Genomic DNA, 284,598 nt, shown 5'->3' with positions numbered 1-284,598 from the left:
TGGATCTTGAAGCTGCACTTTGATAAAGCAATAGTTCAGCTTTGCACTCTGTAAGCACAGCCTGAGCTTTGACTCATTGCCATTGATGTGATTTCAAGGTTAAACATTATATCAGCCCCCACCAGCCCCTCAACCTCATCCTTTCTACAAAGATTTGTACCATGGACTCACGATAGACTGTTCTAATCAATCACCCGGATTGTCTCTGCGACACCTAGGACATCTTCAAATAATGAGATGGGGATTCATCGGTAAATGAAAGTGTCACATCATTGTGACAAAATGGGTATCATCTTTGTCTTTTGTTGGTGAACAAATAAATGTCTATTTCTTGTTCGCCCTTTCACGTTCTTTGACAGACTTGATGGTGTCGTGACTGTCCCAGCACTGTCTTCATGGCAGCTACTTAATTACAGTCCATCAGTGTGTATAGCTGTCTATCATTTCTAGTCTTTTGATTATTAAGAGATTAAACAGCTGAGAATGTGTGAGGGTTTTTTTTTTAATTCACATCAGCACAAAGGTGTGTAAGATGGAAAATTAGATCTATCCATGTGTTTTCTTAACCACTGGGGGTGAGGGCAGGTGTGTCGTAGTACAAAAATGGTAAATGGCCTGTATTTGTATAGCGCTTTATTAGTCCCTAAGGACCCCAAAGCGCTTTACACATCCAGTCATCCACCCATTCACACACTGGTGATGGCAAGCTACATTATAGCCACAGCCACCCTGGGGCACACTGACAGAGGTGAGGCTGCCGGACTCTGGCGTCACCGGGCCCTCTGACCACCACCAGTAGCCAACGGGTGAAGTGTCTTGCCCAAGGACACAGCGACTGAGACTGTCCAAGCCGGGGCTCGAACCGGCAACCTGCCGATTACAAGGCGAACTCCGAACTCTTCAGCCACAATCGGCCGTGGTGGAGTCCAACCCGGACAGTCTATAACAGGGCTAGTCAGGGGCTGTGAAACAAAGAGACAGACAAACATTGACTAATTAACCCAACAAGCATATCTTTGGACTGGGGGAGGAAGAGTTCCTCCAACCCCAACCTAAAAGCCATGCAGTCATAGTCACATGCACACTTGACTCCACCAGAACCTGCTTGCTGCTGATACTTACATATCCATGTCTCCCTTGTAGAGAAAGTACAAAAGAGGATGTCCTTAACATGACAGCTGCCACGAGCCAAGTAATTAGATGATCTACGGGTAAACAGTATGTCATGCGTTTTACACCAGTGCTTCAATTGCAGCATTGTTGAAAAAATTCAGCGATGCAATGGAGCATTAAGACTTTCTTTAACTAATAGGGCAGTGTATCTACCAACCCTTGTTTGTTCCTTTCAAGTCTGAGCAAACTAAGAAGTATATTCAGATTTAACAAGGTTTAGTCCTAAACTATTCAGGACTTTATATTTTCTGCAAAACAAAAATAATTAGTAGATGCCAATTTTTGTGATAGATGTTTATGATTGCTTTTACCCTTTAATAATTACCACCTGGTCCCTATAATTATACTGATATTGAACACGGTAGCTTGTGAATCTGACAGCAGTTTCTTTTTTTTCTGGATCTGAGCGAGGCAATAATCACTAAAAGCACAGATGGGAGGTGTGGAGTACAAATTAATAGCTTTGCTTAAAAGGTTACTCTGCGTCTACATGTTATGTCTAAATAATTATTCCTAATACTACTACTAATAAAAATTAAAATGAAAAAAGAACACAACGCTATTTATAAGTGCAGTGCATTTGTCGAGATAGCTTTTTATCTCCAAATTTCCTTAACTCTGACTCATCAACAATGAGAGGTATCCCTAAACCTTAAAATAAAACTAAAGAATCTTTCTTTTTTTTGTTATTATTTATTTATTTATTTATTATTACTATTTTTATATGCACATATATGTCATTTACACACATGTTGTATATATGACATTTTTGTGAGTAAAAACTGGATTCAAAACATATTAATACAGCCATACTTGAGCTAACTTTAACATCTAATCAGACACAAGTTCCTTTTAATTTATATGTATCTTTAGTACTGTATGCCCTCACAAAGCCCTGCATTAACTGAGTTTCTGGGCTCTTGGAGGCAAAGTAACAAAACATGGCTTAACTCAGTTTGGTTTAAAGCTGATGAATTTTTAAAAAGTGTTTTCAGTTGGGTTTTTAATGATGTCTGATTTCAGTGAGATCCTCGTGTGAAGCAGCAGACAGTTCAACAACTTAGAAGTAGCTACTTGTCAGTGGTTTTATCTGGACCTCGTGACAGCCGGGAGCATCTGGTCAGCAGACCTCACTGATTTCATGAGAATGTGCGAAGTAACAAGATCACAGAGTTTAGGAGGTGCTTACTAATTTAATGGGTGAAAAACCCCCCGAATCAATTCAAAATCTTAAGCTTGCTTGGAGCCAAAAAGTGAGCATAGACTAATTGTAATAATAAGCTTTAAACAATAAACTACACAATCTAGACAGTTTTTCAGTTAACTGTATATCTTTGGAGATTCTGCAGATTTCATTTGAAGACTATACGGCTCTACAATATTGAACTTTAATTATAAATGCATTGTTGTGGCAGTGGAAAGCCTGTGCTGTTGACCTTGCACGACCATTAGGAGCTGCCCACGCACAATAAGTTCTGTGGGTGGAAGGAGAGGAATCAATAAAGAGGAATACAGTGTTTATATTGCTTTCTCCTCCAATGACATTATAGGTTTCTGTGACATTTTTCCTTTTGCAGCTACTTGGTTTAACAAGCATCGCAACTTGTCTGGCGATGCCAGCTGTAAAGTATGAAATGTCAAGATGTCTCATGAAAAAAAATTAGATTACGTCTCTCTGCCCTGGGGTTTTTATCTATCATTAGAATTAGGCCCAAAATAGAGGTCCATCCAGTATGGTACATTTTGTTTTGCAGAGTGGATTTAGAGTACCCGCCCACCCTGCAGTTCCAGTGCATGTACAAACAGGGTCACAGGAGAAGCCTGTGATTTGTGTTTTGGGAGCTCAACGAAAATCACGCACGCAAGTTCTGGTGCTTTGAACATGTCTGAGCAATTTCTCTTCTGTTGACATCATATCTGATGACATCTGGAGTGTGATGAGGAAGAAATCCTTCATTTGTGTGCTCAGATTTCTGTTCGGGGTATTGAACAGGTGTTTTTTTTTCCAAGGAACCGGCCTGTTCTCCTTATTGGCCACACTGTGCACACAAACGCGCAAGTCTCTGATGGTTTCCCTCAGGCCTGCTGAATCTCACATAGAGCAGACAGTAATGAGAAAAAGGATAACTGTGTTCCATCAACAGCTGAGCCCTGCAGCTCCTGTCAGCATTAAATGCACATATATAGCCTCTGGCCATGCAGTTGCTAAGGAAGTGCTGGTATCCAAGCAGAAGTTGGCAGGGAAACATCCCCAAAGTTGATTCAAGAGATTGGATGCCACTGGAGATGATTTCAAGCTACATCCATATTTCATTTATGTATACGAGTTCTCTGAAGCCAAAGGAGGAAAATTACCTGGACATCTGTAGGAAGGCTGCAATGTAAAGTGTATCAGATCCAAAAGAAACTCTGTGAACGTCATTATTGGCTCACAGGACATTAAAACAACAACCAGAGTGGTTGGATATGACAGTTGTTAGACTTATGGCCCCGTATTCAAATGTTATAAACACGTGTTCACATCAAACTTGGTCAACGAGGTCCCAAACTGGCCGAAGAGAGAGAAGACGCAAAGCAAAACAAACAGTGACCACCGTGATGTTGTTTCCACACCTGACTGCTGCTCTCCACTCAAAACCAGACAAGCAGGCTATGGCTGACAAGCCACCAAAGTACACTGTAAAACATCAGAGAGCAATTTAAAGCAGTTCTTCATTGTAAATGTATCACAGCAGATCCACAGATCTTCTACAGCAAGTGATTGTATCCCAGACGTTAAATTACTATTTAATCAAGGAATTGAGAGGCGCAGTAGCAGCAGAACAGTGACTCATGGGTGCAAAATGCTGCTACGGTAAGAGGGTCATGCATTTTCTCAAAAACCTGATGCCTATCATGGCCCAATATGTGACATAAAAGCAGCAAAGACATTCAAATTCACACTCACAGACTTTCTGTTAAGTCCATGAGGACCAAGGGCTTTCAAATTGTCAAGTGCATGAGGGCTCTCTGGCAGGTATCTTGTATCCCTTTGCACTTTCCGTGGAGTGAATTTGGATGTTTTGAGAAAGGGAAAAGGAAAATGAAAGCTGAAAGAGCATTATTACAAATCAGAATCCAGCACAATAATAGTTTTTATTTTGTTTATCTTTTTTTAATTATGGTGATATTAGGTGTAATTAGGTGTAAAGGTGTAATCGGAATTAAAATTGGAGCAATTTTACAGTATAATTGTTTATAGAACTGCCAAAGATTAAAATTTCTGCTGTCTCTGCCCCAATATGTAGGTTTTAAGAAGCTTTCCCCCCCACATTACATTATTACAACTTTATTAACAGCTTAACATTCACCTACATCTTTACTCCAATAGCAAGTGGATATAATTCCCACCAGATATTAGCTGAACTGTTGTATAGCGCTACTGTGCACGCGCATCAGTGCAACAGTTTGATTGGCTCATTTCTCTTTCGGATGATTGGCTCTTTGAGGGCAGGGGTAGCATATCTTTGGAGACTTCTTACAGGATCCTTTTAGTCTCTTACTTGTAATGTCTCTACTTTAATGTTGGTTCAAATGAACTCATTTGAATATGAGCGATGGTGCTGACTGTCTTATGCACAAAGTGAATGTGTTTGGGGTGGAAAAACCTTTCTATGTCCCACGGTTCCATTTTCCAAGACTCTCAGACCAGAAAATGTGTCTGGCTCAACCAGTAACCACAGAGCTCCATACTTCTGCAAAGCATCATGGGGCTCTGACTGGCTTCAGCAGCTTCCTTGTAAACCTGTTTGAATTAAGTATGTCAAAACATACGCAGACTGTGTGGCACACGCACAGGACTACAGAGTAGAAAGTGCATGTTGTATCTGAGATAGAACAAACAGCCCATGTCAAACGAAGAAGGAGAGAAATTCAGTGTGACAGACAAATGGATCTTTCCCTGCCAGTGAATCAGATTTCTGGAGGAGGGGATGCAGCGGTGGCTTGCCTGGCCTACTTTCCTCCATTCATCAGCCAGTTCATCCTCCTGGGAAGACTGGAGGTACGGTATATGAAGGGAGTTCAGCCACGCTTGGCCTGCCACCACAACAGCAAAGAAATGGCTGCACTCATCAAGCAAGAGGGGATGGGTGGAGAGTCAGCATGCAAAGGTAAAAAATGGACCGCTCGCTCCTCTTTTCCATCTTTACACTCTCCATTTGCACTCACCCCGTGGCCCTATAAGCCTCGTGTGTGGCTTCTTTCTTTTCCCTTTCCGCTTGGTTAAGTTCAGGCCCTCCAGATGTTTCTGCTGTGTGCATTCCTGAATGAAGAGGTGTATAAAGTATCTGGTTAGACTGGCATATAACTCTACAGTATTCCCCCTCACACCCCCTCATATCCTCGGGCTCCTGTCACAGACTGAGATACAGCAGGTAGACATCCATAATTATTAAGGTGGAGGAAGGCATCGCGCTAGATTGCCTACAGGTGTTTTTTAATGCTAAGGAATGCACACGCAGAGGGAGAAACACAATCCAGAGCAGTCTCAATACAGTGAGCCTTAAAGATACTTTCAAAGCTTTCTAATTCCAGATTTAGCCTGCTAATGCTCTGATTTCCTTATTTATTCCTCTTCCCACGGATTTGTCCAATTACTCCTCTAAACAGCGCTGGGGGCTTGTTGCTAGGTTACCACCAGGTAACACACACACATGCAGTCACCACAGAGTTGCTAAGATGAAGGTGTTTCCAAATAAAGATGATTCCTTAGCTTCTGGCTTAAGAGTTAAACAGACACGTCTACTGTCACCTTCCTCTAACCCTTCTCCATCAGCTTGGTGAACGTGACAGATGCAGACAGGCTCACTAAGCCAGATGGAGCCGCATGAATTCACACATGATTTCATGTGAAAGCACACTGATTTTAAATGGTGTCGCAGACAAAGTCATAGAGGGGAAATTTGTTTGCCACTCTCTTCACAAGTACTGCTTCAGCTTAAATCCCATATATTTCACATATATATATCATCATTTTTTCTCCAAAAGTTTCCTCTCTGGGCAAATGCATGCCTAAATTCAATCTGGAAAACCAAATTATGACTCAAACAATACAATGGAAAATTAAAGACAGCAAGCTCATTCAGTGCAGTGGCATTGCAACTTGAATGTGTGTTATACAGCCCTGATCCAAAGGATGAGTCTACTCTCTGCCTCACAGCTTGAGTCCCGTCCTGGAGACTTAGAGGGGGCAGAAAAGCTGGGACACATGCCACGTCCCCCCTGGGCATTGGCTGATGCCCCCTGACAGATTGAGGCTGCAAAGATGTGTTCACATTTGTGTACTGTGTGCGCTTAAGGGTCTTACATTAATCAGAATTGACAAACTGCGCAGTTTGAGACAAGTAAAGGTCTGTTTGTTCAAGTAAATAACATGTAAAAAAATTGATCTGTCATAAAACTCTATGGCTGGACTGCTCTGTTTACAGTAATGTGCAAGAGTCACCCTTGATTTCATTATATTTTGCAAGGGAAATGAAAAATAGGTGAGGTGATTTACTGAAACGTGTGCTATCTAGGTATGCTTTTACTGCATTGGCAGTGTGTTTGGCATCACTGCCATGTTGAAAAATGAAGCTGTTGGCAGTCAGATGCTTTCCAGATGGTATTAGCTGATGGATCAAAATCTCATTATAGTTTTCATCATAATTCCATCAATTTTGACAAGATCCCCAACATCACTGTTAGAAATGCAGTCCCGAACCATGACAGAGCCTCGACCGTGTTTTACAGATGGGTCTAGACACTCACTGTTGTACCTCTCTGCTGACCACCTCCATACAATTTCACATTCTACCCATAAGATCTGTTGCCACTGAAAGTCCAGTTCTTGCATAATTTGGCATACCTTTGGTGTAGACATTTATACAGTCCTAACACTTTTTGCACATAGAGGCGTCACCTCTTGCTAGCCAAAAAACAATGCAGGTTTAAAGATTCTTTACGGTTGCCTTTACTTTTCAGACCCAGACGCTGTGTCCATCTTTTATACAATTTAATTCTGCTTCATTTAATTTGCACTGCAAGAAAGTCAATCCTGTGTGTTTCAGGGACCAAAGTAACACAGATATAAGATATGAGGTAACACTGAAAGAATCGGACAGTTATCAGTATATCTAACTTTGGAGCAAGCATTATGTCACTAACAGAGATAGGCAGTAACGCGTTACTGTAATCTGATTACTTTTTTCAAGTAACAAGTAAAGTAAGGGATTACTATTGCAAAAACGGTAATTAGATTACCGTTATTTTCCCGTAGGAACGCTGCGTTACTGGTTACTAAAACCGTGATTTTTTTTTGCGAGAATGTAAGCGAGTGCTACATTGTGACAACAGCTGTGTGCAGATCAACAATGGATCATATGAGTGTGGGAGAGAGTATGAGCGTGCAGCGTTTAAAGCGTGGAAGTACTGACCTTACTTTGAGTTTGATTCCATAAAAAGTGACAAAAACATTAGCGTCCGTTGTGCGTGGGAAGAAAACTTCTTTTTACAGCGAAAAAACCCCCCTAAACTTCCAAGCAAGCACCGAGTAGCTACCACATAATGGGAAACTCACAGAGAAACTCGCGGATTCTTCCACTGACCGCTGTGGCACACCTGCACCAGGGTAAACCTCCGCCTACCCGACTCCTGCTTTACAGGTGAAAATAGAGCAACAGGACCGCTAGTCTTTGATGTTATTTATTTTCTGCTGTGTTTTACTTGCATCTATTTGAAAGACTGAGTGTAAACACACAAAAAAAAATTTATTTTATGTGCTGGAATGTGCAGAAAATAGGTTTAAATATTAAACAAATTTCTTCCAGTCAGAAAATGTTGCATATAATTTAATTTTTGCTTGATGCATAAAGTTAAAAGATTAAAACTAATAAAACAAGTTTTAAAAAGAGACTTTTCCATTTGATTACATTTTGTATGATGGATTATGCAGAAAAAGTAGAACTGGGCTGAAAGATCTATCGCTTTATCACCTATTCAGGTTGTAAATCATGTTTTTTAAAAGTAACTAAGTAATTAATTACTTTTGAAAATAAGTAATCAGTAAAGTAACTGGATTACTTTTTTGGGGAAGTAATCAGTAATTAGTTACTGATTACTTTTTTCAAGTAACTTGACCAACACTGGTCACTAATAAGGTAAAAATCCAAATATCACCTTAGGCTCACTGAACAGTGTTACACTGCAATGTAAAATACTCTAAAAGCTATAAGTAACGCTAATTATGTTTGCTAACTCAGGGCTAAATAGTGCCTTGCTAACGCATAACTGACATTAGCTTTCTTACAACTAAGTAGACACAGAGCTCTAGCCAATAGCACTTCAGCTGACAGATGCATATAATGGGGGTAAATGTGTTCTGCTCCAGAAGGTGTGGCCAGGCTCCTCTGTGTTTTAAATGTAAACTTACGGTGTTAGCGTGAAAGCTCCATGGGTGTTGGTAGTAGTTTTTAGCCAGCTGTTTCCATCTGCTTTCAGTCTTAAAGACAAGTTGGATAGATAGATTTGTTTATTTCAAACATACGGAATATATTAACCATGCATCTGCATATAAGTAACTCCTAAAAGGAATAGGAAGAAGTATAAACCTATGTGATCCTACCCCTCCAAGTTATTGGCCCCTTGACTCTAGCTACATATTTAGCCAACCTCTAGAACACAAACAATTACCCTATTGATTAGCTGATCGATAGAAAACAAATTGTCACTCTCTATGTATTGATTAATGGCTGAAATGATTGTTCAAGCAGAAACATTCACACATTTTCCGGCTTTAAAATGTGCTGCTGAAGTGTAGGAGCATTATTTTCTCCCTCCAGTGGCTACACAATGGTGATATTTCATCCTTTGCTCATAAGGACTTGATATTTGCATGCTGCAAAACATTTAAAGAGAAAACAAGACAGCATTGCATTAACACAAAATGCGGTAAATTAAATTACTCCTATGCCGTTGCTGGGGAAATTCCTTCAGACTCCATCCCCTGTGTGTGCTTATGCATGTCTCTGTGTGTACATAACAATGAGTCCCACTTTGTGTGAGCTTGTGAAGCATGGCCATGGCCTGTTTAATGAGATAGCATGTGTTATGATGCTATGTGTGTGAAATTGAAGTGCCGGCAGTGTAAATTGAATTAAATGGGTATGTGTGCGATAAGGATGTGCATATGAGGAGCTGCCTATAGGCTGAGATAGTTCTACCTGCGAGTGTCATGTGCATCTTATGTGATTACCATGGACACAAAAGTAAATTTCACTGGCAGCTGCATGGATGGAGGAGAAACAGTAATGAAGTCTGCTTTCAATCCAAATTCTAAACAGTTTAACATGCACATGACTTAGCTGGAAACTCTCAGCAATGATAAACAAATAAATGGTTAATTGCACCAGTTTCCATCTGAAGCACCTTAAATATGACTTGGAGTTTCGAGAACAAATAACTTCCTGGATTTTCTTTTGTATTGGGGGGGATAAAATGTCACTCTAAGCCATTACAATCCGACTTAGGCCATCAAATAAAGGTCAAAACCCGAGACTGTAATCCAATTTTGTGGCTGTGTATTGACTGTGACTGGCGCTCTGCATCATGTGGACAACAGATCAGTACATTTGTTGATCAATCACTGATTAGCTAAGAAAAGAACAAATAATCACTCAACTGAACCGTGTCAGAGCTTAAAGAGTGCACATCTCCCATCGCCAGTGAACCATGTGAGCGCTCAGATGGGAGTGGGGCTGTTTAGTCAGTGATTCACTTCAGCTTTTCTTTACTCTGAGCCCTCTGAAAATACCCAAGGAGCCAAAAGGAAAATACCTCACAGCTGTTCTCTCTGCAGCCAAATCATTCCAGATATACCTCTCTTTACTCGCCCTACGCCTGAACCCCGAAGAGCTATTGAATCCAGCCTTTCCATAAGCTAATCTTTGCCCTCCTCCAAACTTCACATTAAGTCGCTGGATGTCTTTTCTTTTCTTTTTTTTTGCTGTTGTCGTTTTTAACATTAGAAATACATTTAAAATAATAGACGTGTCCCGAGAGCCAATGAGCAAAGAGTCAGGAGACTGGGGGTTGGAGGTATCACATGTGCCAGTGGGAATGTCAGTGTCATGACCTTAGAGGAGTGGGCAAAAAAGATCAGTCTCCGGAGCGCTTATCTTGCTCTCCATCTGTAGTAGATTTGGTGACACGAGGAGCACAGAGGGATAGAAAACACTTCAAGCTCAACCCCCCACGCCCCCAAACCTGGAACAAAAGCACTCGCCTTGTTTTCTGGCTGGTGAGAGAGTCACACAGCATGAATAATTAACAAGGGACAAACAATAACTATCAGCTGCCTATGTGTAAGTTGTTGCTTATCTGTGACTGTCATCAACAGTGCTTCAAAGGAACCCATACTCGTTAGTCTCATAAAGATAATATTCCTGTATGCCTTGGGGTACTCGCTAGAAGCAGTATATTGTTCTGTGCTGTGGAATTTTGTTAGTTTCCCCCAAAGTGTTGACGGCATTCAATTCAGTTTTATTTATATAGCATCAGATCACAACAGCAGCAATCTCAAGATGCTATATAGTATAAGATAAAAACCCTGTAATGTTAGATAGGGAACCACAGAGTCCCTCATCTGTGCAAAAAAGACACTGAGCGGACGGTTTTCCTTTACAAGGGATGATTGCAAACATTATGATCATTTTATCCAGCAACCCAGCAACTTTATAAGCCATTTCTCTGCTAACCACAAGCTGCAGAAGTGATTATTTGAATCATGCCTAGTGCTGCAACTTATTTTCAATACAGATAAGTGTGTAAATTATCTTTCCCACACCCAGTTTGCGTTTATATTTTATTTATTTTTAAACTATGAGACACAGAGAAGGTTCCTTGCATTTCCCCCTCCTATTTAAAGACTTAAACAATTAATTACCCATTAAAAATTATGATTTTCTTTAGATGGACTAGGCCTAATCAGTTATTGAACTCAGCAGCTCCAATTCTGAGTTCAATAAAGGTTGAATATAAATGAACAAAACCTAAGAGATCCAGAGTTCCCCAAAGTTTGGAAACCAGGTAGAAACAACTTAGTGGAGACCAAATCTAAGCAGGGGGTCGGGGTCTGGGGCCGTTATTACAGTTGATTACACTTGTGTTTGGTGGTATTTGAATGAATGTGTGACTAATGAACTTTTCAAGAACTGATTGATCGGTACTAGCTTAATTATTATTATTATTATGATTATTATGATTATTATTATTATTATTATTATTATTATTATTATTATTATTATTAAAATACTTGGGGGGAGGGCATATTTGGCGATATGTATTACACCACCCATCTGTTCTTACACCTAATTTTGACAGATTGATGCTTTCCATTAAGCTGGTAAACGCACGTTTCTGCTGCGTTTTGCCACACACGCACAAACAACACAGTGAGCGTAAACTCGAGGCGTGTATGTGGTCCGGAGTCTCCGCCCTCCGGAGCAGAGCAGGCAGCTGTATGAGCCGCTCAGCTTTCAGTGAGTTCAGAAAACTGTTTGCATACCAATCTTCCCCCAAACACTGCGTGCGGGTCTAAATTGGGATCGCCGATCTCGTAGTGGTGGATCTTTTTTCACAGTTGGACGCCGTTGGGCACGTTTCACTCCAGTGGACATCCCAGCTGATTCCGCCTTTCCTTTTTTTCTTTTCTTTTCTTTTTGGTTTTGTTTCACCTGAATACGTAGGTTGCAATCAGTAGTAGCAGCTCTCAGAAATAGGCTGTGAGTAGCAGCGAAAACAGCGTGTCACAGCCAGAGGTTTCGGCACTGAGGTAAGAAACTGCTCTTCAGAAGTGTCTCCAACTCAAATGTTACGCACCGAGGCAAAAGATTTAAAAGAGAATTTCGTGACTGCCTCGTTGAACTGAGTCATTATTTTCAACAGCGTGTCTAATTGTCTAATGGGTGGTGGTGTGAGGGGTGTTGTTGTGTGCGCACTGTTTGATTTCTGCAGAAGCTACTTTGTTGCGGAGAGTTTAATTTTCACATCAAACAAGGAGCAGAAATGAAATGCCTCGCAAGAAGTGACACGAGCAGGAGCGCGCTTGTTAATTGTTTAAGTCGTTTATTGGGTTGTTAAAACCTCTTTAACCACGGGTCAGATCTCTCTTTCGTCTTTTAGAGATGCAGAAAAAAAATGCATCGATGCATATCTACATTCTTTGAAAGTAGTTCAATCTTTTCATTTAATTGTGGGTTATAGTGTGAGAAACCTGACAGCAGGGGCAGTCCAGAGCGACGTCTGTCAGTCTCCAAGCTGGCTTTCTTCCCACGGGGGTCCAGCTAAAAAACGGGCAGGCTGTCTGCAGAGACTTATGGAGCCACCAAATGGATGTCTCTCATGGCGCTACCTTCGTTGTAGGGCAGGAGTTCACTGTCAGTTCGCGTTAATCAGAGGGATGCATCATCCAAAATCACCTCCTCCATGTTTCTGTCTGTCAGAGCTCCTCTGGACCAGACATGAAATACTCAGAGACTGAAAGGGCAAATCCGGCACTCTTAGGAAAGTCCCGTACTTGTGGCTTTTCCTAGTAAACTTGGGCTGTTTTTGTTTTTAAACTGATAAGTTGGATAGAGTGAAAAGTTGACGTTCTAACTCACTCAGTATGCAGTGAGAAACTCAAAACATCTGTCACTGAGTGTAACAGCTGGGAATCGGGTTATAATCAGATTTTGCCCAAGGAGATTGGCTCCAAGGGACCCATTAACACGCTCACCAGTGTGTCCAGGTGAGCGTGGTCTGCTGGGCTCTCTCGCCTCAAGTTAAAGTCACTGCCGGGCCCATGTCTCCCCGAGGCTGGTACAGTGTGTCAGGAGAAAGCAGAATCATATCACGCCCCAGCAGCTTGGACAGACTGACAAATCAGCTTCTGTCTTGATAAATGAGCTGAGCTCCACTATACTGCTGCCTCATGTGAAGATTTCTCTCTCTCCGTCTCTCTTTCTGCTGCCTGCTCTTTGTTCCACCTTATTTATTTTCTTTATTATCATTTTCTCCCCCCTACAAATCAGATGAATGTGAGCTGGTGGCTGGAGAAGAAGCACAGAAACTGGGAACAGAGGCATGTTTGTTCACCATGTTGCGGATGAACATTTGCCTTGTCAAAAAAAAAAAAAAAAAAAAGACAGAAAGAAAGAGGAGGAGGAGGAAGGGGGGAAAAGAAACAGTAGTATTGATGCTTTTGGAGCAGCAGCCAACACGGATGACTAAACTCCGCCTGAAGCCTTTCTCTCCTCAGCTTGATTCACATGAGTGTTGGAAAATAGAAATTGTTTTTTTGCTCAGCGATGTTTCCAATACAAGTACAAATGTCAGCAAGGGGCTTTGCAAACCTACAGTGTAATTTATACGGGGAATAAAGGTTAGCAGCAACAATGCAGACTCCGGAGGACAGCAATTAGATGGGAACATGTTTGAGTAGACTCAAGTCTCCGGCGTGCCCGGCTGATATTTATTCCACCTACAGACAGAGAACACCTGGTGTGAGACTTGCCACCGGTGATCAGTGCACTCGTTTTAATAGTGCCTCTGATAATGTGTTGCTCTTAATCACACGTTTATGCGCCGGCACTGAAGTGAACAGCAAAAACACATTAATAGGAGAGAGAAGGCGAGATGGAAAGAGGGAGAGGAAGTGTGGTGAGTTCTCTGCTCCTGTGTCATTCAGTCCTTGGCAGAGATGGGGAAGTGTGAATTGTAGTGTATGGCAGCTCCCGCTGTGAAGATGGGGTGACTGACTTGATGCCGCCTGGCCTGGCAGTGCATCGCTCATTAAAGGCCTGAACTTAATCAGTCTGCGGTTCCACATGGTTGGGTGCCTCTGATTTCTCTCCGTCCCCTCCTGTTTCACTCTTTCTCTCTTTCTTTAATATCAGCTGATGTGCATGCAAATGACGGGGTGGGGAGGCTGATCACCGACCCTGAGTTTACATTCCTGATTCACTATGCCTCACCATAACCTCCTTCCATCTTCTCTTTCTCTCTCCGTCTGTTGCATCTAATCTATTTTTCCTTCTTCATCTCGTTCCCATCCTTTCTCATCGTACCTTTCTTCGTTCTGCCCTTATACAGTTTGCAGTACACGTCTGTATATTGATGAGTTCAGAGCAGCGGAGGCACAGGGAAAATGAGGCTGGGTCATCACTCTACACTCGCTTTCCCCTGTATCAGCCTCACTACAGCAGCAGTGGTCCGTAGAGATCCCGGAACTAAATGGAGTATCTATTGGCTCAATGAGAAAATTGCTTTTTTCGATTGCTAGAGGACCCTTCATTTAATGTGTGTGATGCAGAGGCCCCGGCCTGTAATGGGTTCGGCATCTTTGTTGTCGAGAGACAGGAGAAAATGAAATTTGCTTTTCAGCTGGCAGAAATAATTTACTTTCTGAAAGGTGTATTTTTCATCAGCTGTTTAAAAGCAGCGAAGGTGCGTGTTGGTGTACGGGCCACGTCTGCGCTTGAATGTCCAAACCGGCGTGTTTTGATGTTCTCTGCTGAGGGCAGTTTTTCCGCTAGAAGTTTGATCACAACACAGCTCTGCTAAAATATAAAGCCAAGGTGGAAAACTTTGCTCCTCCGTGAAAGCAAAACGCAGCAAAGCTCGGTAGAAAAATGAGCGCACGAGGTCAGTGAAGCCCACTACTTCCTCTCGCTGAGGACGCCTGAAACTGTGGCAGGCCAAAACAAGCATGTTGAGATCACAAGTGTCTGATGAGACATTTTGGAGAGCGAAGAAGCAAGCACAAACAACAGCTCTTATCTTGTCCGGCGATGATGCGCAATAAATGGTACTTTCATCCACACTCCAATATGAATTTACACATTAACCTCCTCAGATGAGGCTGCCCTTAATTAGAATAGGAAAAATGTTATTCTCTTTAAATGTGCCAGGCACGGCAACATTTAACCTTGTTCGTACCAGATTATTTACATTCTTGATTGACCTATACTTAGCTTTTATAAGGAAGTGAACAGCTAATATGCACCATCTTTAAAAAGCCAAATCTTTATTGCAGTATTGACCAGCGGTATTGCACATTCTTGGGTTTTCTAGGGTTTAGCTACCCTCCCCATCATCTTCAACCTTCATCCGTTCACGCTTCCATTTTCTGTTTTGTTCTTGGGTATTAGTCGCTGGGGAAGCAGTCTAAGGCATATCCCTTTTTAAATCATTTTTCAATGTGCAAGATTCTCCAGTAGGATTGACTCAGTCCCTAAACCTCTGGAGTAGATGCTTTGAGACTCAAATTTGCTGTGCTGCTGTCGTTGCTTGGAGAGAAGCTCGTTGCAAATCAGAAAACTTTGTCTGGTGAAGTGTGTCATAATTGGGTGTTTTAACCTGAACTGTGATCCTGACCAAACAACTGGAGGAAAAATGGAAAAGGAAAGTGTAAAAATAATCATCTAGGCATTCAAACTCTTTGATTAACAACATCCATCTGGATCGAGGAAAGAGTTTGCATCGGGTATCAACAAATTTTGGTCAGGAGTGAGAAAGTGTTGTGTCAAAGCTGTAGCAGCAAGTAGACACAGTAAATTGTTTATACTGTAAATGTTGCCATAGCGAAAAAGAGACATGGAAATTGTTAAGCATTAGTATGGTTAAGCAAGTATTTTAAACGCTTGCATATCCTTCTAAGGGGACTTTATAATTTTATATTTGATGATTGTATGTGTTTATATGCTAATTCTGGATACCTCACGAGTGCAGTTGCTTGTTAGAACAAAGGTGTGTTGGAAACACAACACACCTAAAAGGTTTTGCTACATCATAGTGCATATAAACTGTTTATTTGAGATGCATATAATTATAAATATTATAAAGTACCAATCAACGTGAATATAAATTCAGTCTTAGCTTGCTGTCGAGTCATGTTTCTGCATGAACACACAATCGTGCACTCCTGTGTCCCCGGTGTGTCTCCATGTGCACCAGGAAGCAGAGAGTGACCTAAACATGGGGCAGTTGGCAGCTCCACACTTCGCTGAGAGCAGGAAGTTGAAGGGGCCTCTTCCGTTTTTATCTGGAGGAAGCAGGACGTCTGTTTGTGCTCAGCCCAAGAATTCTTTGTGCTTATCTAGCATTCACCCTATTTCCCTCAATAATGGCTGTGCAGAGCAGGTAATGAGGTAAAAGGTATGTATGTGGCAAGCTGGCCTGAGCAGATAGCAGGCTCTCCAATAGGCTTATGGCTCTTAGTTGAGGGCACTCTCAGCCACGTTTCAGATTGTTCAAATATCTCAAAGTCTCCCCCCTGCTTCCCCTCACCAACCCCGCCCTCAAGCCATCTTTCCTTCTGCATAATGTTTTTCAGAATTAATAAACCATTTCACTCAGGTGGCCATTAAAGGCTACTGGTGAGGAACCGCGAGTTATTACACAGAGCGAGCATACTTGCTAAATCCCCTGTGCTTTAGCCGGGAGGTTTCTTCATCACCTTGTGGTCTATTCATCCCCCCCACCCCCAGATGTAGTTAAAGCTGAGAGAGGGGCTTAGGCAGACCAGGAGTCTAGGTATGTGACACGGTGAGATTATCTGCCTGGCTTCAGAGAGTGGAGCGACTTGGTTGTACTGAATGATGTTTAAGTTTAAGCGCGTCGCTGATGCAGAAAGCATTGTAGCAAAGGTACAGCAGAGTGCCTCACAAGTTTTCTTTGCTTTAGGTGTGTAAAAGGGAGGCATTTGTTTTGTGTTTGCGGCTGGGCTCACTCACATTGGGTTCAGTGCCGGCTCACTGGGCTGATAATTAAATAGTACCAGAGAGGAAGTGTTCATTTTACGGATGTGATTGTTCTCCACGCTCTCTGCCTAACGCTGGCTCTTTCTCACTGTAGATGACTTTTGGCCTCCCTTTTTAAACTGTTTCTTGTCTTCTTTTGCAGAAACGACTCACTCGCTGTTGTACATTGTGATAAAGCCCCTGTGCTCACATGATTCATTAGGCAACTCAAATGGGGGGGGATTATACACTGCTTACGAATCAATGAGGAAGGAAAGAAGTGTGTTACAGGAAGAATAACCCATTTTCTACAACAATGGGAAAAGACTCCATTGTAAGACTCCACCATGTTTCTCTGTTTGCACAATGTGCAAAAGCGTCACTCTGATTGTCCACTTCAGCTCCAGTGTTGTGTTTCAAGCATTCTTCACTGTGTGTTTGACTCTCAGCGGTGATGTGAGAATTGGAAATTGTGCAATTATAGAGCTGAAGTGAGTCATCAATGCCAGTCATCAGTCAGTTATTCACTAAGTTTTTCTGATCAACTGTTTGTGTTTTTTAGGGCTGTCGCTGTCTAAATGCCATGTTTTGGCCTTTTGAGCTTCAATGGTAATCGATAGCGAAAAATAATAAGTATCTGCTGGTGTACAGGAGTTAAGATCACATCTGCAATTTCAACATGAATGTAGATTTTTCACTCAAACACACAGAAGAAGAATATATTTCATACTTTTTTTTTTTTTATTGTTCTCTGACTCGGTGCACCAGTGCTCACCACCCAGAGAGAAGGCAAGGAAAACATTGCTGTGCCAGGAGAGCAAGACTTGCTTGCAAAATGCAATCCTGGTCATCCATTTTTTGTGAGGCTTTTAAAGCCTTTAAATCGGATGCAAAGTCACTACATCTGCATCCAAGCAACAAGGCAAACTGAAGACTGAGCATCATTGCAGTGAGTAAAAAGGATATCAGACAGAGCAGCTTAAGTTATATTTACTCATCTGTAGGTAGCAACAGAAAATTGAACAAAAAACAATACTTTCCCAGCCAATATATGTGTTTTATTGTTTTATTTTGAGTCAAATAAAACCTCTTACCAACCAGTGTACCAGCTGTTTTATTTCTAATTGCACATAAAATTGCAAACTTTAGAAAGTTCCTGCAGTCCCTTATGCATTTAATTGAACATCCTTGAAGCACATTAGCAGTCTGTGGCTAGCATGAGCGCATTATCTGAGTAGATGTACTGATAAGGAGACATCAGCGGACATGAAAACCCATCGCACTTCGTTTAAGGCCACTGTTGTACTCTTTGGCTGCTTTTTGAGGATGGTACTGGGAGCTGCACTCAGTTCAGATCTGTTTTCACAGCCTCTCCCTGTGACTCACTGGGCCTAATGGTTCTCTGCTCCTGACTCAGGCATTTTTTCTGATGAAATGGGACTCTCTCCCAGCTTCTGGTCTTTTTTTTTTCTCCTCCTTTTTTCTGTTGCTTCAACCACAACTGCGTCCCAAATCTCCTCTTTCTGTAGGTTCTTTTCCTCGAGTGCTCGCACTCTGTGCATCCAGGTTTTTGGATAAAAAGGCCATAGCATTACAAGAGTACCCCTATTAGTCATCACAGGCTTTTAAAATGTGCCCTATTTTATTCCATATTCAGCACGGTGCTTTTTATTTCCTCTGCCTACAGGGGATCTGAGCGCCTGTAAATATCCCTGTTTATTTTTAATCACTGACGACGGGCTACACAGTATAATGTGATATGATAATTGTTGCTTGCAAATACAAACACACTTGCTCTTGTCAGAAATTGATTTGGCAATTTAGAGCGTACAAATTATCGTAGGGATGGACAGCAGGTTGTTAATGATGACCCAGATAATTAGGTCATTATCACTGTAAACAAATTAAAGGCATGTTGGTGCTGGATGATACCTCATTAACTCACTTTTTCAAACATTTACATTCTGATTGGAAGTCGGGGAAACAAAGCGGCGAGGGTGGAGTCGCATCAGGTTTAATGATACAGAGCGGACGCTTGGTTGGTGTGTGACGTCGTCTTGTTTGCTGTCTGTTGCTTTTCCAAAGTGGCTGAATTATAGAGTGCTTTTTGGAGATTTATATTCAGCGTGATATGGGTTTGCATCCCGGTCTGTTAATAACACTTTGCTGTTCCAGTCAGTTATACCCATACAAACCTCAAATACAAAACCACAAGTGCACATGAAGCTCTCTCTCACACACACACACACACACACACACACACACACACACACACCTGCAGCCTGGGTGCTGCTGCTACAACTCTAGTGGAAAATGGGGTTGCTTCATATTTACTGCATATGTCTTTCATATCTGCTTGAATGTGGGTGAAATGTTTTGAATCGCACGGGGGGGGGGAACCTTAGCTAAGCAGAGATTTCTTTATTTTAACCTGGAAGAAAACGTTGTAAACTTCAAGAGACGTAAGTAGGCTAATGTGATTCTTTCACTGCAAACTGATTATGTGCGTTCATATTCACGTTTCAGTCCCTTTTCCTGTCAGCTGGCTGGCTTTGCTGTCTTTATAGCCCACACACCTCGTCCACAGTGCTGCTCCCCCCTGTAGCTCCTGTGGAATAACAGCAATGTTACAGGCCCTCCCACAGGGTCAGACTTGCCACAGGTCTATTAGACATACGGGCTCCCTGTTAGCTTCCAGGGCATCAAGGCCACAGATCGTTTTTTTCTAATTAAAGAAAAAAAAAAGCTCGCAGCAGGTTAGAAGCTGTACCTGGGGAAACTTGGGGGGGGGGGGGGGGGGGGCAATAACGGTCTCTCTCCCACCATGATCACAAGCCTCTGAGAGAGACGACTGCATTTACCTCGAGCTTGTTAACAGGAAAGTGAAAATCTTTAAAAGTCGTGGCAGTTTATGTGGCGGGCGTCTGCCTCCGCTGTTTTCTGTTTACATTTTGTAGGCTTGCTTGTGATTCGCTTTACTCGTGCAATAACGTTTTGTCGCCTGAGGTTATGGAGCGTCTTACGAGTGTGACACAGGTGTGCTCCTTGCCGGATTTAGCTTCCCTTCAGCGTCGTCCTTGTTTATTGCACACAGTCGCACTGTTGGACTACATGTGGTTGAAAACTGAAGCTGAACTGTTGCTCGCAATGTATCCCTCAAAGCCAACTGAGGTTGTCCAAGTGAACCAGCATCCTCCAGCAATCCAGAGTAGGCCTGTGTGAAGATCGTAGTGATGGTTCTTGGACAGCCTCCCTGCGTGCTGAACGTCTGCCCCCTTCACGTCTGACTGAGTAATTGCCTTTTAACAGCAGATCAGATGTACACGGTGTAGACTGTTATTTTTACTCCTCAAAGGCGAAAACAATTAGACGGCAAAGACGGTACGCACTGCTGCCTCATGACTTTTTCATGGCGCTTTATGAAATTTTTAACCTGCTGCCTCTTTAAAAGTGCGGCGTGCTCGAGACAGCATTCATGGGTCAGTGCACTAAAACCCGGCCTCTGTCCTTTGGGCAAACGGTACGTCAACCCCAGCTGATGTGTTGCAGCCACAAGCAAACCACACCATTAGTATGAAGGAAATGTGCTGCATTTAATATTCTCTGTGGCTTTGCAACTTCCAAGAGGAATTCTTAAGAAGTCATGCGTTTTCTAAGAAGAAAATAGATCTCTTTTTTCTTTTGTAGTTCTTCATGGTAAAATAGTTTTTATTCACTAATAGTTATTAGGGTAAACACAGGCAAACCATGAAGCATAATTCCCTTTTCCTTAATCCGTAACTCTCTGTTGCTTCTTTGCTTTGAAGCTTGAGAAGAGAGTCTGTGGAATTGAAAAAGCTGGCCACTGTTTAATTATTTAAAGTAATATTAAAGCATTTGATATTTTTATGAAAATGTGTTTGATTCCAACATTTCTGACACCAGCATCCAGGGATCACCTTCACGTGTGTTTGTCAAAGATAGCACAGGCAGGACAGGTGTCTCCAGTCTGTGAAATCAAATTGGCTGCAGTGCTCATCGATTTAAATGTTCAAAAAGCGAGAACACCAGACACACTTGGAGATTTTTTTTCCCCCCTCAGTGGAACATCAGGTGAGCTTGGCTGGCTTCCCGCTCGTTTTGTCACTCGTCTCACGTCAAGATGACAGGCTGCTCGCACAGTGGTCCAATGTACTCTTGACCACCTGGTTGTGACGCTCACAAGTGTGAAGTGTTTGAGGACAAAACAGACAGCTCAGGCAATTTTCCAAGAGTTTGCACCCCGGAGGATCGCTTGCCAGATCGTCTTTCCCGATAACGCTTGGCAGGAGGCAGATCCCATATGAAATATCTCGGCACCGACTATGAAGCCAAAGTAATTTTGTGGGTGTCTGTGAAAACCCCTGGACGTGTAAAGGTTCTTTTTAGCTTAAAAAAAAAAAAAAAATGGTGGTTCTGCTGCTGGCTCCAGACTGCTGCTTTAATTGGACAGATGACAAAACAGGATTTAACAAAGATAAAACAGCTTTTAGATGAATTCCTTTTAATGCTTAAAATTTGGTCTCACAAAAGAAACAATGAGGCAGAGGAAAGCCAATATAGCGGGCAGTTATCACAACCACTTTTGCTTATCTTTGCAGGCACTTTGGAAATGGACAAGCCCCCCCCCCCCTTTTTTTTTTTTTTTTTTTTTTTTTTTTTAAATAAGGAACAGATGTCTACCCTTTCCTCACTCAAAACATCTCAGGGTGAGCTATTTGCCACATCGGGTGCGGCCGTGGAGTCTATACACTGAGCTTTCAAAACACCCCCCTTCAAATATTTGGTCAGCTCCGTGTGTCTATATATTTATCCTGTTGCTTTTGGCTTGAGCCAAATGTGTGTTGTGCTTCCAAGAAGCTCAAGACTTTGCAGACAGCAACTTTAAAGAAAAAAAAGGAAAGAAAAGAAAGCGTTCCATATCTCCTCCTGCATCACCACAGCTCATTATACGGGATATCATCTGTAATCTCCCTCTGCTTTGTTCATCTCTTCACCATTTGGTGGCTCACATAAACACAAGTCCCACGCCGTGAAAAGTAATGAGTTGCATCTTATATTTGTTCTCTAGGCTTAAATGTTGTTTGCAGCTGTTTGTAGATATATTTTTGTTGTTGTTAAGACTATATAACAGACCCCTTGGATACCTTTGATCTGCAGTACTCCTCTGCTTCAGCTCGCAGGATTGCTGAATGTGCATCACAGTCTTTTTTTTTTTTTTTTTTTTTTTTTTCATTTTAAAATCAGTCAGACGTTTAAATAAACACATAATCTGTAATGTGTTTCGCCATAAATATCCCAGCGGTGGTCACTCCTGTGGTCCTGTTTCAGGACTGTGGGAGCACTAAGTGGACTATTTATTTATAACTGTTAGCCTGTGCTACCCCGCAAAAGCTGCAGTGCACGCTTGAGCGCATTACTCACAATTTCATCACCATCCCAATTAATACTCAAGACGGCATCAGCAGCATCTGCATCAGTCCCTCTGCTTGAGTTCAGTTGAGTTGAGAGAATTAAAAGTATATCAGCAGCGGTGTGATTGCTATTCTGAGCTTGTTATTGGCGTGTGCAACCATGAGCAGGTTCGCAGAGAAGAGTCTGCATTACAATTATGTCTGTTTTCATAGTTTAGCGTTTTGGGTTTTTTTTTTTTGTTGTTTTTTTTTTTAGTTTTAAATCGAAACCAATAATTTCAGATGGGTTTGACCTCACCGTGTTGCCCGTGCTTCTACGACCACAGTCCTCCCCGTACGATTGTCTCAGATCCATCATGTTCTGTGGTGTAAATCTATTGACTTGTGTTTCTTCTGGGACTTAATCTTGGAGCCTCTCCAAGCAGCTCAGTTTCCATCCTCTCCCTATCTTTCCTCCCTCTCCCATAAATCAATGTGATGTAATTGCATAAACTCCCTTTCCCACATCTCAGGACTGGAGGCAGATCATTCTCAGGGAGAAAGTGTTTCAGTGTGGCCTGTTAACCTTAACCCTCAGATTCCCACATTTGTGATGTCCGTGTCTTGTGAAAGTTTCATGTTGACCTTTAATAAAAAAAAGAAAAAAAAGAAAAGAAAAAAAGCAGTGTTTGCAGAGTTTATTTCATTGGTGATATTTGGTGTTTCGTTTTTCCAAGCAGCAGGACTGTGGAAGTGAACTTTCTCACAAATGGCACTGGCTGTTTACATCTGGCTAATTTACTCTAAGATCAGCAGATTAAATCTCATTTCTCTGAGTGCTTTTTGTGTTTAGCCAAGCATGATTTCTCCTGACGTCTCCTCATCGTCAGGAGTCTCACTAGGTTCCCTCGGCCTATTGAAGGAATGTTTCTCAAAGCACTTCTGCATTTTCACGAGATTGGACCGTGGCAATAGTCCAGCTTCCATTCCCCCTCTTTTTCCACATTTCATTGCCTTCCTGGCTTCCTCTTTCATTCAGATATCTCTCAGCTTTGTCCGAGGAGAATCGAGCGTAGAGTGAACCGGTGTGGAAAGGTTTTGCAGTGAGCAGGAGTCTTACTCACACACTTTGTACTTATACTTTATCCAGGTTTCATCATTCGTCCGCTGCTCCAGTAATCCTCCCGCCATGAATCGCACCCTGCTCTCATGGTGATAAAATGATTTTTTTTTCTGGCTCACGCTGAAACACACTTCCACGGTATTTGGCTATTAGCGCAGGCATATTTGACAGTGTGAGAGACAAAACACATGTGTCGCTCTCAGTTGTGAGTTTGTCACAGCTTGTTACCTGCTGCTTGTTACCGCAGCTGCCACATACAGGCCGACATGGATGAGGAATTCTGAGGGATACAGGGTTCTTTGGCATATGTGCAGCTTTATGAGGAGTTCCCAGTGTGGAGCCTGTGTGCCGAGGAAATGATCCAGATGCAAAGCTTCTGGCTCTCATAACCCAGTGGGACACCTGCCTTACTGCTCCCGTGCAGCCCTCTGCAAAGTCCACAAAAACGAAGGCTACCATCTTTCCTTGGAAGGAGGAGGAGTCATAACGTGCTGCTGCATATCAGGCATGTGGAGTATTTGTGTTGCTTGTATTGCATGTCTCTGGTTTAGGAGTTTCAATTTAAAGCCGTTGTTGAATTCACCTAAATGAAAACTCTTAACAGATTAAATGTTGAACTGGTTTTGCCGGGTGTGATTATTTTAAAAACCATGTTTAATTTTCCCAACATGCGTCTGATGGATGGAAAAAGCTGCTGGACAACCCGAATAAATGCCTCGGTGTTTGTCAGCCGCAGAAAACTGCCAAACCACGCTGTGATTAACTGGCTTATGCTGAAATGGCTAATGTTTTTCTTTATTTCTCAATAAATTGGGCTCAAAAGGTTTTGACATTCACATAATTTACTGCAAGATGAAACCAACATGTCACAGTCTTAATTGCAGGCAAATGTAAAAAATATTATAAAATTCAAGCATATTTCTTTTTTTTTATAAATATAGTAAACAAGGGGTTTTTGCTGTGTTTACAAACCTAAAGGAGAGTCAAAAATGTATGTATGTATATTTATGTTATCTGGATTATTTTTGTTCACATTAAGCATCTCTTTGAGGTATGAAATCAAAATGACATCAGATCCTGGATATATATCAGGATGTCCTGCAGTCTTTCTCTGTGTGTGTTTGTACTTTTTCTTTAGTAATGCGACCCACATGTTTGCACGCTAATAAGCCCAACATGTGTTGTTATAGCCCAGCCTTTACAGCATTGTTCCCCTTGTTTGAACACAACAACAACTTGCAAACAGCGGTTTTAGAACTTAAAATACGCCGACAAAATAGTTTTTGTCAGTCGGTGCATCATCATCATCTTATTTCTGAAGTAGGAAGCTTCACTGGGGTGTGTTCACCAAGGTATGTAGTGAAAACCATTAAGAATTGGAACCAGATCTGATGCTGTAAGTACCAGGCAGTGATCCAGACATTGCTCCTTTTTGGGATTTATACGTTAGTTGTGCCAAAAGTTTTTGTTTTCATTCATGCGGCAGTGTGATGTACAAACTGTTACAAAGTGGGCATGGAGCAAATTCAGATTAACAAAAGCAAAACATCACTGGCTTGGCACAGCCTGTCAAGCGTATGGACGTTTCAGAAGAGGAAGGAGTCCAAGTCACTCCTCCTCCTCCTGGTTTTAATCATGAAAATAAGTTTCATCTGGTCCCATTGCGCACATATTCTTGCTTCCACTTCTTGTGTCTCTTTTGCATTATGATGTTTACCGCTCATGACCCACTAAATAGAGTCATGAGCTTCAGCTGACAGAAAGGTCAAGGTGAGAAAGATCATATCCCATGGCAGCTAATCTCACAGGTACAGGATGTTTCTCTCTGCCATTTCTACATCTCTTCTCAGAGATGTAGGGAATCAGATCTTCACAGCTATACAAAAAACACTATTACCTCACGGTATTGCAGAAACATTTAAGTGAAGCCTAGAAATGGTTTCCAGATGTTTTGTTTTTTTTTTTAAAGTAGCTTGTTGGGTGTATAGGACAACAGTAGGCCAATATTTCTACAGCGTGCTTCGGGGGGAGTCAGGATATCATACGCTGTTGTACAAAATGTAGCTGATTCATAATATATTTCAGTCTCTTAGGTGCAGCAGATATCTGTATTTGTTCTATACATGCATAATACATCATTTTGTAAAACGGTCTTCTGTTTGCAGCATCGAGCCTGATCTGTATGTGCAGGCTGACTGACAAGCTGTCATTGCTATAGCTGTAAGTGACCAACAAAAAATAGGCTGTCAGTTACTCAGGAGACGCTGCCAAAAGTTCCATATTTTAAATTGTTAGTAAATGGTGTTTATTTTATGTTTTCAGAAGCTTTGGGTTTTGTTGCAAAGATTCAAAATATCAATGTGCAGACACTGCATTGAGCTTTAGGACCTTTAACTGGGATTGATAAATAAAACAACAATTAGTGATCGGAACCAGCTGAGAATGGTTTCCAAATGGTCTAATCCAGGGGTGCCCAATCCCGGTCCTCGAGAGCTACCGTCCTGCAGCTTTTAGATGCATCCCTACTCCAACACAGCTGAATCAAATGGTTTGATCTCTTCAGCATGCCATCATGTTTGGCAAGGGCCTGATAACAAGCCATTCATTTGATTCAGGTGTGTGGGAACAAGGATGCATCTAAAAGCTGCAGGACGGTAGCTCTCGAGGACCAGGATTGGGCACCCCTGGTCTAATCGATCAGAATCTATCAGAATCGTTTGCCTTCCAGCTAATCAATTCCTTTCATCAGTACGGGCATGCTGTTGTAAGACTTACATGCAGCAAAACAATGATATGAAACTTTTACAAACCTCAAACAAGCACTGTTTGTATGCTGTATATAGACTTGGAGATCACATAGATCAAAAAGGGACGGTAATCAAGAACTAAAAAGTAAACGGAATCAATAATGGGATTGGTATCAGTTGTATCAGTATACATCCCATGTTACAGCTCTACTAATGAAAAAAATGTCTACAATAGTCTGATCTAATAGTTTGAACTGAGCGCAGATCTGGCGTTGTTTCTTTTTGTGTACACGAAACACTTTATGAAAACTGTGCTAACTTCCTCTCTGTGCATGCAGCTTGGATTTTCTTCCAAATTCCTCTTAGATTTGAAGCTCCCTGAGCTCACTTCTGCACAGTTCTCAAGACTTACTGACTGAGGGATTTCTGTGGGTTGGAAAATGATTATCCTGTGGCTGTTCGACAGCTCGCACCTCTGGCGGTGAACAAACTGGATTTAGCAGCCTCAGCCCCCTCCCCCTTTGTGTATCTAGTAATGAACTCTTACCTTGGCTTGGAAGGGTGCACTGCTGCTATCCTTTCTGTGTTTTTGTAACCCTCACTAAAAAAACCTTCCTCTTAATTGTGTCCCATGGGTCCCGAGCTCTCAGTATTCACAGCCTTTCCTGTCCCTCTTACTGATCCTCCTCCTCTCCCAACCTTAGCCCCATCATCCCAATTCGACAGGTTTCCTCTTTAATAGTGGACTTCCGGAGGTGCAGAGAAGTACACACCCCCATCACCATCAACGGCGCTGCTGTGGAGAGAGTGAGCAGCTTCCGGTTCCTTGGCGTACATCTGGCTGAGGATCTTACGTGGTCAGTACACACAAACAAAACAGTGAAGAAGGCGCAGCAGCGCCTCTTCTTTCTCAGGAGACTGAAAAGATTCGGCATGAGCCCCCGCATCCTCAGGACCTTCTATCACTGTGCCATTGAGAGCATCCTCACTGGATGCATCACCACCTGGTATGGCAACAGCACCGCCTACAACTGCAAAGCTCTCCAGCGAGTAGTGCGGTGCTCTGAACGGATAATTGGAGGTGAGCTTCCCTCCCTCCAAGACATCTACAGGAAGCGCTGCCTGAGGAAAGCGGGGAGGATCATCAAAGACTCCAGTCACCCCAGCCATAAACTGTTCAGACTGCTTCCATCAGGAAGGAGGTTCTGCAGCATCCGGTCCCGTACCAGCAGACTGAGAGACAGCTTTTTCCATCAGGCCATCAGACTGCTGAACACTTCATAGACACCTCAGCTTCACTACTGGAACTTCAACATTATGCACTCCACACTGTATATAAATGCCACTTGTTTTGCGCATATTCAACTCTGTATATTTTATATATTTTATTATTATTATTATTATTTTTTTTTTTTTTAATTTTTATTTTTTTTACTATTTAATTTGTAAAAATGTGTATACACACACACACACACACACACACACACACACACACACACGTAGGAAAATATTTAGTATACACATCCAGAAATGCATACACTATTATATATTGTACATATATTTATTAGTTTCAGGTTGGCCATTCTTGTATTTTGCTCGTTTGTGTTGTTGTGTTTGCACATCTCTGTTGCTTGTGGGGCTCGCACACAAGAATTTCACTCGCATGTGCTGTGCCAGTGTGCCTGCACATGTGATGTGACAATAAAAGTGATTTGATTTGATTTGATTTGATTTAATCGCTTGACTTCAAAGCGGTATTTTGATGCCCCCTCCCCAGGCCCCTGGCTCTTCGGAGATAAGGAGAGGGCTAGACTTGGGGGCCTGGGAAGTAGGGTGAAAGTGTGGTGGTGCACAAAGCAGCTGGTTAAGTTAGACAGGCATGGGTTAAAGAAAATAAGTAGTTCAACTGCTTTTTTTTTCATCACTTTGTCACAAGAGAGAAATTGCTGTTGTGTTTTTAGAGAAGCAAGTCGCACACCTGAAAGGCTCTGTGTAAGACATGTCTCGCTGTTCTTTGCAGAGGTGAGAGGTACAAGCTCCTGCCGGAAAAACCTGGCGAATAGAGACGAGCCCTGGCTAATGTTTGCCACAGAGGTTGGACACAGTGTCATCTTTCATCCACATCAAAATAGCACCCTCCAAACACACTTCCAAGAGCTGCATTCTCATCAGGTTCCCATTTAGCTCAAAGCGATTAACACTGAGAAAACACAAGGCTTGCTTAATGAGTTCAGTCTGCATCTTTTAGCTGGAAAAATAGTGCACCCCAAATGCATGAATACGCTCTTGCCCCGCGTGTAACCTCCCCGGAGCACCTACTGTAGCGTGAGGAACAAAGAAGAATTGGGTTTGCTGTGGCCAGAGAGGAAAGGGTGAGTGATTAGCTGTTGGATGCCCTCTGATCAGTGCAGGGATTGTTTCTCCATCGTGCTGGTTTATCTTTGTCTCTGGTAGTTGACTCGCACTGTTAGATCAATAAATCCAGATGGAGTAAGGCGATAATTCTGCCTCAGCATTGCCCTCATTAAAGAGGACGCTCAGGAGATGTATAGCTGCCGGCAAGTGGCCTCCTTCTCATTTCTGTAATATTAGAGTTTGATGTATATGGCGAAAGATCACCAGGGAGGAATGACATCCAGAGCTGTAGATTTTTCCTTTAAGTGTCTTTATGAAAGTTGGATTTGAGCCGTAAACCGCCCCTTAGGTTATTATCTCCAAATTTGGAGTTCCTTGTAAAGCTCAGGGGTTTGCTCTTTGTCATCATTAGTGAGAAGTTGAAGTTAAACCCAATTATAATGTGTAGATGGAAATACTGTCTATTCCTGTACTGTTGTCCTTTCCACTTCCTTTCCTCAGAGGAAGTGCCACAGCTCAAACTGGGTGCTGTGCTCTGACTTCTGACATGTCACAAAAGGTTTCCTGCCTAACATGCAAATTGGCCTGTGCTTAAAAAAATGTTATTAAATCAACGTGTCTTGGATGAGCACAGAAAGTCATGCGTGTAATGTTAGATTATTAAAAATCAATGTGGTCGACTGTGTTCAGTGACTCAGCTGTGGTGAAGCCTCGCAGGCAGCTAGCAGCTACAGCTGTCAGTGCCACTCAAAGCTGTCAGGCCCTAATAACTCAAACATTTAGCATTAGTGAAGTTTGAATGGAATCGAAAATACTTTATTGTTGTTATACAAGTATACCGATGTTTAGACTGCCATCTCTCCTATGTTCACCGGGAAAAATGAACATAAATAGATTATTATTCAAGATGGAGTGGTTATATAGGGGTGCAAAGATAGTCCTGAAAGTTATTGTCAGTGCATGTTGTTCTAGTGTATGGGGGGGTTGGGTGGGGGTGATGAAGGCCATAGCTCGGGGGAAGCTCAGCTTGTGTGGGACTGTATTAATTTGTTTGTCTATCTGTTTGCCTGATGGCTGAAGTTCAAATCGAGGCTGACCGGAGGGGAAAGTGTCTGAATTGAGGCTTTTGCCTTCTTCAGACGGTTAGTGTAGACATCTCTGTGGTGTCATAGCTCCAACCCTACCACATGCTAGGCAGTCTTCACCAACAGTGTAGGTCCTTCTGCTCAGCAGCTGTGCAGCTTCTGCACCGCACCTTGATGCTGTTTGTGAGGATGCTTTCAAAGAGAGTTTCATTCAGCAGCAGCAGTTTTTGGGGGAGCTGTGCTTCAACTTGATGAGTTATTGAAAAGATGAACTCACCTTACAGTTCTTATGAAGGTGGGTATTAGTTATAGAGACCAAAAGCTTCTTTGTACAAAGCTATAGATGTGTCTTTTTCTTCTATAAAGTGATGCATTTTAACAGTGGACTCCATCTGGTTTGACTCACTTTTGAAATTGGCCTCAAGTGCCGATTGGAGGAACTGCAGATTTTGGCACGTTGTGGTGGGTTCATTGTTCAGTTCTTGAGGTTTCTGCATGTTTAAAAGAATCAATCTGGCATCACAGATGATGCAAGAGACAGAGAAGCTGACAAATGGCAGTAACATACGGAGGCTTTTGAGCATTTTTATTGAAGGCATTTGTCCTTATGCACACAAAAATCATCAATTTCGTTTTAAAAAAAACAAAACAAAAAAAAGGAGGGAATAGAAGCTTGATATCCATAGTTCATAAGTACTCACTAAGTACTGGTGCTTCAACCAAAATGAATTTGTTCTAATTCCCTTTCAGCCCTTTCAGCGGTTATCTGCGTAAGCACTGACACTCAGAATGGCCATGGATATTAGACTGTATTGAGAAATGCCTGGAAAGGTGAGGGCAGTGTTTATATAAGGAGTATATTCTTACTGCATTATGATACTACAGTTTCCCCTGCTATCTCTATTGTGAGTGGTATTGAAGCACGTGATTTATCATGTGCTGATGGCTTGCACACAAGATAGATGTTGATGATGCAATAATATTGCCAGAGCCTGAAATAACAGCACAGACTAATCAATTAGTGGCTGCCTTGATGTTTAAACTGCCCACAGTGCTTCGGCGCTTAAATGTCAGTGACAAATTGGCAAGGGAGATTTCCTTTAAAAGGAAAGTCATCGAGCGGATGTAGATGAAACCTTTTCTCTAGTGTTGACTCGTTCTCTTTGTTGGACCCTCAGTGGCCTGGCCTTTCTAGTCCTCCCCTCGAGGTTTCGTCCTATTGTTGTGCTTTCTCAGCCGCCTGCGCTGATCTCTCTTCGCACCCCCCCCCCATAAGCGATTCATTGAGGCTCTGCGATCCTATTGGTGCTCCACTTTCCCATGGAAGGGTTTCCATGGAAACCAAAAAATAATGCAGACCCTCAACACTGTTGCTCTTCACTGGCTAATAACTCTCTAAACAGGGGTTCAAAAGAGACTGCCACTGCAACAGGCTTCATGGTAAAATCTGACCGCTCTGTACCTGATTACAAACCGTAATGACGAGAGTTACTTACATATATGCTGCTGTTTGTTATAATCTGCTGCAAAACTGAAAAGGATTACAGTGTTGCGTTACCTGGGGATCTCTGAGCTAAACCATATGGTGAATATTTTCTATAAGACTCACTCAACAAGGCTGCCCATGCATGCGTATCCACTGTAAGGATGTTAATGATTTCCTGAGCACGTGTACCTTGTATTGTCTGAGTTCAGGGTGCTTAGATAAGGGAGTGTATCATTCCAGTGCATCTCCCCACTTCTCAGATTTGTCCACTCTCCTCAGTCAGCCTTTGATTGCCTTTTCCAGATGCAATCAGCGCCTTCTATTCTATATGGGGCTGGCAACGTCAGTTAGGTTTTGTGTCCTGGTGAATCTGATGTCTGCTGGCAATATGGTGTGTCTGCGGGATGATGTGGCTGGCTCTATCAGCCAGAATACTCTTGGGATATTCTCCATCCCCGAGCCTCTGTCAGAATGAGAATACCCTGCCTGTATTTCACCATCTAATGTGGCAACAGCCGCTTGCCGTTCATGTCTTCGTAGGCAGCTCTCTCCATATTTGATGCGGTAGTTGTCAGTGCCAGTGCTTTGAAACTGGCTCCAAAGTATTGTCAGTCAAAACTGTGCTGCTGCCTATTTTTGTATATGGAGGCTGAAATACCACCAATTTAATTGGCTCTCATTGCGATATCGTTATTTTCAGCTGGGAGACAGTTGTGGCAAAGCAGTTTAGAAACAGGAAAAAGTTTAAAGCATTTATGCTCATTAGACACACTCGGCTGGAGACGTATCTTACACTGACAGTTAAAGCCAGCAACGTGCGGTAAGAAAGCAAGGTATTCTACTTCCAGTGAATAATGCATGAGTTCAAATGCTCATCAAGGTCAAGTCGCAAACTGCATGAGGAGATTGTGGTGTGTTGGGTTTTCTAATAAAGGATAGTTAATTAGTGAGAAGATACACAGTTTCTAATACCTCGAGGCAGATATTAAAATTTTACCTGCCCAGAACTTTGGTCTGGGTTGCTGCGACTAAAGGCAGTGCATTTTCCTGTTCTGTCCCTGTTTAATTTTGCCTTCCAGCAGAGAAGTGGAAAAATTCACACAGAGAAAACACTGTTACAGTCCTAGATTGGAGCACTGCGGGGAGTGAGCGCTTCATACATAATAAATGCAAACTCGGTCATTTTAAGTGTCCTAGAATTTTATTTTCTGTGTTTTTTCTGTTTTTTTTTTTCCAAGCTCTCGCTCTTACTCTGCTCAGATGACTTACGTGCACCAAGACAAATGTACCACTTTTCTTTCTCTTCGCCGCTGCTTCACTGTTCATTCATCTCATTACCTCAGTCTTGACCTGTGCTCCTTCTGCTGTGCTTCTCTCCAACAGCCCATGAAAACAGGAGAGGAGAGAAAAGCGAGAGAAGTCATCAGCTTCACCTGAACGAAGACGAGGAACAAGCAGATACACATGGTACGGTAGTGTTTTATCTGCTAAAGCGGCACACGCGCAGTTTTTCATTTTCACCTTATATTTATGTGTTTCCTTTACATTTTCCTCAGTATATGTCTGGAACGTGGGGGTGTTTTCATGAATAATTTCTAGCAAATCCAACAATAATTCCACTTCAACACACTTAAAATTGTTTGAGAGGCGCTGCATAAAGAGGTTGTTGACAGACTCTTTTCAGTAAGATGCTGACAGCACAGGCGCAAAACCATTGTTATCGCCGACAGGAGGCACAGTGCTAGAGCAAGAACCTGTGTGTGTGTGTGTGTGTGTGTGTGTGTGTGTGAGAAGCCGGTCCTGCAAAGAGGTAGACGTGCTTTTGTCCCTTTGCTATCATAGCAGTCTTGCACTGGTCTTTGTTAGTCCCTGATTTGCATTGGCATTTGTAGCATTAGTATTCCAGACACAGCAGAGCAGCAGACACGTATGGATTGAAAGGTTAAAGGGGATGTTAGACCCAGACACATCAGCTGCAGTCAGTCATACATGGAAGCATAAAAAGCATCCAGTGAAGCAAATAATATGTGCTACATGTGCAAGTGACATGTAAGATCATGAGCAAAGTCGAGCTGTTTTCAGTTACATAAGTATTGATTTTAAACTTTTCATTTTAGTTTATTGCAACGTGTGTGTTAATGCTCAAGCTGTCACTTGTTGGGTGCCCTTCAGGCGCCTTACGGTCAAGCCACACTGTGCATGAATCTAATAAACCTGGCAATGACATCAGGTTTGTTGGATGTAGACTGTGCAGTGATAATGGCTGCTGAACTGGAGGCTATGACACGCACAGTTGCAACTCCTGCTCTTTCTTTCTTTCCATGCTATGACCATCTTGGAATTTTCCCAAGCTATCTTTGGTTGCAAGATCATTACCACCTTTGAACTTCTCTATGGCTATGATCGGACTGCAAATCTAACGGTCCTTTTATGGTTTTCGTATTATTGCCCTTGCGGATGGCGGCATGTGCCAAAAGTGGCACCATAGCTGTTTGATTTTCTTTTTTTTGTGAGCTGATGTGCAGCCGGCATGGTTGGGTTGAAGATGGAAGGGTGTGATTGTATTGGTCTTTACCGCCATGCAGCAGCTTGAAAAGCTCAAACACTTGGGAGAAAACTTTGAAGAAATCTCTGATCGCTTTGCTTCCTCTTTCGACTTCTTCTGCTGTTATACCAACACTGATGCAGAGGTTTTTTGTAAGTGGCAAGGATGTGTTATTCAGGAGATGATAACAGCAAATCTGGTGCTTTTTAACTAATAGTATAAAATGGTTTGAGTGATAGTGGCTCTGTAGTGTAGTGGTTAACGCATTCACTTAACACAAGCAAAAGTTTAGGTTTGACTCCAGCCCAATCTGGACAATACGAGTAACAGATTTCAGAGTGAACTCTAAACTGACGTGTATGTGCAGCAAAAACTATTAAAATGTTATTTTATAGATGTAAACAAGAATAAACAAAATAGAAACCAGCAGTAACGGTTTCATTTGTAAGTCTTCTGTGCCGTAAGTGCCAGAAAATATGTTCTCTAATTTGATTTTCATAAGGAAGAGGATTTTGACATCGGCTTTTTTGTGGCACAGTAGCTGCTACCTGTATACAGAGCTTTGTGTGGATATGGAGTTGCAGCAAAGAGGGGTGGGATGGTGAATCTGCTTCATGGAAATAATGTTATGTAAAATTGAGCATATAAAGGACCGCTTTAGCCCACGAGATGCTCTGCTGCACTCTGCTCTGATGAGTCATGTGAATTCGGATTCGACCGTTACAGCTGAGGTTCATTTGCAAAGATTTAAGATCTAAATTTGATTTAGAATCATACATGAAGAGTTCAGCTTTTATATATGAGGAGTCACACCTTGATGCATGCTCAGTTGTTCAGCTAAGGAAATACAGGAAAGTGGATTTTGTTCATCTGGGCGTTGTTTTCAGTGGGAGTAATGTTTTGTCACTCATTCGAGTCACTCCCTTATAGTGGAGGAACTGCTGGTTTGATTGATCTAAGAAACAAACATTCACATTAATAAATAAACTTAAAGGAGGAAAAAATACAAGCCAGGATATAAGATTTAAACATCCAGTCTAGACTGGCTTCCTGGTTTCACTTATAAACATGTCTTCCTCTTTTATTTTTATTTTTTTATTTCAACATTGTTGGGTGGGGTCACTTTCAGTTTTACCTTGAACCAGCTTTATATTTGAGTTTCTTTTCTTTTCAGTTTTTTTTTTTAACTTTAGTTTTACTTTTACCGCAGGACAGCAATTGAAAGAGACAAATCCAGGACAAGGATATAGAAGACTCAAAAGAACAGCGCAAATAGGAAAACAATGAATGGAAAAGGAGGATTGTGGGGATAGAAAAATGAGTGTAATGCAAATTGTGCGAAGATCTGCTGTTTGAGTGGGTTCAATCATGTTCCCCCAGTGATCAAATAAAAGATGGGACAAAATAAATGATAATGTCTGTGAAGGTTCTCAGTCATCCAGGTCATCGTAGTCAAAGGAGCTTGCAAAGAAAAGCGTCTGGACTTCTTTAAGTTACTTGAAGACGTTTCACCTCTCATCCGAGAAGCTTCTTCAGTTCTAAGGTCAAATGGTGGAGGCCAGGTTTCACAATGAACTCACCCAAAACTCTGGCTTATTGGAACCCACACCCAGTTTCACACCTTGGCTCAGGCGATTAGAGGATCATCAGGGGGTCCTTTTGTCCCTCTGTGGGGGGTTACTCCCACTAGGTTTATATCTGGGACTCCCCACCATTTGACTTTAGAACTGAAGAAGCTTCTCAGATGAGAGGTGAAACGTCTTCAAGTAACTTAAAGAAGTCCAGACGCTTTTCTTTGCAAGCTCCTTTGACAATAAATGCTAATAGTAACAATAATTTCAGCAATAACAACAATCCTTGTCTTCCTGTATTCTGTAAAGTATGCATGTATAAACCAATATACCAACCCATGCACATACAGTAGCAGCAGCTGACTCACAGGCATGTAGACACTCTGGACCTAAACTAGTACCACCTCATAATTGTCTTAACAAATCTGATAAAACTGACGACGTCTAAAGACATTTAATGTATAAACCTTTAATGATGGATACATGCACAATGATCTAAAATGAAATAGTCTTCTTCTGCTTCTCTATTATTTCGGAGTTTCTTTCCCTGAAGTCTGGTTTTTAAACTTTCAGTTAGTTTAATCAAAATGTAAGGTGTGTTTAAAGCTAGTTTAATTTTCTAGTTAAGTTTCTGCTTCCAATAATCTCTGTGATGTTTGCTCGATCCTTATAGTTATTATGTGATGCCATCTGAGGTCTGATTTGAGCTTTCACTTGAGGATTTTTTTTTTTTTTAAATAAGGAAATGTGGTGGAATTAAAAGCTCATTTTCAACAATCTCACCACAAACATTAATCTAGTTCTTATCTACCCTGGAATGAAAGGCGAGCTTTAGCTCCTCCTTTACAGTTCAGTATTTAAAGACAAAATCGCGATCCACTGAGATCCAAACAAACTGGAATAATCTTTTAATTTCTCTGATACATTCAGTATTGCTAACATGCTTTTGGTTTACTTACATCAACTTGTTTTGCAGTGGGGCCTCAAATATACAGTATGCCGTTATCTCTTTTATCTGCGGCTTCCACAAAAACACAAACGTTCACATGCTTTATCCTCAAGGCTTTGTTTTGATCTTTGCATTGCACTGAAACCCCAGCCTGTAACACAAAGTAGGTTACACTGTTGTTTTTTGATTTGGTTTTTTTGCTATTTTTCTTTTTCATTTTGTTGAACTTTCGCCAAGTGCGTGATATTTGTGTGTGCACGCCACACACAAGAATCATCAGTAAGTGATAAAACAGCTTTTAGGCTTTCCACACGGGGGAACTAGCTGTATTCAAACTAGCATATGGCCTTGCAACAGGGTGTGAGTGATTGCTCATTAGACAAATGGCTGGCCAAGCTGTCCCCCCCGTTGTAAAGTGCTCTGCTCTGCTCCCCTTTGTTTTCGAACAGGAACTCGAGCTAAGTGGAGATGCCAAACAGTCCTCTGCAGACAAAGGCCACTCTCACCCCATATCCGGGTTGCCGTAGAGACCAGAGTCTTTTTTTGGAAATGTTCCAGCACGTGATTTAGGAAATCCTTCTGTTTTGAAAGATGTGTATCGTTTGCTTAAGAAATAAGATTTTTTAATTTTTCATGGTTTTGTTTTTTGGGGTTTTTCAGCCTGGATTTAGTGATGTTTGGTGACTTGCGTGTATTTTGTGTTCCTTTGTCTTTTTTTCCCCAGTGTCCTGTTCTTGTTTAGTGCCCTGAGGCTAAAAGTGTTGTCTTTCCTGAAATAGTCCATTGTTTACTTCTGCAAAGGCCATCTGTGATGATATGGACATCCGACAGAGACAACAACCTCGTATTCAGTGGCGTTTAAAACAATATTCAGTGTTAAGAAAATAATTGTTTAATTGTTTCTTGCCTGAGGGTCAAATGGTGGTCAGGGTGAAATTATTGACTGGATTTTTCCAAGTTTTTGTTAAACGCAGAACTGATATCGATTCTTCTCCCTGTGACTCCGATATATAAGAAGGAGACTGAGAAACTTGTGGAATAACCCACAGAAGTAGACAGTGCAGTGATATAATTCCCTCAGTTGTTCGCTCAGTAATTTTAGACCATTTAGTTTTGAATTGAGTTATAACTCATTTTTGTGGAAAGCCCCAAAGGCAATGTGTCATTCTCTAAAAACGTGGGAAAAGCCTTAGCCGAGTCCTAACAGCCGGCAGCACCGAAGTGTTTATGTGTTCATTGTGTGCTGTTACCACATGCCCTCACTACCAGGCAACCAGTGGACTAAGCATTGGAGCTCTAGGGGATCAATGCATCATTGACCATGTGCCCGGGCCTGGTATCGATCCATCCTCACGCAGCCAGTTTGTATCTTCGCTCAGCCAGATAGAGGTACCGAGACGATTAAGTGAAAGCCTCTGCTATGAGCGATCTCACACACAGCAGGGTTCAATAGAAGTCAAAATCTGCTCATCACTCAATCACATGTCCTCTGCTCAAGATAACTATCGAGAAGTTATTAGCGCTCTTCCCCCTCCCCCGTCCAGTAGTTCTAATCTAAGGAGCTGGAGAGTCGATTTCGCTGTAGGACTCGGAGCAACTGTTACTACTGAACTAACAGCTGGATGTGTGCCCAGTTGGGATGTCAGGAATGTAGCCTGCAGCAGTGTTGACAACACATGGTCAGTCTGTTTCTTAGTGTTCATTCTGGGAGTTTTCCTCTTGTTAATCAGCCTGGTTTTCAGGAGTGTGTCAGCTGCCTGGTCAGAGGACTGCTTCCTTCTGGGGTTCACCTAGTGTCATTTCAAACTGAGTAGGCTAGGAACTGAAATCTGAACTGGAAAAATAGAAGACTTTGACTTTAGATGAAAATTAACTGATTGAAATGCATATTGTGTGTATGTAGTCTTTTAGTTCATTGCCTTAATAATGTTTTTGTACCTATTCTGAACTTTTATGCCTCTGCGTGGCTGTGGCTCAGGAGGTGGAGCAGGTCACCTACTAATTGAAAGATTGGTGGTTCAATCCTTGGCTGCTACAGCCTGCATGCCAAATTATCCTTGGGCAAGATGCTGAACCCAGAGTTGCTCTCTGATGCGTTAATCGGAGTTTGAGTGTGTGTGAATGTTAGATAGGGGGAAGAAAAAAGGGGGCTTGTTTAAATATGGGTGAGTGAGGCATGTTGTAAAAAGATTTTTGAGTAGGTTGGGGGGGGGTTGCATAAAAACTTAACCAAAATGAGAGAACCCTACTCTGGAAACGTAATGGAATTAAAGTGAACTGAAAACCAATAATAATAAAATGAAGAAAAAACAAACGTGAAAAATACCAAAGTAGCCTGTCTGCACCAGTTACAGTGCTGGAGTATAACTCTTTTGTAGTCCCAGCACAAATTGAATGAAATTATAAAGGGTTTTGCACGACTGAACCAGTTCATCATAAACTGTCCACTTTTGGAGGGGAGCAAACTAGCATTCCCTGTAATGTGCAGAAGCTGATGATATTCTGTGTGTACTCTGAAAACTCATTAAGCTAAACTTGCCTGAGGAAAGACAAGTTAAAATACCTACCTGAGCATCTAACCAGCATTAGGACCTTTGCTTTAGCTTGCCCGGCTCAGTGTCTGCACTCCTCTCTGTGTGAGAGCTACACCCACACACGCACACACTGCGAGCTGCCTTTGAGCTACTTTTGTACACTTTCTCCGTGTGGTTGTTTGCTGTTGTCTGAAAACTGTATGCCCTCTAAAGTATACAGTGCTATTGCTGTTTAGCATTCTGTGCACTTCAAAGCTCCTCCGTGTGACAGCAGAGCCCAGGGCTCATTCTCTCCTAATTGGAGGTTCATTAAGGACTTGGTGCGCCTCACGGGAACCCATTTCATTGCCAGAGGAGCCTGTCTTTATTCGGATTTGGGGGTGTTTACTTGCTGTGGCTGATCTAGGAAGTCATGGAGAAATATGAAAATGGGTTTTTAATTGAGATAAAGGCTGATGTGGCATGTGTGTGGTCCCCTAGTGTCATTGTCAGAGGGTATTAGCGCATGCACGGAGAGCTTAGACTGGCATGCAGTTGATGACAAAACACACCTGCTCCAGCTGCATCGGGGAGCCTGGGAACGAATGTGTCCTCCCCAGGGTTCAATTACAGGTGATCACTTAGAGGGTCAATGATATTTAAAGGGGTCAAGATACAACCCATAAAATCTCGAGAGGATTTCAGTATTAATGATTGTTTTTAATGCAGGATCATGCTCAAGATGAAGTGAACTTGCTGGTTATGTGAGGGTGGAGGATGGCGACAGTTTGACGAGGAGCAGACACAGAGTGTCCTTGTAATTCTGATCCTTTTGTCCAGGGCAGCCGCTGGGGGAGCAAGGGAATGTGGACTGGTTTCATTAATCCTGCTGAAAGTGACACCTTCAAGGAGAATCACCCACGGGTGTGCTATTTATATGTGGAGTACTTTCAATCTAGTCTGTGTCTTCCTTATCTTTTAATTACAGCGGGTTGACACCACCATAATGGTTGATCGTGTAGGTGCCGACTGAACAGACTTTTGGTTTTATGAGTTAGGAATGGGAAAAAAAAGAAAAGGTCTATTCCTCACGCTTCCATTGAGACAAATATAGGTCGGATCAGTTTGTCCTCATTAGAGAGCTCTTGCTTCTTTTGGTAGTGTGAGGTTGATGCTTTTAGGATCAGTTCACATCAATTCACCATCAAACTCATCTGTGCCAATTTCCATAGCCTAAGCTGACTGTGGATCAGTTTTCACCAGGAGTAAACAATGGGTTCTTAGCGCCGCATGACATTTTATGATGTCAGTTACAGGAGATGGAGACAGATTTGGCATTTGCTGGATACCTCGGGGCGAAGACTGTCGCTTAGCTTGTCAGATTGAGGACATACAGTATTTCCTGCATGTTTAAAGAAAAAATCCAGCACATTGTGTAGTTGTAGCAGTGTAGTACTCCTCACTGTTTTTGTGTGTGCATGTGTGGCATGTTTATTTATAATAGATTTTAGCCAGTACAGCGTGTTTTCTTGACACATCGCTAGCATTGCTCAGCGGCACACCTGAGGAGGACCAGCCTTTAACCTAGTAGCAATTTTTCAAAAGTGATATAAGCCTGCAGCTCCTGGGGTGTGAACCATGTTTTTCCTTGTCTACATCATATACACTGCAGAATATTCAGAGAAAGCCTTAGTGGTCTGATCTCTGCGACTGGCCAGTGATCGATGAGGACCTGCGATCCCACAGGAGTCATGGGAAAGACCGGTTTGTTTACTCTGCACTTTCTCCGGGGTCTCAGTGGCACTTTGATTTATACCATGCTGCTTTTCAACCATAGGCTTGTTATTTGGAGCCTGTCTGGGCCCTTACACTATAACCCATTTCATTCTTAAATATTCAATGCATTTTTATGCACAGAAGAAAATTGGCTCCAGATCTGACAGTCAGCTTGACCCTGAAATGGGAGCAAAGAGCAAAAGGGTGAAGCTGGAAAAGAAATCGGACATTTTGTTTAGAGAATAAGAAGTGAGCTGTGCCCTGAGAGGTTTTCCAGCCGGCCCCTTCCTCCTCCTCCTCCTCCTCCCCTCCTATTCATTCAACCTCTTCATCCCCTGCCTCAATAAATACAGTTTGCACCCTTCATAAGGGCCCAGAATTGACAGGCTCGAGCTGGAGGGATAGGAATGGACCTTTTCTGATGCTTTTCTATGAGACTGTAATGTATGCAAATCTCAGTTAAGACCTCCTGTGCCCTCATTAGACCTTTCTGGGGCTTAGGAAAGGGAGGGGTTAATTAAAACCCATCTCAGACAATGAATCTGTTGGTTGCTCTCAGAGTACCACTAGAAGGGTAATCAATACCTAAGCATATTATTATGATTTACAGAAAGTGTTTAACCATAGGTCTAAATCAATTTCCTGGGTCCAAAGAGGAAAAGGGGAACAAACAGAAGCATAAGCCCTCTGGCTGGTGAGGAGAGGAAAAGGTCTTTTTTTGTAGGGTAGCTTCTTCTCACAGCAGACAAAGAATGCCGTCATATCTTTAGTACTGTTTAATTTTATTGTCACGGCAACTTATGAGAGTTAACAATGCAATGGGGGGAAGAAAAAATAAGCTTTTCATGAGGCTCGCAGAATGAAAAACAAACCAGTGTTAGTGCGCTGTAATAATAGAAAAACAGATTAGAAAAAGATATCAGTTCTGCCTTAATTATTCACACGCTTCCTTTTCTTCTGTGGGAAATAATTGCTCCAGCAGCTCAAAACTGCTTGTGCCTAGGCAGGGCTTTGTGCTGGGCTATGGTTTATCATACCTGAAAGCCAACATTTGTGAGTCTGCTGTGTGCAGCACAGGGATGAAAGGGTCAAGGCGGAATGAGATTTGAGCGACAGCCGAGGGTCTTCAAAGATGGACGGGAATCAAGCCCGGTGTTGATCACAACAGAGGTTTCACTCCTGCCTGAGAAGCAGAGAGAGATCACCCAGAGGAGTCCTTTGACATCACATCAAGCAAAGGAAAGCTTGCCTACACGTTATGAAATTACAGCTGATGGATGTTCTGCAAGTACGGATAAAAGAAGTGCGAAGAAGGCATTTAAAGATTTTCTTTTTTTTCAATTTGCAGGTGCAGTGTGTAGCTGTGTAAACCTATTTACAATTCCTCTGAGAAATCGTTTTTTAATCCGCTTGTTAGCCAGCCTCAATCCTGGCTATCACTATGGGAGAGCAAATTAATAATCAGAAAGTACAAAGCAAAGAGTGCCAATTCATTTCTGCCAAATAATTAATTTTCTTCCTTCACTGAGACTGCAATTACAGCTGCCCCACAGATTGTTTTCATTTCAGTTTGTGCAGAATATGTAGATATGAGTCCTTACACAGTCCCCAGTAGGGCTGTTCCATATAACGACCGGATGACGATATAAAAACGTCTATCGTTTCATTTTATGCTATGGTTTGTTTCGTGGTGTCGCAAAATAAACAGTTTACGGCAATATCTTTTCATCGTTTTGATGGTCACTGTAGTGGTTATATTAATTTCTTAAAGTTCTTTCTCTTATATTTAATATAACCACACTAGGGATGGACAAGCGCCTGTTTTTATGCGTTGTCGTTAGCAACAACGATGGTAAAACCATCGCATGTCCGCTTGTTTATTTTCCGCATAAACCTTTCACACTAAAGCTCAAGATCCTGTTGAGACTTTTCAAAATAAACTTACCCACGTGAAAGACTATGTGGAGTGCTTACTGTTGAGAAGCAAAAAAGAGCCGTCAGGTGCTAAAAAATAAACATTAGACTCAAACGTTAGAACAGGCTTTTCCCCGCAGCACCCTGTGTAATAAATACTCACAAAGAAAACGGCGGCTGTTACAACTTATGTCTAAAATGTATCGTTTCATGCATCGGTTAAAACACTTGACTCCAGGTACACAACGCCCAGCTGGAAACACTTCACTCAAGTCGAGCTGCCCGAGATTCACAGAATTTACAGAAAATGTTAAAGTTTTGTGATTTATATTGTTATCGGATGATAAATGTCTTATATCGAGATATGAGATTTTGGTCATATCGCACAGCCCTAGTCCCTAGCTCACAAAGGCTGAGGGAGAAATCTTTTCATCTGCAGCTTGAAAGGTTAAACATTTGCTTCAGCGAGGGCACGCTGCATTTTTAGGTGTACTGGGACATGGATTTTTAGACACCCCACCCCACATACACACTGTCGCCCCAGTGTTGTCTGCTAATGCAGGAGAGGTGTTCTTCATTAACCAGGAGTGCTTCTAGGATGGGTCTTCATCAAGCAAAGTGTGTTTGTGTCAGATGGAGGGGTGGCTGATGGGAGCACAAGGCCTCTCATTACATTAAGAAGAAGAAGAAGTTCCATAGCAAAGGCCATCTCTTGTCGGCTAATGAACATGGAACCCCTGTCAGGACTCATTTCCTTAAAATGCTTCAGAGATGGACGTCCCCTCCAGTCGCACTAACATAGGGTTGCCATTTTTCCGGAGACAGGAGGAGCTGACAGACGGCTAAGTTTGAGAGCACGCTAAAATGAGATGTGTCAGATAGGTTGACATTGTGCTGCCTAATCTCGTAGTTGCTTGGGGATTTCCAGGACTATAGCTGGGGACAATGCACCTAAAGGGATAATATGAGGATTTTCATCTGAAATTGGACCAAATCAGCTGACAGGCGTGCGTGTGTGTGCTGTGTGTTTGACTGACAGAACTCATTAAGAATGTGAGCAGGTTCTGGCAGAGCATCCTTTTCTTGGCAGTTTCAGCGTAATGCTTATCCAGGGTGCAGGAAAGTGGGGAATACTGTGAGCATTTGGCAGGAGTCATTAAGTGGCACGTTTTATGTTGTGTTTAATGTCTTTTCTTTTAGGGGCAGGGAGAGGCTTCAGCACGGGGGACAACCATGGAGGGGGACTGTCTCAGCTGCATCAAGTACCTCATGTTTGTCTTCAATTTCCTCATCTTTGTGAGTATTTTTTTTTTTTCATCTCTTTCTCAAAGACACTTAATCTGGCCGTCTCTGAAGTTTGTGTCAATCTAATGATTTAAGAAGGGCTTCTGCGTGCTCCCTGCCTGACTGACTAATGGAGCCACATTTGCATTTCATTAGATGAGGCAATCTTGATTCTATCAAATTCTCTTTTGATTAAATTTTAGTGTGCTGACACACATCTGAGGCACATTGTGCCATGTGGAGTTTGTGACTGGCACCTGAGTTTATCGGTCTTGATCAGACAATCAAGGGTAATCCTGTTAGTCTGAAGCCGTAAAGCGGGGGAGGGTCAGAGTAAGAAGGTTTGTCTCTTTTCCTGCTTTATTAAGCACAACCAAACCATTTAGTCTCTGTTTAGATGAGGTTGCTCAAGGCTGGGGTAATAATGCAACCAGCAGAGCAAAGAATGAACTTGACTGTCGGCATCACTGTAACAACTACTTTTCACAGCTTTCTTTTTTTTATTATTCTTTTTTTAAGTGTGTCTATCTAAGGCCGTTTCACACTCGTGTAACTCAGCAGCATTTCTTTTAAAGCCCAGTGCCTTGAAAATGGCTGCTTCTTCTCCTCGTACCACAGAGTGGCTATCATTTGCACAAACCCCAGGTGACAGGAAGAAGGGGATTGGGGTAAAAATGTTGGAAGCTCAGATCTATTCCCCCTGACTCAATATCTTCTTTTCTTAATCACATGAGTCACCCCACAGTGGCTGCAGAGAGGATTTTATTAAAGGGAGGATGGGAAAGGATGGAAGCTCATTGCATTTCTTTAGCAGGTGGGGAGGCTGGGAGGAGTAGTTCAAGGGGGTAGATTTATCCACCCTTACCCCCACTGAGGTACTGTGGCTCTGTAGATACCCAGCCTTTTATTTTAGCTTTACCTCCAACCTCTGTGGTATTTGCATAGCTAACAGTGGAGAAAAAAAGTCACCGTATGACCTCTGGTTGAATCTTTTGAGTTGCTGGGGATACAAAGCTACTATATCTTCTGAATTGTCGATTTCTATTTTGTCTAAGTAATGTACTCTTTGCCTTTTGTCGTTATCAGCTGGGGGGCTCTTTCCTCCTTGGAGTGGGAGTGTGGGTACTGGTGGACCCCACAGGGTTCAGGGAAATCGTAGCAACCAACCCCCTGCTATTCACCGGTGTCTACATCATCCTTGGTATGGGAGGCATGCTCTTTCTCCTCGGCTTCCTGGGCTGCTGTGGAGCCATCCGTGAAAACAAGTGTCTGCTCCTCTTTGTGAGTTGGCTGACAAAGTCGAAACATAGCTGTGTTACCACTCGCTCGTGTGTGTGTGTGTGTGTTGATTATTCTCTCTGTCAGTCTTGAAACAGAAAGCCAAAAGAGCAAAATGCTTTTGTATGCTGTCTTTGTGCTGAGTGAAGTGAGCACCACCAAAATGCGATTTTTCACTTTCCTTTCTTTTTCTTTTTTAAACACATGAACATGCACTTTTTTGTCTTCACTCTCATCTACCTTGTCATACTCTTTCTGACCCTTTCCTTTTTCCTTTTGTCTTACTGCAGTTCTTCATGCTCATCCTCCTGATCTTCTTAGCAGAGCTGGCTGCTGCCATCCTAGCCTTCATATTCCGGGAGCATGTAAGTTTCTTAAAAAGTTCACCCCACCTTTGATCACAAGTCTGCAGTTGGGCTGAGTGTCAAAACGCAAGGGCTCAGATTCTTACATTTTGTACTTCCGGACCTGACAGCTGCTAATTTAAATCATGATTCTGAAAATTTCTTTTGACGGTGTTCAGGTATTGCACAAGTGTTTGTATTTATAGCATTGCATTCCTATAACAATGTTGTGCTTGTGATGCACAGTTAAAAATTGGGATCAAATTCTATTCAGCAACCAAAGATGCACTCTAATTCTCCATGTCAAAACCTGTTTGGTACATTACTCATTAGGCGTGTGACCACAAAGATTTGGCCTAATCTAGCCTCGAGTCTGTAGCCCCAAACACATATGAGGAGCAGATTGCTGGTGAGCTCACTTCTTTGTAACTCCACACCACTAGATTTTGCCGTAGCACCACCAGATTTCCCTGAGAAGACTTTAATGTGTTAAGTTAGCGCAGTCCCCTAATATAAATGACACTCAGCCCAACCCAGAATTCAGTGAAATCATTCGAAGTAACCGATGTTATCTGTGTGACGCTAACACGTGCGCCTTCGCTTTAGCTGACCAGAGAGTACTTCACCAAAGAGCTGAAGAAACATTATCAGGGCTACAATAACAGCGACGTCTTCACCTCCACATGGAACGCCATCATGACTACAGTAAGACCACCGCACACATGGCAGAGAGCTGACGTAATGCAGCTTTTACCGACTCACCCTTTCCACCAAACAGTCTGTGGAAACGTTAAGGTTAACAGCCAGGGCTATATTTTATAGATAAATCCGAGACATTTAGGTCAATATTCATGCTGGATTGCAGCACGCACACAGTGGACCACAGGCCAGTGCGCAAATGGGCGCTTAACAATAAGGGCTTCTTCTTCTTCTCCTTCCTCTCAGTTTGACTGCTGTGGGGTGAACAGCCCAGAGGATTTTAAGGAAAGCATGTTCAGGATGATGAACCAAAATCATGTGGTGCCAGAAGCCTGCTGCCAGCGTGCCGCTCAGACTGCCGAGTCAGCCTATACCAGCCAGGAGCAGTGCTTATCGGGCAATATGATGTTCCGTAATAATAAGGTAACTTTTCACATCCACCATGTCAAGACCTCTCTCTCTCTCGCTCTCTCTCTCTCTCTCTCTCTCTCACTTTCACTTCCTTCTTCTAAACCTCCTCAAGGCTTAATTAGAGCTGAAGACGGTTGAGGGGTGACATCCAGGGACTAGCTGACTCCTCCATGGCTGATTAGTGCTTTTCTGTGTTTTGGGTGTCACAGAAGACCATTTTACTGTGTGGTAGAGCACAGAGACAACAGCGCTATGTATGTGTGTGGATGTGTGCGTGTGTTTTGTGTGAGATATATACACACGCACACACACACACGTGCATGCCCACATCCCTGCTCACATGGCTTCCATGTGCACAAAGGAAGCCTTGAGTGTAATTACAGTGAAAGCTGATAGGAAGAGCTTTTTTACTGCAGTCTCCACCTGTTGTTTTTCAGCCCATTAGAACAATGAGAGATATCCACCGTGTGTGCCTCGCTCTGTTCATTCACACAAAGAGCTCTCATTAAAAGCCAGTGAGGCTGGAGGCCCTCCTTCCCACTCATTCAGTCAGGCCTTTGTTCAGACTCTCACTCAGTTGAAGCTGTGATGTTACTTTAATTGTCTCTGTAATTCTGCAAGTTTATAGCCTATTGATTCTCTGCTGAGTGTCACGTCTTTGTGTCCACAGGGTTGTTACTCTGCAGTAGTTGACTACTTCGAATTGTACATCTATGTGGCTGGAGCCCTGGCCATAGTGGTGCTAACCATAGAGGTATGAGCAAGTTTTAAAATATGCAACCTTTTTTTTTTTTTTTTTTTTTTTTTTGCCTCCAGTGTATTCTGAATATTCATTTTAGAAAATTTGCAAGGCTGCTTTAACCCAAGGCTATTTGCCTGAATATGCCAGTGTTATGCTTTTTGAATAGCAACATCGCCACCTTGTGCTAAAATTCAGTATCACAGAACATAGTGGTTTTTAAAATGAGGTGAATATTGGACAGTACAGTGTATTTATTTCTATTAACAATTTGGGAGGGAGGGATTTTCTGTATGTGTGCTCATTATTTCTTTTTCTTTCCCTCTTTCCTCAGCTTTTTGCCATGGTTTTTGCAATGTGTCTCTTCAGGGGAATCCAGTAGAGCTGCTCCATCCACGAACTTCTTTTTTTTTTTTCTCTAAAAAACAAAAAGGGAATTCAGGAGAAAAGAAGAAAAAAAAAAGGACATTTGTAAATTTTGTGGATCTCTTTTTCTATTGGCTAATTGGTAGAAAAACAAACTCTTGTACTTCACAGCTGGACTTTTGAGGTACTGGGTGATTAAAAAAATATACAAACACACACACAGACATAGAGAGACACACATTGCATTGAGACTAGACTAGAGAGAAAACTGATGTTTAAAAAAGAAAAAAGAAAAAAAAGATTTGTGTGGAAAGGGTAATTTGTGGACCAGGTCTTGAGCAGATTGGGTGTAAAGTGGACCGGGGATGAGGACCAGGTGAAGCCTGAGCAGAAGGCACTGCACTGACTTTTGGATGAAGAATATTTATATTAAGTAAAGTTGGCTTGACTGTAAAAATGAAAAATGTGTTTCTTGTAAACTCTGGCTGTTATCCTTTCCCCTTTCATACTGTATAATGTAATAACCTCCCTTCCTCCACATGCCTTTTTTACAGCCACACTTCTTCAATGCTGTATTATATAAGCTCTGTTTATTTGTGTGTGTGTGTGTGTGTGTGTGTGTGTGTGTGTGTGTGTGTGTGTGTGTGTGTGTGTGTGTGTGTGTGTGTGTGTGTGTGTGTGTGTGTATATACTGAATGCTCTTTATGAATGTGTATGAGCCTATTTGTATGCATGTGAGCTTGTGGCTCTCCGTGATCTCTCCCAAGCTTCAAAGCCAACTACTCTAATTCTTTTTTTCCTGTTTGTATGGTGATGTTTTATTGCATTAGTGGTTATATGTGGTTCTTGGTGGTGAAATGTGTATGCCTTTGTATTAGATTCTTGAAAAGTAAGTTACATAAATGGCATTTTACCTGACCCTTCCCGTGTGTTTTCTCAAGCTAGTTGCACAATTTCACACCATTTTCGTTTTCTTTTTTTAAATGAAAGCTCGACCCCGTTTATAAAGACACTGGTAAGTAATGATATTGCATCACAGGATAATTAAAAACAAGTGTTTGTTAAAAGATTATTGCTTATCAAGTCTAGATCACTAACTAGCTTAACTTTTAAGAGCTTATGTCACATTTATGATCATTTATAGGATACATGTGACTGTTACACATTTCCCACATGAAATTATTCTTCTGTGCTACTGAAGTCTGGAAACAAAGAAGGGGTTTTATTTGCTGAATAGCCAAACCATAAGAAAATGCCATTAGCCTTTAGTGTCCATATATATTTATATGACTCCGGGTGTAGCTTTTGTAACGAAATCAATCTCAACCATATTGCTGGAGTGCATTGATTTTATTTGCAAAAAAAAGTAAAGGTATTGATTAGAAATGCCTGTGGACATTGATCTATTGCAGCAGCCTCAGAAAATGGCAGAAGAATACATCAAAGGAAAAAAAGGGGAGGCATGCAATGCAACAAAAAAGCATGGTAGGGATGAAAATGAAACCCTTCATTTGTGGAATTTGCATTAGTATTCAGAGCAAAGAAACCGATGGAAATTGAAAAGACACAAAACTGTTTAACATGGGTAAAAATGAAGGTTAGTTCCTACATACATGAATTTTCACTTGTTTTGCCATCCTATTTTTTATTTTTTATTTATTTAGTTATTTAAATGTGGTCTTTTTTTCATCTTCTTTTTTTTACTGCATACCTTTTTGCATACTCCCTCCAAACAGCGTGCATGACAAAGCCTACTAAAAACCCAAGTATGGCTTTGTTTGACATTTAGTAACAAATCCACATTTTCAGCAAAATGTAGCCATTTGGAGGGGAAAACACAAGATCATAGCAACTGGTAAGTGATATCCAAAGAGAAGCAAAAATGCTTATTCTGTAACATAAATATTATTTTTAGAGTAGTGCTTGCAACCTCATTCCTGCTGTGTGTTGCTTGTTAGCTTGCTATAGTGTTTGAGGGTTGTGCTACTAACAGTTAATCTTTCTATTTGCATATGCAAGCAAACCGATTGTGCAAAGTACATAGGCTGTATTTTGTGGCTTGTAAATGCTGGTTCCCACAGACTTTGTGCAGAAGACAGATGGCGCTGAGAGAATCCTGAATTTATGGAAGAATTCTGTAACAGCAATTTAATGTTGAAGTCAACTTGAAAGGGTTCACATTGTAGAACATTTCTGAGAGGTGGACATAACTTAATCGTTTGAAAAGCGAGGTGATGCCTGTAAAGTCTTCAGTCTCTCTTACAGCCAGCAGAGGGCGACGCCTCTGGTTACAACAAGAAATCTCTGGGAAAACAACCCTTTGGCTCCTTTGATTGATGATCTCAGTAAACGCGTTCCTGATGAGTTATGGGTTAGCTTCATGTTTTATTGACTACAGCAGAATGTTTAGTTTATGAATTAGCCCCCACCCCTCCCCTAGAGTTAAAAAGGTCAAAAAGCAGGTTTTGTTTTCAGGGAGCCTTTATCTCCTAACAAGCTGCTACAGCACGAATGTACAGTGTCTCTCAGATTCACCCCTTGCTCTTTACCTCCACTGTCAAAAAAGGTAAAGAGTTCTTTGCATGTTTAAATCTGTCTGTCTTCTTAAATGCCCACACTGAATCTGTCTTTTGTCTAACAAGTAGTCGAATTTCAAGCTTCAGCTCAACAGTTGCACCAACCTTTTGTGGTTCTTGGCTCTGTTGATGTCACTTAGAATTCTTCTCCATCTAAAATAAAAAAAAATTAACCAGGCTTCAGCTCCTCAGCTGTCATGATGACAGCAGAAAACCTTTTACTGAAACCAAACAAAGAACAAAATAAGGAGGTACAAAGAAATGGCACCCTCTGTCAATTCTCAGGTTTTACATATCAGGAGATAATAGAGTACACAGCGTGTGATAGCAATAGAGCTAACTATCTTAGGAAGAAGGCCAGGAAGGAACCGCTTTTTTTAAACCCCTTTAACCCCCCACTCATACGCTATAATAACTTGAACTGATAACACTCTGATGATCATAGGAGAGATGCCAGTCTAAAATTTGTTGCACTTAACAAAATGACTATTCTATTCCGTTTGTAGATAATGAAAAAGTCCTTAGCAGGTCTTAAAATTAGGTAAATACAACTTGAGATGAAACAAATGACACATCACATCATGTCATATAGTTATTTAAACATAACTCTGGTGTTTTGAAGCCATTCTGCTGTAGATTTTCTGATGTGGTTGGGATAGTTATCCCGTTCTTTGGTTCACAGAGGAGTTCAGAGACCGCAAAACAAGCACAAATCAAGCACCCTGCACCATCGTGCTTGACAGTTGGCACAAAGTGTTTGTGCCGATTTGCTTTTGATTTTTATCAAACACAGCACTGTGCATCTTGGTCAAACATCTCCACTTTGGTCTCGTATGTCAACTAAGATATGATTTATTTCCTTTTTGGGATTTTATTACCACCACACCTGAATGCTGCAGATCAGCAAATGGTTCAAATTTCAGCTTTTACAGAGATGTTCACACTTCCTGGTGATGATGCATACAATTAGCAGAACCCAGCTGCTACTCACCCTCTTAATTCCTATAGACGCAGCAGGATTGTAGTTATTACATGCTGCTTTTGAATGCCGGTGTAGGTTTTGCTAAATAAATAGTATAATATGTCATATGTTGTTGTTTAACTGAGACTGATTTTCTTAATAAAAGGTTAGATTTGCCAAACATGAAGAAAATCAGTATTTGCTTCACTTTAAACGATTGGATTAACCTCAACATAACACAGCTGCCTACAGTCATCTACTGCAGGCATCCTACAGTATATATGTGACAATATAGCATACTTTATAACTGGATTTAGCAACTAAAGCAAAATGAACTGATGCAGGTTATATCATCCATACTTTAATACTTTAAATCATCCTCACTAATCTGTGCTTGGGATTCCCCAGGGCAAGACGGGAATGCCACACACAGACTGTATATCCAGTGTGATTACGATTATCTGCGTGATGTGAGGTTTTTTTGCTTTTTTGCTTTTTTTAAGAAAAAATGGATGACCAACATTAGGTTTGTCATTCGTCTTTGTCATTTGGCTAGTTTTACAGCAAAAATGAATATATAGCAGCTCATAATATTATAGTCATGTTAATGGTACAGTGGGTTACTGCAGCACTCACTTACTTTAGTTCTAAATGAGGCATCGTATCATTTTACATGCCAATCAGAGCATGTTGAAAAGTACTCTAATTTTTAACCTGGTTTGTTATTCAGTCTTATTATACAATCTATCATTTCTAATTGTATGTATAATTTGTGTTCATCCTTTCTTTATAAACCATTTACACTGTTCACAGTCTCTCAAAAACTCAACCCGACCCAACATATGATCACAATTTTCCTAATGACCCTATTAAGAGTGCACTTTTACACATGCATGAATAATTGTTAAGCTCAAGGTGTACCAAACAATGACCAGCTGACTTCTTTTAGTTTCGCTGCCTCATTACCATATACTGGAGCTCATTACTGCCACCTCAAATAAAAGAAGAATGTACAGCTTCGTTTCTTGTTCCAGAAATGCCAAAGGCATTAAAAAATGGTCCCAAACAGTAACCATCGGTGTTAAGTGAATTGTTGCCAAACTGAATCAGTCCAAGTTCAATTATTAGAGCTCACCGGGATGTTATTTTGGAGGTTTTGGAAACCGCAGCATTATTATTCACTCTGCAGTATTTAAGGAATTTAATGTATGTGTTGCTTTCAAGCCAGACTTTCTTGTCATTTTGAAAGTACTCTTGATCAATAGTTCTCTGAGCTTTCTGAAAGTTTCTTAGGGCATTGGCTGCTTTTTCACTCATTTTCAGTCCATTTCTTGTAACTGAACATTATCAGAGAAATGACTGATAAATTATTCAAGCAAAAGGGAACCAAACCCAAGGAATAGATACTTTTTAAAAAATTAACAAAGAACCCATTTGTATTTGCACTTTGGGGCACTTTTTTTTTTTACTTACCACTTGTTACAAAAATGCCAAATGTATTTAGCTGAAAGGGTGATTACCTCACACGCGTCAGCAGGTTGTGCTGAGAGAAGAAGAGCTTTTAATTAATAATTGTTCCAACTCCATTTGTGTCTTATGTCCATTTATTTTTGCACGTGTTCCAATAAATTCACTTTTACGCATCACTGTAGATGTTAAATTAGTTGTGAATAACGCCAATTTATTTAAAATTGTGGTTATTTTAAGGCAGCAGGGACTTAATTCACCACATGAGGGCAGTAGCATTCCTACTCCTGCTCCATGCACTTCTCTTGAGGCTACATTTTCTTCTTTAAGCATGAACAAGAAGGGTCTTTTGTGTAGCGAGTGTTTTAACGTCGATCCCAGAGTGTAAATCTGTCATCTTTAATGTCTATAGATTAGGTTGTTTTGTATTTTAAAATGGCATAAGGGATCGCCACAAAACGCAGCATCGCCAGTGGATGTGTTAAAGTGTAACATTTCATCAGATCTGTAAACAGTGAAAAACCTCTCAAGAGGCCTGATTGTTTTAATCCTGCAAACATGACATGACTGTGAAGCAAATTTAAACAATGTGGTGCTTTAAGCACGTTTTGCATTTGACCTTCTGTTAATGACTTAAGCACCAGTAGCAGTTTGTGTATGCTTGTGCCCCCTCCACTCCCTTTGCTGTCATTTGAAATGTTCGGATCTGCTCAGGATCTCAGCAGTGAAGCCTTACAGGTGTTCAGCAGCGCTTCCCCATCATGGGTGTTTACTCTCTGCAGCACGCTCGGGTCACATCGTTATATGTTAATGAGGCTCCAAAAAGCACTGCACAAAGTCGCGGGAGACAGTGTACTGTGACATTTATTGTGATATCCTTCTGCTGTTCTGCCTCTGGGATATCATAGCTCGACACACATTTGGACCCATGAAATCAAACTAAAACCAGCTGAAATTCAAAATCTGGCATCTTTGATCTCCATTTGAGAGTTCTTTCATACAAGGGAAGAACACCAAAAGAAACATTTTTGCTTTGAGTTAGTGAAATGAATTGACAGTTTGTGGTTTTAAGAAAAAACTGCTTTTAGTGTGTGATTATTTTCCATATTAATTGGTGCTGCCAGAACTTTTGGATTTTCTAATAGAAGAACAAAACCCTGTAAGGCATTATTTGAGAATACGCCTTTGTTCTCCAGTTATGAGTTACTGGGGTTGGATTTGAAGTCCATTCATTACTGATTAAGAACCTAAAAGGTCTTAAAATATTGTTAGAGTTATTTATTATTATTTGTTTATTTATTCGGTTTGTTATAGTAAAGGGTCATCTTAAAGGATTGATGTCGTAGCAGTTACCTCTTTGCTCGAGTGTATGTTTGCACCGCCGCATATCTTCTTTCCTCATAAAAATTCCTACCGGGAAGGAGAGCGAAGGAGTGAAGGATGGGGGTGAGGTGAGGCCGAGGGGTTCCATGTTCAGTTTGTTTTAGCCCTCTGTTTGGAGAGGAAACTTTCATTGCTTGGTGATTTATGGGTGGTTAGCTTCCCAGTGGAATCAGAGAGTCGTTTTCCTGCATGTAATAACCCACTCTTTAACATAAAACTTGGGTTTCTCTTTTGTGTTTTGCTGATCCAGTGTGAAAGGTGTTACATCCGGTGCAGAGCTGAAGTGCTCAACAAGAAGCCCTTGAGGACAGTTTAGCAGAAACTATACCACGGGAGATGATTCACATCTATCCACAAAAACCCTCATAGAAATGTAAGGATCTAGGAAATGCATATGACAGCATAATAGCTTCGGTAATGCTCTAGGTCCCTGTGCAGTGTTGTGGTATAGCACATCAGAACTGTCCCACAGAAACAGCAGTTTTGGACTTGACCAGGCCGCACTTGTGACGCACAATGCGGTGCCTACGGCCCAACATGAAACAGGAAGTAAGCGAGAAAGGCCGGGAAATTAGTCTACGGGGATGAGTTGCTTCTCAGGCCAAGCATCACCACTGGCTTGAGAGATCTGTGACTCACTTGTGGAGCATGTGTTTTCAGTCCGTGGGACAGATGACTACAAATAGATGGCCCCAGCAAACCCATGTGAGAGGACCGCAAAGTGTTCTATGGTTACAAATGAGAAAAATAAAGTTTAGTGGCCGGCCATGAATCTGGTGATAGTGAGTGCTGGAGCCTCCTTGGGATTAGTATCATTGTCGGGGTTTTTTTGTTTGTTTTATTTTTGTTTCACTGTTTGTCTTGTGTTTCTGCGTTCCAAAGTTTCCACACAACGTGAGGCTAATGCAGCGCTTGGCAGCTTTTGCGTCGGCCTCTTGGCTTTCGCTGCTGAGCCATCATCTCTGCCTGTCAATCACATCCAGAGTGACACAGCGCACATGAGTCCTCGAGAGGTCAATTGTTGTGTATGTCTGACCTTTGAGCCCTGCAGCAGGAGGGATCCATGTGCAAATGCACTGAACAAAACTGAGCTTGAGCGCGTAATAAATCAGAAGAACGCTTTACTATCCCCATATACACAGGATTCATAATTGGAAGCATATTGCTGAGCGGAGAGACGAAAGGCTGCTCCAGAGCGAAGACGTAGAGGGGTTAAAAACACAGGCTGATAGCAAACTTGAAGGGTGTTGGGGTGGAACTTGCAGTCAGGCTTTCAGTATGTTGACTCAGGCAGAGTAAAAAACTACAGCAATCACCACAGTGAGTCATTCATGGCTACAGCATGCCAGCTCACAGTCGAAGCATGTTTTATCCGTCGTATTATTCATGTTCTACAACACGTGTCTAGTAAATGCAAAAAGCTGCTGTTATAAACCCAACCAGGCTGTTCTTCCAGTGTAATGCTTCTGCAAATATGCACTTTTATTCTTGTGTCTTAACAGTCCCTATAACAGTACATGAGTGCTGGTTTAACCCACTAACCCAGTTTTTTTACATTGATGCTGTTCATCTCTTTTTTAGCCTGCCCAAACCTACGCCCACGTGCCAGTACCACTTTAAATCCTTTGCCTCTATATTTATGTTAGCATGTCAAAAAGCCACACTAGACATTTCCACACTGTAATAAACTAGATTTTATTAGTGAGAGCCAGTGAAGGATGGGAACTGCAGCCAGGCCATCTCCATGGTTACAGACCACAGAGATGGCTGTCAAGCAGCTTCTGACCGTGGCGTGTTTCGTGGCCACCATCAGCTGATGGCTGAAGACAACCCAGCGCATGTGTACTGTGCTTTCCTTTCCAAGTATGCTTGCTCTCACCTGGGCCTTCGTTTAGGCTTTCAATCGGGAGTTTTGTTTTTTCGAGTTGGCAAAGTAGCCCTGCGACAGACTGGCAACTTGTCCAGGGTCTACCCCGCCTCTCACCTGTGACGGCAGCCATGACCCTGAATTGGATAAGCGGAAGTTGGCAAATTTGTTGCTGCTATTGCACAAATAAACCTTGGAAGAACGTGTGAATGGAAATTTAACTTTATTATTATTTAATAGTAAATAAAGTTATTATTTACTGTCTTTCATGATGATTACTTCCTATATTCACCAAAGTTTTCATGACAACATTCAAATTTTGGTTTGAGAAAGATTGTTGTGTTGCATACCTATAAAAGACTGTGTGTTGTTGCTGGACATGTGGAGATGAGAAAATGCAGCAAAGAGAGACTCTGCCAAGGTTAAGTTCACAGGAGAGCCTTTTCTGTATCTTCTGAGGGTCTTTTTGTCAAATTATATTGTTTCTTTGTAGCCTGGCAGTGACTGTTAGCAGGACTAATTGTGGCCCATTAGTTGGGAATCTCCATTTTTGACAATAATCCCACTTGAGTACTAAGTGCTGAGTTTGTCCCGTGTCCCTCCCCTAACCTTTGCCTCCCTTACACCATATTTGCCAGAGGTCTCTTCCTGTTAAAAGGAAGTTTTTCCTTACCACTCTTGCCAAGAGCTTGCTCATAGGGAGTTGTCTGATTGTTGGAGTTTTCTCTCTATTATTGTAGGATAAAGCACCTTGAGGCACCGTTGTTTTGATTTGTACATATACATATATATATATATATATATGTATATATATATATGTATATGTATATGTATATATGTATATGTATATATATATATGTATATGTATATATATATATATATATATATGTACAGAGATGGGCAGTAACGCGTTAATCTGATTACTTTTTTCAAGTAACGAGTAAAGTAAGGGATTACTATTGCAAAAACGGTAATTAGATTACCGTTACTTTCCCGTAGGAACGCTGCGTTACTGCGTTACTAAAACCGTGATTTTTTGCGAGAATGTCTCACGACAGTGACGTAAGCGAGTGCGCCGTTAGTGACAACAGCTGTGTGCAGATCAACAATGGATCACATATCAATTGTGGGAGAGAGTATGAGCGTGCAGCGTTTAAAGCGTGGAAGTACTGACCTTACTTTGAGTTTGATTCCATAAAAAGTGACAAAAACATTAGCGTCCATCGTGCATGGGAAGAAAATTTCTTTTTACAGCGAAAAAAACCCCTAAACTTCGAGCAAGCACCGAGTGCGCTACAACTTAATGGGAAATTCACAGAGAAACTCGCGGATTCTTCAACTGACCGCGGCACACCTGCACCAGGGTAAACCTCCGCCTACCGCAGTCCTGCTTTACAGGTGAAAATAGAGCGACAGGACCGCTGAGTCTTTGACTTTATTTATTTCCTGCTGTGTTTTACTTGCATCTATTTGAAAGAGTGAGTGTAAACACAAAAAATATTTTATTTTATGTGCTGGAATGTGCAGAGAATAGGTTTAAATGTTAAACTAATTTATTCAAGTCAGAGAATGTTGCATATAATTAAATTTTTGCTTGATGCATAAAGTTAAAAGATTAAAACTGATAAAACAAGTTAAAAAAAGAGACTTTTCCATTTGATTACATTTTGTATGATGGATTATGTAGAAAAAGTAGAATTGGACTGAAAGATCTATCGCTTTATGTATGTATGTATATATATATATATATATATATATATATATATATATATATATATAGATATATATATAGATAGATAATTTAATTGAAATTAATTAAGTCAACAAGGAGAATAATACTTGGTTTAGATCCTTTGAAAAAGTTCAACACTTTTTCTTTCTTGCAGACAGTAACAGTAAGTAGAAAACACATGTGCCGTCAGGTATAACTGCTGTAAATGCAAATTTACAACACTGCAGATGTTCTGTATGAGCATGAAAAGACATGAAACTGATCTCAATGATAGTTCAGTTAAAGGTAATAGCAAAGGCTGGCTCATAGCCAAAGACCCCATTAGAAGGAGCCCAGGGAAGGCAGGTATATATGCTTCACCCGCTCGCCTCTCTAATCTCAGCTGTGAGCCATATCCTCCTGCAACATTTATCTCCTACTGCAAACACAATAACCTGTGACATGTCATGCTCTTGTGCAGACACAACACATTTTGGGCCCCAGTGATTTCTGTTTTTGTGAGGCAAAATTTTCATTGGATACTACAGCAAGTCACAAAATGTATTCTAGGCAGTATCATCACATTTCTCGATCACGCTCTTTGTCAGTTTTCCTTCTTTAGTTGTAGAGCCTACTTAAAAACAGATGTCAGTTCTCTTAGATCATTCATTATTTATCCTCTTGAGGATTAGTTTCTTATGTGTGTCAAAAATTATAAATATGAGTTATTCGCTGGGATGTTTTGCTGGACATTTATCTTCTGCTGCCTACTCCCCCGCACTGATGTACAGCCACAACAGGGGACTGCTGCTGCTTATACTTCCCATAGGGCAGAATCAACAAATCAGCTTCTTTAGATTAACAATGACAACTCCTTATTTGAGCGCGGTATCCTTTGGTTTCAGAGCAGTGAACATGACTGGTGTGAATTCGCATGTCTAAGCCTGTTAGGAGTGAGGCCTTTTACTGGAGAGCTTGCACGTCTTTTTGCTTCGGCTACAGTCCTTTACAGTTTGCGGGTCTCTTCATTGGCCCAAAAATGTGTGCAGAAATTTGATTTACAGTGCAAGCAGCAGCTTTCTTTTCAAACCAAGGGATCATTTAACACTGCAAGTGCCAGCTCTAAAATATGACCTATAAGAAATCTTTGCTGAAAGCTGATATAAGCACTCATTTACAGCCTTAGCCTGGCTAACGATGGCCCTTAATGAGCAGCTCAGGCATCTACTTGTTTATTAGGGCAGACTGACTGACAGGTCAACTGATGGAAAAATAAAGTACTGAATGAGGAATTGGATCTGTCCCCTCTTTGCCACATCAGCGGGGCCCTAATGTAGTGGGGTGAACTTTGAAGTGCCCTAATGGTCTTCATGGTCCTTTAACCATGCAGGCTTCTATTAGGGGTGTCAGTGGAGCCTGGCTGGAGCAGCGTGACCTATTAGGTTTAACGAGTGCTGCTAAGGGCACAGTAGGCTGCTCTTCTTCCTCTCTGTAAGTGTTTATTTATCTCGTCTAGCTGTGTTTTGGACTGAAGCAAAGTGCAAAGGCAGCGGCAATGTCTCTTACGCTCACAGTCCATTTTATTCTGTGGGTCTTTCTCTTTTTAATAGGGCTGTGTGATTAATGGTCAGTTAACAAGGATGAATTATGTTGTATTTTCCATATTCTTGCAGTGGAAAAACACTGAAATTGTTCTGATCTACAGACTTACTTTGTTTAAAAAGTATTAAAACATCAGAATCACACAACTACCAAGTTAATTGGAGAAAGTTTGTGATTGGCTTTAAGATTTACTTTAGAGCTGGGTGTCAAAGACAAGATAAGAAGGTAAAAAGGTACTGAAAAGCATGGTAACACTAGAGTTTGCTGTCCTTTTGTGTAGTGCTATTGTAAGAACACTATGAGGCTTCCTAATGCTGTTTGTAGTTTGATCAGGTTGTCTTCTAATCTTAGGGTCCATCCCAGGCATTTCCAACTTGACCAAGTGACTTTGGAAAACACCAGATGGGAGGCCAGAGGCTTGGATGGCAGCTCTGCCACCAATAGTGTGTGAGTGAATGGGTGAATGAGAAGCACATTGTAAAGCACTTTGTAGAACTGCTAAGGTTAAGAGGTGCCTCATAAGTGCAGACCATTTAGAATTTTAAAGAGCACTTTCTAGTCTAAGTAAACTTTACTTATTACGTTGTTCTGAAAAATCTGTATGCTTTGTCTGAAATGTGCAAGCCTGCAATGAAGCGGTTTTTCTCGTATTCACGATTGCCAGTTCCTCTGCTAGACATGGAAGCTTTATTGGGTGACAGCAGGCGTCTCATGAGTTCTGCCATTGTAACGTGATCGAAGTGCTCCAGTAAACTGTTGCGGCGCAGTGGAAAAGTTAGCATTTGTTTCTGGGAGCAAACAGAAATGGATGTGCCTCAGTGCAATGTTTTTTTCTTCTTTTTTTCCAGGCCAAAGACCAAAGCAGTGGCATGATGTGAATTGCCACAGGTTTTCTATAATTGTTTTTATTCTTTTTTTCCTGGCCATGCTTTCTCTTCCTCTTACATGAGAGTTGTTCTAAGTGGTTGCTCCTTCTCTGAAGGATTTTCAGAACAAAGGGTAATAACGGGGGGATTGATTACACACAGAGATTTTGCAGTGTAGGAAAGATATTTTGGAGCATTTATAAGAAAAGATTTCCTGAACACTGTCTTGTCTCATACTTGTAAAGCAAAAACAAAGAACATCTGTGTGAAAAGAGGTTCTATATTTTCTTACATCTCAGTTTATTCTAGCTCTGGCTACAGCTAGATTGACCACCTGTAGGTATTTAAAGCACATTCAAACTATTAGGCTTAACTTTCAGTCTAATGGCTTAGGCAGAGCATCCCATCTGGACGCTGTTGATGCGAGAAAAAGGATGGAATCGGATATCAACCCCAAGAACACAGAAAGACAGAAAGACACACATCCACACTCGCACACACACATCACTAAAAATGTTAATTATTTCATTTTTAGAGGCACCTATTGTATTTTTCTATTTATGTTAATAAATGCGTGTAATTTTATGTTCAGTTCAGTTACATTTTTTTCTTGTATCACCATAAGAGCTATTTATGTTGCAAGATAAAGAAACGACCCTACAATTTTAGTGAGAGATCCACAACAATTACATGATCCCATGTGAACAACAATTTACTAATAGCGGGGAGGAAGAACTCCCTTTTAACAGGAAGAGACCTCCGGCAGAACCCTGCTCAGGGAGGAGCAGCTATGTGTCGTGACTGGTTTGGGAATGAGGAGAAAGAGAAGAGATACAGAAGACAGAATGTTTATGCATTCAAATGGAAATATGTTGATGTTTTTGAGATTTGAGGTAACTATTATGAGGTCTGATCGTTCAGAACTTTTTATGTAAGGAGACACATTTTAAACGGATTCTGAATTTAACAAGAAACCAACAAAGATGATTTCTCTCTGTATGGAAGAAATATGATCTACTCTTAACTAGCTGACCATAGATAAACAGTTAAACAATAGGTTCTACTGTCAGTGCTTTTTTTGCATATACCGTATGAAAAGTTCGTAGGTCACTGTTGTGATCATGCAGTACACTGCTGAGTGTTTTTAGAGTCTGAAAATTTTACTTTTCTCTTTATTGTGCTACTGCTGAAAACATAAAACATTGCACAACATTATTTCTTATTGTTTATTCAAGAAATGTTTTCAGCTGCTCCCAAATTCACAAGGGACAAAAACACCAAGTAGCTCCAAAAGTTATAACTATAGAGCCACTACTTTTGGTTTTTCAATGTGTCGGTTTAATAATTGTTTACAAGTCGCTGTCCATCTATCCGTTAAATACAATCCTACAGCCAGCATTCACTCACCCAAAGAAACAGCCCAAATAAACCAAACTCCTTCTCTTTCAGAAAATGATTGTGGTGGACATGAGTTAAATTTCTTAACCTTTCAAAGAAAGAAAAACAAAACTATTTGCACTCATTCTACCACTGGAGATCAATTTATTTCAAAATCATTTAGAAACCATCATTAACAAACACAGCGAGTTACTTCTGTACAAAAATACAGCACATGAGCAGCGCTAAATATGGACGGGCTTCGTTTTTTTTCTCTTTTTTTAGTTTTTCTTAGTTTCTCCTGGGACAAAACCAAAACCACGTAGTCTCTGGCTTTATTAAAGGAAGCGTCCCAGTGGAATAGGCAAAAATAATGATTAAAAAAAAACTCGGACAATCTAAGTGCAATAACTTATTGCACTGGCACAATCATACATGGAAATATTTGATTAATATACAAAAAAACGCTTAAAGCCATAAACAAAATGTGAACAAGTTTTCAGCCTTTCTTCCATGGCTACTTTTCAAAATAACAAAGAACATAATTTTACATTTCTCGGCAATATTAAGGTAATACTTCATTGGCTTATCTCTTGTGGTCCATTATTTGACAAATAAGCAAAACAAATGTACAAGCAAATGAACAATATTATTTATATTGTTCATATTCACACAATATGACATTACAACCATGGATTTCAATTGCTTTATTTCAGTAGTATCAACACGGACGGAGCTGCAGAGGAGTGGAGCACTGAGGGAGTACCGGCAACGCAAGGTCAACTTGACAAAGTAAGGATTGAGCCACACATTTCTAATCTTAGAGGTCCTTGTCTTTTACTTTGCTGAGGTTTGAGTACCCTCTGCAGGGAATATATAAAGAGAATACAGACGTCATCATCTGGTCCTCCTTAAATGGTCTTTCCTTGCACACACAAAGGTAAACGTTAACATTTTTGATGTTCTGAACGGAAAACATGGTTATACATGCTAGTGCATGTGAGTCCCTCTCTTTGGGACGTCTTCATAAAGAGACCAGAATGACACTAAAAATGAAAAGACAATGTAGAGGCTGAGCAATCAGCATTTTTCCCAAGAAGCAAATAAGTATTTTATCCATCTTTTTCTGTGCAGTCACATCATTTCAGATTATCTGAATCCTGTTGTTTTGCTCTCTTTTGCTTGTGCTTGTTTCCATCGCACTGTACACACAGTGAGACAGAGAGCAGAGGAGTAGTAAATGGACAGTTCTTATGTAGCACGTTTGCTTGTATCAGTCCTAGGCTTGTATTAAGCCTAGCTCAAGACTAAAAGAAAACGTTGATAAGGATCCCCGCTGAAAAACGTTTTAGTCCAGGACTAGAATTATTCCAAGTCCAGGAAACTAAACCTTGAAGATTAAGACCAGTAAGCAACCACTAAGAGGACAGAGCCATGCAAGGTGTGGGCCTGTCACTGAGATTAAACTGGGTTTGCTGTCTTGCCCAGAGAGGAGAATCAAACTGCTAACCCTCCACTTCATTGTCAAATTATTCTACCACCTCAGCCGCAGCAGAACGGAAAAGGAGAACGGCAACACAAACTTTCATCACCACGGTGGGCTCATGATCAGCTGACTTAAAGCACATGGCTACCATGCAATAAGTTTCACAATGCAGACGTCAGCCAATTATCATGACTGGATTTTGGTGTTTTTGGCTGTCATGTAAAATACCTTCCTAACTGTAACTGAAATATGAAATGAGGGAGGTGAGCAGTGGCCAGCGGGCCCTTTTGTTTTGGTTTGAGATGCTGACGCAACATTTAGTGGTTGAATAGACAAGTATCACCATTAAAAGAGGGTTTTTTATATTGCTGAAATCTCAGATGTGACTGCAGCAGTGGGTCACAGTAACTCAACCACTATAATCATATACACTTGATCAATGAAGTCATTTGTCAAGCAAAAGCACCAAACAAACTGTTGAATTGATGTTTAACTTTATCTTATGTTACCATAAACTGAATATCTTTGGGTTTTGGGCAGCGAGACATTTTAAGACGTCACACTGGGTTTCTTGCCATCATCCACGCAGGAGGAAAGAAAACCGATATGTAGCCCAGCATGCGTCATAGAGAGATCAGCCAAAAAGCTAATGAAGCCTGTCTCTAGCCTCGGCCTGGAGCCCAGCTCTGGTGACAAGCTTATTCCGGCGGGGTAACACACACACAGATACCCCTACAATCACTGGACATGCTCACCACATTCCTGTAGTCCAGCTCTAATGTCATCACATTGACCAAACATTACTGAATGCTCTTCGGGACGATTAGGCCCACTGATTTGGCCTGCAGTCTCTGGCATGTATAAGATTCTGTTACCAAGCTATGAATCGAACCTTCATCCCTGCTGAACCCGCGTCTAGTGATGAAGCGATCACTTCTGTGTGTGTGCCGTATGTCCTCACCATGTAGACTGTGATGTACTGCAGCTTTCACAGGGCAGAAAGGCTCATTTTGATGCTAATTAACTGTGTCTATTCCTGCTGGTTGCTGATTAGAGCTGGCGTGGTAAGCTGGTGTTGAAGGTTGCTGCTGTGCATTCCTGTGCCAATGGAGACACCATTTCCTGTAACCTGAAGCCTGAGCCTATTAGTTGAACCTGTGGAGGGAACCCTGGGAGGGAAATGACAACTTCATTTGAAATTGCTGCCAATCCAAGCCCTGCCCTCCACCCAGACTCAATTGGCAGGCCATGTCTGCTCTCGCTCAGTTAGACTCTGTTCACTTACTCTGCCCTTCTCTGCAGGGAAATAAACTCCCAACAACATACTAGTGAAATGTACAGAAATGAACTGGTTTATGCAGTGGAACAGAATGGTGTGTGGTGGGATGGTCGGTATAAAAGATAGGATGAAGAAGGCAAATGATGTGAATCAAGATCTGCTCTTTAAATGACGATACCGTACTTGGCATTATAGGCTATAAGGCTATGAGGACATTAATAAAACCAGGTTTGGGTTTGCTGAATTTTACTGAAAACAGCGTCATGTTAAACGGTTTATTGGGGTGTAAACACCATAGTTGCATGAGACCTGAGAGATCAAGGAATCAAGAATGAACATCTAGGTGATATTCTCATCTAAGTCACACCTCTGCTTGTCTCTCACTTTCAGCATCTGCTGATTATCATAGACACAGTTGTCTTGGTTGCATCGGCAGCTGCGGTGGCCTCTGTTATCTCCACAGTCTCTCCCTGTTCATTTGACCTGTGTTATCATTAGTGCTCGCCTCCTCCCCCCATAGTGCTTGCTGACGGCTGCTCCGGGGCAGGGGCCTTATGGGGGCAGGTTGGGATCGGGCTGGAACATCATGTAGCCCAGGAGATGGCTGCACTGTGTTCCTTGGCCTTCATACGCAGCGCAGCTATGCTGGAGGACTTTCGATCTGGATCAACATTGAGATCATAGCCATTGATTCCCCCACCGATCCCAGCGCCCCCAAACAGACTGCCCATATGAGTCTGTCCCATGTGGCTGCTTCCTGGACTTGGTACACCCAGGAAGTCAGAGACGCCTCCAGGACCGTGAGGGTGAGGGGGCATGCAGGAGGGCATAGAGTCACAAGGCACGACACAACCGGGCACCGGAGATGCCCCGCTGCTGCTCCCTATCCATGAAGGGTTCTGGATCTGGAGAAGAAAAGGAGGAGATATTTTCATAATAACTGTTGTTTCAAATGAACACATGAAAAATATTAGTCCCGCCATAGTAATCAGAATCAGAATCAGAATACTTTATTCATCCCGAGGGAATAGTCACCTGCACAGAATTATTTTTGATTTGATTTGATTTTTTTGCCACATCAGCTGCTGTTAATAGTAGAAGCCCTCAAATTTAACACTTAGACCGAAGAAACGTTAAGAGAGAGCAAATTTCACACTTCCTAACTGCAATTCTGATATCTGCCATCAGGTGTATCTGTAATGTGCACACCACTGAGGACTGAACATTTACCTGTGCATAGTTCTCAGGTCGAGTGAGCAACGGCAGCTCGTAAGCTGTGGAGAAGTGCGTGCGGACCTGTTGCATCTGGCCAAAACGCTCTCTCTTCCTCCACTTGGCTCTGCGGTTCTGGAACCACACCTGCGAAGAAAACAGACTATCAGGAAAATACCTCTAACCAAATAGAGACCAAACACTATCAAACAGAAATGTGAATATCCTTCTTAAACGAGGCCATTAAAGCTCCTAAAAAGTACACAGAGTGCTTTAGTTTTTCCCACAGAAAACTGGGCCATCTTCTTGCTAAGAAAGACAAAGTAAAAGACCACATAAAATGAGGACAGTGAAGCAAATAAATTCTCCCGCACATGAAAGTCCGAGACCCGATTTTAAGACTTGACGTGTCTTTAAAGTGCCGTCCACACTGAGCTATTGATGTGAAAATGGTGAGTCTCCCCTGGTGCTGCATGTTTCAGCTCCTCCCTTTGATACACAGACGTCTGCCTCCCTTCAGGCTGCCCGCGTCGACAGATCCACATCTGGGCCTGTAGCCGTGCATAAATCACTCTGAGAAAGGTGTGCTCTCTCCCACATGTCAGCACAGTGGGATCCAGTGGGGAATCCTCTGTATAATCCATGGAACAAATGTTGAACTTTTGACCAGGACATATATATATATATATCACCTCCTACATCGTTCCCTCGCTCACCTGGAGACCGCTGGAAGCACTGTGAGAATCATGTTCTTTGATTTCTCCAGTGCCTTCAACACCATTCTTCCCTCGGTTCTAAAGGACAAGCTGGTGAACTCTGGAGTGGACCATCACCTCACTACCTGGATCCTGGACTACCTCACCGACCGACCACAGTATGTGAGGACTCAGGGCTGTGTGTCGGACAGGGTCGTCTGCAGTACGGGGGCCCCACAGGGAACGGTTCTGGCTCCGTTCCTCTTCACCATCTACACTGCAGACTTCTCCCACAATTCCACCCAGTGCTTCCTGCAGAAGTTCTCTGATGACTCTGCAATAGTCGGCCTCATCACTGATGGGGACGACAAGGAGTACAGAGGTCTGACCCAAGACTTTGTGGACTGGTGCCAGCTGAACTACCTCCAGATCAACGCCAGTAAAACCAAGGAACTGGTGGTAGACTTCCGCAGGCACAAGCATTCTCCACTGCAACCACTGAACATCCAAGGTATGGACATTGAGGCTGTGGACAGCTACAGGTACCTTGGTGTTCATCTGAACAATAGACTGGACTGGACTCATAACTCAGACGCCCTCTACAGGAAAGGGCAGAGCAGGCTGTACCTGCTGCGGAGACTCAGGTCGTTTGGAGTGGAGGGCCCACTCCTGAAGAAATTCTATGACTCTGTTGTGGCTTCTGCTATCTTTTATGGCGTGGTCTGCTGGGGCGGCAGCATCTCTGCTGGGGACAGGAAGAGACTGAACAGGGTGATCCGAAGGGCCAGCTCTGTTCTAGGATGCCCTCTGGACCCAGTGGAGGTGGTGAGTGACAGGAGAACGGCGGCTAAGCTGTCATCCCTGATGGACAACATCTCCCACCCCATGCAGCAGACTGTGACAGCACTGAGCAGCTCCTTCAGTGGGAGACTGCGGCACCCACGGTGTGGGACGGAGAGATTTCGCAGGTCTTTCCTCCCCACTGCTGTCAGACTCCATAATAAAGACTTTAATTGATCAAGCACACACATCCATACATATGCAATAATACTAAGTGCAATAATCCTTTCTGTCATCGTTGTATTTTTACTCAGTTGTATATAGTATTTGTATTTGTATTCTATTTTTATCTTATTGTATATTTATTTTATTTTATTCTACTGTATATAGTATTTTATTTTATTCTATTCTGTACAGTTGTGTACTGTATTTATTCTTATTGTATTCTAATTTTTGCCTCATAACTTTTGCACTGTCCACTTCCTGCTGTGACAAAACAAATTTCCCACGTGTGGGACTAATAAAGGTTATCTTATCTTATCTTATCTTATCTTATCTTATCTTATCTTATCTTATCTTATATACTGTATATATGAGCATAGAGTATATGTATGTGTGTATATTCATCATTAGCTTTACTGAGCATTGTTTGTAGCACATGAAATGACTACTGCTCTTCAGATTTGTAGACTTGCTACTTCTCAGAGGGTTGAGCTTTCGGGAACCTACTGACAGACCAAGTGCAGGCTGCTTAGTCCACTTCTCCATGACTGCAAAGTAGAAGATGGCTATGAAGGCTGAAGCCTAAAAGAACTCCCCAAGAACATTTCCCCCCTAAAATCTTAGTGTTAATTGATGTGATGCCTAATACACTGTAGAAATTCATGATGTTCTACATACTGGAAGACAAATCTCATCACTTTTGCTCTTCCAAAGGTTTCTTCCTTATCTAGGGTTACACGATATTGATGAGTGTGGATAAAAATAAGGAAAAATAGATACTAGATATTGATTACACACATACAACTACCTGGTAAAATAATTAATGTTTTAATAAATGAAGAATTCATTTGTTCTAATAACAAACAATGAAAATAATATTAAGTTGCAAACTTAGTACTATTCTGTTTTATGTAGCCCAGTTGTGTGTCCTATTGTTTTGGGAACTAAAATGAAAAGAAGATGATTAGCAAATAAAACAGTACTTTGCAAAAGTACTGTTTTATTTGGCATAGGCATGAACACATTTATTCTTCAACACAACCCGAACTCTCTCAGGCAAACTTGCGTGTAGTTTCTTTAAGCGGTCTGTGGGAATAGTTCTTCAGGCTTCTTGAAGGACATTTAAAGGTCTTTTTTGGGTGTTAGCGGTCTTTTGTTCTATTCTCTGTGAAGATTTTGAGGTCTGGGCTCTGGGGAAGCCATTACATAAGCAGTAGTGTTCTACAGTGTATTTTTTTTCTATCCAGGTATAGTTTTACTGCATTGTCAGTATGTTTGTGATCATTGTGATGTTGAAGCTGCTGCCAATGAGATGCTTTCCAGACGATATTGCATCAAAATCTCACTGGGTCCTTGACACCATGGGCTGAAATGCAGCTCCAAGCCATGACAGAGCCTCCATTGTATTGTACAGGAGGCTGCACTACCTCTCTCTTCACTTTCTCCGTACATATCGACAACCAGAAATATAAAATCTACCTTCATCACTCCAGAAGAGCTGTTGTCACTGATTTTCAGTCCAGTTCTTGTGTAATGTGGCATACCTCTGCCTTTTCTCCCTGTTTCTCTACCTTCAGAATGACTTCTTGACAGCCACCCCTCCACTCAGGCAATTTCTGATGTGGTTCCAGTAAAACAGTAGATGGACGGATCTCACATGTCCTGTGTCAGGTATTTGCTGGATTTCCCCCCCTATTTTTTAAGGACCTGACCTTTTGATAGACTTGCCACTTCTTCTGCCATGGTGTGTTATCTTTGGCATTTTTTGTAGATTCAATAAAATAAATATGAACAAATGATGCGCTTTTGTAACAGTTGGCTAGTAAAAAAGTGCCTAAAGATAAAATTTAAAAGTGATTCTTTACTAAGATGCGTTTTACATACAACACTGGTTCCCTTGAGTTCCCTTGAGTCCCCATATCCCTTGAGTTAGATGCTTTTTTTATATTTGAGTGATGCATAAGTCACTGTTAGCTGGGTTAACAAACAAGAAAAAACATTCATCTAAAAATGGTCAGTTAGAAAGATTGGACTGAAAATGAGAGAGAAAAAAGAGCCAATGTCCAAACAAAACCTTAGACCATTTTAAAAACTTCTGAGAAAGTCTGGCGCCTTGGAAGCAAAATATAAGGAAATAAAGGGTAGTCCAAGACTTTTATACAGTACTGTATGTTTCAAAATAGTCAACAGATACAGATTAAACCATACAGATTATCACAGCAACTGCATCTTTCGTTAAACTTTTTTTCTGTAGAATTTTCTCACATCTCCTTGCGAGAGAATAGAAAAAGCAGAGGGGGTTACTGGGAGTCTCCACATGTTTATCTGTATCTATTTGTTGGTTGTTTGAATCTTATCCTCCCTGGAGAGAAGGGGGAAACTTCTTCAAAGAGAAAAGAGAGGGCAGCCTCGGTTTGACACAAGGGTTAGGACTTGGATTGTTGGGCTGATTCCCAGCCCAATCAGCTTGTGGTTTTCACAGTCCCTGACATGCAATTTCCCTTCAGTCATCCCCTTCAAATCCCCACTCTTGTCTCTGGCCATTTCTCTCAGTCAACAATAAAGTTTGGTGGCAGAATTGAGCACTGTCGTACAAATGCATATTTGCAAAATGCTGATTTTCTTATAGTAAGGACTTGACTTTAAACATATGAGATAAGACCACCTATAAGCACCCTAACCTGCAAACTCATCGTCTCATTTTTTTAGATGCATTGACCTCCTAGCAAAGTCAAAGTGAATAACATATCCATATGTCTGTATTTTTGCAAGAAACTGACGTAAAGAAGTCTCGTCTGACTCCGACATTCTTTGGGTCAGCTGGTGAGATTAGAGAACAGCTCACCCTTACTGAGTGGTAAGCTGATATGTGAGGTTGTGACTGAACCCCAATGTCAAGGTGAGGGGTTGGAGCCCTTTGAATTATATCATATGTTTGGAAGTAGGTTTGTGGGTCTATTTTATACTCCTCCTGAGGATTTGGGATCTATTATTGTTTAAGATTTGTCATGCCTTTCCTTTGGTGGCTCTTTGGTTGCACAAGCTCATAATATCACAAGTTTCCAAATATAAGCCCCAACATGAAAACAGCAACATTAAGTTTCATTACAGCCTCAGTTCTACAAAGATATGTTACTAATGTGATTAATGTATTACCAGCTCAAGGACTCAATTTTCCTCCAGATATATGCAATTCTGGCAAAGTTTGAAAGATGGCGTATAAGTTTGTCCATTTACTAACTCGCCACAGGTAAACCACAAGGTCTTTATGATGTCCACGGTACCCTCATTTAGTTTTATAGTAAATGTAACAGTCTATTGATACAACAGTGATTGGTACAAGCCAGGTACATTGTAAACAGTTAATCACAATGTAAACTTACTTATATTCTAAAGCCATTTCAGACTCTTCAAGAATTTTTCAGGGCCCTGCACGAAAAATACGTGTTTCTTTCTCAGCAAACCTAAGTTTTTAATTTTAATTGTGATTTTGACAAATAGAGATGCCTCATTCAGTTTTCATACTGTGCTGGCACCACATGATATGTAGCTAGACTTCCTGGATTTTTATAATATTTAGATACATGCAGGACAAGAGCATCTACTGGATCAACCATCAGAGTCGTACTGCCCTTCCCTCCGTCTTTGTAAACTAGCCTTAATTTTTGGTTACCTGTATTATGAAAATAGTCACATTTCATTTAAATATTTATAAAACTCTTTGAGGAAATGTTGTCAGAATAGCAACAGAGCCTGATGAATGACCTTCTTGATTCTGGTCTTAGATTGTTATCAAAAATATTTAAAAATCGCATATTTCAAAGCTCTGCTGTCAGTCACCCAGCGCCGTTATTGTACTCCCACTCCTGTGTTGAAGCTCAGGCTCTTCTGTCCCTCGCCACCCCGCCCCCAACTCCGACCCCTCTCTCCATGTCTCTCTCCTCCCTCCGTTTTAAGTCAGTGAGGGGAAGTGGGGATATTGGAAAGTGAGATGGGAGAATGTTCAAACTGGAGCTTGTTTTCATTTCATGTTTAATTTCCTGATGCCTAAGCCCTCGGCTTTCCGCAGCTAACCCCTCTGACCTTTGAGAGGCGTGCAGACAAGAGCAGTGGACCAGGCGTGCACACACATACACACAGAATCACACACATTTGCATACCATGTTATACTCACATTTCAAAGTTGCTCTCCAAAAAATGCAGTATTTTAACCTGGACCCTCTCAAGCACTTACTGGAAGCTTTTTCATAAACAGTTTCTGAGCACATATATTTCCCTTGTCTTGGTTTCTGAGTGTGTAATGTTTCACAGAGAGTTTGCTCTACGTAGCTTTTCCTTTGAACGGCAGTAGGAACAAGACCCCTGCCAAATAGTTTGGCAGAGAGATAATTCGGGGAACATTGTGGAGTCAGATGTGTCCCTTGCTGCTCCATCTCTCATAGTCCCTGACTTATAAATTCATGCAGTTCTTGAGAAACTGGTCACTGCTGTCTTTGTGCAAGCAGTTTTCCAATTAACATAAATTGTCTTAATTGTTTGTCATGATGAACACCAGTGGTTAATAATATATAAAACCCAAAATGATGCTATTTACCAACTACACACACTCACGACTCCTGTTTATTTTATTTTAGCAGACATCTGCAAGGAAGGTGGCTCAGTGGTCTTGGAGCTCAAATAGCTTGGCGGTGATACAGTAATTGCTAAAGACGCTGACAGCGAAATGCAGCTTACAGAGCCATTAAAGAGCTTTATTTATGCTCCAGAGCCAGCAGGCAGAGAGAAAGGAAGAGGGAGAAAGGGAGGGCAGAGTCCACAACTCCAAAAGCAGCTTTGAAGTCCAGCCGTCTCACCTCATCTCTGTCATCTAGGACCACTGCAATTGATAGACTGCCTCAGCAGTCAATCACGTACAGCCTCCTCCTCAATAAAAAGTAGGCCGTATGGTGAAGTTCAAGTCACGAGACTCTGAGCTAATTGCTTCTAAAGAAAGTAATGGCACCAGAAGTCACAGATTGTGTTATTGGAAAGCTGCAGCCTGATTTTATGAAGACATTCAACATCAAAACTGAGGATGAAACCGTAGGACCTTGACACTAGCAATTTGGCAGAAAACATCTGTATTCTGGATTTCAATTGCTGTTGTTTTGCAGATGAAAAGGATTCTCGATAGCTTTCCGAGCATCGAGTGCCCCTTGGTATTCAACAATTGGATATCCCTGGACTTTGTCTCAATGTACCTTCAGTTGAAATTGTGGGGTTTAGTCTTGATTGCGTGCATATTTAGGGTTTTATTTTAGAAGTATGGGTCAAACCTCACAGTGACTCAACAGAGTCTACAGTGTGCCTGTCAGATGAAGACGTTAATTATATTCATCTGGGGCATAGATGGGTCTGTGTGAATGCAACATGAATGTACTTATTTTACTGTACCACCACAAGGACCAGGCCCGGTTCTCTGTCCCTGACTATGTCTCGGACTATGTGTGGAAATTGAAACTGGCATCTCAAAGTGTTTTTTATATCCATGCCAAAATAGCTTTGATGGTGTTCCATGTGTTTTCCCTCGTTGCCTCCAGAGCTGTGCAGCGAAGTAGTTTAAACATGGCGGTGTGGGGAGAAACCCTTGGCCTCTGACCCTTTCCAGAGTCTACACCGTGTAAGTGCTAAGAGCAGCGTATTCCCTAAGTCTCCTCCATCCCACTCTGATCTAAAACTGGCAGGCACAAAGACAGATGGAGAACAATAGGCTTTGCTGTCTAATGCTAGGAACAGTCTTTGTAACTCTCAGCCTTCCCTGTCAGTTCCCCCAATGATTATCAGCGTGCAAACAACTGTACTCATGGAAACTGTCTTAACAAGACAGAAGGACACCATCAGCTGCTTCAGCAAGTGCACGGAAATGACATATGTTTGTATTAAAGTCTCAAAGTTCTCCAGTGGACAGACAGTTGTTAATTTCCCACTCGCAATGCAACATTGTCTTTAACACGATCATGCTCATTCCTAAACCATATGTTTTATTACAGTGCCAATAGAATCAAAACACCTAATGTTTGTTTGTTTGTTTTTCCCTGAACCATGACTCTGAGTGGGGGGGTATGCATGTGACCCAGTCTGTCTGACATCTCTATGCTGGTGTTGTTCTTACATCATCATAATTATGTTTGTCCAAAAGTGCAACTAACCAATCACACTGTTGTGATGTTGCTTTGGACTGTCGAGGAAAACGAAAAGAAATGATTTTGTTCATATAAAAGTCTCTTCTGGGACAAGCATTACAACTGTTTTTATTAATTAATGTATACAATATAATAAATATATTATCAAGTTGCTAGTGATAGTTTTGGTCAGCTGCAATCTTGATCCTGGATCAACATTTTTGTGATTGATATAGGAACAACAACAACACGGGGATATGTCATAAAGTAGATTAATTGTGTATTACAGTAATTTGTTTCGATGACATAAATAAAATCTGGTGATATTTTGATTAGATGACAGAGATTCATTTTCTCTTATAAATAAAGGACTTCTTAGCTTATGTCAATGCAGAAAGGTGCTTTTCAAGCGTAACCCTCTGTTTTGACTTCATCCTCACCTGTACACGGGCCTCTGTCAGGTCTGTCCTGAGTGCCAGCTGCTCACGGGCATATACATCAGGGTAGTGTGTCTTCTGGAAAACCTTCTCCAGCTCCTCCAGCTGGTAGCTGGTGAACGTAGTGCGATTGCGCCTCTTCTTGCCTTTGTTGCTCTCGGCCTCGCTTTTTTCCAGTGGGCTAGAAAGGTCCGACCCCGGGCGCTCGCTCTGCCCCTTCACTCCAGTGTCCTTTAGGTTCAGGTAGCTGCTTTCCATCCCAGGAGGGTCGACGCTCTGGGGCAACTCAGACTCTGTCAGGCTGCTGCTGTCCTTTCCTGTATTTTGGAGATAAGAAAAGTAAAGAAGAGGTCAAAACGTTTATTTTTAACAGTTTGTTCTTTTAAAGGGGCACCACACAAATTTTATACGTTCTTTTTTAGTTCAAAATGCTCTCAAGCACTAAATCGCTCAAGTACTCCTTCTGTGGCTTCCTGTTACTGCTCAAAACTTTAATGTGGAATTTAAAATGTGAAAATACAAGCGTTTGGGTGAAGCATTAAAAGATGAAGGTAATACTTTATAACTATACCCACAACTAAAGGTGTAATTCCCCTGTAATTAAATGGAATCTCAGTGTATTTTTATTTAAACTACAGTGTCATTATATTTATATATAAATACTTAAAGGTAGGTACCTTGCCTTTTAATTACAAGAGAAGGACAATTAAATAATACAAAATTATGAACCATGATGCTCACCATCATTAGGACTTTTAAATAACAATGTAGAAATATAAAGATATAAAAAGACAAGATTAAGTAACTCCATAATGCAACCCAAAAAGTGCAAAGTTTTAACGATATTTACGTAGTTCTTAAAATTACTCACACACGACAGTATAATTATTTCTTTTTTCCTGTAAAAACCTAACTTGTTACCCCCTTTCTTTCTAGAGTACCAACCTTTAAGTATTTGTATGTAAATATAATTGCCTTGTAAGTTTAAATGAAATGTGCTGAAATTCCATTTGATTAAATATCAATTACACCCTTGGTCGCTGTTCGTATTATAAGGTGTTAACAACTTAGAAAACATTCTCAAAATTGACTAAAGTGTGGCTTTACTGTGAAATCAGTTCATTTGTGTAATAATAAACAGACAGTTATCTTTCTGACCATCTCACAGATGAATAAAAACCGCCATGTGTTCTCAGTAATAGTCCCACGTTTACAGTTAGAACATTCATTAGAGCAACGTGTCTTTAAAATGTGGCTGAATGATCACATTCAAGCCACCAAGAGTGTCTGCTCATCGTCACATTACAGCATCCCCGCCAAATGACATTTACTTTAAGCACACATCATCTCTGTGATGTTTTATTTTAAGGTTCAAAGGCCTCGTCTGTGTGCAGCAGGAAAGAAAGTTTGAAAGATATGTCACGACGCATTGGTGTGACCTGCGACACAACCCTCGAGCCCTTCTCCCCTCACATCTCTCAATCACGCCACCTGAAATCCGAGCCACACAAAATCCTGTGCGTCTCGGGCCGTGTGTATGGCGGGCCTTGTGTATGGGGGCAACCACGCTTACCCCACGGCCTTCCCCCTGAGATGTAAACAACATTGTGTTTGTCACCTTCAATTTTCAGTGCATCCATTTTGTTACAGACCTTGCTCTGTTCCTGTCAGCACATGCTGGCTTTTTGTTTCCTTTTAAGAGATGAAGAAAGCTGTCCCTTCTCCTTCAATAAACAAACAGCCGTGTGAATAAATAAGCAGAAGGGCTCTGGTTGCAGGCCAGTGAGAACAGTGTGCTCGGTCAGCCTCTGTTTGCCTTTCCTGCAAATGGGCATGGAGAGTGCCCTGTCCTAACTGTATTGGTCTGAAACCAGCGCATAATGGTCTCCTCCATATAAACAGACTTGTGAGTGTTGTGCAACACCACCATTACTTTAATCCAACAGAATTTTTCTCAGAGTTAGGAAGTGCCAAATGATTGAAAGTTATGGGCTTGTATGCATGCATTTGCTTTTGTTATGTTGCATTTTTCTTCTGAGTAACGTCAGTAATCGCTGTGTGTCATTCTTAGAAAGTTACCTCACTGAAAGAGTTGACACCTTTTGACACACAGTGAGTCACAGAGTCTTGTTTTTTAGTGGTTAACAAGATGACTGAATATTTTTAGGGTGATGAAGTTAGGCGGTGGTTGTCTGCAACAAGCATGTTTGTTTTCATGGATTAGTACGCTTTGGGCTTGTGTGTCCCACAATGAGATGTCAATAGTCATCCCCTCAGAACTGCTGCAGCCCTTCCCTGCTTTCTGGCTCAGACCTACATGGGCTGAAACACTAATGGAACAACACAGCGTTGCCCAACTGGAGTTCATGTCCTCATACAGCAGTGGCCTACCTGTCAGATCTTTTTACAGTCTCCATGCAGGCCTATATTCTGACATTACCAACCCCTGAGCTGGCCTCGTATCCTCGAGCTACGTACAGTCATTTTATTCTGCCTCTGGGCAGGAGCATGGCTCTAGTGTTAGTAAAGTAAGACAGGTCAACTCCAGGTTCCTGTCTGGCATTTGCATCTGTGAGAGAAAATCCAGTTATGCCCCTGAGCAAGGGGCACATATCCTGTGAGACTGCAGCTGCACACAGATGAGGAGATGGGAAAAGGGTAGGATGGAGTGTGGGAGGTACTCCAATTTGTCAGTGCAATTAAAAAAATGATTTAACATTTTGTTAAATACACATATTTCTTTTCTTATCCAGACATTGGATCCACTGATCAATGCCAATCCCATAACCGTAACTAAATGTGAGGCTACCGTGAGCAGCCTGCTAAAGGCATAAGGACTGGAAAGATGAGGTAAATTGCTTGCCTGTCACTAAAAAATTCCACCAGGAAGTAACATATATATAACATATAGTCATGTAAAAGAGGAAAACTAAGTACACCCCATGATTCAGTAGCTTGTAGAACCACCTTCACCCGCAATAACTTGAAATAATTGTGTTCTGTATGACTTTACCAAATGTCTCACATCATTGTGGAGGAATCTTGGCCCACTCTTCTTTATAAGGTTGCTTCATTTTACTGAGGTTTGCTGGCCTTGAGGTTTGTAGCAAGAACTTAAGGTCTCTTTGGTTTCTGGAGCATTTCAATTACGTTGAGGTCGGGCTTATACTGGGCCATTGTAACACCTTTATTCTTTTCTTTTTCACTCATTTTGCTTTAGATCTGCTGCTGTGCTTAGGATCATTGTCTGTTTGCATACCCCAGTTTTGCCCAACTTATAGCTTTTGGACAGATGGTCTCACATTTGACTCTAGAATACTTTTGTATACAAAGGAGTTCACTGGTCGACTCAGTGATCCTAGGTGCCCAGGTCCTGTAGCTGCCAAACAAGCCCAAATCATCAACCCCCCACCACCATGCTTGACAATTGGTATGAGGTGTTTGTGTGGATCTGCTGCATTTTCTTTTCACCAAACGTGGCACTGTGCATTATAGCCAGACATCTCCACTTTGGCCTCCTCTGCTTAAAGGTCACTAAGTTCTCGTGGTTTGTTTAGATACAACTGTGCAAACCTAAGCCGTACTGCCATTTTTTAAATTTTTCTTTTAGAGAGAAGAGTAACTTTCCAAACAAGCCATACTTATTCTGTCTTTTTCTAATTGTACTGCCTTGAACTTTAACATCTAACATGCTCAGTGAGGACTGTAGAGTTTGAAATGTCGCTCTTGTCTCTGACCTTGGAGTGGATTTTCTGGGACAGTAATGATAACATTGTGTTAACACACATCTGAATGCTCCAAACCAGCAAAGTGCTAAAACTTCTACTTTTAGAGAGGTGGTCACATTTGCTAATGATCAATTATTCAAATGCATTTGATTAGCAGTGCCTGGCTCCTACTTACCCTCTTAATTCCCATGGAAGCAGTAAGGGTGAACTTAATTTGTCACAGGACTGTGTCTGGTAAAAACTTTGTCATTTTCAGTTCTTTGTGCATAGATCCAAAAAACATGCCCTTTAACAGAAACATTGTAGGGTATGACAATCAAAGAATCCTGAATAGAAATATATAGGGGAATTTGCCAAAGATACTACCAAAGAGGGGCTTTGTCCTGCCCTTGCATCCAAAGAGCCATCCTGAGCTACGTGCTTTATATCAGCTGAACCCAGAAACATATATTTCAATCCAGTTTTATTGCACTGATGCACACACACATTTAACTTTCATGACCCTTTCAGTTGTGTGGTGGCATGCTGTGTCTCATATCCCATTTTCAGCACTCTGATGGGATAACCGAGTGACAGTGATTGTGTCAGCACTCAGGACTGGGTTGTAAATTCATCCATAATGTGGTAAAACTTTGCTCAAGCGTGGTGGAAGTATAATGTTAAAGGGGAACATTTTTTTGAGGCAAAGTCACTCATCTAAACAGATTTCATCAGATCTGAGTGGTGTGTTTTTATGCCCCTTACACTGTTTAAACTGTGGTTATGAGTCTCTCTCCATTCATTTAGGTTGGGATTTGATGTTGTTATACTGCAGTATATTGCACTGGAAATCCCATAAAGCAGTATTGACTATTTGCAATCATTTGCCTCAAGATTCCTTAACTTTGTTTGTTGTTCTTTCGTTGTTCTTTGGCGATTTTGCAGGAGAAATTGAGACTGTTGCGAGTCAGTTTTGATCACCTGGCTGTATTTTGCTCTTCCTGAAATCTATTTATAGATGTATTTTGGGCTTAACTAGTTACTAGTCTACAGTTAGTTAACTGGCTACAGCATACATCCCTATAAGTGTTAATAACTGTCTCATCCATCAGATCCAAGAAGAGACTTAATCAGGGATTTTCCCACGCTGAACTCTCCCTTTAAGTCTCTGAGCTTAACCCAGTCTTTTACCACCATATTTTACACTGGAATCTGCAATAATCAACATCTTTTGTCTGTCTAGTATGCCAAACTCATCCCTTTTCTCTCTGTCACGCTAACCACACAGAATCCTTTCCCACAAGCATCTTTCAGTTTTCCCGCATGCTGAGCTGTCTCTTCTGCACGCTGCTCCGGAGAACACAGCCATCACACACTGCTTTCTTTTGGGAGCCAAGATTCCACTGCGCTGGCTCCAAATTTTTTTGGCATTCACAGGAATGTGTTTTTGACAGTTGTTCTAGTTTGAGCATTCAGCAACGTATATGTGAACGCACCATCTGCGCAATGTGCCAGTTTCTCTGTGACAAGCTGCAGACCTCTTCATTTAGCCGAGGTCAGATGTTTACTAGGGTCAGCAATTTAATCACTGCTGAAAACAGAGAGAAAACATCAAAGTGTAATTTAACTGGTTGTAAAGCAACAGGGCACCCTCTCGGTTTTTATGGAACGGGACAGGGAGGGTCAAGTGAAGCCAAATAAAAGAAACACTATAAATTAGTAACCTGGGGAAGGGTTAATGACCAAACACTAAATAGGGAAGGGAATGCTTTTAAACAAAGTGCTCTGAAATGTTCTCTCAAAGCATTCGGAGCTGACAGCAGCACTCCACCAAATAAAGTCAAATATTCCTTCAGGTTTGGTTGTCAACAGGTGACTATTAATTTACAGTTAATGTCGGCTCGCAGACATGCTTCGGCCCGGATTATTTTTTTTCTGCACCGCGCTCTAAGACCTGATGTTGACTGTTGTTTCCTCAGTGGAAGGGAGGCTCCCAGATGTTCCTGAGGAGAGATCGATGCCAGCGGCTCATGCAAGAATGCAGATTCCCTGGGAAACAGAAAAGGTCTTTCTGTTAAACCTCACTGCTGTCATATTACCTTGGGCTGGGTCGCTCACTGTCTCATATCAAAATGCGCAAAAAATAGTTGTGGGGTTAAGGTCGTTTGAGGGGAAACTAGTGGAAGAAGAACACAAGTGTCTTTCTTAAACGTGGAGAATCTTGAGAAAAACATTCACGTGTTTGAACTGTATATAAACTGCATATTAAGCATTAAGATAAATAACATTTGCCACTCTTGGCAAATGTTATTTATTGGCAATGTAATGTGGCAATGCTGCAACATTACAATTAGGTTGGTCATTACAAAATCCCTCTCTTCTAGTAGATCACAGTGGCAAGCAAATTCTTGCCATTCCCATGTCTCTTTTTGATCACACTACAGTCCTGCGCGGCCATATGTTCGCATTGTTCAACAACCCTGCAGAGGTTAGATTAGAGTCGGATTTAACTGATGAAAGTAGTAAAGGTGAAGCCACAGAGCCAGACTCAGCACAACAGGCCCCACAGTGTGTGCCAGCTGGCCCGAGTCAGTCGCTTTATTTTTGGTATGTGTGTTACCTTCGCCTGCAAGAGGGATGACTGAATGTTTAAGCATAAAAGCAGCAAAACACAGCAGAAAGAGTGAATGCAGGAACAGATACAAGCAGGAACTTGACATTGAGAAAAACAACACCCCACAGTACAAGATCTCGGGTTGCCAAAGCTATATGGATGTATATTTCTTTTCATGGCGGGCCAGTTGCTGCTCCTTTGCGTCCCGAGTCACACATTTATATGAGCCACTGCTTCCAAGCATTCACTCATTACGTATTCGAATTTATTCTGGTTCGCAGAAGCATGCTGGTACGATCACAGGTGTCACTCTGGCGCTCGCGTTTTTGCTAAAATCAACACAATGTGTTAGTCATCAGCACATGTGTATCCTGTGACATCACTTCCCCAAGCCTTTTAATGCGTACTTAGAATACTGTATTTTGACAGGACGCTTTTAAAGAGCTGCCAGGACTTTTTGAGCTTGTGTTTTGGTTTTCATATGCTGAGAAAATGTTTTACATATCACAGGATGCTCAATGTCCCACTGAGGAGGAGGAGGGGTTGTTTAAAAGTACAAAGATTGACAATTGTTGTACTTTCGGAGTGTATAATTTGCTTTGGTTATTTTGTGAAGAGGCGAAAAGGATATGAGCCTTTAGCCCGAGTTGTACTAGTATTACCACAATACTAGTGTCTCTCTGATTGCCACCTTTAAGCCTTACTTTCATTTTATAAATACTGAGTGAGAATACTCTAATGATTGCTTTATGTTCATGAAACAATATGATCTCCTCTCTGAAGCGAGCAGCCCCTATCAAAGGCAAAAAACTGAAATTAATTAAAATTAAACAGTGAGTTCAATAAAGTGCTGTGCACGTAAACAGTCGTTCCCACACATGTGCCGCTTTCCTGGAAACCCTCTCATTTCTCTCGAGTCTCTCAAATCATTACCCAATCTCCATGTCTGTTTCTGACTCCTTGCTTATTTGTACAAGGTATTGTTGAGACAGGGTTATGTAAACCAGTCCCACTTTGTCATCTTGGGGACTCTCTGTAGCTTCGGAGATCTGATGTTTGGGGAGTATGAATAATAACTATAGGATCCAGTAATGCACATCTGCCTTGCATTAATGCGGCCCTCTCCTGCGGCGCTGACCTGCATTCCTCAGCTCTCGATCAGCTCCAGGGATTTTTATTTCATTCATCGCCATGTGAGCAGGTAGTCGGCTCCATCCCTGTCTTCACTGCAGGACAGTCTACCTGATTAACGTAGGCTTAGAATGAACAGTCCCACCGATCGGAGCCACTACTGTGCACGGCTGCATGTTGATTCATGCTTGCTGAGTCAGGGTTGTTTTCTGCTTTTTCTACACACGTGGTTTATGAGACAACGTTGTATTATTAATAAACAAGATTTAAGAGTATATCCACACCACCTGAACCTGGATGTTATTTTTTAATAAAGTAAAATAAAATTTAAAAAAAGCTTGAAATATTTTGATTAATATTTAAATTGGATTTTAAAATATTTCTTAGATTTCTATAACTTTACAATTTTCTCAGATGAATTGTACTGAGCTGCACTGAAATCATGTGAATGTAAAGGTGTTTCAGGGGTTTTGGATCTCCTAAATCAAAGGTGTAAATTTAAAAGAAGAAATGTGGATATTATGGAGCAGTTATTAAATACATTCCACGATAATATAAAATTCCAGTTCTTTGCACTTTATGTATATTTAAAAAATGGCAGTTTTAATACATATCTAAAAGAGATGGCCTAGCTGGTTGCCTCTCTTTTGGGTGTTTTGATGTATGAAAACAATTTCATGTAAAATCTTCAGAATGACATAGAGATTTGCCATAAACAGCTTTAGAGCCGTAGCTGAAGTTACCACATTCAAAATTCCCTTTGGGGACAAGACAGTTTTGTCATCATGATGGAGATAAAGCATCAGTATTGAGCAATATATCTCCCATTGAGGACCACACATAACAGCACAACCCTGTTGACGCCTGAGGCTTTGGCAAGTCCCCAAAGTATCCTCCCCAGAGCCACGATGCCTTCATCTGGCTGCAACATTTTCAATATTAACATTGCACAGCTCTCCTCAAGGGAGGCAATGTTGCATTTAATGATGGTGTTTAAATGATTCTGTCAATGCACTTGCCAAGTCGATTTAGTTCAGTGCAGGGGTGCTGAAAATGTTGGAGGCAGAAAAGGTGACAGTTCAGACTAAAGTGAAGAGTGACACCATTTTTTTTTTTCTCAGAACAAAAAAGAACACTTTGCACTTTGTGGCTGTGTGATGGTGGTTATACAAAAATGTATACTGCCGGTCTCCTCCTCGCAGATCACGCAGAGCAGAATTAGACCAAAGCACTTTTATTCATTATGTGTAATGAGCAGTTTTTAGATCTCAAATTTTGGAACTTTTCTGAACTTCAGTGAGAACTGCATTAGATGCATTTAGGATGGATTGCTGCAAAGGACTCGATTCACTTAGTTTTAGCTGTGATCCCAACAGATGTTTTCGTCTATATCACTGTGGTAAACATCTGGAATTGACGCCAACCGGTCTGCCTCAGTGTTCACCAAAATCTGATTTTTGATGTAGAATATTATAGAGATATGACATAAAAATATTTAAGATTACTGTCTGTTACTTTTTTCACCCTATTGCCCTTTTGACCTTTTGTTACTCGGAATAATTTGAATCGGATTCATCGGCTTAATAAAGTTGTCTGTTTTGATTTTAATAAAAGCAGAACCTTTTCTTTTGCCGACCTTAAGCGTGGCTCCAGAATTGTCGATTGTCGCAAAACTGTAAAGCTTTCATTATAAACGCTATTTAAATGCATTTGGTACGAAGTTGACTACACGGACAATTAAGGGACATAAACTAAGCATTGCTTTTGGCTTATAAACCTCCATCAAATGGATTAATTAATATTAACAAAGACACCTGAAAAAAGAAGAATTTGCCCTTTTGTGTTTACTCTCACAGAATAAGCAGGACTTGCTGGAAAGAAAATTATAGGCCCTGCACATCCAAAAAATTCTCCAAAAATTAGGCCTTATGTTTCATAGGCTGTAAGGCTGAGGGTTCCGCGTAACGCAGACAGGTCTCAAAGTGCCCCAAATAATAATAATAACAGCAATATTCCACGAGTTGAGTTTATTTGTCAGCGATCAAGATAATTTATTGTTGACGATAACATGCTGCAGTTGTAGTTGAGTGAGAATAGTCACAGCGGTGCTGCGGGCTCGCCAGTCCAGCGATGCAGTGACAGACACAGGAAACAAAATTCTGCGTTAGTGCTTTTATTTTGTAGCGTCAGTGCGCAAAAAACGGACAAAAAGTCGATTTAAAGGCACAAAAATACCAAACTGCCTTTGGTCAAAGCGCCTCATTAAATCAAAATAAAACCCAGAGGTTTGATGCATTAATTATAAGTCACCTTGCAGATGTACAAGTACCTAAAATCCTTTAATCTCACTAGACTTGTAAAAAAAAAAAAATCAGCCTACTTCTAATATTTACTTTTTCTGCAATTATCCGGATTTAAGGGCTTTAATGTGAAGGTTATATTCCTGAGTCAGAACCAGTTATGCTCAAAGAAAATAGGTCTGTTTTTCAAAATGTGTTTTCTTTTCATACCTCGGCTTCTCCAGTCAGGCTGATGGGTTCAACAAACGAACTTATGGCACACTAATGCGCACACTTTCTCCTCCTCTCTGCTCTACTTTGACAGCTTATTTTCACACCGTGTGTTAGACAATACTATAAATTGCACTTATTGCTTGCAAATGTCCGGTCCTGCCTCGCATTTCCGTTAAATTTCTGGCCAACACATATATTCCCTGCAGAAATCGCACTTTGTCTTGTGCGCACTCACCATAGCAGGAGATGAGCGTCCCGTTGTGTGTGCTGTCCGGGTGCAGCTTGCTGCCTTCCGGGGGAGTTTTGCAGGTCGGTCGCTGCATGAAGAGCTGGTATTTGTTGAAGGTGCCCTCCTCAGCGCCATCCAGTGACTGGCAGTCCGGCTGGAAAGGACTCCTGGACTTCTCTCCGTAAGCCTGCCCTTTACCCGGAATGAACGCGGGACTGTATTTTGTTTCAGTGGTTGGGAAAGTCCTGAAAGGGTTCGCTTGGTGATCTCTACTTTGCGCAGTAGATGTACTATAATATGAATCCATCGATGTCATATCGCAGTATGAGACGCACGTATCTGCGTTCATACCTAAAAAGATATATTTTTAAAAAAATCCACACGGTTCTTGTTTCCCTCCCCTTCTACAGACAGCAGATATTCTCCCAAATTTCTCTCGCACTGACAGGCTCACACTGCCGCGCTCATGCACACACACTCTCACACTGGCGCATCTGGGACTGGTTAAAAAATGAATCAGATGTTTTCCAGAGACTGCAGACTGAACAAATGCTAAAAGCCCCCTGAAGGTTTGTCGGGGTAAAGAGAAATGCCTTCCTCAAGCTGATGCCGCCTCAGTAGCCTACAGTGGATCAGACACACGCACACGCAGCACTCCGACCTTCAGGCTCGACGCACGTCTGAAGTAGGGCCCACACCGAGCTTCAACCTCCGCTATTATGCAGCCAGTAGAAATGGGAGGTCAAGCTCAGAAGGGGGACAGTTTTTTTTGTAAACACGCGGGAGATACAACACATGACATTAATGCAATTAGGGGATGAATATGACCGCTTTGATTCCCGTTGTTGCATGGCGTAGGACCTTAACCTCCTACTTAGAGAAAAAAATTATATATTTTTATTAACCTTTAAAGGACTCTTCCCTTCCTTTCCGGGGAAGCCAGATGCTTATTAAATGACATTTGTGGAAACATTTGTGTTCCAAATATGTGGGGGAAAAGAGAGAAAACAGCACAAGTGTAAATGGATCAAGCCGGAAATTCGAGCAGCAACAGCTCCTAAATTCAGTCGTCGTTAGACTTCAGTGTTGCATAAATGTTTTGTTTGTGTTTATGTTGTGGAGGCCCGCACGAAGCGCATTATCAGGGGGGGTCCGTTACTGCGCACACGTCCATTCACAGTGGAGGAGAATCAGAGCATCATTAAGCAGCTTTGCCATTTGAAAATGAGCACTTGTAAATATCGAATTGGCCTAATTATGAATCGTTAAGCCCATCATGCTCGCTGAAATAGGTTACTTGGCTTCGTGCGCAAAGATCTGGTACAACGAAGCCGCGCCGGCAATTTGCCTTTTCTAGACTATAAAACGCTGGAATGAAGCGGTTAAGGAAACAAGATGGGCCTTTATGTCTGTCGGTAGTCAAATTGGTTAAGCTGGCTCCAATCACGTCCTTAATTTTAGGATATTGTCAAGATTACCTAAGAGTTTGAGAGACAGCGAAAATGAGAAAAATAAATCCCAAATCTTTTACAATCTGGCGCAACCGAGCGTGTCTGATTCGCATTAATATCACATGGTGACATGGTAGTATACGGCAATAGTCCCTTAATATTTGGCCAAACATTATTATTATTATTATTATTATTATTATTATTATTATTATTATTATTATTTGTTTCTGCATTTATTTTTATTAATCTAAATTCTCGAGTCCTCTTCTCTTTCTTTCTTTCAGGTTTAATTAATTTTATAACTTTTATTTGTGGCTCTTGTTTAGCAACATGATGCAGTATACTCAGCCAGCAGGAGGATTGAATTTCTTAAAACATAAAATAAAAAGAGACACCAATAAGCGAATTAGCTCTATTTTTAAGCTGTTAGCGGTTTGTTTTTGTTGCTTTTTTGCCCGAAGCAGTAATCTTTTAGTATGCATTATGTTTCTTTCTCTGAGGAGGTCCCTTTGTTCACATTTTAAATGTGTTCACTTGTAAAATAAGAAAAGAGCCAAATGACCGGTTGAGGCCCGGTGCACGTGCAGTTTGTCGGCGATGTCCTGTCCACCGCCGGCATCTCTCCGGCTGTGCAGATATTCCTTAACGAGGCTTTTGACTGTTTTGTTAGTAAAAGTCTCCCGCAAAGAGACATTTCAGATATAATGAGTATGACTCTGGCTGCACACCACACCGACCCCAACTTTTCTTTAGTCATTTTCTTTTCTTTTTTATTTTGAGCCTGTGTTGCGGCTGGTAATGTGAGGGGCGATTAAACCTGTTCGGCTTTTATACTTCAGATCCCTGCAGTTTATTTCAGCTGTTTTATGTCTTCGTGTCTCGACGAGAGCACGAAGCACACGAATATAAACAAGCAGCAGAAAGCTTGGCTCCCACAGAATGATCAGTGTTTGTTTACGTTATCAACATTATGATGTGAGACAGAAGACAAGACAAACATACGGGTTTTTAATGCAGTCTGTAATTATTCATTTCGCACTGTTTTCTAATGATAAGAGAGATAAATAATTTTTAGATATTTTTTATGCGCTAAAACCGAAAGTCCCTGTTGCCTTTGAAAAACCCTTTTCTGTTATTTGGATTTTTGAGTATTAAAGTTAGCACATTTTATAATTTTACCAGGCTTTTCTTTGCAAATAAAGAGGTTTGTTTTGAGAGTGTTTAGCTGGTGTATGTCCAGGATTTTAAAAAAGAGAGAATTTCTACATGCATGATTATACCTCATTTATAGGAAATCAATATAAGTGGTATGACTTGGAGTTGTTTTGCTGTGCATTTGTATTTCTATATTTTTTTTATTATTATTTTCAGAGTAAGATCCCACAAAAAAAGAAAAGAAAATACATTTTTTTTAAGGTAATCGTGTCACAATTAAGGAACAAGAAGTTAACGGTTGTCACACAGCTCTCCAAACCGGAATAACAGAGTTTCCCTTTACTACAGTGTATATGCAAGCCATAATACAAACCATTCTACTGCTACAGGCTAAAGCCTCAGCTGTCACAGATATACATCACCAATGCATGGCATTCTCCGTGAAAGGTTCACTTAACGGTGACCTGCCTGTTTAATTTCCAGCAGGAACCATGTCCAGGTATTCACCACTGAGCGGCCGGGCTCTGCACTGATGCAGCAGCTCTCTGCCTCTGGGGTTTGTGTTGGCACAGGCCTCGTGTGCATCAGCAGCAGAATCCTCCGGCTATCAGTTTCTTGTATGAGAGGTGTGGCGAAGCGGTAATAGGCTGGAGAGAGGGCTTTAGGTTAGATTACTTAGTCCCAGCGTTGCCATGCTCTGTTTGAAAGTGGGAAAGCTATAGACATGAGGGACAGGAAATATACACCCCGCAGAGAGTTTCTATGCTTGCTGGGAATATATATATATGAAACTATTGGAATGATGACTGTGATTTTAATGTTGTCATGCAGATGGATCACTGGTTCATTTAGCAGATACATGTCATAGCATGTCGTAGTTTCCTGTGATGTCCAGTTACCTTATAGAAAGTAATGTTGGAAATTCATAAACCGGCTGAGACTCCTCAGACGAGCCTGTCACATCACAGCTTCAGATCAAATCTCCCTCTGCCTTTGTGACACAGTCTAATTTAGGGATGACATTGCTGTATGGAGTACCAGCATTCACCCCTGCTACAGCACAGTACTTTTGGCTATATTGAAATTCTCTACCCCTCAATGTTTTTGCTTATTGTTATTTCATTCACATGTTGGTGCTTAAAAACTTGCAGCATTAATGCAGGAACACTGTTTTCTGTGACTGAGAAAGATAGATTTGTTTTTTGACACGAGAACTGGTGTGTAAATTAATCACTCTCCACACAGACTAAATATAATTTCATTTCAAGTAGGAAACATCTTGTGTCCAGAAGTTACTGTAAATTTTCTGTGTTTTTCAGTAAAGGAGAAGCAGTGTGTGCATGTGTGTGTGTGTGACTTTTTCCAACTTTAAACTTGGAAATCAAACTTTGTTTTTCTGTGGAAAAACAATACCAGACACAAATTGCTGCAGTATTCACAGCAGCGTAATTTTCTTAATAATGTCCAGAAGGGGCCTGCTTTTGAAGAATTCAGCACACAAGACGGTCACTACTGTAACTGCTTGTTGAATTTCTTCTGTCCGAACACGTTGCCATTGTTGTTTGAGTAACCTTATACAGTAGCAAAAGCAACAAGATAATGGACCTCACTGACGTTTCCACGAAAACGCCCTCCTAAACCTGCTGTCATTCTGTAAACATCACTCTGCTCACAGTTGTTGCCCCATAATTATATGCAGTGCCCAGCTTTCACCTGCTGTCCCCTGCTTAGATATATACAGGCAGAGTATTAATAGAAATGGGTCTCTGCATGTCTGACAAATAGCACACACCACGCCCTTTGTATATGTGTGTGAGAGTAAAAGGGACAGCAGATTTTTATGTGTAGCTTTAAATTGGTTTCACATGAGCTGGGCACACACTGCATCAGCAGATTCTCTGATCAAATTAAGCAGAGATGAGGGGGAAGAAAAAAGAGGCAGCGGTTGTACTGATGTGTAATTCAATAAACAGGACCAAGTAGGGGCAGACAGAGTGAACGCTGTGCTGCCTTCATCACTCAGCTCTATATCTGGTTCAGCCATGGATGGAGACACAGAGTAGCAAACGTCCGTTCACCATTGCTGTCGTAGTCAACAGAAAATATAGATACACGTCTAAGGAAATAATATATATCCTCTTTGCAATCTGTATCCTAACAGATCTGTCACATTACAGTTAATTCATTAGTCAGGATTTATTTTTACTGCCTCAGTTTTGAAATCTTCAATTAGCTGAATGTAAGCAAAGGTTTGAGGATTTTATTATGAGTTTTTATTCATGCATTATAGCTCAAATTATTAAACAAAATTTATTAATCAATGATTTTTTTAAAAATGGTGTTAAGGTTTACTGTTAGGTTTAATTAATGTGATCTCAAAAGTTTTTCACTTTGATTGTTGTACAAATGATGCACATTTTTAATAATGTTGAATAACTGCTGACAACAAATTAATCACATTATTATCTTGTCAAGAAAAAGACCCAAACATTCACCAGCTCCAATGTCATGATTCTGTTCTCAAGTTAACACATATCTTAGGTTAATTATAATTTTATTTAAAAGAATTGAAAAAAAGATAAAATGTCAGATATTCAGTCTTTCAAGTGGCATAAATGATGCTGCTGTCTGTTTTAAAAAATATATATTTTTAACATAATATTTATGTTAGTATTTTGGGGATATGGACTTCCTTTTAGACAAAACAATTTTAAGGTGTCATGTTGTGGTCTGAGAAATTATAAAGATCATTTATTTCTCCATTTTCTAAAAAATAAAATAATCTGTGGATGAATTTAGGAAATAATAAATCCATCAATCGTTTGCTAGACTACCACTGCTGTTTTTTCCATAACCACATTTACATCTGCATCCATTAACAGTATTATATGAATGTACAAATTAGTCCTTGTGCATTTAGATGCAAAAAAGCTAAAAGGATAAAATGTCTAAACTTACGAAACAAGTGTTTAGACCCTTACTGCAAATATCAACCATTCAACCTGAAACAGAATATGTGTACTGTAATAATGAGCCGAGTGTTGTCATTGTGTTCAAAGGTAATTGGACACATATACATTCGGTCCAGCAATGTCAAAATATTTAATATTTTATTCAGCGAAAGCCTGCAGCCAAGTTCAGCTCTCACTTATGAAGGCTTTTTTTTGCCGTTAGTCTGGTTTTCATCGGGTGACTGAGTTGGCCCATGAAGGATATTCCATCTCTTCACCATGAAAAGCTGTTTTGTTGTGTTTTTGCCAAACAATTTGCTAAATGATGAAATGTCTGGTGAATTTGGCTGAATTGGAGCACAAAGAATACTTTTGTTTCTCCCGCTGCTTTATCAGACTATATCTTGTCTTTCTTTTTTCCTTTCTTTGAGGTCTACCAGTGCTGTGCACCATTCAATAAACCTTCTGAGGTTCATTAAGCCTCATGTGCATCTGCATCTTGAGAGCCTTACTGATCACAAAGAGGTTTTTCTTCATCATGGAAATTATTGTTCTGTTTATCCAACAGACTTGTGCTTCTTTGTCCACCAGGTTTGCAACTTTTTGACCACCTCTGATTTTATTTATTTTAAGCCACATTATTATTTTCTTCACTCACATGGCCACATCTGTGCTTCTTATTAATTCTCTTCAACTTAAACTCCAAGTTTCAGGTAGTTGTTTTGTGCATTAATAAACTAGCATTATTAACATTATGTCAATTTTTTTTCTAGCCCAAGTTTCACTGCACTTTGTATTAAAAGGACTGTATACACACACAGATAACCTAAATTGCTCTCACTGAGGTTTAGCACTTTAAAGAAGACCGATTAAACCTTTCCTTGAGACATGCTGTCAGAGAGGATGCTCACGTTAGACTAAAAGTTCAGTATATGTGTACATAATCTTTCACACTTAAGACCACTCTCAATCCTGATTTTCAGATTGTTTTTGTTACCCCAGTCTCTGTATGGTGTCACTCAAAGCAGACATCATTAATAGTGTAATGGCCACCACCTTTCAAACCTTCTGTTTGTGAGAAGTAGCCAATCAGAAGAAAGGTGGCTTGAACTGGGGATTGATAGCTTATAACTGATTGGCCGCACCAAGGATCAGCATACATCTATTATAATTATGAATAATGCAAAGCTACTGTAGTGGTGTACAAGAAAAAAAATATGGAGATGGAAATTATTATATATAAGGTCTTTTTTAATATGACATTCTGTCAACATTTGTAGTCTTAAAGAAAAAATAATAATTTTAAGTAAAACATAATGACCTTGGAGAAATGCCCATTATAAAAGGGTTGTGCTAACAGAACAAACACTTAAGATCTGGAAACTTGAATGTGCAATATATTTATTCATAGGGGTGCCTTAATGAAAAACTGAAGCAGTTTCAGTTCAGGTATATACATCTGAAAGATTTCAGAGCATGACTTTGAATAATTGTGGATGCCACGGCACTAAAGAAACTGCCTTAAACACTGAGGGAAAGGTGAAGAAGAAACCTCTCTGCGCTTGTGTTGAATGTCATTATATCAAGCACTAGTTGACGACAGCTAGCGGGCATCTTTAGTTTTAGTTGAGTTTGCAGTAGATCACATGTTAATGATAATGAGTCTCTGTGATAACGCTGTACAATTTGAGTGCAGACAGAAATTGCACCATCTGCCAAGAATTCTGAAGAGATAACAAAAATCGTATGTGCTTTGATAACAGCTCTTTATGAAAAGAAACTATGAATGCATCTTACATCATAATTATATAACTTTACCACTAAAATTATTGTTTTCCTTATCTTCATTGTAGTCAAATATGATTATAAACTATTTCTAGAAACACATTTAGCAGTATAAGATATCTGCTCCTGAGCACTTTCATACAGAGGATCCTATTCAAGGCCAGCCTAATGCAAGTCAAGTGCTTCCAGACTGAAAACAGCATTTGTTGCAGCTCCGTGCACTCAGGTTTTATAGTTTCCATTGCTCTGATTTATAATACATGTTCTTATGCATGGTGATGTTTTTTAAGACAGGCCAAATTAGCTGGAAAACTGAGTTTCAGTTCCATGCTTTTAGATAAGAGCAGCCTAATAAGAGTGCAGTATTTAGGCAAGGAGAATGGCTAAGTTCATTCAATTAAATGTATAATGGCTTGCATTGTGTCAGTACAGTGTCATTTCCTTTTTACATGTGACTTGAATTTGTGGAGGCAAGGAACAAAATAAAAGCAAAGGGAATTACACTTGAGCATTAGTCTCTCACTCAAAAGTGTTTATTATGTGGAAGTCATCGTTCAAGAAATGTCTTCGTGTTTTAATTTCGGAGTGAGACTATAGCTATATCAGCCACTGGTGGCATCTTAAGACTGTGAGAGGTAACGGCTAAAAATACTGCAACTTTTTTTTTTTTTACCCAGGTCTTCTCTCGCTCCCCGTTTGATACAGTTTTAGTTAAGTGTTTGGATTGTAACAGAGCACCGTGTGTGTGCTGACCCAGCCTGATCTTCCCATAGCAATGTCTGGACCAGGCCAAGCAATGTGCACAGAGACGCAGGACCAAAACAAAACAAACGGGTCTCCGGGAACAAGTCTGTCAATCCTGGGTTCAGCGCAGCCACACAGAGCTCAGCAAGGACTCCTATCTCAATAGGGAAAGAGCCACATTCCCCTGAAATGAGCTTCTATGGGATGAAAGCCTTGTGTGAGCCCCCCAGATGACCCACGACCCCGTCTATATTTGTGCAGGGGGGAGCCCTGATCCTGAGCTCTCTGCCTCCCTGCCAGGATCCCGGGGAGTCAGGTTGGGGTGGCCAGACAACCCCACCATTCTGCCCTCGGGTGTTTTGCTTTTGGGGTAAAGAGAGATTCTCAGATGAGCCGGCACTGTCACAGCAGTAACCTTTCACCCAAGGAGTTTTTAGAGGTGGACCATAAGAGGGTCTTCCTGGAATGCTATGCTATCCCATGTCAGGGTCTGCAGGACAGTAATATTTCACTAAATCTTGGGATCTGCTTTCATGGTTTGAGGTTTTAATATTGTCTGTAAATCATATGTATCTGCTTTCAAATCAAAGTTGTGTGATTTTAGTATATTACACAGGCAGCATGATGTCCACATTTTACTTGCCAGTAGCTGAAGCAGTCTGGCATGTCTCAGCAAAATGGAGGCGAGCTCCAGAAAATTAAATCTCTGAGAGAAGAGTTGAGGAGAGGAGCTGTCATCACAAACCTGTCTGTTCCTTTCATCTTTGCCAGCGACGGCGTGCTGACATCTTCACACCCAAAAAGCTTTGAATCATAATTCAGAGATTAGAGAAGGAGAGATACAGATTCACAGACGTTCAAAAGCACCCCCTCCTCTTTTTTTTTTTTAACTCACCCCTAATACCTTTGAAAACCAAGGATGCTCTGGAACGTCACCAGGCAGCTTCGTGGCACATGTAGAGTGCATGCCGGGGCTACGATGACTAACCTATGCCCTACCCCTTAGGCTTTTCAGGATGTTAAACTCAGTCCCAAACATACCCAATTACAAACAAACACACATGCTCGAAATTCCACTTTCACTTAAAGCAGCTCGCTGACCCTCCTTTCCTCTCTATTCAGGTTACCTCTTCCCACTCTCTCCCTCAGGCCAGCGGTAATCCAATAGAGGACTTACTTTAAAGGAGTCTGAACAGGAAGGCAATGTGAGTGACTGGGTAACTAACCCAGCTGCCTCCTCCTCCTCCTTCCCCACCAACTTGTATATGTTCAAGGGGAGATGCAAAGACGAGTGCAGCTTGACCCGATTGTTATCTGTTCCAACAACAAAGTCCAGATTTCTGCAGCTCTAGAGCAGCTCTCAGAGGGTGCAGACACAATAGTGAGCTAAATGCTAACATCATTGCTGTTTTGCTTGTTAGCAATTTCATATTTAGTTATTAACAGAAAGTACCGCTTGGTCTGGTTTTGCAGTTTGTTTTTAAAGAATTGATTTATATCTTGTTCTGATCATAGCACTATTTTGAAAAGGTTTAAATATTGTTATTATTCATCATAACGAGGCATACTCAGAATTGTATTGCATTTCAAGGCAATCCATCCAACAGAGGAACTACCGCACTGTTTGTTCACACTAACATGCCACAGTGCAATTTTATTTTAGGCTTTACTGCTTAATAAACCTTTTAAATATTCCCAAACACAGCTGGTGTGAAGATATGTTACAGCCACTTAACTAATGATGAAACTGGCAGAAAGTCACCAAACTTTGAGAACTTCTACAATAAACATTTCACTTCAAACCACAAATGTGAACTTCTCTGTGATACAAGGAGGAAGTCAGACTTTTACCTAACAATAGTCTTTACAATTCCTCCTCTGGGGATGATGAACATAGGTACAAATAATCCCTCCAAGTTGTTGAGATATTTCATTTTAGACGAGAGTGAAAGATAGACAAAAGCTTCCATTCTTGTCAGATTACAATTTATTTTCTTGGTTCAGTGGTGTTGCATTAGTCAGTTCTTGAGAACATTAAATGACTTGGGATCCTGTTTGGCTGGTATTATGAACCACCCAAATAATTGTCCAATTTTCCTAAGTTTCCATTATTCCATTGTTTGCGAAGTTTCCTTTTGCAAACCCTTTGTTGGCCCACAGCATTTTAAGGTTGCATGACTTCTTTTATTTTCCCTTTGTTGCTCAAATCTGACTTCTCTTTTCCTTTCTGTTCCCATCTGTTACAAAAAAGAAAACTTTTCTTCAATGTTGCCACTTTTATTATGTCTGACCTTTTTTCCTTTGTCACATAATCACTCCCATTCTTTGTCTCTCCTCTAGTGCGAGGGTTTGGCATTTCTGACTGCTCAACATCCCAGATGGCAACATCCAGATTGATTTTTGTGGCTGTGTCATAATATATTCTGACCATGCGACAGCCAATAAATGCTCTTGGTCGACCCTGCAGCTGAGAATAAAGCTTCAGATTCCAGTCGTCTCAGAGGCAACAACAAAAAAGCTAAAAATCCTGCTGTTTCTTTATTACTTCTTTGCGATGTATTATTTGCAACTAATGTGAACAGTAGTAGTATTTACTGTAATTGCTGTAACCTAATTTAACTAACTATTAGGGGCTCCTCACCTGCCATGTGTTAATGCTGGCACTGAAGAGCTGCATGCAGATGCATCACATGGACTCCCAGGTAGTCTCTGACCCAACAGAAAAGGTTGCCTCCAACAGACAAACAGAGCTCCACTCATTCACCTAATTGTCAGGAATGTTCTCATTGAGACAAGAAAGAAGCTCTTTCACATGGCGTCTAATCAGAGTCATGCTCCCAGCACTTAATTTTGTAGGACACTTGTTGAACAACTGCCTTGTCCTCTTTCAAACGGCTGAAGCGACTCGGAGTCCCGTTCACCCCCCTCCGCACATCCACCACAGCACAATGTTAGTTCACAGCCTTTAACCTTTTCTCTTATCACATGTCCGTTCACTGCTGCTTTTAACAAAGCCTTACCTTCTTCTGTTGTACTACTTTAATTACTCAATTTGCTCTTGGTTTGAAGATCTGAGCGAAATTCAAAGAAAAATTATAGCTTTTCCAAAAAAAAAGCAAATAAAAGGCGTCCTTGCTTCAAAACAAAGAACAAATGCTGGCAAAAAATAAAATAAAATTGCATTACATTGTATTTTCAACACTATTTAGCCCTTTTGTTTTTAACATGTGTCATTGTGGATGTATAAAAGAGACACCGTTTCATCCAGTATTCAGACTTTTGGTAGAGATATCATTGTTTCAGTTGTTTTTGAGACATTTTGATTTTTGATAAAAAATTTCAAAACTAAAATTTCATATGTCAATACTTCACAATTACAGTAGCCTGTTGCTATAAATCATGGCTATTTTTGGGTACTGTTTGTCAGTCTGTCTGTTTCCAGGATTGCAGACAGACAGCGTATTTGCTATTCACTAATAGTCTTGTCAGGAGACCACTCTCATAGTGCCCTTGTAGGTTGTGGACTAAATTACTTACCTATAGATGTTTCTATCTGCGTGTTACTGTAAGCCCATTTTTCTTTTGTTCATTGCTGCAGATGAAGCTGACTCAACTATGATTTGTGGGTTCAGCTGTGATCTCAGTCAGCTGCAGTAGTCATCATAGCATCCAGGAGTCTATAACAATTATTAGTAACAAAGCTTTACAACATATAACTTGAGAATGGAGCCTCTGGCTGGCCTGCAGACCTCGGCTCTCACTATTGCAGCAGGTTATTACTGTAAATCTATGGGCCTTCTTGGCACAAGTGAAGAGGGTGCTGTCTATCTTTAACATATGACAGTTGGCATGTGCAATGATTAGGCATTAAAGACACATGTGGGATAATACACTTGTCTCCACACACATTTGCCAAGATTGCTTCCACAAGTCAGCTCCTCAAATGGTGGCAAGAATTCTTTGACATTTCTACAATCCTGGATTTAAAATTAACATTGTCTTTTATATTTTATAACCAGCCTTGACTTTTCTAATCCTGCCGAGGGCTCGCGTCTCTTTGGTTTAGTAATGAGCCATATTTTACAGACTGCAGCTCCTCTGTGGACTTTGATTTACTCTGAGAATTAGCAGACTTGAGGTAATTTATGGAGCTATTTTACTGCATCATAGTACAGCTTTGGATCGGGACATTTTTATTTTCTTTATTATAATGCCAACTGTTTCCTTCCAAATGTGCATGAGCTAGGGCAGAATGACAGTAAACAGCTGTGTGAACGTTTGGCTAATGGGTCTTCATGCACGGGTAATATTTCAAGCTGGGATAAGTTTTGCCACAATTCAGAAAAATTTCACAATCTTGCTTTAGCTGATGTTTACGCTTTTCTTTGGTTGAAACCTGTCAAGTGTTTTGTGATCTTTCTGGACTGAATGTTTGTCTATCAGACTTAGCTAAGGCCGACATTCCCAGAGCTTGATGTATCCAAGTAATGGGATTTGTGGAAATTCTCCTCTCAGACAATAATAATTGGATGTTTTTGTGTGGTTGACTCCTGTCTAAAGATAGTGACTCACATGGCAAACACAAGACATGGCAGTCCCTAAACCTGTAAACTGTTCCTGAAATTGGTGGCCGAGCATATTGGAGTGGAGTGGTCCACACAGGGATGCTGGCCAGAGGCCGATCAGGCCGCATGATTTAGCCTGAAAGGTAGCAGCAATGATGGAAGGTCACAGACAAAGAGCCCACTCACCAGTGCTCTTTTGCTTTACGCCTCAAACTCACGCGCACTGCCCTTCGATTGCTTATTGAATTACATCTAATCATTCAATTAAAGTCACATGGAGGAGCAGCATACATTGTCTGAACCGAGGCACTGGATGGTGGATAAGGGGCACTGTGTTGTTTTTCGTGGGAAGTTACAAAACAAGATGTCTGAAATGTTAGCACTATGACAGGCGTCTCAATCTTCAGCTTCAGCTTGGGAAAGCACCATCGGGAATCTAGATCAAATACTGCGATTTCCGTTTTCCCATTCAAACAACAGCTTGCGTACACTGACATACATGACTAAAGTGTTTTTTTAATCTATGAATAAAAACTCTGCTGATCATGGAATAATTACCACATCTGTACAGCAGAAGTGTGCAGGAGACAATTTGGTAACACTTTGATGTGTCTAATAGACTAATGCAGCAGAAGATCCTGTGTTCTGTCAGCAAAGCAGATAAAGATGTGCGTCCAAGATGCAAATGAAGCAATGCACATATTCATACCAACCCCAAGTAACCAAAGGATGTATAAATAATATTCCTTCTGCTGCAACATCAAGATCAGAAGGATTATTATTATTATTATTATTATTATTATTATTATTATTATCATCACAATATAATATTCTCAGCTTCTTCCGTTTATTTCTGAAAAATTTATTCCTGTCCGTGCTATAATGGCTTTTCAGTGATAAATTAGCCACACAAGAGTTCAATTTCATTAGGTCTAAGGATTTTTTAAAAATGTTATGTGAATCCACTTTAAAGTCTAAAATCTTTGAGGATCTGATGAATTAAAATAAAGTGAAAAAAGATGGTGAAAAGGATAAGTGAGGACAAAGGAGGGCAGCTATGAAGACTGGAAAGATGGCACCTCCATGTCTCAGAGAGAGGGAAGACTGTGTCTGAGAAATGGAGAACAAGTGTACTGGTACCAAATTTCAAGAACAAGGCTGATGTGCAGAGCTGTAGTAAATACAAAGGGATAAAGTTGATAAGCCATACCATGAAACCTTGGGTAGAAGTTGTTGAAGCCAGGTTAGGAATAGAAGTGATGATCAATGAGCAGCATTATGGCATCATGCAGAAAAAGATGTGATGTTTGCTTTGAGAAAGTTAATGGAGAAGTATAGAGAAGGTCAAAAGGAGTTCCACTTGAGTACCTAGAGGAAACCATATGCCAGGGTGCCAATAGGGGAACTGCGGTACTGTGTGAGGAAGTCAGGAGTGGCAGATAAGTATGTGAGGATAGTGAAGGACATGTAAGACAGTGTGACAGTACAGATTGGTCCAAGGTGGGGGTGGGATTACATCAGACATCGCCTCTGAAACCCCCTGTTTGAAATAATGATGAACAGGTTGACAGATGAGGTCAGGCAGGAGTCTCTGTGGACTATGATGTTTGCAGATGACACTGTGATCTGCAGTGAGAGTCGAACAGGTGGAAGAAAACTGGGAGGTACGTACTGGTATGTATGTGTGTGAATGAGAAGGAGACAGCAGTAGCCTGCCTCAGTACCTAGTGAGGTGTCTAGGTATTGAAGATAGAAGAGTTTAAATACCTATGGTCAACCACCCAAAGCATCAGAAAGAGCACAAGAGAGGTAACGAAGAGCATGCAACCAGGGTGGAGTGGCTGGATTATGACAGAAGTATAGCAACAATAGTGAAAGGGAAGATGTATGGTTTGGAGATGGTGGCAATGACAAAAAGAAGATTCACGGATGTAGAGAAGGAAGACATGTAGTGGGTTGGTGTAACAGAAGAGAATGCAATGTGAATGCAGTGTGAGATGGAGGTAGATGATCCATTGTGCCAGCTCCTAAAGGGAACAGCAAAAACAAAGGATTAATGGGGGTAATTATCATGATCCCAATCACTTGTGTTTAATGTCTCATTTGTCAATTAAATTTTAAAATCAAAGCAAAGTTTATTACTTTATCGTAGGAAGAAATGAGACTTATTCATGAGATTTATTGGCACATTTACCCATGTGTATTTAAGGCCTTATGCGGGGTCACTTCCAAGGTTTTCCTAATCTATACAAGCGCCGTGTGGAGATCTACTGTGGCTGGAGCAGGTCGGGTGTTGAGAGGCAGCAGTGAGTGTGAAGGAAATGGGGTCTGGCATGTTGACTCAGGAGTAAATCCCTTCGGACTTCTCAAAAGACTGTTATTAGAGTTTAATAACCCCGCGATCCTGGACACACTCTGAAGCTGAGAGGGATGACTGATGAGCAGGCAGCATGCAAACTATAAGCATCAACTCATCCAGAAGCTGCAATCAACGCTTTGGATGGATGAGTGCAATCCAGTGATGAGGGAAAGGGGGGGAAAGCTTTGAAAAAAATGACATTACACTTTTGTTTCCACTTTTCACGCTTCCTTTTTTTTTTTAATTGTCTTTTTCCTGGTGTTTGAACAATTGGGTTAGAAACCACTAGATTACACTTGTAAATGATATGGCTAGCACAAGTTATTTGTTTTCATAGTTAGATTTTATTACCTCAATTTTCCCAAGGCCTTCACAGCAGTGTTCTCAATTTCTCAACAATTGAGGCTCTTAGTTGTCATTAGGCGCAGCATATTTTTAGACAAAGGGTACATTCTGTTGTCTGCAAAAGCAAAAAGCAGAGCATGAGTGAATTGTTTCAAGAGAATCTGCATAATGCTTAGTGACCGAGTCTCCATTTTAAGCTGAATTTTTTCCAGACATGCTGTAGCGCTACCAGAGAAAAAAGAAAAAGACCAAGTGTGGAGAGAAATGGACTATCAAAGGAAGGGACTGAGCTTTCATGTTAGGACACTTTGATTGTGTTACAGATTGGTTCCAGGTGAGGCTCCTCTGAAAGTAAAGAAGTCAAAGGGAAGACAGAAATTCGTAACTAAGGATGGCATTGGCAGGATTTAAACATAAAGGCAAGATGTAGAACAACAGGTGTAGAGAATTGAGGAGGCTCAAACACTGTGTTGTTGTTGTTTTTTACAGTGGGTGGCGTGGAGCCCTCCAGATGTTTGTGGAAAGTGTCTTTCTTAATCATTTAATAAACTTTCAGACATCCCCATTTCCCAAAAAGTTGGTATGTCAGTAAAAACAGAGTCCAGTGATTTTCACCGAACTGTAACTCATATAAAGACAATACATTTATGCCAAAACTTAAGAAATATACATATTGGGGGTTTTAAAAAAATCTATATTCCTATCAAATGTTTTAAGACACAACAAACAAAGGGGAACATTTATGATACATTATAATGTTAGTTAAATACATTGTGATATAATGGTGGAAAATCCCAAAACTAATTAGGTAAAATACTAACATAAGTAAGTATTTAAAAGATAGCGAGTCTCTTATAAGCAAATATGTGGATCAGTTTAAGATATAAGATTGTAAATATGTGGGCTTACTCATTATCTATACCATATAAAAGCATTAAATGATTTAGAAAATCTATAGAAATCTTTGTATGCAAGGGACAAATCCCAAAACCGAGACCGAAATGGTTAAAAAGATGATTAATAACCGAAACTATTCTATAGTGAAAAATATTGCATTGGGTTTGAGGCACAAAAAACATTTATAAACAAGGTCTAGAAACACTGTTACGTTTAATCTTTCGACTAAAAATGAGCAGGACTATTCAGCTTGTTCTCAGTGCAGTTCAAATGCTGGCATCTATGGTGGTAAGGAGGAGTGCACGTCACATGGGTAAGTGAAGGCACCGTTAATGCTAAATAGTATGCACAGGTTTTAGAGAAATACAGGTGGCTATCTCTCATCTCCTGAAAACATTTGTTGCATTATGAAATTTAAAAACATGACAAATGGAAGCACAAACTGTTGGAGAGCTGAGAGACAAACTGAAACATTTCACTTTCAAAGCTACATGATTTGATCTTCTAACTTTCTAAGTGTTTGCAAAGTATTGCTAAAAAATGAGGCAACACACCCATCCACCCCCTGTCCCAGCTTTCTTTGTTGTTGTTGTTATTGGCATCAAATTCAAAGTAAGAACATCTTAAAAAGACATTTAAGTTTCCTACTTGAAAGATTATTTGTAATTTCCTGCATTGTTTTCATTTTTCACAGAAAGTCCGACCATATACCACAACCCCAAAATACTTAGTTCATAATGGAAAACCAAGGCGTGCAACCTAGTCTCACATTTCAATCAAGTGAACTGAAAGCATCAAATATTTTCTTTTTTTTCTTGAAAATGAATGAAGTAGTCAATTACTGAAATACTGGGAGTCCTTTTCAAGAATAGTGATTGATTAATCAACTTCAGAGCCATTTTATGAATTATGATGCATTGTTACAGATGAAAATTTGCCATGTTTAGTCATGTACAGCATAAAAATAATGCATAGAGATGCTACTGTCAGTATATCTATATTTTATTTTAGTCAAACTTTCAAAGCCAATACAAATATGCAAGTTAAAATCTCTGCCCAGCCAGTTTTCTGTTTTTAGGTTCTTCATAATCCATCCAAATGCGGCCTACCATCCTGCCAATGTGACTGCCTGCACTGATTAGAAGCAGGCATTGCATGGGAAGTCCAATTAGAGACGGAAATTGCACTGAGGCTGGCGCTGTATAGCGAAGGTTTGCCGCATGGTCACTTACCTGCACATCTGTACCGATTTTTTAAAAGCAGTAGCCACCTTTTTCCACCACCTTAATTGGAGTTTCCATCGCTGATTGCTTGAAAGTGAAATACACTGCCACGGTCTGCTTCCTGGTAATGGTCTGGCTTCTCACTGATGCCTGATGAGAAGGAGGTATGTGTCAGACTTAGATTTATACCAGGCAGGCCGTTTTATGCTCATCTAAATAGAGCACGTAAGGGATCCCAACAGTGTTTGGTACAAGAAGTTGTCTAATGTTGCTGGGATAAAGTGCCTCGATAAAATATTACGTGCATGACCGGGCTGTGTTTAATAAGAAACAGGAAGTAGTTGGCTGAAGGAAAAGACACCACAGCAATCAATCACTGAAACGTTCCTAACTTTACCATAGCATTCACATGTAACAAAAGAGAATAAATCACAAAGGTTATTAAGACTCTCAATTATAAGCATAATTTTTTATATTGCCTGACAGCTTTGCTCTTTATACTGACCTGTTCTCTGCTTTCAGCACAGGCACAGTTCACCTTTGACCTTTAACAGTTACTCATGATCATACTGAACCCTCAAGAATCTTTTCATGTGTCACGTTAGCTCATTTTCTCTACTATTCATCCATGAAAACATAAGTCGGTGGTTTTGGAGTTATAAAGCACATAATTCCTACGATTGTAGTTTCTAATCTGTATTATGTGCTCACAGCATGCAGCTGCATTTATTATTGTTCTGCAGTTTTGCTGCTTGTCCATCCCAGTAGGGCGGCACTTTTCCCCTCAGCATGTTTGATGAAGGGCTTGTGTAGTAGGGTTATCAGAAGCCAACGCTGCTCAACATATGGGGATCATTTAAGAGCATAAAGTGACTTATGGCCCAAGAATTTTGTATGCTGAAAAAAGAAAACATCCTGTAGATTGGTTCAAAACAGATTTACTATCCCTGCATGATAGATCAAAAGAATTTGGACCGTGACAAACTGTAGGATATCTATATCAAACGAATAAAAATGTATTAGGCCGCTCAGACTAATTTAGTTTGAAAAATAAAACAGACAAATTTGTTTGTGTTTGAGATGCAAAGTGTATGCCAAACATTTCCAGAAGTTGATGCATCACAGAGAAGATTTCTCAGATTTCCCAGGGAGTTTGGACATGTAAACTGGATATCCTGATGTATTGGAAAATTCCTAATTCACTCATTTACAATGAGATAAAGGAGAAGATTGAAGGATATGTACTACTTTACTGCTTATATGGTAGAACTGCAGTTAAAGCTGGCAGCTGGCTAGCTTACTTAACATGGATAGGAAAAGGAAGGCTAACAACTAGCCTGGTTTTGGACGTAGCAAAGTCTGTATATTTTTGTTTTCATGCTGGGACTAGCAGGGAATCAGTGATGCTCCAGGTCCTGTTTAATCCTTGAAAAATACTGAATTTCACTTATTTTCTAACTTCGGTTAAATAGGGCCAGATCTAAGCTAACTAAGCTAACAGGTAGCTTTGAGTTTCTTTTTATCACTTTTTATTATGTGACTATTATTAGTACTAGTATTTTAGTACTATTACTTGAATATGCTGTTTTTTTCATTTTGTGCCACCTTACCTCAATTATACGGAGAGAAATGAAGCTACCTAAGACATGAGAAAAACTAAGGAAACTAAAAAACAATTAGCTTATGAATTAAGGAGTTATGTAGTCTAGTTATAGCCTGAATAGTTCAATTTGTTATGCTGCCTGATTACAGCATTCTTTTAGTGATAAAATTTTTAGTGCAGGGCTTTTATATTGTTGCTTTATTGCATTTGATTGAGTAAATGGATTTGAATGATTCTGCTCTGTACTTCTTCAGCCTTCCTCTTGACATGAGGCCTCCAGGCTAAAGTGGTAAACATCATCATAATCAGACTCCATCATGTCACACGTCTGTACATATGGCTGGCTGAAAGGACAATAAGAGGGGGAAGATTAAAAGACTCAAAAAGACATGGTGGGGTAACAACACATGGGAAGGTAGATGAGAATAGGTGAAAGAGGTTGTGTGTAATAAAAAGAAAGAAAATATAAAGTGGGAGAAAAGTCAATGTGGATGGAACTCAGTCATGGAGTTTTTCTGGGGCCCCAGATATTCTCTACCTAATAAATCCTCGGCACATATTTAATCTGTTCAGAAGGACATGCCCGGAGAGAGTTAAAGGATGCACGCTTATTACTCACCTATCTCTGTCCAAGTTTGCTCCCATACCAAATCCCTACAACCCAACCCCCCCAAACCCTAACTCCCACAGCCTGTCCTGCAGCCAGACTGCAGGCGCTACGGGCTATCAGAGAATCGGAGCAGGAATGTGACTCCTGACAGACACATCTCTCAGGACCTCAGACTAAATATGTTCCCAATTAGCTCCATCTGATAAAGTGTGAGTGCAAGTGAAACCCAAGGCGGGCATGATCAATAGCACTTTGCTCTTTTTTTTTTTTTAGATGGCTTTGACATTGACAGGCCGCACTGTGATTAATCGCTGTGGTGCTGAAGATAATTGTCCAACCACATCTTCCTTTAGAGGTGTTGCTGAACTTTCATTCATGTCTACAGAGCTTTGAGTGTAGGTCGTCACTTCCAATTCACTTCTAATCGTGGTCCTGAACTGGCATCCATATGAAAACCAGCTTTCCCTTAATCTTCCTGTCGTGCGCCACCCAAGACACAGAGCATCTACCTGGAGAAGAACTGCCATCTAATGTTCATGCTGCACACTGCACCAGAGTGAGCGCTAGTGGTTGTTGTTTCTGTGGGGCCAGCTGTTTGATAGAAACAAGCTGCAAGCTGCTGTGGTTTAATTCTCAAAAAGTTTCCTTGGTTTCCATGCGCTCACAGCTGGATGTTTTTAGGTTTCCCCATATGGGACTGCTGTGACACGGGCACTGGAGATGAAACAGGCCTCCCTCGGCACACAAACATGCCACTACACTCCCGGCCTTGTGTACAGCTGGTAGGGATGACACAAGAGGCACAGGGCTTTATTGAGTCCTGCTGAGACTGCAGTGCAAGTCAATGCAGTGCTCTGGTAACGCTCAGCCTGCAGGGCAGCAGTGGAGAGTCAGTGGATGGAACACAGGCCGCTTGGCCAATGTAGAGAGTTTCTGTAGGCCAGTGTGTTGTGTGTGTGGATGTTGTGAGATGGGCTATAACCATCCATCAGCTCCATCCCTTTTAAAGAGTACAACACCTTCATTTAACCCTAATGTTCTGTTTGGTGTTTAATGGTTCAAAATACAAATCAAACATTGTTTAATTACCCTGAAATACAAGTTTCTGTTTCGTAGGCTTGGGATTATGAGGGAGTTAAGAGATGAAGAAAGGGAGCCACGTTTCCTTTTTTTCAGAGAATTAAGTCATTTTCACACTTACACTTCAAACCTGATTTTTTTCTAACACTTCACATAGCCTGCTTAAACATTAGCTGATCTTTTACATACAAGCTCCGTGGTATAAAGTTCGTCTGATTGGCCCAGTGTGTGCATAGCACAGCTAATACTCGAGTGCATCCATTGCTAGCGAGTAGGCATCATGTGCACTGTCTCCTGCCCGCTCTATCGGAACAACTGCCTCAGCTAAAACACACAGAGTATTTCAAGTAGTTTGAACTGTGGAAAATATCCCTATACTAAAGTTTCCCTCAAATTGTCAGAAGTTTCTGTGCAGTTGAGAAGGTTAGGCTTCTCTCCAATCTGTTCATCAAATCTAAAACCACGGGAAAGCACAAACACAGGCCAGGCTCTATGTATTAACTGGTTACGTGTCATTTGTTAAAATCATACAGAAGCCAGAGAGTTAAAAGGACAATTTATTGCTCTGCAGGTGTTATGATATATTATTTCTTGGCCCAACAAACAGCAGAGGCTCAAAGAAATTACTGACCCGTGTGCCGTTATGCTAAGCTAAATGCTAAGGCTAGTTTGTAGTAACCTGCCACCTGTTTGTGGTAAGGTTTTATACTTCCAAAGCGTTTGTGGTCAGATGGCGAGACAGGAATAAATGAATGAAACAACCCCATTGTTTTTATTATTCTTAAAAATGATGATGGTAGATGGTATTCTCTGCTGTGTGCTACTCATATCAAGCCGGGTGTTCAGTATGGAATTGATTTATTGGTGAGACCACCGCATAGATTTTTAGGTTTTCTTTGTTATTCTTTTCTCTTTTTTTTTTACTATGGCACCATTCCTGAAGCATTGCCTAATGCCACACTGATGATTCTGGAGACCCCCAAACGAGCACAGGGCCTATATCTCTCTGGGTGCCCATCTAGTGTATTCCCATCTCTATTGTGGTAAAACTCGTTAGTTTTCCCCACAAGTGTCTCCTTCAGCAAGAATGTAATCCCCGTCTGGGGTGGGTTTGGTCTGTTTCTTCATTCCTTCCTTCTCTATGAGGAAACTATCAGACCCAGCTAATCATCCTGGAGCTTCTGTGCTCTGACATGGGTTTTTCACCCAGTTCTCTCCTTTTTAGTCTCTCCTATGTCTCCTTTGTTGCAGACTGTTTCCCAATCACATCTTTCAACCACTTCTTAATGCCAGCTTAAGCGGTCTCCCTCACCAGCTAATATCGTGTGGTCAGGCGCCTTTATTCCAGAGCGGTTCATGGATTCAATTACTGGCGGGTGCCAGTAAAGATAACTGGGGATGGCAGGACGTTGTTGGATGGCACTGGAGGAGCATGCTTTGTGGCCAGTTCAGAGTGAGTTGTCAGCTGGCAGTCGTGAGGAGAGAGAAAAAACACTGTGTCCCAGCTTTGAAGACAGACAGTGAGAGTAAGGAAAGGATTGAGCATTACAGCCCCAGACATCATGACTTCATTAGAAGATTCTTCTGTTTCTGTCTCTTGGATTCATCGATCATGTCAGACGAGTTTGATCTTATTGGGGAGCTCTCCTTCTCCTTGGCAAAAAACAAACAAACCCCTAAAACAAACTGAAATGTCATTATTTTAAGCTTGAATTTATAAATCATTTAGTGACCTCTTGTGGCTAAAAACTGGGTTGAAGAATTGGTATCTATTTACTTAGTTGCCAAATCCTTCTATTTACACCTTCTAATAAGCTTGATAAAACAAGCTTTTAATCAGATTTATTGCAGCTTCGCTCTGCTTTCAGCTTCTGAGATGTTGTGTACAAAATATTGATCATAATAAGAAATACATTAACTTAACATCTATTACTCAAGGTGATTATAGTTTAATGTTTGCGTTTTATTTTTAAGCAGTTATAGTCATGACTCACTTAACCTATCAGGATGCAAACGACACAGATGAAGCTGGTTTTCATGTTGTCTGTTGGTCAAAGTGGTACTAAGTGGTACTTCAAATCTCTGCTTCTTGTGTTTACATTCTAGATAACTTCCTAGCATGTTTGTTTTACTGTTGCTGTGACCAATGTGCAGTATATATTCCAACTCTGATTTGCCATTCCTGTTCGGAGCATAAAGAGATTATCTTGACCATAATTAACGCATTATTTGCTGTTATTCTGGTAAATAACGTGTTACAAATTGTATCTGCATCACGATCTCACAAGCTGTTTGACTTTTTCTTTGTGACTGCCAGGAAGACACCCAAAGATTATCAGTATTGCTCTGAATTGTCATTTATTAAATAAATTCAAGGTTAATATACAAAAAGTCTTGAATGGATGTCCAGAGAATAGGTAAAATTACAAAAGACGCATGCAAAACCTCTGAAAAGTCAGTAAAACAAGAATTGCATGGGTTCCTTGACCACTAGAGGGCGCCACCGGTTCACCCCGGTAATACATAATCATTCTGATCAGACCCTCTTTTTTTTTTTTTTTTTTTTTTTTTTTAATAAGTGGATGTTGTTTTTCATTTATAATTTGAAAATCAGGTAATGCTTTAATTACAGGTCTGTAATTTCCTAATAAATTCTCACAAATTTTCTTGTAAACTTTCAGAAACGATCATAGATGTACAGACACAGCATTCACCTGGCACATATCCACTTCATTCATTCCACCTAATTTCTAGTGAATCAGCCAGTGCAGCAGGCCGTTCGAGCATTTTAAATTTGTCCACAGGCAAACAATGACTTTAAGAGATTGTTTCACAAACTGTGAAGTGGACCTTGGTTGTATGTGGAAAAATATCAACTTAAGTTGAATGAATGAAGTGGAGCGCTATAATGATGACTTGAATTTGATTTAAATTCAGCTTCAATGCTTGTTTCGTTAATTTTTCATAAAAATACGAAGAAATATATGTTGGTGGAAGTGATAAGGTGGTTGATCTCTTCTCAGCTTCTTACTGGAGGCATGCAAAATAAAGCCTGACAACCACTGCTTTAACATATTACAGTTACAATTAATAAGCATTCAGTTAATGTATGTTTAGATTTAGAGAGAGACGCATTCTTTTAACAAAGTTCAAAAATAATTAGCGCTGGGAAAGTATTAAGAAATTACAAATCCATAAAAGACAAACTGCTGATCTGCTCAGTGTAAAGACTGCAAGAAACTGGACAAATTTTTTTTTTTATCTTGTTTTTGTTCCAGTGTACAACAAATGACCAATATTGCATTTTTAAACATTGTCAGTATTGGAGCATTTATTTTTTGCCTTCAATAAAAAAAGCTCTCGGTTATTGCTGGTGCAGTCTTCATTAGTCCCCATCAGGGAGACGTGCAGAGCCCCTCGTTTGCTTTTTTTTAATGATTCCATATTGATTTCAAATGCATTATAAAGCCTCCATTTTAAATATAAAATGTCTATCAGTAGTCCATTCCCTTTGAATCAAGGGGGAAGAAGACATCCTCCTAAACCATATTATTGTTGTTGAGCTTGGTCCACTCAAAGATGTCCTGCTCGCACACAATGTCTGAGTTGATGAGAAGGTAACGATCACCCACGCAGAAGTGCTTCTGGCAGGCAGCGCACTTGAAGCACTCCAGATGGTAAACCTTGTCCCGCACACGCATCGTCATCTCAAACGCTCGGATCCTCTTTTCACAGGAGGCACAGAGACCGTCCTGGCCAAAAAGCCTGAGTGGATGAGAGGACATCAACATGTTACTGGGAGGAAGATGGAAAACATTTACTCGCTCTTAATGATGTGAAGCTGTAAGAGAGACTGACAGTATCTCCATTAAGGTACTCTGGATCTTTCCCCTGAGCCTGAGGGATTGAGCTGTTAGAAACCACCAGTGCTTCACAGACTTTTTCTATCCTGCTCAACTTCAGAAGCTGAAAATGTCACACAAACACCCACGATTTTTAGCAATTATTAGCAATAATAAATGGATCAGAGCTGAATTTCTGGGAAATGGTGCGGAAGTATCGAAGCATTGCATTACCTGCTTCTTGTTTGTTTATTTTACAGATAGGTTGTACTGATCTGCTTTACTTTCGGTCCATATTTTTCACCATAAAGTGGAAATGCATCGTCATCAAAGCAACACATACCTTTATAGTGGTGATACAGAGCATTCACAGGTCCAATCATACAGGTTCTGCCACTGATTGATACTACATATTTGAGAGCACATTACGTATTAGGAGTACACCAGTGGGTCTGCCTGATTTTGTATCTCCTCCTGATCTTATCTTAGGTAAATGTGTTTACCTGATATGGCTGTGCACCACACAGCTACATATCATATCAAATTTTATCAGTTCTTTAACAGAGACCTGCCTTCTTCTCCTGAATCTATTTCAACTTGTCCACACTTTCGTCAATAAAAAAGTTACAGCAGGAAAGAGGTTAGAAATTTCTATACTTGCCCAAAGTGTTTCTCCATGAGCCTTTAAGGTGTGATAAAAGATATACATACTAGTGCATCTCAAAAAGTGCATCTTTTTCTTAACTAAAAGGGCGAACATCAATATATTCTACTACATGTAGACTTCAATATCCTCAGTCTACTTTGGTTTAATGTTGATGCTTATGGCTTTAAGCTCCATGCTAGGACATTTTAACATGTTGACCAGACCTCATTTAGACGACCTAATTGATTAATTCATAATATCACTACCAACTGAACCAACCTGAGGTAATCTCTCCGACACAGTTTCCTTCCCAGCTTGTAGTAGAGCCGACGACCCACCTCTCCCAACCGACAGCCACACAGATCGCAGCTCAGGCAGTCCTCGTGCCAGTACTGCTCGATGGCCTTCAGGAAGAATCTGTCACCAATGCTCTGCTGACATCCACCGCATGTCAGCAGAGATGGAGGCATCTGGAGGACCTCATCCACTGGTTCCCTGGGGGAAAAAAAAAAAGCAATAAGGATTTAGGGCTGCATCAAATTTTTGTTTCCTTCATCAGTTAATCTGCAAAGGTTTCCCTCAGTTGTGTGATTGGTTAGTTAGTCAATGTAACATGCAGATCTCTCAAACGTTCTGCTAACTGATGAATCAAATACTGGAAAAGAACTGTTCTAGCTCTGACACATACTTGTTGGTAACCTGTTGATATTTTGCTATTATTATGCAAATAAACCAAACATTTCCTGATCCAAAGGCACAGTTAGTGTTCTGCATCAATATTCACACTGTGTTGTATCTAATAAGTGCTACACAACCACATGTATATCTGAGCTGGAGCTGTGTGCACAGATGTGTTTTATTCCCATCCACCTGAGGGAGCCATTGGATATTAAACCGCTAACTAATAAAAAGTATGTCACACACAACATTGTTTTTTTTTTTTAAATGTCGATTTACGCTAGGAGTGCCTTAGCGCTCCACTTTTTCCTCGCAGGACCTTCATTTTGTTATTATTCACATTAACATTAACACATCACTCTGTTCTTAAACTTTGCCATTTTTAATCTAACAGCAGGATACTTCAGACCTTATGCTACCAGCTCTCTGGAGCTGTCTCACCGGAGAGTTGTGGCTGTCCCGTGAGTGCTGATGCGTCACGGATACTTTTACTTGAATCAGAAATGACATTATTTAAACATCATTCATTGCTACTTACTCGCTGGCCTCCAGCGTCTTCCTCTCTATAGTGGATGTCATTCTTCAAAGATGATGTCCAGCCTGGTCCACCAGATTAGATTTTGAAGTCACCGGCCAGCAAGCTCAGTGGGGACCCGCGAAGCGAAGCTGCGTGCGGGCGCTGCACCTGCTCCCCCTCCGAGGCACCACCAGCACCACCAGCAGCCCGCGTCAGGCTTTCAAACGTGTTCAATCGAAGGCAGCTGAGTCCAGACGAAATGGCCGCAAGACGCGAAGTGTTCGCTTTAAGCGGCTAAGCCGTGATGGAGGACACTGTCATCATTTCCTGAGGCAGTGACCCGCGGAGAGACTTCGCGTCTTTTCTTCCAAGTGTGACTCCTCACCCCGCAGGGACTTTGCTGCCTCTCCGCTCTTTTATTAAAATGCACACGCCGTCTGATGCGATCAGAAGGTCACTTGCGTGGCTCTCCGTGTCCGTGCGTGCCTTTTCACAGGCGCGCGACTCCACATGAAGCAGCGGGCACCGTTATTGTGCAGTAGCAGCAGCATCGTGTTTTAAATACACCCCCCTCCCACACCCCCTTCCCCTCCTCACACCCCCTCTCTCTCGCTTGTCAGGCTGTGCTTTCGTTTTCCTCTTCCTGCTCACGACTGTTTGACAATGGGGGGAAATCGGTCTTAAAGCGACAGCTTAACACGGCCTTGCTCTGTCAGGCATGGGGTGGGTCGTGACTGAGGCTAATGATTATTATGCTTTGCTTCGCCAGAGTGCAGATAAGACGAAAGATAAAGAGTGGCACGCTCTAATTCTTTGGGGAGGAGTATTTGTGTTTTCTCTCATAATTATGCCCCAGGTGTTGCCAGTTCTAAAAGGTTTTGACGGTCACTTTCTGTCAGGGTTCAGACGATGATGGTTATCACTGCGTTAAGTAATGTGAACTTGAATTCAGTGGATTTATTATATTATACTTAGAAGCAAATTCCAAGGACTTCATTTTACTTCCTGAATTGTGATTTTACATTTTAGAGGTCCTACATAAACACACAGCTGTAAACATGGTTGCCAGGGCCTTTTCAGACAATCAGGGAAGTCCCTTACTTTTTATTTTTTATTTATTATTTTTGTTGCATAACTTCTCTGTAATGTAATCTTAGATCACTGATTATGCACGAGAGTATTTTCAGACACTTTGAGCAATAACTTTGCATCACATATCTTCTAAACTAATAATTTTAAGGTTAATTGGCGTGGCTGTAGTTTAGGAGGTACAGCAGGTCACCTACTAATTGGTTTGAGCCCTGGCTGCTCCGGTTTGCGTGCCAGATTATCCTTGGGCAAGATCCTGAACCCGAAGTTGCTTTTGAAAAGTGTGGAAAAAGCACAAAAAAGTGCTTGTATGAAGTACTATATAAGTAGCAGTCCATCCACCAGTTAACTCACTAGTAATTACTTTAATGTTAATATTTCCATCTGACGTTTTAACGATTATGTTGAGGGTAAAACCCTCATATGTGTACTTGCTGATTCTTCACACAAAGCTCAGAGAAATCGTGAAGCTGGAGGAAGATGTGATTAAGCTATGCTTAGAAATAATCCAAAAGAAAGAGCTTGTGAAAGCTGCCTCTTTGGGGAATGAATGCATTGATATTTCTACATAGTTGGTGTCCTCATGGCTTTTCCTTTTCAAACCAGAGCTGCTGTGGGCCCTTCTCTTATCTCCTGCCAGTGCCTCAGGGCTGCCTGTAAGAGGGAGGGACACCGACAGCAGTCTGACTGGACAGGGAAGATAAAGCACCTAAACTCCAGCACCCAGAATCAGCTCCGCAGCCAAATGTAACAGAAAAAGATCACAGGCGAACTCTAAGATGAAGGCTGAAAGCATCCTTGGGCCACACAGTTTTAGAGCTGAGTAGACTCACTGGATTGATACCAAGCTGAGAAAGCCCAGGAGCAAGGTGAGCATGGCTGTTGTGTGCCAGCTACGCAGAAAACAGAGCAGTTTGACAGAGATAAAATTCAAACTACAAATCCTTCAGATGAGAAACACGTTCAGATTTTGTACAACACAATAACACAATGAAGGGACCATTTTGAGTATAGTGACTTTAATCTTCACTAAATAAAAATGTCATGCAGTTAAACCCTCTTGCTTATATGCAGTGCAGGAAATCATTATTTTATCCCCTGTAGAGTTTGTAAGTTTGCTCACTTACAAAGAAATGAACAGTCTCTAATGTTTGTGGTAGTTTCATTTTGATAGAGAGACAGAATATAGAACAAAAATCCACATGTGCCATGTGGCACATAAGCTACAATCAGTCAATCAATTACAGATACTCCTGATCTCAACTTATTATGTATACAAAGCACAACTATCCACTGAATCATTTTTTTCCATTCCAAGACCAAAAATCTGGCAAAGGATATCAGGGCCAAAAATTTAGACCTGCATTAGGCTGAAATGAGCCACAAGACCATCAGCAAGAAGCTTGGTGAGTAGATAACAACTGTTGATGTGATTATTCGGAAATGGAAGAAATATAAAATGAGCATCGATCTGGAGCTCCATGCAAGATCTTGCCTCAAGGGGTAAGGATGATCATGATAAAGGTTGTGGATCAGCCAAAAACTACATGTGAGGAGCTTGTTAATGATCTGAAGCAAGTCGGGACCACAGTCAGAACACCATTGTCAACACACTACACTATAATGGATTGAAAACTTTCACCCGCAAGAGAAGTCTTGGGAGAAAGAGCTGTGGTCAAATGAAACCAAAATCAAGCTCTTTGGCATCAAGTCCGCCAGCCATGTTTGTAGGAAGAGAAGTGAGCATGACCCAAAGAACACCATCGTTACAGTCAGGCATGGAGGTGGAAACATTATGCATTGGGTTTATTTTTATGCTAAGGGTACAAGACAACTTCACTGTATTGAGGAGCAAATGTATGGGAGCATGTACTATAAAATCTTGGACAAGAACTTCCTTTCTTCAGCCAGAACGCTGAAGATATGCTGTGGATGGGTCTTCCAGCATGACAATGACCCAAAGATATCGCCAAGGTAACGAAGGAGTGGCTAAAGAAGAAGCATGTTAACATCTTCGAGTGCTCTAGCTAGTCTCCAGGCCTCAATCCTGTAAGACTTCTGTGGAAAGACCTGAAGTTTAACGTTTCTAAGCAGCAGCAAAGAAACCTAAAGTATTTAGAGAGTTTATGTAAAGACTAGTGGGCCAAAAATCCTCTTGAGATGTGTGCAAACCTGACTAACTACAAGAAATATCTTAGTGATGTTTGCAACAAGAATTTCTCCACCAAGTATTAAGTCATGTTTTTCTTTCTTTCTGGATGTTTGGTCGATATTCTGTCTCTCTCCATTAAAATAAAGCTACCATAAAAATTAGATACTGATCATATCTTTGGAAGTGAGCAAACATACAAATTCAGCAGGGGATCAAGTAAGTATCCCTGCTGAATCCATATGAACAACAACAGCACAATGCAATTTTCCTTTGGCTTTGTAATGAAATGATTTGCACATATGGTTTAATTAATATTTCTTTGGTACTTTGAAAAGTTCCCATCCATATAGTTTAATATTAAAATTTAAAGTTCATTCTTTCTTGTCATAAACAGTCTTTACATGCAGTCAGCCAAGAAACTATTCTTGAGCTTTCAATGATGTAAAATAATCAAATAATGAATTAAACAGCTAAAGTTTTATTGACTGAGTGCCAATTTACGGTGCCAAAGATCAACAGTTTCAGTCAGTGCTTGCATTGTGTCATTTAGGAGGGGAGGTTTGTAATAGTCTTTTTAGTTTTTGGTATTTTAACTTTCTCCTCTCTGAGACAATTAAACAAAGGAGGTTTTGAAGCTCACAATCAATACTACCCATGGATACATGTGTAGTGATAATATTTGAATCCTTCCAGAATGCCACGTGGCATTAACACAAAGCACATGAACAAATTCATGACAGATGAGAAACACAAGAGAGAAGACAAAATCAGTACTGGCATGACACAAGTCATCCACTACTTCCTGTGGAGCTGACTGAGAGAGCCCAGAGGATGTTCAAACTGGCATGCAGAGACGAAGCTTTCCTGAAGGGTTGGTGCACATTGCATTCACTTCCTACTCCTCTACATGCACGATGGCACCCTTCTCATGGTTTCCCAGATAGACTGCTAGACTCCAGATGGCTCGGGGTGATAGGAGAAAGTATTCTCATACACAACTCGAGGCTGTTGTGACTGGGTGGTAAAACCCATATCTCTGTTTTAACGCTTCTTAAACGCCACCAGAAAGGAGGTGCACATTACTGTAGATCTGACATCCATGTGTCACCCTACCTCTGTAATAAAACTGAAAGGCGGGGGATTTTCACACTTCATGCTTTGAACTTTATAGCATTTAAAATAAGGGCAATAGTGACCTTTTATGCGAAATGTGGTTTGCTATTTTCAGCTTTTATTCCTCTCTGGGGTACAAGTTGGGGAGCAAACAGTTAAGAGTGTAGACAACCTTTAGGGAAGTGCATGTCCAACTTCCTGTTTTGCCTGTTTTGTACTGAGAGCATTATGGAGTTGAAAGCAGTGTGGAATGTCGGGGGGAAAAAAACATTGCTGCTAAGCAAACAGTAAAATCATACAGAAGCTAGTCATTCAGCAAAGAATGGGAATTTATTTCCCAAGAAACAAAATATTGAAAGTGCTTGCAGGAAAATTTCCTGAAGTAAAAGACTATGGACATGGTGTTGACTCTACGATTGTGCAAACTCTGGAACAGCATCAGTAAAAACGACTACTTCCTGTCCAATCTAAAGTGAAATGATATCTAGCTCTGGTTTAGCACGCCCCTCCTAAACAGCAAAAGGTCTAGAAATGTTTTATTGTTTACTGGCACCACAAAGCACTGAGTTGTGCTTTTAACCTAAAAAGTTTTGTTGTAAAGGTCAGAGGTCAGATGAGGACCCACCCTAGAATTCTACTAGAAAAGCTGGTCAGTCGTTGTTCGATTGAAATATAGCAGGCTGCGGAAATGAGTCACTGAAAGGGAGCTTCATTTACCCTTGGGATCCTCCCATAATCACTATTATCCTAAAAGAAAACACTTTTAGTGGAACATTGCAATCAAAAAGCTGTGCAGACATGTTAACTGCTTCCTGTATTTGGCAAAACAACAGAAAGCTGGCTACACATTCTTTTCAATAGTCTCCTGGTAAGCTTGACTGGCAAGCTGGTATGTAACTTACATGGAAATTGTGTAAAGTAAAATAAAAAAAATAAAATCCAGAAGCAGTTGTTGTTGTTTTTTTAATTCTGTTAATCAAGTCCATTTGTCTGTTAGCGTGAGTCCTTTATCCTCATTTATAAATAAAAAACTACATTTTTAAAGATTTGAAGTCTGAGTAATTACATTTATTAAAAACTGGTCAACATATTTCCATGTAAGGGAAGAGTGAAACTTTCACTTCAGTCCAGCATCAATATTTGTTGATCATATATTGACCTTTACTGCCACCTGGTGATAAGTAACTAAAAACTATCTTTGGTTGAACATGTCAACCCTGTAAGATCGTTGTTACATTTGTTAAAATCTATTTGTTTAGGTGCTTGTAGAACTAGACACTTATTATTCTAAAATGGATAAAAGTAAAATAGAGATATTAACTTAAATACTTTTTTTCATATAAAAAACTGCATTGCAGGTTTTAGACCTTGGAATCATGACAAAAGAGGTGCAGGAGATTCCATCTGTCTATTTTCATCCACTTATTCAATCTAGGGTCACAGAGGACAGAAGCCTATCCCAGCTTTGGCAGGGTACACCCTGGACAGGTCACCAGTCCATCACAATGAGGCTGTAAATGTTCTCAAACAATTCCTCAGGATTGTTTTTTAAGATGATTTCTAATTTTAAGTTCTTGAAAATATAACACAAACATATCATGCCTGTTGTTATATCCATCATAGCTCTCTAGCTAGCTGCCAGTATTAAGTTTAAGTCTCCAAAGCATGCTGCTGGGCCACGTTTTTAGTTGGACATTGGCTACTTTTTCACTTATGTTCAGTCCAGTCCTTGTACCTCACCATTTTCAGAGGATTTTTTTGTAATGTTTTGATTTGGGCTTTTTTTTTGTTAGTTTTTTGTTAAGCCATTTGTTACTTAACCATGCATCATTCAAGCATAAAAAGGCACCTAACTCAAGGACCATTGTTGTGTATACATATAACAGACACCTAGCACATTATTTTTTCCCGTTTAGTTGAATCTATGAAAAATACCAAAAATAACTCACAGGCGTAATGTAGAATTTTTGCACTATCAAGGTGATTCCCAAAGAGACCTGGTATATCTTGGTATGGTGTGCCCTTAAAAAAATCTGAGGAAACTGAACAAGTGGAGGATAAATAAGTGGCAGGCCAAAAGAACTGTCCACAGCATATGAACATTATTTAAAACGTATGTGCTTAGAAATTATTTCACTGGAATGGTAGCTGTCAAGAAGCTATTCCCAAGGAAGGGGAACAAGAAGAAAAGGTATCCCAAATTACACAAGAATTGGACTGAAAATCAGTGGTAACAGGTCGTATGGAGTCATGAATCTCAAATCGTTATCAGTTTGTATAAAGGAAGTCAGGATAGAGGTACAACAGTGAGTGTCTACAGTCATCTGCAAAACACAGTGTAGATGACATGGCTCTTCAGCCAGTGCAGTTGAAGATACTGTCAAAATTGATGAAATTTGCAAAGCAGAAAAGTACAGACAAATTTTAAGACACCATGCAATACCATCTGGTAAGTGTCTGATTGATAATGGCTTCAGTTTTTAGCATGGCAATAATCCCAAACACGTGCCAATACAGTAAAAGCATACCTGGACAGAAAAAACACACAAGTAAAGAGTATTAGTTATGGATTGGCCTCCAAGGGACCAGTCAGTATAAAGTCAGCCAGTCAGTTTAAAGTCATTATATACAAATGTTGATTCTCAGGGTTGTTGAAGCTTTCCTAGGGATGGTCCAAGACTTTTGTATACTACTGACCTTAAAACATGCAATTAAGGAAAGTAGTATGTTACTTTTAAATTTGTATATTGTGTCCTTTTTTGTTTGTTTTGTTTGTTTTTTGGCAAAATTAATTACATGCAAAGCTTGAGTACAGAGAGAAAGTATAAACACACACACATATACATATACATATATATATATATATATATATATATATATATATATAAACTCAAGTGAAACTTCTGAACTCTTAGGGGTCTTACAGGCCATCTTACATATTTAAATGCACACTTACATGATCTATATAACTTTGAACTGCTGCTATAAAAGATTGTAGAGCAGGTGTGAGGTGGTGCTCAGAGTAGCAGTGGATAAACTGTACGAGGCACAGGGAAAGATATGATAGCCTAATCAAAGCTAATGATTGTGCAGATTTTCTGTCTGGAGGCTGGAGACAATTATGCCTGATCACAAATAGAAACTGCAAACGTTTAATTGGCTTATAACTTTCCATTTATTTAAGTGATTAATTATTGATTTCTTACTGGTAAAGTCTGACTTTTTTAATTGTTTGCGTTAAATAAAAATATTTTTTTTCGTGATTTTTCCGCGTATATATATTCAGGCATATCTAAGATAGCTAAAAACGGACCTTCGCCTTTATAAAGAGTTTCTTCTTCTTTCGAACCGTCTCAGTTGTCGGTGAGGCCGGCGGGGCGGATCCCACACAAGAGTGCAAGAGAAAAATAAAGCAACACAACAATAATAACAACTTGGCCTTTTCGTACTTTTCGCTGCCGAGCTCCCCTGTGGATATAAAACAGCAAGGTGGGTCATTCGGGAGCCGCTGTATCGAGGCAACGGGTCTCCCGGCGGCCGGCTTGTGGCTAGCACGCGCTGCTGTAGCTATCAGATGCTAAGTCAGTGGTGTGTGCTAACGGTAGTGCGGCCAAGGCCATTTTACCAAATCGAAGAGATGAGATCTGCAAGCTGGCCGTACTGCCGAGGAGGCTCAGACTTGCTAGCGAGTGGTATAGATTTACAGCCCGAGGTCTGAGGAAGCTATATTGACGGGGAGAAAGTGCGGGGTTAGAAAAATGATATCTCTCAAGGCTGCGCAGTTTGGATTAAAGTTAGCCAGATGCTATTAGAGAATAGTTTTAAGGCCTAGGGTTTTTGTCTTGAACACTTACTGTTACAAAACTATAGCTAACTTCACTGTCACTTAAATTACAGCTATAATACATCATGTTAAAAAAAATATATTAGGTCTGCTGTGTTATTTGGGCCAGTTGCTCTAGTTATGTTATTCACCAGTGACCATATTTATTTTCGTGTATAGTATAGTTGACTGTTTCATTTACGAACTTAAGTGTCAAGAATATACATCAGGAGCTTTACATTCTAAGCAGAATAGTTCGCTGTCTCTCCAGAGTACGCACAAGGAAAACTTAATAAAGCTTTCAGTTAACCTCTCAAATATACCCATCCAGCAATTAGTACATCCAGACCCACCTTAGCATGCACATGACGGTATCTCATGTAGTATAGGGACTGATAGCAACAGTTTTCTCAAAGAATTCAGTCGAAATTGTGAAGCACAGTGCAAAAATAAATCCAAATCTGCAGCTTCTCTACTCGTCATATTCTGATACTTTATTCCCAGTTTTGTTTGTTGTTGTTTTTTTATCAGTTATTAATATATTAACTCTGGATATCTGCTTATTACAACTTCCAGTCAAGTCATCATGTTTATATTGTAAAAAACTATCTACCACTTAAAATCTGTGTATTTTGCTGCTTGAAATTAATTCGAATTATTTATATGTTGTTGTTTTTAAGGTAACATGAAGCCTAAATCTGCTGTGGCACTAAATGCTGAGTCAGGGGCCTGCTGTGGCTGAATCTATGTAATTCTTATTGATGTAGAAAATTATCTGCAGTGATCCTGCCTAAGAGGATCTATTTGGTGTGTCCTTTTTGAAGGTTTTGAGTGAAATTAATAATTTAACCTAAGATGATTTTCAGGTTAGTCATTAATAAAAGTTATCTTTAGCTGAAGCAAAACAATGACACGGTTCCCTGTGGTCCACAGATAGTTTTGAGTATTTTCCACTATACTTTTTTTTTTCTTTCTGTTTTTTGAGTACATGAAAATATTTTTGTCACCAAAAGCTGAACTGTTATACTTTCAATTCCTAGATGCCCTCAGCAATGAATGCAAACAGGACGGTGCAGTCTGCCAGCCCAGATGTGGGATCCGCTCCAGGGTCAATGGGCAATCTTGCACTTGGTGGACAGTCTGAAGTTTTGAAGCAAGTTCTTGTTGTTATTGAAAAGAAGGTGCGCAACATGGAGAAGAAAAAGGTGAGGACTATTGACCGGTTTGTTCCAGGTCTGCTTGACTAAACTGAATTTCTGACAATAACCAGTTGTCTACATTGTGGTTAATCTTTAAACTGTTTGTTGCATTTTTGCATCTTGTTACAGAGCAAACTGGATGATTATGAAGTCAGGAAGAATAAAGGGGAGGGTCTTAATCAGGACCAGCTGGTGGGTACTTGGAAACCAAAATCATTTTTAAAAGGAATGTAAAACTTGTGAAACATCTGTTCCTTCATCTTTTTAGGAAGCCCTCTCCAAGTACCAGGAAGTCATGAATAACTTGGAATTTGCCCGAGAGTTGCAAAAGACATTTGTCACATTGGGACAAGATGTAAGGTTGAGTTTTAATTTTCTAGAAATGTTCATCAAAGATGTGTACACCCTGGATTGTAATAACTTGATCTTTTGTGGCTCATACTCATTATCCTCAGATCCAGAAAGTAGTGAAGAAGTCTGCAAGGAGGGAGCAGCTGCAGCGGGAGGAAGCTGAGCAAAGAAGGCTGAAGACGGTTCTGGAGCTGCAGTTCATCCTTGATCGGCTGGGTGATGAAACTGTGCGGCAGGACCTGAAGCAGGGAGTTGGTGGCTCACCACTGCTGACAGATGCAGACCTTGCAGTTTTTGATGAGTTCTACAAGCTAGTGGGGCCAGAACGTGACCAAAACATCAGGTTTGTCTAAGGCAATGATACAGAAAACTTGTGCCTAGTTGTGGGTTTTGTGTTTTCTTTTTCCCCATAAAAAGCTGATTTTAAGCGCTTATTTTTATCTGTGCAGGCTCGCTGATCAGTATGAAGATGCATCTGTTCACCTCTGGGACCTGCTGGAAGGGAAGGACAAGGCTGTGGTTGGAACAACATGTAAGCCAAATTTTAACTCATTTCCGTAGTAATCAACTCTGGTGTATTATTCAGTTTCTTAGTTTCTCTATTGCTTTGGCCAATTAGCTAAAGCATTTTATTTCTCCTTTTAGTTTTTTATAGACAAGCAGTTCAGCTTATCAAAGATAATGTCAAGTAAAATAATACTTGAAATAATGTAATTGCAGCCTTGCTAAAATTTATTGCAGAATTAAGGGGCGTCATTATTCAAGACAAATTGGCTTTATTTAGATGCCCAGCTGGCACTGAAAATTGTTGGCAGGACATTTTATCAGATGGATGGTGACACAACAGTCATCTGTAAGCTTTTTATCACACTGAAGCTGGTCATAAGTAATCTGTCGCATACTTTGGGAGTAGTTGTCCGAATCTGGAGATCCCAAATCAATGCGCCTGGTCAAAAGTTACTCCGGTTGTAAGTCAGTCTTAATACATTAATGACATGTGCATGTAGTGTTTTTGTTAATGCAGCAATGTGAATAATCAAGGCTTGGGGCTATTGGCATTACTGCATTCTCAGCGATCTGACCTGAAGCCTCGCACTACTGCATTCAGCTAGGGGGCTGAGAGCTGTGGGCTTATCCTGACTCAGCAGTAGGGCAGGGTGCCAGCAGCCCTGTCGCCTGTGGTTCCACTAGTCAGATTTTTAGAGCCACATTAGGATACTGGTGACCCAGTTCACTGTGACACCTTTCAACCCTTTCCTGTCAGTCAGAGGTCTCATTCAGAGAGTCAGGGTGAGATTAATCAAAGTGACAGCAGACTTTTTCACCTAAAGCATAAGGCAGAGAAAGAAAAGATACTGGGCTGCTTTGGCTGAAGATCCAAAAGCATAAATGCATGAATCATCTTGAAGGTTTTCTACCATTTTCAAGAAAATTATAAATCATGTTTGGATTTATAATCCAATCAGTAAGCTCTTACCAAAATTGTTTCCATTGTATGGGCTTAGATTTTTTTTTTTTTTTTTTTTTTTTTAAAACTTACATCAGTCTTCACATTGCCATACTTTTTAGTTCATAGATTTAAAGCAACTTAAGACTGTAAGTTCCCTCATATTTATGTGTGCCAAAAATCCCATTTGGAGGCTGTTTTACAACAATACTAGGGATACTTGTATTGGCCTTTCTGTGCAGTATTTGTTTGTTCTCTGTGAGCTTATCTAGGTTCTCAGTCCTCTGGCATTCTCCCAGAGTCCAAAGACATGTCTGTTAAATAAATTAGTATATTATAAATTGGCCAGAGGTGTGATTGTGAGCATGAATGGTTGTCTCTCTGTGTTAGCCCTGCAGTGGGCTGGTGACCATGCCACAGTGTACCCTGCTTCTCATCTGACATCTGGGAGAGGCTCCAGCCCACCACATGACGCAGAATTGGATAATTGGCTAAACATGTATATGAATAGATACATATTTATAGGAAATATTGTGCTATTTTTGATGCTGTTGTACCTGAAGAATATGACTGTATATGTATAAAGCCAATGCTGTTGTGTATTGTTGTTGTTGTTATTATGGTTATTATTATTATTATTATTATTATTATTTCATATTGAAGTAGGGTAGGGGGAGGCTAAATCCTACTACTGTCATAAAAATCTGTTTACAATATTGCTCAGCAAAGTGGTTCGTGGTGGTGTTAATTAATGTGGCTTTGGTACTAAAAACTGAGCTGCAGGGAATCATCTTTTTTTTTTTTTTTTTTTTTTTTTTTTAAATTATTATTTTTATTGCAAATGTTTGTAGGCTTAGTCTGTATGTGGTGTTGTAGAGACTAAAGGTGGAGTAGCACTGAATTCAACAGTTTTGAAAGTTGGACTTGGAAATTACCAGAGCCCTACTGTGTCCAACTGAGGAAAGCTGGAGTACTAATGCCATTTTCTACTACATGAATCAACCTTTTAAAGGGATTCACATTTAGAAATGATTAGCTTGTGTTCTTTTCTTTGTAGAACAGTTCAGTTAATGTGTGCATTTGCCTACTATGCATCCACCACCATCTACATCGTGATTAAAAACATTGTTTGTTTTGTAAAGCCATTTTAACCTTTAGCTAGACAACAATGTCTCATTCAGAGGCAGTTCTGAAAGTAATAATAAAAACACTGATCTTTGGCTTTGATTCCTGTGGAAGATGCAGGGGGAAAACATTTTGAGGCTGCAGTCACTAAATGTGTGGTCTTTTTACTGATGAAATTCCTCAAATTTGCACATTTATCTTTTTTAAAAAGTGGAAGTTCAGGTTTAGTGTGGGATGTAAAGCTTGCATCACTGCTCAGTGTTTATTTAATTGAAACTCAGTATTGTTACATCTCGTTTGGAGTTTAGCTTGTTAAGCTCTCCTTAGTGTATCAGAAACACTTCCTGTTAAGTCATCGATTGATCCAAAGGTCCTAATACTGACACTTTGTTATTCCCGTGGCAGCTCAATGCATGCTTTGATGGTTTGAGTTTCTGTTGAAATGCTGAATTTTATTTTATTTTTTTTGTCACCCCCTCTGCTAGACAAGGCACTGAAGGAAACTTTGGACCAGGTTCTGCTGAGTGGGTACTTTGACCGGATTCCATCTCACCAAAATGGAGTGTGTGAGGAGGAAGAAGAAGAGGAAGAGCCAGCTGCTGCTGCAGCACCTGCAGTAGTAGCTGAATCGTCAGAAGCAGAAGAGCAGACTGCCGATCCAGGTCTTGACCACTTTCTGATGTCTTACCACTTAAAAAGTCCTAACATAATCCAGCAATAAAGAAGTCATCACAGCATTCACTGAATAATTTTTCCTCTTTACAGACACTGAAATAATTGAGGAATTCACAGAGCCCATTGCAGTGGAAACAACAGAGGTGAGAGCAAGTTTTTCTCTTCCATCAAAATCTGGGGAGCTTATTATATTTTCATCTTTGTGCTGATGTTTGCTTTATTACTTCCAGTTTGTAAACAGACAGTTCATTCCAGATGGCACATACAGCGGCAGTGAGAAGGAACAGGGAGACGAGTGGACCCGAGAAACGGAGGTATGATGTAATTATGAAGTAGATTTGAAAATTAATGAGCTAACTCAAAGCTAGTAGTAGTAATTAAATGTTTTGAAAGAAAATACATCTTCTGCTTGTACTTAAATCTCCAAGAGGTTTTTTTTTGGTTTTTTTTGTACAGTCTTTATTAATTCAGTGTTTTTGTAAATTCTGGCTTCTGAAGCTGTTTCAAAACATCAGCAACATGACCATGAAACAGAAATTTGTAGAGAAGAAAAAAACAACTAGCGGCTGCTGCTATCGCAGAAACTAACATTTTCATTCTCTCATTAGAGGGTAATCTTTCTGTACTTTTATTTATTTCAAAAACTTGAAAATTTGGGGATAAATATTGAAGAAGATTTAGGCAACACTTGAAGTTTTATTTTATTTATTTTTTAAATCCAGTCTATCACATGTTTTGCTAAACTCAAGGAGTGGTGGTTGTGATGACAGCAGCCACACTTCTCTTTAAGTGCAGCTGAAGAAATGTGGTGTAACCTGTTTGCTAAATGGTTCAGTATGCAGTTACCTATAGAGCTCTGTGGAGCTTTTGATTCTGCTCTAGGCAGTACGTGGCTAACAGTTTAACTCCTTTTTACTTATTTGAGTTTGTGTGCTAATCCTGAAGCCAGTTATTTTTTCATTAAAGACTTGATTAACCAACTATGATTCAGGATAGAAGTCGTTATCATTTCCAGACTTTTTCCCCCCTGCGAGTCCTGCTCAGTGTATTGGCCTTCATTGGCACCTGCTAACAGAACTTTCTAAGAACTGGTTCTCAACTGGGACAATTTCTCTGTACTCATCTGAAAATGAAACGATTAGTGAGGGGGGGATCCCTCAGGGAGCAGTAAATCTTTTTCACATCCGGGGCATTTCTATATATATACTCTGGCTTTGTCTACTTACAGGTTGTCACATCTATGTTTGAGCGCCACCCTGAGATGGTATGAATGCTTGTGACAAGTGTGCAACACACAAGGTTTTGTTTTTAACTGAGGATATCCCATGACTCGGTCTGCCTGACAAGAAAGAAGTTGTCGAGTCAATGAAGTAATTGCAATGCTGGAAAGCTCAGATTACATTTTTGGTCTTAATCTGTGATGTCTTGGTTTACTAATCCTGATGTGAATACGAATGCATACAACTTTTCATGAACATTAAACCACTTTTCAGTGGTTCTCGTTCAGTGCATTTCTCACTCACTTGTCCTCTCCCCCTTCCACTATCAGGCAGTTGCTGCCTTACAACAGCAGCAACCGCAGCAGCAGCCTGTGCAGCCTGCAGCGCCCCCTGTTGCCCTGGATACCCACCCAATGAACTTGACGTCTCCTGCGCCTCCTACTGACCCCATGGCCAGGAAGCAGGTGGTGCAAGACTTAATGGCGCAGATGCAGGGGACGTACAACTTCATGCAGGTGTGGATTTAGTTGAAAGCACTGCTGTTTGTGTTTGGATGTTGTAACTTGGTACTAATTACCTCTATTCTCAGGACTCCATGTTGGAGTTCGATGGACAGCCTATTGACCCAGCCATTGTATCGGCGCAGCCCATGAAACCTGCCCAAAACATGGAGGTGCCACAGATGGGGTGTCCTCCAGGTATGTTGTACCAAAGAGAAACAGTCTTTATTTTATTTGTTTTAAGTTATGTCAGGTCTGACAATGTTTAAATTGTCTTAGTTCATCCTGAGACCCGGCTATCACAACCCAACTCTGTTCCTGTTCAACCTGAGCCCACACAAGTAAGTACTTAAATATAAGCAAACATGCTGTTAGAAATTGTATGGAGAATGGGTGTAATTTCTACTCCTACTGTTTACAGGTTCCAATCATATCTCCAACACCACCACCTATGTATCAGACCTCACACACACCAGATCCTCGACCCTCAGCAGAATCCATTGACCCCATCCAGGTAAACTGTGGTGGGACTTCAGTAAAGCTTTAATTTTTAAACTCTTTATATATGGAGTAGTTTTTCCATTGAAAGGTGGGGAAGTGCTCATTGCAGTCATGTGAAATTTTGCTGACCGTTTTTAATGTGATGTGTATTATGCCTTCCCTGCTCAACAGCCCTCCATGTCTTTGTCGGAGCAGCCTCCACCCTCTACAGTTCTCCCTCCAGCCTCACAGACGCCGGTGTTCCAGCCTGTTTCCAAAGCTCCTCACAGTGGTGGCATCAATGTCAACGCAGCACCATTCCAGTCCATGCAGACAGTAAGGCTTTGCTTCCTTTTGATTTTTTTTGTTTTTGGAGGTATAAATATGAACTGCTTCTCATGTCATAAAATAGCCGGTGTTAAAACCATGTTGTTCTTTATGGCAATTTCAGGGTTTACTCCATGTGGGGTTCTGCTTTGTTTCATGTATTCCACACATGCACTGTTTTCCATATCTTTGGTCCTCTAATTTTGTTAAACATTCACACACTTGTCAACTTTTCACGCTGTTCAGCCAAATACAACAAACAAGCTGCTTTTTAGCATGCATGTGTGGAACGTGGTTGGATACCCTCAGTTGTGGTGTTGTAGCATTCACAGTTCTCGTGCATCGTGCAGCTGTTCCCCTTCCATGCTTGGAGTGTGATTAAAGAAATTTTACTGAAATCTGGAGCATCAAGCGCATCATGTGGATAAACCAGCTGTTTGGAGCACAGAGTGCTCTTCACCACTGGAGTCACAACAGAAGTTCATTAATGACTTACTTTTTTTTTTGTTTGTTTGTTTTGTTTGTTTTGAGTCCTGAAGTGACCTTATCACATTGCGTTTAAAATACGTTTATAGCAGAACAGTTGAAATCAGGAAATGGGTGGCAGTGGACTTTACTCCTAATAACCATGTGACCTTTCCTCTGATTTTTGGCTTCATAACAATGTGGGTTTTGTTTATCCCTCAGGTGTTCAACCTTAATGCTCCAGTCCCACCAGCTAATGAGGCTGAGGCTTTGAACCAGGCCAGCCAGTATCAGAGCTACAATAACCAGGCCTTTAGCAGCCAGCCACAGCATCCAGTGGAGCAGACGGAGATGCAGCCAGAACAGCTGCAATCTGGTGGGCAGACTTTAAATTTTATCTTCGCAACTTAAGTTTTCCTGTCTATTTTTTTTTTTTTCTTTTTTTTTTTCTTTTTTTCCTTTTTCCCTTCCTAGAGGCGGCACTGCAGTTAAACTTTATTTAAATGCATGTTCTTGTTCAACTACAGACTGAGTTATTGTGTTTTGGACCCCTTGCTATCTTGGTTTATTTTTTAGTAGTTGGTGCCTTCCATTCCCAAGACCAACCTGGAGGCCATCAACAGCCTTCCCAGCAGGGTCCAGGCTTTGGCAGGCAGGCTCAGTCCTTCTATAACAGCAGAGGTATGTCTCGTGGTGGACCTCGCAACGCCCGGGGCATGATCAATGGATACAGAGGCTCATCAAATGGTTTCCGAGGTATGATAACACCCTCAGCTGTAAGTTAGTGGTTTCACTTTGAAACAAGACTGAATATGTAATTTATTTGTTCATTTCTTTATTTTATTTTATTTTCCATCCATCCATCCATCTTTATCCGGGGCCGGGTCGCGGGGGCAGCAGCCTAAGCAAAGAGGCCCAGACCTCCCTCTCCCCAGCCACCTCCTCCAGCTTATCCGGAGGAATACCAAGGCGTTCCCAGGCCAGCCGAGAGATATAATCTCTCCAGCGTGTCCTGGGTCTGCCCCGGGGCCTCCTCCCGGTGGGACATGCCTGGAACACCTCACCCAGGAGGCGCCCAGGGGGCATCCTTGTCAGATGCCCGAACCACCTCAGCTGGCTCCTTTCGATGTGGAGCAGCAGCTGCTCTACTCTGAGCCCCTCCCGGATGGCCGAACTTCTCACCCTATCTCTAAGGGAGAGGCCAGCCACCCTTCGGAGGAAGCTCATTTCTGCCGCTTGTATCCGCGATCTCGTTCTTTCGGTCACTACCCACAGCTCGTGGCCATAGGTGAGGGTAGGGACGTAGATCGACCGGTAAATTGAGAGCTTCGCTTTTACACTCGGCTCCCTCTTCACCACGACGGACCGGTGCAGCGTCCGCATTACTGCAGCTGCAGCCCCAATCCGTCTGTCGATCTCCGGCTCCCTTCTCCCATCACTCGCGAACAAGACCCCGAGATACTTGAACTCCTCCACTTGGGGCAGGAACTCATCCCCGACCCGGAGTGGGCACTCCACCCTTTTCCGGCTGAGAACCATGGCCTCAGATTTGGAGGTGCTGATCCTCATTCCCGCTGCTTCACACTCGGCTGCGAACCGTTCCAGTGCGAGCTGGAGGCCCTCACCCGATGAAGCCAACAGAACCACATCATCTGCAAAAATCAGAGATGAGATTCTGAGGCCACCAAAGCGAAAGTCCTCCGCCACTTGGCTGCGCCTAGAAATTCTGTCCATAAAAATTATGAACAGAACCGGAGACAAAGGGCAGCCCTGGCGGAGCCCATCACCCACCGGGAACGAGTCCAACTTATTGCCGGCAATGCCAACCAAGCTCTTGCAACGGTTGTATAGGGATCGAATGGCCCGTAGCAATGGGCCAGACACCCCATATTCCCGCAACACCTCCCACAGGACACCCCGAGGGACACGGTCGAATGCCTTCTCCAAGTCCACAAAACACATGTAGACTGGTTGGGCAAACTCCCATGCACCCTCAAGTATCCTGGAGAGGATAAAGAGCTGGTCCAGTGTTCCGCGACCAGGACGTTCTCTTTTATTACACATTTGTATTTGGTAGCATGAGTTTCTCATGCATTAATTCTAATTTGTGTCTTTGTGTTTCCAGGTGGCTACGATGGTTATCGTGCTCCTTTCGCCAACTCTCCAAACTCGGGATATGGACAAACTCAGTACAGCACACCTCGGGATTACTCAAATGGGAATTATCAGAGGGTATGAAAGAAGTGTTCAAACTGTACGTGATCTTTGTTGCTGTTTTGTTGTTACAATTTCTAAAACATCCCTTTCCTTTTTGTTTTTTCTTTGTTAGGACGGTTACCAGCAGAACTACAAACGTGGAGCTGGTCAGGGACCCAGAGGAGTGTCAAGAGGCAGCACTCAAGCAATGCGATCCTGAAAAGGCCTTTTCATAATGACTGTGACTGATTAACTTGCACCACACTGAAAATCCAGAATTCGAGAATGCATTTGCCCCATCTCACTCACGCCCATTGTTTTTGTTTTTTCTTCTTTCCCTCTCGTCCATCTCTTAAATCAAAGTAATGCCTGCTTTGATATTTGGAAGTCATTTAAAGTTTCAAACGCAAGCTAAACTGTAAATCAATGATTTACATATGCCCTGTGTCTCAATCTTCCTGTAAACTTGAACGATTTCATAAGTTATGTTTTTTTAATTATTTTAATTTTTTTTGTATTTAAAAAATACACCTGCCACTGGTCCAATCCCTGGGAGTTGTTGTTTTTTTGTTTTGTTTTGTTTTTTTTTCCCCTGTTCTTTTCTGTAATTTTGGCTCCAAAAAAAGGCATTTACGTTCAACAAGCTCCCATTTCCTTGTTTGTAAATGGATGTTGCTTCAAGAGTTTCAATAAAGTTGTGTTGCATACCTGTGCTTCATCCTTGAGTTTCTTGCTGTAGGGTAAATCTCATTTTACTTATGTTATTGCTCCAAAGAGGTCTCCAAAGATAACACTAATGTAGTGGCAGGCATCTTTCTCAGTAATTGTTTTGACCCAAAAAACACACTGCGCATGTCCCCCAACACAGAGTAATATAGTGTACGCTGTTAAGTGCAAGTCCCGTTCAGTGTATTGGCATTCATTGGCACCTGCTAACTAAACTTTCTAACAACTGGTTCTGAACTGGGACAGTTTCTGTACTCATCTGAAAATGAAACTACAACAGATTAGTGAGGGGGGCTGAAATCCCTCAGGGAGCAGCGCGCGCACACACACACACTTACAGGTTGTCTCATCAATGTTTAAGCACCAGCCGAGATGGTATGAATGCTTGTGACAAGTATGCAACACACAGGGTTTTGTTTTTGTTTTTAACTGAGGCTATCCCATGACTCGGTCTGCCTGACAAGAAAGAAGTTGTCGAGTCAGTGAAGTAATTGCAATGCTTGAAAGTTCAGATTACATTTTTGGTCTTAAACTGTGGTGTAGGATTGCAATGATATATATATATATATATATATATATATACATACATCGGGGAAACCAAACAACCTCTGTCGAAGTGGATGGCACAACACAGAAGAGCTAACTTTTCAGGGCAAGACTCCGCAGTCTATTTACACCTACAGGCCAATGGACACTTTCAATGATGAGGATGTGCACATCCTGGATGGGGAGTCAAGGAGGGGGCCTAAGGTTATATCTTTTGCCATCTTACAATGCTGTGATTGCAGCCATTCCCCAACTCTCTGTGAATGGTACTCATGATCTTTGACCAATGGGCCTTGATCAGTGGTTGTTGATCAATGGTCATGACAATTTGCATATTAATGATCAAAGAAATGACCTCAGCCCATTGTTCATTCGGTGGGCTGATTTCAGTTATTGTGCAAACATGTACTGTTTATAAGGTTGGGGAAACCTGCAGTCAGCTGAAACTGAATAAGTCACTTGGATGAGTGATGAAACGTTTCTCCCATTGAAAACGCTACGCCGAGATGAACAGAATCTACCTTTTGGGATTTACTTACCTGGATGATTGAGCATGCGTCAAGACATCTTTTTCTCAGTACAGACGTCTTATTTTAAAGACGATTGTAGTGAAAATTCAGTTTCGTTGGCTCACGTGACTCTTAACTTTACTTTTAATTGCAACCAAAATATCTTCTCTGTAATGTTATCAGTCTAAGCGTCTCTCCTAAAAAGGAAAAACTGAAAACATCTAGCTGGTTGCTCAGTGTGGGATGCAGCATCACCCTGTGGCCAGAGAGTAGACACACTGTAGTGCCGTCCTGACACGGGACAAAGCAAAACTAATTTTACACTATAAATTGCTGCTGTAATGTCTCTCCAAGCTATTTTAAAGGCAAGGCAAGGCAAGTTTATTTGTATAGCACAATTCAACAACAAGGTGATTCAAAGTGCTTTACAGAGACATTAGAAACAAGAACAAATACCCGTTTTGTCCACACTGAATTCAATTAGTGACTTTGTAATAGACTTGGAAAAAAGGCGCTGTGTGATAGCCGTCAGTCAAATATTTTCTCAAACTATTGAAAGGAAAAAGTCCCCAAACACTTTACTTTAACGTGTTATAACAGTTGTAGATAAGTCTTTCATTTAAATTTTTTAATTTATTTTTAGTTCAACTGATTCTCTCCCCGTATGATATGCTTTCGTTTGCGTATTCAATAAATAGGTCAAAAACAAAAACAAAGCCTCACTTGCAAGTACATGTAGAGATTTAACCAAAATTATTACTAGAAGCCGAGGCTATTCAATAGAAAATATAAGAGGCCATCGTTTCGTTTTTATTTAACTTACATGTATTTGTCTTTTTAAGTATAACACAAAGCATTTCGCTAAAAAAAATAAATGACAGGGTAACGGAAATTAATTATTCTAGGTTTAAAAAAAAAAGAGCAAAAATTAAAGAAAAATTAACAAGTAAATAGAAAATATCCAATATCCTTGTCTTTACCATTGCTTTCAGAATAGACTAAAATGTGTGGGGGCAGTGATTTACCCCCCACACACACACTTCGTTGAACTTGCTCCAGTTGTAAATGTACGCTCAACACAGGAAACTTTTCAAAGAAAGTCGCACAATTCTGACGTCATGCAGGGGTCCTCCATGAAGCGCAGTCTCCACGTGAATTTATCAACAGCGTGATGGCTGGCGTGTAAGCTTAGCGTGCAACTTGCTGTGTTTTTACAAAAGCTAAAGGCCTGACAGTTCATCTGTAATATCAGGTAACCGGAAACGGGTCCATCCTACAGTGTTTCGTGTGTTTTGCTAGTTTGATCCTTAAATATTTTTGTTTTAGCTGTAAGTTAGCTCCACTGAGTTCTTTCTCCTGTTTCTGTTGTCAGCTCTTTGCGGCTCTGGCTCCACCGCTTTTGTCACACTGTTTAACTAGTATCTGCTTCTGTGTGATTTTGCTATCGGACAGTTATTCTCTCTCTCAGGAGCAAATAGACGATGGCAACCGTCCGTAAGAAGGTAGACAACCGGATCCGGGTCCAGATAGAGAATGGGGTCGCTTTGCAGCACAGGACCTTGTTTGTTGTGGTGGGGGATCGTGGCAGAGATCAGGTAATCCCATCACTCCCCGCGCATTCAAGACACATTAGCTTGCATTAGGAGCAGTGAGCTTATTTTACCTGCAGGGTTGTGAATTTACATGTGTGTAACTGAGCATTAAAACACAGTTGCCCCTCTCTGTTGTCCAGGTTGTCATCCTACATCACATGCTGTCTAAAGCTGCTGTGAGAGCTCGACCCTCGGTGCTCTGGTGCTATAAAAAAGACCTGGGATTCAGCAGGTGTGTGTGAGCTCACAGGAGAGAGGGTGTAATCTGTCAAATATTTAAAGAGTTCCCCAAATCTGGGATTTAAAAAAAGTGTTTCTCATCATCATCTCATTCGCGAAACAGCAATAGAAAGAAGCGCATGAAACAGCTGCAGAAGAAGATTAAAACTGGCACGTTGAACCTGAATCAGGACGACCCATTTGAACTCTTTGTTGCCGCAACCAACATCCGTTACTGTTACTACAACGAGACGCACAAGATCCTGGGAAACACCTACGGCATGTGCGTCTTACAGGTGAGTCTCTGCTCTGGTTTAAAAAAGATTTTAGAGTAAAATAAACCACTAGGCTTGTGGTACAATAGTGTGACATCTGCCTGCAAATGAATAGTTACAGGGTTTGAAATGAACTTTAAGTCAATCTTTATTTGCCCTTACCTATTACTTGTCATATTGCTCATACTAAGCTTGGCCAAAGCTTCAAATAATGAAGTTAGCTGAGCCAAAAGCTGCACATTGCTCTAAACACAGTTTCGTGTGCTCATGGATCAGTACAATGAACGTCAGTGAGACTAGATATGCTTAATATGGTCGTTTCTGACAATGAAGCTCCACCCACCCGCTGTTCGAACGTTCTGTTTGGAAAGTACAGCCAATCAGAAAAAGGTTGGTTTAAACAGAAGGGCTTCTAGGTGCCTTCTTTGTCACACTGGATGAACTGAGAGGTTAACAGAGGCCCAGCATGACATTAAGCATCATTTTGAGCATCTTCTAAACATCCCTGTTCATTTTTCTAAATGCTCTTTAAATTTGACCTTGTTTTTGTTTTTTTCTGTTGATGAACTTATGTTCCTGTTCCTTACAAACAAGAACATAAGTGCATTTGATCAGATCACATTTGAGGACAGGTGGGGTGGGGAGGTGCATCAGGTGTTTGATTTCTATTGTTTCTCTTGTCACACAGGACTTTGAAGCTCTCACTCCTAACCTCTTAGCAAGAACTATTGAGACTGTAGAAGGTGGCGGTATAGTGGTCCTACTGCTCAGGACCATGAAGTCTCTGAAACAGCTGTATACAATGACTATGGTAAGGATTTAATTTATTATTAGATTCGGTTTGCTCTTCTGATGACGTGGAACCCACTGTGACGACTTTCCCCCCCCCCACCCCTTCTTCTTTCTCCAGGACGTGCACTCTCGATACAGGACCGAGGCTCATCAGGATGTGGTTGGAAGGTTTAATGAGAGGTAGGTGCTTTGCCAAGAGTTCATTGAGTTTGAAGTGTATTTGCTCAGAGGAATGAAAATTGAACCGTCATATTAAAAATGTGGTTTTATTTTTGTGTTTTTTAAGGTTCATTCTATCTTTGGCGTCCTGCAAAAACTGTGTCGTCATTGATGACCAACTTAACATCCTGCCAATTTCCACCCACATGGCGAACATTAAACCAGTTCCGCCAAAAACTCAGGTACCTTTTTTAATTATATAGTATAAAAGGTTTTTTTAATCGGTTAGTTATTCAGCAGATAGTTTGCTGACAGCAAGCTTCATAGTGGTTATCCTGCACATGGGAGGATTAATGGTTTAGACGTTGTTCTGCTTTTGTGTGTTTATGATTTATGATTTTATGACTATTAACTTGCATAAAACAGGGACCCAGGATCTATTGTCTGTACAATATGTAGGTTGCACTGCGTTCGGTCCCTTTTTAAATAAGTTTAAAAATGTTTCATACATTATAAAGACCAGTCGGGCCTCTTTGAGAAAGAGTTGGAGGGTTTTACGGACAGGCATTTCTGGCTGCTCTGAGAAGAAGCAATGATAATGTTTTTCCTGCTGTTGCTTAGGATACTGTGCTGAAAGTCTCTGAAAAACCAATAAGTGCACATTTAGGGAGAAAAAAAGACTCCATTCTGACTGGCTCTCTCGTTCCCCTTCAGGAGGACAGGTTGCCTCCTCGAGAACAGGAGCTGAAGGATCTGAAGGAGTCCCTTCAGGACACTCAGCCAGTCGGTGTATTGGTGGATGCATGCAGGACTATGGACCAGGTCAGGGCCTTTTAAATGCTACAGACACATTCACCTCCTATAACTGAATTCAAGTTGACTGCAATGTTATAGTTAAACAGTAAGTAGCAGATGTGCAGGTGTCCCAGTTGTTATTTTGAATATTTTCTATAGGCAAAGGCGGTGTTGAAGTTTATTGAAGCAATATCAGAGAAGACACTGAGGAGCACTGTGGCTCTGACTGCTGCCCGTGGTCGAGGCAAGTCTGCAGCTTTGGGGCTGGCTGTTGCTGGAGCTGTGGCTTTTGGGTATATATGACTTTCATCAATGCCATTTTAAAATATCAGCTTTGTCTGTTTTTATTCTTCTCGCTCGTCACCTGTTATTGTAACTTTTTTTTTTTTTTTTTTTTTTTTAAAGCTACTCTAATATCTTTGTAACTTCGCCGAGCCCGGACAACCTTCACACTATGTTTGAATTCATCTTCAAAGGCTTCGATGCCCTGCAGTATCAGGTAGGTTCTGACTCTTCTCTGCACCACTGATGTCATGCGCACATGGTGAGCACGTACTGCTTCTTACTCCCATTTTAATTCGCAGGAGCATCTCGACTATGAAATCATCCAGTCTTTGAATCCAGAGTTCAATAAAGCAGTGGTGCGGGTGAACATATTCAAAGAGCATCGGCAGACAATTCAGGTAAACAAGACTAATAAAAAAAAAAAGTGTCTTCTTTTACAATAAAAAGTGAAATTTACACCTGATCTGATCGCACCATTACTGTGGCCCAACAGTATATCCACCCAGGTGATGCAGTGAAGCTGGGCCAGGCTGAACTGCTTGTCATCGACGAGGCCGCAGCAATCCCTCTTCCTCTTGTTAAGAAGCTGCTCGGGCCTTATCTGGTTTTCATGGCCTCCACCATCAACGGGTCAGTTTAAAACCTGAGTCATATTTATACACCACAAGATGCTGGTTAGTTTTGAATATATTAAATATATTACCGTGAAGACTTTTTTGAGTAAAATGATCAATGAGAGAAATGAGGCACTTAAATATGGAACTCCTGAACAGAAGTCAGGGCTCTAACACACAAAAATGTGCATAAACATGCTTATTTAGTCCCAATTTAGTCACACTTACCCTCTGTCAGCACATTAGACAAACGACTTTCCCGTCTCCTGACAGCTGACAATGACCTAACTAAACAAGAATAACAGCTTATAAGCTAACATCAGGCCAGCTAACATTAGGTTTAAGTGTGCCACCATAGCTATGTGCAGTCTACTGACATCTAGTGATGCGATGTTGCACACTGCACCTTAAGTCTTAAGGCACTGCCTTTCAGATCATCACACAGATCAAGTTTTGTGGCTGGGATGCTCAGAGCAGTTGCACTGGCACAAGGAAATGCAAATTGGCTGTTGAGCTAAGCCTTTTCAACATGACTGAATCCAAAACCAAGCAACTTATACAGCACACAGTGTGTTTTTGTGCAGTCGGTGTTTAAAACTGATCATATTTGGAATTAAGGGAGCGAAATCCATCATAATGTTCACAGTTCCAGCAGCACAGGCATGAGATCCTGGGACTTAATGTCCTTCTATCTTTATCTTCAGTACTTGTTGTTATTGCTGTAAATAAGTTTATGCAATCATACATTTCAGCTTTAAGCTGTAGGAATATTGAATGAAGGGCTAAAATAAGCAGACAGGGCACTATTTTCAGGTTTTTTTGTTTTTGTTTTTTTAAAAATCAAAACAAAAATTTTGCTGAATTAGTTGAAGACCAGTTGAGAAGTGCACACACCTGAGCTACTCGAGCGCAAGAAGGTGCAACCAGTGAATTTTCAAATTTCTGTTTCCGTGCTAATTATTTGTATTTCTGCAGCTATGAAGGCACCGGGCGCTCTCTTTCCCTCAAGCTGATTCAGCAGCTGAGGCAGCAGAGCGCAGACAGTCAGCAGAGCATGTCTGCAGAGAACAGAACCACCAACACAGCCAGACTATCAGCAGGTGAGGATCTCAGTTGCTCACCGTGTTTATGTTCAGTGCATCTGTATCGTGTGACTCACTGCTGTGTACCCGTTTCCGTTTGCAGCTCGTTCTCTCCACGAGGTTTCTCTGCACGAGTCCATTCGGTACTCTCCGGGAGACCCTGTAGAGAAGTGGCTGAATGAGCTGCTCTGTCTAGACTGCCTCAACATTCCCAGGCTCATTTCCGGCTGCCCGCTTCCACAAACATGTGAACTGTATCCTTTGTTTCCCTAATAATCCCGCCTGAGGCAAATTTACATGTGTAATTATTATTTTTTTTGCTGGGTGAGCATTAAGTAGGCACAGTGTGGTATTTTGTGCATAGATCAAACATTTAAAGTTAGGCTGCAGAAAATGCTGTGGACAGTTATTATTTAAAACACTGAATTTGATCTCAGTATTGAACTCTGTGCAATAGAAACTAAAAAAAAAATTGCCAGATTTCTAATCTATGGTGCACATCACATCACCTACATTCACTATGCAAGTTTGCATTTGTCCTTATCTAATGCTGTGCAGATACTATGTGAACCGAGACACACTGTTCTGTTACCACAAAGCGTCTGAAGCTTTCCTGCAGAGGTTGATGGCTCTCTATGTGGCATCGCACTACAAGGTGATTGTCGATTGCAGTCCTTTGACTTTAATTTATTTATTTATTCCCCCCCCCCCCACCCCCCACCCTTAAATCTAACGGCAGCGCAGTGCCCTGCACAGTGTTGTCATTTTTGTGACTCATATTTTTGTCTCCAGAATTCCCCAAATGACCTGCAGATGTTGTCTGACGCTCCGGCTCATCACCTCTTCTGCCTCCTGCCACCTGTTCCTCCCACACAAAACTCACTACCTGAGGTCCTTGCTGTGGTGCAGGTACTGTAATACACTCACAGACCCACTGTTTTAAATCATAGGGTGGGAAATGAGTAGTTAATGAAATTCTACTTATTAGTTATTTATTACAAACCAACAAAATTACGATATTTGCAAAAAGATTCATAACTGCTTATATGGGCATCTCAAATCTTTGTAAATGGTAAAGAGTGTGTAACATCTCTATAAACATTATGTAGGTGTTGTAATTGATTTGTGTAGACTCTATTTTAAAAAAGTGTATAGCTGGGCATAGGGCTGTTCGATATAACGATATATATCGGATGACGATATAAAAACGTCTATCGTTTCATTTTACGCTATCGTTTGTTTCGTGGTGTCGCAAAATAAACTGTTTACGGCAATATTTTTTCATCGTTTTGATGGTCACTGTAGTGGCTATATTAATTTCTTAAAGTTCTCTCTTTCTCTTATATTTAATATAACCACACTACGGACGGACAAGCGCCTGTTTTTATGCGTTGTGGTTAGCAACAACGACGGTAACAGCATCGCATGTCCGCTTGTTTATGTTCCACATAAACCTTTCACAATAAAGCTCAAGATCCTGTTGAGACTTTTCAAAATAAACTGAATCACGTGAAAGAGCAGATTATTTACGGATGAGAAGTAAAAAAGAGCCGCCAGGTGCTAAAAAATAAACCTTAGACTCAAACGTTAGAACAGGCTTTTCCCCGCAGCACGCCGTGTAATAAATACTCACAAAGAAAACGGCGGCCGTTACAACTTATGTCTAAAAATGTATAGTTTCATGCATCTGTTAAAACGGCTACATGACGCACATCTGGAAACACTTCACGCAAGTCGAGCTGCCCGAGATTCATAGAATTAAAAAAAACAGGTGGCACTGGTATAAAGTAAGACTGTGAACCTTTAGTCCATATTTTATGGAAGCCCGTTTCCGCCACTAAAAAAAAAAAAAAGCTAGTATCCATAACTCGAAATTTCGAGTTATTTTCTCGAAATTTCGAGTTATTTTCTCGAAATTTCGAGTTACTTTTCTCGAAATTTCGAGTTAGCTCTGCCAATCAAAAATATACGTGAATGTGGTCGCTTTCTTGTTACCCGGAAGCATATGGCGCAGGACCGCGCACTCAAAAACGGATCCCAACAAATTAAAGTATGTTTGCTGATAGTAACACCATGTGATTCAGCTAATAACACAGGGATTTCATCATTTGTGAAGCCAGGCTGAAAACACTCAGCAATCTGTGCATTCACGACTGGATGTAATACCGGTAGCTTAGCTGTAGCATTTGTAGCTGAGGGCTTCAGCTTCCGGGTAACATGGAAATGACGTCATTCACGTAGATTACTGATTGGCAGCGCTAACTCGAAATTTCGAGTTGCTTTTCTCAAAATTTTGAGTTAATATGTCGAAATTTCGAGATAATAACTCGAAATTTTGAGTTATGGATCCTTTTTTTTTTTTTTTTTTTAGTGGCGGAAACGGGCTTCCATAATATTTTGGGTCCTGCTTCACTCTGTTTATTTTTCTATGTAACTCACTTTTTCTTGTGGTTTGGTTTTGGTTTTTATGAACCAAAACTTCTTGTGTAGGTTAGGAAATAGATTGTGGTTTAGGTTAAGCTATTTTGAGTTGGGACTGAGACTGCCCCTATTATTGCCGCTGCACATGGCCTCGGAGGACTACTACAGCCATAGGGCAGGGGTGTCAGACAATGAGGGCTGGGGGTCCAGAATCGGCCTCGCAAAGATTCCAGTCCGGCCTTACTGGATGGCTTTGGAAAATGTGAAGAACAGAAATCTGGACTTCTAATTGTATTTTCATACATTTTTACAGCTTTTCCTACTGAGAGAGAGAGATAGATAGATAGATAGATAGATAGATAGATAGATAAAATTTAATATTTATTTTACACGTTTGCTTCTTACAGTTGTTTACATTTCTGGCCCAAATAAGGTCAGCAGTGAGCTCTGTGTGGCCCGTGATGTAAAATGATTTTGACATCCCTGGCTTAGGGTTTTTTTTTTTTAAATAGTGATTTATTGTCACTAGCATGCATGAGCTCTATGAACATCACTGATAGGCGACCTTTTTGATTCCACTCAAACATGCATTTGCACCCTCGTGCCCCCCAGGTATGTCTGGAGGGGGAAATATCAAGACAGTCCATCCTCAACGGCCTGTCCAGAGGGAAGAAGGCCTCAGGCGACCTCATTCCCTGGACTGTCTCAGAGCAGGTACAAAACCTTCAACAAAACCACTACAGCTCATTCTTTTACAGTCCAGTGAAGACATTTTTAAACTAATACTGAATCCTCTACTCTTGTCACAGTTTCAAGACCCGGAGTTTGGCACCCTCTCAGGAGGTAGAGTGGTGCGCATTGCTGTTAATCCAGACTACCAAGGAGTAAGAATCTGCCATGTTTTTCTTGATATACACTGTACTGAAATATTTCCGCTGCAGTTGCTTTCCTCAGGGAGTAAGAGTGGTGAGGAATTTCCTAAAGGGCATTTTTGTCTGCAGGAACTATTAAGCATTTTTTTGTTTTGTTTTGTTTTGGGTGGCCCAAAGCTTCATGTGCAGTCCACTAAAGCATGAAGCAAACTCTGTTTTTGGAAAGAAAGAAGCGCCTATTCTGGGGTACTTCTGAGCGGCCCTGAATTACTCCTAGGTTAAACTCAGAGAAGATAATAACAGCCAAAAATACAATTTTTAAAAACCCTGAAACCCATCAGCAGTTATGTGAAGAACAGCAGAATAAATAAAAAGAGATGATGTGATGAAGAATACATGTTAGAAATTGATCTGTGGGGTGGTGCCTGTTACATCGCTTACGTGTCCAGAGAGATTTCTGCGAGAGAAGTGCCACACTATAAAATAACAAATGGCAGCGGCATTAATTTAGGCAAAACAGACCTGGAACTGCTCGGACAGGTTGACAGATGAGGTGATGCAGGAGTGCCTGGGGACTATGATAGAAGAGACTGAGAAAGATGTAACCTGGTCCCTATGTTTTGGGTTTTTTTTTGTTTTTGTCTCATGTGTAGATGCAGCTGACCTATTAGCTTAATCTCAGAGGGTCTTCTCTGCACAGGAAAATCAGACAAACAATGTCCTGAAAGAATCTTTTAGCTCCCTGAAAAGGTTTTAGTACGGTAGTTAAAAACAAAAAAACAAATAAAAATAAAGAAATAGCTGTCCACTAGACCATGCATCTAAATTAAGTTTGGGGGAGATAATATTACACCCCTTAGGTGAGTACAGACTTCAGTGCTTGGTTGCAGCATTGTTTTTTTAACCTGTCAGCGCATGAATGACGTGATTCAGAGGGAAAAGCCGTTTATTGGGGGTTTTTTGGGGGGGGGTTTTGGCTTTGGCCTTACTGTGTAAACAAAAGAAATCTCCACATGACAGAGGAATGCTTGCCCTCAGGAAGTTAGTGAAATTTGGGAAATGAAAGTTCCCGGAGCTTTTGCTGGCGTAGTAACACAGTTAATTTGAATAATCGACCTGTGCACCAGATGGGCTACGGCTCCAGAGCTCTCCAGCTGCTGCAGATGTACTACGAGGGCAAGTTTCCCACGATGGATGAGAGCACACAATCAAACCACAATGAAATCACCTCTGTCAGCAGTGAGGTAAGACACCGGTGTTTTCAGCAACATCTGCTAGACATTATTTGCGCACTTGAAGTGTAACCGGAGTGAACCTCGCTACGGTTTGTTGTGCAGGCTGTGAGTCTGCTGGAAGAGGTGATCACTCCACGCAAGGAGCTCCCTCCTCTTCTGCTGAAGCTGAGTGAGAGGAGGGCAGAGAAACTGGACTACTTAGGCGTTTCCTATGGCCTTACTGCACAACTGCTTAAGTGAGTTGGCTTAACATGAAGTGAAGGGGATGAATCTTTTGGAAGTGTATAAAAATGAATCTGTTTTCAACCACAACAGGTTCTGGAAGAAGGCAGGATATATTCCAGTTTACTTGAGACAAACCCCAGTAAGTACCATTCAGTCACTTTTTCATGTTTCTTTTTGTTGTTGTTTTTTGTTTTTTTGCACTGCTGTAATTATTTTTTCATGTGCGGTTGTATGTAGAATGACCTTACAGGGGAGCACTCCTGCGTGATGCTGAAGGAGCTAAATACAGATGAAACCCCGGAGCAGAGCCAGTGGCTTTCTGCCTTCTCGAAAGGTGAACATGCTTACACTGCCTGAGGAGAACTGGTGTGCTCAAGCTTGTCAGGCTCCTTTAGAACAATTCTTCTTCCCCTTCCTCAGATTTTCGTCGGCGCTTCCTGTCTCTGCTCTCATACCAGTTCAGCAACTTTCATCCAAGTCTAGCACTGAGCATTTTGCAGAATAAGAAGTCCAAGGAGAATACCTGCAGTAAGAGTCCTCTGTTTAAAACACCCTGATCTGATTTCTCCAGCGTAGACCTCACCCCAGTCTGACTTGTCTCTCATCATAACAGTTCTCAGCAGCTCAGAGCTGGTGGCTCACTTCAGCCCTTATGACCTCAAACGTCTGGAGCTGTATTCGAGGAGCATGGTGGATTACCACCTCATTATGGACCTGGTGCCAACGGTGGCACGCGTGTTCTTCCTCAAGCAGCTCGGTGATATGTCTCTCTCAGCAGCGCAGTGTGTACGTTTCCATCAACATTTTATATGACGGGTATCCTTCCAATGCAGCTGATTCCTCTGTTTAAGACGTTAACTGGCTGATGTCCGCTGTGCTCTAGGCTTTGCTGCTGGGAATCGGACTGCAGCATAAGTCTGTGGATCAGCTGGAAAAGGAAATTGAGCTTCCAAGCTCACAGCTCATGGGCCTCTTCAACCGCGTCATCCGTAAATTTGTGCAAGTGAGTTGCCAATAATTAAGTCATACAGAAAAACCTCACTTGTGGATGATGTACAACTCACTGTTAATTAAAGCAGCTGCAGTAAGGCTGTAACATCATATCTTTTCATTATTACTGCATTAGATCTTCACCGGCATCCAAGAAAAAGCAGTTGAAGCACAGATGGCAGCCACTAAAGAAGTTGCAATGGAGCCAACTGTCAGAAGCCTCAGTGAAGATCTGGTATTTGTGCTAAATTATTTCTGATGATTAGCTAATGCTGGAATAATTTACAGGTTATTACCATTAACCTCCTAAGACCCGAACTCTTCCACAGCATGCATTTTTAATTTCTCTTTGATATTTGGGCATATTGGGGCCCATGAATGTAAAAACAAAGAATTACCAGATTTATTTATTTTTTTACCTTATTTTTGTTTTTATGAAAAATAAGAGCCACATAGGAGGATATTTGTTTAAAATTCTGATAGAACAGTAATAATGGATTGGATTTATATAGCGCTTTTCAAGGCACCCAAAGCGCTTTACAATACCACTATTCATTCACTCTCACATTCATACACCGGTGGAGGCAGTTACAGTTGTAGCCACAGCTGCCCTGGGGCAGACTGACAGAAGCGAGGCTGCCATATCGCGCCATCGGCCCCTCTGGCCAACACCAGTAGGCAAGTAGGGTAAAGTGTCTTGCCCAAGGACACAACGACCAGGACAGAGAGCCCAGGGATCGAACCAGCGACCTTCCGGTTACAGATGCGATTCCCAACCCCCTGAGCCACGGTCGCCCCAGCGTAGCAGTATAATGTCCTCGTAAGTGGATATCAGGCCCTTGTAGAGCAAAAATCTCAGCAGGAGAGACTAATCCAGCTTCAGGGGTCATAAGTTGGTGCTAATCCATCATAAGGAAGCAGCAGAAAGTTCCTCCTTAATTTTATGCTTTTGTTTAAGGGTTTAATGACTCGCCACATCCAGAGTTCACGTCATGTTTCAAATTTCCGGCAACAGTTTTTGCCACAATCTTTTATCTTTTCATTTACTCGAAGAGAAACGAAAAAGAAAAAAGTTAAATTGTTTTTTTTTTTTTCCCTAAACCACAGCCGTAAACACGACCTGATCATGAACTGAGAGTGAACTCGTTATTCTGATGCATTTCTAATTAGCTTTCAGTTCTCGTTGGCCTTTTATGCTCATTTATGGCTTCACGTTTTTATTCATGGACTCTTCCAGAAGCAGCTTTGCATGCTCTGCAGCTTTAGCGCCCTTCCTCCTCCGTATGGCAGCTCACTTCTGATTGGCTGAAAGTTTGAAGAGCAGGTGGATGGGGTTGCTGTGCCTGTAAAGCTGTTTCTCTGTATTACAAAACACAAAGATGGAACCACAAAACCCCCACAGTGTTTATGTCAACTTTGGTCTCGGTTTCAGAAGTGTCACACCTACATTTTATAGATACAAGTAAAGAAGGAATTTTCCCCTCTCTGTTCACAGAATGAAGCAGCAAAGGAGTTTGAGGAGAGACACAAACAAGATGTGGAAAAAGTAAAGGAAATGGACCTGGAACAGTGAGTATCGGGTTTGAAGGGCAGCCTTGGCCATTGCATTTTTTTTAGACCAGTATTTACTCTAGCTGTCTTTTTGTTTTTTTGAGGTACAAAATTCGTGGGGACGACGAGGAGTGGGACCAGGTGCTGAAGAAAGCAGGGAGCACAGCTATCGTCAGCATAAAAAGGTAGAGTGTTACTTACAATGTTTGGTGAGAAATCTAGTGTTCAGTTGTTGGAAAAGCTTGTTTGTAATGAAGACCTGCTTCCAACAGTGACAAGAAGAGGAAATGGGAAGGAGGAACCCCCATAGCGAGCAATGGAGCTCCCCAACACGGAAAATTAAAAAAGAAGGAAACGCAACACGGAAAATTCAAGAAGAACAAGCATGGAAAATTTGGAAAGAAGGCGTGAGAGTGAAGTGGACACAGTATTGACAAGACTACATGTGTGATCTGGAGAATTTGGGATATCTTGGACTGAATTGTAAGCCTATGAGTGTAACTGTAAGACTGCATAGTCTATTTTTATTGTTTTGTGTTAAATTCTGCTCTTTGTATGCTGTCAGTTGCTGTAAGAACAATTTTGCTCCTCTCGACTGTGTAACACTGCACAGATACTGTCAACAGAACAAAGCATCACACTTCAGCCTGATTAAATAAAAAGTTATGATTTACTTTCCACTTACATAAACCATTTTACAGTATTTTTAGATTTAATGTAAGGGTTTCTGTAAATCCTTGTTAAATTGTTGCTTTAAAAAAAAAAAATTAAAACTTGAGGTATGTAGTTGGCTTTTGGCTCCGATGAACCGATCACTTGAAAAGCTGAGGATGTAAGTCATTCCACTTCTCTTGAAGCTGCTGCTTCACAATCTCTGGTCCGAAGATGCAGTCTATGGCCTGCTGAGAGAGCTTCCACACGGCTTCATGACTGAGACCGAATGTGGAAGCTGCCAGCTGATATTCCTGAGACAAGTCCGTACAGAAGACTCCTTTATCGTCGGTCTGTAATGTAAAAAAAGGAACATTGTTCAGGTGTGATTTTTTTTTCTTTTTTTTCCCCCCTTTCCTCTCACAGGTCTCTGATCTATTTTTGTTCAAGTAGAAAGTTATTTCTGTGTTAATCTAAAAGAAAAACTACATCTACCCACACCTGTGACAGGATGTTAATGCTGTGCCCCACCGTTTTGTGGTTGTCTAAAGACGGTAAAAAAAGAAATGGTAATAACTTCAGCATCAGTATGTTACTTGTATGCCAATATTTTAAAGCCTCCACAGCCCTAATTCAAATAGGACCTGTGTGTTTCCTTCTTTCCTGTTATGTGTATACACTGTGATAAAGGTGGCTGGTTATATTAAACATGGCAAAAATAATGTGCAGGCAACGCCTCTAAGCTCAGACTTCAGACTGCTCTGAAAAGTACGGTTCAGTTTTTTCCCCCCAACTTGGCTCCCACAGAAGCTCCACCCACCTGCTTTCTAAACCCTGTGTTTGAGAGGAGCAGCCAATCAGAATAAAAGATGGCTTAAAAAGGAGACGAGCTAAAACTAATTCAGCTGTTGCTGAAGGCTCGGTGTAAGATAAAGACTATGCAAGAATTTAGCCTAATGAGGTTAAAAAACAAAAACATTAAAAAGAAGTATACAGTGGAAACTTACGCAAATTACAGTTGGGTGTCCCAGCTCGTACCAGTACTTGAAATGATGTTTGGAGTAACACGGCACAGTGTTGCCTTTCACATTTGATGTCAGGCACAGCTCTACAGAGGAGAAAAAAAAATCAACATTAAAAGTTCTGCTCGTACGTCAAAAAAGACGCACTGCGAGCTCAAACCTCCACCATAACGCAGCTCACTATCAGGACAATTTACTTTTAACTACTGAGTATTGTGTTGTTAATATTCACTTTGTTTTCTTTAAGTTGGTAGTGCAGTAAAGATCAGATAAGCAAAGCATGACAGATGTTCACTTTGATTACACACACAGGAGCAGATAATGAATGATATGTATTGATTTGTAAATAACTGAACATGAATAACTTGAAAGGGTGAAACATAAACATGAGGTCAGAGGTCAAGTGTGACATGATATTTGGATTCAGACTATAATGTGATATTTAGAATCCTCGTAGTATTCCCTATATGTTGTCAATACAACATACTTGCTATATTTTTATTTTGTCAGTATCACTGATAAGATGTGGACCGACAGATGTGGATGTGTCTGCATCGCTTATTTTCACCCCTCAAACTTTCAATTTTGGCTTTTCAGAGTGAAACTGCATCGGTAGCGAAATGCCTCAGTCACTGTGATCCTGCAGCACAGGAACAGTGCATGTGAGGCATAAATTTGATTAAAAGTTCACACATTTTAAAATGAAAACATCTTAGCGTGGATGCTGCGTCACCTATTGGTATCTTTTTCTGAACCACTTTGTTAACGAGGCTTTGAGATCCACCGACTTCAGGATGTAAGAAGGTGCCATGACCGATTCTGTCAGGAGGAAGACTCAACAGCAAATCTGATTCATCCAGCTGTGATGGAATCTGCAACAATATTTGATGACATCACTCTTACGTAAAATATTACTACAGTCAAATTATCTCTCTCTGTCTATCTCTCTCTATTTTTTAAGTGTGCTATTCATACTTCTGAGAGGTGCAGTGACAACTTCAGTCCAGAGTTTTTGGCCTTCTGTAGGGCAGGAAGCAGATCTTTGCCATGGCCCACCTTAAAATGAAAGCTACATTATCATGTGAAATAATGAGACGTGGTCCTACTAATAAATAGCATTACAATACAGTTTCCCAACATAATTTAAAGTCAATTTAACAAGCTACCTCTTATTTTCTTTCATACAAATACTGCTACAGCGTGGTTTCTGGTGTTTAACATGTTTTAAAAGTTTTTAATAATGAGATCAGCATATGTGCAATTAATCCCTGTGAGCCAAAAGCTCAGTATTAACACCTTCAGTTTGCAAGAAGCTGCCAATTGGAAGAAAGTCTGGTAAAAGCAATACTGGCCTTGAAGCAAGATTATTTAAAATGGTTTGTTTCAGATAAAGGGTGAATTGAGGAGCTTCATCAAGGCCCAGTTTAAGATAAATAAGGATTACTTTAAAACTGTGAATCATGCAAAGCTTCTCTAGTAGAGTCCAAGAATAAAAATGGGAAATTAAGGATGAGATTTAAGGACATACAGTTTACATCATTTTCAAAAATTAAACTCTTGTGCTCTGCAGAAGTTATTTGAGATGACCAGTTTAACAACTTTTCTTTGTCACCCTGGAAAAGTCCACTCCCACCAGAATAGACATATTTCATCACAAAACTAGACGGTGACCATTCCTATTATGGGTCAAATAGACCCAAACAATGCCAGTAAAATACAGAGTAACTGGATCTGTAGCTATTAGTACAAAGCCACCATAGTACCAAACTGTCTGACAAACCGTTGGATCTCCACTGAGGTCAACTCCCACCACTAAACCATCAGATGACAGCATGAACTCCTCAGCCAAATTCACCGTCTCCAAGGCAACTTCAGTCCCATTCCTGCGGTCAATGGCTACCAGAAACCTTCAAGATAAATAATATTGAGAATCATGTGGTCAGTGACACAGCCACAACTCATAAGACAAATGTGTGGACTTGCACACAGCTGGGTAAACCTACCTGACATCAATGTCCGCTCCCTCCTCCTTACACTTCTGGATGGCTTTGATGACCGTTTCAATGTAAGTCTTCTTTGTCAGTCCTACGAACACAAACATACCAAATCAGTGCATGGTGAAAGAAATCCCAAGTAATTTCATGTTCAGTTTGTTCCCTCGCTCTTCCACTGCAAAAACCCCCAATACAAAAAAGCAAACAAAAGATCTGGAGGTGAAGTGCTGAACTCGCACTCATTCAGTTCACTGAATCGCTCAATATGAGAAGGCGGTGGTGTACAGAAGCACATTTACAGAATTTGTGTTATTTTCCAAAAACCTATGGACTTAATTGCATTTTTTTTCATTATTACTATTTTTCAGTTATATACAGTGGGGCAAAAAAGTATTTAGTCAGCCACCGATTGTGCAAGTTCCCCCACTTAAAATGATGACAGAGGTCAGTAATTTGCACCAGAGGTACACTTCAACTGTGAGAGACAGAATGTGAAAAAAAAAATCCATGAATCCACATGGTAGGATTTGTAAAGAATTTATTCGTAAATTAGGGTGGAAAATAAGTATTTGGTCAATAACAAAAATACAACTCAATACTTTGTAACATAACCTTTGTTGGCAATAACAGAGGTCAAACGTTTACTATAGGTCTTTACCAGGTTTGCACACACAGTAGCTGGTATTTTGGCCCATTCCTCCATGCAGATCTTCTCGAGAGCAGTGATGTTTTGGGGCTGTCGCCGAGCAACACGGACTTTCAACTCCCGCCACAGATTTTCTATGGGGTTGAGGTCTGGAGACTGGCTAGGCCACTCCAGGACTTTCAAATGCTTCTTATGGAGCCACTCCTTTGTTGCCCGGGCAGTGTGTTTTGGATCATTGTCATGTTGGAAGACCCAGCCTCGTTTCATCTTCAAAGTTCTCACTGATGGAAGGAGGTTTTGGCTCAAAATCTCACGATACATGGCCCCATTCATTCTGTCCTTAACACGGATCAGTCGTCCTGTCCCCTTGGCAGAAAAACAGCCCCATAGCATGATGTTTCCACCCCCATGCTTCACAGTAGGTATGGTGTTCTTGGGATGCAACTCAGTATTCTTCGTCCTCTAAACACGACGAGTTGAGTTTATACCAAAAAGTTCTACTTTGGTTTCATCTGACCACATGACATTCTCCCAATCCTCTGCTGTATCATCCATGTGCTCTCTGGCAAACTTCAGACGGGCCTGGACATGCACTGGCTTCAGCAGCGGAACACGTCTGGCACTGCGGGATTTGATTCCCTGCCGTTGTAGTGTGTTACTGATGGTGACCTTTGTTACTTTGGTCCCAGCTCTCTGCAGGTCATTCACCAGGTCCCCCCGTGTGGTTCTGGGATCTTTGCTCACCGTTCTCATGATCATTTTGACCCCACGGGATGAGATCTTGCGTGGAGCCCCAGATCGAGGGAGATTATCAGTGGTCTTGTAGGTCTTCCATTTTCTGATGATTGCTCCCACAGTTGATTTTTTCACACCAAGCTGCTTGCCTATTGTAGATTCACTCTTCCCAGTCTGGTGCAGGTCTACAATACTTTTCCTGGTGTCCTTCGAAAGCTCTTTGGTCTTGGCCATGGCGGAGTTTGGAGTCTGACTGTTTGAGGCTGTGGACAGGTGTCTTTTATACAGATGATGAGTTCAAACAGGTGCCATTCATACAGGTAACGAGTGGGGGACAGAAAAGCTTCTTACAGAAGACGTTACAGGTCTGTGAGAGCCAGAGATTTTCCATGTTTGAGGTGACCAAATACTTATTTTCCACCCTAATTTACGAATAAATTCTTTACAAATCCTACCATGTGAATTCATGGATTTTTTTTTCACATTCTGTCTCTCACAGTTGAAGTGTACCTCTGGTGCAAATTACTGACCTCTGTCATCATTTTAAGTGGGGGAACTTGCACAATCGGTGGCTGACTAAATACTTTTTTGCCCCACTGTATTAGTTGAGTAAAATATATTTTAAGTAACACTTTTTTAAATTCAGAACACTCACTATATTTCTTCCGAGATTGCTGGATTCAGCTCAGTCATGCCTTAACAGCAAACCCAGGTTAGTGTTTCTGGGATGGTCCCAATCAGAACTGTCTGAACTCAGCACTTTAGATTAGTTTTCTGCCTATTGTACCTTTGTGTTGACAGCACTGCCTTGTTTTTTGTTTGTTTGTTTTCGGGGGGGGGGGGGGGGTCCAGTTTTTGTACTGTTTTTTGTTTTCCTAAACTATTCATCTGGTTTGTTTCAGTGAACTTCTCAGAATTTGATGTTGAACTTTTAGAAATTCTGCATTCCCGAACTCACAGTGGCATTACAAAAAAAACAAATGGAGCAATTCTTAAGCGATTCTCTACATGTAGCTATGTCCCAGAGAGAAACGCTTCTCAGAAGGTTGAAAATGCGCTCAACTTCATCACAAAAAGTAATATCATTAGCAAATTAATAACAGTAAATAGATTATCTGTTTTTCCTATTCACCTGGAATTTTCAAGCACTATATTATAAAAAGTGCACATGATTGTAGAAGTCCAGGGCTCATACACATTTTTCAGGGTCAAAATCAAGCACTTTTTAAGCACTTTCAAAGTCCATTTTCAATCTTTTCCAGCCCATTACCAAAAAAAAAGAATGCATGTTTCACCTCAGTAAGGCCATGTAAAAATTAAAACAAATCATTTTAGGTTGACTTAAATGTCCTTTGTTCCCCTTTTGTCACCACAGACAAATACTGAAAAAGGAAATGGTGCAATATGCATATAGTGTACAAACTCAAAAAACACATTTCTCTTAAAAATTAAGATTTGCAAATGTGAACAAATCAACTTGTTAAAGATATTCATCTCCAATTGGAAAAAAACAACAACAACCCCACAAAACAAGAAACTGCACCAAACACCACATTAATACACAGCAAGGCCAAATTACTAAGTATTCTCATCAGATATTGATGCTTCTTTACTATGTGACACAAAAAAAATAGGAGACAGATTTTTTTTTTAACTAGTTAAGCACCCACTCCCACAAAAATGGGGGCAAAAGGGAGGAGATCACGTTTAATCGGTTATAACACAAGGTCAGAAATACAAGTGCTGAAATGAGGAGTGTCCACAGAAACCTCTCAATCTCAGCTAAAATCTCATATAAACCATTTCTACAAACCTATAACAAAGCAAAGACACCAAACAGTTAAAAGAGCAGTTACGTCACCATGAATCTGTGGACAGGTAATATCCATTACCCATACGAACCCTGGAAGTCACTCCCAAACAGTCTGGCTAATTTTTCAAGAAGTCAAAATGTTCTTCCCATTTAAAGAATTTCTCCATACAGATGCCCAAATACTTATATGTATTAGCCTGTTGTATTGTGCAACCATCAATTACAACTGGTTCCTATGCACATATACCCCTAGGATTGAATATAATTTCTTTAGTTTTATCAGTACTGAAAATAAGACAATGACTGTTATACTACACTTTGAATAATTCAAATGAATTAATTATTGAATTTAATAACCAAATCATTAGTCTTCTTGCCTCTACAATCATAGGTATATACAGGAGAACTCACTGCTCCCTGTACTGTGTCATTCACCTTCGCCTGTCATTCACCTGTATCTCTCTCTTCACGTGGTGTGCTTCTTAACTCTAAATATTTGACACCATCAGCTGCAAACTCTTTGATAACATCTGTAGCCACCTGGCAGGAAAACAAAAACATCAATTACTTATAAATATCCTTAGAAACACTTTGACTAAAAGAAGCACGACACTGTTTTGAGTCAGGCCTTACCATCAGGATATCCTCCTCAGTGTCCACCAACTTGTGGATGACCCTGAAGACTTCAAAGCACCTGCAGAGACCCAAAGACATAGTGTTTTAATCTTAACCCGTTTATCAACGTCTCCCAGACAGCTCATTCTGTCCACTTAAATTTAGCTCAACACGTGCTTTTTCTTGTCGTTTCTTTTCTTTTCTATCAAATATAAAGTAGGGTTTAAACCCTGCTGGGTTTCATATGAAATTGTCAATGAATTACAGACGCACTCATCCAGAGTCCTCCGCTGTCCTTTGCCAATGGCCGTCATGCTGTGTTCAATGTTGAGATGTGGCTTTCGGCTGATGAGCTTCTCGATGGTTTGCGCGCTGACAGAACCATTGAGGTGAGCGTGAAGCTCCTGGTAACAATCAAAACGCTGACGTTAGCATTTAGTTAGCTTACACGTTAAGCTCCTCTATACATTAACCGCCCTTACTCTCTATAAACCTTCAAATTACTCACTTTATAAGCCTCTGTTATTCACGTTAGGCGGTTGACTTACCACTTTTGGCAGCTCCCGATAAAAGACATCATTGTCCATCACAAAGTAAAGACAATCCGCGAGCAAGTCTCTGAGCTCCGAGCTGTTTGCTGCTTTTACAAGCCTTTGTTTTCAGTCTACATTTACCCGGAACACCATCAGTGCAACCAAGAAATAATTCCCCGGCTGCTACTGCAGCGGTCAGGGTTCCGCTAAAGACTTCCTTTCTACATCAGATAAATGACTTGTATTTCCTCCTTTCTTTATTTCCTTTTATGGTAAAAATTTAGAATCGCAAAGTCAATCTGACAGCAAAACATTGTTTTCTAATTTAAGAGGACATTCAAATGATTTTAATCATTATTTTGCCCTCCTTAAGTGTGTCAGTTGTCGGTACATTGTTGTAGCTAATTGTATTCTCATTCATCACCTGATGGCAATGTTTCATTATTCAAGAAAGTAGCAATATCAAACAAATTTATGGTCATTAAAATATACTCAGAGGATCACGTGCCCATTTCTGAATGGGAAATTAAAGACATAACCGGTGCTGTGTATATGCATTTAAAACATGTAGCTTCTGTGGAGCAAATTTCTTTTTTTTATGGGATGTAGATTTTTTTTTTTCAAAAGTAATGGATAGTAGTTTATTATTGCTGCATAGATAATGAGTATCTTCAAAAAGTCTTCAAATACATCCAGTGAAATAGAAAATAGCAATTTACAATTTAAAAACTGTTAAAACTTTTAATATAATTTCAAAAGAATGTTAAAAAAATTATTCAGAAAATATTTTCAAAAAGGTTTTTTGGTTTGTTTGTTTTTTTATTGTTGAAAACGACAGTACAGTACAAGTATTAACATTCTCTGTTTCTCTTTCTCACAAAATCCTGATAGTTTGCTCAAATCCCAAAATATTGTCTGATAAAACATTTTAGGATGTCAGATGAAAAACCTTTTCCTTTTCGACTCACGGGAGGATGAAAACGTAGTCATAAAACATTTAATATCATACAAGAGAAAAAAGATAAAGTTGGATAATTATTATTCTTTCTTTGAAATTTTGTCCTTTAAGCAAAAAAAATCCAACATTCATGCAAAAATGGTGTACCTGATATCATTAGGAGAAAAATCCCCCAAAAAAGACAACGACGTATCAAAATTGCAATTCTACTATTGAAGCATCTTTCAGTTTTAAACAGATTCAGTCGGCTGAGTCAAATTAAGTTACTTTTTACAGGTTCGTGAAATTAAAAGGACACTACCGTTACGTTAAGGATGTTGATGTAAAGGACAAAAAAAAGACGTGGAAGCACGTCAAGGCACTGGTTCTGAGGCAGCACTGTGACAGACTTGTTGATGACAGTTAATCATTCACTCTGGATAACAAAGTGCAAGAAGACGAGACGAGAAAAACCTGATGGCGCCACTCGACTAAGAAAGTCACTGCAGTCTGAACAACCTGATGTTTGCTAAAAAAGCACAATGAAAACAGTATTTGTTGTGAATTTTGCCAAATTGTACAGTCCTTGTGAGATTTTTTTTTTTAAATTCCACAGTTATGGTCTCAGTGGTCAAAATGAAAAAAGAGGATCTATGTTGTGTCTGTTTTGTCAGATCCCTCATTGTCTTTTTCCCATCCCTTGGGTGATATGCTGAATCCACTCTTTCAACATCTGAAAACTTGGTCGGGCGGCGGGATCCAGGTTCCAGCACTGTTTCATGATGTTATACACGACTTCAGGACAGCCGTCAGGACAGTCCATTTTGTAGCCTTTCTCCACTCGAGGCACTACATCCTTTAATGGCTACGGGAAAGACCAGATTTGTTTGTTGAACATTTTGGTCCTTTAAACCTAGGGCTATACTCATAACACATATATGGATGTTCGAGAGCGATCACAAAGTACTATTATTATTGATTTTGAATTTTAAAAAGTCATTGTTTTCCTAATCCAAAGCTGTTATTCCAGCATATTTTTTTATGCACAAAAACAAACTGATACTTACAATTCTCGGATAAGGAACTCGGCCAAAAGAGTAAATCTCCCACAGCAAAATACCGTAGCTCCAAACATCTGATTTGGTGGAAAATTTCTAATGACAAATAGAAAAAAAAAGGATATTAAGAGTTTATTTCACTGTGTTTTGGATACACAAACTATGCACGGCAAAGCACACGGCTCAGAACAGCTCTAAAGCAGCGCACCTTTTCTCTCAGTGCTTCAGGTGCCGTCCACTTCACGGGGAGCTTAGCGGTATCCTGAGTGGAAGAGGCCTCCTTGGTCAAGCCAAAATCACTGACTTTAGCCATGTTGTCCTCTGACACGAGAACGTTTCGTGCGGCTAAGTCTCGGTGAACAAAGTTATTGGTCTCCAGATACGCCATGGCTTCACAGACGTCTCTGTGAAAGTAAAAGAAAAAGTAACAAACGCCAGGCTCAGGCGTGTCGAATCAACTTTTTGTCATGGCACGAAAATAAAAAAAATTTAAAAAATTAAATAAATGAAACTACTATAACTGATTTCTACCATTCAGTGGGAAGATAAAAGGGCCTTTTAAGATAATAAAATAACCCTTTTATCTGCTAACCGTGTTGTCTTTAAATATATGGGCTAAGTGGTCCTTTAAAGAATACCTGATAAAGATTTAAATTCGAATAAACATCAACCACAACTTTAACCTCTTATCTATAGACTCATGAGATATAATCTGCTCTTTGTGCTGCAAAATATGCCCCTCTTTAGAGCTGAATTTCCTCCCTCTCTGATCACTAGCTATTGCAACACCGCTCTGCTAATACTAACATAGCATAAAATACAACAGAATAACTGCCGAAATTGTGGTTCGCTGCAGAAATACTCACAATGCAAAATGTAGGAGAGCTTCTCCACCAAGTACTGTCCGGCCTCTGGAACGTAAATAGTCAACCAAACAGCCCTAACAAAAACAACAAAAGCATGTTATATGTTTTATACAGAGTATTCACCACGTCGGGAGATTATCAGACACTCAGCCACTTACCTTTGCCATATACTCAGTAACTATAAAAAGACTTCCGTTCTCCTCCACAATCACTCCAAGCAGCTGTACCAGGTTATCGTGCCGTAGTTGCCTGATGAAGGGGACAAGCAGAGCAGTCAGTACGTGTTCATTTATGTTTCTAAAACGCGCCAGAACAAATGTTTAATTTCCTTACGTCATGACAGAAGCCTCTGCAATAAAGGCCTGCGCTGTGGCGTCGTTTTTGATGCACTTCACAGCTACTTTGGTCCCTCTGTAGTCTCCCACCATCACATCTGAATAATCACAAGCAATGAACTGATCAGTGAAGCTGCCTTTATACGACCCCAAACCAACAGTAAGACGGCAATGCGGCAAATGACATGTTCACAGAAATTAAATTTGAACAGTTTTCTAACTTTTATGTCGATTACAAGGAGAAGAACAGTCCATATATGAACGTCATGGCACAATCTCATGGTTTTCACAGTAATGAAATGAAATTTGGTGGTTCTGCGATGAGGAATATTTAATATTTGGGGCTTAAATGTCTTTTTAGGCAAAATCCTTTACACCCAAATGCAGCATATGATGCGTCACATCTTTATGTTGCTCTGATTTCTGTTTCATGCAAGAAATTAAGACTGGGCTTAAACTCACCATGGAGTTTAAGCTCATCTTAAGTAAACATGAACCCTAATCTACTTACCTCCAAATTCTCCTTTTCCAATAACCTGCTGCAGCTTGAGGTCTTTTCTGCTCAACGACCAGCCGCCTGTTCATCATTGAAAGTAGAAACAGAATTCAGCTGAGACGCAAACAAGCTTTTGATCATCAAGAACAATAAATAAAAGAAAAATGAAAATAATAATAAAAATCCACAATGTCCCTGCTGTACAAGTTACAAAGAACCGGCAAGCTTACTCCTGGAAAATTCATCCTGCGCAGCCACCGTCCCTTCCTCCAGCTTTGGCTTGATTAGTTTGGTGCAGAGGCCATCAGCATCTTTGGTGTAGTGCTACATAGAATAAGAGATAAAATACAGTGCACATGGCCTCATAAGAGCAAAGGAACTTTTACCATGACAGAAACTATCAGAACCACATTCAGAGCTTCAAAGCAGCTTTAGTATTTTGGAAAGAAAATTCCCCCTTCATTTATTTGCAGAAAAAAGCTCAAACCAATTTGAATAGCAACTTTCACTCTGCATCATCTTTTAGAGGATTGGTTTAGAGCACCTAATGAGTACATCTGTGGGTTTCGCTACTTATCTTTGTCCTTCTTATATTGCTTGTGGGTGCTGTAGCTGTATTTTAAAAGAAACTGAAGCTTGAAGTTCAAACCTTTGTGAACTTCTGTAAAAAAAACATGAGTAAAACTCATTGAATAGTGTATACCTGTGACCAACAGAGGGCTGCCTGGTCAAATACGGTCAAAACCACATGCAATGGTTGACTGAAAAGCTTCAGTTGGCCAGAACTTACAGACACAAATCTACTTTACTGTGCAGAATAAATAGTATGTTGCTGTTCAAAATAAGCATTTCACACAGGAAAAGCAGTCATTTTGAGAGTAAAGACCTAGTATCTGTTTGAGGTTAGAACTCTGAACCTCAGCATACTGTTCACTTCCTCTTTGATACTTCCTGTTCATTATATGTTCCAGGAACTGCACAGACTCTCTGAACTAGCACAGTAACATGGGGAGGCTAAAACATGCTTACAGTAGACTGATGCTCAATATAGCCTCCTAGAAAATATCAGAAACACTTTGTTTTATTTAGAAATAAAAGCCCAATTTACGCCTTACCTCTACAAGCTGCATGAGGTTTTCAAAATAAGCCTCTTCATCGATGGTGAGCTTGCCGTTGTGGTAGATGATGCGATAGTGCTCCACCTTACCGTCGCAGCTCACACACAGAGTGTAGTCGCCAGGGAAGTTAGTGCTTTCCCGCACCAAGAACAGGCCTGTCTCAGGGGGGTTAAGCAACCGCTCCGCCTGATCCCGAGTTATCTTGCCATGAAACCATCTGGTGGAAGAGGTAGCCAGAAATCAGTACACCGACAAAACCAACAGATCAGCCCAGCAACTCCAAATTCACATCAGCTGTATGTACACGTGACATATCCAATAACAACATATAGACTGTGCCTGCATCCATTCTACTGTCTGCATCAATCATTAACAAACATTATTAGTTAAATGTCTTCCTCCTATTTTACCCACTTGGATCCAGTCATTCTTAAACTGGGTCTTTTAAAGCCTTAGATGGTTTGATTGTGCATTTCATTTTACGCTTGACTTTTTTTTACTTGTTACACTGTCACGTTCCTTCTTTTTACAAACATATATATTGTAAGTAAATATATATATTTTGTGCATTTGGGAGAAAACAACTGTAACCTTGATGTTTCACTTTCTGTTACTGTTCATACGCTCTATTTTCCATGTAAAGCCACGGCACCAGTGTCTGCTGAACAGATTACATTTATTATTTTTAAAAAAATGTATTTGGGTATTGTGGTTTTCAGTGTAGCCGCTATATTAAGAGTCGGGATTATAAATAACCACATTCAGTAAACTAACTGGTTCTCGCAGCGCGTTCTTACACGCTAAAAACTGCCTTAAAGTTTGGCTGGTTCATCAAAGGGAAGTTACACTAGCAGGCCTTAATATCAAAGTTTCTTTCTCTCATGCTGACAGGTGTGTTTTGCTCATAGGTTTGTAGCTTCCTGGTACTGGCTGAGTGTTCGGTGGTGTACGCATGTATGCATTTGCCAGATGAAGGTCAAAACAAAAATATTCATTCTAAGAGTGCTGAAGCTGATTTTTTTTTTCAACAACTCAAGCTGAAAGTAATTTTTTTTATAGCTACTGTACCTATTTGTCCATTTTCCCACGTTCCTCACTATTAAAATAATGCTTAGAGCTGTTAATCAGACAACACGTGCAAAGACAGGAAAAGCTAAATCTCCCTTCCTAACACAAAATAAAGGGATATTTGTGGCTGATTATTGCTTTAGTCTTTGAAAAATTTTCATCTTTCCGCGTTTAATCAACCTCACAGTGTTATCACAAACCTTAAATGGGGCTTTAATGCAAATTAAACAACTACTGCCTTCATCATCCAGATATATAGATTAGGGTGATTTGCATATCCACTGCAACCAGTTATACAACAGAGGCTGTCACATATTTAAATGTGGTTTTTGGAATGTACAGCGTATGCATTTGCACTTGGCTCCATACGAAAGTTACATTTAAATATCACACAATAAAGCTTGTTGGAAAGCTTTTCTTTACAGACACAGAAGCAGTTTCCCTCCAAGCTGAAAGGAAAGTATCGTTATAAAGTTTTCCTTTCAGTTCTGTATTACGGGTTCTCATCTTAGCTCGTAATACAGAACTTTTTGAGGTCAAGATCCCCTTTTATCAGTGTAAGCTCATATTCATTACTGGTAATATTTACTGAGAACTGCACACTATGTGAGAGTTGGTTTTCTTTTACTCATTTCCATTTCCAAGAGAAGGCATTTTTTAAAGCAACTGTGAATGAGATATCACATGTCTGAAAGCATACATTTATATATAGCAACTGATGAGTTAAGCTCAATCCTAGGCACCTTATGCTAAAGGAAAATTATTATCTTATTTGGTTTCTGGTACAGTTCGATTTGCATTAAAGTTTATCAGCAAGTGCGCTCTAAATAAAGCTGGCATTCATACATATGCACATGCCTGCAGCAGCAAACCCATGACGTGGACAAGTGGGGAGATTTTTTAGATTACTTCAGTCTGAAATAGAAAAGAAACAACAGGAAACTGTGCAGAGTTCATGCAAACCTGAGGTGGAAGCAGACAGACGTGCACTGCAATTACAACACAGCCCAACCAAACTGTGGTCTCCATTCACACAACTACTGTGCAATTGCCACGACAAATAGGCCATCAGCCTTCTGCAACCACACAGCCATGGAAGAGGGCAAAGTCAAGCTATTTTAAACACTGCTAAAAACGCCGCACAAAGATGGTGCTGCGGCAAGAGATACAGACAACCGATGCTCATGAGAATCTATATACTTACGGCATTAGACTCAGCTTTCCCCCACTTTTCACACCTTCCCTTTTCTGGACATAGTTGGCTGGGATCGTTCCCTCGCGGCCTGCAGAATTTTTAGCCTTGTACCAGTTTGGATCCTGAAATGCAAAAAGTTTACTGAGCGGCGCCGCATGGCATCAAACACAGAGCTGTGTCTTCATAGAAACGCAGACAACAAAAAAGAAATGTTACCTTTGTGACAACAATGATAGTCAACACGTCTCCTTTGTTAAAGGGCAGGTCCTGCTCTGTTGTGCCTTTGAAGTTATACCTGGCCACACACTCTGTGCCCTGCGGCCATGGGTTCTATAAAAGCGAGGGACGGTCACTGTTTCAGTAAAAATCCATATTTTTTCATTTGTGCTTGCAATTTTTGTCACACACCACCTGGACCTTACCTGGACCTCTGTCATGGTGAGGCGGTTCGATCCTCTCACAGGTGAGGTTTGCTAGCTCCTACCATTAGAGCTGGTAAACACACACGTGCGCACGCAGTACCTGTGAAAGCGAGCAGAAGAGTAACTAGGATGTCCCCCTGTTTACTGATACTGACCCGACCGCAAGCAAATTCTCAGGAAGATAATGAATTTGTGGTTTCGCTGTACGGGGGCACATGGTAATTCGAAGCAAGCAGATGAGCCATTATCACAGCACACTGGAGTAACGTCAGATCAGACAGTGTCGGTAAAAATAACTCGCTCAGACAGAAAGCAGAACTAACAGGTTTTCTTTTTTTAAACACACTTTCACAACTAGTGCATAATGTTTCCATGACGGAGGAAAACAGTGCCAACATAAAGAAGCTCTTTCACTGTAGAATATTTCATACAAAGTAAGAAATGCACTCTGACATGCTAAAAGTAAGAGATAAAGAGACCAAAATGCAACCTACTCCCTACTGTGTATTTCATGTGAAAACCTAGCTTGGTCTGACCTAAAATAAGGCACACACTGGTTCTCCATCTTAAACTCAATGACTGGGCCTTGTAGGAATCAAGATAGCTTTCTTCCAACCCTGGAATGCAAACTTGTGGTGAGATCTGACCAGGCCCCAGGGACTCATCCAGCCCAGCATTACTTTATGTCAATAAAACAGCCACTGTGACACTAACCTTAGGCCTGAGTAACCCCGGGGCCTGTGTTTCCATGATACACACACACATAAACACACAACCAATCAGAGCAAAGACATCATAGTTAAATGATGACCTACAGATTAAGTCATGCTCCACATCCTCCCTCTCTCTTTCCCCCCAAACCCCACTTCCTCTCTTGCTCTATCAGTTCCCAGGAAGAGGTGGCAGGGCTCAAATGGTCAGAGCTCAGGGAAAATCCTGGCTCTGATAAACTGTCACTTTACATGAGGTCACATCCTTTGACATGTCCACTGCAGTGCAGTCAACTTCCTGTACGACATCCCAACTTCTGTACACACCAACTTTAGGGTGGGTTGCTTAGAAACGCGATAAATGAAAAAAATCCTCTTCTCTTATAACGCTTCTTCCATCTGGTGTGTTTTTCTGTTTAAATAAATAGCCCGCCATTTCTCAGACAAGCGTGTGTTTAAAAACTATCACGAGACTGTCATCACACCGCACCATGGGGATGTGATGGATGTGGTCCCTTATGGAGTGGTGCAGCTGTCTCCTGTATCAAGGGACAAAACTATCTGGACACATTTCCCACACCCTTAAGAACAGCCCCACTCTGCTCACCCCAACCCAGCTCTACTATGTGCAGACAGTCAAAGAAAGGCAAAGATAACCGAGCTGCTGTGGGCCAGTTATTCTTGTGTAGGTGTGTTTGTGTGCAGCTGTGGTGTGTGTGTGTGTGTGTGTGTGTGTGTGTGTGTGTGTGTGTGTGTGTGTGTGTTTCTTTTTTATCTTTACAAAGACTTTAAAGACAAACAAATTATTGACACACACCAAAATGCAAAACTGTGGTGAGAAAAACATTCTGTCTGTTCATATGGAAAAATAAGAGAGAAGTCAGAAAAGCATGTGATATTTTTAGCCGTGCTGTTGGTGTGGCTATGAAGATCTCACTTTAGGTCTGTGGGTCAGCACATCACAGATCTTGACTTGAATGCTTGAACTAACTATTACAAGTGTTGCTGTGAAAATTTGTGTGTGCATTCACAGGGGCTTCGAGATGACTTCTATACTCTTTGGGCATTTCATCAATTTCCCATGAGCGCAACCTTCTGGTAAGCAAATTCATCAACCTGTTAATGACGAAAGCGCCACATAAACCAACGACAGTACCATCACCCACAGCTTCATGTGGTTTATTCATCATTATTAAATTATTAATTATTAAATAAAATCAATGCTGTAGCAACGACACAATTTTATCCCAACTCGAGCAATCTGGTAATGACCCATGCTTTTACCTTATGTTGCATGATCCTGTGCTTCCCAAACAAATCTCATGCCAAATAAGAACAAACCTCAAAGTCCCTGCTTTATTATTAAAAGAAAACAAGCTTTTTACCACCTAAAACTACATTTAGTAAGCTATTGTTTCTGCATCGTTTATTTTGAAAATATTTTGTCTTATTCTATAATAAGTTTTCAGTATCTTTTAATCTAAATATATACCTATTTTACATTACTATTATTACATTTTAACTGTGATAACAAAGGAAATCCCCATCTCTAGGATAAATAAAGGAAACGTTATCTCATCTTAGGACAAAGTGTGAACATCGGGCATTTCCCAAATTTAGACCACCAACACTGGCCAAGAGACATCACAGAGAGTCCAAAAGACAGCGTGTGTTAGCTGCCGATTATAAATGAAACAATGTAACCTAGTCCAATTTTAACAAAGAAAAAGAGAGAGAGAATGTAAAGTTGTGTGTTTGTTGTGTCGGGATGTTCAGTATGGAGATCCCAAAAGTGAGGGAGTTGCAAGCACTCTGTTCACTATGATTCAGTTATTATGAAATGTACTTTCTCTGCATTTTATTTTCAGGTAAGCTGTAAAAAAAATCATAATTTTATAGTCACAAGGTTTTTTATAGAGTGACTCGGCACATTGAGGCCACTTAACTCCCATTGTGGCCACTGGGACATTTTTACTTATGTTAGTAAAAGTCAGAGCTGTTGTTTAATATTAAATAGTTTTTTTTGTGAATACATTCAAAGCCAATCCCTACCTGCAGAAGGGAATAATACATTAATATTGTGCATATCATAACTATCATGACCTCTCTAACTAAAGGATAAGCTTACCTAGATTAATACAGTTGACTATTTTTTCAGAAACGTCTGGTGGTAGACCATCTGTCCATACAGCTGTACCCCATTCAATTTAGGATCTATTTCACTACGACCCCAAAATGAAAAGCCGCTGATGTAATACAGGGAACGTCGGGTGTTCGCCAAAGTCGACAATGTTGGTGTACTGTAGGCTGCGACTGTTGGAATAAACTTTTATGACAATGTATCAAATACTTGATGTCACACAGTCCAAACAGTGTGGACAGTTACAGGCTTTTCATATTTTGGCTCTGTTCTTCAGCACATTTGATTTTAAATCCAATATTGGACCTGCTAATTCAATTTTTTTCCACTTTTCATCATCAAGCAAGGTAACAATCCTAAATATAAAACCAGATTATCTAAAGGATTGACTGGCCAGGATGATCACCTGATCCCAGGCTGACTATACTGCATTTTAGGTGTTGAAGACAAGATTAAAGGCAGATAGACACCATACAAGAGATGAAAGTAGCTGGAAGGTTATCGCTAAGCCTCAAAGTATTTTCCCCCCAAAATTGAAATGCATCGTCTTCATATGTATCAGTTATTCCTAAACACTGAATATTTGGGCGCTGTTAAAAGTAGTTTTTTTTCACTACAGATTTAAATGGTGGTTTCCAAATCAGCATTTCCAGATCCACAAGGTTATTTTGTGACTGAAACACATCAAAAGTACAATCATCTGAGTTTTACCTCGAAGCAGGACATTATGCTGACGATGCTCTGAAAGCCACCAGAAGTTGTGGACTGCAACAGAATATGTGTGAGGGAAACCCTTTGTAAAGAGTCTCGTCAAAAGAAGAATGTATCAACGGGGTCAGCAGCTTTTTTCCCCTTTTTTCATATTAATCTCTTCTGGGACGCTGAATGCTTCCCAGCAGCAGGCCACCAGCAGCTGAGTGAACGGGACAGAGCTCATTCTGCCACAGACTCCCACTGCCATTTCCACAGAGCTCTGCATGGAGCCACAGCTTGCTTTTTTTCAGGAAGCAGCAAAGGATCTCATTGTGAGTGAGTCAAATTTCTGCTGACCCCAGTCTCATTAGATCCAACATCATCATCAATGCATCCACTGAGCAGTTTTAAGGGCAGTGATGTGACTTGATCTTTAAATTTTGCTCACTGTTCCGTTTTGTGTTTACTGCTCTACATTAATTGTAGACATAAATCTCATAATTGTGCACATACACAGATATAAGTTGAATGAAGGGAGGCGATGGACAACATTCATTCCCAAAAATAAAAGGAAGCCACAGTCGATTAGTTTAATCATAAAGAGTGACTAATAAATAGTGTTGGACTGTATAACTGCAAAATAAGCTCATACAGCTCTTACATGGTATAATATCGCATGTTCTTGCAGTTTAAAACAATCCTGTTGTCCAAATCAAACCACTGATCAACACTTGTCTCTTGTGCCTTCTTGTGCAAGTCAGTTGCAGTCTTTACTGAACTAATCAGCGGCAGCCTGACTGCACGGAGCAAGACAGGACAAGAATGTAAAAACATCTTCTTTGACCTAAAATCTGCCACTCCCTCATTTACTCACAGACAATAACCGAGGTGAAAATGTTGATTGTGCACGGTGGGAGGCTGGATTAGCTAATTGTTTATTCCCCAGAGCTATCAGAAATGACTCCCTCTTCTTTTAGTCACACATCGAAGACCATGAGATCATAAAATGAGACTGTGGCTCAGGTAGAGTGGGTCTTTGTGTATAAATGGGATGGATCCTGAACCCCCTGTAATAATAGAAAATGCGATGCAGGAAAAAGTATTAAAAACACATGAACGTGGCTTGTGTGTAAAGTGTAGAAAAGCACCGCTCAAATTCAAATTATTTAAAGCATTAAAGCCTGTTGATGCCATAATGATACATCATACAGCGTTTAATTCTTAAGATTTTGCAGGATCGTAAAAATGTGTTGTTAACATTAACCTAGTGGTTCATCTCAGTAAATCATCTGATTGATTCTTTTACTAAAGGCTCCTATCGTTTCTCTAAGTGCAGCAGAGGGCCAGCACTCCAGCCTCATGATGCTCTTCAGTTGCTTTGATACTACTGTCCTGTTAGCAACACTGTAACAGCAGCAGGCAGCAGAGAGAGAAATAAACACTTGACTTTTGTCAACATCCACTGAGCTGCCACCTGGCTGGCACACAGACAGACACATCCAGTGAACAGTAATGAGCACAAAGAGAAGGCTGGTGGGGGTCTATAACAACAGCCAGCAGATGTTCCTGAGAAGGAAGTCACCTCTGCCTTTAGGGGCAGCAGCTGGACTGTGGTGCTTTTGCACAGCTGACTGAAACAAACGTCTGTAGGATCTGAGAGAGGAAGTGCGAGTCCAGTGGTTGGACCCGAAACACAGACCATCATTGTATCACTTTTAATAGCTCAGAGTTTTTCCTGTGACGCTTGGGGTGGGGGGGTGTTAAAAACTAGGTGTGTACTTAAAATAGTATCCAATTTATCATAAACAAACACAAAAGCTAAACTGAGAAACAAGGTTGTTTTCAGCGTAGCAGGAAGAAGGATAAGCGATTGTTAATCAGGGGCAATCCCTTGCATTTTGGCCAGCCAGCCATTCTAGTGAACTTTGCATTTTATTGCCATCCAAAGTTCGCATGACGTACCAAACCTCTTCACGCTGGAGAACGTTTGGTCATGTTGACTTCACCAAGGAAACACGGCATCAAAAACACCATATAAGTCGAAACTGCCGTGCCTGAACAGCGGATGGACCTTTCCTCGCTGTGGCGCGATCACATGCAGGCTGTTTTATGGGTGCTGTGTGCACAGCGCAGAGTGAAGTGCAGTGCAAGGCTGCTGCTGCTCATGCAGCCAGGCGTGACACATTATGGTGCAGCAGCAAAGCTTTGCTGCGGTTTTACGAACTTCTCTCCATCCTGTTTCAACAGCTTAATCTTTCTTTACAGTTTATCGTACTCTAAAAGAAGAATCTTTGCTGGTCAGGAGATCCGTTGCTGCACCAGCGCACACTTCACACTTTGTCCGAAAAAGGAGGGAAGTCCCGTTTCAGCGAAAAGGGCATCACCCAGAAAACACACCCGAGAGATGCTCCGCTCAGCTAGATCTCTGATAGCGGAAATGTTGTTTTCTGACGTGCATTAATCGCTTTTTGCCATTTTCTGACGGGTGCAGCCTACCCGACGAACATTTAACAGCGCCGCTCTGCAACTTGTAGCATGCACGTGCACGTGAAAGTGCGCCCACCGTTAACAAAACTTCAAAAAGCTGTCAAAGATCCCAAAGTCCGTGACAGTGGGAATGAATGCTGCTCTCCAGCTCGAAAGCAGATTATTACTAGTCACCCAACATGTTATAACACAGCAATGTGGACAGCTGTGCGCTGCAGCTTCTTCTTCACCCCAGGAAGTCAGAGGAAGTGGTAGAAGTTTGGAGGATGTTAGTAGGGCCACGTCTATAATCGACTCACTTAAAAAAGACTTTTTCATTGTGATGTTTGAATAAACTATCCATGCCCATTCGACATCCTAACATTTATCTCCGCCAGAGCTGTCAGTCACTGCATCTACTTTAAAATAAACAGCACATTTTAAAATTTAAAGGCAGCTCTGTCTCAAACTTGAAATCTTACCTGTTTGCAGGTAAAAGCAGCCGATTTGAAGCGCTTACAGGTGATTCCACACGTTTGTTTTTCCTTCTACAGGAGAGCACAGTTTGCCATTCACGCAATAAATAACCGACAGTCGATGCTGAAGCGCAAAACACATCCAGTCCTGATGAGGAAGAAGTGAAAACTGTCTCAGGTGATCAGAAAACTTGAACGGCACCAAACGAAACTCGACTAAAAACAATAGGCAGCGGCGTTGATGCGTCTCCAGTCAAGACTATTTACAAAACAGACCTATAAATGAAAAAAGACAGCAAAACAAAGTAAACTTCCACAGATGTATCGCCTCTTTTGTGTCGTCCTTCGTTTAGAGGGAGAAATAAAAACTCCCGCCACGGCGATAAGTATTACTCAGTAAAATCGCGGTGAGTAATTAAAAAGGATTAAACTTAATTTGAGTCAAGTTCGCTCTGCGCTACTCCTTTTCCCCGTCACATTCAAGTTTTTTTTTTTTGGCCCCACCTTGATTTTGCGCATGCGCGTTGCTGACAACTAAAAATAAGTCCCCACAGGATATGTCTCAGTCAATTCGGTGAAGGAATTTGATCATCGATGAGGCAATAATAACAAGAAACCAAGATACAGGGACAGCGTGGGTGCAGTTGTTTTCATTTAATTGGTTCAACCTGCAGATGTGACATATTAAGACTGAGCAGCACTTTGCACATGAGGCTTCAAAGGGAACTCACTAAAAAAAACAAATTCTGTGTTGCAAAGTTGCGTGTCTATATATTTCTCGAGTTAATATGCATGTCTGCCCTTAACATTTAAGACATATAAATGATTAAAAAGAAAAGGAAAATGGGGGTGCAGGGGGAGGAGGGAATCCCCATCTGCTGCTGCAAAAAGACTTGCACAAACATATTTCCTGTAAAAAGTCAGACTGATCCAAGTTCTTCGACTGTTCACATTTTATTGATATACAATCCTTTCTTTGTTGCCGTTGATGAGAAAATAGTGTTAAGTACACAAAGTTGTCATTACAGCAGAACAAAAGGGAACCACCATAAAAGTTTTATTCACTGCCCCCTAGTGGCCAAAGACGAACTAAACTCATTTTATTCACATTCAGCAACGCTGGCTGATGACGTTTCCAAGCCAGACTTGTCTCAACAGATGTGACATAACACATGCAGTCAGAGGAATGTTAGCGAAAGGACAAAATACTTAAGTATGAAAGTAACTTTGGGCAAATCGGTACATGAAGTCTGTGCAGATTAATTTACACAAAAGAAACAATTACAATGACTTTCAAAAAAAAAAAAAAAAATCCTCAGATGGTGTGGACTGCTTAAATTTAGCCTTTCTTACACCAATTTCAAAGAATACACAATCCAACTCCAAATAAGGGCACGTTAGAGAACAGCTATGCAGATCCGACACAGATTGGTAACCTCAACGTAATACACTTCTGGACACATTTCACAGCAAATGGTTACATTCATTGCTTGAAAGATCTGAGTAGACATGCCTCCAATCAAGGCATCAAAGGGAAGAAAAAAAAAGCAGCTGCACGTGAACTTCACAGTTTGTGATTTAGTGTATTGTTAAATATCAGCTTAATGTCCTGAAATAAAAGCGTGAACACAAGAATCAAGAATATTTTGTGATTTCCACGATTGCCCAATCCTGCAGTTCTTTTTTTTTTTTTTAAGCCAATTTTATTGGTTCCTAGAAAGTATTCAAGTGTGGGACGCTGCATCAGCACAAATGAATTGAAATACATTTGAATCCCACCACACAGAAAGTAACATTTGGTAAAAAAAAAAAAAGATCACTCCAACCTTTTTGGTCGGACTTATTTTTAGCCAAAGTGTCACTTATAATTGTGCCACTTCGGGCTCCGCTTTGACAGACTTCTATTAACTTCTGCATATGAAACATGCAATACTGCAAAAACTTGCCGAAGTTGTGCAATTGCTTTGACCTCATCAAGTCTGCACCAGTTTTGATTGTGTAAAGCAAAGTTGGCTTTTGAATCCAATCTGTACTACCAAGCTAAACAGGCAACAGCAACCCAACATCGCCAAGAATTAGCAGACTTGATAGTTCACTGTGAGAGAATATGGTATCAGTACTTAGTCTGCAGTCTACTGAATATTTTCTCCATAATACAGTAATGGCTGAAAGACAACAGACGCTGTATGAAAAATATATTTAACAAATCTAAACTCTAGTTGGCATTCGATGAAGCAATAAAGATTTTACATGAGTTGTACAAATAGAACTTTGGGCCTTTCAAACAACAGTAAAGCCCTTCATCCCATAACTGTACCAAAGTTTAATAAACTTATTTCCCCTTAAATTATCATGAAAAGGTACGACTGCATCTATTTTACATGCCATGTCTTGTTTCCAGAGCCCTTATCATCACAATATAATTTGCAGAAGAGACAAAAAAGCTGTTGTAATCTGCTGCTCTTGTATTTGAACACCTTGTTATTTAGGACAAATATTACAAGCTTAATTCCCAACAAAGCATTACATAACAGTGACAGAATGTGGCAAAGTACTGCAGGCAGCAATGGAAAGACCAGCGTAAGCTTAACTGTAAGCCGTCAGATCCCAATACGTGTGAAAATTGTTCATGCGTGTAAACCGAGATGAATCTGCGTCTAATCACTGGAGTGCTTTGAAAGAAAGTTAGATTGCCATGACTTTCAGAACTCTCCTGTTTTAAATCAGTGATTGTCCTACTCACTTTAAATCTGAACATTAAAGCCCCTTACAGCCATTAAGCTGTCAGCATCTTAATGTGTCAACTTCATGTCTGAACAAGCACACAGTCACACACTCATAAAAGTCCCTGCAGCAATCTAAAACAGACTAACATTTACATATCATACTTTCAACATGGCGCAAGTCTGAATGTATGCAGTCATTATAACAGACAAGTGTGAAGAGGATTATGACTGCACGTCTCCTGCCTTTTGAGAGCTCACAAAAGATAGCCCTAAACAGCAAAAACATGATGTAACATTTTATGCCACTGCATGTATTGTACAATAAGATGAAGCCTATAGTACACTTTTAGATTTTCACAATCCAGAACCAGGAGCTCTGAGTATGTGTGAGGGCTAAAGCAGACGATCTTCTCTGCAGCACATACACAAAGACAACTAGATGCTGTGTTCTTCATGACTACAGCACGGAGAACTAAATGTGGTTAGACTTTGTTTGACACAACGCTGACAATGATCTTTGCCACAAGTGCTGTGCACATATTGCAGATATGGTGTGCACGACACCATATTTATGTTTGAACTGACAGCAAGAGAAACTTTAACATAAAAAGTTGAAGAAACCAGCACTGTTCTCCTGTATTCCCTCTTTGAAACGGCTCTAATGTTGCATTCTTTGACACTTTGGTTATCATTATGAATTAACAAGACTTATTAGCAATCTTATTAAACTGCTTGCTATACCCTCCAAAAGTCTGTATTTTCAGAAATGCTTACTTTTCCCCCCCCTATCTCTATCTATATGCACTTAATCCTACTACGCTACTGTAAGATGCATCACCACTGGTCCTTCAGTATGAGGAAAAAGATCTGTTTGCACACGCCGAGTTAGAAATTTCACAGATAAACTGGAAAAACAGATCTAACTCTGGAATATAAGGCGCCAAAACCCAAACGGTCATGGAAGGTAAAAGATTTAATCTGTCAACATGACGTGAGATGTCGACCATCTGACCCGTTATGCCGAGTGCAAGGGGATGACAAATTTGCAGCCAAAGGGAGAATGGTATTTGATTCCCACTTCCTGGAACACCTGGCGAGGAATTCCTATGTCACACAGGTAGACCCTGCCAGCCCCTTCAGCTAAGGGGAGTGGAAGGCAAAGTGAGAGGGACCATTTGGCTTCAACTGCCTGCCCCTGGCCGCTAGCAGGGGGATCTAAGCTTAGCACTGGTGCTCTGTTCTGATTCGCCCAGTCTGCAGCCGCCCAGTACCAAGGCTGATCCATCAGGAATGTGTTCTCATGACAGTCCAGACAGTTAATGATTAGATCCACAGGGGTGTCAGGGAGGTCTGTGGAGCCACAGAGAAAAAATAAGAATGTCAAGGTATTTAGCAACGCTTTTGTTTTTAATGAAGCCAACAGTATTTGGAGGGGGAGAGATCAATAAAGCCACAAAACAAACCTACCTTTGATACTGGACACCTGTTTGCCACCAGTTTTGTTGAAGAGGGTGACCTCGCTGGTCACGGCGTCATGCATTTTGACAAAGTTTGGCAGAAACAGGACGACCTCCACTTCGTGATTGGCCAGGTGGCGACCGCAGCTGATGCCCTGAGCTCCCTGAACATGAGGGCCACACAGCAGTGCCACCGTGGGATGCTGGTGCAAATTCTTCGGGGTGAATCTGGAAGAAGCAGGAATAGCAAAGATTTTATTTAGTACTTTAGAAGAACAAAATGACTAGGTTAATTAGTGTTGATGCGACAAATATGAAATAAATAGAAACAAGAGAGAAACTTAGGAAAAAATAAGTACTCTGAGAGCACAAACCTCCACCAAAGCAGCTCACTCTCTGGGGAGTATTTACTTTCTAGGGAATAGTATTGCATTTTGTATATATTCATTTTGGGGTTTTTACAGTTGTTTTCACTGCACTAAAAACTTCTTAAAGTATATTTAAAAAGAACAAAGTGAAACTGAAACCCATTTTAACTATAATGTGATATTTAGAATCCCCATATATTAGTATCATTTCCTAAATGTTGCCAGTTCAACAAAAGGCACATTTTAGATAATTGCTTACCTGTTTGGCCCCCCTAGTAATGTAAGTGCCATCTGACTGGCACACACTCCAGTCATTTCCAGTCTCCTCTCCAGTGACAGACCATGGCGCTCAGCAACAGACAACAGACGCTTGTGCAGTTCGTAGGTTATACTTGGTACAACAAGTCCAGAGTCTGTGGAAAGTAAAGCAAACATCAATTAAGGCTTAAATTGATTTACCTGCATCTCCACTTCATTCATTCCAATATAAAACACTTGCCGGTGCAGTATTCTTTGGCCCCAGGCTGCGGTACAGTAATCTGTCTGTACACAACAGGTTTGGCCTCCAGGATGTTCTCATCATGCCGGTACCGAGTAGGAGTCTGCTCCTGAGGTGTGCCGCGTGACCTCACACCATTACGACGCTCCGATATGTCAATCTCTGAGAAAACTGCTGCTTTGTCAAAAAGAGCCAGGTTTCCTTCAAAATCAAAGTCTGTGTCCAGGAAATCATCCACGCCGTCGCCAAAACACTCATCATCTCTCTGCTTCATCTGGCCATTCTTCACCCCATTCTTCTTCGGCGTCACTTGATTTACCCCTCGATTACTGGCTGACCCTGAGGGGATGATAAATATATAGTTAACCACTTTGCCACAGATTTTTAGTGAATTTAACAGCATTGCACTTACAGGAGTTATGTCTTCGACGGAATCCTTTAGGCTGGCCAGGTATGTCCAGATGACGCTCTCCATAACTTTTAGAGCAGTGCTGTGGAGAGTTCAGTTTCTCCACAGATCTAGGGTCACCCTTTGGGACTGCAACCGGTGCGCTGGTTACCTTTGCAGGTGCAGCAGAGGTAGTCCGACTATTGTCATTTCTAAAATCTAAAATCTTTAGGTCTTTTATGTCAATGGCACTGGGAAAAAAAATATGAGTCAGAATTACGTTAAATAACAAAACCGATGAGCTAAAAAGTTGACAATGAGCTAACATTTAGTAGCACAGACTTACCTGAATGTGACCTCTGGCACGGGACACTTGACTCCATTGTGGAAAGGCTGTCTTAAGGAGATGGTTTGGCTGGACTGGTCCACAGATGATACTTCTCCCTGGTAGACTCCCAGCGTTGGTCCACAGTTAATTGACACCAAACTACCCAACCAATCCGCGGCCATTTCTGCAGCACGTGTTATTAAGAAAGAAAATATTAATTGTGTAGCATTATTGTCAGAGAAGATTTCTAGAGACAGGAATCATCCTGTTAGCTAACTTTGTGACCAGGACATCAGAAATACTAGTCGTTCGGTTTTACTAGAGAGTCGTGACTAGCTTAGCCACGGCCTGCTATCAACCTTAGCTAAGTTTATATGAAGGTAATATCGCCTTGAAAAAAAAATTGTTTACCTTTTTGGAGTTACGGTGATGAAGAGCCTCCTGAACAATACAACTCAATAAACTGCGATATTAAGTGCTCATAAGAAAACTGTTTCTTCTTCAACTATTAGCTTCTTAGCTTTTTGAATGGAGCAAGCTTTCACGGTTTATACCACTTCCTGTTTCCGGAAGAAGTACGTTTTCGAAATAAGAGCCGAAGCTTAACAATTTTTTGCCAGACAGCTGGAAATCTGTGGTGAAGCTTGTTTTGCCCCCCCCCCACACACACACACACACACACACACAAACACAAACACACAAACACAAAAAGTCAGGCAGAGCTAAATAGAAATTTCAACTCATTATCTCAAAATCTCTGGTTAGTATCTCAACATGTTGACATACTTAGTATCTCGAAATTTCCAGTTATTTCATATAACTATAGCGATACGTAACAGCGTAGCTTTGACTTACAGTTGGCAAAAACAAATTTCCTTTAGTGGGTACATCTTATGGATATTATGGAAACTTGTTTCAGGCACTGAAAAAAATAGAAAAATGTCTTCTATACGTCCAAATTTCAGTTTAGTCTCATTAACTAAACTTGAAATTTCGCCTATGGTATCTAAAAATTCAGACTTTCTCAGAAATGACTTCAACAGAAGTCAAAAATTTGAGATACACAATTGTAATAAATAAGTCGACATTTGACTTTTTTTTTTTCTTAGTGGCAGAAACAAAGCTTCCACATAAACCTCAGTATAACCTCACTTCTAGATTTTCAGTTGAAACAAATATTTTAAAACAAGCAAACAAAGACGTATATACATTTTTATCCATTTGTGTATTTTGTTCCCATAATTGTTGTGGTATTGATAGAAGAACTGCAATTTTAAAAATGTGTAACTGAGAAAATGAAGGTCATAATTTTAAACAAACATGTACCGAGTACTTCTTTGTACAAAATACAGATGTCATGATGTCTGACTTCTCATGAGTCAGAAATGGTGTGATTAGTGTCTCAGCTGGTGTGATCCCATCTCAGCATGGGTTCTAGTACCTACTTGCAAATGGCAAACCACTAATTCAAATAGATTTGGTTAGTAGAATATTGAGTCATTAAATATTTGTTGCTGGTGGAAAAATTTTCATTAACAGAGCAGTGCTTCTGAATAATGGTCTGACTTGCTAACGCAGAGAAACAAATTTGGATTTTGCCACTTGTGTGCAATATTTCACACTGATTTATAGAACTGCCCAAAGATTATCCATCATGTTGCTCCCTGAAGTTTAAATACAGAAAGAAAGAAAAAAAAACAATCATATCAAGCATTGTTTTCTCTTTTTGTGCTTAGAGCGATCACAGTCAATCATTTACTGTTACGCATAATTAATCAAGGACAAGCTGGTCGTTTGGGAGATGCTCCTGACAACTCGTGTCAACAAACAAGTAAGTCAGCAGGCAAAGTGAGCTCATGCAGAGGCTATCCCAGGAGTGTTATCCGTGACACACTCACCCAACAGAGTCCTGTGTGCAGAGGCTGTCATGGATACACGCGCTAAAGGGCTATATGCTGAAAAAGGTGTTATCAAAGCTGCGTGATACTCCATGAGATGAAATGAGCATCCTCAGTGCACAAGAGAGGGTTTCTTCATCAAGGTAAGAGAAAGTGTCATTTAGTGCACTGCAGAAGTCAGTTTAAATTTCACCATGCACATCTGTTCTTATCTCTCATGATACAGTTGATGACATGGTATACATGCATTTAGATATGGAGACTGGTGTGAAAAACACATGAAGAACAACGACCACTGAATTATCTAAATTTCATAAACACGCCGTAACAACCCCAAAGTGTTAAAACCAGATGATGATCATGAAGTAAGCAATTCAAATATCAAGACACATGATCTATGAATAGCCACAACACGTTGAGCTGTCATCTTTGTGTGAAAATCTGTCTTTGACACGTGGGCAGACGTGTGGAGTGTAACATCTCCCAAACAGAGAGGAGCATTAACTTGGATAGGAAGACGCTACAGGATGTTTAGGGGTTCAAGCCCATTTTCTTCTGCAGACCTGGATATGTGGGACACCAAATCTCGCTTTACAGGCCAGGCAAGATCAAGATATCATTTTATATTTCTGAACTTGAATAATCAGAAGGTAATTATTTAAAAGAAAATGCTTCCCGCTCCTCTTTTTAGACATCAGCATGGTGTGGTGTGGCATCTGTATCAGGATCAGGCTTTCTGTCCAAAGTCAGCACAAGGTTGGGGGAATATTATATAGAGACATGAGTTTTCAGTGAGGTTGGTATATGGCTAATTTATGTGTTTCTGAACATCGAGCAGTGCTGGTGGCTCCAGGCAAAATGACCCAGGTCTAAGGAGGTGGCGATCATTGTCCCATCTGGGGCCTGAGAGTCCCACACGATCATTAGGGGCTGAGTTAAGGGCTGCCCGGGATGGAAGTAGCTTCAGACAAACAGAAGTGGTGCACTGGCTGCAGGAGGCTCACGAGCGACTTGAGTCTCAACTGGACTGGCTGAAGACCAGAGACATGCTGAGCTACAACGCAACTATTGCACAGCTGCCTGGCAGGGCAAGTTGATTGAAATGTCTAAGACCAAATGCCTTATTTGTTTTGAGTGTGTTGATTTTTTCATTCTCTTTAGCTGTTTTGGATTGATTGCTACTCTGGATACGTATTTGGTTTGTCTTGCACACAGCATCCTCTCACCACGTAATAATGTGTCCCATAGCAGCTACCACAAATGATGAAGGGCCTCGAGGATGAGAAGAAGGCTGCTGTATCAGCTGAAAATGAAAAAAGCAGACAGTGCAGAGAACTCTGTGAAAAGTAAGTCCAGGAAAAAAATATTTAATAATTTAAGAAAAAATTCTCACATGATATTTGCTTACAAGGGTCTTAAATCTGGAGAAGGATTTGTTACATATGAGGTCTGCTCTGGACAGAGGAAGCATCGATCAATCAACCGAGAGAGCTCCGGGCTCGCTCAACAGAACATTACCAGTGAGTCAAGAAGGTCTTAACAGACAGATGTTGAAGTCATTGGATTATTATAAAAGATTCACGCTAAACAAGGTGTGACTCCTTGTTCACCTTTGCTAAATGACACTTTTTCTAAAAAATGGTTTTAATCCAGGAGAAGCAGAAAGTTGACACAGAGATGCTGGAGTTGAGAGAGGCTCTGAAAGAGGCTGAGACTAAGGCAAAGATACTAGAAGAAGAGCGTAACAAGGCACTCCAACAGCTTCAAGCGTCTATTGAGGTGAATTTAAAAATATTACAATTTAACACAATGCTACAATCAAATGTCATATATTGTATTGCTCCGTTTTGTTTCACCAAATGATATCTGACTGTGTGGAACTTTTGGGGTTTTTTCTTGGGGTTTGATTCCAAGGGATCCTTTGGGTCTTGTGGATTGTGGGGTCCATCCTCTGTTGGATGGGCTTGTTTCAGTGGGTACTGGGGAAGATTGGAAGCCAGGCAGGGTGTGGTTGGAGCAATGGGTTCAGGGTGTGGTATCAGGGGAGACTGACCAAAATTCTGCATCCCCTAATTGAGCAGGATGCCGGAACAGAGTGAGCTGTGCTGCACTGCAACAAGGTATCTGGAAAGCTGCACAATCAGAAAAAGTTCACTTGTCTGGCCACACTGTGTGCATTGGGCCCTTTTCTGTTACATCAAGTGAACATGGACTTGTTCTGACTTGTTTTTGTGGTGTGGCACTCACACTGTCCTGTCGGAGGAGTTCGCTGCTGATGGGGAGTGCTGTAAAGGAGGTTCTTTGTGTGCACCGTCATATTTAGATGAGTGTTTTGTGTGAAAATACCTTCCCTAAGAATCATCAGCGGTTGATGGTTTCGTGTTATCGCAGATAGTTTTGTATAAGTGACATGAAAGTGTGTTGTGTGTCATGCATCAGTGGTGTTGCTATTTTCATCTCTTCAGTGTGCGCTCTGTTTCTGTGCACACCCAGATGCAGAGGACGCTGTTGAGTCAAATAGAGGAGACGCACAAGAAGCTCAGCCACACTGCACAGGATCATTCTGAACTGCAGAAAGAGCTGAGCGAAGCCAACAACAAGATCAGCCAAGCATGCCTGGTCAGTTTGCCAGAATTCAGTATTTCATTGCACATCCACACTCATAAGCCTGATAAAGCTGACAATAAACAAAATTTGTTTTGACCAGTTAACATTGTATAGTTTGTGCTCCGGAGAAAAGAGATGTGATCCATTTTAAATGACAAATGTTTCATGATGTTAGCAAATTGTTTTTTTTTTTAAACTTCCTTCAATGCGCAATCAAAGTCCCATAAGTCCAGTTTTTACAACACACATGATCAAAATTAATTTAAAACATTATCTTCCTAATTTTGCTCAGGAAAAAGCCATCTTATCAACTCAAGTGTTGAAGTTGGAGGACAATATAAAAGAAATAAAGTCCAAACTGACTGAGGCTCTGTGTGACAAAGATCACCTGATACAGGTATTGTTTTTAACTGTGATGTGAGTGTAATCCACAGCATAGATCAAAGCACTGTGATTTATAACTACATCTTGGTTTTCGGGTGCGTTACAGGAGAAGACAAATCTTCTCCACAGGGTTCAAGTCCTGGAGATGCAGACTCACAACAAACAGCAGCAGAAAGATGTTGTGGTGAAGGAAGACTCAAAGGCCCTCAGAGAGGTTGTAAAAGCTTTTGAGGAGCTATTCTTTCAATAAGTTTTAGTTGGGAGGAGGGTTCTTAATTGAAGAATTGCCTTCCTGTAATTGCACCAGGAAAATGAAAAAATAAGAGGAGAGCTTGAAATGATCAAGAAGAGGCTGGAGATATCACACCACGAGCTACAGGAGCTGACAGATGAGAAAATCATAAACACCAAACAGGTCACCGATCTGGAGGTGCAGTGCTCTCAGCTGATCAGAGAAAAAGAGGAACTGCAGAGTGAAATTAAAGGCAGACGAGAAGAAATGCAGGAAAAGTGCTGTGAGCACAGGTGAGATGGAGATCACACATATTATTTAATATGAGAAGATGCTTCTTTATTCGTTATTGACTATGCAGCGCAGTACAATTCTCTTTACATAAACGTCAAACTATTTCTTCAGGGAATCTGTGGAAGTCTTGGAACTAGAAAACCAGAAACTGAGGAATCAGTGTCTGCGTTTGGAGGGTGAGGTGTTTGAGAAGGAAAAGCGGGAGGAAGAGTATCGCAAACAAGATGTGGTAAAGGTCCAGACCATCGAGGAACTGAAGGCTGTGGCCTCACATTGGACAGAGAAATGGCAAAAAGTGGCTTTGACCCTGCAGTCTACACAAGAGGAGTTAGAGGAGTTAAAGAAGAACTCAAGAAATAAAGTAAGAACATCCTTTTACCATGCTCTTAAAGACATCAAGTATATCTCATATACTGCTTCTCCCAAATAATCATTTTCAGACACTACTACTGTACTAAAGTCTTTTCCCAGTGTATGAGACCTTGATATTTTCCATAGGCACTTGGATAAGTTCCTGGACCATGACTAACTTCCAGGCTAACATGTCATGTCTCACAATCACACATGTCTGGAATAAGTGCAAAGAAAGTTTTCCTCTTGGGCAGATGAATGTAAACACCGCCTTCTGATGTCAGAACACACTTAATTCTGTGCAGTGGAAGATCCAAGTGAAGTATAAGTAAACAAAATGATTTTGTTTACTTATACGTCACACTATTTTTGTGAAGGGAGATCATTTTTAATAAGTGCATTTATCCAAGTGTTTATAATAAAATACTGCTAAGGCTAAAAAAGGACTTGCCATGTATAACAAACATCAAACATTTTGATAATATTTTTCCAGTTAGAGAAAAAAGATCTAAATCCGAAGCAGCACAAAGAGGGCAGTGTGCCTCTGAATAGAAACCTGTAGCTGTAGATGATATAACTGAACACCTGTAACATTCAGGGAGGATGTGACTCGCTGCTCAGGGATGAGCTTGAAAAGCTGGAGCTGGAAAGGAGCGGGAGCCAGGCACGTCTTCATAGAGATAAGGACGAAGGTAAAGGTGAGCTCACTTCTGAATAATCTGTGTCAAGTGAAAATATTCCAGACAAGAATACAGATCAGGTATTTTGCAGTTATCCAGTATTAAATAATTCTCTGACACAAGGGGGCGTTGTATTTGCAGGTGAAGGGGGCCAGATTCCAGACAAAGGGACAGAGACATGGTAAGTAGATTTTGATGAGATTTTCATTTTCAAAACACAATGTCAGGAAAGTGCTTGAAATGAAATTTTGTGAGCTTCATCATAACTGTTTTTTTTTTCCAGCTTATCAGAATCCTCTTTGTTATGGGACTCTGAGAGCCACCCAAACAAATTCCTTCAGGTAACAAAATATTCCTGCCTCACTTATGTGCATTTTTGACACCTTAATGGAAGGTGAGGGGAACTGTGACGAGAAGATGATGTTGTCTTTCGTAATTTACGTACAGGTCAGCATCCAAAGCAGTGAGGTTCAAAGGCTGAAGCAAAAACTTGCAGACAAAGAGAATGAACTGAGCGAAAAGTACGCTTTCTTACTTCTTAAACTTATGTGTGACGTATTGTTGTAGACTCTGAAAATGACTGTGTAACAGATGAGTATGTGCACTGTCTTAGAGAACATGCTTTAAAGACTCTAGAAAGGCTGAGAGAGATGGAAAAAAATGAGGCTAAAATCAAGATTTCTGCCCTGGAGCTCAAGGTAGTGTCACTACAACCTGATCATACTATAAATCAACACATTTAACCACTCATAACCCGAAGGGTATGTTCTTATCTCCTCCCCTTAGCTCATGAAAAAGCTTCCTGAAGATGGCCAAGATCAGGGAAGCATTCTAACAGACATCTTCATTCGTGACTCAGAGGGTATGAGCCGGCCTGCCAGGATTCAATGCACTGATTTACCTTGCTGAGTTCTGAAACGACTTCCTGATGTTTTCAGAGATTCCAGGGAAGGTGAACCAAATCCTCCCAAGCTCGAAGCTTCAAACCCAGAGGCAGTTTTATGAGGTCAAGTCCATAAATGGAATGTACTATAAGCCACCTGTCTTTGTAAATGTAACAAATGAGGCAAATCTTGCCCACAGGTTGAAGATGGGAAACCTTCTGTCCAAGGCCAAAGGGGCAAAACAGTCTGTCCGCTTAATGTAGACACAGAGCAGCAAAGGAGACTGGTTACTGAGCAGGTAGTGTATGATTCTGGTCCTGATCCAAGTTAGCACTATGGCTCCAGAGTGGCAATGTTAATCAGTCTACTTATTAACCTTTCACTGAAATACAATCTTATTTATATGAATTGGTAGGGGAGCCGTAGGATTTTGCAGAGAATTTCAGGATAAAGCCTGCAACAAGTTTGGACTTGTGGTTGTCGGTGAAACATCCCAATAAATTTTAAATCAGATGCTAATATGATTACTATATCAAGTACTTAATTTAATAAACAACAACAGTATTACCTGCAGCTTCAGCTACATAATGATGGCCAGCAGGTTAAAACATTAAACAAAGTTATACAAAGTTTGTACATTCTAACTAGTGTTAGCATGTTAGCATGTTGATAGCGCTAGTCCCAGCATTCAGGGAGTTGCTAGTGTGGCCAGTTTTGTTTTACACCTGCAGTAGGTTACAACAAGCCTGAGTAACTGCTATTTTCTATTACATCTGTAGTTAAAGAGTTTATTTAAAGAACGAGAGGGAAAGGAGGCCCAGCAGGGTGACAGCAATGGAGCCTCTTCACCTCAAGACTGGACACCCACAGTTAAACTTGTTAGGGTAAGAAGCCTCAGCCATATAAAGCTGAAAAACACAATGATCCTGGCCAAAAAGTGTTTGTGACTTTCTCTCAGGCTGCAGTGGACAGGAGAAACTGGCAACAAGCCTCGGGTTTGATGCCAGTGTTCGAGGAGGATGAAGAGGAGATTAACGGCTGTCCAGCAGAGGAGGAGGAGGAGGAGGGAGAGGCAGGAGAGGAGACCCATGATGAAAGCCTCCTTGATCAGAAACAGCAGGTTATTAAACTTAATGTTCAGCTGCAGAAAGCATTACCAAGTTCAAAAATTTATAAAATCCAACTAAAAGAATAAAAAGAATATACAGTATATATATTGTAGGGATATATATCATCGGCAACTGATTCGACTTAATATCTTTAGTGGCATTATCGTGACACGCAGATTATACTGTGAAATTCTGAACCGCCCTCACTTTCATTACATATATACACGCATATGTGCAGAGAGCACTAATCCCAGCTTCTACTTTAATCAAAGAGCAGGGCTGTCGTTCTGACTGCATAGCTGCTTAAATGGTACGTGGAAAAAACATTTCTGCTATAATCTCAAATATGACTCCTTGCACTTGGTAAATAATCGGATATAAAGCAAAGGAGTTAACCATTCAGTAGAAACACAGTGAAGTCAACCATGAAAGGATAGGAATGAGTTACAGTGTTTTTCCATGTGAAGATCTTTGACCAACTTTTCTGAACATTTTTTAGAAAAAGGATTAAAATCATAAAATAGCGCATTAATATGGCCAATGCACACCTGCAAGAGGAAACATGAAGTCAGAGGTTTGAAACTGTTCCTCTCCTCATCAGATCTCAGCTATGACTGCAGAAATCAACAATCTGAAGGCAAAAAATGACAGTCTGCTGCAAGGTGAAGCTGTGCTAGGATCAGTGTAATGAGTAGTGTAGAAACGTGTCTGCATGGCTGTGTTGTGTTTCAAGTCTTAGGATGTACTCATCCCAAACAGGGACATGTCCACAAATGTCCATGAAGTTGTTTTTTTTTTTTTAAACAGGCACAAAAATGGTCATTGGTGGAGAAGTCTCTAGTTTAAATGAATTCACCTTCTGATTCTATGTTTGAGTTCTTTCTGTATTTCTAGTCTGTTTGTTGGATTTGAAGTTTGGAAATTTAAATTTTCTCCGTCTTTTCTTTTTGTCAAGCCTTAAGGTCAAAGAGGTCAATCTGGGACCGTAGCCCCCCCAAAAAGCTCTCAGATAAGTCTTCTCAGTGTTCAGATGAATATGGCCCAGAGTGGAAGAGGACACTTCCCCTTTATCCTGATGGAATATTCCTGGCTGAGCTTGTACACATCTGTAGCCCTGATGAAGAGGAGGGAGAGGTTAAATGACGTATTTGTGAAGACTCCAACCAGCTTTATTCCTGATGCTTCACAGAAAATGATTGTTCCATTCAAATATTTTATTGTATCGTTGTTACAGAAAATCATTAAGCGGAACAACAATAATTTTAGCATTTTTAGCTGATAAAATCCGGCAGAAAGATTTTTAGTGACAAGGACCAAATACATCTGTATTGTAAAGACTATAGTGTTCAGTTAAAACGTTTTGGGTATAGAAACCAAATGGATACAAGACTGCACAATTAAAAGGTTTATTCTGGGCTTTGCTTTACAGAAACGTACACTAAAAGCAACTTTCTACATTTTGCATAGAAGAATGTAGTGACTGATATGCTGAAATAAGGCCATGTTGAAAGAACTGATTTCTCAGAGTTTCACTGAACACAGGCATTTCATATACCTAAACAACAATTCAGTCAGACAACTCCAGGATACAGAGTTTGGCTGCAAGCTCATCACTCCTTTCAAACATCTGTCAGAGCCGATGAGTTAATAACACCTCCTTAAGTCCCCATTTTGACAGTGAGGTGGTGGAGGAACTGAAACAGCAGCAGTGCTGGGGGGCAGCTCCACTGGGATGCCATAGATGGAAATTTTTGAAGTCCAAGTAAGCTGCCAGATTAGGAGGGTGTGTATCATCTTGAGTGTAGACAGCACCTTGAGGTGAACTAGATCACAGGTTGACTCTATCCATACGCGCTTCATGTCTGACCGTTTTTGTTGCCCAAAGAGCTCAACAGTAAATCCGCTCCATTGGTCATCAAACAGCCTTATTCTATTGCGGTTTCAGGTTGAATAGTGTGCCATCGTGCCTGCTCCACATGCTGGCTGCACATGTCTCTCCAATGAGCACGTCCTGCATCTGCAACCTCTGCTCCAACGAAGACTCGGCCAACAACTCTGGCTTCTGAAAGGACTGCATTCTGCCACATTAGACAAGAGAGGGGATGCTGAATTGTGCTGCATTTATTATAACGGAAAAATAAAACTATTGCCGTGGTATATGATGATTAATGACCTGGTTTATTACAAATTCAAGCATGAGGGGCAGCTGACTGATGTCTCCTGGAGGCAGGTCAAACAGGAAAGAAGTGTTCCACACAGTACAGGACCCTGCTTTAGTCTCTCTGCTGCTCATCAAAACTCCCTCGTGGTGCAGATTGATCACCTGGTAGTCTATATGCATATACACAAACACAATGTGTCTAACTTTCGTTAAGTACTAGCAGATTTTTAGACGATTTAGATCTTAAATAAAGCATAGAGTGAAAGTGTTCAAAAAGAGTGAAATACATTTTTTAAATTTAGATGTTTAGCTGGAATTTACACTGTACTTGCACCACATTTAACTTTGCATATACAGTATATAAGGGTTATTCACTATACTGCCTCTTATTATTCACGAACAAGTACTTTCAGGTTCTGAGATAAAATAAATAGATTATCTGAGTCATGCTTATGTGACATATTGTGCAGGAAACTGATATCATGAAATCACTTGGATCTATATACAGGATGAGTTTGCATGCAATAGAAAAATAAAAAAATAATTCCTTGACAGACTAATGCATACAAAGATTAGACCTGACAGATCAGAGCACCAGTGGAGATTGGAATGTTTCCTGAGGATTGTGAATAGCGAAGGATTAAACCACAATGTCATTAAAAAAGGGATGATCTCCTGATGCATTCTGGTCCTGTAAGACATCATTTAATCCCTTAAACATTAAAAGCAAACATAGGGAATTACTTTACCTCTGCCCCTGAAAGAAAAAAGTTAGTTCTACCCATATATATATACATCTGTCTATCTATTATGCCCTTATAGCATTCTGAAATCACATACGCATTTTGTCGAGTTTAAGTGACACCAAACTCTGGTTTTACCTGCTGCCACTGATGTAGAAACAAGGCTGTCTAGATTATCAGCTCTGAGGACCGTGACTTTAACAGAGTGCGACAGTCTGATAATGAAGCAAAATGAAGATCTGTGGAGGACAGCTAAGCCCCTTACACATCAGTGCATCCTGAGAGGTCAGACTCTGCAATCAAAGGGCAAAAGTTCAAAGAGCAAAGAGGGCATTCCTAATTGGCAGGAATTGCAACTTGAACATTTAGCTCTGTCATACACAGCAATGAATAAATAAAACTACAGAAAAAAATCTGGAAATTTGTTTACATTTTCTTCCATCTTGTTATTGTTCCAGGATTTAAGTTCAGAGGTCTAAAATGTGTACCCGAAAGGTTCCTAATCAATCATTCAAGTTGCTTTTACCTCCAAGTACGGACATTTAAACCACTCACAGGTGTATAACCTTCGCTACCTTTTTTATTTTCTACTTGCTTCGATTGAGTTCTTTTGTTAAGTGAAGTGGCGTCTGTGGTGTCCAGTCTCTTCCTGCACACTCGGCTTCCAGTTCACCCAGAGAACTGCGTCTGGGGCTCGCTGGTTCTCGTGCATTCACAGCTACCTTCAGTACACACCTTTGGAGCTCCTCCACAGAGCTCACCTTAAAAATTAGCACCAGGCTGTGGGCTTCAGAGCTGGAGCTGCTCTGCACAGCGGCTTTCATAGGAAAGGGGCAGAGAGGTGGTAGGCTGCCCTGCACAGACACATCTTCCAGCCTGTGAGGCGTCCCACTGAGGCTGAGGACAGTGACTGTCAGGGTTTGCTGCCCTGGAGAGAAGGCCATAGTGAAGTGGAGGCAGGGTTTTGGTGATATTGGATGTTGGCAGCTTGCACTGGAGCCATAGCTTAGTGGGGCCAATGGGATAGGTTTTTCTTTTGTAGAAGGAGAGCCAGCACTGGGTCTGGTGAGTCTAGTGTGCTCATTATAAGATATGTCTTCCCCAGTTACAGTGCAGCGTCGCTGCAGGGCCTTGCGTGTTTTGGCCAGTAGTCCCAGTTTGGGAAAGGAAGGCAGCGAGCTATGACTCTGGTCTAATGGTTTATAAAGGGGTGATGAAAGCAGAGGTGTGCTGATGCGGCGCAGGGAAAAATAAGACTTTGGAGGCTCCTTTTGTTCACAGGAAGTTTGATTTGAAAATGCCAGAGAGCCAAATTCACCCTCTGAAGTAGCAGCGCTGCTAAAAGTGGACGGGTACTCCAGCACTTCTTCATCCAGCTCAGCAAACTGCTGCTTGGATGCTGATGCTGTTGCTCCTGCTGAGGGAGAAGGTGAGGTCTGAGCAAAGGACACAGGTTCAGCAGGAGCTGGTGCTGATGTCGCAGGAGCTTTGTCTTTCACTCGAGAAACTTTTCTTTTCCACAAGCACAGAAGGCATCCCAGGACCAAACACAGACAAAAGGTGATCAGCCCAACCAGAAGAAGAATCTGGAGATGAACTGTAGAAGCAACAAGGGATAATAAGGTCAGGTGGCAGAAGTAATTCATCTCAGTCAACTCTGGGATTACATAATGCAGTTAATGTAGTATTTTGGGCCATGTGCTGGAAGATATTAGCATATTACTAAATGACTGGTTCAAATTTTGTCAGAGCTTTCTTAAAATATACACATAAAAACTGAACAATATATTAATAAATATGCCATTCCTAATATGATTGGGTAGCCAAGTTTACAGCCCTTAATTTGTGGAGATATGCATCACTAAAGTAGGTTTCTAAATGAGTAAAAATGATGTAATTATCAAAGAGATTTAGCAACACAAAATGTACCAAAAACACAAACACTGGAAAGAAACATTTGATGTTATTCTAGCTTTGCTTTATCTATGAAAACAACAGAATCACATCCGTTATGGACCAGGGAGCTCTTTCATCAGCATGTATATGGTAATAGCATGTGGCGATGTGGTTATTGTTTTGGACTCGGATACCGTACCTTCTAACTGTTTGGTGAACAGGACCTGAACCAGAAGCCAGAAGAACAGAATGACCATGATGCCCTCGATCATGCCCTTGCAGCAGAAAAGCAGCACAGACTGCCACAGAGGCTGACCGGGGTACTCCTCATCATGATAAGGCATGGTGCCAGCAGTAGAGCCTACTAAGAAATCCACAAGCAGAAGCCCAAATGTCCAAGTAAAGAAGATCGTTTGCTCGACTGATGAAAACACATTTAGATTTTTAGTCCAAAACAAAGCCAAACAACGTTATTTTAGACTATCAAGTAAAGGAAAAAAAGGCACAAAAACATTTGCACTTGCCTTCATAAAAACATTACTGTAAATTTAAAAAAATTAATAACTGGTTTAATTTAAAGTTTCTTCTCTCCACCTGTAGATCTATTTCTCGGTTGGGAGTCAGAAAATCATCCTTCTGTCCAAACTCTCTGCATACCGTATATTCCAGCCTGCATCCCTGGATAGTGATAACCTCATTTGCAAAGTGACTTACACACTATTATTCCTGCCTGGTGGGCGGGGACCGTGGGCGGAGAGAGCCGTCATAATACCTCCGCAGCATCTTTCCTCTTCAGTGTTCCAGATGTAAATCCAGCATTTTCACTATAGCATAACTATCCTAACCAGTAAATCCTGTAACCCTCCCCCCAACACACACACACACACACCACCACCACCACCACCACGCTCCTTTGACCCATGAATTTGTTTTTTTTAATTATTTTTTATTTATTACTGTCATGATAGGTCTGCTACAGAGTTAAGCAAGTAAAGCTCACTCTGTAGGTTCTTTTCCATATTCACAACGTGATGTGTAGATTTTTACACATCACAGTAAGCTTAGAAGTTTTTTTTCTTTATGTCTCTATGACAGAAGCCAAACTGCAGGGACTGAAAAAAGTAATTAAATTTACACTTACATTTGTTTTTTCCCCCTCTTGCTACACAGTTCGGGTTCCAAGTTAAAGACATCAGAAACAGCTTGGCATACTGACAGATGTGCATCTTTGCTTGTTCACAACACCCCTGAACATGGATTAGTGTATGTGTGTCATGTGTAGGCGAGGAAATACTACCCCCATCTGGCCAATCGAGAACTTATTCTTGAATTTTTGGATCCAACTTTCCAGTGATGGAAAGGAGCTGCTGTTCAGCTATTTTAATTAAATAAAGGCAGCTGTATCGCACAATTATAATGAGCCAGTTGAGATATCCAGAGTAAAAGTACAAAACTGGCCCCTGTGCACGGCACGCCATCGCCGATTCTAACATACAAGGGTCTTTTTTCAGATCAGCTGGCGATGTTAAATGTTGTTTGGCTTTCTGATGATGGCATGGATGTTTCCAGTGGACTCATTACCTGATCGATAGTATGCACATGTGAGAGGAGGAATCCCTAATTGGCTGAATCTTATTCAGTGTGTATATCTGTGACAAAGGTCACACAGACTGAAACTGAATAACAAATTATGGTAAGTGGGACAGTGTGCAGTGGTTACATTATATATCTTTTCAACATAATTTGTAAACTGATTATATGCCAGCCATCTGCAGGCTGCCCCTCCCTGAGCCTGGTTCTACTTGAGGTTTCTTCTTAGTAAAAGAGAATTTTTCTTTCCAACCACCACAAAGTGCTTGTTCATTCAATTCTATTTATATCGTGCAAAATTACAACAACAGCTGTCTCAAGGCGCTTTTGATTTTACAGTAAAGACCTTATAACAGAGGGTCATAGAGCTCCCATATAAGGGTCCCAACCTAACTTGAGAGGAACATTGGCCTTCAAGGGGAGGGGAGCTATGACAACCTGGATAAGAAAAATAAGGATTACTGTATTTTGAATCATGTAAAGCTATAGAATAATAACAATAACAATAAGTCTACATATGTGTTCCCACTAAACAATAACAACTCACCGTTTAGGTGTGTACAATGAGCAATATTAAGTTTTATTTATATTATTAATATTAAGTTGATATAGTGAAGCTGTTAGCAGACAGATTGTTTGCACGTCCAACAATTACAAAGCAACATTATTTTTAGTTTGTGTTTCTGTTTTTGGCTTCCATCGAGGATACGTCGCACTCTTAAGCTGGTAATTGCTCCACTGTTCTCATCGGCTACTCACATCTGCCTGCTGTGTGCTGGTGAGCAGGTAGTGTGCTGCAGATTTTAAGAGCTTTTAGAGAGACGGATTAGCTGTCTGTTGTGCAAAAAAACCCAAACAAAAACAAACTATATGAGAGTAATGAGAACTAAAATAAGTGGGGTCTGTAAGCTACAAGATGAGCTGAAACTCAGTGAAAAGTCAGTTTTTTCTTTTAAAACTTGAAATGCATTGTGATCAACATTTATTTTCAAACAATTACAAAACTACATGCTATCTGCAATCAGAGACTAGCCTCTGTGTCAAAAGTCTGAAGACATATTCGAAGTGCAAAGAAAGAAAACGGTATTTTTACAGCACACAGGATTCATTTTATTCCTCATCCCTACATTTACAGGAAACATGTTAATCCAACAGAGCTGAAAGCCAACCTTTTAAAAAAAAAAAAAAAATCCCAGTGGCATTTGTTTGTGATCATGTGTGTATGTGATTGTCCATTTACAGTTTATTTCAACAAATGAACACATGCGGCATTAAGCACTGCATATTTCTCTGAGGACTGAGGTAGCACCGTTTCAGTGTTCACGTTGAGGTCATTAATGATACATTCTCTGCATTTACACTAATATAAAACAGCAATATGACAAGACATACATATAAGATAACAGTGAGTCCAGAGGATATTCCTGAGTCCAGAAGAAAGTAGCCTGAGAAACTTGCCACCATGGGAAGTCAACTGAGGTAAATGTGTCACTTTCTGCATACAACACCCAGCAGAAACATCGCCTCCGAGTTACTTGAAATAAATGTTCTGTTATTTTGAGGCCTCGCCAAATGAATAAATAACAATAAAGCAAAAATGAATAAACATCTCCCCTGAAATTCACTTTGATTCTTTAGGAGTTGCGATATTTCTGTGGAAACTGATGTTCTACATTTTCCATGAAAGCAGTTACACAAAGTAAAAACTTTTGCTCAAGGTAAACTGAAAGCTTACCAAGAGGAATACAAAATGGCTTCAAGTAGCTATGACACTGAACTAAGGCTTTTTGGTCTTCACTAGCTGCTCTTTGGCAACCACATTGTTGTACTGATGGAAAAGGCAGCTACGGAACGGCTTTTACACCTACAAACGTAGCTGACGTTCAAAGAGCCGTAGCAATTATTTTGCATTAACGATACTTCTGGACAAACCTGTAGCCCTTTATGCCAGAAAGCTACCATGTTTGAAAATTCTTCTTCTAACAGGCACTAAGGTAAACTGAAACTATATTAAAATAAGCTTGAGGATAGAGGTCAAAAATGTTGACATTACACTATTAAAGTAATAGAAGGTTTCCTGTGTTGTGGCAGAGAATCCGTGGAGTTCATCCAGTTCTTGTCTGACAAGAGAAGTAAATGGTGTGGTGCACTGTGTAATCATTATGCTCCGGACAGATTAAAAAGCCAGTGATTTTAACTTGGTCCCTTTGAGGAGGTGGGAGATGAGGAGGTGGAACTTTGTGCGGAGGAAAAAGCGCTGAAACCACTTGTTCCTGCTGGAGTTACGTTCTGTGACGACACAGAAGCAGCCGACTTCTGGGCAAACAGTTTTCCTAAAGAAGACAACGGCATAAATGACTGTCAGTTACAAAGAACTCACGGTGCAAAGGGCAATTGAAAAAGAAAGTTTTTACAGGAGTCTAAAAAACAGAGTCCACCTCGTGATTCGGTAGCTTGTAGAACAAGCTCTAGCAGTAATAAGTTCAAGTGTCTCACATCGTTATTTATTGCAGGCATTCATTTATGCACAGCTCTCTTAAGGTCCCGCCACAGTGGGTGGAGGTCTGGACTTTGACTGGACCATTGCGACACCTTGATTCTTTTGTTTTTCAGCCACGCCGTTTGCCGTTTGCTGCTGTGCTTGAGGTCATTGTCCTGTTACATGACCTACTTTCAGCCAAGCTTTAGCTCACAGACAAACGGCTTCATATTTGTTGAGACTTCTAATTGTCCTGTGATGATGTAACTGAGGCCTGTAGAGTCTGAGATGTGGCATGTGGATTCCTTGCCTTTTCTTTGAGTATTAAACAGCCTGAACTGCATGAAAAGACTGTCGTTTTTGTATCAACTAGGTGTTTTATTCACAAAGAATTGGTCTCTGCCTTGTCTGTTTTTGTAATTTCTTCCGACGTGGAATATGTTGATATCATGACTATAGAAGTCAGGGTTGTTAACTAGTACACGGTTAGTTTTTAGGAATTCTGACATGATTTTAATAAAATGCCTTAACTGGTAAATGTCTACCGTTGGTATCTGAATCTGTTCGTTGATATCTAGGATCAAGACTTCCTCTTCTGCATGTGACTCATTTATTAAAGTAGATCCATTTTTAAAAGAAAAATAAAACGCTAAATTGTAGTCAAACAATAGCCGTTTGTGTTGCAGTTCAGCAAACACAATCCCTCTTTTGCTCTTGACAAAGGCCATTTACCCTCATACAACCAAAGACATGAAATGTTATTGGTCAGTGGAACTGGTACTACAAGTGCAGTACACATACTGCTTATTTCTTTCACTGTAGATATCAATTAACTTAGTTCATCACCATGTGCGCTTGTTCCTCTACATTAGTGTCACGCACCAAAGAAGACACGCTTCCTTTACAGGTTTCATAACTCACCTGAGTAAACAGTGCCGTTGACCTCCACAGACACGCTGATACTGGCCGCTCCATTAGTGGAGAGATTCAGCGACAGATCGTGTTTGCTTTCTGACAGAGGAAAAACAAAAATTCCAGTGAAGGGTCAGTTCCAGAATAAGCATGCTATGATGTTCAGCCATGACAGAGGTCAAAGGAGAAGCAAACTCACCGTTGCCAAGTTTGAGGTTCATGGGGGTAAAGTGAGAGGCCATAGCCAGGAGGTTTTGTTGGAGTGCTTGCTGCATGAGGCGCTGCTGCTCCTCAGCGAGGCGCATCATTTTCTTCTCTGGGCTGTCAGCTACAGCTCCACCTGCTCCTTGCTCCAACCTCTCTCTAAGATGCTCAAATGTGGCAGCTTGTGCCAGCTGCTGCTGTTGCTGCCCCAGTGCCAGAGCCATGGGCAGCTGGGTTACAACAGGGGTGGGAGACTCATCTGATTGGAAACAAAGAAAAAGATGAAGAAATTATTATGTTCATAAGAAGTTTGAAAAATTATATATTTATTATTCACGATTCATGATTACTGGAAAACAAAATGATTATCAGTGTGCTAAATTTGCATTGCAGGGCTTGCCTATCCTAAACACTATAAAGAGGCTTAGATTGTATCTGTTGTAAAATATGATCATTTTAGAAAAGAAAATGCGCCGTACCTATGCTTCTCTTTAAATGCGGACTAGCGGAGATATTGCGGCCATTGTGCGTGGTCGGAGCACTCTGCATATTGGGTGAAGACAGTAGTGCATGTGGAGCAGAGCCTGGGGAGGGGGAGTAGCGGTACAGACTACTGGTGTAGCTGGGACGCCGGCCTTCTCTGCGGTTGCCATCGATGGCCGCCTGTAGCTCACCCGGAGAGCTCAGGCCTTTCTTCTCGCACTCAAAAGGATACAGATACTTCATATACCTGCAGGTGGAAAGTTTCACGGGTTTTCCATCCATTTTCCACAAAAACATTTTTAATTATTTGCAAATATGAAGGATAAAGCAGATGGTTCCCTTTTCAAGTCTTTATCTACAAAATGCTAAGATCTATTAATTGTATGGTTCTTTAGGGAGCAGTTAGTGGAAGTCCACATTTTTGCCAGCAAATGAGCTAAAACATGGAGATTCTAGCAAAAGTGTGGTTGTTCCTGTGGTAGTAATGTTGGTTAGCCACCCAGTCCACATCTTAATGAATGCTGGGTGAACTGGTATTATATTCTGTGGAGATATCCACGGGATAAATCCCTCTGTTTGCTTAAATACCACCTTAACAACAAAGCTCCTGTTTTTCTGTGAAATGCTTCAACAGCTACATGATTTATTGCCATGAATGCAATTTTCAGCCTCCCCCCCACTACTTTTCTTTCTAGCTGACTGCCTGCAAAAGCCTCCTGTGAAGACCTACAAAGCCACAAGCATAAGACTCTGCAGACTGTTATCTTTTAAAATTACAGACTTTGCAAACCATAAAAATACATATCTGATCGGCTAGTCAGAAACAAAGTGAGCAAAGGTTTCATTTACGCAAATTATAGTTATGTTCTTGCAGCATTATGGTGTTCAGAGAATGATTACATTTCATCATTTTTAAAATAACAGAGTCACAAATATGTGCTAGCTCTTGAAAATATATTCAGCATTTTTGGAGTAATTTATAGTCTAACCAATACAATCATTTAGCAAGCCGATTGTTGATCAAAAAAATCTGCCAAAACACCTGAGAGAAACCTACTGGGTGCGTAAGGTGAAGGCCGCACTGGTGATTGATGTGGGGAGACTGAGGCCTTTGGTGATCTCCCTCCATATCTTCTTGTTAATAACCTCCACCAGGCCTCCTTTCTCTGTCACAAGCTTGTAAAGCTTGTACAAGTCCAGCACCTGTTTTGCCATGATGGGGATGCGATTCACAGGAGTTCCTGGATAAATAACAGAATGCATTGAAATGTCGCTAAACAAGAACGGGTCTTGTGAACAACGTGAGGCAGAAGCAGAGGACGCGAGCATCTTCTGAGCGGCACACCTGAGGGCCTTAGGTCAGAGTTAGATAATGTGGCTTAGCATGTTTAATCTGCGCGGACAGAGTTGTCAAATGAAGCTAGTTTCAGATGTGAGGCGGTGGGGGTGGGGATAATCCACAACAACAGCTTTGTTGATGCATTGATCTAAGTGCAAGGAGAGGGGCTATGTTAGAGTCAACAGCGCCAGCAGGCCAAACTGACCCTTCCGGTCCCGATTTGGAGAAAAGCCAATTAATGAAGCCAGCTAAAAAGCAGTTGTAGAAATCAGATTACTTTGTGCTTAAGATGAACACAGACACACATGCACATTTTGCATGGCAATGACCTTGCTCCACATAAGTGAAGATTAGTGAACATGTTGCACTTCTTCTTAATTGGATTTGTTTCCACAAACAACAAATCCTAATCTTGGGATTTGTGGAAACAAATCCCAATCTGTATGAAAGTCTTTAACCAAGTGGCTAAATCCAGGGATGAAGATGCAGAAGTGCTGAAAAAGAGACTCAACCCATCTAGACTCTTGTGGTAAAAAGCAGAAATAGGGAGGATTACAACCTCAGTCTGGGTTTCCACAGTTAGCTTCCCCATGTATGATGTGCTCCTGTTTTTGGTGAGTTTAATTGTAAGAGTTAATCTCTATATTAATGGTACTTACCTTAGTTAGCTGATACTAGGTGACACAACTTTGCACCCAAAACTGCCTTGTCCAAATATCGACAATGTAAAAAATGAAAGGTTTTGAACCTCACCTCGTTTCTGCATAAAGACAAAGAGTTCGTCGAGAAACTCCTTCCGTTGTGGGTCATTATCCAGTTCATAAAGCTAGAGGATCACACACACACACACACACACACACACACACAGGGCAATAAACTGTTAGTCTGTAGTTTCTTCAGTTATTTGACATGTTTACTTCTACCACATATACGAACCTTGGCAAAGTCCCGAGATGGTTCTCCTCTTATTTTAATGCCGTCAGTCTCCTCTGCCCACATGGCACTTCCTCTCTGTTCACACAATAACAGAAAGACACATTAAGAAAATCATTTCCAACTAGCTGCTGCAGGATAAAAGTCGTTATTCTGCTTAAAGAGTACCAAATTCTATAGTGACATAATAATAAAAACAGGTCATTATTCAAACACTGGTGTTGCCCTTTTTCTAAGTGAGATACTTGGAGTACTCCCAAGTACACCATCAGACTGTCCTTTGGTAAACACATGATTACTGTAAATATCTGACTGGGCCATGACAAATACAATGGAGATCAATTAAATGAGCCGTGCTGTACTGGAAGATTAATGTGACATGTTATTCTTCCACCACCTCATCAACGTAGCAAAGGTTGCAAATGTGAGTGGAGGGCAGCCTGAGTGCAGCTGAGTGGAAAGGCCTGCTGAGCTGGTTATCCCACTAATATGCACTGAGTGTAGCATTGTAGTGCAAGTAAGTAAAACCCTTTAATGTGACATTAATTATGTTTTTCCTCCCTGAAGAAATTACAAATTCATTTCTATATGCAGCTTATGAAAAGCCATCGCAGCCTTGCCTTCTGTCAGTTCTTGCGGGTGTGTGCCTTTTGGTTCGCGCTTGTGTTTTATATTAACATGTTTTATATTAAAACAAGGAGGAGTCGTTTAGACAACAAAACCTCATAACATGTTTTTGTATTTAACCGCATCAAAAACCTTCCATTCTTATGTTTTAATCAAAATAACAGGCTTGTTTTGTCTTTTTCGCATTTAGCCTTTTACTTGATATTTTGTGTTTAACTGTATCATTTTGCCTTCATAAACACATACCTATTCACTGAATGTTTGGTATGGTAATAATGTCAGCCCGGAGTCTAAAAGCCATAACATATAAGCCTTTGTTTCTCTGATTAGCCAGTTGAGAAGCGATTATCATTTGGCTTTCGCTCCAGCTGTAACCGTCCTTGTGTTTACAGTAAAAACAGAAAGGCAAACTGCAGATACCAACGCATATCAACAGCAGGCTGAAAGTGAACCCCAGTGGTTCTCTTTGACGTCAGCTCCACAGCATCACTAACGTTTATTACAACCAACTTAAAACTGGACTTTCATTTCACTACTAATAACTGTGTAAGACTAAACACTGTCACATTAGTCTTGTACACAGTTTAATAGCTTCAGTTGTTTGTATTCTATTGAAACTTTGATTTAACCACAAACCCATTACTTCTATTGAGCTTACCAGCTTTTATATGCACACGAGGCATCAGCTTTTCCAACTTTTATCCATTAACTAGTCATCGAAACATTGCAGCCAGCTCTTTCAACCAACTATCCATTACTTTTAATCATTTCCATCCTTTAAATATTATACCAACCTCCTTGACTGTAAATCTATTACATACAACAATATACATTTTAAATATTGAGCTATTCTAAGTATTAGCAGTGCTTTCACAAAGCATGCACCTCGAATTTCCACTCTGATGACCCTCATCTTGGTAGGAAATCACTGTAACAAACTCTTATAAAAACCAGCTTGTGCTCTGGTAACCATTTCCAGTTTCTTGCGGGTAAACTGGTCAAACTCGTCCCAGAGGTTACCAAGCTGTTGACACATCCAACAGATTGGCCTTAGAATTTCTAATCAAGGACTTTTACGCCTTCAGCAGAAACACTATTGAAGATCTTTTCAGCATCAAATCGAAATAAAACCCTCCCCCCTTCCTTATTGATGAGCAAGTGAGACCTACTGTGGATCTGTTAACAAAGAGCTTTCAGTTAATTGCTCACAGAGCTTTCACACATCCCAGCCTGGCAGTCCTGATAGTATTCAGTATGTAGGTCAGGAAAAAAGGGTTTCTTTTGTTTTGTTAAAGAGGCAAGTTTTATTTATGTGATTTTTTTCCAACATATTTAAATTCAATGAAATTTAAATGCATATTACTTCAAAGTAAAAGTCTGTCTTGTCAACCAGTCGTGACCAAAATCAAGGCTGACATTAAAATAGTGAAATGTTAATACTAACCGACTGCCCCCTATAATGAGCTTCATTAAAATCATTCAGTTTCTCCAACAGGGCAAAAGTGAAAACTCACCCCTCTCCAAATCTCAATGCAGCGACAGGGGGTCCCACATTTGTTTTTAGCCGAATCAAATTATTGGCCCTTTAATCCCCCCAGGAAGTCAAGATCATTTATCTGGCTCCTCGCTGTGCTGCAAGCTTGAATGAACAGGGGCTCTTTATCCCCACCCGAGCTACATTTAAAGGCTTACAGTGAGACTGCACATAAGGAGTGAACAATGGCTGTCCGGCGTGATGAGGCTTGAAACGCATGTCAAGATTTTCAAAGATATTTCGGTAATGAATTGAACTAAAGAAAAAGAAGATAAAGACGCCGTAGAGCACGGCACAATCGTAAGGTGAAAAGAGCAGCTATTTCAACCAGCCACCGATTAACTTGCAAAAGAGCCACTTCAAGCTTGTGGACTTGTTAACATGGTTGTTGGATAAGAAAGCTTAATAGGCAACCAGTCAACATGAGCTCCACTTTGAGTTTCAGCTGCAAAAACCCCCAAAACAAAACAAAAAACCCACAAAAAACACCTATTTCTTACACAAAGAAAAGAAGAATTCTAGCTCAGTGTGGTTACTCATATTTACAACCCTGCTAAGAATCAATAATACTGCCAACAAAAATGAAAACCAGACTAAAAGACTTTTCATCAAGTAAATCCCAATATAATTAAATATGACAAAGAATACTTTCTGCAGTTAATTTGACAACTTACAAAGATCCTCACAGATCTGAGTCACAGCAAAGGCCTTGCACAAATTCGTTCTAATTTTAGGGCTGTGAGATGTTTCTGACTTTTCAGCAAAAACAAAAACAGAAAGCAAACCATTTAACAGACACACACTTAAGCCTTTCCACCACAGTCTCTCACAACTCTCATTACTGCGCTTAAACTAAAACAAAATGTTCTTTATTGCTGCAGGCTTGGCTTGCTGGCCTGTGAAAAGGCCAGCAAGCCACTGCAGTGGCCGTATAATGTATTGATTATTTTCAGTGAAATTAAGCTGCCATTTAGTGTTGCCCAGCGACGCCTCAGTTATGCAAAGCCATCTGCAAGACTACAGTAACATCTGGGCCTGGATGTTTGTACTTCCACATTTGACTTAAACCAAAAATCAGACAAAGAGGAAGAAAAAAAAAAACTCTGAATAATGTGTAAAACTCTGGGTAATGGTATCAAAAGGACCATTCTTCTCCTGTGAAACGACTGCAAGTAAATTTTACGGTTAGCAGTTTGCATGGTGAGCCACAACCCAGCTGTCCCTGCACCTACAGCCCTCATTAATCAGTGCATTATATTGACGTGGCAGCCCTTTTTCATGTAGAGACGAACCAATCAGCTTGCTCCCCAAAAGAAGGGGAAAAGACAACAGCTGGACACTGAACTCATACAGTTGCAATTTAAATTCAATCCATGGCTACATTTAAAGAAAATCTGACTGATCTGCTCTCATTTCAAGTCCAAATCTCTGGCCTGGAAAGTAATTAAGATGTGCATCTGGCCAAAAAAAGCGCACCTTCCTTCCCGTACATCAGGAGGGAAACCAGGCAGCAGTGAGGAAGGTCAACAATTAAGGCAGAACATACGTATACACACAAAATAACAATTACAGATGTGCATTTTCTCTCTTACCCGTTTCACTGACTCATCAAAGCCCCAGTCAGCAAAGCCATTCGCTGACGCGAAGGCATGATGACCCGCCGGTGACGTCAGATTCTTTTCCATGTGCTCTTGTTTTTTTCCTGAAGGTGGAGATTCAGACGTTTGCTTCCCAGCCACTGATGGAGATGTAGAATAAGGCTGGAAGGGAAAATGCGATACATGCTGGAGTCGGGGCTTCTTTGCCTGTTGATGAGAATTGTTCTCCTCCTCCTCCTTCTCCTCCTCCTCTTCCTCGCCCATGTCTTCCTCCTCGTTGTTCTCCTGAGAAGTCAACATCTCCTGTTCCTCATCTTCTGAGTTTCCATCCTCCTCTGCCTCTGGATCCACTCCGCTCAGATGATTATTCAAGGCCTGCTGGAGTCCTGGATTGCTCTGTCCATCTACTCTTTCAAACAATGTAGAGTCTGGTCTTGAAAACGAGGCTCTTGCTGCGGCAGCTTGTTGAGCAAACAGGAGCTGAGCGTGAAGAAGCTGCTTCTCCTGCAGGCTCATCTCCAGCTTTGCTTCTTGTTGTTTCTGCAGATGCTCCATCACCACCTCCAGCTTCACGCCGGCTGGACAGGACTGTGAACACCCAGCTGAACTTCCAACCTCTGATAGGTTGGACTGAGGAGAAAAACACAAATCACTAATGGCAGAACTTTAATGAGAAATTTTAATATCTTAAAAAAAAAAAAAACAAGATAAAAAACTGTGTATGATGTGATTAACATGTTTTAATACCCAGCAGCACTTAGGTGGCCTACTCCAGAACAATAAACATGGTCAAAAATGCTTGCAGAGGCAAATTAAACATAATTAAATACCAGATAGTAATCATGTTTTTTTTTTCTTCTTCAAGTTAAGGTAGACTACCTTTGGTAATCGGGAAGAGTGGACATCAGAGAGCTCATTAAAGGGCGATAAAGTTGAATAAACAGTTTAATAAACAAACACAAAAAGCGTAAATTTCTATTAAAACACATTTTTACATGGGGCCAAATATCTCTCTCATTTATAAGTTCAATAGTCGCAATTTGCTTAAGGGTCCTCGGAGTAGGTTATTTCACAACGGGTTTCGTCGTTTTTATTGGACACATGGATGAAATTTAACTTCACATAAAGCTTCAAACTTGTTGCCCTTGCGGGGAATGACAGGGGGAGCTTTAAAAAGCATAAATTATCATAGTAACGTCCACTTTTGTCCCATTTTGCTTTGTTACTGTAACGAACACGAGTGGGTGAGCTACGAAAGAGTCGTCGATAGGCTTACTCACCATTTGCGCCTTTGAATAATTCATCATCGCCAACAGGTCTCGTGAAGTTCTTGCTTTTTTCCTTCGCCAGAAGTTAATCGCATCTCATGACCACTTTCTCCTTTTTTTAAAGTAGAGAAACACAAAACAAAAACCCCTCCTGTCGATCAAATGTGGTTTAAAGCCCCTCGCTGTGTGAAGGCTGGAGTAATGGGAGCTGGAGGAGGGGTAAATACTGCTGTGCTTCACCTCCCTGCGGTCACTCGCAGAGCACACAAACTAAAATATCTTCGATTGTCTGCGAGTGAGTGGCGCACACCCCCAACTTGGATGAATGGAAAACCCGCCCCGTGCGCAAAGATCGTAAAGTGCTTTATCGCTTCCAGCTATGTGTATCTTCCCACCCACTTCTCAAGGAAATCCCACCCCAAAGCAGAATCCATTGCTGATTCTTACAAAGGTGATGTGACCTTTACCGTTGAAATAAATCAATAAGATAAAACAACGCGTCAAACTAGTGAAGCCGTCTTTCCTTTATTAATAGTTTTTGCATTAGGGCCGAATTAAATCATTTTGGGAGAACCTCATGACAAAGCGTGAAACGCAAAGTGTGTGTTTTTATTCTGATCAGATATCTCCAGTGAATTCTTCCTGTACTCAGTGCACCACTATCATGTAAACACTCACTTCTGTTTCCAGGGCCAATAACAGGGTTGTTTCAGTAGGCTGGCACATGAACAGATCAAGAACCAGCCTGTGGGTCCAATTCTATCAGAAGTAAATGCAAAACCAACCACTTGGAAACTGGTTGAAAAATATAATTGTGTACAGAGCTCCTGCCTCCACAACCCGTGAGCCCATAAGCCCATCTGTAATTGGTCGAGAAAGCAGCAGATAGATTACTAACAAGCACATCACCCCTATTCTTCCTTCTCTTTATTGGCTTCCAGTCAAATTAACAAATCATCTTAAAATGGTATTAATTACATATAAACTTATATGGACAGCCTGCTGCATATATATTAGAGCTACTGAGACCTTATATCTGCCACCGACCTCTCTGATTTTCTGATCAGGGTCTCTTGAGGTTGTAGCTCGTAAATGTTGGAACAGCCTTTCTCCTGTTGGATGTCCTTGTTGGACTTTCTAGCAAAGTGAAAGTTCGTATTTAATATTCAACTACATTTTATTTATATGACACAAATCACAGTAACAGTAAACACAAGTTGTCTCTACAACAGTACAGAGAAAACACCAACAATCAGACAGCCCACTATGAGCAAGCACTTGGCAAAAGTGGGAAGGAAAATCTCCCTCTTAACAGGAAGAAACCTCAGCAGAATTAGGTTTAAGGAGGGTCAGCCATCTGCCACAACAGGCTGTGGGTGAGGGGAGGGAGCCAGAGATTAAGAATACTAATGATTAAATACAGAGTGGTGTATAAACACAGAGAGTGAAAAGAGATGAGCGCATGTATATATGTAGATCAGCTTGTTAGTGTCGGTAATCGTGGTTGTAGGTATTGCCCGTAGTGCTGCATTAACATCATCTAGCAGACCTTCTGAGGGTACTTCACGTAATCTTGGTAACCGGCTACGGGGGATCCAGGTTTCAAGCTTGGCCATGATCCTATTTTTCAGGTCAGTTCCTCTCGCACTCAACGATCCTTCTCCTATCGCACTTGGGGCTATGTACCCAATCTCGGTGGGGGTGATGATATCGCCCCCCTGACCTGGCGTCCTGACTCCTCCTTGCCGTAGCATTTGTGTTGTACCTCGTCAATCTCTAGCTGTGAGAGCAGTCCCTTCTTTCGAATGTTGGAACACTGAGCTACTAGTTGTTTTGCCGTCATTGTGGATGTTGGGTATCGAAGAATCCATAGGTCCCTCATCCTATTCATGTAGCCCCTTGCGTAGTAGCATTCCAACAACGCCCTGTTTTCGTCTCTTGCCCACCGATGCCTTCTTGTTCCAGTAGCCCACTTTTCGTCAGGGTGCCCTGGTTCCTCAACACCTGACGCGGACCTTGTTGATCCGGGCGACGTCCGAGCCGGCATGCCTTCATATTTATCTGTCTCGCTCATGTCTGCGGTAGGCTTGCTTAGCATAGGGGGTCTAGCCTTAGGACCCTTACTGGATACAGACGCCCCAGGCAGGAATCGAACTTGCGATCCTCTGTTCCAAAGGCGTGTAGTCTAACCACTACGCTATCCAACTGGAATGCCTAGAATTGTACAAGATCAATGGGACCCTAAGAGCCTTCATCAGGAACTCAATGGGGATGTGGCGTACAACACTAGAGGCCAACTCCAAGCCCATAGCACAAGTCACCATCAAGTGCGGGATCTACCAAGGAGATGCTCTGTCCCCACTGCTGTTCTGCATAGGCCTGAACCCCCTCAGTGAGATCATTAACAAGACTGGCTACGGATACCGACTACGGAACGGAGCAGTTGTCAGCCACCTCCTGTACATGGATGACATCAAGCTGTATGCCAAGAGTGAACGAGACATCGATTCACTGATCCACACTACCAGGCTATACAGCAATGACATTGGAATGTCGTTCGGACTGGAGAAGTGTAGTCGGATGGTAACAAAGAGACGGAAGGTAGTCAGAACTGAGGGGATTGAACTACCAGAAGGCAACATTGCAGACATAGAGGACAGTTACAAGTACTTGGGGATCCCGCAGGCAAATGGGAACCATGAAGAGGCCGCTAGAAAAGCTGCAACCACCAAGTACCTGCAGAGGGTCAGGCAAGTCCTGAGGAGTCAGCTGAATGGTAAGAACAAGATCCGGGCCATCAACACGTACGCCCTGCCCGTGATCAGGTACCCTGCTGGGGTAATAGGCTGGCCAAAGGAGGAGATAGAAGCCACTGACATAAAGACAAACGGTATGTACCACCGGCAGATAGAGGAGGTGGCTGATATCCAGAAATCCTACCAGTGGCTGGACAAAGCTGGACTGAAAGACAGCACAGAGGCACTAATCATGGCAGCACAAGAACAAGCTCTGAGCACAAGATCCATAGAGGCTGGGGTCTATCACACCAGGCAAGACCCCAGGTGCAGGCTGTGTAAAGATGCCCCAGAGACAATCCAGCACATAACAGCAGGGTGCAAGATGCTAGCAGGCAAGGCATACATGGAACGCCATAACCAAGTGGCCGGCATAGTGTACAGGAACATCTGTGCCGAGTATAACCTGGAAGTCCCGAGGTCAAAATGGGAGATGCCCCCAAGGGTGGTGGAGAATGACCGAGCTAAGATCCTGTGGGACTTCCAGATACAGACGAACAAAATGGTGGTGGCTAACCAACCGGACATAGTGGTGGTAGACAAACAGAAGAAGACGGCCGTAGTGATCGATGTAGCGGTTCCGAATGACAGCAATATCAGGAAGAAGGAACACGAGAAGCTGGAGAAATACCAAGGGCTCAGAGAAGAGCTCGAGAGGATGTGGAGGGTGAAGGTAACGGTGGTCCCCGTGGTAATCGGAGCACTAGGTGCGGTGACTCCCAAGCTAGGCGAGTGGCTCCAGCAGATCCCGGGAACAACATCGGAGATCTCTGTCCAGAAGAGCGCAGTCCTGGGAACAGCTAAGATACTGCGCAGGACCCTCAAGCTCCCAGGCCTCTGGTAGAGGACCCGAGCTTGAAGGATAAACCGCCCGCAGGGGCGTGCTGGGTGTTTTTTTTTTTTATATATGTATGTATATGTATGTATGCATGTATATATATATATATATATATATATATATATATATATATATATATATATAGTAACGACTGTGGGTTTGGGGAGCTGACTGGCTAAACTGCTCACTAGCTAAATGGCTAGCGGGGCGCTAGCAGCTATCGCTAAACTTCGCAATGAATGGAGAGCGCTCGTGCCTCGTACACCGCATGACCCCGAGCGTCTCAGCAGCAGACTGGTAATCCCCGAATAATCCAGCAGGAGGCAGTAGTGGTTCACCACAGGCATTTATTCACCATCTTTTTCAACAACAACGTAACACTGCTGACACCGAACCCGTATCACGCTCCCACCACATAGAGTCGCGGTGTCAGCCAACCATGCCAATTCACCCCCCTCCACAGAACACACATCAACTTCACTGTGGCTTACATTAACATAACACTAACACAACATGCAAATCAAACACATATGAACTAGCAGAACGATAGAAAACACAGAGACAACACAATACCCAGAATGCACCTGGCTAACAACCCCAGCCAGGTCATTACACAGCCCCCTCCCAAAAAGGTTTAGTGTCCCCACAACCTTAACTGTCCACACTGTAGTCCAGCAAATGTCCGGGCCGGCGTCGAGTACGCTTCGGCCTCGACTGGGAATCCATGGCGCCCCCATCCGGGCCGGGCGTAGGGGGCGAGGAGTCTCCAGGCTGCACACCAGCCTGCGGGTTGGGGGCAAGCGGATGGTATGGCGCCAGCCGGTCCTTGTGTAGCACCACCCGCCTTCCCCGCCCCGGCATCCGGACTCTGAAGACCACCTCCGACAGCTGTTCCAGGATTTCGCCCGGGCCTTGCCAGTGGCTCATGAGCTTGGGGGTCAGCCCCCGCTTCCTCTGGGGGCAGAACACCCAGACCCGATCTCCGGCCCCCAGCATAGGACCGTGCGCACGGGTATCATACGCCCGTTTCTGGCGGGCCCCGGCTCCCTCCAATGTCCGTCTTGCCAGTTGATGCACCGTGTGCAACCGCTCCCTGAGCCGCCGGAAGTAGTCCATCTCTGGTCCACCAGCAATCTCCGGCTCAGGGGGCGCTCCGAACACCAAGTCCACCGGGGTCCGGAGCTCCCTTCCGAACATCAACGCTGCAGGAGTACACTGACTTGACTCCTGCACTGCTGTTCGATATGCCCACAAAACAAGGGGCAGGTGTTGGTCCCAGTCCCTCTGATGTTGGCTGGTCAGGATGGCCAGCTGGGTGGCCAGCGTGCGGTTGAACCGCTCAACCAGACCATCGCTCTGAGGATGGAGGGGGATGGTCCTCGTTTTTCTCACCCCCAGCCTCCGACACACTTCTCCCAGCACCTGGCTCTCAAAGTTCCTCCCTTGGTCGCTATGGAGCTCCTCCGGTACACCAAACCGCGTGAACATCTCATCCACCAGAGTCCGCGCCGTCGTCACCGCACTCTGATCCATCGCGACCAGGACATACCGGTTGCCGGCATCAGTAACAGGGAATGGACCCAGGATATCCACTCCGATCCGCTCCATTGGCGCCCCAACTAGGTATTGCTGCAATGGGGCATGGGAGCGCTGGCTGGGACCTTTCTGCGCCGTGCAGTCGTCACAGCAGTGGACGTGGATCTCCACGTCCTGACGACACCCCGGCCAGTAGAACCGCCGTCTCAGCCGTCGCAACGTCTTGCCATTCCCAAAATGGCCAGTACCTGCAGCCCCATGGACCCAGCGGAGGACCTCAGGCCGCAAGGCCCGGGGAACCAGGAGCTGGAGTATGTCGCCTCCCCCGTCTGGCGCTCGCCACCGCCGGTAGATTACACCGCCATGGAGCTCCAGGCTGTTCCACTGGGAGTACAGCGACTTTGTCTCGGGCCCTTGGGAAGACACGGCGGACCAGTCTGGCCGTGTCCCTGCCTCCATCCAGTCCCTCACCATCTCCAGCGCTGGATCGCTCACCTGGTGCTGCTGTAGCTCCGCCGCGGTGAAAGGTTCCTGCCCTTCATCCACACCCTCAGGTTCTGCTGCTGCCGATGTCGGACCCCGGTCCAGCTCCTCCATGCGCCTGCAGTACCGGCACTCATCCGCAGAACAGGGGCGCCTGGACAGGGCGTCAGCGTTGGCGTGTTGCCGCCCTGGTCGGTGCTGGGCCTCAAAGTCGTACTCTTGTAGTATTTCCAGCCACCGGGCCACCTGACCCTCTGGCTGGCGAAAGTTCAGCATCCAGGTTAGGCTGGCGTGGTCTGTCCTGAGCAGGAACTTAGTGCCCAGGAGGTAAGGTCGGAAGTGACGAACCGCCAGGACCACAGCCAACAGCTCACGCCGGGTAACACAGTAATTCCTCTCGGCCCGGCTGAGGCTGCAGCTGTAGTATGCCACCACTCGCTCCTCAGCCTCTCCCCTCTGGGAGAGCACCGCTCCGACCCCCACGTTGCTGGCGTCGGTGTCCAAAAGGAAAGGCTGGCTGGGGTCAGGATACGCCAAGACCAGGGCACTCACAAGGGCAGTTTTCAGCTGCTCGAAAGCCGTTGCACAGCCCTCCGTCCAACCAAACCGCTGACCCTTGTTTGTCAACTGATGCAAGGGGCTAGCGACGGTGGCAAAGTCTTTTACAAACCTCCTGTAATAGGAGGCCAGCCCCAGGAAGCTTCGTAGCTCGGCGACGTTCGATGGGGTAGGCCAGTCCCCCACAGCAACCACCTTCTCGGGGTCAGTAGCCACCCCCTGTTCGCTCACCACATGTCCCAGGAACTTCACCTGGCGAGCAAGAAGGTTGCACTTGGCCGGGTTCAGCTTTAGTCCGGCCCCGCGGATGGCAGTCAGAACCTCTCGTAGGTTGGCCACGGCCTGTTCAAAGTCCTTAGCATGAGTCAGCAAGTCATCCAAATAGACCACGCAGCGGGCACGGGGAATGTCTTTGAGGACCCTTTCCATTAACCTTTCGAACGTGGCTGGTGCATTGCATAGTCCAAAAGGCATCACCTTAAACTGCCACAGTCCTTGCCCTATGGTGAATGCAGTCTTGGGCCGCGCCTCGGCAGTGAGCTCCACCTGCCAGTACTGTTCAACTTGTAGCCAAGCATCTCACTGATCACTGTTGCCGTATTGTAGATCAGCTTGTTAGTGTCGGTAATCGTGGTTGTAGGTATTGCTGCATTAACATCATCTAGCAGACCTTCTGAGGGAACTTCACGTAAGTCCCTTCTTTCGAATGTTGGAACACTGAGCTACTAGTTGTTTCGCCGTCATTGTGGATGTTGGGTATTGAAGAATCCATAGGTCCCTCATCCTATTCATGTAGCCCCTTCCGCCGGGGTTACTTGCATAGTAGCATTCCAACAACGCCCTGTTTTCGTCTCTTGCCCACCGATGCCTTCTTGTTCCAGTAGCCCACTTTTCGTCAGGGTGCCCTGGTTCCTCAACACCTGACGCAGACCTTGTTGATCCGGGAGACGTCCGAGCCGGCATGCCGTCATATTTATCTGTCTCGCTCATGTCTGCGGTAGGCTTGCTTAGCATAGGGGGTCTAGCCTTAGGACCCTTACTGGATACAGACGCCCCAGGCAGGAATCGAACTTGCGATCCTCTGTTCCAAAGGCGTGTAGTCTAACCACTACGCTATCCAGCTGCTGTACATACATATATATATACATATATATATACATACATATATATATATACACACATATACATATATATATACACATATACATATATACACATATACATATACATATATATATATATATATATTTTTATTTTTATTTTTTTAAACCCAGCAAGAGAAATCGAAATTAAAATGCTCTGCAGGATGTTTTGTGGTATTTAGATCACGGACAATAATAACTAGCCCATTGTGGCACAGAGTAGATAACCCCCATTTCCTGCACCTCTAAAAATATTCTAGTAGGCTACCAATAAGATAATACTATCAAGTGTCTTAGCTTTTCAGAAATAAGTTCATACAGATAAAAATAATAAGCAGCTGAAGATCTATTAAAGGGGTTTTAATTTTATACTAGATACTTTTAAAGTTTTAGTTTTACCGGTGTAGAAAGCACAGAAATGATCCTGTACTCGTTTTAAAAATGTCCAATTCCATTACACAAAAGTATCACTTCAAACCAAGCTTCCTTAAAATATACCTAAAAAAAAACAACAGTCTAGAAGCCTAAAGAACAAGTCATTTGTTAATGTGACTCTACTGCACTAAATTTTTGAGGCATATTTGGAAATAAAAAGCTACATTTTTGCACTGAAATAGTTTTGCCAACTTTGACTTTTAGTTCCTACATCTAAAGACACATTTCCAAATGATGAGTCAGATTTTTAAAATCCATGGAGGAACGGCTTAATACTCAGTCATGTTTTTTTGTTTTTTTTGGGGGGGGGGCAGACTACACAAACTGAGCAATTTTAAAATGACAATTATACTCGCAATACAAAATGTAACTTAGAAAAATGTCAATTCTTAAAAAGATATTTCCATCAATCCATCCATTCGCTTCCGCTTATCAGGGTCGCTGGAGCCTATCCCAGCTGTCATAGGGCGAGAGGCGGGGTACACCCTGGACAGGTCGCCAGTCTGTCGCAGGGCCAACACACAGGGACAAACAACCATAAAAAGATATTTATCAGGAAAAATACATTTTACTTCAGACATCTGCTCATAATAATATCACACAATTTTCCCTTTGAACAAGTTTATTTTACCCGCACATAATTTTTCCCTGAAATAAAAAAAAAAAGAAAACAGATGTAGATTGAGTACAGTAGAATGATTTTACATTCATATGGAAATGCTGCTCCCTGGTGGTAAAATGTGAATCTTACAAGACACACACTCGGACAACATGTACCATTTGGTGACACTTTGTTCTCTATTAAAGCAACGTGTAATGAAATATTGCTCCAACAATTACTCAGACTATTGAAAAATATTCCATATCCTTGTGACACTCAAAGATACAGTTTCCTTTATTATGTTCAACAATATTTTACAAGCAACAGAACTTAATAAAGGCCAAATTAAATATCGCACGCGTTTTATGAGGCAAACATTGAAGTAAGAGGGTTTTGAGTCCAGGGTATGTTTTTTGATCTGAAACAAACAAACATATATAGACATCTGTTAAACAGCCATCTTATAACACACATGGAAGAGAATAAACATGACTGAATAGATGATTTTACTACCTGCTCTGCTAAATTTTGTCAATGCCGAGCTCTTCAGGTGTAGAGATGCCAAGCTCATTTAAAGTAGGCCGCAGCTCCTGGATCACGTATGGGTAGATATCTTTATGGGGTCCGGCTTTGTCCTGAGGAAATAAACAATAAAACCCATTAATCACCATTATCTGACTACAAAGGCTCTGGCTGGCAATTTTCTCTCATGTGCCTTTTCTCTCACCTTCACAGCTTCCAAAATTCGGATAGCGCTGGCCAAGTCGTTTAACCTCCGACAGGCTCTCAGTGCAGCCTCGAGAATCTTTGGCTCAGGTACCAAATCGTACCCAATCAATGTGTTCATCCCTGAAACAAGCAGTCACAACACATTTAAACCAGAGATCAGAGAAAAAGACTTCTAAGGGATCTGAGCGCAAACAACAAATAAATAAAACGACTAACCATTCTCATCAAATTATTTTCGGTGTAGCTTGAAGCAGTATTTTAAATCCCTCTTTACCAAAGTGCTCTATAAATGAAGCGAACACTTAATGGGCACATGCCCCTGTTTCAATTATCAGAGGAGTCTATTTTGAGCTGGTGCCATACACCACCCTGCTGCCAAAATTACTTACTAATGGATCAAATTTGTATTAATCCAAGACTCAAAAATAAAAAGGTTTTATTTGCTTTTGTCACGTTTGACAGATTTAATGGACATAGGTAGGCTGTTATATTCGATAAATCAGCTGTGACATAAACCTGCATACTGTAGACCAGCGGTCCCCAACCCCCGGGCCTCGGACCGGTCCGTGAGTCGTTTGGTACCGGGCCGTGAGAGTTGAGGCTCAGGTGTGAAATGTATGGTTTTCAGGGTTTTTATCGGTTTTCAGCGTTATTTTGTTATCGTTTTTATCGTTAATTCGGTTTTCCTGGGTGTTTTCACGTGTGTTGTGAATAAATCTTTTTTTCGGTACTGGTACTAGTTTTATTTTGTTGTATTTATCCGCGACACCTTAAAGGCCGGTCTGTGAAAATATTGTCAGGCATAAACCGGTCCGTGGCGCAAAAAAGGTTGGGGACCGCTGATTTAGACAAACCACTGTTGTCTAGTGCTTATTTATAAACTACACACAGCCTCTGTCAGTGTTTAGCAGCTGTTAACAATATAGATGAGTTTTATCAGTCTATATAACTAAAACAATATCAGGGGTGAATGTCTCATCAGGAAAACTGATTTTCTTATAATAAGCTCAGTTTTTACATTGTTATGATATGGGTTTTACAATAGGAAATGAATCGAAACAAATGTAAACAGATTCTGACCAACAGATTCAACCATTTTTGTTAACTATGCAAAGCAAACATGCAATTTTAATCATTATATTGCAAACTATGACTGTTTACTTAAATCTTAATCTCACTAAGCCTCTTAATGCAAAATTGTACAAGGCCATTTTTTTAATAACTTCTGTTGACTCAAGACAAACATACCTCAGCAATGAATAACAATTCCAATGATTACATTGATTCAACATTACTATATTCCAGAAACGTACCTTTTCTCAGTTCCCATGCGTCAATATCTGGCTTGTTAAAATAAGTGACCCAGCGGGCATCGAACTCCTCGTCTGTCTCCTGCTTCCCATGTGAATAACACCTTGAGGCCAGAAGAGCTGCATGATAAGACAGATTTTTTTTTCAGTGATTTGTGTCTAATAAAAGAAACCTACAGTGAATGTTAAATAAATGCGGAAGGACCAGGCTACATCATATTTTAAAAATTTCATACATGACGGGCGAAATATTAGGGACACTTACACTACCACCCCAACTCTAACTTCAATAATAATAATGATAATAATAAAAACAACTTTTTCTTCAAACCAACTAAAACTGAAAATGCAGTCATTCCGGCATCAGTGTTGTTGCACTCGCCAGTATTAAATTTCATAGGTGTATCTAATAAAGAGGCCGGGAATTGTATCTGCGATGTAAAAAGGACAAATTCTTCCTTGTAATGTGATGCAGTTGCCACCGTCTTGATATGACCTACCTTGTGTATCAGTCTGCACGTAGCAGACTGACACACTAGGACGTGACATACCGGAAATTTCTGTCACATGGTCCTCAGGTTATATTTAATAGCAATTTAAATGAAACAATATGACTTAGGCATGTGCTCAGGTATCATGTTAATACTAATTAACCTGCAACCCAAAGAACATTTCTCATTTAGACTTTTTGACCCCTAAAGAAACACCAAGACAATGCAAAACTATGCAAAAAAGTATTCTGTTTGTTTTCATAAAAATCTATGCCAAACTCCGTTTTGATGTTGAATTCTAGTTGTCTGAACTCTCCTGCAGTCACCTAGCCTACTTAGTAACTAGCGTCAGCAGTCACAATCACAGGGCCCGAGACGAAGCATTCTTGCCGGGTCATGACAAGGACATAAACTCCGCCAAGAAGAACGACAGGACATTTTTCAAAGCACCACACCCACAGTTTACGTGGGAAAAAGCTGGACTGAATAAAAATGTGGATATCATGGCTGAATCATTATAATGCAGTTTCGTAATGTTTATTTAATAGCGATTTTTCTTGAATAAAAGCTAGCTAGCTTAGCCGTAAAGGAACCGCAAATGTGCCGACAGTCACACTTGATTTCCGTTACATTGTCTCCCTAACAGTTTCTAAGCAACTATATCAATTACAGATTAATATATTTACAATGGGTGACTGAATTAGGAATTACCTCGGCTCCCTGGTTGCGTCCGAGTTAAACTTCGGACACCGGAGACTGACAGTCGGACGGCGGCTCTGAACATGATGCGAGACTGCGAGCTACACGGACCGGTGCGGTCTGTCCGAAGGAAGCTAGTGCTAACTGTGTTAGCCTGGCACGTACGCAATCTCCTGTTGCGCACGCGCAAACTGCAGCTCATATTTACCCTTGACTTCCCTAGAAAGAAATTGCAGGACTGACAACTGGGAAAACATGTTAATATTTGCAATGTCATTCTCACAGAGAAGTATTTTTTTATGGGATATCTTTTCTTTCTTTCTTTTTAATGCGAACGATACAAAATAGATGTTTCAAAGGTTCTTGATGATAGAATTGCACACAAGTTGAAACTGTAAGACACAGAGCTTTCTTAAAGCAGAACATTTTAGATTTATGATCATTTTAGTTAGATATAAGTGGTGATGTGCATGAAAAAGGTGTGTGTGCAAAACTTCAATGTTGGACATTTAAACTGCTTTTATTTCATGTCATCAGACACTAAAACCTCAAAAATAAGATGCATACAATTAAATTCATGTTCTTTACTATTTATTCAGCCTGGGTCAAAGGCGAACTAGAGCATTACACATAACCTATGCAGGTCACCGGTCTACCACAGATATAAACAACTACACCGATTGCCAGTTCAAAGTTAACCTAAAAATAACAATCTCTTGTGAGGGAGAAAGCACACACAGGTGGAACATGCAGCTTTTACACAAAGAAGTCCCAACTAACCTGGAGGTTAGTGATGTGACCACTTGACCACTGTGTCACTTTATGATTCATTTTTATTGATGTGACTCTACTACAAAAGAGTACCATCATTATAAAAGTCAGTCAAACAAACCAAAAACGTATGCTCTTGTGAGCCATTATTGTGCACATGAATTATTTCCACAGGCAGAAAACAGAATATAGACAACTGATGCAAAACATGTTCTTTATATTTAAAATGACTATGACCAATTCCATGACTACTGGTTGATTTTTTGCATCAGAATGACCCCGGACAGTGGTCATTAGTGTCTAGCATGGGTTGTTGTGTATGCTTCTTTCCCCAGCTGTTTTCCCAGCTGGGCACAGTGGAGTTTGCTTGTTCATTTGCAAGTAAACTAACTATTAATGTAACTACACTAAAACACCATCATCAGCTTATAAAGTGGGGCAAATAATCATTTGATCCCCTGCAGAAGTTTACAAAGAAATGATCAGTTCTTGATTTTTAAGGTAGTTTCATGTTAATGAAGAGAGATAGAATACTAACCAAAAATCAAAAATCAAAGTTGAATGCCTGACATTGACTGAAATCAGTATTTAATCCCCAAGCAAAACATGACTTAGTACTTGGTGGAGAAATCACTGTCGGTAAGCACAGCAGTAAGACATCTCAGGAGGAATTTTAGCCACTAGCTCTTTAAATTCTCATAAAAATCCGAGACTGTTCATTTCTTTGTAAGTGAGGCAACATAGAAATTCAGCAGGATTAAAATACTTCCCCCTCTATGACTACAAATCTATTACTGATATTGTTGATAATAATAGTTATAGTCATATGTTAACCTGTTACATTTCACAACAAAGTGACAAAGTATTGCAAAGAAGCATTATAGACACAACTGTTTACTTTTGTAGCAAAATGCCTTACATAAGCATCACGATAAACCCCCAGAAATGCAGAGGTATTATTTTCTTCAAGAAAGCTTCATGCTGTAAAACGGAGCACACAACAATCTATTAAATCTATGCAAATGCCAAATTTCTTATTTCTCATGAAGTAATCAGAGGTTTAGGGGAGGACATGCACTCGAATCATCCAGACAGAGTCTCTTGGCTGTGTGTGGGGATGAGTGAGCATGAGCCGTCCTGAGCAGACCCTTCCGTCTCTCAGCATCCTCTGTAGGAACACTGCTGATTTGTGGTGGCTGATATCCAGGCTCCTGGGGGTCCAGAGGATCTTTAGATAGATAGATGCAGATGGCAGGAACTCTCCGCTCCATGGTTATACCTGGTGCTCCAGGCTGTGGACTCTTCCAAACCTCCTTCACTGTGTTATAGTAGAGTTTGGACACCTGGTGCAGACCTTCAACTTTACGTTTCAGGATCTCCACACAGGTGATAGTTTTTGTGACTCCTCTGCCTGAGCCAGTGAAGACCACCTGTCTTAGTGACATCCCATTTGGGTTTCTTACTTCCCCTTGCATGCGAGCTGCTGCAAACTGCAGTAAGCTGCGAATCTTGCTTCCTCCTTTTACTCGCATGTGCAGGATGTCTGCGGCCAAGCCTGGGATCGGATAGGGAATGCTGTCCTCTGTGCGGCTGATTCTCCTGAAGTTGTTCTCACCAGCAGTTTTTGGAAGTGGCAACGAGATCTGGACAGAGGGACTGAATGAAGTAGGCTGCTGTTCCATTGTAGTGCCACATATAGCACTGTTCATCTGACCCCTGGGTTAAGTCATTACTTAGAAAGCAGCAAAATAACAGTGCGGGAAGCTGCAGTAACAGACTATTTGTATGTCTCCTTTGGGATCTAAAACATTGTTCTTGTTCCTTTACTCTAAGAAAGTAAAAGCTGAATGGCTCTGTAATCTAAACTTGTCACTTATCTTGATCCTCTCTCTTCTCCGTCCAAGCTTCTTTTTCATCTTGCCTTTATGAGCGCTGAGATGGCAGCCAGCAGAATAAAGAGGGCACTTCTTCCACTAATCCCACTGAAGTGAAGGAAAAGATGTCCTTGCTCTTTTCAGCACTGAGGACAGCTGATGCCAACAGACACATATGAGGCTCAGAGAGAGACATGTAGAGTGGGACATAGTGCTCTTAAAGGCACATGCAACATTTTGCCTCATTTAATAATGTCTGTATATTTCAGCTAGTTGGGTTTCTTGTTAAAAGGCTTAAGGGATCTGGGAATGGTTTTGTCTGTGTGGTTGCTTGAATTATACAGACGAATGAACACGAGTTAATGAGATCAAGGCACGCAGCTGAAATAAATCTTTGTTTTAACTGAACTCGACTCAATTGTGCCACTTTGCTGACATTCTTAATGTGCGGTTTTGCAGATATGACACCAAACAACCAATCTCACTCAAGATGTGGAGCAATGCTAGTCATTGTAGTATATAATGGAGTGTGGTTTTTCAAGATTATTTTCCCAGTGCGCTATCATCAGAGAGCCATATGGTCCAAGAGAAATGTCTTCCTTTGGGCTATTACAGCAGCTTCACAGCTCTCCTCCTTTCAGTGCATCGCCTGCTGGGCTGACCCCAAAATAATCCTTGTTACAAAAGTTGTGCTTCTTTTTAAGAAATGACATGTACAAGGACAATCACATCTTGGAGCTGCTACTTTTTATTGTCAGACCACAAGTACATTAAATAGAAAGACAGAAAATCAGTATCCAGATGGGAACAGAGGTGCATTGGTTGCAGCTCTCTTTAGAGAAGCTGATCCAAGGGAGGAGGTGAGGAGGCAGCTGGAGGGCTCATATGGAATCAGCATGCTGTTATAATGGTGCATTTCTGCCTCGCAGGATGGTATGCACCCCATGTTAAACAATCAGCAGAAGCATGAAATGCATTGTTCAAATTAAGTTGCTTTACAGAAGAATTATCTGCTTTTCATAAACATCAGTTAACAGCAGCATTCCCATCCCGAGAATACTCATTAAATATTTGAAGGTGGTTCACTGGAGGCCTTGCGCACGCTCCAGAATCTCCCCAAGTGTTTATTTTTATCTGACATGTTTAGTGTTGCTGGAAAATGAACAGAAGCTCCAGCGCCCAGCTGCGTACCCAGTTTAAACATCCTTCAGTCTCCAGTTTATGTTTTTCATAACATAACAGTTGTGGGGTTTGATCCGCTGTATTTATATCGAAAAGGTCCTTAGAGTTAATGGTCACACCCCCATCTTGTGGAAGAAAGTACATATTGCAAAACTAATATCACCGTGGGTTAAAGTGAACCTGCATTACAGGAATGTTCAAGCATTAGTTTGTTCTAAAAAACATGCTTTTGGAAGAATATGAAATTAATGTCTGATGAATACATCTATAGATGAACTGCTAGATACATACAATATGGATGGATCATACCTGTTCTTTTCTCTCTGTTTTTGTAGGGTGATTATATACAAATGCTGAGGGGAAGTGGGGGTGATGAATGTGATCAATCTGAAAGTGTTGAGCATGTAATAGGGATCAACATGTATGTACATACTTTTTTGTACTCCATTTAGGACTTGATGATTGACTGTTTATTTCATATCACATAGATTTTGTTGACTTTGATTGTGCACATGTGTGCATGTATGTATATGTACATATACACGTGAATATGTGTTTGTGTACTCAAACAAAAAACTATTTGAATGGTCATAAAAAACATGGAAAGGATTTCCACCTGATTAAATTGGTTTATTTTAGCATTATTCAATTCTTTCAACTTCATGTACTTTAGTTGGACCAGCTTAATTAAATAATGATGACTCAGCTTATTTACTGCAGTTGAGCCCAACTTAATTTAATTGAGTTGATCCAATCCAGGCAAATTACATCAGTCCAACAAAAGTAAGACATTTAGTAAGGTGGAAATCCTATTCATGATTATTTTAAGTTAATTTAAAGAGTTATTTTTTGGAGTGTTCAACTAAGTCAGAGTCTGGTTAGCATAAAACTTGTCATGCACATTGTTTTTTCCTCCAATTTAATGGATTTAGGACATAGCTGTCACTCCATAAATCCTTTTCCACTTGTCCTCATCCGGGTCTATTCTGGACAGGTTACCACTCGACAACTGTTCACACTCACATTCACACCTATAGCTAAATTAGAATAATTAACCTAATCCCACCAGAGAAAACATGCAAACTCCACACAGAAAAGCCCTGGCCAGTGGATTCAAACTCAGGGGCTTCTTGCATGAGGCAACAGTGCCAACCACTGTGCTAGCCACAATAAACATCAGCATACATGTGGTGTGTATGCTTTTCTCATATTCAGTTTTGAGGTTTTTGTTTAAATCATGTGAATGTTTTTCACTTGTGCAAGACATAAATTTTTACCTCAAGGCGCTCCGTGTTTCATGTTAAAGTCTTAAACCAGAAAAAGCCACAGACAATCAATATTCATTCTCACAGTTTTTGTTTTTATTATAAAGAACAGAAATGACATATGTGTGTATGTATCCTGGTTTTCTCAGCATGGCTTTGAAGCAATTACTCGTGAAATTTCCTGCTGGATTTTGTCCTCTTGGGTGTTTATGTCGATATCTCCCACCTGCCCGTTTTCATAGCTGTGGAAGAAGAAAGCAGCCTTTTTAGGAAGCTCAAATAAAGTCCAGAGTTCTAACTTTCTGAAGAAAAAAAATGTTGGAACTGTTTCTCATTGTTTGCTTTTGCTTTCTGCTTTTTGTCTTACTCACACAAAGAGGAACCGCGTGCACACGTGGTCGGAAACCGGACACACCCAAATGTTGCCGTGTTTTTGCAGGTTTTTTGAAGTTATCACTGTTAACAGATAGACAAAATCACATCACACGCAATTAAATAAATCTTTGTTGCTTTGTGGGGTCTTCCGTATTTACCTTCACAGAGTGCAACGCAGTTTAGGTTCGTGCTTTGCAAAAACCTGCCTTCCCCCACTTGTTCCTAAAACATATAGAAATACAAGATGAGATACTGAAAGCAAAAAAGGATATTGTACTCCAGAGTGAATGTTTGCAGCATTTAGATAAATGTGAACAACCCGACCTGCTTGATTTGGTTTATTCGGTTGTATTTCTGCAAGAGTTCTTCTCTAGTAGGAATTTTGTACTGACCTTTCCCCATCTCTAAAGAAAAATGGAAGAATACTCTTAAAAACATGCAAAAAGAACTCGTAATCGACAGACAAGAAACAGAGTTCTTACCAGAATATCCAAATGATATGCTTGAAATGGGACTCAAATAGATGCCTTTCCCATACGCAGCACCATGGAGCTAAAATAGAAAGAAGGGAGAGGTTTCGGTGGTCTGAACATCCACATAAAAATTTCCTATGTTGAAATTGTCTGTAACTTCAGACGGTGATCAAAGACAATAAGCATTTAGAATTTATATATTCTACCTGTAACTTTGTGTAAGATGCGTTAACCAGTCCGTTTCTCAAAATAGAGTGCCAGTTTTCAATGTGGGAACCACTGAAAGAAGAGAAATATGATCTACTAAGCATGGATCATGCTCTATATACTGTATAAGTGATGATGTGAAAATTTCATGAAAAAAAAAATCTTTGACTTCACTTACTGGAAAGCAAAGGTGCTGCCATAAAGCTTTTTGGCAGTTTGAAAGTGAGCCTCCTTACATGGAGGGCTGCTGATCAACAGGAACTGATGGGGTGTGTGCATAAACGTCAGTTGCTGTTAAATAGCAATTGATTAAAAACAACAACAACAAAAAACATTAAATTATAGAAAGCACAGTGTGAAATTTGATATGTGGCTGCTAATTATTAACTAGTCTACAACTGCTTTAAAGCTTGCAGCTAGACTGCTAATAAATCTGACTGCTTGGGCATACCCTGCTCAGCGGAAGCTTCACAATGTGCGATCTGTTGCTTGCTAAAATCCTGTTGTAAAACATACAAAAGCAAATCCAGATGTTAACCTAAATATAACTGGATTTCACTCAAGTTACTCTTTTCTAACACTTTCATTTAAACGACTTCAGACGCAACGCTGCAGTTACTTAGCCCAAAACAATGCGCTTGCCAAGTTTGAACTAGACTCGATGAATGGCTACTGAGGCGAGTGAGTAACAAAAGGACAGATATGCAGCGATCTACTAAATAATAACTAAAAACACATCCAGATTTAGTCTCTCACCACTGCAGTAATGGATGTGCGAGAGGGTCTATCTTGTCCAGCTGCTTCTTAATCTCAGAATATGGACCCTGAGTATGATTTAAAGACAATTTAATCATTATAATCTAATAAACCCAGTTCAGGAAATCATTTACCTGCTTTGAGTTTGTGCTCATTCAGCAGACCGATGTGTAATTGTTGAAAATGAGAGTGTAGATTTTACTTTGAAAGACCTCACCTGTGCCATCCTCCTGACCAACAAGACATTGTCCAGAGCTTTCTGCAGCCTGTCATAGCTTCTGCTCTGTTACAACAAAAGCGAAAACAAATCAATAAAATGACACACTGAATAGTGCACGACGGATCACGCCAGTGGTAACTTTGATTCAGCTGATACCTTTGGACTAAAGGCGAGAGTTTTGGGGTTGTGTGGATCGACAATAGAAGGGTACGGTTCAAAAATAAGGCTCTTGCGTGAAGACTGAAGGGCAGCTCTGCACATGGCTACCAACAAGTCGATCACCTGCAACAGCAAAGATTATTGCCTTACTCATGTCCCATACTGTAATAACTCCTGCTATAAAATATTTAAAAGCTTACCAACCTCTGCACCGGTGGCAACCTCTTCTGTCGCTCCAGACATAACCCCCAGCATGTGAAAGGAAAACACACAGAGCTCCCTGGTGCAAACCGCTGGCTACAAACACACAACGTAGAGAATACTGTCGAAGAATCAAGGCTCAGTTTTACTGAATAGCTGCTCAACCAACAGTTAATTATTTATCGAGAGCTCGCACCTTAAGCATGGGCCCATTTTGAAACACGTGCCGCTCATCGCAAACAACACAATATTCATTCAGTGTTGGGATCCTCTGCTCAGCATACCTCATTATCTGTGCACACAAAGAAAACAGAGGCAAAGTAGCTTTCTAAGAAAATAATTCAAAATCAACACAAACCTGCTCAAATGTTATGCTTAAAGTCAATTTTCCTGCTTCCAGCTCCATATTTTGTAACTGGACTCTTAATAGTGTCGCTTTCCATGATTCACAGTTCAAACTAATCATTATTTATCTTATCCCAGGCCTTGCACCAGCCCTTCAGTAGCTTCCCTCTCTTCAAGCCAACTATCTTGTGATTGGTTGTCCCCTAGCAAACGCAGGTTTTAACAAGCAATTCAATTTTTTTTTAAGTAGCACCAATTCACAACAATAAATGACTCAAAGCCTTTTATATTGCAAAGTTAAGACCCTAAATTATTTATTTAAGAGAACTCAGACAATCCCCTATGAGCAAGAGAACTCAAACCCTCAGATTAGAGTAAGCTTTCACCTGCACCAAGAAGCCGTGCTGCAGAGTTGGTGTGGTCTTACAGTGCCCAATTGCCTGGGATGTGAAGAGTAGCTCCATCAGCTGTTTAGTGTTAAGCTGTGCTGATGATTTCACTGCTGAGACCATCACCCTCTGTGGAAGAAGGGTCACAAACAATATCACTCTATATTCAGAACTTTAAAAAAAAGGTAACAACTCTGGAAAGACTGAAATAAAGTCCAGATTGCTGACATCAAAGACAGATTTGAGGAAGGAGTGCTCTGTTTGCAGGAATGCTTTAAATGCACTAATTGGGATGTTTTCGAGCAATCCTGTGGAGGTGATCTGGACAATTTTGTGGACATATAATGCTCATATATTTCTTTTTGCAGAGATATGATTATTCCATGTAAGAGGGTTTAAAGTACTCAAATAATAAGCCATGGGTTACGAAAGTAGTTAAGTCCACAATTCAAAGAAAGAGATATGCTTTTCAATAGGGAGAGGCATCAGAGCTGCAGGCAGCCACCAAAGAGCTGAAAAGCAAAGACCAGCACGCATGGCATTTTAGAGGGTTTTACCATTCAGACAGAGAATTTGCCAATGCTCTTACTGCTTTGATTATCCGTTTGACATATATGATTTCAGCAAAGACTTTCAGGAACTGAGCCACACATTAAGGGACAACCAGCATTTTAATACTAGTGAAGTTGTAAAGGAATTTCTTCATATTACGGTAAACAAGAGTCAGGGATTAGACAAGTAAATGTGGAAGGCTGCTTAAACACTGCAAACAAGCTGGGCCTGGTTTTTCACTACATCTTTTATTCAGTTCCTAAAGTTATACATGTCCTCAGTGTGTGGAAGAATGCTGAAATTGTCCCTGTTACCAAATTCAAGTCACCCCAAAGCCCGCAGTGATTTTCAACCAGAGGCTTTGACCTCAGTCTTAATAATATCTTTGAAAGACTGTTTGCGTATAACCTTCACAGAGGAGTCTAAGACTCCACACTTACTCTTCTTAATTTGCTCCTTAAACCCTTGGAAGGAGACGGATATCATGTCAGACTCTTTACTGTTTACTGATTTATCTTCTGCATTTAACACCATTCAGTCATGTTTTAATTTGTTTAAGTCCATTTGATTTAAGTCATAATCTGGACTTTCTAACAGAACGCAGACAGTGAATGGGCTTCTGTTTGGCCAAGTCAGGTCATCTGCTGGTTCACAAGGGTGTGTCCTGTCCTCCTTGCTGTTTATACGATGCACGAACATGTGTCAGAGGATGTTTGAAAGGACAAACACTTTAACGTATGCAGATTAAATGCCATTATTAGTCTTTTGGACACCAGCCGCAGATCGGTTATTGAACAGGTGGTTTGAAGAGTCTGATCTCCAGCTCAACATGTTAAAGACCAAATGAAAAAAGTCCCGCACACTTGATGCCACAAACATTAAGGGTCATACTGTGTAATGTGTGCACAGGGATTATTACTGATGCAAGACTGAATTTTGATAGTTTGTTTTTCTTGTGGAAACTGTTCACCTTTCACATCATTAAGACGCTGTTTGATGGATCTGTTATTGAGTTAGTTTTAATTTTTTTTACTTTTAGTCTTTGTATTTCGGAAGATGACAGAGCATCAAACTGTGCACACATCTATTCCACCTATTAATTCATTTTAATTGGAATCGATTAATTTAGATTTTTTCATTTTTTAGCCTTTTTGTGCTATTTATAGCCTCAGGGATTGAAGTTGTTGTTTTAGTGAAGCCTGGAGCACTCTGTCTTTTCTCCTTTTTTACCATGTATATGTGAATATAGTTTTTGATGTCAGGTCAATTAGCGTCAAAACAAATCTACCTAAGGCTATCAATAAAAGAATCTGAACCCGAACCTGAAACACAGTTGCAGATAGAAAATATGTACACACACACCAATTTTCCACATCGATGTATTTTGAAGTATATTTTCCCTCACCTTTCCGCTGGGCGTGGAGGTGAAGAGCTCACCGGGATTCTTGATGGTGTAGGAAGTTGTATGATTTGTGAGACGGTTCAGCTTCATTGTTGGTAAAATGATCCGGCGTCTTGCAGCCGGTTCCTGGAGCTCCTTTAGCCTGCTGATTGTTAGACAGGAGTGAATAGATCCATGCACTAATGGATTCAGTCAGTAAAACAGCTGTGTCATTTAACTCTTTCATACTTTGATAGTGGCAGCCTGGTGCTAAGTCTTGCACAAAATTTCTTGATGGTTCCACTTGGCCTGAACCAGCTGTGACTCCTCTTCTGCCCAGTTACAGCGTTGTCGTTTGCAAGGTGTTTCCACACCCGAGATATGAAAACTGTGAGAATACTGGAGAACAAAAACGAAAGGTTGGCTTTCTTCAGATGAGCTATGACTGAAATAAAAACGGTGGATGTGTCCTGTTGGAGCAGTTAATCTATGAACACTCACTTCTGCAACTGTTTCCCAAGACTGAAGTTATTATTATTAGACAGCTGAAAGACCTCAACTGAAGGTGCTGCAGTGAGAAACATCACTTGATCAAGTGTCACATTGATTTAGACTGAAGTGAATTCTGCATGTGGATGTATTGTTGCTGCTCACCAGGTCCATCCAGATACTGAGACATAGAAAACTGCAGACGGATAACGACAGGCTCCGATAGATTAATCCTCCAGGCTTGGGCTGCCACCTCCTGTGGACACCAAAAAGATGTCAACACTTTCAGGTGTCATGCGAATATGCCACTTTAACCAATGCATGTGCAGTTGTGGTCAGAAGGTTCCAGACATCCATTTGTCACAGAGGCATAGTCACAAAAGAAAAACGTGGTCTCTTCTATAGATATAAATGTGATAACATAAAACATCTAACTAATGGAAAAGCTTAATCCATACTGTTCCCAGAATGCATAATTTTAAATTCACAAGACTCTTTAACTTCTTTTCATTTGATTAGGATCTGCCTCTCTGTGCTTGAAAATATGAGTTATTCTGGGCACACCAACAGTATTGATAGTGCTGATATGACAGTGAAGACATTTTTTAGGACATCAAACTATAAGTCAGAAAGTCATATTTCTGTGGTGACTATATGATCCAGCAGGATAATGATCCTAAGCATAGATCGGAAGTGGTTTTGAGACGGTTAATTCAAGATAAAATTAGGTTAACTTATAGATCCAAAGAGAGCTGATCAAATCGAGAACATGGGCTCACATATTAGCTGCACTTTACATAGAGATAGATAATTAATTACTTAGATAAATTGGTGAATAACAGATAAAAATGTAATTCACTTGTATATTGATGTAAATCAACTCACATCTAAAAAGTTAGCATTCATTTTTAAGTCCACATCCACATCATCAATTGACCCGTACTCCCTAGGAGAAAAAAAAGAAGGGAAATTGTGAAAATGTAGTTTAAAAAGGACCATGGATCACTTCTATTAAAAGCCATGAACAAGGAGGGATGTTCAGAAGTTCACCTGACAGAGACAGCAGAGACTGAATACAGAGTCCTGACTGCCTCGATGTCCCTGTCCAGCCAGGGGTGGCGACAGAAGTCAGCGGGATACTGACTCCACAACTCCCCCTATGAAGCATGATGAAAGGAAGTTACACCGTTATAACTCCAGTGTATGAGATGACATGTATTGATACAGTTTAAAGCTGATCATGTGTGATCTGAACAAGCTAGTCATTGTGTATTTTTACTCTCTAAAGATTTGTTTGAGATTTTTTTAAAAAGAAACTAAACATGTTCCTCAGAGTAACATATCAGTTGTTGGCTTTGCTTAAATACACACAAACTCACTGCAACAGAAAGATTAAGAAAAATTTTTAAATGAGTCGAGTATGTGAACAAAAGTGGATTTCAAGAAGTGTGTTTACAATGTAGACAATTTTGTTTGCATTAGTGTGAAATCATTAAAAGGAGAAATCATTGTTCCTGACAAATACTTTTATCAAGCTCTTGAATGACCATGCAATGCTTTGTTTGTTTTTAATTATCTTTTATATGCAACAATATTTTATCCTTGAATGGTTTTAAAAATGCTACAAGGTTGTAATAGGAAGACACTGAAACTGATGTTTACTTGGATTCCACACAGGATCTCGTCTGCATCAGCGTCGTCGTCACTGTGGCGCTCCTCCCACTCCTGGCACTCCTGTTGGGTTGACGGGAAAAGCTGGCAATCAAAAGATCCTCTAATTTACAGAGTTAATTTAAACCTTCTATTAACCCAAACAAAATCAGCTGGCCCTGCTGCTAAGACTTGCGCCTCATTTAAGCCATTTGCTTGATGAAAATGCAAAAACAGAATATATACCACAATGTGATGCAATTTCAGCAAGAAACCAGCAAGAGAGGGCTTCAGCTATTTACTTCTTTTTTGTCAGTTGATCTGTTAACTATGTTTTTAATTGATTTTCTTGTCGGTTACCCACTGCAAAGGCTAGTGCAATCCTCTGCCCTACAAAAGGATAACTCCCTCTACATGTATATAAAAGTGTGGTGGTGCTGGTGGTGGGGGTGGATATCTGGAGCTTGTAGACTCATCGTGTCCTTATATCTTTTTTAGCAACAATCAACAAAGTGTCCATTCCTGTGTGACTGAAACACTATTGGGAAAAACATTTGTGGCTTAATTAGTTCAGTTACTTCTGTGATGTATGAATGAGCAGGTTGCTCTGAGTATCTTGAACTATGTCGAGATAATTGCTGTTTCCCTGGTTTTAGTCTGTGCACGGACATTAAGTGGAAAAGTAAATAAAACAACACATCAACATATTTTGCTCATAAGAGTAGAGCATGTGTTTGCTAATGCTAATGATACAGCAGGTTACGAGGTTACAATCTTACCTTTCCTTCAGGAGAATGTAGCAAGAAAAAAGGATACTCCATTTCTGTTGAAGGCTCTGCTGGCGGTGCCTTCTCTTTTCAATAGCAGGAAGTCCCACATGCCCAGCCTGACTTCTTGGTCACATGACTGACTCCAGACACTGGCAGCCTGATCACTTAGTGCAGTGAGATGAAAGACTGATGTGGATCTGTTCCTATATCTCTTTAAGTATCTTATGTGGCACAGGTAGAAACCTAAAAGCCAGGCGCATTAATCAGTGCCTGGAGTGATGAGAACAAAGCTCCCTCAGAGGGAAGATGGGTAAACAGGTGATGTTTGGCATTTATTAGCCTTGTTTTCTGTCTGCTGTGTCGCAAACTGACCTTAATCTGCAGTTACCCTTGTTAGCAGTCACCCGCTGCTCCACAATCTGGTCAGATTAGACACTTATAGGACTGCATACATCTGTACACACCTTCAATAAACAAGTGCTTTTCTTGGGGTAATCCACTTAGACATGAATGGCTAAGTGTCCCCTGTGTATTTACAGGGATGGACACAATAGTATAAATGTCTCATGTCTCAAACAGGAAACTGCCATTTTTGGGGTTTGGAACAGACATGAAACGCAAAAAAGGCCGAATAATTTCATTATTTTTATACACCCATTGTTACAGGTAATATATTTCAAATAAATTGGTGACGTAATTAAGTAAATGTGTTTGTAAAGAGTCCACTTTTAAGATTATAACAAATCTGATACAGATTTGGGAAAAGGTCAAAAGCTAGAACTGAACCAAGAGGAATGCTGTCATATCTGGTAAACATTTTACCCACTCGAATAGCTCAGAGAACAAAATCTACTTAGTAAAAAAAATCTATCTACACAATCTACTGACACCATAGACATTAATTTTACATTAAATACAATAGTTACAGTTAACAAACAATAACTGACTGCAGTTTCAAATCATTTTTTTTTTTTAAAGAGAAAGATTTTATCTTAGAAGTTTCGTTTGTATGGTTTGTAATCTGTATGACACCATGATCATTTTTGCTAAGTTGCACAGTATGTTGACACTGTGACAGAAAAGTCACAGTTCAGCAGATTGTCCACAAGAGAGAGCTGCTGTTGAGTTGTTGAGAGAGAGGGGGGGGGGCAGGTTATGGTTTATTCGACATGTTTTGCAGTAAATGTACAAAAGTCAAACTGCAACTTTTTGAAACTTTAAATGTCACTGCTAAGGCTTCTCAGAATTTTATCGATTTATACGTTTTATAGGCATAGATGTAATATTGATGCTATATCAAGTCTTTTGATAATCCTTCCTTTAGCTTTTGCTTTGTAATCCCAGACTTGTTTGACATACAGTAGGTAAAACATGTTTTAGACCACATGCAGAAAAATAAAAAACCACAAATATTTTTGAAATCTGTCAAACACCTGTTTAAAACAAACAAACAAACAAACAAAAAAATTCACTGAACTGAAATTATGTTTTTATACCCAAATGTGTACCGGCATACCCGACCTCTCGAAGTCAAAAATTTGTCAAGCATAATTTTCGAGAACTACATATCATATTTTCTTTCTGTTCAGGAATACGAGCAAATAACAAAATAATATTGTTTTACTATTTTTCTGCTTTTTAATCAATATATAACAACAATAATTATATTTTAGCAATTTTCCAAATATCAGTTTGTTTAAAGTGCTTGCACATACTGACTGACAGAAACAGAAAAAATGATTTTCATAAATTATTATTATTTTTTATGTTTCTTCCTTTTCTGCGTTAAGCACATTGAGTTTGCATGTAATGAAGTGTCCTATATAAATCAAATTGCCATTGTCATTATTGTTAAATCAGGCCTTTCACTGCTCGGTGGTTTAATAAATTTGTTAAACGCTGCACGTAGATTTCAGGACAAAGTAGGGTTTGCAATTAATTTACAATTTTTAAAAAATATCCACATATATTGTTAAAAAATGTGGACAAAATAGTGGAAACAATGTAAAATGGTACAAAACCTACTGCTCTGTGATCTACAATATTACAAAAATGAACACATTTACCCATGTTGTTGTTGTGATGCTGTCTCTGCTTGAATGCAGTAAGATTGAAAAAAGATAAGTAAGAAGAGGGATGGCGTCTTGGATTTCATTGCATCATTGTTTGAGCTTTTAACCCATCTGTAATCTGGAAATCAGCGGCGCATTTCGCTGCTTCTGGCGGCTCCAGATTTATCCACATATAGATGGAAGGTCAGTGAAAGCCAGTTTGGAGCCAGTGCTGTAATCTCAGAGGATTACGCTATTCACACACTGTATGAATATTTATGAGTCATAAATGAGTGTAAAATTTGTATACTTACACCCAGTTTAACAGACTAGTAGACCCTAAAGGGCGTCATCCTTGTCGAGAAGCCTTTCCTTTCACTTATGTCGTTTTCTATAAAAAAGTGGATGAATTTAAAAATCATCTAAGGTGTTATACATGTGAATTACACATAAACATTTTAAAGAGAGATTAGAAATGACTGGCCTACTGGTTTAATGAAACTCTGGAGAGTGTGAAAATATGTGCTGAATACAACTCCCAACCAGTCGTGGCCAGCTGGATGCCCCTCGCTGATCCTGGTTCTGCTGAAGGTTTCTTTGTCGCCGTTTTGAGTTTCTCTGGTTTGTAATTTTAATTATTCTTGGTTTCATTCTGTATTCTGTTTATATTGTTTTGGTTCAGTTCCTGTTATCGTGTCTTTGGTTAAGGAGAGCTTATTTATATCCATTTATAGTTCCCCTCTTGTCTCAGTGTTTTTCCTCTGTCATGCTGGTGTGTCTTAGGTCTAAGTGTCATCTCCTGTCTTATTTTGATAGTCTCTTGTCTTGTGTGCATTGTATTCAGCTCTTCTTCCTCTTACTTGTTGTTTTGTAAGTTTCAACCTTGTTCACACCTGTTGCCTGTTCCCTCATCATCAGTGTGTGTATACAGTATGTCTGTCTTTTCTTGCCCCATGTCGTGTTCTCCCTCTTGCTGTGTGCTTTGTGTGTTTTGTGTTTCCTCCTTCCTCTTAGAGCCTTGTTTCCTCTGTGTAGCCTGAGTTATTTTGTATTATGCATTTTGTCATTCTTAGATCAGCAGTAGAGCTGCTTTTGAATTTTCCATTTGTCCTTTTTGAGTCATGTCTGCCACACAGCCATCCCTGACATTCTTCCTGTTAAAAGGGAGGTTTTCCTTCCCACTGTCACTATCAAGTGCTGTTATATGTCATCTAATTGTTGGGGTTTTCTCTGTATTAATGTAGAGTCTTTACCTTACAATATTAAGTACCTGGTGGTGATTGTTGTTGTGATTTGGCACTATACAAATAAAACTGAATTGAGTCAACTCTGGGTGGGTCTGGTTTAAATGTTTTGAGCGGCATGTTACCACTGCATTACAGCACGTGCATGTTAGATTTTGCATTTCTGTGGTTGCCAAATGAAGGAAGTTGAACTATGACAAACTGATTATTTTTGACTTAGTAGTCCTTTAAGGTGAAGATGGAAGGAGTAGAGGTAGTGAAAGAGAACTGGAGTCAACTGTCTAAAGTAACGGACACTACGAGATGAGTGAAAAAGAGAGTGCAAATAGGGCACAATTGGGTGGAAATGAGTATCAGTGATAATATTTTACAGAAGTATGACAGCAGGAGTGAAATAGGTGGTTTACAGGATGCTATGATGTGTGGTTTGGACACAGTGACACAAACAAAAAGACAGCAGCAGGCTGAGCTAAGGATGTTAGGATTTACATTTGGAATGATCAGAATGGACTTGATCAGGAATGGTTTGAACATGTGCAGAGGAAGGATAGCGGATATATTGGACAAATGAGGTTGAAGACTGAACTGCCATGGATGTAATGAAGCAGGACATGCAGAGGGTGATAGTGGTGGTTGCTGGGGACAGGGTAAGATGGAGGGAGATGATCCACTGCAGCGACACCAGGAAAAAACAACTGAAAGAAGTCTTTCAAATTTAAGGTGGAACTTAGAGATTAAGTAAAAATGAGCCACGAGGAGTTTTTGTAAGAATTGTGTAAGAAGTCAAGAGAGACACTGCTCAGTTAAATTGAAAAGTCAAAAAAGGATAAAACCTGAAATAATAATGGGGAAAGAATACACAATGCAACAAAACAAAATAGAAAACTCTTAAATGCATTAGGACTATGAGATATTAAAAGAACAAAGTGTCTGGACAAGGTGATGAGCTACCACATGCTGCCAGGACAGCTTATTGCTTTTACATGTCTCTAGGATGGAAAAGCGTTCTTTCAAAAGGCATTTCCCTATTGGGTGTTTTGATTATTTGCTCTGGCAATGGAAAGGGAGTCTCGACTGGGTTAAGAGCTCTTGAATGTGAAGGCCATAGTATATAAGATAAGATAAGATAAGATAAGATAACCTTTATTAGTCCCACACGTGGGAAATTTGTTTTGTCACAGCAGGAGTGGACAGTGCAAAAGTTATGAGGCAAAAATTAGAATACAATAAGAATAAATACAGTACACAACTGTACAGAATAGAATAAAATAAAATACTATATACTATATATATGACTCACATACTCATTAACCATTTGGTAACCTTTCATGTCCTGGATGGAGCTCATGTGTCAGTGTGGAAGACAGCACTGGCATCAGGGGGGGAAAAGAGATTTTTCTGTGAGTCTTAAATGCAAGTTGGTGGTTCTTAATATGAAGCCACTGGAAAGAAGGGAAACATCAAAAGTTAAACTAAGTTGGAAAACAAAGTAAGGGCAATAAATGAGAGTCTGCGGAAGCCAATGTTCTGACTGTTATTAAACGTCAAGTTGAAAAACTGTGTGATATGGTAGGTTTTTGACTCCTGAATTTGGGGGTTGAACCTGATTAAAAACTAAGCATCAAAGAACAGAAAGCATTCAAGTGTGACCTTAGATGATGAGACTACATCTATTTTACAGCACAATAACACACATTACAAAGCAATATCATAAGTATGGACCATCTTCAGATCCCCCCGCCCACCTGGTCCTGGATCACAGATTTCCTCACCAACAGGCCTCAGACAGTGACTATTTCATTCCCGGTGTTCCAGATCTTGCATTCGCAGAATCGTCATTTTCTGAATGGTCTTCTCTGTCTGTCAGTTTGACAAGATTAAAGACCTCAGCAAACAAGGTCTCCATCTCCAGTTTGTGCAAATCCATACATGTGTCACTATTATCTTAGTTACACAATTATTTTAGTTACACAAAAAAGAAATTTAAAAAAAACTCTTCTGTCTGGTCTCGTGCCTCAGTGTCTCTGTAACACAAATAACGAGGCGCCATTTTTCTCATGACACCACCAATCAGCTCAGAGGGATTTATCAGGGTTAAAAATGACAAACGGGATTTAAAAGGAGGGAACATATCAATATTTAAAAAATACAAAAACAAAATAAAACACCGGCCCACTTTAACCCCTGGATTTGGCACATCTCATCTCTTTTTATATGACATCTCCTGGTGATTAATACATGAACAGGATTGCTTTCCATTTGTTACTGTTTTCCAGATACGACATCATCGGTATTTTGCACTGAATTTGAGCTGTCTCCGGGCCAAACAGATGATGGTGTCATGTTTGAGGACTCGGCGGAAGCTCTGTGATTAAACTGTGAACTAAACTTGCACCTGTGCTTTAAAGCGTAAACTTTGTATAACTCTAAATCTGGCAAACCTCCGTCTTTTTATCTGAATATTTCCCCCTGAATCTGAAACAACTGTCAAAATAAACATTTAATTCAAGCATCTCTTCACTCACCATTATTGCCCTCACCGCCCTATATCCTATGTCACTCAAAGGAAAGTAGTCCCGGTCAGTTACAGGCATAAAACCGGTCGCTGCGACAGGACTTGTGGCGCTTTGGTCCCTGCAAAGTTCACTTAGTAGGTGAGTAACAGCAGCAGAGTTTGTGTCTTCGAGATGGAGGAAAGGTTTAAAAGTGTAGAAATGTAGTATATTAGCTGTGTGGAAGATCAGAATCGTTAATGTTGGTTTTGCACATGCAATCCTTTAGATTTATCTGGTAATTATGTATATATGTAGCACGTTACCTGTTAATTAAGCAGCTAAAAACCAAATGTGTTCTTACTGAACTGCACGTTTAAAGAAACCGTAATCTCGCAATAACATTTATTAACGTTCAAATGTATCACCTTTCAGTCAGTGATTTGGGTTAGGAAGTAGCTGTTACACTTATTTATTTTATTTTATTTTTTGCTGGTTTTGCAGACAGCAAAGGGATCAATAAAGACTTTGATTTACTTAAATAATGAGTTAATAAAAATGTCTGTTGCTGTTTGATTATGACGTTGATGTTTCTACAGTCCACAAATAGCCTCAGCTGACTGTTATTTTAGGTGAATACAAAGGGCAGACATATGGTCTCAGCCCACCCACCACAAATCCATGCACTGCCCGACAACACACTTTTATCAAGCATGCTGCACTCCTCCAGGCTAAACAAGTGCAAGCTGAATCATATAAGTTTTACTTGTCTCTATAATGTGGGCTTGTGGACCAGCATTACACTTCAGGCATGAAACATTATTTTTTTCAGCCTCCTCCTCAAGTTTGTGCGGGTTTTTTTGTGTATGTGAATCAGCTTTAGTCGCTGTCAGAAGTGATCAGCTCCTCTTCTTTAGCATACACTCATGCTGGAATGTGGGAGAGTGCAGTCATTCAGCCCCATACTGTTGTCCTTGCTTTTTGTGTCGGCTGTTCTCCAGTTAGCCAAAACTGGACTGTGAGAGGGTTGAAAGTCATCCACAGAGAAGTGGAACATTTAGTTTGTGTTGGCACTCTTCTTTTCCTATTACATATTTTCGGTCTCTTTTTTTGTTTGTACGCTCTTTTTGATTTTTTATTGTCTATATAAATTCTTCTTCAACTTATTGGTTGTAAGTGCAAATTCCATTGTGTCACGAGTAAAAATATTAGATGCCCATGAAAAAAACAGGAGATTTTCTACATAACCTGTGGTTGGTGCCATACACCAGAGTCACCAGGGCCCCGGTCGATTATCTTTCATGTTTCTTTCTCTCTCTCCAAGGTCTCTTCCCGCAGACACAGATCCAGCCATGTCGAAGCCAAAGGATACAGGCTCCTCTATCATCCACACCCAGCAGCTACAAGCTGCTATGGCAGACACCTTTATTGAGCACATGTGCCTGCTGGATATCGACTCTGAGCCGGCTGTGGCTCGCAACACTGGCATCATCTGCACAATTGGTCAGGCGCATTACCAAGGCCCATTGATTTGTGCTTATTATGTGTACAATCTGATTATTTTCTTCATGTATCTGCATCGAAAAAGAAACACGACCTTGGTGCAAAAATGTGATCATCTTGGGCCCGTGTCTCACTGTGTTCATTAACTGTCTCGATGCAGGACCTGCCACCCGATCTGTGGAGATGGCCAAGGAAATGATCAAGGCTGGGATGAACATTGCAAGAATGAACTTCTCCCATGGCACACATGAAGTGAGTGAAGGGTCAGAAATACTTTCTGCCAACCTCAGTTCCTTATTTGCTTTACATTAAATGTTCTAACCTGCTAAAGCCCTGACGTCACAGATTCCAGTAAAGCCACATGCTTGACAGTACAAACCCAGATCGTCAAGTCAGTTTCTTTGCCCTTTAGAAGTGAGTCGGTGAGGATTTACCCTTTACTGCAGCAGCAGTCAGAGTGCCATTACTCCTGTGGCCTGGTGACCATCTGTAATGTGATCTTTGAGCCTCCTCTCGCCCCTTTGGCGCTCGGTCTGTCTGGTAGCTTGTGAACCCACTGTATCGTGGCCAGCTCTTCAGCCGACATTACACTGTTGACCCCTTGCCTTTAAAAGTCAAGCCTCTTTCCCTTTTTCACTGTCACCTGAGTGGATGAGCCGTCAAATGTCATCAGCTGTAGCAATGAACACCCACAGTTAATTTTTGGATCTTGAAAGATTAAGTATGTTAAAAAAAAATTCTCTCCAATTTAACTTGACTCAAAGTGGCTCAACAGCAGTCAAATAAAAAGACCTCAGTTTTATCTGTACAGCAAAGTGAATGTATGATTTCTTCTGAGGAGGGGAAAATACATTTGACCTCTGTGTTATTGGTGTCACAGTTGCCAGTACAGCTATAAATAGGAGTCACCCCCCCACAGCAACAGTATGAGGAGAAGGCATGTAGAGAAGCCAGTGACCAAGGACAGTAGTCAGAATTCACATCACTGTTTTTGTTTAAGTGAAAAATACATTCATACCTGTCATGTACCGACGTATGTGGCAGCTGTTTATGTACAGTTCAGCTGAACAATGTCTTCCTTTCAAAATATGTTGCACTTATAAATAAATATATAGTTACATAACCAGCACTGAGGCGTCACCTGTTGCTCTACTAACTGAATTTAGCTGTTTTTAAACAAAGGGTTTAAAAAATGTATAAATATCCACCTTTAATATTTTTGTAACGTTTTTAATTTATTTGCTTTTTAACCCTTTAAGACCTACCATAGAACCAAGTCCGCCAGAGCTGACTTTATATTTTTACATGCTGTAGTACCATCTTTGGGAGCATTTCAAGTTGCTATACATCAATACAACTGTTATAGCCCAAATTTTAATAATATGTATGCATTAAGTCCATAGTAACTACATAAATTGCAAAAAAGTGCAATAAACTACAAAAAAAATTGAAAATTGTTTTGTTTTTTTACATATACTTCTACTTGGAGAAATTTAAGAAGTTTATCCCTCAAAACTTTAAATACAAAAAAGTTGCAAAAAATAGTTTACAACAACAGGAAATTTATTTTGAGTGTTATTTTTGTTTTATTTTTGAGAGATATAATTTTTATATACTGCTTTTTATGCAATTTTTGCAAAACTATATGTGGAAGGAAACCGTGACCTAGGACAAGCTGATGGCATAAGATGTAAGTACAACTCCTCCGGTTTCATATGCAAAAAAAATTATCGCGCTAGCTTACGTGGTTCCGGTTCTATGGGGATTTAAAAATAGTTACGCAAAACCTCCGACCGGCTTTAAAGGGTTAAACCATTGCAAGATCTTTTTAATATAACATCTGTTTTCATGCAGTACCATGCCGAGACCATCAAGAATGTCCGCGACGCAACTGAGAGCTTTGTACCTGGATCTGTTGACTACAGACCAGTGGCCATCGCTCTGGACACCAAGGGACCAGAAATCAGGACTGGACTTATCAAAGGCGTGAGTTCTTGCCAGATTACCGCAGCTCTAATGAAGCCAGTGTGAGAAACTCTCTCCTCAAGTCACTTCTCATTGTTTTCAGAGTGGCACTGCTGAGGTTGAGCTGAAAAAGGGTGAAACCATCAAGATCACGCTCGATGACCAGTACACAGACAACTGTGATGAGAAAATTCTGTGGCTGGACTACAAAAACATCACTAAGGTTGTGCAGGTTGGAAGCCACATTTATGTTGATGACGGTCTGATTTCCCTCAAGGTTAAAGAAGTCGGTAAGAGCACGAACAATTTGTCCGTCCTCCTTTCGTTCTGCCTCCAGTAGCTGAAATATTTTTTCTGTGCTTCCTTGTAACCGAAGGCAGCAATTACTTGATTTGTGACATTGAGAACGGCGGCACGCTGGGCAGCAAGAAGGGCGTCAACCTGCCCGGAGCTGCTGTTGACCTGCCTGCAGTGTCTGAGAAGGACATTCAGGACCTGCAGTTTGGCGTGGAACAGGGTGTTGACATGGTCTTCGCCTCTTTCATCCGTAAGGCCGCTGACGTTCATGCTGTCAGGAAAGTGCTGGGTGAGAAGGGCAAGGACATCAAGATCATCAGCAAGCTGGAGAACCATGAGGGCGTGCGCAGGTGGGTGGTGTAGTGTGCAAACGATCACAGCACAAGTCTGTCTTTTTGATGGTTGAACTTTTTTTCTTCATCCCCCCCCCTTTTTTTTTCTTTCTAAAAGATTTGATGAGATCCTGGAAGCTAGTGATGGCATCATGGTGGCCCGTGGAGATCTGGGAATTGAAATCCCAACCGAGAAGGTCTTCATCGCCCAGAAAATGATGACCGGCAAATGCAACAGGATTGGCAAGCCAATCGTCTGTGCCACACAGGTCTGTGATGGGAGCACGGATTAGTGGAGTCCAAATAAGTGCTTTTCTGCAGACGTGAAATGATGCAGTCTGTCTCTTTGTTCACATTAAGATGCTTGAAAGCATGACCAAGAAGCCTCGCCCTACTCGCGCTGAGGCCAGTGATGTTGCCAATGCTGTGCTGGATGGCAACGACTGTATCATGCTGAGCGGTGAGACAGCCAAGGGAGACTACCCTCTGGAGGCAGTGCGCACACAGCATTTGGTAAGATGGCTTCAGTGTGAATGTGCTCAGTGTAACCATCTTTAATACCAATATCAAAAGAACACCTGAAGGTTTTTGAATGTCTGATGTGAGAACTCCTCCTGTGAAGTTTGCCGCTGCCGCGGCAGTCACACTCAGTCAAATTGTTGTGTTTTGAGCCTGTGAGGAAGCTTTCATTATAAGTATAAAGTGTGTGGTTTATCTTACATGTGAATCATGAGCGTTTGCTGCCAAACAGATAGTTTTTCAGCAACAGAAGGTTCACATGATTCAGATTAGACTTGCTCCTTTGTGCGTTCCTTTTATCTGAAGCTACTTGTTTCACTTTTGCACTCGTTATTGTCGTGTCTTGCTTACTAATCGCGAACTGTGTGCCTTGCGTCCAGAAAATTTATGCTCAGAATATGTAACATCGTTTTGTTCACAGGTTCCATGAGGGCATATCAGTAAAGTTTGATGATAATGATCAAGGCCATGAATGTTATCCACGCTCAAATCCAGAGAAATTTAAAAAAGACCGTAAACATAAGCGCTTCTTTCAAAAATCAAGTCTGCCATGTCACGTACGTTACGTTTTTTAGAACAGGTATAATTCAGTTCAATTAATTTTTTTTCAATAATACGAAGAAAACAGAAAACCCCAACAATCATATGATCCCCTTTGAGCAAGCACTTTGGGGACAATGGGAAGGAAAAACTCAGTTTAGACCCCATGTACCAGCATCATTTCTCAAATGCTACTAATATAAACAAAAGCACTAGAATTTTAAGCATAGTTATAAAGATAAAGACCATCTAATGAAAGTTTGGACCTCTGACCTCTTCTTCAAGGTCAAAAAAGGTCAAAGTAACCTGATATTTAGAATCCACATATCTGATTCCCTATATGCGTATATGTTGTAAATAAAAACAATGGCAGTAAGAAACGTAGTTATAAATTGTTCTGCATCGCATTATTATCACTTCAACCTTCAGCTCAATCTGTTGGCCTTTAAGGAAAGGTCAGAGGTCAAAGGTGGCATGACATCTCTGCCATCACATTGGGTTTTACTAACAGCTTGTTTCCCATTTCTTCAACCTTCTTTGCCCATCACTGCTCCTGCACTCCATCTGCTACCAACAGCATCTCCTCTTGTCTTCTGCGTGGTGTGATAGAGCTCATCTTGCATGTGTCTGCAGTGCACAGCAACGGTCTCTGGACGCCGCAGCCATGGCTGTTGTGTAGCTTGATGTTTCACTTTGCTTTCAGGTATGAGGAACTCTGCACTAAGCCTAACTTTGGTCTTTGCTCCCACAGCTCAGACTAGTTGTGTATCTGCAGTCTGACAGCCACTGTAATCTGTTTTCACTTATTCAGATCGCCCGTGAAGCTGAGGCAGCCATGTTCCACAGGCAGGTGTTCGAGGAGCTGCGTCGCCTCACTCATTTGACCCGTGACCCCACAGAGTCCGTCGCTATTGGTGCCGTCGAGGCTTCTTTCAAGTGCTGCGCCAGTGCAATCATTGTGCTAACCAAGACTGGCAGGTGAGACTCCGGGAACATTTCCACCCAGTAAATCTCTGTAAAGCTGAGTCATAATATCCTCCCGGCGCCCACTCTCAGAGAAGAAACTGGGGCATTATAATATTTTTCTATCCAGCTGCCTCCGCTTCTTCTTGAACGCAAGCCCCCAGCTCGTTTGAAGTGTGCCAAGTTTCACTGCAATCACAATCTGTGCTCTGCCCGTGACCTTTTTGAGATCTGAACCCTGACATTTTACAAGTTAATTATAACTCCCTAATCGTTCTTCTCCACTTTAGAGTTCATCCTCCCAGCACATGGCACTCAGCACATACATATAGTCAACTGGGCTGATTTCATAATGATAATCCTATGAAATAACGTGGGCTATACTTAATACTTTTAAATAGTGATTTATATGACGGAACTAAATTATCTCCTGACTTTGCTGTTCAGATCAGCTCTGTGGAGATGTGTAGCATCTTTCAGCTCAGTGTTGGTTGTCTCACACCTTTTTGCTTTGCTCTGCTCTTATTGGTGGGCTCTTTCTGCCACAGTAGGTGTGTTCACAGCATGCTACCTACATAGTGTGAAACAGCAGATAGTTAGCAACAGGCAGGTAAACTAAATAAAGCATTTAGCTGCTAGAAAGCCAAGCATTTTAATCAGCAGTTGAACTAAAAGACAGATTGAGAATAAATATTAGACTTGCACTAATAACACTAATTTAAACTTCAAACGAATTAATATTTTGTTCCCTAACTTCTAAAATAAATAGCCAGCTATTTTATAACTGCTCCAAGTTATGTCAGAGTGCAGTGACTTATGCCTGTCACCTGCAGGTCTGCTCACATGCTGTCGAGGTACAGGCCCCGTGCCCCCATCATTGCTCTGACCCGCTGCGGTCAGGCCGCCCGCCAGGCTCACCTGTATCGCGGTATCTACCCTGTGCTCTACACCAAGACTGCCAACGCCGTCTGGGCTGAGGACGTGGACCTGCGTGTGAACTTTGCTATGGAAGTTGGTGAGTGTCAGAGTTAAGAGGATGTTCTGGTAGTTCAGTAAAGCTGAGCAAGAGATTTTTGCTTGTTAACTTAATCTTTTTTTCCCTTTTTAAAAAACCTCTTTTTGTAGGCAAGCACCGCAAATTCTTCAAAACTGGAGACATGGCCATTGTTGTGACCGGGTGGCGCCCAGGGTCTGGTTACACCAACACCATGAGGGTTGTGCTGGTGCCTTGAACTTCATCGAAAAATATCACTTACTACTCGTCTGCAGCCCACCTTCCCTCCATATTGAACTTTGTTACTGCTTTCAGAAAGCTCTTCTGTTGATGTCTACAGACTGCATGAATAAATGTCTCATTCACTGTCTAAATCCTGCTGCTGGAGACTAAACTTTTTAGTGGCAACCCTTCTGGTGAACAAAGTGAACAACATTGCTTCTCAGTGCACACTTTAGCCTCATTTCAAGCAATTTTTTTCCTTTGTTCATGGCTAGTGCAAATGTATCATTGTGAAGTGAACTGGTATGACTGGGTTTACATCCATTAAAAGGAACTATGTGATCAACTTTGACTCTTGTAATCACTGTCAATGAGTCAGCAAAATTATAACAAATAAGAAAACATGTTGTCAAATCTGAAAAAGCAGATAAAGTAAAAATAAACTACTAAAAAACACACTTTGGCAAACATTTACTAGCTGTGTTAAACAGAACTGCAATAACAAAACATACTTCCATTTAAACCTCCCACTGTAAACAGGCCACTTCCTGGAAAGCAGTCATCGAAAGGAAAGCACAGGATGGTGTCCTTTGCACTAGAGTGACAAATAACTTGATAAATTGTTTTTAGGATGTGAGCTTTAAAAGTTGACAGTTAAGAACAACAATTTCAAACGCTACCTGTTTTAAATGTGTAATAAGTGAACTACTGCACCTAGAAATGGCAAACACAATAGCAACTACAAAGAAATGTAAATTAATTGCTGTCTTTGTTGCTTCTTCAAATCTTAGTCTGTGCTTATTTATTATTTCTAATAATGTGTGTGTGTGTGTGTGTGTGTATATATATATATATATATATATATATATATGCGTATTGTGTGTTTGGAAAACATGAAATTACTGTTAGTTTCAAAGTTGATGCCCTCCTTTGAAATTTCCATACTTCCCAAAGCCATCAAGGCGATTGGACTGCTTGTGGTGGGCTGCTGGGTTAGAGCCATTGTGATTGGTTGTATTAGTTGTGAGGATGAATAGGAAGCTGCTAGAATTAAATATCCAAAACTATTAGACTTTTTTTTTTCAGATTTGTGATTAAATTAATGCCAATCTTTAAGCATTAACTGAGGAAATCAGATATCCAGAAATCTCCAATGACTGGTGTTTCATGATTTTTAATCCCTGAATACTGCAAAGGGTTGATATAAAGAGAAATATTTATAAATTTAGAGTTACATAAAAGGACAGGAAAAATTAAGTAGATCATTATATGATAAAGCAATCTTCCAAAACCAGCTGATCTAGTGAAGTTATTTAAGGATATGGAGGATCAGGTCTGTCAGGTCTGTTAATAAAACTTTGCAGTAGCCCTGCATTTAAAATCTGTTTACTCACTAAACCAGCAGTTATCGCTCCATGAACGTGGTAGATAATTTCTTTGTATTGAGTATCTGGCAGATTATAATCCTGGTTATTTTCATTGTTGGCACCAGACAACACCATTCAGTTCTCAATTTCTAATCCGGCTTAAAGTCTAGAACTTTGCCATAATTTATTATCAGATTCTCGCACACTCTCCTCCTGGAAGGAATTAAACGGTTGAGGTGAGGGTAATTAACCATATGTCATTTTATTGCATTGAATTTGGAGGCTTAAATAAAATGTCTGTAACATACAGGTGACAAAAGAATGAGATTCGATGGCTAAAAGGCAGCAAAATGATAAATAAATATATGAATGGATGGATGAACGAATGACACTTTTAAGTTGAATGCACTCAAAATAACCTCTAAGCAAATGCCTGTGGCAGGCGGTTGGAGGAGAATAGTAATGAAGGATTGATCGAGCCCATTGGCAGAGGCTGGCTAGTGTCTGATGGTATCTCTTTCTTGTGGAACTCAGAGTCATTGCAGACCTCAGGCTCACCAACCGGGCAGCTAAAGCCACTGGACAGGATCCTCTGATGATCCGACCTGCTGACCAGCTCACAGTTTGTCACCGGCTGCAGGTCCACAAAGGTAGACGCATCATCTAAACACGTGAACTTATTAACAAGTAGAAGGATTTAAGAGTCTGGTTTTTAAAAGTAAGTCAGTTGATATACACGTTATTGATTCAGCATAGCATCACAAAGCAGCAATTGTTCAACAATACATGTCAAATCTTTCAAATATTGTACAATGAAAGAGGTAAATATGCAGCAATATGACCCATCAGGGGTTCTCGTTGATCTTGAGTCCAGGAAACTGCTTTTAGCCCTTTGACTGGTGCAAGAAACATTCAGAGCAATCTCAGTGCATCGCTGGTTTCAGGATGTTTTGATTATCGACAATTGCTTCTTTCTTTTTTTTTTAAATTCAGTTCCCTTGTTTTAATGAGTCTGATCTCAAATCAGTGCTTCGATTCACAGTACCTTTGCATACCAGTAAAAAAACAAGACAAAAGAACACACAGATTATTGCATACTATGCTAATGGCACACAAACCTCGGCTCAGGTGGATGTTTTGTACCAAAGTTATTGCCAGACTGAAATAAGTTGGCATCTATTGTGAAATCTGTCATCACCTTCATGTTTAAACACATTCAAAATGAATCCCGCTCCTCCCACTCACACATTTTCATTACATTCATTACTTAGATTTATTTTTAAATACTATCTGATCTGTGTGACCCATTTGGGTGTGCAATATTGCTGGAAAGCTATCTTGGAAGACGTGCCATCGTCAAGCCTTCAGGTTATTTCTGAAACGAGCAAAGTGCACAGTCTGTCTCTCCTCACATCTCTTACGGAGTAACCCTGCGTTCACACGACGCTCTCAGCAGTGGGAAAGGATGTGAACAGAGGACAGCAGGTTTTTTTTGGTTTTGATCATAACTGGATACAGTTGTGGACGACGTTCCAACTAAATAGGATGTGGCTAAAAGGTTACACAAATTGCCTGGACGATGGGGTTTTAAACAAATACAAATCACAGAGTGCGGTTAGAATATAATACACGGAACAATTGATACTTTCATGAGGTGTTACATATACCCATCAATACAGTTTGGATGTTATTAGCATTTTTAAAGACGCAGTATCCTGTAAAAAATATATATCTGTCACTGTCCATTATCAAACTCGATCCGTTCACTCTGGTTAAAAACAAAACCACTGAGCTATAGCACACCCTCCTACTTCAAAATTTGACATAGTGGTTAAAATGATGCCAAGTGATCTTCCCTTCACTCAGGCATTAAAGGAGGGTGTGTCTAAATCTCACAAATTGGACGGGAGTTTGGACTGTTTGTGTTCCTTCTCTAACATTTTAGCGGGAGATCTAATGGGAGAAGAGTGAAAACCAACGGACTGGTGCTGAGGCTCAGGCCCTGAATGTGTCCGACTGACAGGAGTGGCTTGACCCGGGATCGGGGTGTAGGGTTTACTGACAGCCATCGGTGAGGAGAAGGGGCTGGGCGCCCCTGCTACACCCTCAGAGGAGCCGCTTATGGCCAAAGGCCTTTCCTGGTGTATAGAGCTGTGAGAGCCTGAGATAGTCTTTATTTCCTGGGAAAAGAGATCCACCGAGGACTCTGCCCTCTGTCTGAGGGTACAGGCCACCCTGGCAGGGCATGAGGTCTGAAGGGTTAGAGGACTATGAGAGTCTGCAGTGCTGGGGAGCTCACTGTGGCATACTGTCCTTCCCCTCACAGGGCTCTGGATGCTGGGACTGTGGACAGGAGGCGTGTAGCAAGGCGAGGCCTCTGCAGAGCCATACTGGGCCAGGGAGGCAAGGGCTGAGTGCTCTGGGAGAACCTGCGGGAGAAAAACAGACTGGAGTCCTGCCAGGCTGTGCTGGGCCAGAGAGGCTGCGGCCCCGGCTCCGACTGCAGACACTGGCTGATTAAATCCAGCGGAGGACTGGGTGTTGGTGATGAAGGGAAAATGTGGGAGGTTCAGGCCACTGGTTCTCCTGCTTGCTCTGTCACTGCTGGACCCCACCTGCTGTGAGGTGATATGGGAGGTTTGCTGCAATTGGCTCAGTATGGGGCCGACTGAGCTTGAAATAAGAGGGGTTAATGTGGTGGCTGAGGGGGCCGGGAATCTCCCTGCTAGCCTCCCTGGTGCCCCCTGTTGGAGTAAACCTATCGGTCGTGGTGGGGTGGTCATAGCACCGTGAAACGGCTGGGAGTGGAGCTGAGCGGAGCAGGTGTAAGAGACGGTGGCCTGGCTGATGGGAAACACCGACGCCATGCCAGAGTGGGGAGGATGGAGCAGAGGCTGGTGTGTGTGCAGAGGGGCGAGGGGCTGCAGGCTGCTGGTGAAGATGGGCTGAGACGTCAGTATGGGTGACAACGGCCCACTGGAGAGTAGCTGTGTCCTGGGGAATACTAGTGTGGCAGTCTCAACCTCAGATCTAAGGTTGGCAGAGCTAGTGGGAGAATTGGGCCCTGAACCACAGCTACTGGAGGCACTCGCTCCAACATGTACTCTCTTTGAATAGCTGGACGGGTCCTTCACAGAGCCGGGACGTGGCACCAGAGGATGGTGGAAGAGGATTGGAGGAAGCTGGGACTGGTGGGCCAAGGCCATAGCAAGCGGGGTGGTGGCAGCCGCAGCCTGGAGCGGAGCCTGAACCAGCGGGGCCCAGATGACCGGGGTGGGTGACGGAGGAGCAGGCGGACGGTTTATACTCGGCACAGTGCTGGTTTGGTTCAGCTGAGTGCACTGGGCCATGTCGCGGTCGTGTTGCACTATTCTTTGGATGATCTCACTCTCATGAAGGTTTAGTGTGCCAGAACTTTGGTGATGCTGAACTTTGTGTTGAAGAACAGAGTTCCTCTTCCCTGTTAAGAAAAGAGAAATAAGGCCGTGATGCACTTTTAGCCCCTCCCCTTTTTTCACAAATGACATCCTTAGACAACACATCATACCACACGCTGAAGAGGAAGAATTAAATATAATTGTATAACTCAAAAATATATTCGTCAATAGTGCGTCCATGCAATGCAAACACTTTTAAATTATGTATTTCTTATTCTGCACACAAAAGCTCCCACAACTCCTCTCGTATATGGGAGTAAAAAGGCAAATGATACCTCTAGAAAATGCAGCCTGCTGTTAAAACACTACAAAAAATACACTCACAATTTGACAGATATTATCTGACAATATTGGCTTACAAGTTCAACAGTGCAAATTTTGTCATATATATTTCCATGCTTTACAATCTCACACTCTGGCACAGTGGGTCTTAAAACAATGTAGTCTCATCGTTTACAATAACCCAGCACTGTTTGTAGCACATGTAGCGGAGGAGCACCACTGCTGAGTAAACAGTGGAGTAAAGTCAGTCACTAAGTTGCAAACTAGTTTTTGAAATATGCTTATGTGAAGTTAATCTATAATGATCCAGAGATTTTCATTTTCTTCTAACTAACATACCAACATACTGCATAAATCTATCTTATCTTATCTTATCTTATCTTAAATACACAGTATATAAAGACATTGCAATGTTATACAGCATATGTATCACTACTATATTGGTTCTCTAAGATGTATGTCATCCAGATTTGGGCCAGGCCTGGCATAGATGGCACTATTTATGTGATGGGATGCCATATCTGGCCCGATTGTCGTTTGGTTTATGTGGCCCAAGCCCATAGAAAACAGGTCTAGCCTGGATCTGGCATCAAGGTGTCATGGCAGGGTGTATGTCAACCAGATGTGGGGCAGGTCTGCAAATGATGGCACTGTTTGGTCTTCTATTTTAGTTAGAAGACCAAATGCCATGTTGCAATACTATACTGCTATGGTAGCTAACGTTTCAAATGCAGGTTTGACAGGTTTGTGAGTGTACACTTTATCCAAAGTCGGTTTACTCATTTTTTTCCAGTGGGTGGCTGTAGCTCAGGAGGAAGAGCAGGTCACCCATTGATCGGAAGGTTAGTGGTTCGATCCCTGGTTATTCCAGTCTGCATGGCAAAACTGAGAATGTGTGTGGCTGTAGTTAGGAAGCACTCAGTTTAGCGGAAGTGTGTGATTGGGTGAATATGGCATGTTGTATAGAGCACTTTGAGTAATCTGGGAGAGTAGCAAAGCGCTATATAAGAATCAGTCCATTCACTGATTCTTATATAGAACATGTTGTAATTACATGGCTTGATTAAGGTACACATTGGGCTGACATCTGGGGCCAGGGTTGAAACTGTTGTGGGCCAGCAGTGTGTCTGCAACTGGCCTTGTGCTGGCCCATGTGTGGGCCACATCTCACAAACCATATCTGGGCCGCCAAAGGGCCGTCATTCTTTGCGGTATGTGGGGCCATGTGTAAGCACATTTTGTGGGCCAGATCCGGGCCATACCAATTGTGCTATGTGGGTATATTATGTCTCCAGATTAGACTGGAAGCAATCAAAAAGTTAGAAAAATGCCACCCTTTAGACCTAACTGTCTCTTTTAGGTTCCAATCCAACTGCAGACTGCACAAAAAATACTCTGTTTGAGTTTAGTTTACTTAGTAAATACTTGCTTATAGTATAATTCACTGGTCACTTTACTGGGTATACCTGAATAGCTGCTTAAAAATGCAAATATCTAATTAACCAATCACATGGCTGCAACTCAGTGCATTTAGGCACAGAGGCCTTGTAAAGACGGCCTGCTGAAGTTCAAATTGAGCATCAAAATGGGGGAAGAAAGCTGACTTTTAATCTTGCATGGTTGTTGTTGCCTAAGTCTCAGTGTTTCAGAAACTGCTGATCTACTGGGATTTTCCCACACAACCATCTCTAGGGTTTATAGAAAATGGGCCGAAAAAGAATAATTGTCCAGTGAGAAGGAGTTCTTGTTGATGCCAGAGGTCAGAGGAGAATAGCCAGACTGCTTCAAGCTGATAATAACCACGTGTCACAACCAAAGAGCATCTCTGAATGCATAACACTTTGGACCTTGAAGCAGATGGCTTAGGTCTTTGTTAATTAAAAACAGGAAGCTGAGGTTACAGTTCACACCAAAATTGGACAGTGGAAGACTGGAGAAAAGTTGTCTGGTCAGATGACTGTCAATTTCTGCTATGACACTGGAATGGTAGGTGTAAACAGCATGAAAGCCTGGCTCCATCCTGCATTGTATGATCAGTTCCGGATGCCGGTGAGTGGGATATTTTCTTGGCACACTTCGGGCTCTTTAGTACAGAGCACCTTTGTGACACGGTGGAACCAGAGACTCGAATCATGGATGTGCAGCTTATAAATCAGCAGCAATTGTGTGATGCTGTGACGTTAATATGGACCAAAACCTCTGAGGAATGTTTCCAGCACCTTGTTGAATCTGTGCTACAAAGAATTAAGACTTCCAAAGGACAAGGGGGTCCTTAGCAAGGTGTACCCAGGAAAATGACTTTAAACTGTTTTCCATTCATATAAGATTAATTAGTAAAGTCTAAAGACCATGGATTAATGTGGCACGCTTACATTTAAATATTATTATTATACACTGTTTTCTATTCTTGGCTTTTGTTAGCCGCTGTGCTTAAATACGTGCCTACATCCACGCCACCACTAATAACAGATATAAAGTCCAACTGATGTTAATTTTAGTGCAACACTAAAATGAACAAATGAATGATTGATAATAATATAAAATTGGTGCCAGTAAATAGGTTTTATCTTATCTTTAAGGACTAACCTATGCGATCCAGGCGATCGAGCGCCACAGTCTCAAACGCCCTCCTCATCATGGGATACTCCTCCAGCACCTCATTGAAGTGGTCTACAGACAGAGAGTACAGTCGACAGTAGTTATCTGCCCGCACGCTGGCAGTCCTCCTGCCTCGGGTCAGCAGGCAGATCTCTGCAGGGAAAGAGATGAGAAAAAAAAACCTTCAATTATTTGTTTCACCGCTTTAAAAGACTTCCTGCAGAGTGCAAGACAGGTATTAACAGCAAGGATTAAAAACAACGCATTACTATGAAGTGTTATATAATGAGTCCCCCACCACCACCACCACCCACCCTCCTCCTCCTTTCAGAAGTTGTGTGACAAGCCGCAACAGAATTCCTATCTTCTTAGATCCATTCACAAAAGAAAAGTCCAAAATAGTATTATTAGTATGAGATGATAAAGCATGAAAAAGGCTGATGCCTCTGAACTCCACAGATGGAGCACTTAGTGCAATTTCTGCAGCTTACAGTTTGTTCTGACCTCATCTGTCGTGCCAGATCAGAAAAATAAAATAATGCGCCATTAAAAGAAAACAGGAGGGAAAAAAATGAGGCATATTTTTCAGGACAGACATATTGAGGATATAGACGCACAAATACACACACACACACACATACTCTGTCTCTCTCCATCTCTCTCCGCCCTATTCTGTCACTTTCTTGAATTTATTACACTTTACATCATGGGATTTCTTTTTATCTTGTGTTGGTTTTAGATGTTTTCTGTCCTAGTTTATTATTTTAACATTTCTTTGTGTTTTTAGATGTAGGAGAATAACTTGAAGCCAAATTGTTTTTGCCCTGACTGTTTTACTCCAAATAAATGCGTGACTATGAAAGGTTTAATTTAGCTGCTTTTTTTCCCCCTTTCCTCGTTTAATACTTCTGCCGAAACAAATCTGAAAAGAATTAAGAGTTTTATGCTTCGTAGTTGACATTTAATGATGACATTTCACTTTGGTGCACAGATGGAACAGACAACAGCAGGTTGAGAAAACATAACCGAGAGGAAAAATTCTGGATTTCAGCTTTAAATATGGTGTAACAAAAAGGGGAAAACCCCACAGATGGAATCAAAGATCGCAAAGCTCTGCCCCTCTTAGTTCCCAGCGCTTTTAAGGAGATGATGTGGACGATTTTTCCCAGCTGTAATAGTCGGGGAAGATAATCTGCCGAGTGCCTGAGCCAAATAAATCAAAACAAATCATACAATCACCACTCCTTCACATGCATTCAAACTGACCCACTGTCCACTACAGAACATATTAGCATGCAGAGCAGCCGACTTCACCTCCAAAATAAGAGCCATCGGACAACTTGGTGTCTTTGCTGTTCTTGGTCAGGACGCTGACAACGCCGTGCTGGATGAAGTACATCTTCTTGCCAATGGTCCCCTCCCTGATGATGTAGTCGCCCGGCTGGAAGACCTCAAAGCGTAGTTTGGTTAGCATGGAGGTGACGAAGTTGGGATCAGCGTTGGCGAACAGGGGCATGGAGGCGACCAGTTTGCGACAGTTAAAGTTGATGATCTCCTGCAGGAAAGAGAAAAAAAAGTTCACCTTTTACATTTTTTTCTTTTTGCTAATGCAATGCCTTCAAAAACAAATTTCAGTCATGATAAAAGCAGGGGGGCTAACAGCTTAATGCTCTTAATGCTTTTTTAATGAGGTCCCCCGTCCTCTTCAAGCCATTACTTATCAGATTACATGACTATTAACATTGTCAAAGTAACACAGCCATATTAGATTACATAATTAACTGTTCACCATTAAGAACAACGTGGCTCATGTCATGCATTTATACATGTGCTGCTGACGACAATAAAATGTTTGCAAAATAAAATAAGGACAATGAATAATTTTGTTAACATTTTACTATTTAGAAGAATTAAAGAAATGCTAAACAAATAGCCTACAGGTCAGAATAATGTAGCTGAAAGCTTATATAAGAATAAAAAATGTATTTGTCAAAAAGCATCTGTTTTTTTTTAAACACCAGACTTTACTTAAGGGTTATATTAAACGGACAGTAAATGATTAAGAGAGCAAATAACAACTTTATGTTGTCTTTAAGCATTTACACATTGTTTGCATAATGTATGTTATCTAAAAATCATCTGTTGATGGCTGACCTCTCTCAGCGGCTCATTCAGTTCCTCCAGTATGCTCTCCTCGTCAAACATCTTGCCCTGATACCGGTGTTCGTAGTAGTCGTGGATCCTCTGACGCATGTCTGCAGGAAGCTTGTGGAAGGACATGTACTGCTCCACTTGTTTGTACTATGAAAAGCACAAAGAGCACACTTATTAACATGATTAAAAAAAACTATATAGCTATATCTATAGCTATATCTATATATATATAGATATATTCCTGTTGATTAGAGTAGCAGAAGGCTGCAAATGTAACGTAACATAACCGTGAGACAAAATGCAAAGTCATGTCAAAATGAATATATTACACTGATTGATGTGTTGGCTCAGAGGTAGGAATATAATGTGTCTCATTATTTTAACAGTCAACTGTCAGGCCATCTGTGAAACCTGCCCACAGTGCAATGTTGTGACTCTGCCCCATCTGACAATTACAGTTGTGCTCTGCAGGCTGCAGCTAATAACATTAACTACTGTGTCCTTCAGCAGTGTACTCTAGCAGCAAAGCACCAAATATGGTCCATGCACCCTGTCTATGCATGGTAAATCCAGCTGTAAGTGTCAGCTCTGCTTTTCATAATGCACTGCCATGTCTGTCTTTTTTTGTGTCATGTTGCAGTTCGTCTGTCCTTTCCCATATTCCCCAAATGAAAAGTTAACGGCAGCTATACGTGGATGTATAAAACATGTTTTTGCAAACAAAAAAGTGGGTTTACGCTCCCCTTCAAGATCTGTCACTTAGTGAAAAGTAACAATATTGAAATATAAAACAGAAATCCTGCATTAAAAATTGCACTTATGTAGGTGTCCAGATTAAAATACATCACACAGAAAAAAAGCTCCTCTCCTGTACCTAATAATATATGATATCAAATAATAATAATATTATAGGATAGTATTCATATTTTTTATTTTTTAAGATGAAGCACATCTTATCGTTGTAATCTGCCTTTTAAGCTTAAGCTTATTGTTGTTCATATATATATATATATATATATATATATATATATATATATATATATATATATATATATATATATATATATATATATATATATATGCAAAATACTCATATTAAATGTGGCCACAGTTTGAAGTAATGAGGTCAGCATATGTGCAAGTAATCCCTCTGACTCAAAATCGCAGGCTTCAGACTGCTGTAGCCGCTCATTATAAATGAGGTATAAGTAAATAAAGGCCCTATTTAAGCTGGAACTTAAATATATATATAGCTGGCAGTTTAACCTAAAAAAGCACATTTTATGAACTGATGACAATTTTATTTTTTTCTTTCTCTGTTGGCAAAAGAATTCAGAAAAGAACCAAATTTGATACACTTCATGATTTGATAATGTAATAAGTGAAACAGTTAAATAATATTACCTTATGAAATGTAGTGGAACAGAAGTGTTATATCAGAAGTAAAACTGTGGATGATTTTTCAGCAAACACCCACCTTTTCTTGGTACTGCCTCCTGGAGGAGTCCAGAGACTGAATGAGTGCAGTCGCATGCCCCACAAACATGGCAAAGCAGGTGGCACCCACGATCATGCTGAGGATAGTGAGCCACACGTCAGCCATGCCGATAGGAGGGTACAGGCCATACCCGATACACAGCATGTGACTCATGGCCTTGAACAGGGCGTAGGAGTACTGCTGACCCCAGGTGTCATTCTGAAAGGGATGCAGAGGAGGAGAGATAACGCGTACGGCTATCTACGACCAGCGGCTCAGGAAATATTTGATTTGTTAGATTTTTACACCGGATGCCTCTCCTGAATGTGTAAACCACTACATTACGGAGCCATCGTACATCACATCTAAATCAGCTTAATCTGAGCTTATGGACGTGAACACAGATGTATGTCCCAACTGTTACAAAACATCATTTATGGGTAGGTCTGTTTCATGTGCATGTGCAATGACAATAAAGTTGAATTCTAATTCTATTCTATTCTATTCTATCTTCTTCAGGAGGTATTAACAGCTTTGCAAATAAACAAAAACCACCCTATTTCTGCAAAATGTTTATTGAAAAACATGTGTGACTGAAAACTGGATATAAAGATTAAACACGCTACCTGTTGACGTTAATTTAATCTGTGCTCTCAAACCGATAACTAATGACGCTTAGAGATAAATGTCTGCATGTGGTTCGTCGTGTTTTGGGGAGGAACACATTTTGGAGGCTGTCTGACTCATAAATAATCCACTTACCACCATCTTGTTCCTGGTGACCCAGCAGTCTGGGGGGAAGTCTTGCAGCATGGGAACCAGAAACTGCAGACAGCCATCCCAGTGACACAGCAGCAGCATCATACCAATCAGGTTCATGATACGCACCATGGCGCTGGCAAGGTCGTATGTCATGTGGAAAACCTGTGACACAGATTTTCAGAATTAGGGGGAGAGAGAGAGAAAAAAGAGAGATAATAAAACACTCATATCTCTTCTATAAAATGTTAACACCCATGCACGCAAACAGAGGATTTGAAATAAACAGGAGGAACCGCGATGATGGTGTTGATGGATGCAAGCGAACTATACCGAACCACACTTAATCTTCTATAGACTACCAGAGGCTATTTCAGAGCAACCATCTGTAACGTTAATGGCTGATGGGGATGGAACATATAAAAAATAATAACGCGGGATAATATCTCTTATTGAGTAAGCTGACTGTGTGTAAGTGTGTTTAAATGCAGAGCCAACAAATTAACTCTGCAGCAGCACTTTTTTTCCCCACATACAGAGCGAAAGTGTAAGAAATCTGTTAATGAGAGAGAAACCTTAGTATGCACGGTGCCTAAAGGGAAACCTGTACTGTTAAAAAGATAGATGTGCACATTTAACATGGAGAAAGTTTAAAAAAATGAGATCAGGCTTCAGGCAGCTGCAAACGCTTGGTTTCAGATTGAGTTTTTTTCTGCACTCCTCCTTCATTCTGCAGCTCTTCAAACCTTCTATTTGCAAGACACAGCCAATGAGAGGAAAGCTGGCCTAAAGGGAGAGAATGTGAAATAGTTTGTCAGGAAGAGGATGAACTGATAAACTGGCTGACTGGTAAACAATGATTACTTTTGAACTGTGAACCATGCAAAGCTACTCCAGTAGAGTCCTGGAATATAAGGATGAAGGTGGAAATGAGCACAAGACGTCCCCTTTGAAATGAGAGAAGCATCTGAGAGCATGCTGCAGGTATTAATCTGGAAAATAGTGTAAGAAATTCTCTAAATATCAGCCACACTACTTAAAAGACTTAAAAAATATTCCCACTTAAAAAGCTAGAAGCTGTGAATTTGTTCATTTTTATCGACTAATATTTTTAAGACTGTAACAAAATCTTTTAAATATCCAACCAGTCAGTTGAAGCTAGCCAGTATGGGGCTATCTTCATCTACCTCTTCCCACTGGTGGATATAGCGAATGAGTCTGGAGAGGCGCAGCAGCCGTAGCAGACTGAGGATCTTTGTGAAGCGGACGATCCTCAGAGCTCGGGCCGTCTTGTAAAAGTCTGAGTCGATGCGCGTCTCCACGATAAGAAAGATGTAGTCCACGGGTATGGAGGAGACGAAGTCCACCACGAACCAGCTCTTCAGGTACTTGATCTTGATCTGATGCGGGTCCAGGATGATCTCCGTGTTGTCCTCCTTGACGATGCCCGTGCGGAAGTTGAGGACCAGGTCCATGAGGAAGAAGGTGTCCGACACGACGTTAAAGACTATCCAGGGCGGCGTGTGCTCGTCCTTAAAGAAGGTGATGCCCACGGGGATGATGATGAGGTTTCCCACCATCAACAGCAGCATTGTCAGATCCCAGTAGAACCTGAAAGATGGACAGTTGGATGTGACTCACACCATAAATCACAGCAGGCCAGCGTCATTAAGGCACAGAAACGGCTAATTTCTTCTTATTTGATGTAAACAGAGGGTATAGTCTCCTCTAGGTCTGGCTAAAACTTCTTTGGGGTCGCCAAAGTGACGTTGTTGATATAATACACAGAAAAATAAAGATTTAGAGGCGACAACATTTTGGTGAAAGGAACAAATTCATGTGTTGACTTTCCTCTGTTCTTTTGATCAAATTTAATTTAATTTATCATATGATATTAGGTTGCAGGTGTTAGTTGTGGTCTATGCTAAATGACCTAGTTTCATTCGAAAAGTAAACTTGCACTAACAATGACAACAGGCCAAGAAAAGCAATTATAGTAGGAGCTCATAAATGCAATGCAATTTGGTTACTAATTTAGTTTAAAAACAGAATCTAAATAAACACATGCTGGTATTAAATCTCAGCACGGCAGAAAACCTGATTGCAAATGTCATACCTTTGTCATAAGAGCCGAGCTAAACAAACGCAAAACTGATGTAAATGAAATGTTTCTGGGTGACCAGAGAAATAGGAAATTCCTGCTTGTGGATCTGAAAATTCAAAATGAGCATTTTTTGCCTTCACTTAAGAAAAAAATTGGACAGAATAACTGGTAATAAAAACGCATCTGTTTGAACTTTGTATTAAAACAACAACAAACAGGGACGTATTGATGGGAACATTTCATCAATACAAAGCCAATCAGTGTATGCTGCTTAGTTTACACAAAACACTTAATACAAGTATGTGTGAGTATGTGCTCCAAATTCAAAGTGATTCTGGCTACTTATAGAAATGAACCTCGCTGTTTCACACGGTCTGAAAACCCAGCAGAGTTCTGTCCGAGTGAGCAGAAACAATGTAAACAAGCAAAGAATTATTCTCTGATTCAGTTAAAGAGTGGGCCAAATGGGAAAAGAGTGACACCGGTTATTGGGAATTCATTTGAATTAATCATGAATACATATTGATTTTCAAAAGTATCAGCAGGAGTGTGTTCAGTTTCATCGAAAACTGCCTGTTACTAGTCATTTACACACAAAACAGAACACATTTATTTAGCAAATGTTCTTATGAAATTTAGAAATATGGCTAATTGGAGTTCACTGTAAGCTATTCTGACTCTTGATTGATGTTTCCCAGCTATTTGCTATACTCATTCTTTTTAATCTAGCGTTCTACATTTGTCAGAGTCACACAGTAATGTACAACGCATCCACACAAAGAGCGTGTAAGATGAGAAACCATACATGTGCGATTTCATGAGTGAGTCGTGTCAAAAAACAAAACAAAAACAAATGATCTCAACAGGACAAACATGCAGGGTCAGCAAAAACTGCACGCCAGCTGGAGGTTAAGAAACCAAATATCTCATCATCTCATCAGCAGGTATATTTAAAACTTTAGCGTTTTCTCCATGAATGGGGGGGAAGAAAACTATATGGAGGCTCAAGCATGCCAAAATATTTCTTTCTTTTAAAAAGTGTAAAGTTATTGGTATACATTCATAAATATTAAAATATACAGGATCTGAGCTTTTAATTAGCTTATGTATTTATTTATTTTCTTAGTTAATTTTTTCTTTTAAGCGATACATTTGTTTTCAAAGGTAAACTGAATTGCATTTTCTTAAGACTTAATTATGCTTTTTCTTTATACATTTTTGTGTGTGCAAAGGATGCAGCAGTCATTCAGAGTGTCACTGTTTGATCCATGCCAGGTTCACCACAATATTAGATGTAATATTTGCTTTTTCAGGTGATACCTCCCAGTGGGTTGCTGTTGTGATGAGTTACAGGTGCTGCATTGTGTTACTGGTGATGGAAAACATTCTAGAGTCGAATGAGGACAACACGGTGGAAAGAGGCAGAGGAATCTGGTGAATGCACTTCTACCTCTTCTAGTTTACTTACACCCAAAACGTTCACAGTCACATGTGACAAAATGTAGAAACCAGTGAGGGCACGGTGGCCATTTGTTCTAATCAGCTTTCTATTGTTCTTTGCCAAACAAAGAATTTGCATTTCTCTCGACATCTGCCCGTTGTCTCTGCAGTGACACACTGGTCCTAATTGCGCTTCCTCTCTCTGGCTAAATCCACCGTTATCTCCTGTGAATCCATGTCATCTCCAGAAGTCAGCACCCATCAGCCAGATGTTGAGTAGTTAGCATTACTGCTCTGCAAACGTCACTGTGCTGCAGAGCGCTGGAACAGCTGGATAATTTTATTCATTTATTTATTTATTTTTTCTAAAAAAGGTCTGCAGAGGACGGTACATTGCTGACCACCCTGCTGGAACATCGGCTGCCTGTGCGCGCAGAATTCAGACCACAAAACAGACAACTGGCTGGTGTAATCTGATGTTACCATCGAAACAAAGCTGCTGCTTGTACGGTCTGTGGACCTCGACTGGTCCAGAGACAAAATCTTGCACTATTGAGGTCAGAGTGCAACTACGTTAAAGAGCATGAGAGCAAAAAAGAGAGGGGAGTTACAAGCAAAGTGAACACAAAAAGGCTTAAAATGGTGAAAGGAGCTTAGATCAATCAGGTCAGCTGAAAAAGGGATCACATTTGTACTAGAGATACTTATCTCTTGCTGCCAGAGTGCAGCTGAAACACAACAGCCTGCATGCAGCTCAGTGGCTTAACACACACCTGTACTGTGGCTCAGGCCCACCAGCAATCATATTAACCATATTTACGCAGTGTGCCAGTTCAGTGTGTCTGCTGCTGTATCCTTAGAAAGCTTTAGAATGAAAAAAAAAAAAAAACAGCAGTTACTTGATAAAAACATCAGATTGTGTGTGTCTATAGGAAGATAACAGGAAACCGTACATCGGTTATACAATGCCTTGCTGACTGTCATGGATGCGCACGGTATGTCAGCTCACAAGCAGGGCACGGAGCTGCCTCTTTGCTGGATTGCCACAAAATCTCAGAATAATCTCTGGTGCTGCAAAAGGCATCTGTAACTTAAAATGGGATCTGCGGGATAAAGCATTCACCTTATGAGACCCATGGCAAGCACTAAAAATGCCCCTCCTGCTCGCACTGCGACCCAAAGTGAGCATAAAGTAACAACACCTCGTACCTCACACACGGAGTTAACAGCTGGCCGTCCTGATTCCTCACAACACACCATTTTCATTTCAATCTCTCTTTCTGTGTGTGTGTGTGTGTGTGTGTGTGTGTGTGTGTGTGTGTGTGTGTGTGTGTGTGTGTGTGTGTCGTGCGCTCTCTCTCTGCGTTTTTGTGGCATGTCCCCTCCCCGTCCACACCATCTCTGCTCCATTAGACTAATTGTGCTGTAATAATCTCCCACTGATGTGTGCTTCTAATATCTTGAATGGTCATGTTACCCTATTTTGATTACCCCATTTCCAAGCCCCTGCTGCACTCTGTAATCCATTGCCCTGGCTAAATGATGACAAAAAAAGTGTAATTCAGATGAGTGGAAAAAACTGCAGTGGCACACATCGGCATACAGCTGACTGATGAAAAATATGATGACAGTGAGCATTAAGGTTAAATGCCGGGAAAATCTTTTGGTGGTGGACGTATCCAGAATACTGGTGTGCAATGAAATAGTGCAGCATGGCTGGGAAATTTGTTAACTGTGGTTGGCTTAGTTTGTTGCACATACATGCAAAGAGCTGCAAAGAGTTAATTAAGTTCTACATAACCTGATGACACCATGGACACACAAATGCACAAACTGGGCCAACCAAAGCAAAAGGACTTATATCCTGGATATGCATGACATAACCACGTTTCCCTGCAAAAAAAATGTAGACAACGCTTTTAAAAATGTCCATTTGCACACGTTAAGCCATTTATCTGCTCAAGGTGGGCTACTGAGGCACATTTAGCTAATGATCTACCTGTTCTGCAGAGGCTTACACTCCTGATTATCGTGCTGCTAATATGGCCACTGTAGTTACAGAAAGGCATGCACGGGGATTATAGTTTATACCCTTAACACATTTTATGGCTCATTCATTCCAGGCAGTTTTTAAATTATTAGTTTTAACGCATGCGCAGGCCAAATGAGCCTTTAATGTGTGATAGGATCACTGCAGCACTTCTTTGTAGGACACAACTATTTGCGATTTTAAAAAAAGAAAAAGGATTTCTGCACAGAAATTACCTAAAATCACTGTAGGGATGGATTATCCAGAAGCCTGCAGACTTCACGCGTTCCCTTTCGTGTTCCACGGCCCTCTCACTGCCCAACATCCGCAGGGAGAACTTGTTGACTCCCGGCTGGAGCATCGCCCCAAACTGCCGGTGCATGAAGCCAGCCTGGTAGAGACGCTCATCTTCGGGTATTATTTGCTCAGAGCCCTCCAACTTGATGAAAGTTGACTGGTCAAACAGTGACGGTTGCCCGACTATGCCGGTCAGCCCACCCGTTGCCCGCTGTAGGGCCCCGGGGCCGTGCTCACCGGGGAAACTCTCGTTGACTCCAGCATCAGCCTCGGGAATGAGGCGCCTCTGCTCCGCCAAATCTGACCCGGGGGGATGCCGTCCGGAGATGGAAGAGATGCTGCCCCTAAAAAAGCGGCAGTCCCCATTCAAGTTGGTCTTCACGGTGACGTCCCTTTCAAAGTCTTCGACCCCGGCCTCCCCAATGCTCTTACAACTGCTCGCGGGAGACAGAAAGGACAAATGTTTGAGCCCGATACTTTTCCTTTTAGTGTCCTTGTCGCCGTTCTCCCCTTCGTCAGTCACAAAGGGCTTTTGCCCAATGTTTTGCGGCAAGCTGTAGAGCCGTTTGCGCATGGAGGACTGGAATCTCTCCATTTGGAAGAACCAGAAGAGGTTGCGCTCTAAGGACAGCCCGTGAAAGCGGGGGGATGAATCATGAATCTCACACACTCGGGGTGCCGCTGGAGGCAAAAACAGTGACGGGGGAGGTCCGCAGGACGGGTCGTATCTTATCTGACTCTTGGGACGTGCCGCTCTCCTCCGGTTCAAACATTGAGATGCGTCAACGAATACGCGGCGGCTGCGATCAGACGCTCATGTAAAAGCGCCAAACGACAAATGCATGTAAATCCAGGTAAGCTCGTTGAGTGCAGACGGGAGCGCATCAGGATGCAGCATGCTGAGCGTCGGACGTGCCGGAGTGGGAGAATGCTGCTGCTGCTGCTGAGCTCCTCAATGACAAAGCATGATCCCCACCTCCCCCGAAAGCCTATCTGAGCCCTCTCACGGCGCAAGGTGAATACACACATGCACGCAGCTGCCCCTGGCTTTCACTGAGCGCTGACATCACTAATCCATAAGCCTCGCGCTTTCTAATAACGTGAATATTGATGGAGCTAATCTATCGGGTTGCCATAGGAGCCAGGATGGCACACGCGCTCACCCCGCCCAGGCAGGACAAACTGGAGAGGATGATTCAAGGATGCGATCTAGCATTGGAGTTGGTAGTTAAATAGTTGAGAGAATGTAATCTTAAGGTTTGGTGTTTGTGGCATCGGGCCTTACACTGCAACAAACAATTCTGATATTTGCCCAACCCGGTGAATGATGTTGGGCACAAAACTGACACTTAAGTCTGATTGACACGAGTTTTACACGAGCTGCATCCTGTGTTTAAGCATGCGTGGTTGTTTGTGATGCTCAGGATGCGCAAATCTTGTGCCCATCTTGGTCATTTCTGGTGGGCAACGTGGATAGTACGTCCTTGGCAGCACATGTACGGCAGGCAGAATGTGCGTCTATATGATGTGTATGGCTCTACTGCATTATCTGGGTTTCGCAGGTTCACCTGGCTATGAAAAAAATAAAAATAAAAACAGTCCACGTGGAAAAATCTAAGGAATGGCACCTGTAATCCATAAACCAACCCAAATTATTCTCTTAACTGCCCAGATTTCTCACCCAGGGTTAAAATATCTCAAATTGACCACCGGGTAATGATAGTATTGAATTTTATTTTTTCCCATAAACACTGGCATGATCCCCACTGTATAAATAACGCTGAATGCTTCATTGAAAATCATCAGTTGGGGGTTAATTAAAACTAAAATAGTGCACAAAGCTGTTTGGTCACATATCACCTGTGTTTTTGGCATCAGTGTTTCAGTTTTATTAGCTCAACAAGACAATTTTAGTTAAAGGGAGAAGCGATGAAATACTTCTGGCCAATGTGGCAAATTAATTTGATGAAAGGTTGTTGACAGCTGGCTGCATTAAGGTTGTATGATTCAATCCAAATGTCACTAAAGTGATTTAAACCATACAGCAATCTCATCTGGCTCACTGCCAACCAACAAGAAGGGCTGAACAGTTTGTTTCCCTCGAAATGTTTCCCCACGACACAGTGGTAAACTAATTAAAATCATCATTTGTGTGCCGCTTGCACAACTAAGAGAACTCTTCCTCCACTTAAATTATTTATTTTAATTCCCCGCCATCAGCGGCCACATAATACGCGGATATAAAGTAGCACACAGGGAAACAGGTTATTCTCTTTTATTTATTTGCTGCTTGTTAGTCTCCTAAAGGGATGCCCAGATAAGGACTTAACACTTTTTGTTTTACACCACAATCATCAAGCTTAGTGATGTTTGGTAGGCAGTAAAGCTAAATTGTCAGAGTTTTATTTCCAGCCCTTTCTGGTACCTGCAAATGTAAACATCCCAGCCTGCTGGAAATCAGGTCGGTGTGTCTTCACTGGGCTGCAAATCTGAATTTCCATGCAGTGTCATCCTTATTCGTACCCCTAGTGCACTGTATAGGTGGCTTTGGCTGATTTACATTTGACTACTTGCTTAATTTTCTGACCTGTGACATCACAATAGATCCCATCTTATCCCAAAATACAAGAAGCTCATCAAATGTTAAAAATAATAATAATAATAATTTTACACCCAAGTCAAAATGAGAAAACATGTTAGAGAAAACAATAGAGTCATACTCCTCACCAGCCATTTTCTTAGGTACATGTTTTCTTTAATTGCGCATTAATGTGTTAATATCAAATCAATATATCAAATCGTTATATCAATATATCAATAAATATAAACAATCTAATAAATATCTACTCAGCCAATCACCTGGCAGCAATTCAGTGTATTTAGGTATGAAGACATGATCAAGATGACCTGCTGAAGTTTAAACCGAGCACTAGAATGAGGAGGAAAGGTGATTTAGGTGAATTTGAAGATGGTGTGGTTGTTGGTGCCAGACAGACTGGTCGGAGTGTTTCCGAAACTGCTCATCCGCTGGGATTTTCCCACACAAGCATCTTCAGGGTTTAGAGAGAATGGTCCAAAAGAGAGAAAATATCCACTCAGTGGCAGATCTCTAGGTGAAAATGATTTGTTGATAGCAGAGGTCAGAAGAGAATTGCTAGACTACTGTGAGCTGATGGAGAAGTAACTCAAATAACCACCCAAGGTATGCAGAAAAGCATCTATGAGCATGCAACGTGTCCAGGCTTGAAGCAGATGGTAAATGGACTGGTTCTTGCATAGCACTTTTCTACACTACTTGAACACTCAGGGCGCTTTATACCCCATGCCTCTTTCACTCATTCATACATTCCTACTTTTTCTACACCTAAGTGCTCTCTATCTAATATTAACATACATTTATACTCCGATGAACACATTCAAGAGCAACTTGGGGTTCAGTATCTTGCCAAGGTGTACTTAGGCATGTAAACTGGAGACTTGGGCAGCCGGAGATCAAACCACCAGCCTTCCCATTAGTAGACCTGCTCTACCTCCTGAGCACCCCATCAGATGGGCTACAGCAGCAGAAGACGGTCAGGTGCCGCTCCTGTCAGCCAAGAACAGATACTTTTTATATAGATTATATACGCAGTTAGCACGCAATGAGCTCAAAATTCACAGAATAGACATGCTCTGTTGTAATCGTTGTTGCTTAAGATGTTTGTGCTGGCCATGGATTCTGGTGCTAACACATGCAGATGGAGGTGCGGAGCTGCCATTTCCGATCAAGAACAAGAAATGATAGGTTTACTGCGTTTTTTTTTGTTTGTTTTTCTGAACCTCTGAACTGGCAAGCAGAGGACGTGAGGCTCACAAACTCGAGGTTCTTTTTGCAAAAGCCAGGCAAGATGGACATAATCAGAAGAAAATGGGAGAGGGGTTTTAAAGAGACAGAAGCCAAAGTAGCTTGTATCAGTGCCGTTACATAAGTCTAGGGTGCTGAGACTCATACAAAGCTTGACTAGTTTGCAATAAGAATAGAGAGATTTAAACAACCCCTGAAATACTGAAAGTTACCGCTGTGAGTTAACGCTTCCACATTTGAGTAACATCGAGTATCTTTTCACATTGGAAACATTTTTTGTTTAAGTTAAAAAAAAAAGATTCATTTTGACAAAATACCATTTCATTTAGGTGTCAAACAATTAATAAAATCATGTATTACCCAAAACTTCCATTTAAATGGTACGTCACACTGTATGATGCTATTTTGCACTAATCACTGCTTTGTTTCACTTACCACAAAAAGTCTTTATTTAAGACAACTAATTATATGCCATTTGTGACACATGATGTTGACAACTGTGGCAGCAGATGTAAATAAAGTCCCATAAATAAATAAATAAAACAATCTCTCCATTAAGTTTGGAGAACTCTTTAGATTTGCTATTAAAACAATCCGCTGGCTTGTTTAAGAAGTAGTCCATCACACCGGTTTAAAGTTCACCTGACATCCGAGAGATTAATCCGCCCCGAGAGAACAACAAATCATTTTTGTCAGGAGTTGTGTTCCCTCCTTTTTTTTCCGGGTTCACAAAGTCACAGATGTCTCTCTGCTCTAGAAATGGACTGATTTTATTACTGTTTGAATCCTGCTGACATATTAATCCAGGGTGCAGCATTACATCACAGGAATTAGACCCAAACAATTAATAAAACAGTTAAAAAAGACACAAAAAAAAGGTCAAAGAACAATAGTTTATTATTCTCTGGCTGGTAATAGTTTTTTAAAATATTCCTGAAAGTCCATCAGGGAAGAAACCGATGCTACCTTCCAGAAGGAATGACAAAATAGTGCCCGCCGTTGTTGGGCTGCAGCAGTTTCCCACATTTTGTGATGAAAGTGCTTCCCACTACAGCTCGAGGATAACACAGGAGAAAGAATATATGCTGTATTTATTTTAAATCTAGTGAGATATCATACTTCTTTTTTTTTTTTTAAAGCTTTACAAGATAAATTGATCTCTGTTTTTTTAAAGAAGAAAAAGAAGAAGACGGAGCAGCAGAGGACAGTGTTTAAGAGGAACAGTTTCAAGTCCAGATATGGACTGATGTGAAAGTAATCTTTTTTGGGATTACATAAATGTCTGTGACTGCTCTGTTATCTGTTATGTTTGCAGTTTTGTACTATGCAAAGTGTTGAATAAAGTTTAACAAAAAGAAAAGGCTTCAAAGACTAAGGATGTCTCATGTGACTCAGGTTAAATTTGCACATTGATTTTTTATACTAAGCAAAAACAACTGGTATCTAATGTACAACAAGAACACAGATCAGTCTCAGTAAGTGAACTGAGATGTATGTATGCATGCATATTCCAATGATGTGCACTAAAATCATGAATGCAAAGCTTTTAATGGCTGACTTGACATGTAGGTTTGCCTGTTTCACTACCTGACAACTTATAAAAAGCTCCCTCAACAGTGGCAGAACTACAAAGTCAAAGTATTTGACATTGCACCATAAAACAGAACTCTAAACATCGAGCCCTCTGAATATTTGAATCTGCTGTTTAAAACTCATTTCCCTTCCTTCATTTCAAGACGTGACCTCAGTGGCATCCTCCATTAATCCAAAAAGAAAGGCAGCTTCATCCCTCGGCTGTCACTCAAAGTCCTTTCACCGTGTACTACTTTCTGTCTTTTCATATCTAATCTGATCCTTGATTTTCACAGCGTAAGACTTAAACGTACCCCCGAACACTTTCCTCACGGTTTGCAGGTCTTTATTGCTCTGATGTTAATCACTACATTCCCCATTTCGACCTCCTGAAATCTCACTAGATGGAGCTGTTCTCCACTTTTGAGAGTCCATGTGACTAAGAGTACAACTCTGTGTTTTGCAAAGAAACTGATTTGCCAGACATGTCTGATTTTTTAAAGATATTTATTTTTAAAAATGACTTGGGATCTTGGAATTGCTTCACATGTGTCAGCTCGGACGCGGGCTTTCCTTTCTGCCCCACGTAAGCTGTCGAGAATTCATGCAGCTGTGTTGTGTGCCATCGACGCTCTACGGTGATCCTACTAGATTAAAGCTTTGTCACAGAGAAATCAAAAGCTGCAATGATTTGCCATATACTGATATGGATGATAATTGCATAGGATAATAGCCATGCTGTACAATACACATAATTATAAAATAATACGTTAGAATGATTAGTACAGATTTCCTAAAGTAGGCTTTTATACAGGTTTTTTTTCATACTTTTCAACATTTAAGTGCATCATATAATATGGATAGTCTTTATATTAACGGTGATCTGATACATAGTTATTATGATTTAATACATACAGTACATACATACAGTAGATCTTAATCAAATTTAGAGGGACATTGCAAAGCCCTTAAATGTAATAGATACTGTCGGATAAAATGAACCAATGGTATGCAGCAGGATGATAAAACTGTACACATCTGTCATACCAGATTACGGTGGTATTTTCTTTTGCTGAGTGTCGTTTTTCCTCTAAAACACACAGTACAGATTATTAAAATGAAGCCACTCTCAGAGAAAAAACAAAATAAAACCAAAAAAAGCCATTTCTGTAGCAAACAGAAGGTCAACGTCTTGCATGCATTATTTTTAGAAGTAGTAAAAATGTTAAATTAGTGGTTAAGAGCATGGGGAAAAATAATAAACGTCAACAACCGCATGCAGTCACAATGGTTATAATGTTAACAATTCTATAATGGTTTGGGTACCTCCTGACCTCACACCCTCACACAATAAAATCATAAGGCATGCCTCATTTAATTCCTCCACAACCATACTTTTAATGGCAGATGTGTCCTATAAACAACGGGTATGGAGTCCATTCTTGTTTACCTTCATATGGTCAATACATGTGTAATGAGACCTGCAGAAAAGAGAAGATTCAGCTTGTTAGCCCAGTGTAAATGCGATCTATTAGTATATATGAGTTATCCTGCGTGACAAAAGCATTCAGTTATTGTTTCGTATAGTCAACTTGTATTCTTGGAGGGTCTTTACCTTTTAATATAAAGCACCTTGAGGCAACTGTTGTTCTCATTTGGTTTTATGTAATTACACTTAATTAAATTAAATTAAATCAAATCAGTCATCTTGGGTTTGTGGCCACAGGTCTTTATTATCAGGGCTTCTCTTAATAATTTAATACTTACTCAGCAGACAGGCTGCTCAGTTTGTATTCCTCTGGCGGAGATTCTTGTCTTTGTGGTTGTTGGTCGAGTTAGTTTTCCTTTACAAAGAAGTAAAACACACAATCAGCTCTCATCTCAAACAAAGCGTATATGAGGTGTTATCAAGCAGTTCTGTGATCAAATCCCTAAAAAAACCTCCAAAAAAACCGCCTTGTGGTGTAAATGGCAAATCTCAAATTCAAGGTTATCTTCTCATGCACCTTTACAGTTTATTCAGCAAGGCTGCTGCTTTTTGTCTTAAAACACATGATTGGACACTTCAAATATCAAATATCAACCGGTCTGGGTGGTGACCCATCATTTTTCATGAAGCTACCTACGCTCACAATGACACAAGATGGCACTCTGGCACAAATCCTTCATAGGGGGAAAAATATAAATCAGCTCGCTTGATATTTGGTCTCTTGGCAAAAAATTTTTGGACATGATCAAGAAGCTGATCTTGAACAGAGATGAGCCTAATTTAAATAAACTTTTGAACACATGTCATACACAGAAACTAGTGATCTCAGTCCTAACAACTGTAAAATGATTGTTGTCGTGTATGAAATAAAAATAGCTAATGCTCCGCTTTCTGTTTCATGACATAAAATAAACGCTGCAGGCTGCTAATTAACCAATTTTAACATCTGCAAGCTTGTGGTAGAAATTTACCATCATTTTATTTATAGATGAAACTGACTGATGTTGACAGTTGACTGATGTCTTGATGATGGCTCAGGGTTATTAATGCAACCACTGATGAAAACATCTACTACTACTGTTTGCAGCCATAAACTGTATATCAAAGATGGACATAGCCAGAGGATTGTCATTTAGTCCTTTTGTCATGTCTAGTCTCTAAACCTTTAAGTCTATATAATGCTGGGATGTCAAACTAATTCTACACCGAGGGCCGAGTCTGGCCCAGTTATGTGGGCCAAATGAGTGAAACTCCAATTTCTGTCAGTCTAAAGACATTTAACTACACATTTAATCCCCGAGATATCTTAATATAATATAAAGAAGTACAATTTCAACAGCACATGTCAGTTTTTTACATTAGAAATGTAAAAGTACAGAAAAGTCTTGCAGATCACTTCTTAGCCTTTCCTATATATATTTTGCTGGGTCACTTCTGGCCCCCTAGCCTTATGTTTGACGCCCATGCTATAATGTATTTTATACTAAATGGGACAATAAGTTATAAAATTAACATCACATTTTCTTTAACACGACTTAAAACTAGTGAATGAGACCATAAACACACAAGGAAAATGTTTACTGAGGTATTAAGTCATGTAAGAAGCATATTAGTTTTTTCTTCTATAGACATTTTGTTTCCCCCTGCTGGCCATTAAAGAGAATGCAGGTATATAGCACTCTCGCATTAGATTAGTTTTTAGATCTGAGGCTACCTCCATCTTTTACATTCAGTCTTTGACTGCAGCAAGGACAAAACCAGACCCAGGACCAGTTATGTAAATATTTTTAAAACATTTTTAAACATAATTTTTTACCTGCTGAGAGTTTTTTCTGTTCTTTTTTTGTGTGCATTTCAGTGAGCTAAGTTTTTTCCTCTTAAAAAAGATACTAGGTAACTAAAATTTACGTTACCAGGACACCTATCAATAGATTACTGAAGCCAGGAGGGGAAACAGGAAGAACAAAACTATGCCTTAAATCACACATCTGCCTAAAACTACGTCGTAGCGTGTTAAAAAAAACATTTAATAAACAATGCATACTGCTTCTCACTGCCAAACATGGGCGGATTAAGCAGGACTTTCCTAATCCAGACAACTTGTCAGTCACAGCAACAGTGGCCAAACTTGACCTTAAAATACCATCCGGTGATTTATCTGAAATACTAGGACATGATGCTCACCGTTATTTGTGACCCAGTTTTAGGAACTACTTCACAGTGAGCTCTACAGACTGTCTGGAGTAGATACATCATGATAATCTACAACAAAACACACATTACTTTACCAAGCTAAACAGAGATAAGGTGGTAAGAGGTGAAATGTTTATACTTACATTGGTCCAGCTAGATCATCATCTGTGGCAGCAAGAGGAAAATATGGAGAAATGAACACCAAAAAAAATAAAATAATCGCAAAGAAGCTGCACACGCTGATGAGGTGTTTTGCTTAAAGCTGACATTTAGTGCCCTAAAAATCTCTACGTCTGTGGTTTCCAAGTACAGACTGTTACCAAATAAAAACATAGCCTAGGTGAAGTAACACAGGAGCAAACTGTGTGTGTATGTGTGTGTGTGTGTATATATATATATATATATATAAATAAAAATGGCTGCGATGCAGAATGAAAAGTAGCTCATGAGAACACTCACAAAACACAGAGTGTAATTAAACATCACAATAAAATGCACGAGCAACTGAGAACAACAGGCAGAATTCAAACTGGGGAAAAAAAATACTGTAGTCATGCACAGACAAGCAGCGCTCACAAAGAACATCTGCTCACTCAAGGAGATTAGTGAGAAGCAGGTCCATGATTATCAGCCCTGCGGTGATAACTCAGCGCAGCATTTTCAAACAGTGACGAAACACTTCAAATTCCTTAGAGTGCTACATGCCATTTCTCTGCTGCGGTGATTATGTTTATGAGTGTGATGCAAAGACATGGCATAATCATTTCATCAAAACAAATAAAAACCTAAAATTTGGAACTGAAACGTTTAAAAGTGCTGATTATAATGTGCCGCAGACGGGAGGATGACGAGGCTGAATGCTTATTGAAATTCACGAGGCATGCAAAGTCTCTCACTTACCACAAACACAGTTTACGTTAGGCAATTTGGAAAAAGGGGAGGATGGGAGATATTAAAACAATCTTTTAAAATATATGCAACAAGCGGAGAGAAGAGAAACCAGGTCCGAGAGTTTCAAGTAAAACAATTCACGAAAGCAAGCAATCTGCATCCGTCTTGATTTGCTGCTTAAAGGCTGTACGGATTCTCGAGGGGACTATATCGCTCCCATATTCTGCAATCTATTCTGATAAAATAATAAACCGTACTGAGAAAACGTTCAAGTGCAATGACTGTAGGCATTAGTGAATACCACCGACAGCTCTTAGGTGTCAGTCATTCCCTCGGTGCTACAGCTAATCAGCAGGTGACAACATCAAAATTCTGTTTGAGAGGAAAAGGTTGCCCAAATACCATTAATGCATAATATATGACGTAGCTAGACTCTCAAATGAAGTGCTCAGCGCTATCAGAAAATTGCAGGATGGCATACCCAGGTTTCACAGCTAAATTACGAGCATCATTGTTAAGTTTGCATTAGGGACATTGCATTGAGGACACTACAAGGTCCCTGGAAAGGTATTAATAATTGAAACCGCCCACCTCCTCAACACTGCAGTATCATATTTCTCATGAATATTAAAGGAATGATATTGTCCTGACAAGGTGCAACAGTGTCTGCGTTCTGGGTCAGCCTCGCTGCCTGAATTATTGAATGCGGGCACAGCGATGGGCACAGTGTCAGGCAACTCTGCCGGTGCACCTGGGGAAGAAATGCCTTCAAGCTCACACCAGAGCCTTTTCACATGACAGACCCATTAGGTATTTCATTTGTATGCTGAAGGCAGCTAATCTATCCCCAGTTATATTTAAACGATGGACTAATAAAACATTCCTAAGCATTATCAGCGGTGACTCACCGTCTTGTAAATCTTCTGGCTTCTTGCGCTTCTCATAAACAACGATGATGACGACCAGGATGATGATCTCAGCCAAAACCCCCAGGAGAGGCCATAAGGGGGCCAAGTGGCTGCGAACCCTCAGCACAGATTTCTCAGTAGTGTGGCCAATCATGTTGGTGGCGTTGCAGACGTACACCCCTGGATCTTCATCAATGTCCAGATTCAGAATGTGGAGCTCTGTGTAGTTGTCTTTGCTGACGATGTAGATGCGTGTTGAGTTTTCAAAGTCCTACGAAGAGGGAATGAAGAGAATCATCCTGGTGATTTGGCAGTGAGAGTTTTTTTTTTTTTACATGGACAGTTTTTTGTGCCTTAGTTTAGATCATGGAGTATTATAAATTCACCAGACATGTTATTAGGTACACCTGTTCAGCTGCTTATTAACACAAAAGTCTAATAAGCCAATCACATTGCAGCAACTCAGTGCATTTAGGCTTGTAGACATGGTCAAAACGACCTGCTGAAGTTCAAATTGAGTATCAGAACAGAAAAGAAAGGTGATTTAAGCCACTTGCATTTCAGAACCTGCTGATTTACTGGGTTTTCCCACACAACCATCTCTGAATCATCTGAAAAGGATGAGCTGCAGTTGTCTGGGTGACAATGCAGTGTTGATGTCAGAGGTCAGAGAAGAATGCCCAGACTGCTTAGAGTTGATAAAAAGTAACTCAGATAACCACTTATTACAATCAAGGTATGCAAAAGAGCATCTCTGAACGCACAGCATGTCCAACCTTGAAGCAGATGGACGACAGCAGCAGAAGATCACGTGCTGCTTTTTGTCATCTAAGAACAGGAAACGGAGGCTCCAGTTCGCATGGGCTCACCAAAATTGGATGATAGAGGGTTGAAAAAATGTTGCTTGGTGTGATGAGACTAAATTTCTACCTGAATATTTGGATGGTAGGATTTGGCATAAACAACATTAAGGCTTGGGTCCATGCTGCCCTTTATCAACATTTCAGGCTGTTGTGGTGGTCTATGGTGTGGGGGATATTTTCTTGGCCCAGAGCATCACTGACTCACCACCCACCTACGTGAGTATTGTTGCCGATCCACACAGTGTATGCGTCTTCTGATGGCTCCTTACAGCAGGATAATATACCATGTTATAAAGCTAAGATATTTTCAAACTGGTTTCTTAAACATGTCAATGAGTACACTGTTTCTAAAATGACCTACACATTCACCAGATCTCAATCCAATGGAGCACCTTTGAGATGAGGATTGTTTCAAGCACCTGGTTTTATCTATGCTATCACTGATGGGGACGACAAGGAGTACAGAGAACTGACCCAAGGCTTTGTAGACTGGTGCCAGCAGAACTACCTCCAGATCAACACTAGTTAAACCAAGGAGCTGGAGAGTAAAAACATCCATTTTTCTACTTCATTTTGGAGTTCAATAGCATCTTTTAAATAGATTTTTACCAAAAAAACTTAGCTTTAACTACAGGGTGGGCTATTTATATGGATACACCGTAATAACATGGGAATGGTTGGTGATATTAAAGTCCTGTTTGTGGCACATTAGTATATGTGAGGGGGCAAACAGTTTGCTAACTGTAGCATTCCCATGTTATTACGGTGTATCCATATAAATGCCCCACCCTGTATATGAATGTAGTTATACTAAAGTAAAAATAAACTGAAAAGAGTATTTTCACTTTTATTTTGAAAGGTTAGCTATTGTTTTTTTAATCAACTTTCTATGACCATGGGCTTTTTAAAAAAAACATAAAATCAGACTGAAAAACAACAGTCGTGCCTGAGTGTGATACTTTTCAGGTGAAACTGTTATACCGGTGGGTTTATATTTATTCTGGATACGTTTTCATTTTTCCATTTATTGTAGATCAATTAAAGAATCGATCTACAATATTTTCCATTTGTTGTTTCTGTTAATCGTAAATGTTCTTGTTGAGCTTTAATATTTAGAGTAAGTCAAACACATAAAATCCTTAGACTGCAGCTGTGGGATTTGTGGACCTCTTAACCTTAAGTGTTCTTAATGGTGACCTTCTGCTTAGGTAGCTAGTCTCAATTACTAACAGGAGATTTACTTTACCACTGAAACCAGTTGCTGTACATATGAGACTTAGAATCTTTTTAAAATCATAAAATCGAAACATCACAAATGATATCTAAGCAGTATCATTTAAATTCATATGACATACCTTGTCGTTCCTGCGCCAGGACCACACAGGGTGAGGATAACCCACAGACTTACAGTGGAGTATAGCGTGATCGCCCTCGTTCTTATTCTCACTACGTTTGTGGCCTACAATCTCAGGAGCAGCTAAAACACAAAACACATTTGAGAAATTAATTTTTTAAAAATAACAATAATAATATAATTTTTGTTATTTTTCCAAGTTGAAACTGATAGTAATGCTCTCACTGATCGCTGTATTGCATTTAACCACATTGCACATTTATGAAGTAATCTGAGTAAAAGCTAAAAAACAGTCACATGAGGTAAATCACGCACAGCAGTTTGTTTTTCTTTTTTAAGAATAAAGCACTGAAGCGCAAAGCAGGAGTCATTCCAATAGTCTTTTTACACTGCAGAGACGAACACTTGTGTGTATGAAAGTGAACTTCAAACATAAAGCATTACATTTAATCTAGCAAGAGTATTTGAGCCAGTGTAACCATAAACTGTGTGCATTACTCAGTATATTATAAAACGGACTGCAATAATAGAAATGCCCCATATAATATCAAGAAAACTGCCCCTGAAATCCAATTTACCTCCATTGCAATGCAACAGCAGAAAAGGCTGACCAGATTTTACATAATCCCTTTCCATCAGACAAACAAGACACCATCTGCTGCCACTGAGCCGGGCACTGGCTTGATGGAGGTGTCAAGGGCACCGGCTGCCCCTGAGCAGCCAGCAGAGCCGTTTGAGATCACAGGTCCTCACATGACAGCGATACAAGTGCTCAAGGCCATTTTTATTGGTGGCATCTCTAATGTGGCCTCAAAATTGCAAAGACGGCTTTAGCTCGCCAGTCAACACCTACATTTAACTTCGATGGTGGCGTTGGCCGAAGGAGTCGTGCTGAAGTTGTAGACACACATGTACACTCCAGCGTCATCTGCTCTTGGTCTTTTCAGCCTGCGGAGCAGAAATACATCTCACGTGAACGCACGCCAGGCTGCTAAACACCTCTTCCTCTCAGAGTCGTGAAAAAAAGCTGACCTGTACTCAGTGTTCTTGCTTGAGTCACGCGTTTCTGGGATCTCCTCGCCGTTCTTCATCCAGAAGCTTTCCTGGACGGTGCTGTGGGGGCTGGTCAGGTTGCACTGCAGTGTGAGGCTTTCTCCTTCCACTGGAAGCGTGACGTGTTCAGAGGCAGCAATGGACGGCTCTGCAAGAGAAGCGTAGCTCAGCCACAGCAGAAGTAGTGGGTGAAGGCGCGCTGGAAGATGTAGAGTTCAGACACTACAGACGACTAGTCGTTTTTCAATAATGCTCAGGAATAGTTTAAAGTGGGAGGAATTATTCTGGGCATCCCAGCCTGCTGAAGTAAAGGTCCATTCACTTTCTGGGTAGCTGGACATGAAATACACCCATTCGAGCAACTACATTACCAAATATAACTTTACAGAACAAAATGCAGCTTTTGGATTACAGGCTAGCTTTGGAGAAGCACTTGGTTTAATTATAGCAGCTGGATGTGTTTTGTGTGAGGCATGATGATAAGTATACATCTGTTACAATGCAGGTGGATAAAAACAGGTTTCACATTACAGTGACTCCAGAACATTTTTTATGAAGCACACTAATGTTATTTATACCAATTCTTTGGACTTACCACAACTTATTTAGCTTCATGAAAATATCCCTCCACTTAATTTAGAGATTAGATTTATTACCTTAAAATGAACCTCTTACAACAATTAAAATCTGCCTCCTCGTTTGCATCCCGTAGAAATGTAACCTGCCGAAGCTGCTCGCTTCAGTTGGCTTTTAAACAATGAAGATCTTAATTGGAGAGTTAGTATTCTGCTTAATCCTGATTATCTATGTCTTGTTTGCACAGTTAGACACCAGTGAAGCTCTTAATCTTTAGTCATGGCATAAAACACCGTCTGCAACAAAGCACCTGCAGGTTTGTGCTGGCAGGTACTCAGCCCCCCTCCCAAAAAAAAAGAAAAAAAACTGTATGGAGATTTGGCCCCCATTTTGTCCTTTTATAAGGCTGAAGAAGATACACGTCTCTAGAAAAAGCACTGTGATTCTGGTGAGCAAACAAGAAACTACTGTTAGCGCTAATATGAGTCAGAAATGAGACGTGCTATCACTCTCCAAATAAAACATGGCTGTGATGAAGGTGATACCAAATGCCAAATACCAAGCAGGTTACAACAATGAGAGAAAAACCACAATTATAATGAATAATTCTGGGAAATTAGAAGAAAAGAGGAGAAAAGGGAGGAAAAGAAGGAAAAAACTGGGCTCTGTGAGCTCTATTTAAAGTAAGAGTTGAAATGTGCGATGAGCATTAAAAGAATACTACTCAGCTCTGCTTACTAAAGATAACAAGAAGATGAGAGGATGGTGTTTTTTCCTCATTTCTCAGGTCTGTGGGGGAGGGTGGCACCTACTTAGGAAGCTACTGCTCCTCTGGAGAGGTATGATGGAGGCTGAATCACACAGGAACTGGGGGAGGATTGCTCTACACTGACCACTCACTCTGCAGCACTGTTATAGTGGCCTGAGCACGGATCCAGGTGGTGGCTGGATTTTGGTGGAGGTCATTACGCCGTGGGTCATTGCTGGCTCTGCACTCGTATGTCCCAGAATCGTCTAGTGTGAGATGCGATACCCCCAACACGCTCACAGCATTGATGCCGTAGGCGGTGCTGATGGACACCCGCCGCTTCCGGGCACCATCCCACAGCTGCCTGAAAGAGTCGGCTCGGTTGATCTCAGAGTACCACCACTGGATTTCGGGGGTGGGGTTACCTACCACGTCACAGTACAGCTCAAAGGTGTCACCTGTGAGCTTAGTCTCAGAAAGAGGTGATTTCACAAAGCCCGCCGGTGCTGGTGGTGGTCGTTTACGGGGGCAGCGTGTCCAGAGGCAAAACAAAAGAGGAGAAACAGGTGCAGGTGAGAAAGTAACAGGTTAAATTAAAACAGGAGCCAGACAAAGGACATGACCAAATGAAAAGAACAGCAACAAATGCAAAATAATGAACAGAACAGACAAATTATGTTAAAATTAGAAATAAATAAATGAATAAATGACAGCTGCTTAACTCCCCAATTAATCTAATCATTTCCTGGTTTATAAAATGTCTAGCCATGTTGATAAATTCAGATTAAAGTTGCAAATATCATCATTTCCCTTCATTAATTAATCTGGCACTCATTAGTTTTTCCCAATTGAAAAGGGACTTGTTATCAGAGGATCCTTGAAGCTAGTCTCACCACTTGTAGCCACCTCAAGGCACAACTTTAATTTCAGTAGTCCCAGGGATGAATAAGGACACCAGTCAAATCTGACTAAAGAAAGGTTCCTGGTTTGTAAGTAATTCTTCTACTACCAACTTTGCTGTTACACAATCACCCCACAGATTTCAGTTAAGCATTATTTTTTATCCACAGTGCGTTCTGAATCTAAATCAAAGAAGAAAGAGATTGAGATTTTGGGTTCATCCTATTCTAACTAGGAAACAACATCAGGAAGTTGGTTTGATCAAGAAGTTGAATCTGTATTACCGTCTCTTTTGCACATATTTCAACAAATCGGTGAAAAATCGAGTTTTTAGTCCAAAAAATAAATGCTGAAAATTTCTCCTGCAAAATTTAGCGGTTGGTGTGAACCGCTACAAAAAACATTTTTGCACAAATCTTACACCAAATTTAAAATAATCCTTTTATACATCTCATCTTGGGTCTGTCAGCTCAAGACGTTTTAAATCCTCTCACCTTAAGCCAACTTCACCATGTTCACAACAAGCACCCACTGTATATATACAGTATATATTACACAAAATATGAAAAAACAAATCAGATGCGACCATTCGCTCTCAACCAGAGCCCAGCGCAATGTGATGGCGTCTGATGCAAAGTCACAAATCAGTTCATTGACAAACAGTTTCACCTCTGATGAGCCATCAGTCATCACACTGACAATTTTTGCTCTGGGAAAAAGAGACAACCCCAGATCTGTCTAAACTATTATTGCTGCTATTCCTGGGAAGCTTTAATTCAGTTCTTCTGGGACGGCCCTGCGAGGCTGCTCTCACTTGGTTCTGTGCAATTAATGGCATCATATAAAACTGCGCCTGGCTCGCACAGCGCTCACATCAAGAAGTCCTCCACACGACCTTGTCATTTTCTTGGCTGTATAATAAAAATATCTCAGTGCTCAGAAAATCGTGTTTATGTAATTACTGAATAACAAGGACACTGATACAACAAGCTGCTTATAATTTGACTGGATTGAAATGTCTCCCTTTTAAATGTAAATGCTTTTAATCATGGAGGTGGAAGTTATATGCACGCTCTATAGGCTCTGCAGAGAGACAAGAGATTTATAGAAGCCTCAGCTCTGGGTCTCTGGGGAGTGTGTGGGCACATGGTGATAGACCCCCTGCGTTTCCATAGAAGCACTCTACGGCAACAAAGTAGGAAGAAGAGACAGCCAACCAGATGAGACAGACCATCACCTGGTTTCTGTGTCAAGCTGCTGACATCACAAGACTCTGCTGCACAGCCTGCAACGGGCTCCTGAAGACCAGACCATATACAGTGTGCACATAAAGATTCCTTCATACATGCAAACCAGCAAATAACATGACTGAAACCTAAAGCCAGCCCCTCAGCTCTTATCGCAGAAATGCTGAGAGACAGACCCTGTCAACTCCGACAGAGTAGACATGTTAAAAGTGCTGAGCCAGTAGCCACGTCTTCGCACACCACTGTACAGCACATGTCCGAATGACGCCACTCGCGTCAAGAGGATTTCGGTTTAGTTTTGTGTGCGTCTAATGTGTGGGATGTTTTTTTTCCATTAGTGAATAATAAGCTAGCTTAATATCTTAAATTAAACATGATGTCCACAGATAAAGTTCTCACACAGCACTTCAAAGTTTGAATGCAACTTAAGGTCACATTCCTGGTGCAACTCAGCGAGAACGTTCATGACTGACGCGGGCCCGGGATTTCGAGGGGTGGAAAACTATGCTACTCCAGCTGGATTTCAAAATGTGCTTCTTTTCACATGAGCTGGGCGAGGACAGCTCACCAAACTGTGGAGAATTGTAATGTTTGTCCTTTTCATTAAGGCCTAAATTATCTACACAGTCCCTATTTGAGCCACAAATCAAAGCTCCTTCTGTTAGCAATGAATCTGTTTTTACTCACAGTGAGATGTGTTTCCTGTACTGCTGTCACAAAGACTGAGGTTCACTTTTATTTTTTCACCTCCTTTATCCCCTCCAATTAATTTTTTCTTTAATTTGTTACTTTCCACAGTTACTGCGCTTGTTGCTGCTGCGCTATTTCCATCGCTTAGGGAACGCCACCGATGAATGCCAGGGAAAATAAAATTGCTATCGTCTTCTCATTTTTTAGTGATTTTCCTGAGAGATTTTGTATCTGGTGCAAGACAGAATTACATCATAAACCTTTGATGATGGGAGGCAACCAATCTAAAAACAAATGGTGCTAAACTCAACAGCCATAACATTGTGCAAAGAACATTTAGTTCATATTGACATGTTAAAGGAAATAATTTGCCTATTTCACACTTAAACGTATAAAAACCCAATGCAACATTGTAAAATTGTACTTGTTGTAGCAAATCACATCACATTTATTATCAAGAGATCTATTCATATACGCTATATCAGCGTGACAGTCCAAAAATCTGTTATTGCCATCTAACGTTTTCATTGTCTGTGTTCCCAATTTGCTTCTAAATTCTTTCTGAATTTTAATGTGCATAAAGCACCTGTGTGTGTGTGTCTTTTGTTCTCTCAATGAAATAATTGTTTGGTCTTTAGATGTTGTGTTTATATGCTTTTTCTGGTAAGATCTGTGCATTATTGGTCCTTGTATTTTTTTTATTTTTGCACTTTTTCACTTTTTGACTCGTGTTTTTTTTGTTGTTGTTGCTGTTATTTTTAAAACCTTTAGCCTTTCAGTTTGGTTTCAGTTCAAGTTCAGGTGTTTATTTTTATTCTTTGCAGCAGTTTTAGTTTCCTCTGTTTTTCCCCATCTGTTCCTCTTTCTTGTCTTTCTACTAGCGTCTGTTCCACTGTTTGTTATTCTTGTTAGCCGCTGCATTTACCCTTTGTCTTCTGAGCTGTTCCCTCTTTTGCTTTGAAGGTTACCTTTCTGCCGTTCCTCACTCTAGTTTTACTTTCAGCTTGCAATAAACTGTGTTGATTAGGTTAAGCTGTGTCTCGTTCCTCACCTGTTTCCACCTGCCCATCAGTCCAGTATATAAATAGTCCTAACTTTCTTTTGTCCTTTATCAGAGTGTTTGTTCCTGTCCAGATCCACACTATGACACTGTGTGCCAATTTCAGTTTTATTATTCAAACTGCAAATCCAAGAGCACAAACTGACAGCAGACGACCTCGAATCGTCTGACGAATCCAATTTAAATGTGTCTAAAATGAAGAAATTCTGGCCACAGTCCCAGTTTATGTTCCAACACATACTGAAGAAAACAGCAATTACATACATTCACATGCTGGACGGCATTAACTGCACAGTGAAAATGGTTCTAATATATATGTCTTAAATGTTTTGATATAGTTTAATAAACATTTCGAAGCACTGAAATGCAACATAAGGGAGCTGATGTGTTATAGTAACAATAATTATACTTACATGCAATCAGATTAAACTGAATTTGACAACTGTGTTGTTCAAGCATGTTAATGTTTTATATGCATCGTGGGGCTTCAGAAAACGGCACTACTTCTCTTACATTTCCCTGTAGGGATTGCCTTTGATGTTAGATATAGCAGAAATGCACATTAGAGATGAAACAATGCATCCATCCAATAATTATCAGAAAAAAAGAATAAATGTGGGCAATTGTGGTTAGTCGTGATCAGTAATGGTTTCTGTCATTTAACAGTCAAAAATACAAACCGTTCACTGGTTCCAACCTTTTAATTGCAGGATTTAGCTTTTTTCTCTCTCCTGTGTGCTCCTCAGCTGCTCGGGGTTTAAATTTTCATGAGAAACATGTCAGCATCGTCTTATGTTTCGGAAAACTGTGATGAGATTTGTTCCCCGCTTTTTCCCTTCTTCGTCCATATGTTGACCAAATAATCTTTTAGCCAAGTGAGAGTAATAATCAATGGATTGCTGGGCAATGAAAACAACTGATATTTAATATCCCCGGCAATTATCGTGCTTTATATGCTTTTGTTAATTTGCTCTATTATAATACAATACATTGTTACATCTTTTAGTTTTACATGTTTAAATCGTTTCCTTAAACACAATCATTTTCAGTCTCTGGAAACATCTACAAATGTAATGCAAATTATTTGTAATTTGGCCAATTCATCAGGTACTGAAACAATAAAATCTACAACTCAAACTGAAATAGCTCACAAAATATCATTTTTTAGCTTCTGAAAATAAAACATTACTTTGTTTTTCAGACTGTTTAAACAGTCTGTTATGTTAACTTCACTTTAGACTCATACGTCCACAGAGAGTAGGGCTGGGAATCACAAGATACGATCTTGATACATTGGGAAAAGAATCATTTATTTCATCTGTGCACTGTTGTGTTACAGATTACTATTGCATTAAATACCAATTCAATTAACTGGCAGTCTGATTTTTCCCCCATGTGAGTCAGTTTCTTCTCCTTCTTCACTTCATTTAAAACATTAGCTCAAAGAGAAATGAAGAAGTGAGTCTGGTAAATCAAACTGGATTGATATCTATTTAGAGCAGGGGTGTCGAACTCCAGGCCTCGGTGTCCTGCAGGGTTTAGATAACACCCTGGGTCAACACATCTGAATCAAATGATCAGTTCATTACCAGGCTTCTGGAGAACTTTAGGACATGTTGAGGAGGTCATTTAGCCATTTAAATCAGCTTTGTTGGATCAAGGACACATCTAAAACCTGCAGGACACCGACCCTCGAGGCCTGGAGTTCGACACCTGTGATTTAGAGCATCTGTATGTTGTGAAAAAACATTGATATTTGGTGTCAGAGGGGGGATAACGCATCTCGACAGGAAGCAACATGATATACTGTTGTATTAATCTTTTGAGATATAGCTTCACATATAAGCAGCCAAATGGATTCTGGGACGTGACTGGCAGCAGTGTTTGCTAATATTCTGTGTGACCGCAATCTGAAGAAAGGAAGAAGAAAAAGAAGAAGAGAGAAAACTACAATATTTGAAAGGCAATAAAGAAGATTGATCTCTACCTCCTCCTGTCGGATGTAAAGCCAGTATTTCTAATCAGAAGTCTGAGCTTTGTCAGCTCTGATTGGAGAAGAGATGTTGTGAGTGGGCGCACAGTATAGGAGGAGATGTGTAATGCAATCCTACACATGGACCACTCCGGGGAAGGCCGGAGCTCAATCCATTCTCACTCGTCCGCACACAGAGCTCGCAAAGGAATGCAAGAAGCACTGCACGCTTACAGTATACACAAACAGATAGTGGACTGAGAGGGGGGTTACACAGCCCTAATCAGTTTGGGGGGGGGATGAGGTTTACGAGCTGAGGGTGAATTGGGCAAGTGGAGCTGCGCTGGGAAATCAATGCCATTCTGCAGTGCAGCACGTCTCAGCAAAGAGTTAACAGATTCACTGTTGCAAGAGGACATTAAAGCCATAGTTCCCAGTGCAGCATCTCTGCTCTAAAAATAGGAACATGCAGCAAAATGGACTGATGCTATTTACAGAGCTGCGCTTCTAAGGTCCTACATAATTACATGGGCCTATGTTACAAGGACCTGCACTGATGCATACAATTATTTCACTCTGTAGCAGAGGATTTTATTTTTTCTGAATTCCTGATCCCTATCCTGCCATTTCTGAGCAGACCCACGCGTGACAGCATGTTGACTGGACATGTGAGAGAGTGTTTGTGTGCTGGCATCACAGGTTTTAAACTTCAGTGTGGCACGATCCTACCCGTGGACAGAACTTGTCCTTGCTGCCTGAACCGCTCATGTATCGGCTCAGTATTCAGCTCCACACTTCAAAGGACATTTTAGGGACACTGCACAGGCCTCCTTATGGCTCACTACAGCAGTACAGATTGTAGCCCATTAATGATTTATTAACCCTTCTTTTCTAACGCTGGGCCAACAAGACGCCAATCGATCCGCTCTGGTGTGTGTTTCTGTCAGAAACAGAGGATTATCTAATGAGGCTGGAGGAATCTTGCAGTAATTCATTTAAAGTAACATTTTTTTTAATGCATCAAAGTCAGCCAATGCCAGTGCCTCCCTTAAAACCGCATTCTCACCATGATGTGTAACGCGCTGCGTTTTTCTATAGGGAGAGCTTTCCTACCGTTCTGAGATGAGACGGACTGCAGCATCAGAGCTCCAAATATCGCCACCGAGAAGATCATGACTGCAGCTCTGCGTTTGCCAGGTATCATCTTCGGAGACGGTGGACGGAAAATGCCGGTAGGAGAGCGCTAAGGTGACCTGCGCCGGTTATGATGGAGCGGGCTGGTTCGCCGAGGCTCGCACCTCCAGATACTCCCCAGTCGTGTCACGTACTGAGTCAAGCGTCGCTAGGTAGACGAGCGTGAGCCCACAGAGGTGCAGCTGGCTACCTGTGCCGCTCTGCTGACAACCCGGTGCAGATACCGAACCACCTTTTTTTCCTTTTTTTTTTTTTTCTTAACCACCCGTTACATCTTTAATCCCGCGAGATCTTGGAGGAGCGCAGAGACAAGACGGTGCGTCCAATGGCAAAAGTGAAGCACAAATCGATTTTTGTTGAAATAAGATAATAACCATGGTCTTTATATGTATACTGCTAGACCTGTTTTGTACGAAGCCCCTTAAGAATTAGAATATAGTTGCGATTGTTTCTTTCTTGTAGTCAAATTAAGCCGTTGTCGCCTACAGTGTCTGCAAACCAATCAGAAGCGAGTGTTTCTTTGACACTTCATCCTTCAGTAGCTACTCGCTGAGCAGCCGTGTCCTGTGTCAAGCAGGTTCTCACTCGGGCTGACTAAGCCTTGAACCCAACAGCACCTGTGGCTTTACGCAAACTTTTAATCCAATTTCTCTTTGAGCAAATATAGGTTAATGGCAGGCTGACACCTACAGCACAGAAGCACAAGTCACTTGGTCTTCTACATCATGAATGTGGGGCAAAGAGTATGGTGTCTTTTGCCTGCAGAACTGCGTTAATTGTGCTATGGGTTCAATGAGGTGCTGGAAACATTATTTTTGATCCACGCTGACATGACAGCATCACACAGTTGCTGCAGATTTATCACCTGTACATCCATGATGCCAATGTTCCGTAGCACTACACCTCAAAGGTGCTCTGTTGGATTGAGATCTTGTGACTGTGGACGCCATGTGAGTACAGTTAACTCATTTTCACGTTCAAGAAACCAGTTCAAGGGGATCTGAGCTTCGTGACATGGTGTGTTATCCTACTGGAAGCATCCATTAGAAAATGAGTATTCTGTGGTTTTAAAGGGATGGACAAAGGGATGCAAATACGTCACTTTACCACCAGCAACCGCCTGAACAACTGATACAAGTCAAGAAGAATGAATGCATTTATGTTGTTAACACTCAATTCTGTCTCTACCAGACCAGGCATTATTGTAGTATCAGTTTCCTGTTTTCAGCTGACAGGAGTGGCATTTGGTGTGGTCCTCTGCTGTTGTAGTCCATCTTCCTTCTCCGTTCTGATGCTCAGTTTGAACTCCAGCAGGTTGTCCTGATCGTGCCTAGATGCACTGAGATGCTGCCATTTGATTGGCTGATCACATATTTGCATTAATGTGAGATTGAACCAGTGTATTGAACAACGTATTAACCAAGAGTTTGTACTCATATCACCATACTTGCATCGTTTGCATAATTATATGTAAGTGAAAAAAAGCATCTACATATCAAATAAAAAGAAACAATTCAATTCAGCTTTATTTATATCGCAACCAATGACAACAACTGTTGCCAACACTCTATATTGTAAATTAAAGATTTGTTTCACCACTTCTTCAGTCAGTAATTAAATTCCTGTATTAATAAAAGAGAAAAGTAAAACCTTAGAGTTATTTCAGCAGCTTTTCTTTGTGATAATCACCTTTGGTATTCATGAGGTATGCCTGTTTAGATCAGTACATTTCTTTTTGAATTCATATCTGTCATTTTGCCTTCATCGGCATTTCAGTGTGGGATGAGGGGACAGGAAAAACGGTGCACAGTCCCACATAAAGTGGGTCATCTGGACTCCCAGATATCACAGATGGATAACAGATTTAAAAACCTGAATATATAGGTCAAGAAATACAAGGAATGCACTAGCACAATAATCAGTTTATATCCAGGTTTTCTCAGCCTGCTGTATAAAACTGCTGAGCTGGTTCAGTTGGTTCTGACTTTTAAAAAATGGACGATTTCTCACAGTGACTTTAAAACAGGGTTCGTTGTTGGGGCATAAGTGGCAGGATCATCAGTCAGAAAGCCTGAGTATGAAAATAGTGTGACTCATTTTGGCCAGTAAGTGAAGAGATGACCCAAAAGCAGCATGCAAAGGTAGGCAAAATACAAAACCCAGATAACAGAAAGTTCACAGGAACAGCAGCAAATATACAGGAGGGAAAGTAAACAGACAAAAGTGAGGGCAAAGGCAGGTGTTTATATAAACACATAGGCACGGACAACTATCCTTAGACTACACTGATTAACGCGAACACCTAAAAAACAACTATAAATTCAAAACAAGAACCAAAACTTATGCAACCCTGGAACCTGTAAGACTGCAACAGTACAATTTGTCAGTCAACTGAGCTGCACTCTCCACCATCACCATCAAAATACCAAAACAGAAGACATCTGTTAAAATAATAATGTTCCATTCCTCCAGTAAAGTTTCAGACGTCTGGAGAATCACTGCAGAGAGACAGTGATGCTGTTCTGGTGGTCCAACACTTTGCTTAAGCTGTTTTCAAGCATGCACTGAAACGCTGAATATTAATAGACATCCCTAAACAGAGGTGCATGTGAGAATGTAATAATTGTAATATATATTGGACAGGACATCTGGAGTGTTACCTTACCCCATCAGACGTTAGTATAATACACTAAACACGATACTGTTTCTCATTTTCTTTCATCCTTATAACATGATGTAATCAGTTGTTTGGACTCTTGTTATTATTTACTATGCAATAAGAACACTTCCTATCAGCCAAGACTAGCAGGAAAATCTAATGTTAATCAGTATAATGTCATTTTGAGTTGAAACTGTATTTTCAGAAATTACTCTTTTGCAAAAGAAAGTTACTACTTGCCTCGAGTGATTCTTCTCTTTTCTTTTTATTAAAAAAGGCAAATTTGTGCTCGTTCATCATCATAACTACCGGTATTCCCACATTCAGTGCCCGACACGCTTATGGGTGTATTTAACCACTATTTTTGTTATGCATTATAAAAGTCCGCTTTCATTCACGGTGAATGCGGGGGTGGCGCTGACAATGTCAGTATTTTTTGGGGAAGCCGCAGAAGATAAGAAGTATGCAGTAAAAAAGATGATCCACTGTTTCTTTTTTTTTTTTTTTTTTTTTTTTTATTATAGATGTTTTAAGGCTATGAAACCCCTCACTACACACTAGAGATGGACCGATCCGATATTACGTATCGGTATCGGTCCGATACTGACCTAAATTACTGGATCGGATATCGGAGAGAAATAAAAAATGTAATCGATCCATTAAATATCAAAAAAGCACCTCACAAAACTTGCGACATTGCATAACTCGGCTTATAACCGTAGCACGTTGGATCAGTGTGGTCACGTGATAGAGCGGCTGTGGTGTGCGATACCTTTTTTTTTTTTTTTTTTTTATATGTATCAACACCTGTTGCAGACAAGCGCACACACAAGCAAAGAGAGTCACAAATACAGGTTTAATCACAACAACGGGGGATAATAAGGTCACAAGATGACATTTCAAACTGATGCATGACACAAGTCATCCTAACGACTGTATAACGAGCTCGATGTTGTTTAAAAGCCTGATAAATAAACGGTTTATTTATTTGTATGTCGACTGTGGCAAAGAGGTTGCTCTCATCTGAGCCAGAACTAAGCAGCCAGCCAACAGCTGTTTGTTATAGGTCAGATATTCACAAATAACTAGGCATGCGTATGGAAAATCTGTGTGCAAGTGAACAACATAGCATTGAGGCAAACCAATTACAGCACGTTTTCAGCTGAAGTTTGGATGGAAAAAGTGAAGGTGAAAACTGCATATGTCTCTGTGTCAACTAAAGAGGCTAATAAATACAAGCATGTAAAAAAAAAGAGAAGAAGCTTGGACTGAAAGTGTGAGAATATTTCCACTCCATCAAAGTCTGTACTGCAGATAGTTACCCCTTGAAAATAGCTGTCCAAACATGTATAATGTAATTAAAAGTATTTATAAAAACAACTTTGCGGTTATTTGTTGTCATTTAATCATCACAGAGTTATGTTGGCTCATACGCCACAGAACCAGACAACCCTGCCCTTTTTTTTTTTTTTTTTTTTTTTTTTTTTTTGGCCTGTCCCGTTTGGCTCTTTTGCCATCAGAATTGTTGTCTAAAGGCAAAGAAAGATGCCCAACGGATTTACTTTACCAAACTGACCATCCCAGCCTTGCCGTAATGGTCCATTTGATTCACCTTTTATTGTTTATTTTATTTTCACTTACTGAATACGGGACAGACTTGACTGGGGGAAAGAAGGGGAGAAAGAAAGAGGGAAAGAGAAACAGCTGAGAAGAGGGACAGGGGAGAAGGGCAAAAGACAAAAACCAACAGAACGGGCAGAGAAAAAAAAATGCATATATCAATCACCTGGATCACCTGCTGAGAAAGAAAAAAGAAAGCAAGCAGAAGAGAACAAGAGTAATAGAATAAACAACATCACAATGATATATGGGAATATGACAGTAAATACTAAATGTTAAACATTATTGTGCAGCACATAAGATCAACAGAACACAGTGTGCTTTGAGGTAGGAGCCAAAAAGGGTGTAGTTTGTGGGTGTGATCACCCGTGTGTACACCTGTGAGCATGGACGCGCTTGTTTTTTGTTTTTTTAAAAGGTTCCTTCATGTAATAATCTGCTAGAGGGTGTGGGGGGGCCACAGCCCCGTCCTCCAGGGCGTGAAGCAGGTGTGGAGGAGATCAAAACTCCAGACATCCAGAGGCCCCCAGAACACAAGAGACCAAGGAAGACCAACAGAGGGGCAGCTGCGCCACTGTCCCGGAAAGAGCTGAGGAGAGTCCCAGATGAGGGCTCACTCAGCAGCCGCGGAGCAGAAGCCAGGGGGAGTTGCAGTGACGCGCCCGTGAGCTCCGCCGGCAGCCAGCTGCGCCTGAGTGACCGAGCCCCAGGCCGAGAGGCCGGGGGCACCCCACCTCCGAAGTGGCCCGAGCGAGCCCCAGGCTCCAGGCCCCGATAAGCGGCCGCCAAGGAGTGAGCCGGTGTGTACCTGGACGCCCATCCCCGGACACAAAGAACCGCCAACGCACCGATGTCTGAGGGGGTCCGCCACTGGCAGGGGAAGTGGTGGTAGGGGGAGATAGGCCTCCAAACCTTGGAGGGCCTGAGATGTCCCCAGAGAGGTGGCGCCTGACACCCAACCTGACATATAGACACAGACATACAGGCACACACAGATACAAACATCCATTCCCACCCTCATGCTCTCATATGCACTTACTCCACACTCAACCAACGTGGAGACAGACATAAAGAGACGTTGTACACACGATCACACTCCCCAAGCGTACTCTACAAACCGGGTCTAGGTGCCCCCGCCCCTGGAGGGGGGAACTGCACCCAGACCCAGGTGGTGTTTCCCTTTTCCCTGCGGTGGGGGGAGGCAGACCGCCCCGACTCCGCAGCAGCAGGAAGGCTCCACACTCCAGACCGCAGTCGGACGGCCAACTCCTCCTCCTAGTCCTAGCCCCCCTGCTCCAGCAGGTCGCAGAGAACGGGGGTGAGAGAAAACTCCGAACCTCCCTCCACCCGCTCATTGTAATGTTGATGCATGTGTGTTCTAAGGTGCATTTAAAACCCAGGAGGGCTTGGAGCTACCTGCCAGAGAGCAGCAGGTAAGCGCATGGTCCCTCCTGCTAGCCCTCAATGTCTACGTGTATTTAAAATTGAGAGGTGGGCAACGATGCCAGGGGTGGGGTGTACACCCTGATGGTACTTTGGACTCCGTGTATCGTGCCCACCCCCAAGATCCTATATGTATGTGTAATGAGAGTGTGAGTAATGTGAATGTCTAAGTTGTGGGATAAAATTGAGGCAGAGGCAGCCAGAAGGGGACAGAGGGGGGGTAGCCTCCTCTGCACCCTGGTGACATACCCCTACTCCAAGGCCCTGCATGTGTGGGTGGTTGTGGTGGAGCGGGAAGAGGGAGGCAGCTGGAGATGGGGAGGGAAGGAAGGGAGGGGCAAGTGACCCCTCCCTGGGGCCAGCTCCCCCGCTGACCCCAGTAGGCACCCCCATACTCCGCGACCCGCCAGGGAAAGGGGGCCCAGGCCCATCCAGACCGGGCCCAGTGCAGCAGCGCCGCCCGGCCCCACAGAGCCCGGGACAGTCCACCCAACCCCACCACAGAGAAAACTGCACCCACCCCACCATCCACTCATCTTCCAGACTACATAAGACAATAAACACCCAGGCTGAGATCTTCCTCCACCTCTCCTGTATCTCCCCCTCCTGCAGAGGCAGCTCCTGAGGAGAGGAAAGCTCCTGCAAGATGTGACAATCTCCCCCACCAGTTGAAGAGCCCCCCAGGTGGCTCGACGCACCGGCGGCACCCTGCTCCAGGGCTGGGCCCCCATGCACCCACCCGCCCACAACCCCGGCAACACACCAACCAGGACCCAAGCCCCCGAGGCCCGGTCCGGGTCCCAGCCCAGAGACGGAGCGCCCCCAGAACCTCACGCCCATCCCGGACCCACCCAGGGGCAGCCAGGCTACCAGGTCAGTAACCCACGTCCGTCAGCACAGACCCTCCCCTAGCCCCGCTGCACGCAGCCGCGAGGAAACAGTCACCGGAGAGCCAACAGAGCCCCTAACCGGACATGACCGCTACCCCGGGTTGAGCCCCCCAAGGAAGATGCCTCCGGGGAACCCCCCCGACGCCCTAAGCCTGTCCCTACCCCCACACCAATCACAACAGTGAAGGCGGGACCAAACTATGACCCCCCACCCCCACTAGGTGATGGAGCTGATCAAAGGAGCCCAGAGCAATTGATCTGATGTGGTGGCAGAGGCTGTATCAAGACTAATGTAATCTAATAGATAATTTCTATATTGGTTAGAATTAAGATTATTTTTATTTTTCCAGTTCATGAGGACTGTTTTCTTGGCTATGCATAGGGCAGTGAAAACCATATGGGCGATATTCTTTTCTGAAGTGACATTATCTAAGCTGCCCAACAAACACACTAAGGGGGAAGTTGGAATGTTACATTTCAGACACTTCGATAAGTCTTCACATATCTCGCGCCAAAACTTCTGAACTGGTGGACAGAACCAAAGAGCGTGGATATAATTGTCCGGTGAATTGGTTTGGCAGTGTGAGCAGTTGTTGGTAGACGTAAAGCCCATCTTGAACATCCGATGACCTGTATAGTGCACGCTATGTAATATTTTGTATTGAATTAATTGAAGACTGGGATTTCTAATTAGATGAAAGGTTTATTGTTTCTTGATACAATAATTATCACCATTCTTTTTACATTAGGGCATGTCTTGTCAATTTTCTAATATGCTTAACTGATTGAAAATTTTTATTTATATTTTTAAGAAAAAAAATCACTTTTTTGTGGAGCTGGAAACTAGATAGAGAAAATGTGACAATCCCCCACACTCAGACCAGGATTTGTTGTTGTTTATCAATGGGCTGAAACCGAGCAACAGAATGGGGATAAAAGGTGATTTAAGTGACTTTGAATGTGGCGTGATTGTTGATACCAGATTAGCTGGTCTGAGTATTTCAGAAACTGCTGAACTGGATTTTCCCAGAGTTATAGAGAACGGTCAAAAAAAGAGAAAATATCCACATCAACACATCATTGGTGTTTAGGAGTACTACACGCAGGTGCATCACAGCAAAAGAGGTAAACAAATGGGCACACATATATGACATTTAATTAAGTTTCCCTGTGGCTTTCTGTGAAGGGATGATTTGCAAAAAACAACCCGAAAGGCTGAAAAATAAAGCACTAGCTGAATTGCAAGAAAACCTTCCGTTGCATTTAGGAATGGCTCGAAGCTCATTTCCTCCCTTTTGTAACAACGCAGTATGGGGTCACTGAACTGGACCCTGTTATACAATCACTGGTCTTTGTCAGTTCCTTTTTCTTCAGTTATTTGTCAAACAATGTGACTCATGTGCAGTTAATTGTACTAACAGACCGTACAAATGTGCTCCAGTTTTTGTGAATGAAATTTCAGCTGCAGTAATTAGCAGGCATCTGTGAATGTACAATAATCTTAGTGGTTGTTAACTTTCAATGAGAGGTGAGTAATAGTTAAGCAAATACATAATGTAGTTTGAGTCCTGTGTCAGACTGGCAATCTCTCCAGGGTGTACCCTGCCTCTCGCCCCAAGGTAGCATAGGCTCCAGCCTCCCTGCGACCCTGATCGGGAGAAAGCGGAAGAGAACGGATGGATAAACTGATGATGTAGTTTGCACCTCACAGTGCTAAGAGGACATCTGCTCTCATTTAAGTGTAGACTAGGATAAAATAAATGTCTCACCATTTTCTCTTCTCTGAGTGATTTTCCAAGACAGAGTGTTTTTCCCTGTGAGGAAGAGACCCTGTGGATTTGTATATATTAGACCTCTGGACACGCTATTCACAATTCCTTTAGTGGTCACTTTGAAATTTGCTTCACTGTAATTAACCCACTGCTACTGAATCTGTCCCTCATCCCGAGTCCACCTGGAAATTCACTGACTATGAGAGCCACAAACAAAAAAAGTAAGACATGACGTCTGTTGCTAATGTGCAGTAGCATGCACACAGGACAAGCAATTACATCTGTTTGCTGACTGTGAGCGTTTTTAAATCATTTATGTCTTCATAAAGCCCACAGATCTGACAAACAGAGTAAATAAATAGTAAATGAACTGGTAGAGTGCTTTTCTACTCTATTTGAACACTCAAAGCAGTTTATATAAGCCTCATTCACACACATAGTCCTAAAAACTGTTTTTGTTTTTGAATGTGTAAATGCTTTTTGTCTAACCTTCACATACATTCACTGTCTGAAAAAACGCATCAGGTGAAACTCTGAGTTCAGTATCTTGCCTAAGGATACTTTGGCATGCAGACTGGAGCAGCCAGGGATTGAGCAACCAACCTTCTGTAGCA

The 284,598-nt window shown here is 41.1% G+C and overlaps 17 protein-coding genes across 22 annotated transcripts; 5 read left to right on the top strand and 12 right to left on the bottom strand.

Annotated features, from left to right (window-relative positions):
* The first annotated feature begins 11,687 nt into the window (after nt 1–11,687).
* tspan18b (tetraspanin 18b) lies at nt 11,688–48,484 on the top strand. 3 transcript variants are annotated; one of them, XM_085462168.1, is made up of 9 exons: nt 11,688–12,022; nt 32,561–32,644; nt 43,646–43,741; nt 44,816–45,010; nt 45,298–45,372; nt 45,958–46,056; nt 46,297–46,473; nt 47,132–47,215; nt 47,535–48,484. In XM_085462168.1, the coding sequence occupies exons 2-9, from the start codon at nt 32,642–32,644 to the stop codon at nt 47,580–47,582; spliced, it is 777 nt and encodes a 258-aa protein (XP_085318294.1). In that variant the 5' UTR covers nt 11,688–12,022; nt 32,561–32,641; the 3' UTR covers nt 47,583–48,484. The 3 variants fall into 3 exon arrangements, with proteins under 3 accessions (XP_085318294.1, XP_085318295.1, XP_085318296.1); XM_085462169.1 differs by lacking the exon at nt 11,688–12,022 and adding an exon at nt 28,422–28,623; XM_085462170.1 differs by lacking the exon at nt 11,688–12,022 and adding an exon at nt 31,089–31,131.
* A 15,756-nt stretch (nt 48,485–64,240) lies between these two features.
* Nucleotides 64,241–84,191, bottom strand: alx4b (ALX homeobox 4b). Its single transcript, XM_085462167.1, has 4 exons — nt 83,849–84,191; nt 73,652–73,965; nt 65,372–65,500; nt 64,241–65,046 (listed from the first exon to the last, which is right to left on the bottom strand). Exons 1-4 carry the CDS (start codon nt 84,189–84,191, stop codon nt 64,726–64,728), a joined length of 1,107 nt encoding a protein of 368 aa, XP_085318293.1. The 3' UTR covers nt 64,241–64,725.
* Nucleotides 84,192–106,951: 22,760 nt separating this feature from the next.
* On the bottom strand, nt 106,952–110,863 carry lmo2 (LIM domain only 2 (rhombotin-like 1)). The gene is made up of 3 exons (XM_085462166.1): nt 110,315–110,863; nt 109,378–109,593; nt 106,952–108,375 (listed from the first exon to the last, which is right to left on the bottom strand). The coding sequence occupies exons 1-3, from the start codon at nt 110,353–110,355 to the stop codon at nt 108,150–108,152; spliced, it is 483 nt and encodes a 160-aa protein (XP_085318292.1). The 5' UTR covers nt 110,356–110,863; the 3' UTR covers nt 106,952–108,149.
* Nucleotides 110,864–117,978: 7,115 nt separating this feature from the next.
* Nucleotides 117,979–129,162, top strand: caprin1b (cell cycle associated protein 1b). 2 transcript variants are annotated; one of them, XM_085462165.1, is made up of 18 exons: nt 117,979–118,136; nt 119,511–119,675; nt 119,799–119,861; nt 119,938–120,024; nt 120,125–120,363; nt 120,470–120,552; nt 123,078–123,254; nt 123,358–123,410; nt 123,498–123,581; nt 124,817–125,002; nt 125,077–125,185; nt 125,267–125,328; nt 125,409–125,501; nt 125,660–125,803; nt 126,482–126,635; nt 126,836–127,015; nt 128,385–128,491; nt 128,589–129,162. In XM_085462165.1, exons 2-18 carry the CDS (start codon nt 119,511–119,513, stop codon nt 128,673–128,675), a joined length of 2,073 nt encoding a protein of 690 aa, XP_085318291.1. In that variant the 5' UTR covers nt 117,979–118,136; the 3' UTR covers nt 128,676–129,162. The 2 variants fall into 2 exon arrangements, with proteins under 2 accessions (XP_085318291.1, XP_085318290.1); XM_085462164.1 differs by lacking the exon at nt 117,979–118,136 and having other exon boundaries at nt 126,839–127,015.
* Nucleotides 129,163–131,350: 2,188 nt separating this feature from the next.
* On the top strand, nt 131,351–144,023 carry nat10 (N-acetyltransferase 10). 2 transcript variants are annotated; one of them, XM_085462161.1, is made up of 29 exons: nt 131,351–131,488; nt 131,705–131,831; nt 131,969–132,060; nt 132,172–132,343; nt 133,011–133,133; nt 133,233–133,294; nt 133,401–133,515; nt 133,988–134,095; nt 134,228–134,361; nt 134,474–134,567; nt 134,653–134,751; nt 134,847–134,983; nt 135,943–136,067; nt 136,153–136,303; nt 136,608–136,704; nt 136,842–136,958; nt 139,083–139,184; nt 139,280–139,354; nt 140,470–140,586; nt 140,680–140,813; nt 140,893–140,941; nt 141,040–141,136; nt 141,223–141,330; nt 141,416–141,588; nt 141,686–141,805; nt 141,929–142,027; nt 143,288–143,361; nt 143,448–143,528; nt 143,616–144,023. In XM_085462161.1, exons 2-29 carry the CDS (start codon nt 131,718–131,720, stop codon nt 143,752–143,754), a joined length of 3,108 nt encoding a protein of 1,035 aa, XP_085318287.1. In that variant the 5' UTR covers nt 131,351–131,488; nt 131,705–131,717; the 3' UTR covers nt 143,755–144,023. The 2 variants fall into 2 exon arrangements, with proteins under 2 accessions (XP_085318287.1, XP_085318286.1); XM_085462160.1 differs by having other exon boundaries at nt 131,689–131,831.
* Nucleotides 143,995–151,529, bottom strand: mapda (N6-Methyl-AMP deaminase). Its single transcript, XM_085462162.1, has 10 exons — nt 151,368–151,529; nt 151,093–151,223; nt 150,838–150,898; nt 150,657–150,744; nt 147,020–147,101; nt 146,797–146,923; nt 145,992–146,072; nt 145,750–145,888; nt 145,002–145,102; nt 143,995–144,347 (listed from the first exon to the last, which is right to left on the bottom strand). Exons 1-10 carry the CDS (start codon nt 151,404–151,406, stop codon nt 144,156–144,158), a joined length of 1,041 nt encoding a protein of 346 aa, XP_085318288.1. The 5' UTR covers nt 151,407–151,529; the 3' UTR covers nt 143,995–144,155.
* A 796-nt stretch (nt 151,530–152,325) lies between these two features.
* On the bottom strand, nt 152,326–165,818 carry LOC146704787 (tyrosine-protein kinase CSK-like). Its single transcript, XM_085462159.1, has 13 exons — nt 165,339–165,818; nt 158,848–158,947; nt 158,642–158,755; nt 158,435–158,547; nt 156,160–156,379; nt 155,275–155,368; nt 155,060–155,125; nt 154,547–154,646; nt 154,372–154,462; nt 154,214–154,287; nt 153,556–153,751; nt 153,357–153,443; nt 152,326–153,154 (listed from the first exon to the last, which is right to left on the bottom strand). Exons 2-13 carry the CDS (start codon nt 158,860–158,862, stop codon nt 152,969–152,971), a joined length of 1,356 nt encoding a protein of 451 aa, XP_085318285.1. The 5' UTR covers nt 158,863–158,947; nt 165,339–165,818; the 3' UTR covers nt 152,326–152,968.
* Nucleotides 165,819–166,278: 460 nt separating this feature from the next.
* On the bottom strand, nt 166,279–171,655 carry edc3 (enhancer of mRNA decapping 3 homolog (S. cerevisiae)). Its single transcript, XM_085462158.1, has 7 exons — nt 171,510–171,655; nt 171,117–171,282; nt 170,795–171,021; nt 170,383–170,721; nt 170,143–170,296; nt 169,526–169,743; nt 166,279–169,408 (listed from the first exon to the last, which is right to left on the bottom strand). Exons 2-7 carry the CDS (start codon nt 171,278–171,280, stop codon nt 169,074–169,076), a joined length of 1,437 nt encoding a protein of 478 aa, XP_085318284.1. The 5' UTR covers nt 171,281–171,282; nt 171,510–171,655; the 3' UTR covers nt 166,279–169,073.
* Nucleotides 171,656–174,027: 2,372 nt separating this feature from the next.
* On the top strand, nt 174,028–180,791 carry LOC146704785 (uncharacterized). The gene is made up of 21 exons (XM_085465144.1): nt 174,028–174,084; nt 174,248–174,342; nt 174,408–174,516; nt 174,650–174,775; nt 175,490–175,615; nt 175,896–176,000; nt 176,094–176,201; nt 176,295–176,512; nt 176,625–176,874; nt 177,463–177,562; nt 177,686–177,725; nt 177,828–177,885; nt 177,992–178,065; nt 178,158–178,242; nt 178,331–178,406; nt 178,483–178,550; nt 178,628–178,726; nt 179,208–179,312; nt 179,387–179,548; nt 180,139–180,199; nt 180,493–180,791. Exons 1-21 carry the CDS (start codon nt 174,043–174,045, stop codon nt 180,678–180,680), a joined length of 2,295 nt encoding a protein of 764 aa, XP_085321270.1. The 5' UTR covers nt 174,028–174,042; the 3' UTR covers nt 180,681–180,791.
* A 2,237-nt stretch (nt 180,792–183,028) lies between these two features.
* syt18b (synaptotagmin XVIIIb) lies at nt 183,029–184,681 on the bottom strand. Its single transcript, XM_085465145.1, has 2 exons — nt 184,537–184,681; nt 183,029–184,038 (listed from the first exon to the last, which is right to left on the bottom strand). Exons 1-2 carry the CDS (start codon nt 184,679–184,681, stop codon nt 183,029–183,031), a joined length of 1,155 nt encoding a protein of 384 aa, XP_085321271.1.
* Nucleotides 184,682–187,105: 2,424 nt separating this feature from the next.
* On the bottom strand, nt 187,106–197,630 carry LOC146704783 (AT-rich interactive domain-containing protein 3B-like). Its single transcript, XM_085462157.1, has 9 exons — nt 197,317–197,630; nt 196,031–196,666; nt 192,281–192,355; nt 192,098–192,170; nt 191,063–191,246; nt 190,002–190,252; nt 189,518–189,781; nt 189,328–189,417; nt 187,106–188,260 (listed from the first exon to the last, which is right to left on the bottom strand). Exons 1-9 carry the CDS (start codon nt 197,341–197,343, stop codon nt 188,121–188,123), a joined length of 1,740 nt encoding a protein of 579 aa, XP_085318283.1. The 5' UTR covers nt 197,344–197,630; the 3' UTR covers nt 187,106–188,120.
* Nucleotides 197,631–205,702: 8,072 nt separating this feature from the next.
* cox5aa (cytochrome c oxidase subunit 5Aa) lies at nt 205,703–209,087 on the bottom strand. The gene is made up of 5 exons (XM_085462156.1): nt 208,934–209,087; nt 207,735–207,851; nt 206,420–206,541; nt 206,206–206,327; nt 205,703–206,110 (listed from the first exon to the last, which is right to left on the bottom strand). Exons 1-4 carry the CDS (start codon nt 209,004–209,006, stop codon nt 206,214–206,216), a joined length of 426 nt encoding a protein of 141 aa, XP_085318282.1. The 5' UTR covers nt 209,007–209,087; the 3' UTR covers nt 205,703–206,110; nt 206,206–206,213.
* A 419-nt stretch (nt 209,088–209,506) lies between these two features.
* On the bottom strand, nt 209,507–211,401 carry LOC146704781 (ribonuclease P protein subunit p25-like protein). The gene has a single exon (XM_085462154.1). The coding sequence runs from the start codon at nt 211,399–211,401 to the stop codon at nt 210,745–210,747; it is 657 nt and encodes a 218-aa protein (XP_085318280.1). The 3' UTR covers nt 209,507–210,744.
* Nucleotides 211,402–211,665: 264 nt separating this feature from the next.
* Nucleotides 211,666–223,494, bottom strand: LOC146704780 (protein mono-ADP-ribosyltransferase PARP6-like). Its single transcript, XM_085465305.1, has 24 exons — nt 223,489–223,494; nt 222,353–222,399; nt 221,223–221,334; nt 220,611–220,717; nt 220,446–220,506; nt 219,726–219,816; nt 219,573–219,639; nt 219,321–219,470; nt 219,096–219,237; nt 217,136–217,267; nt 216,601–216,696; nt 216,408–216,500; nt 216,201–216,326; nt 216,042–216,107; nt 215,825–215,892; nt 215,520–215,568; nt 215,247–215,359; nt 215,068–215,140; nt 214,871–214,940; nt 214,713–214,792; nt 214,547–214,610; nt 214,385–214,469; nt 214,183–214,255; nt 211,666–211,722 (listed from the first exon to the last, which is right to left on the bottom strand). Exons 1-24 carry the CDS (start codon nt 223,492–223,494, stop codon nt 211,666–211,668), a joined length of 2,028 nt encoding a protein of 675 aa, XP_085321431.1.
* Nucleotides 223,495–227,871: 4,377 nt separating this feature from the next.
* On the top strand, nt 227,872–235,448 carry pkmb (pyruvate kinase M1/2b). The gene is made up of 11 exons (XM_085462153.1): nt 227,872–227,929; nt 229,092–229,270; nt 229,431–229,522; nt 231,125–231,256; nt 231,339–231,525; nt 231,612–231,882; nt 231,983–232,133; nt 232,225–232,377; nt 233,735–233,901; nt 234,720–234,901; nt 235,012–235,448. Exons 2-11 carry the CDS (start codon nt 229,120–229,122, stop codon nt 235,116–235,118), a joined length of 1,593 nt encoding a protein of 530 aa, XP_085318279.1. The 5' UTR covers nt 227,872–227,929; nt 229,092–229,119; the 3' UTR covers nt 235,119–235,448.
* A 1,242-nt stretch (nt 235,449–236,690) lies between these two features.
* Nucleotides 236,691–254,152, bottom strand: LOC146704778 (potassium/sodium hyperpolarization-activated cyclic nucleotide-gated channel 3-like). The gene is made up of 8 exons (XM_085462152.1): nt 252,986–254,152; nt 248,364–248,787; nt 247,180–247,341; nt 246,418–246,636; nt 244,941–245,087; nt 244,101–244,341; nt 242,775–242,939; nt 236,691–239,929 (listed from the first exon to the last, which is right to left on the bottom strand). The coding sequence occupies exons 1-8, from the start codon at nt 253,639–253,641 to the stop codon at nt 238,362–238,364; spliced, it is 3,582 nt and encodes a 1,193-aa protein (XP_085318278.1). The 5' UTR covers nt 253,642–254,152; the 3' UTR covers nt 236,691–238,361.
* Nucleotides 254,153–258,952: 4,800 nt separating this feature from the next.
* Nucleotides 258,953–276,026, bottom strand: LOC146704777 (neuroplastin-like). 2 transcript variants are annotated; one of them, XM_085462151.1, is made up of 8 exons: nt 275,520–276,023; nt 267,193–267,361; nt 267,014–267,108; nt 266,162–266,283; nt 263,944–264,214; nt 262,288–262,309; nt 260,230–260,306; nt 258,953–259,943 (listed from the first exon to the last, which is right to left on the bottom strand). In XM_085462151.1, the coding sequence occupies exons 1-7, from the start codon at nt 275,608–275,610 to the stop codon at nt 260,246–260,248; spliced, it is 831 nt and encodes a 276-aa protein (XP_085318277.1). In that variant the 5' UTR covers nt 275,611–276,023; the 3' UTR covers nt 258,953–259,943; nt 260,230–260,245. The 2 variants fall into 2 exon arrangements, 1 of the variants encoding a protein (XP_085318277.1); XR_014921218.1 differs by lacking the exon at nt 258,953–259,943 and adding an exon at nt 262,136–262,213 and having other exon boundaries at nt 260,255–260,306; nt 275,520–276,026.
* Between the last annotated feature and the right edge of the window lie 8,572 nt (nt 276,027–284,598).

The sequence above is a fragment of the Copadichromis virginalis genome, linkage group LG7 (genome assembly GCF_057382275.1).
Source record: "Copadichromis virginalis isolate Kocher_CV1m ecotype Utaka linkage group LG7, C_Virginalis_male_GT1.1, whole genome shotgun sequence".
NCBI lineage: Eukaryota > Metazoa > Chordata > Actinopteri > Cichliformes > Cichlidae > Copadichromis > Copadichromis virginalis.
This window is presented reverse-complemented; position numbering and strand designations above follow the sequence as displayed.

Excerpts from the sequence above, each read along its gene's own strand:
- LOC146704780 (XM_085465305.1), bottom strand. Across the intron at positions 219,817-220,445 it reads TGAATGCTAACTTTTTAGAT|GAGGTGGCAGCCCAAGCCTG; the intron begins GTGAGTTGATTT and ends TGGTGTCCACAG. Across the intron at positions 214,793-214,870 it reads CATATCATTTGGATATTCTG|AGATGGGGAAAGGTCAGTAC; the intron begins GTAAGAACTCTG and ends ATTTTTCTTTAG.
- LOC146704777 (XM_085462151.1), bottom strand. The coding sequence starts at position 275,610 with ATGATACCTGGCAAACGCAGAGCTGCAGTCATGATCTTCTCGGTGGCG. Across the intron at positions 267,109-267,192 it reads AGCAAGAACACTGAGTACAG|GCTGAAAAGACCAAGAGCAG; the intron begins GTCAGCTTTTTT and ends TCTGCTCCGCAG. Across the intron at positions 264,215-266,161 it reads CCTGGCGCAGGAACGACAAG|GACTTTGAAAACTCAACACG; the intron begins GTATGTCATATG and ends CCCTCTTCGTAG.
- LOC146704781 (XM_085462154.1), bottom strand. The coding sequence starts at position 211,401 with ATGAACAGTGCTATATGTGGCACTACAATGGAACAGCAGCCTACTTCA.
- nat10 (XM_085462161.1), top strand. The coding sequence starts at position 131,718 with ATGGCAACCGTCCGTAAGAAGGTAGACAACCGGATCCGGGTCCAGATA. Across the intron at positions 140,587-140,679 it reads TCACCTCTGTCAGCAGTGAG|GCTGTGAGTCTGCTGGAAGA; the intron begins GTAAGACACCGG and ends TTTGTTGTGCAG. Across the intron at positions 142,028-143,287 it reads GAAGCCTCAGTGAAGATCTG|AATGAAGCAGCAAAGGAGTT; the intron begins GTATTTGTGCTA and ends CTCTGTTCACAG.
- LOC146704778 (XM_085462152.1), bottom strand. The coding sequence starts at position 253,641 with ATGGAGAGATTCCAGTCCTCCATGCGCAAACGGCTCTACAGCTTGCCG. Across the intron at positions 247,342-248,363 it reads ATATCCACCAGTGGGAAGAG|GTTTTCCACATGACATACGA; the intron begins GTAGATGAAGAT and ends TCTGTGTCACAG. Across the intron at positions 246,637-247,179 it reads TCACCAGGAACAAGATGGTG|AATGACACCTGGGGTCAGCA; the intron begins GTAAGTGGATTA and ends CATCCCTTTCAG.
- alx4b (XM_085462167.1), bottom strand. The coding sequence starts at position 84,191 with ATGAACGCAGATACGTGCGTCTCATACTGCGATATGACATCGATGGAT. Across the intron at positions 65,501-73,651 it reads TGACAGAGGCCCGTGTACAG|GTGTGGTTCCAGAACCGCAG; the intron begins GTGAGGATGAAG and ends TTTTCTTCGCAG. Across the intron at positions 65,047-65,371 it reads GACCTGAGAACTATGCACAG|ATCCAGAACCCTTCATGGAT; the intron begins GTAAATGTTCAG and ends TTTCTTCTCCAG.
- tspan18b (XM_085462168.1), top strand. Across the intron at positions 43,742-44,815 it reads TCTTCAATTTCCTCATCTTT|CTGGGGGGCTCTTTCCTCCT; the intron begins GTGAGTATTTTT and ends TGTCGTTATCAG. Across the intron at positions 46,474-47,131 it reads TGATGTTCCGTAATAATAAG|GGTTGTTACTCTGCAGTAGT; the intron begins GTAACTTTTCAC and ends TTGTGTCCACAG.
- lmo2 (XM_085462166.1), bottom strand. The coding sequence starts at position 110,355 with ATGACATCCACTATAGAGAGGAAGACGCTGGAGGCCAGCGA. Across the intron at positions 109,594-110,314 it reads AAGACGCTGGAGGCCAGCGA|GGAACCAGTGGATGAGGTCC; the intron begins GTAAGTAGCAAT and ends TTTTTCCCCCAG. Across the intron at positions 108,376-109,377 it reads TGTCGGAGAGATTACCTCAG|GCTTTTTGGCCAGGACGGTC; the intron begins GTTGGTTCAGTT and ends TCATCCACTCAG.
- pkmb (XM_085462153.1), top strand. The coding sequence starts at position 229,120 with ATGTCGAAGCCAAAGGATACAGGCTCCTCTATCATCCACACCCAGCAG. Across the intron at positions 232,378-233,734 it reads CAGTGCGCACACAGCATTTG|ATCGCCCGTGAAGCTGAGGC; the intron begins GTAAGATGGCTT and ends TCACTTATTCAG. Across the intron at positions 234,902-235,011 it reads GAACTTTGCTATGGAAGTTG|GCAAGCACCGCAAATTCTTC; the intron begins GTGAGTGTCAGA and ends CTCTTTTTGTAG.
- syt18b (XM_085465145.1), bottom strand. The coding sequence starts at position 184,681 with ATGCCTTATCATGATGAGGAGTACCCCGGTCAGCCTCTGTGGCAGTCT. Across the intron at positions 184,039-184,536 it reads GTTCACCAAACAGTTAGAAG|TTCATCTCCAGATTCTTCTT; the intron begins GTACGGTATCCG and ends TTGCTTCTACAG.
- edc3 (XM_085462158.1), bottom strand. The coding sequence starts at position 171,280 with ATGGCCGCGGATTGGTTGGGTAGTTTGGTGTCAATTAACTGTGGACCA. Across the intron at positions 170,297-170,382 it reads GGCCAAAGAATACTGCACCG|ACTCTGGACTTGTTGTACCA; the intron begins GCAAGTGTTTTA and ends TACTTTCCACAG. Across the intron at positions 169,744-170,142 it reads TTACTAGGGGGGCCAAACAG|ATTCACCCCGAAGAATTTGC; the intron begins GTAAGCAATTAT and ends TGCTTCTTCCAG.
- caprin1b (XM_085462165.1), top strand. The coding sequence starts at position 119,511 with ATGCCCTCAGCAATGAATGCAAACAGGACGGTGCAGTCTGCCAGCCCA. Across the intron at positions 119,862-119,937 it reads GTCTTAATCAGGACCAGCTG|GAAGCCCTCTCCAAGTACCA; the intron begins GTGGGTACTTGG and ends TCATCTTTTTAG. Across the intron at positions 123,582-124,816 it reads AGTGGACCCGAGAAACGGAG|GCAGTTGCTGCCTTACAACA; the intron begins GTATGATGTAAT and ends TTCCACTATCAG.
- cox5aa (XM_085462156.1), bottom strand. The coding sequence starts at position 209,006 with ATGTTCAGAGCCGCCGTCCGACTGTCAGTCTCCGGTGTCCGAAGTTTA. Across the intron at positions 207,852-208,933 it reads GACGCAACCAGGGAGCCGAG|CTCTTCTGGCCTCAAGGTGT; the intron begins GTAATTCCTAAT and ends CTTATCATGCAG. Across the intron at positions 206,328-206,419 it reads GAATTTTGGAAGCTGTGAAG|GACAAAGCCGGACCCCATAA; the intron begins GTGAGAGAAAAG and ends TTATTTCCTCAG.
- LOC146704785 (XM_085465144.1), top strand. The coding sequence starts at position 174,043 with ATGCTGAGCTACAACGCAACTATTGCACAGCTGCCTGGCAGG. Across the intron at positions 177,563-177,685 it reads AGATAAGGACGAAGGTAAAG|GTGAAGGGGGCCAGATTCCA; the intron begins GTGAGCTCACTT and ends TTGTATTTGCAG. Across the intron at positions 178,551-178,627 it reads CCCAGAGGCAGTTTTATGAG|GTTGAAGATGGGAAACCTTC; the intron begins GTCAAGTCCATA and ends TCTTGCCCACAG.
- LOC146704783 (XM_085462157.1), bottom strand. The coding sequence starts at position 197,343 with ATGATGAATTATTCAAAGGCGCAAATG. Across the intron at positions 192,171-192,280 it reads CATCTCGGGACTTTGCCAAG|CTTTATGAACTGGATAATGA; the intron begins GTTCGTATATGT and ends GTGATCCTCTAG. Across the intron at positions 188,261-189,327 it reads CAACGGCACTGTTTACTCAG|GAAAACTGTTTGCCCAGAAG; the intron begins GTGAGTTATGAA and ends TGTCTTCTTTAG.
- mapda (XM_085462162.1), bottom strand. The coding sequence starts at position 151,406 with ATGGACAATGATGTCTTTTATCGGGAGCTGCCAAAAGTG. Across the intron at positions 146,924-147,019 it reads GGAGCGGACATTGATGTCAG|GTTTCTGGTAGCCATTGACC; the intron begins GTAGGTTTACCC and ends TTTATCTTGAAG. Across the intron at positions 145,103-145,749 it reads TCAGAAAAAGATACCAATAG|AGCTGTGCCTGACATCAAAT; the intron begins GTGACGCAGCAT and ends TCTCCTCTGTAG.
- LOC146704787 (XM_085462159.1), bottom strand. Across the intron at positions 154,288-154,371 it reads TTACTGAGTATATGGCAAAG|GGCTGTTTGGTTGACTATTT; the intron begins GTAAGTGGCTGA and ends TGTTTTTGTTAG. Across the intron at positions 153,752-154,213 it reads GCTCTCCTACATTTTGCATT|AGACGTCTGTGAAGCCATGG; the intron begins GTGAGTATTTCT and ends TTACTTTCACAG.